Genomic DNA, 282,385 nt, shown 5'->3' with positions numbered 1-282,385 from the left:
CCCCCCCCCCCCGCCGGACGGCACGGCGGGCCGGGGGGAGGCGAGGCGGTGGCTGCGCACCACTGCGACCTAGTGGAGGGAGCGCCGCTTGGCCGGGGCGCGTCGTGGGCCTGGCAGCTCCGCGGCAGGGCCCTGTAGCTGCGGCGCGACGGGCTCAGCTTTGCCTGGAGAGGCCGTGGAGCCCGTCCCAGCCGAGGCGCTGTCAGCACCGAGTGGCTGCGGCGTAACACACCAGCAGGACGCTTGCGAACGTGCGCGGGGATGCGGAGCCCTTACGGTGTTTAACGGGAAGAATAAAAGAGCGGACAGGGCACATACGCGGCATCGCACCATCTCGCCGTGACCCTCTTCCCTGTGTTCATCGTACCCTCTCGCTGTGTTATGTCTAATTCGGGCCATAAGCTCCGCTGGGATGGGACTCGCCGTTTTTACCTGCCGGGCGCAAGGCGCACCTAAGCCTCCTTATAAATAATATTTCTGTGCAGAGGGAAACCTGACCCTGGGACACGAAGGGGCGGCTATGGCACCAGCTGTCCGGGTGCTTTGTGTCTCCTGTGGATGCAGAACGAAAGGGGCTGGTAACGCGGCTTCAGCCGGGCTGGAGCAGAGCATGTACAGCTCCGTGGGGCCCTTTCTGCACGTATCCACTGGCTTCCTCCTGAGCATAAGTCATCTACGCGCCTCTTTTGGATTTTTTTCTCCCCCCCCCCCCCTTGCTTACTTTGATATGAAAAAGAGTTACAGAACAAAAATACAGCCAGTAGTAACCCTTTCTCCTCTGTTTTAAATATTAGGATAACTTGAGCACATCATCTGCTTTTTATTCTCGTCTAGCTTACAGAAATGCATGGTTTTTTAGCTATGCACCTTCCCAGTACCAAATGAATGCTAATGTGAATTATCCAGGCTTTTCCTCTGATGACTAGACTACATCTGTGCTTGGAAACAAAGAATATTTTCCCAGTTGTAAATAAAAAAATAAAGCATGCATTTTTAAAGTCAAAGCTGCTATAGTACCAGGAACAGTGGGACTGTACTGAGCACAGTGGAGAGAGGGACCATTTTTCTCTGATAACCAGGTCCTAGACAGACGTGGGATTGGTCCCAGATTCCTCAGACTGAGCAATACATCACTGGTGCTGGTGGTAACATTTTGGTTGATGTAAGCCCAGTAATTTTTATTATTTTGCAACAAGGGTTTGATAGTTCCTTACAGTAGTTCAGAGTATGTGCAGAAAGGTTCACAATAACATTCTCACCAAATATTGCTTTAAACTGATGCTGAAGGAGCCAGAAGATGAATAGAAATGAGTCTATTAATGGGATGAGAAATCCTTGAGTTTAGGAGAGTCACTGCTATATTGGTTACCATCTTTCTAGCGCATATAGAGATCAGCAAGGGTCTTGCCTACAATGTTGCTGTATTGGCTCTTTTTGTTGCTCATTATACCTGGTTCAGTCTAATCTCCAAAACTAAGCTTGTTCACGGCACTCTGGAGCTAACTTTACCCTTGACAAACCATCAAAGAGTAGAGGGTCGCTTAGCTCTTTCCCAAACCAGAGAAGTATAGCATCAAGGGCTCAGGGAAATAGAGGGTAAAAATAAAGGCATGGGAGTTTAACAGATTGAAACTGGACAAGTGGATGAATAAACACTGGTACCCATTCCTAGCCAAACTGGTGCAAACTCAAGACATTACCAGCGGGGAAGGAAGAGGTTTAGATCATGTGTCAGTCAGAGAGAGCAACCTTCGGCATAAGCTGAAATGTTAAATCCTAGTGAAAATGCATTGACAGTACAACAGGGCATCATGTGCCAAAAGGAAGCTGCTGAGAAATGGCAGACATCTGTCATGGGAGTTTAATGAGAGGTCAAAGAAGAAAAGGAAAATCACCCTGCATAAAGTGAAGATAGCCAAAAAACTCACTGTGTTTTAGGTGCCTGTGTGTTACCCACCTCCCGACCCCTCCTTGAAAGGGCTCAGGGACCAGTAATAGCACAAACCAGCTGCAAAGTCCGGCATCTCTCCAGTGCTGTGCTTATAGCTGGCACTTCACCGGTGCACTGTTTTTGCTGGGAAGCTGTGAGATGGTCAGTGCCTGACTCCCATCAGACAGTCCAGCTTTGTCCACCACAGGGCCTGTGTCCCAGTTTTAGGATCCAGTTACCCTGAAAGACCATCCTCCATATCATCCCCAGGATCCCAGCAGGACCAAGCTTGCTCATGCTTATCAGGTGAGAAAGGGAGAAAGAAGAGGAGGAAGGGGAAGAAAAGCAGTCCTGTGGGAAGATGGGATGTGGGGAGAGCAGGAACCTTTGGGAACCGCAGCCTCAGGTCCCCTTCCTCAGGGGGCTGAGGAAGGTTTGGCTACTGGGGCTGCAGCTGCATTTAGCATCTGGCAGCATACGCCGGACCTTGCTTTCCATGTGAATCCTGAATCAGCAAGGTTACGCTGCCCTGACTGGCAGCCAGACTGTGGCCCTCTGGCTGATTCTTGTTTATACTTTCAATATGCAGCTTCAGAAAAGCCTCCTGTCTTTCTGTCTAAACCTTTCGAGGCCACATCCTATGATCTGTGCATTTAAATTAGCTTTACTGATAGCCAAGGTGTTGAAGCTTTCCCTTGGGGTAAGTGAGAGCGGAATTTGTCTTTTTGCTTGTTAAGGAGTTAGCTGAAGCTCTGGTAACAAGATTCAGCTCTTTAGTTCCTTTAGTTCAGGGTATCAAAATAATTTGTAAAGAAATTATGTTTAACATAAAAAAAATGTTTGAAGCTGTTTAACATCTTTGTCAGTGACATGGACAGTGGGACTGAGTGCACCCTCAGCAAATTTGCTGATGTCACCGAGCTGTGTGGCGCGGTCGACGTGCTGGAGGGAAGGGATGCCATCCAGAGGGACCTTGACAGGCTTGAGAGGTGGGCCCGTGTGAACCTCATGAAGTTCAACAAGGCCAAGGGCAAGGTCCTGCATGTGGGTCAGGGCAGTCCTAAGCACAAATACAGGCTGGGCGATGATGAGAGCAGCCCCGTGGAGATGGGCTTGGGCATATTAGTGGGTGAAAAACTGAATATGAGCCAGCAATGTGCCTTCACAGCCCAGAAAGCCGATCGCATTCTGGGCTGCATCAAAAGAAGTGTGGCCAGCAGGTCGAGGGAGGTGATTCTGCCCCTCTACTCTGCTCTTGTGAGACCTTACCTGGAGCGCTGTGTTCAGTTCTGGGGCCCCCAACGTAAGAAGGGCATGGACCTGTTGGAGCGGGTCCAGAGGAAGGCCACGAAGATGATCAGAGGGTTGGAGCACCTCCCCTATGATAAGGACAGGCTGAGAGAGCTGGGGTTTTTCAGCCTGGAGAAGAGAAGGCTCAGAGGAGACAGTATTGTGGCCTTCCAGTAATTAAAGGAGGCCTACAGGAAAGATGGGGAGAGACTCTTTAACAGGGACTGTAGTGATAGGATGAAGGGTAATGGTTTTAAACTGAAAGAGGGTAGACTTAGGTTAGATATTAGGAAAAAAGTCTTTACTGCAAGGGTGGTGAGACACTGGAACAGGTTGCCCAGAGAAGTTGTGGCTGGCCCATCCCTGGAAGTGTTCAAGGCCAGGTTGGATGGGGCTTTGAGCAACCTGGTCTAAGTGGAAGATGTCCCTGCCCATGGCAAGGGGCTTGGAACTAGGTGATCTTTACGGTCCCTTCCAACCCAAACCATTCTATGATTCTAAATCACAAGACTAATGGGCATTTGCCGTGACAGAATATATGAACAATTTATTGAAGAGATGAACTTTTCAGTTGCATACCTTAGCAGAAGTGGGCATTGACTCTGTCTTTGATTCCTCCCTAATTTTGTCCAGCCATGACAGCTAGACTGACTGATTTAGGGTTACTGTTTCAGGAAATCTCCTTTGCTGTTCACTCCAGTGGCATGATGCAATGGGACAATGATGGAAAGTGAAGTTTAGCATAAGAACTCTTTTTTTTTTGACATGGAATGTGGTTTTTAAACCTTATCCTGTGTCCCCAATTTGGGACTACTGATATGCTCATGTGTGCGCCCTGTTGCCTTCAGTGGGATATAAATACTTGTTTAGGTGAAGTGGATGTTTAAGTGGTGTCATGAAACAGAACAGACCTAAACATGTGCTGAACTCTTCTGAATTGGTGCAGACTGCAATAATTGTGCTATTTTAAAACAAGTTCATCAAACAAAGCCTTGATTTACTGTTTCCATGCATAACGGGGAGAGCACATCTTGCAGTCTGCACCACCTCTGGAACGGGAGTGGGGTGGATGGAGTGTAATGGCTGCACTGTCATTTTGTACATGTGGAAAGTAAGTCAGAAATTTTTTGAGAGCTTCTTCATGCTGGATTCTGGTGTGGAAATTCTCCAAGAAAGAGATATTAAAAGGAATTAAAATATTCTGGACAAATAGTATTATGTGCATTCTTTCAGAAGTATAGTTGTTGGATCTTTAGGTGAGGAACCATCTTGGAGAAGCAGAGACAATCTGTAAACTTAATTAGTCGTGGCTGAAAAATGGAAACACTTTTGGTAAATTCTAGCGGTTTTCTTTCACTATTTTCAAAATGATACGTTTCAATACTGAGTCTTGCAATAACATTTTAATCTTTAAAATGGCAACAGTGATTTCCAAACCAGCTCCAGAAATCAACTGGAGAAGCTCTTGGTCCAGTATTCTTTTGCTTTTATAAAAGGAAGTAAGATAAACTGAGCACTTTGTTTCAGGTTAGCCTGAAATACTGTATCTTTCAAATTTTTTTTATTTTTTCTTCAGGCAGTTGACTGAAATATTACATATTTTCACCGTCCTTCACAGGTTGTGTTTTCACAGAAAATGTTGTGCTCTTAGCTCTGGTTAGTGAGGTAGCTGTGGGGCACCAAAATCCTTGTGGTGTCCAGGCAATTTATCATTTAGCAGTGCCTTTGGGCAGCTCTGCCAAACCAAACAGGACTGCAGCGAGCCCAGGAAGGTGATCGCCAGCAGTTTTTCTTGCTTTCCTAAGGAAAAGGGGGAAGACCCAATGGCGTTAGTTCAGTTCAATAAGCAATGGTGCTGGGTAAGATGCTGGACCTTGGGGAGACCTTGTTGTTGGGTTGAATTGTCCCTGAGCAGCTAGCTGTAGAACTGTCAGTGACGGCAGAGCGTTTCAAGGGGAAATATGGGGAGAAGTTGGAGAAGGAGTCGTCATCTCCACGCCTGCATGAAGACACAGCAGTAAATGAAAGCAGGTGAAAAAGGATAAATGCAGGATACATAAATACCACAGGAGGGAGGATGATGGATGGGAAGGAGGAAAAAAGTACTTCTTTTGAAGAAAATTGCTGTCAGATGATTCAGGGGATGAAAGGATGTGTCTGATGTAGCTTTGGAATTGGCTGTGAGCACTGAGATGCTATGGAAACATTCGCACAGTAATGTAAGGAGGATTGGAAATAGAGTTGTTGGAGGGCCCATAGCAATCTCCAACACAGTGCGTGAAGGTAAGGTTGTGGGGTTAGCACTGCATGCAATGGTGAACTACTGTCTTACCTGAATAGGTGAGATAAGACGGTCAAAATTTCTAGGAGGAAGGGAGGGTAAAAGGGATGACACTGCCAGGAGTAAGCAATGGAGTCACTGGGTATGAGAAGAGGGCTCTATAAAGTTATTAGGCAACCAGGAATTGCAATTATTGCCTTAATTTCCCATGAAGAAGGAAAAAAAAAAGAACTTTTCTACAGAGAAATTTACATCTCTTAAAGATCAGAAAGCATCAGGTAAAGTGACAATTGACAGTTTCCAGGGAGAATTAGGTCTTGCACAGGTAATTAAAACAAGTAAGAAAAGACTTGCCAGCTGTAGAAAGAATAAGAGGAAGTGGAAAGAAAAGGTGGGGCACCCTACAGAGAGAGGCAGGACTGAGATTAAAATAATGTCAGTGTGGTCCTAAAAGTGATGATTGTTTTGCTGTGATTTTCAAGAGGGATAATAATAGCTGATAGGAGGATAGTCTAGGAGGCCTGGGGCAATGGAGGTGGAAATTATTGCAACAGGGTGGGAGTAAAGTTCAGAGACTTCATGTGCATGAGTGGGAGAGAGATTAAGGAGTGAATAACAGGGATTAGGTGATCTCCACAAAATCCAAGGTACATGATTTCTGCTCAAACTGTATTTCTCTGACTTCATGGGGAGTTAGAAAACATCAAGTGGAAACCCATGAACATAATAAAGGGAATCAGACAAGGGGGTGCCAACATCCAGAGGTGGCTGTGGCAGTGGTTAAGCACATCTTCAACCTGAAGGACATTTGCCAGTCTTCAGGACTGCTGGCTGGGGAGGATGAGTTTACCCTGAATGAAAAGCCATTCTGAACAAAACCCAAAATATGTTGTTTGTAACACAGATGTTGCCAGCACCCTGCAGACTCTTTCTGAGCATCAGCTTTTGTGGAAAACAAATCCACAACTGTAACACGCATATGGAAGTTTGTTCTTCATAACCTACTGTTAGACTCTCTCAGAACATTCATGTTTGCTAAGGAAAACAGTAATTTATTTCAATTTTATGAGGCTAGTTATGCTCTTTGTGCCGTTTCGTATGTGCAAATCAATTTGACATGCTTACAGATGTTAGGCAGAATTGTATGAATGTTTGTTATGAACCAGACTGGTTCAGAGCACTTTATTAGATAGCACATGTCCCCAAACTACAATTTATCAGTCAGTACTCAACCTTCGTACCTTCAGCTGTAGTCTTATTCGTGTATGAGATTGTATGCTTTCATTCCTTAGATTTTATTAAAGAATATGCAGATGATCAATTCAATTACTAAGCTGGCCTGGAAACCGCAGTTGTTCACTCTGGCTTAAAAACAGCTGCAATTCCCTAAAGCTCAGGGGTTTGTATTTTTTCTTTCTGAATATTTCAACTTGGAGGTTGGCAGTACATGAGCTCACATTCTTCTAGAATCTGGATTTTTGTTTATTTGTTTGTTTCTGTTTTGGTTTGCTCTGATATTTTATCTGTACTATTGATACAGCATTGACAATCCATGACAAGAAATCCCTGATAATCCCAGTAAGCCAAGCCAAGAGGATATTTATGTCCTTAAAAAAGTATTCTGAACAGATCCTAAGGGTTTCCTGAGATTAACCTGGCAGGACGCCAGCTGCTCTGTGCCTAATGGTACAAAGGCACCATTGCCTCAAAGCAGGATTTGGTGCTAAATGGCCACAGGAAGCCATCAGATTTGCACAGTAAATTTATCAAAACACCTAGCAGTTGATAACAACTAAAAGGCTAAGTCTATTCTTTTCCTTCTCATTTTTTATTACCTCTCCAAAACTGAATCATGCAAACCAAATAGCTTTCATGCTCAATCCCTCCCAAAATGACTGGAAAGAAATGCTGATTTTTATCCAAGCAAATGCAAACACAAAGCAAAGACGAGTCCAGTGAGGTGCTCGTTACGCACTATTGATTTCCACTAATTTCTGTTTAAGTGGCAGATGTTTGTAGCCTTGCAATTGGTTCCACAGAGTCAATGGTCTGTCTTCTTTTGTAACCCAGCTTTAAAATCTGGTAGACAATTTTTAGTGTAAACACGAATGCTTTCTCCCACAGACGAACTCCAGCTTTGGGCTCTTTGAAACCCTTGGCTTGGACTTTGACTTCTGCTTCTTGGTTATAGCAGAAATTCTCTCAAGTGCTCTCAGCAATATTGGAAAAACACCTGAGTATCTTGTCAGAAAGCTACTTTGGACTGTGTTGGTCACAGGCAAACAAATGCACTCAGTTGATTTAAATATGTGCCAGTCCTGCAATGAAAATGGCTGTTATGAAATATCAGTTAGCTTGCCTTCCAGGTTGCAAGGAGCCGGAAGCTAAAATTTGCATGTAGCCATTAACTCATGCTTTAATGATGTGAATGCACATGAAATGTATGTTTGCCCTCCATTGACTGTGTGGTGATACCAAGCCGGTGTGTTGGTGAAGGAGGAATTCTTAAACAGTGGTTTCCATACTGACCATTGAGATCCCATAATGGATGAGGAGTCCCAAGTAGGTTGAGTTTTGAGGTAAGAGGAGCAATCTGCACATGGAAGCAGAGGAGCAGCAGGTAGATAATAAGGCATTGAATGGAGAGTTAGGAAATGAGAGGGTGGACTGTGGAATACGGAGTGGTTTTGTTGTGCACTGGGCTAAACCCCAAGAGGTTTCACTTAAGAGCTCTACCAGAGTCGTCATCTATCCCCTTGGACAGCTTACTCCATCCCACGGTCTCCAGTCTATAAAATAAGAACATTAATTCTTCCTGCCTCCCACTCACCATTTATATATCGTTTCTGTTTACATGGTGAGGAGTGTCTTCTGCTGCAGACCCCAGCAGCTGTGTCCTGATCTCAGATGCTGTTTGCCTCAGAGTAGATTTTACTGTCTCTTAAACAGCAGCCTGGGCATCTTATGTATATAGCTGGTACAAGTGACATTGTCTGTTGGCTATAGTTTTGCATATATTCCTGTAAGTGTGTGCAAAAAGAGAGGAGCCAGAGCAGTGAGAGCAGAAGGAAGCAGCTTTATTTGAAATGGGCTATTTATACTGTCAATGAAATAGAGACATCCACATATGCAGGTATTGTATAAGTAGGTATTTACTTAACTGATGTCTTTGATTTGATGTGGGTGTTTTCAAGGAGAAGGAATGGTTGATCTGAGGCAATAACTCAGGCAGTTTGATTTCTCGGTTGTTCATAAAGGGAAATGTACTTTGTAGAAGTGAATTCCTAAGTATATAGCAAAGGAGGTTTTTAGTCTGAATCATTCCTTTGAGGGATTTTAAACATTTGCCTCCCACATGCTGCAATAATGTCCTGAAAGTGGCGTCGTTGTATGATCTGAGAAGCTGCATTCTGGCGCCTGATGGTTTATGAGAAATAAACGCAATGGAGTGGTCCCAGATCATATAAATTCAAGATTTAACAGTAACAAGCAGGGAGGGGAGGGGGAGTCCTGTGTGCAGCATCAGAGCAGAAGCATCCGTCCGGGAGCGTGGGTCTCTGCAGCATTACACTGAGTGTGGCAGAGCCCAGCCTCCTCTCCAGACCTCACATGGAGAGTACAAGTTTGCAGAAAAACAAATAGTTTTACAAGTGTCTGCTCAGACACATCGCCAGCAGGCAAGAGCACTTTGGACATGCTCTGTGAGTGGAGCTTTGCCTCTTAATGACTGCGAGCGTGGCCTGGGCTTTCTTCACTTCTCAATTTTTCTCTTGTGTTTATTTTAAGTAAGGGTGATTTTCACTCTCCTGTTTGCTTAGCTCCTCCTGATACAATAAAACATTTAAGATACATGGGGCAGAGACTGAGACAGCCTAGAGCAGAGCATCCCACGGTGGTGAGGACATCTTTAACACCATGAGTACAGCAGGTGCATGAAGATCTGCTTCCAGTTGCCCTTTAATTTGGGAGGATTTTGAACCCAAGGCCACACAGCAGTCCTTCTCTTCCCAGTCCTAGTCACAGCTGCTCTTCTTTCCAGTGGAGGTGATTCTGTGGACTGGGTGCCACACACACATCAGGCAAGCTGGTAACCAAAGGGTTTGGGAATAGGTATCACTCCTTGCCCCCAGTCACAGTGATATTCATCCTTATTTTAGGAGGGATAAATGAGAATATAAATTGAATTTTCAATCCTCAGTCACCTTAAAGTACATAATAAATTGAGCTATAAACAACATATAGAAATTGGTCTGGCTACTTCTGTGCTGAAGTGTGGCAGTTCCCCGGCAGTATGCATCAGCTCGCTAGGACTGAGTCAGCAAGGGAGCAAAGATTGCCACAGCATGACACGGACAGAGTTCACAAGGCTGGCAGCTGAGCTGGGATTAATACCTGCACTCGCACGATGGGGAGTACGAGGCTGTGAGTGACAGAAGGTTTCCAGAAGCACAGGTTTATTTCTTGTCTTATGACTGGTTGCTTTTCCCAGTTGCCTTTTGAGTGTGATGTTTTTTTACGGCGTGGTACATCTGCCTCATATTTCAAACACGTCTCCCTGCAATGTCAAAGTCTTGCCAAATGGACTGTTAGCTGCATAAGTCTACTGTAGACAATGGAGGAGATAGTGCAAGATTCCAGGTGTTGGAAGGCCAGCTGTCCTCCCTGCATAACCCCTTGTGACAGGTAGCACTGGTGGTGGGAAAAGGAGCCTTCGTCTGCGTTCCTGAGTAGGAATGGAGCCCCTGCAGCATGGTGGAAATAAGACAGTATACATCTTTTTGCAGCTGTAATTTACATAGAATATTCTTGTAGGGGCCGCTGTCTTCAGTATGTCTTTTGGTAGCTTAGCACCTCTGAGGTTCCTTAGTTGCGGGAATTATACAATGAGCAGCAGTACTCACTAAAAATACTATTACCCAGTGAAGTGAGGGATTAAGAGAAGAAAAATGCACTTGTGAAGAAGTAAAGCAAGGAACAGAAGCAAGGAAAAACACGAGGCTTTGCATGGGAAGGGAGGGAGCATGCCAGCAAAGTTCTGACCTTACCAGTTTTTTACTCTTTGCTTAGTAGCTGAGGATAGAAATGTTCTCCAGATGCAAGGAATCACTAGGTTGTTCCTTGTCTTCTCAGCATTTCTCTCTCCTGGGAGGGAAGATCATTAGAAATGGGATAGGTTCTTAGGCTATCAATCTGATTCCCCAAATTTTAAGTTATTTTTTGTTGTAGTAATTCTCAAGATTGGTTTATTTATACTACATCTTCCATAGCTCATTCTGGAGAGTGGTTGCAGCCTTCATACTCTGAAGAAATACAGTTCATGTGAGGCCATAGGATTGCACCAATCTCAGAAAACTCATCAAGAGGAGGAGATCTGTGTCCATAGAGCTTGCAGTTAAATACTGGACTCTGCAAGTTTCCAGCATGTGTGTGCATGCATGCTGAGTTTGCTCTGCTTTCTCAGATCCTTTACAGGTGTGTGAGTACTGGCTGCTCGTGACCTTGGAAAGTCAAGCCTTCAGGCACTAACAGACAGTACTGAAAAAGAAAAAGAGGAAGGAAATAATGATTTGACAGTCTTGACAGCAACACATCCCCTCGGGTTTGTGTGGGGCTGAGATGATCTGTGTATGCTGGTGGTTAGAAATGCATTTGTGTTTGGATGTGCATGTAGCTATATTAAATGCACATGTATGTGATATCTATAATAAATATGCATTACACATATTCTACATGTTTAAGGAAATAGATGATTTAAGAAGACAACATTTGGCAGTGGTTCAAAAAAAAGGTGGTAGTGAAATATTTCTGATCTGGATGCAGTGATCACAGCTTTATCTGGCTGCTCACCAGCTCCTTGTAAATGCTGTTTTAAAGTGTTACTGCAGACGCATTGAGCCTGCATGAAGCGGGAGGCTCTTCCATGCCCTCTGAGCAGGAAAATGGAGAGCTTTGAAGCCTCTGGTCCGAGGAAGATACTTCAAGTTAATTTTCTGTGTAAGGAATCAGCTGCTGAGGATCTAAATTTTGTGGATAAACCCCACTAAAGAACAGGAGAAAACAGAAGATAGCTGAACTGTTCAAGTGCCCTTCGTTTCTACTTTGCTAAATGAATTAGTCCCGCTTACTTTTTTTTTTAAACAAAGCCAGAAAAAAGATATAAAGGGATTTGTGAAGTTAGGTATCCTTTACAAAAATTCAGTGTCTCAGATTCTCCAGCTGAGGAGCAGAAAATCTGTATTTAGTAGAAATCCTTTCCACTTTGGCTATGTCTATATTGCTACCAGAAACTTTTAAGTCTCTAAATCCAGCATTAACATCATAACTGCAGTGATGCAGAGTTCAGCAAAACCTCTCTGGAAAGTTACTTGGGCAGCCAGCCTCCATCAAGCTGCCGTGGTCATGGCCAGCTTGCTGGTGGTACCCCAACCATCTGGGTTAAAGCTTCCTCTGGTGGCTCAGTGAGAGCTGTGGTCTTCACTCACAAGTCCATCTATTCTTACCCAAGGAGGTCTCTTACCAGTTGACTTTTCCCAAAGAAACACTGCCAACTGCCTTGTACAGGAAATTGTATAACCTTGAATATTTAATAAGAAGGGATGATTTCTAAATTCTTCAGGCTGAAGCTGGATGATGACCTCGGTAACGGGCGATTGGACCCGTTTTGTATTTTACAGTCTTGTCACATGAAGTCATTCTGTCTTTTTGGTGTGTGCTCCACGTTTGCCTCTGCAAATATAAATGTGCCTAAACACTCCTACGTGGAGAGTCCCTCCTTTGTAGGCATTAAAGGTCAGTTGTAAATGTTCTGCAGGAGTAAGGCTGTGTTACAGACCACTCCAGCGTGAACAGCTTGGTCTGTGTTTAAAAAGTGACAACTGAAGCTTTAGTGGAAGAAAACAACTAGTTCCTGGGCATCCTCTGGTGAGAGAAACTGCTCAAAGTCACCTTATTTGTTTCACATTTCACCACAATTGTTCTTTCATAGCCCTTGGCTGTTATCAGTTATTCTGGATAAATGGCATTCCACATCTCTTCCAACCACCCCAAAAGATGAATCCCACTTTTGTTTTACTTTATATTCAATGGTATTTTTTTTTCTTCTTTGGCTGGGTATTTTGTGATTTTTAAAAACATAGAGCCCTGGAGCAGGCCAGCATATCTTATCATCCCTCTAAATTTTCACAAACTCACTTCACATATCAGTAAACTGCAAGCCTTTCTTCAATTGGTATTTGCAAGCATTAATGAAGTAATTCTCACAGTCAATCGCATATGCTTGAGACATCTTAGCTTTTAAGTGGCTAGACATCTGAGCTACCGATGGATTTAAGTAAAACAGTTGGATGTGTAACCCTGGTTTGCTATCACTGCCATGTGTCTTGTCTGCAGAAGAACTCCATCACTCTTAACCTCTTTTCAGATGGAAAAAGAGATTTTTGTCCAGCAGCCAAAGGGAAATGCAAGCATCCTGGTGGAAAACAAGCTGTTTCAAAACCCTGGCTGCAAGCTACCCACACATCATGGTTGTCAGCCAGGCTGCACATGCATAGTTACAGGGAATAAAATAGAGAGGACCTTCTGTTCCTATTCCGAAAGGTCTCTACCCATTCACCTACACCAGAGGATCGTCGTCAGCTGCCAGTATTAATTTGTTCTCCTATGTAGTTTTCCAGCCAAAGGAGGGTAAAGTAAGTCTAATGCTATCCAGCAGGAACACTTGCAATGCAAATGCTAGCCCATATATTACAAAGCATTAATGCGACCCACTTCTAGATTACTTGGGGTAATTTCTGATTTTATTTATTCCTCCTTTTCTTTAATTAACTTCTGGGAAGAGAAGCTGAAATATCAGTATGGGGAAAATCAAATATGAGAAACAAAGCCCATTTTTATTTTGAGACTGTGCTTCCCTTGCAATAGCAGTTTATTTAAAGAGGAGCCTGGAATAATCCAGTTTAAGCAAAGCAAAGAGCTCTACTGAAGCCAAACTGTGTGTGTGTGTGTGCTCTTGTCAGGGCTCCCAGAAGAGGAGGGCAGGAAAAGCTGTTAGTCAGACCTCAGATATTGCAGGAGACGTTGGTTATTCAGTAGCTGGCATTTTTCCTTGGTATACCAGTACAGAGCCACTACTCTGGTGTACTGGAAGAGGGTGCATCCCACTGGGAGAATCCTCAGATAACCTGAGGTCCTGCTCCTTTGTTATTGTAAAAGAAAATCCCAAGGACACGTGGCTGGAAGAGGTGTCCACTGCAAGGGGCTAGGAGGTGGGTTAGGAATGAGTCTCTGCTCCTCTGCCTTTTCTTGTTGTTCCACCTTGTGCTGTGTTTGCGGCAGGTCCCAGGCTGGGGTCTGGTGGTGTTGCTCTGTGCCACCTGCGGGGGATTGTGTTGTATGGGGTGGTCCCACCTCATACCATTTGGACCCAGGCTTGAAGCCACAACAGTCTTCAGGCAGAGTTCCCACAGAGCAACAGTCAGTATGGGTCATAGCTTATCACAATGTTTGCGGAGAATTACCCACATGCTCAGTTTTCTCACAGTGAATAGTCTCCTGATGCTATGGGCTTCTCAGAGTTCAGAAAGTCAGACATAAGCATAAATCTTTGCATTATCTCAGCTTACTTTTATAATCTGTTTAAATAATGTGGGTTTTTTTCCTCAGCATATTGCTCTTTAAAAAGTTCTATGGCAACAGTGTAGCTAAGGATATGTTAAATAAAAGTAATTGAGGCATTAGAGGCAAGTGATTATGTTCCTTAGAAAAAGAATCAAATAAATTGACGGTTAGCTCTTGAAACAGCAGGTGAGACTAACAAAGAGGATAAGGTGCAATTCTGTTGCCACTGGTGGATTTGAACGTGTAAGAATCATCTTTCTTTGTTATATATCCGTGGATTTGATTTTTAATTATTTGGCTTGGAGATAATAAATGATTGTATGTTATTTATAGAAAACTGCATATTCCCAAGTTCTGCACTGTGAAATCCATATCTGTACTGGTTTGCAGTGGGCACCAGCACACTAATGATTAATTATATACAGAAATATTAATTAAACTTCATATAATGATAAATAAATTAGAACTGAACATAGCATTGTTTTTTAAATTTAAAAATGTGTAGTTAGATATTTATTGCCTAGATCTATGAGAGTTACTGTAGTCAATAAAGAGGGCATGAAAACTTGGAGCCTGCATAGATATTGATTGGTATGTTCAGGGTATATTTCAGATATTTACCCTCTGCTTCCCCTCTCCAAGGAGAGCCTCCCCTGGTCAATGCTTTCCATCGATTTTGAGTCTGCCTGCTCAAGAAGCTGAAAATGTTGATGCTGGTGGAGAAAGTACAAGAACAGCAATTGATGGGAAATACATTTTATGATACTCTGCTTCCATATTTTAAAGGGGAAAATTTATTAATGGCAGCAGGTCTCCAATTTTCCCTTTTAAACATATCAATCAAACTGACAGCGATTTGCAAACTCCTGGACATTTTCATTTTCTCTGAAGTGACCCCTTTTTTGTTTTCTCTCTCTCCACAGACAGTGAAATCATTCCTCCCGACTGCCTGCGGCCCCGCTCCTTCACAGCCATCCGTCGGCCCTCGCTGCGGCGGGACACGGAGGACACGCGCCTCTCGGTCAGCCTGTGCGACCTCAACCTGCAAGAGGAGACCTTCCACGTGACGGCTACGACGTGTCCCATCCCGCAGAATTCCCTCAACTCCCAGCACTCCCACCTCCTTCCCTCCCAGCTGGAGAGCGACCTCCGCTTCCACCACCTCCGGGGACCCCACGTCAAAATCCTTGACGACCAAACCGTGGCCCGCCTGGAGCACGCCCGGGAGGAGAGGACTTTGGTTTTCACCAGCAGACCCCTTCGGATCAACGAAACCATTTTTGTCAAAATCAACAAGTCCAACGCTGTGCGCACAGGGACGCTGGCCTACGGGGTGACGTCCTGCGACCCCGGCACCTTGCGCCCCAGCGACCTCCCCTATAACCCTGAGTCCTTGGTCGACCGAAAGGAGTTCTGGGCCATCTGCCGAGTCGTGGTGCCTCTCCAGAGCGGAGACATCCTGGGATTTATGGTGAATTCGGATGGTGAGCTGCACTTGAGTCACAACGGTGCTGGCACTGGCATGCAGGTCTGCGTGGACTGTTCCCAGCCCCTCTGGATGTTCTTCGTTTTACACGGCGCGGTCATGCAAGTTCGATTGTTGGGTATGTTGGACCCCCCTTTTCTGAACCTCGTGCACAAGAAAGTGAGGGAGGATATATCACAGGGGAAGGGTGGAGGGAATGAATGGCTCCCTCCCTGCTCTAGGACTGGGTACAAATTTTGTTTTTGTAAAAGGGAAAAAAAAAAATATACAAAGGCACATACATAGCACGTGGATATGAGTTACAAGACTTACCTCTTTGCACTTCTCTAGCATCCTTCACTTGATGGTCTCAAAGCTCTTTTCAGATAGTGAATTAAGCCTCAGAGACCTCCATTAAAGTGCAGATGAGTCACAACTGACCTAGGAGAAGCAAGGAAGGGAGAGGAGAGGTGCTCTGAGCTGTCCTAATGTAGGGCATAGCCAGCAGGAAAAATGAGATCTGATGCCCTTTTCTGCATGTTAGCTATCATCTGGCATGACCGATTCCCAAAAAGAGCAGTCCCCTTGCTTTCCCCAGGCTTATATCTGAGAGGCAGGCTAGCAAGCAGAGAGGAAGCCCTGTGCTTCATGATCCTGGTGGTGCACAGAGCATGACACTGGCCAGCTCAACAGGAGAGGGGTTCCCTTGTCCTCCAGCCCTATTTAAGACAGTGTAGCTCATACAGGTTGATGGACCTCTGAAGAGCTGGCCTCTTCCTCTTGGTATTTTTGCTCTGGTTTTAAGCTCTGTTAACTGAAGTACTTCATTTAGATGCTGAAATTCATGTTTTGAAGGTGTGGAGGGGAAAGCCTTGAAATAGCATTTGCTCAGGATCAAATTTACTTTTTCTGTTGTGTGTGTGTGTTATTGGACACAAGTGTAGGATATGTTTGGCCATGAATTTGGACCATATCATGGTTCTGCTGGTGTCAGTGTCAGAAAGTAAATGATCAATTCTGAGAACATGATGTAATTCCTGGTACTCCTCTAACTGGAGATGATTTAAAAATGCTCCTTTCTTGTTTATACTGTTATATTCATATAACTTTAAAGATACCTAAATTCCTTTTGGCTTCAAATCCTCAGTATTAAAATGCCCCTCTTACCCAACAGGAAAAAAAACCCGAACCCAAAAGCCAACCAACACCTCCTTTTTTAGGATTTATAGACAGTCTTTGAAGATAAATTGTGGTGAACACACACATCTGTCTGCAGGGTCCAGTTCACCTTAATCACAGTATGAAGGGCCCTATATAATTTGCTTAAAGTTGACCATAGGCCTATGCTGTGAGTGTTTTGTGGCTGTTAAAGGATCACAGATGACAAATGTAATACTGCAATTTATTTCCAGGAGCCCAAGACTCAATCCCTGATAATTCAGCCTGATTACATTTGTTGTGGGTACTGCACATAATCCGCAGCTAGCTCTGCTCTCCACCAACATGTCATTGTGATAATAGTAGGTGAAGCCAAACAGATCCCAGTAAAGTAGGAGATTAAATGCTCCTGTATACGTTAGAAGGAAAACATCCTCTGGTCATTGAGCTGCTGGTAAAACTAAGTCATTGACCAGTGCTTCCTTTCATACGAGCTCACTAATTCTGGCAGTTTTGCACAGAGCAAATAGCCTGCTTGCAATGGGTCCTGAAACAGGACAGCAAGGATGTGTTTCACCAGAGGGACAGAATCATGTCCTCATACAGAATTCAACCGAGCACGAACTTAAACACAGGCCTCCTGCATTCGAGGCAAACCTCCTGCTGTGCATACCCTGTGTATGTCCTCCCTACCTGCTCACAAGTTCAGCCCAAACCAGTACACTCCCAGTGCATGTTTTAGACAAATCTGCATTTGGATACATGAGATGAAATCTGCTGAGTTGGAAAACACCTCACTACTGGTATTTGTGACCACGTAACAGACTTTCCAGGACTCAGTCACTGCAAGAGAAGCTGAAAATGGGCTATTGTTCTTAAGTGAGATGTAAGTGGAAAGAACCAGACTTGCTGACCTTGACTCTCTCAAGGAAAGGGTAGGACCCTGCTGAGTGTACAGCTTTATCCACATCAGCTTGGGCAGCAAGCTGCTATCTCCCAGTTAAAAGCTACAAAATTGGAGCTTGCCTAGAATCTTTAACAGGTGTTAAAGTAAAAACAGAGCTTTTCAAACCTATGTTTCCAGTATAACAATGCTGGGAGCAGCATGGTCCCCATATCAGTATATCAGTACAGTAAACTGCCCAGAGAGGAGCACTGACGCTGTCCCAACACTGCATATCTCTGCAACTGCAGTAATTATATGGATCAGCAATATCCCAACGGAAGGCAAAGAAAATAATGAGCTCCCATCTCTAGCTTTTGCAATATTATTAGGGAGGTGATGTGCAGTTTGTATTGCAGTGGAACAGATTATGGTGCTTGCCATAGTATCTGTCATTATAATATTAGAAAATGTAAGAAGAATATAAAGTATTCATCTTTCTAATGACAAGCTCCATCTTCAGAATGCAAACAAGAGTAATTTTGTGTGATCTGTCTTTTGTAGTTAGAGCTTTATATCACAGAAGAAGACATGTTTATAGTCATATTTTTCTAGTTTTAATAGAAAAAGTGAAGTTCCGTATCCTTGAAAGAAATGGGACACAAATACTGCAAGAGGCATAATTGTACCAAAACTATCTTAAATAGCAGATGTCATTCTATTTCTGGGGGCATATCATTATTAGATTAATCAAAGCAATGTTATGCCATGTTAAAGAGCATCAGCACTACAGCAGACTATAAAATGAAATTAAAGTTGCTGGTTTTGCTGCTTCTCCAGCTTTTCTGTTTTGTTTGGAGGATGGAGAAGATGGAGAGCAGCAATGACACTCTTGCACCTAGAGAAGGTTTATTTTTGACTCAGTGAACAACATGGCTCAGGGTATTGATCACTGGATACTACATTTCACGCCTTGAGATGAGTTATTTGGTCCTGACCCAGAGCAGGACGAAGCTCAGGTCTCTCCTGGCTTGTGGCTTTACCACAGAAGCTGACATTTGCTGACGGCAGTTATTCCACAGTGTTGGGGATACAACATTTATTTCCTAACCTAAATATCAGGGGAGGCCATCTCTACCCAGGCTGATGGTCTTAGAGAACTCTTTACAAGAGGAGGGCAGTGTCGGATTGGTTTGATAGTAAAGAATTCTGACTTCTGTTTCCATCTTATCAATCTGGCATCATATACTGGCAATATATTTGCTGTAGGAGAAATAGAAAAGCAGAAAATAAAGATGAGGTTGGAAACACTGTTTTTCTTTATGTCACCGCAGCAAAGGGAAAATAAATTAAACACAAGCACGACTATAGCACCATGAGAGGCCACAGTCATCTGTAGTGGCAGGTGGAATGATGTCAGTTTGTTGCAAAGAAAAGGTTAAAAGGCAACTTGACCAGCATGGAGGGAAGATAAATGAAAGAGAAGGGCACTTTAATGTAGCTGATAATAGCATAAAAAGTATCGAGCTGCTGGAAAATGAAGGGACACAAATTTATATTAAACATAAGTGAGGGTAATTAACTACAGGAACCAGCTATAGAGGGGAGCAATAGATCTTTTTGTCAGGTTTGGAAGCCCTTCTAAATATTTTGTATGTAAAGTGCTGGTCTTAATTCAGAAATTCTGTGGGTTATGCACATAAAGACAACCAAACAGAAACCCAGATCATTAGGCATGTAGAAATGAAACAGTCTTTGCATATCCTTTAGGAATTCCATTAGTTCAGGCTTGGGTTGATTTTTTTTTTCAGGCATCATTCCTGTACATTCAACAAACCAGCCTATTAAATTTGATTTACTGCTTTCAGCTTTTGCTGGTACGCATTTCAGCTCACACATAGTTTTATCGACAGCTCTGAAAGGTTGAAATGAGCCAGTCTGGATACATTGGTCTGGTTTTGGTGGTGTAATTCATTTATGAAGTTAAATTGATTGACCCCATAAGGTTTAAAATGTATGACTCATGTCTGGAGGAGCTATCACAGCAATAAGTTTATATATTTAGTATTTGGGGATCCAAATGGTTGGGGATATGCTTTCATTTTCTTTTGTCTCAGAGTGAATCACCAATGTGTAAAACATCTTCCTTCATCTCCTTTTTTTTTTTTTTTGGTGCGGTTTCCCTTGTGAATTTCATCCTTTCCAGTAATATTGAAGTTTTCTTTTGAGCAATGAAATAACATGTTCCAGCAACAGTCATACTAATGAAGCCGAGTTGCCAGTTTATCTGTGTCCTTTCTATCCATGCACTTCAATAACTCCAGCCCCACCAGAACAGCTACACAATATTGCAGCTCTCTGGATGTATCCTAATGCTGGCCAAGAGCAGCATTAGACTTGAAAAAACCCACCCAAGAGCTAGCATTTGGTGTGGGTAAGTCTGTGTTCACATCCATGCTGGATAAATGCAGAGTGTGTGGGCTAAACTCTCCTACCTCCTTTACCGTGGGTATATGAGTTGGGGCTCCTACTTAGCTGCCCATTGCAAAATATGTAGAAATCAATTGTTGCTGAGGTTTCCATTCTTCTTTCAGACTTTCTTGACATTGGTCAAAGGGCTCAAAACTGGAGGAGGGAGGAAAGAGCTGACCAGGGACTTGCAGACAGAACAACTATGAATCCTTGATTCCTTGAGATTTCTGACAACAGCAGTTGGCAAAGGACCAAATTGGGGCTTAGTTCACCAGAGTACTGTGGGACAAAAGGTGCTGGCAAAGGGCTCTTTAAGTCAAAAGTGAAATTTGATCTGACGTGGCCTCAGTGCCAGTGTGTAGAGGCAAACTGCAGTCAAGCCCATTACAGGCAGGTTTACTCCAAGCTGTGCCCATTAGGACTCTCGCTGGTGGTCAAGCTTAGCAGCCCTGGTACTGCTGTCCATGTTGCAACAGAGCCCTTATCCCGAGGAACCAACTGGAAAGAGTTGCAGTTTCATGGGTGAACAGAGTAGCATCTTGCTTAGGTGACACAGAGCAATGGTTTAACCAGGGGAAATTACTTTACCTCCTGTGACGTTAATCACACTGCCCTCTTTGGTTTTCTTTGACTTTAGCTCCATCACAGGTGAGTGACCAGCTCTCCATGGACCACTAGTGATTCAGAGGCCATATCTGAGCCTTGAAGACCACCCTCTCCTTTCTAACCAGGATTATTCCTCTGAATCCCAGGATTCCTCACTTACCTTGCTGATACAGTTCCTGCAACTCCTGTCTCCAGATTATCTCCAGGGGAGACTTTCTCCTCTTTTTCTCTGGTCTCTGCTGTGGCACTTGTCTGGCCTGATCCTCCTAAGAATCTGTAGGGCTTTTTGGGAGCTGATCCCGTCTTGCCCCCTCTCTTCCCAGGCTTTTGTCCCTTCCTATGTAAACAATTATCTTAGCCTGTGGTTGCACCTTGACTGTCCCAGGACTCCAGCATCTCATGGCAGAGTATCCGTCCCTTCCAAAAACCTACTCCTGGTTGAAGTTACATACTTTGCACATGCAATTACTGCAGCAAGCATGCAAAATATTTAAATGGTAATTGGTATGCACAGTTATACACACTGCCCATAGTGCAGACAGTAGGTACAGTTTATAGAAAAGTATCTATCTCACACAGGCAAGGAGATCTTGGTTCTCCAGCTCTGAATTTGTAAGCTTCTCCTGTTTGAGAGAATATAGTTCTTTGCAGTAGTGAATCGCACACCCTCATCTCTGATCTCAGAGGTGGCTGGTACTTTACCCACTTGGGAACTTGATGCTTCTCCATCTTGGTTCATTCCCATGATGTGGAAATTGCCAAGTTAAACACAGCACAAGAGAAGCCTGATAAATGCATAACATTGTTGCACAGAAATGCATGTAATCAATCTCTTCTTTTAACACGCATTCAATTAGAAGTGCCCAAGAGTTTTATCGTCCGTGCTTTTTTTTTATTTTGGAAACATTTCCCACTTGTATGGAGAATGGCCTCATTAAGCTGATTGGGATCTAACAGGCCTGTGTTGTGTGGCACTTAACTGCCTGGAGTTCCTATGCATTGCAGGCTACATGGTGTTTTATGGTTTTAGAGTCTAGGAGGGAAGGAAGAGAGTTAATATTCAGTGCCTCTTAGAAAGAAATCCACTTGTATTAATTGATGCCTCTTCATAAACCCTCCTATCATGCATGGTTTTATCTTTTATTGCAAGTGAAGCACACATTACTGATGTTAAGTTGCAAGAGCTGCACAAGAGCATTACAGTGTCTGTAACTTCTGGGCTTGATTCTAGCACTGCATGGGGCTCTTCATTCACGTCCTGTTTTATGTTCATTGTTTTAAAGGAGATTTAGTACAAAGAGAAGCTGTTGTGTTAGAGAGGACAAGTTGCTTTATAACTTGTGCCTTGGAAAACTGCACAGTCACAGAGAGTTGGATGCAGTCAAATGCTTGTCCCTTGTGGTCAGTGTCAGCAATGTCAGAACTAATACCTACTCACGGCACCTTTGTACCATCCCTCTAAAGATCTCATCACACATGACATAATTAACCCACACTTGCCACGGCTAAGTCAGTTACCATTAGCCTGTGTACTGAGGTATCAACCAGCGTCTGGGTAAAGGCAGGGTAAAGCAAGTGGACTTCATCTAAGCAACAGCCAGAGGGCTTGCAAATGTCTCGTCCTCTGCACACTCTCCTCCACAAGAGCGGAAATTATCATCATCACTAGGATAATAAACTATCCCTGGCTGCAGTGAGATGTTCATAGTAAGTGATGTATAGATCTCCCTTATCTCATAACACCTTTGCCTACCTACAGTGAATATACAGGATATGGGATCATATACCAGCCTCTTTGAATTGCAACTTCTCAGAACTGATAAAATCTGCCTATTCTTTGAACTAACACTGGCATGAGTTAGTTATTCTGGCTACTGTGAGAATGACATAGCAGACTAAACTCTTTCTTTTCCCTCTTTGTCAGATGCCTTTTCATCCAGCAGTGTCCCATAGAAATTCAGAGCAGTGCTGGCCAAGACAAGTGAAAGTATTTGTTTCCTGTATGCATCTACCACCCTATGTATACATGTTGCTCCTAGAGAAGCACAGAGCTTGGAGGTGCTGGGTTAGGCAGCCATTTTCCTTTTGCTGACAGAACTATTTTTGCTGTGATCTCCCAAATACTCTGAGCCAAATGGCCCTTTTGAGATGGATTTGGAAAAGGTGCTGTTTATGAACAGAAACATTTTTGGCCAGGGTAATTAATACCTGTGATCTTTTAGAGGGCTTTTTGTTTTGTTTTTCTTAAACAAGATGAAAGCTACAACTCTCATTTTTCACATGGTTCAGCTACTGTCGCGGTTTAACCCCAGCCCGCAACTAAGCACCATGCAGCTGCTCGCTCACTCCCCCCCACCCAGTGGGACAGGGGAGAGAATCAGAAAAAAGTAAAACTCATGGGTTGAGATACGAACAGTTTAAGAGGACGGAAAGGAAGATAATAATAATAATAATAATAATGATGATGATGATGATGATTATGATGATGATGATGATGATGAATTGGAATATACAAAACAAGTGATGTACAATGCAATTGCTCACCACTTGCTGACCAATGCCCAGTTAGTCCCCGAGCAGGGATCTGCCCCCTCGGCCAACTCCCCCCAGTTTATATACTGCGTATATGGAATACCCCTTTGGCCAGTTTGGGTCAGCTGTCCTGGCTGTGTCCCCTCCCAACTGCTTGTGCCCCTCCAGCCTTCTTGCTGGCTGGGCATGAGAAGCTGAAAAAACCTTGACTTAGTATAAACACTACTTAGCAACAACTAAAAACATCAGTGTGTTACCAGCATTATTCTCATACTAAATCCAAAACATAACACTATACCAGCTACTAGAAAGAAAATCAACTCTATCCCAGCTGAAACCAGGACAGCTACTTAATCCAGGCTTCTTTTTTTACCTCTTCTTGATCTAAGCATCTGTCTGGGTGCTTTGTTCATCTAGTATTTTTCAGGTTGAGAGATGGAACCCCATTAGAGGCTCTTTCACTTCAGTTCAGCTAGATGTTCATTGCATGGTGTCCATGCCCTCAGGATTTTGCAGGATGAAGTGCTGACTAACTGCTGAACTTCACCTGTCAGGTCAGGAAAGATACCCTATAAGTTTACTGTGTGTTCTTTGCTTTCAGACAGCACATTGGGCTTGGGCTGTAAGAGTTGCTGAATCAAAAGCTTCTGTGGTGTTTGGAGCTTCCACGTTTCTCCTGCTTAGCTGGAGTGTGCATATGACTGCAGGAGAGTAATAGATGTGCTGGTGCCCTGCTGCCCATCTGGACACAGCAGACAGCAATGCTCCCGTGAAGCCATAAATTACACTCCGTTTCTGATCCACATGCAAGTCTGAACTGTTGTTCTCCATGTGGTTTGGATCTAGCTTTTACTTCCCTGAACAGTGATTGTCTGACACCCATCTGCAAACACAGGCCTTATGGTTTTCCATGCAAAATCTGCCAGGCTGCTTTTTTGACCTATTTCTGGACATTTCTGTAGCACAATGCAAAATCGCTTATGTTTTCATGGGCTTGTAAAGAACAAAATGTAATATTGTTCTATTCAGAACAGCTTTTAAATCCTCCAGGAAATACTTCAATGCAAAAAACCCCATGGATCATCAACTATGTCGGTCACCTGAGAGGCAGAGATGAGCTGCAGCACAGAGGCTGGGCTCTGGGGGCATGGTTGGCCAAAAACCATTGAGCCCAAGGGGAAGGAAGCTCTGGTTTCTGGTCAATGTAGTATTGTTCCCATCACCGTAGGAACATAACAAATGGCTGTGTAAATACATGTATTTTATAGCATTCAGAAGTGATGTATATGCTTATATCCTTCCCTAACATTATTGTTGATCTTTAACTACCATGTGCCCAGGCAGCAACAGGTGCTTTGTTCCTTTGTTTTAGCATGATGGATTCAAAATTGTTGGGCAAGACCTGAGTGGCCCTGGGGGACAGAATAACTCTCCTGCAGCCTTGGCTGGAGGCAAGGAAATGTGATAATGTGCAGAAAAGTATATGGCTGCTCTTCAGACCAGAGAGCATGCTGGGGTGGGGGCTGTCATTTTAGCATTGAGACTATCTTGCTGAAACCGTGTTTGGTATTTGCCGCTCTCTCTACATCTGGTGGAACATTTGCATTAGTGAAAACCATTTACTGAAATAAAACATGGAAGGATTTAGCTCTTGCAAAGCTTGTCTTGATAAGACCCACTTTTTAGTGGATGTGCCACTCATGGAATACCAGGGTTCCTAGTGTCAGTGTCAAGGGAGAGGTGTTAGTCTGACATCTGCCTGGGGAACATCCCAAGACAGAAACTTTGTCTTTCTGGTAGAAGACAGAGGAAAGAACCCAGGAGTTCTCAGTACAGTGTGTACTGGGAGGGATCTTAAAGATCACCTAGTTCCAAGCCCCCTGCCATGGGCAGGGACATCTTCCACTATACCAGGTTGCTCAAAGCCCCAGCCAACTTGGCCTTGAATACTTCCAGGCATGGGCCAGCTACAACTTCTCTGGGCAACCTGTTGCAGTGCCTCACAAACCCTCACAGTAAAGACTTTTTTCCTAATATCTAACCTAAATCTACCTTCTTTCAGTTTAAAGCCTTCACGCCTCATCCTATCACTACAGTCCCTGTTAGAGTCTCTCCCCATCTTTCCTGTAGGCCTCCTTTAATTACTGGAAGGCCACAATACTGTCTCCCCTGAGCCTTCTCTTCTCCAGGCTGAACAACCCCAACTCTCTCAGCCTGTCCTCATAAGGGAGGTGCTCCAGCCCCCTGATCATCTTCGTGGCCTTCCTCTGGACCCACTCGAGCATGTCCATACACATTTAGTGTACTGTTCTAGGTTCCCCACTGCATGTTCAATATTGGCTTTTGTTCTTGTAATATGCAAAAGAGCTGTGTAATTCCACCAGTCTGCATTCTCTAATAGTTAAAAGTATATCTCTACCCTTTTCTGAAATGGGTGGATGAATGGAGTGGGAAAGTTGTACACATGCTACATCCATGAGCAGAAAAAAAAGACGACTTATATAAAAGATTTTTAAGTAAAAAAAAGTAAGGTCCAAAATTGAGGTCCCAGTCCTACCAGTCTTGCACATGGTTATTTATCAAGGGTGTTCACATTCTAGTGGTCACTATAAAGCCAAAGATCTGTAGCACATTAGATTATGCAAAGATATGACTCTTACAGGGTTAAGTTGCTCTAGTATCCTGTCCCAGTAACATCACAGCCCACTCACACTGCAGAAGCTGATGTGTTATGGGACAGATCTCCTTATGCAGATGTTCACATGAGCTCAGTACCCACAATTGTGCCAGATTTTTGAAAGAACCTTGATCCTATTTAGATAACAAAATCAATGGCCCTGATACAGTGAGAGTGTTAAATGTGAGAATGGATATTGAGCAGTTTTTGAGATAGGGGAATTATTTTAGCTGACAGGCTTAAAAATCTGGCTCCTAACAAAGGGAAATCAAGTTGAGAGTTTTGAAAGGCATCTAAATGACTATGACTGTCAGATGCCCAGAGCTCACTGGACTAAAATGTTTGAGAAGTGCACAGCTCTCTTGAGCATCCTTAAATATGCCAGTTGAAGGCTGCAACTGGATTTCAGCAGCTGTTCTAATCTTTTCCACTGTGTGCTGGAAGCTCTGGGACCTGTGGATGGATGGAACAACACTGAAAATCTGTGATTACTATTGGTGATTACCTGATCTTTATTAGCTGTCCTATTTAAAAGAAGGGGCTGTCAGTGTGCTCCACATGATAGTCAGCATATGGGCAAGTCAGTATGTTGCATAAGACTTTATCTTCCTTAGAAACTATGGCAGGAGGCTCCCATGTTTTGTCTTTTAGGTACAATGTTTAGTTAAGATCCTGGTGTAGTCCTTAAGATGGGTATGAGTAAGAAAAGCCCATTTAAAGAGGTGAAGATAATCAAACTATGTGAACTGTGAGTCGGACAGTAGTGGTCATTTACTGACAGCATGCTATAAGCCAGGAAAAACAAAGTTTTTGGATGGGTCCAAAGGGGAAAAAAAGGATAGCTCTGGAGGGCAGACCGAGTGATTATGGATTATTCTTATAACGCTTGTGAAATAGTCATTAAGAGCCTAGACAGGTAATGCAAATAACAGAAGGTGAGTGTGATACCTGAGGTGGTGTTTGGCATTGCCAGAAAGCATTCTGGGGGCACAAATCATGATATTCATTCCTGTTTGCAGCCAGCAAACACTGGGTATTGCTCATTTGTTTCTTTTCTACCTTGAAAGCAAAGTCTCCAGACTATGCAGTACCACATTTCCACTTCAAAGCAGCAGACATTTTCAGCCTGTGGAGCCTGGTTTCTGCAAGACTTCCACAAGCACAGTCCCAGTGCTCTGACAGGAACATTGTGCTTGCAGGCCTTTTGGGTTAAGATCTGAAAAAGTGCAATGGGACTATAAAATATTGAATTTAATTATGAGGGGGGAAAGGATAAGAGAGAGAGAGAGAGATTTAGTAAAATGGGTTGAGTCTTGCTTTTGTCTCCTTTTGAACATGAACACTCCTCCCCATACTGGGACAGTATGAGGAATGCCCTAATCAAATCCCAAGAAGTTACTGGGCACCTTTCACTGGCTGATGGATGTTTTTCACAATCTGGTGGAGTTCAGCCTGTTGTCGTTATTTAAGTCCCAGGAATGGCCCTGCCCCTCTATCACCTCTCTCAGGAATAGATACTAGATTAAGAAATGTGTTATGAACACCTTAACCTGTCAGTTTCCCAACCTTCAGTGATCCAAAGTCAACAGTAATAAGGAAGCAACATGCTCTTTGGCATTACTCTACTTTTCTCTCCATCTCAGCTGTAGTTTGAATCTGGGAGTATTAATATACTGCTTGCTAGCAATGGGTTGGGAATAGCTGCAGAACAGATTCGTGGCAGCTACTCCCTGCTCTGGGCCACAGAGATGCCCTGGGGATTTACTTGCATCATAGCAAATGCCCATAAGCATATCCAGAAGGAGAATGCAGACAGCACATTGCTCTTCCCACCTGGTTTTGTTGTTGTGGTTGTTTTCCAGTTCTCTCTCTAGGGCTTATGCGGTAATAAGCAGGTCAACATAATCACATTGTTATGAGAAAGAAATGTAGACATAATATTTTTATAAATTAATTAAGGGGGAGAGTTAATTGAAAATTTTATTTATTTTTAGGGAGTATTGACTTTGTATCTGGCCTTCTTACCAACGTAAATCCTTCAGTGGTACAGCTTTCCCCAGACAGCTGCCATTAAGAGAGATGCTTAAAAGTTGGGACAGCCTCAGACGACGATATCCCCTGAGAGTGGATTGCAATGTGCTGGGAAACCACCCTGTTCACCACAATAAATACAGAGAGCCAAAAGCATCTCTGACAGCCACAGCTGCTGTATTTTGGCCACAGTTAGGACATTCTATAAAAGGGCAATTATGGATACAGATAACCATTCTCATAAAAATCATAAATGCTGGATAGTATCCCAAGAGACTACCTACTTCAAAGAGCTCTAATCATAGAGATGCCGTAGTCTTTCTGGGAAGCCCGATTGCTTTACAGTGCTTCACTTTCTACATAATGTCTAATCTGAATACCTTAGGAGTCTGAACCCATGATTTCATGCCTTATCCAGAAGTTTCACGAAGAACAGATTGTTTCTTCTCTCCTTTTAGCAGCCTGTGAAAAATGCTGCCATCTAAAAATCGTAGAATCATACAACATTTTAGGTCGGAAGGGACCCCTGGGAATTATCTAATCCAATCTCCTGCTCAAAGCAGGGCCAACTTCCAAGTTAGTACAAGACCATGTCCAGTCAAGTTTTGAGTATTTCCAGGGACAAAGATACCACAGTGCCTCCAGGCTCCTGCTCCAGTCCCTAACCAGCCTCATATGACCCTGGATTGGTGCAACCTTGTCATAACAGAATGGCATTGTTGATTTATGATCAGCTGGTGACCTCCAGCAATCCCCAGGCCTTTTTCTGTAGGACAGCTGTATTTCTAATTGAATGGACTAATTCCCTGTCCTGTGTTTGGGTAGCTGATTATCTGTGCTTAAGTGCTGCATTTTGCATTTGATAGTATTGAATACCATCCCATTTATTTCTGATCCTATTTCCAGTTTGGCAAGACCATTTTGAATTACAAACCTTTAGCATACTAGCAGCCTTTCCTGGCATGTTGTCTGTACATTCCATGGTAATGCTCTCTTCTACTGAAAATATAATATTCTTTTTCCTTTTGTGGGTGGATGTATAGGTTCATTTGTTTGCATCTCTCCCAGAGCGATGACAGAAGTGCAGAGAAAGAGTCAATCTGCATTGGATTTTGGTAATAATTGGACTTTGCAAAGATAAAACAGCAAACGAATTGATTCAAAATCCACTTAAAGGTGATTCCAGTGTGTTCAGCATATTTGAGAACAAGCATGAGACAAGTTAGCAGCAGAAGCAATTTATCTGGGGCCTTTAGAGAGAGGAGGAATGTTTAAATTTATTTATTTAGGATTATTTAATTTTTTAAAATCATGGTTTGAAAGCTAGCTCTTGGTGGGAGCTCTGTGCACACAATAAGCGTGTTTGGCCTTGAGCACATGTATCTGGTTTTAGTTAAGCCAAGCTGGCCACACTCATTCCACCCTGCACATGATCTCATTCCATGCTGTCATGGTATCTGCACACCATCCAGCAATATATTAACAGCATGAGTAACGTGTCTTATGTTGATTATTCTGTCACCAAGGGAGAAGTGTGTCTTGTCTGGTAGGAAACTCAATTTGTTTTAAACAAAGCTCTATACTTACGCTGGAGAAAAGTCAAGAGCTGTGCCTTGTGTTAGGAGAAAGAATTGGGAAGGTGCGTGCTGGCCCTTGGGTCTTGGGTAAGGCCATTTTGGGACTCAGACCAGCTACAACCAGAGAAGATTGCGGCTCCTGCACTGACAAGCTCTCCTTACACTGCGGCAAGGCCATTTGCACTGCTGCCATCATGCTTCATCAGTTCATACTCTGTGACACTTGGGGCACCTCCAAATTCTATTAGTCCAGGAAGAAAAATGCTCCTAGTAGCTTTTATTTTGCATTTAATGAAATGACCAGGTTGGTGTTAGAAATGCAGTGTGCTGTGTGTCAGCCGAATGGAAGAAATGTCTCCAGGCTGCAGGGAGGAGAGGGAAGGCTTGAAAAACTTGTTCAGCTGCTCAGTGTTCATATTTGTTCTGTGTGCAGTGAACGAGCTGAAATCTGTGCCCCTGCTGGGCCTGTTTACAGTGTGTGTTACCCACAGGGCAAGTTTTCTGCTACGGTCATCTGTCAGATTGGAGGGGAAGGGCCATTGCTAGTGGCTGTCATTAGAGGCTGCATCATTCTCTTTGCATATTTACTGAGCTAAACTCCAGCCTCAGCTCTCATGTGTGTGATAAAGGAGGTGCCTCTCTACAGCATCTCAAGTGTGAGAGCCCCAAAGCCCTTTATAATGTAGAGGCTAATTCAACTTCAGATTGTGCCTGGGAGCAAAGCACTCCTCATTTGAAAAGGGGTAAAACTGAGGGACTGAAGGCTGAAGTTAATTGCTTCTCCCATACGCAGTCCTCAGAACAGATTTCGATGCATACATGACGCCCCCTCCATCCCTGTGCTACACTTAAACTGGTCGGTCTTGTTCTACTAAAAAGGGCAGGAGAATCTGGCATTAGCTGCTGCTGTGCTTCTTCTTTTTTTGCACAATCCACTGTTGGCACTTGGGAGTCCCCGATTCCCAGGTTTGGTCCTCCTTGTCTTGGTAGCCTCCCTGCAAGTAGAACTGAAGGACCTTTCTGGCGCACAGGGTTTTCCTGACCTCCTACTGCTGCTTTTTCTCTGGAGAGTAGCCTCCGACTCATCGAGGACGCTGCAGATCCAAACCCTCTGTGTCTCTTGGTTCCTTATATGGTAACATGAAGAAGTCTTAGCATTTTATTTCTGATTTGGAGTTACCCTGGTTGTCTTCTCAGCTGGGGAACTAGAAACTTTAAAACCACAGGCAAACTAGTTCTTACCACCAAGAAACCATACCTTGGTTCATGCATGTGTATGCCACTGTCTCACCACTGTCTTACTGAAGACCAGGCTGCATTGTTAACAATTATATTCCCCCTACAAAACCTTTGCAGCAGCTAGAGTTTTAAGCATTCCCATTTTTTTCCCTTCTGGAAAGGGCTTTAAGATGCTTGTTTTAACAGCAGAAGAAAGAGGCTGAGATGGAGGGAGCATGCCCAGCAGGCTGTGGGGCAGAGCTGGCTTTTCTGGCAGAGAGCACACTAACACAGGGGTGATGGTGGGCAGTGAGAGCAGGAGGTAATGGAGCTGGGGACACCTAGAAGGGACTTGAAGGGGCTCTGCACTCTTGAGCCATCACATCCAGACATGCAGGGAGTGGAGAAAACATTCCTGAATGGGGGCAGAGGTGTCCTTGTTCATCCCAGAGCCAAATGCATTTTGGTGACTTATCCCCACCTCTGACAGAAGCCATCCTACAAAAGAGGCAGAGCAGTGAGCAGACCTAAGTTTTCCTGATTGCCAAACCCTTGTGATTGTCTCTAGGAAGTCCTTGAGTGACTTTGATGAATTTGTGAGAGCCTGGAGTGATGCAGTTTTGCACTGGGTTAGTGAAGAGTGCTTTGACAAGGTGATATGTTCTTGTGCTGGAGTCCAGCCCACCCTACTGCAGGCTGTCCCCTCTACTGGCCACAAGCCCATCGCTGGATATAGTGCTGAGGGTGTATATGAGCATGAAACCGTAAGGAAAGTAACAGCACTTAATGACTTGAGACACATTTAAGGGCAGAAACAAAGCGTTATGATGGCTAAAGGAGCTCCAGCAAATTTCAGGGGCTGTGGGAGCTCAATGTCTCTTCAGGGCCAGCTGCTAGCATTTAAAAAGGCATATGAGGTTTTTTTTCCTTTATCTCTTCCCTAGATTTTATGCTGATGAGACACAACTCCTGACAAGCACTGAGAGCTGCACCCCTGCCACATATCCCCAGTGTGTCATCAGCCCCAATTTTTAAAAGTAACTGTAGGTTTCTTTTCTCGTGTTGCAGGTTCCACCATATTAGCTGAGCGGCTGGGACTGTCCACACCAAGCTCGCCCACATCGACACCCAATTCCCCCACCGTCCTCTGCAGCGGCGTCTCTGACCCCATATTGTCTACATGTGGCTCTGGCCCCCTCTGCAGCTCTATCAGTGGTAAGTGTGGTGGGATCCCCTGCTGCCTTGCCTTTGCCTCCCCTTGCCCGCTCCTGCACTGCTTCCCTTCACAGTCTCACACTTGTCTCCCAGAAGGACCCTAAAACCACAATGATCAACAGAGTCTCCTGACAGCTCCCTTGAGGGGGGGAAGGGAGAGCCTCTGCAAAGGCTGTTTTCAGTCTGTTTTACGTGGAAGCTGCTTAGATGCCTAAACAGCAATATATCTCCAACCCTTTTCATCATGATCGGTCCCAAGGGAGGAAGCAGGGTTTCTGTTATGTGCGTGGCCCTGTGATGCACAGCTCCTTCTGGAGAGCTTTGTGGCAGTGACATGTTGCATGCTAGCTTAGACTGGAGCTACAGATATTCCCCCCTTTCCCTCTCCACACACCTTCAGTACCCTCTGCAGAAAAAGGCGGTATTGATATTTCTAGTATGCCGATAAATTCCAGTGATATTTAGATAAATGTACATGCAGTAGTAAATGATAGGCTGTTCCGCAGCATTTTTTAAAACCCCCAGGCACCTGCATGATCCCAAGGCATTGATGGTGGGATATATAACTTACCAAATCCTTGTCATTGTTGTCCAAACCAAGGTTGTTTTTCACTGAAGGTACCTACCAGTCTCAAGTCTAGTAACTGGTGACAGCAAACATTCAGATTTGTAATGGGTTTTGAGGGAAAAAAATAGAAATTTTCTCATTATCTTGCGACCTCATCTGGCTTCATTGATGAGGCCTCATTACAGATGTGCTGTGAGCATTATTACTGCAGCCCATCACAGCTCTTGAAGCAATGACCCACTATGAGCTAGATGCTGTCCATGGGGGTACCACCCCCACCCCTGTCCTGAAGAATCCACACGGGGTGATCTGTAGCTAGGCATTGTGGTCTCACATCCTTGGATCAGCCCTAGAGATGAAGCACTGCTTGTCTTGGGAGCTGCTGCCACCATGTGCCACCCAGTCTCTCCCTTTTCAAAGCAGTTGGCTTGATCTGCCCCTCCTGGTTTTTCCTCCCTTGTTAATGTTTAGACAGTAGTTTGAAAACGTGAAACTGCTCTTTGTCCCTGCTGCGTGGGAACAGCTTTCTCTTGGTTTGCTCTGTGTGGGCAGCAGCTCCCAGCAGTTGCTGCTTTTCTGCTGTCCTAAGCCTTGGCATGTGAACCAGGGCTTAGCGAGTGGGACAGTAGGTCACAGGAAGGCCCTCTGATCCTGGAGCATCCATTTCTGCTAGGGCATGGTTCCTCCTTCTGTAGCTAGCTTCAGGGCAGAAATTACCTGGCATGTCAGGAAGTGTTTTAAGCGGCATGGTGACCCTGTTCTTTGTGTTTCAGGGACAGCTCCCAACTCTCCAATCAGCTTGCCTGAGTCACCCATCTCCCCGTCTGTCTCAGGGCCCTGGGGAGACGAATGCACCATCTGCTACGAGAACATGGTAGACACAGTCATTTACTCCTGTGGACACATGTGTCTCTGCTATTCGTGTGGGCTGAAGCTCAAGAAGATGGCCAACGCTTGCTGCCCCATTTGCAGACGGGCCATCAAAGATATCATCAAAACATACCGCAGCACTTAGAGCAGCAGATGCTGTGGTGGGGACTGGGCAGGTGGGGAGGAGGCTGTGAAACCACATAGGTCTTGGCCTCTACTCATCATCCAGGAGATTCAAAAACCATCACCACCCACCACCCTGATCTCCTCTTCCATGGACAACAGATGAGATAAGCTTAGATGCTGCTCTTCTACCCTCCAAGCAAGCCCTGGGGCTGAACTCCAATGTGTCAGGGAAGTTGCGATGGACTAATCTCCCTTGTGGATTTTAAACTTTATCTCAAAAAAACCCCAGCTGGTGCGATCATCCCTTTTCTACACCATGCACAGCAGAGAGGAGTCTCCAATGTTTAGCAGGGGCAGCAAGTGGTAAAAGGTTCAGTGCTACACATCTCCTTCCAGAGACACCCCACGTGCAGAGGACAGCTTCGCAGAAGAGGAGAAACAAGCGACATGTTTCCATGTACAACCAGCCTGACTGTGGGAAGCCCCTTAGAAAGGACAGAGCGAGGCAAGCTTTGACCCAGCGAGGGAGGTGCAGTGAGCACATTCACAGAGGAAAGGCCGGGGCCAGTCCAGAAAAGGACCCAGGATTTGCAAAGCAACACCTGCCCCACATCTGCAGGCAGAAGAGCAGCCCCGTGGCTGTCCTCCACTCCTCCCTCGCTGTTCCCTGGCAGAGGCATTCCTGGCGAGTTTGGCAGCCAACAGTGGCACTGGCCTTGCCCCCTCTCAGTGGCATCCAGCCGTCTCCTGTTGCCATCCCGTTGCATGACGAGCGGCTCTCAAACCCCACCACTACCAATTTGCGTGTGGTCTCCACGCAGCACAAGGGATTCAGCAGCATCTCTGCCCCCACGGGCCTGTGGGAGAGGGAGATGCGCCCCCCTCACCTTTCCTCCCCCTACCATCCAGACAGCACTTGTGAGGAAAAAATAAAAGAAAAAAAAGAAACAAAACCCCCAACCCCAGTGGGGAAGAATGTATAAACCCACATGTCTGCGGGTTTCATTTACTGGTAACTTTATCACTGTGCTTTAAGACAAAACCAGCCAGGTGGTACTGAGCCCTTCACAGCCAGCCCGCCGGCAGGACGTGGCTGTCCTTACATGTTAGGAAGAAAGGAAAGAAAAAAAAAATAGCTTGAGGGGTTTAGTTTGCTTTGGTTTATTTAAATAAATAAATCCCCTTCCCTCCAGCCCCAGTTGGGAACCCTGCGGTCCCCATGGTGGGTGCCTGCAATGGCTGCCCCTGTGGTTGCCATGACAACCGCCACTCCGCCATGGCCCCTGGCCTGTCCAGGGCTGCCGGCCCCTGGGCCCAGGCATGGTGGCTCCGCAGCAGCAGGAGCTGTCGGTCTGCCCCCCAGCCTGCTGCCTTTCAGGGCTGTGCGGGAGGTAGAGATGGTGCCTGGGCCCCGAGGGGTGATCGGGCTGGAGTGCAGCAGCAGCAGCATTCACCCTGCCATGTTGCCCACCAGGCCAGGCTGGGGAAGGCCATGAAGTCGCACCCCTCCTGCCGAGCCTTTTCCTGCACCCCAGCAAATGGCCGCTGATAGGACGCAGGGGAACAGCATGGCGTAGGAATAAAGGCATTTAATATACACAGCCGCTCGCTGCAGGGGTTATCGTACCCCCCCAGGCAGCAGGTGGGTGAAGAAGCACTTGCAGAGGCTGCTCCCAAGAGCACCTGGAAAACATGTCCTCGCCCTGTCCTCTCGAGGAAATGAAAAAAGAGGCTACTAGTTGGAGACCGCATTGTAGAGCCTTTCTCTAAAGGCACCACCATCACTGCAGCCTACCACGGGGGTCTGCGGCTACCCCCAGCCCGCCCCAGTGGGCAGTACTAACTTGAACTCTGATATTCTGGTTACAGGGATTTACGTTGTTTCTTTGCATACCTCTCACCTATACCCCTAACCCAGCCCTGCCCTGTCCTGCACTCCAGGCTGGCTGTTGAAAGCCCCGGAGCATCATGGCTCCCGTGCCCAGACATCCTCACCGCAGAGTGGGAGGAGGCCGGGTTGGCACGAGTCTGGGGGAAGTCACAGCAGCCATGCCAGAAGCATGGCTGGTCCGCAGGCATGCAGCCAGCCTCCAGCTTGCCTGAGGACAGAGCCGGGACCGGCAGACGCAGGGAGCCTGTTTCAGTAGTTATACAAACTCCAGTGCAAAGAACTCCAAGGGGTAGGATGGTGTCAGTAAAATAGTGGATGTGGGGAAACGTGCAATAAGCAGCCTCCCGAGCCTTCACCACACCAGTGGGACCGGTTCCTCTCCATGCAGGGCAAGCCAAGGGGTACATTTTATTTTTCAAGAAATTCCATCCATGGGTACCAGTGCAGTGGTGTGAATTCCCTCTTCACCTTTTAAATTCAGAGTGTTTTAATATATAACTGTGTTTGTTTTACTGTGGACCAAACTCTAAGAGTTAGCAGAAGCTGAAAGCTCCCCCAGCATCCGAGCTCAAAAATTGGGGTTAAGTCCTGCTCCTGGCATCAGCTGGCCTCCAGCTGTGAACAGGGAGGAAGAGAGCAAGGGTCTCTCCAGGGAGAAAAAAAAACAACCAGCAAAAGCAGTAACAGTAATAACAATCCTAACCTTTTGTTTTGTTTGGTGTAGGTTCCCACGTACCTCCGTGTTCTTGTGTCATTTGCATTTCATTGCTTTACTTTAAGATGTTTTGTGTTCTGTTTAAAGAGAAGAATAACTCATTGTGAAAAATTGGATAACTGTGATTGTGAATAAAGTTAATTTAGCTATCCTGCAGCAGCATGGGCAACTGAGTATTTACCACTTCCACAAGCACGGCAAAACATGATGGGCATTGCAGTGGCAAGAGGCTGAGGTAAGAGCAACAGTGGCATGAGTGCCTCTTCCTTGGGGGGAGCTGGGTGGAGAGAGCTCAGGCTTTCCTTCAGTGCTTGAGGATGAGGGGGTGTTGAGAGCTGGGTAATGAATAGCCCCCTGATGGACCCCATACACATGTAAGGAATAAAGGAAGCCACAAAAGTAAAAGAAAGGGCTAACCACATTCCTGCAAACTTAAGCCCCATGCTCCTGAGCCTCTTTACATCCTCCCAAGAGAGAAGCCACAGCTTCTTTACTCTCATTGCTTTGTTTGCACCGTCTCTCCTGAGTGCCTGTAACAGCAAAAAAAAGCCATCCGCCAGCACAAGAAAGAGAAAATGTGCTGTGAGGAAACCCAGGACCATGCTGCTCATCCTGGCAGGGGCCAGGTAAGGTGGCTACAGAGGAGGCAGAACAGTAACAAAATAGCCTGCTATCCCCACCCCAGCTCTGCAGAGATATGACAGTCCAACACCTGACAGGAGTATCCCAGCCCTGAACTGAGCAACATGTTGACAAGGCTCACTGACAAGCCGTAGTCTGGCCAAGGGAGATGCTGAGGCAAGATGCAGATGCTTCCTCAGCATGTAGCAAGGGACACAGGGACCCAAAGGGGCTTTGGATTCTCCAGAGTGATGCCAATTCCCCCAAAACCCAATAGCTCTTCTGCTGCAGCGATCTGTTCAGGAGTACACCTACAACACAGCTGTGTGAGATTTCATCCTCATCCTTTTGTTTAGCTATTCAGCAAATGAGAGACCAGGTGGATCACTGTCTCTTATCACAGGACATATTTGAGTTGGCATCTTCTCCCTCAGTGTGGGTGCTCCATCTGCCAAGGGACAGGGACATCCCAGAAGAAGTGTCCTCAGCCTCTCCAGCTGAAGCTATTCCACTCTAACATCTCCCCAGTGGCTTAACACTTTCCAGGCTGGGTAAAGCGAAACCACTTCTACAACCCAGCTTTCTCCAACACAACCCTGAGGAGCTCTTAGCTGTTGGGACAAGGCAAGTCTGCACGCACCTGTGCAGGACTCCAAGAGCAGTGCCCAACTCCTGCTTTCCCAGGGACAGGAGGACCTTCAGCAGGCTTGGAAAGCCCTCTGTGGCCACAGGCCTGCCATGGGAAGCCTCCCTGTCTCCTCAGGAGCAAGGGATAGAGCTGCTCAGCATAGACTGCTCCTAAAACTGGGGACGCTGACCTGCCAGACAGCTGCTTCCAGATGTGCTAAGCCCAAGCACTGCCACATATTAGGACAATTGAAGTGCTAACGCTCTGGGCCAAACTCAGATTATCCCCTCCCCTGGCATCAGCAAGAGGGACCAGGGCAGGTACCGCTGTGTGTCCCTGCTGACAGCCCCAGCCCGTTCATTCCCTCCTGCAGCTGCCATGTGCAATAGCCCCAGTGAGCTCTGCATCCTCATCCGCTAAGCACTGCTGGAGTCACCCTGCCCTGAGCTGCCTCCCCAGGCCATCACCATCATCAGGTCACCAAATCCAAACCAGATCTGCAGTCTCAGCATCGCTCCCAAGCTATTCTCCACCAAGACCAACCATGGCTCAGCACAGACCTTCCCCAGCGACAAGGCATCCCACCGCCGCAGCCCTCCGGCTGCTTCAGGCAGGACCATCCCCCGAGTTTCCCCGGCCGGCTGCGGCACAGCCCGCGGGGCCCGAGCCCACGGACCGCGCCGGGCCGGGGGCGAGGAGGACTTGGAGGAAGGAGGGAAGAAGGATGCTCCGAAAGTGGTCCAGGAGGGGCAGAGCTGGTCCAGCATCGCCACCTGGTGCTCTACACCCGGCACGGCACACAGCCTCTTCCCCCCGCCCCGCTTCTCCTAAGGTTCACTTTACTCCTTTACAAACGCTACAAATACACATAAGGAGGACCAGAAATATTTAGTCTGAGTGCAGCGCAGCTCTCTGAGAAAAATGGGGAATGAAGGGAGCAATTAACAGTGGGTTACAATATACAAGGGGATACATTATATGGTGATTGCAGCAGTCCAGAAAAACCCTTTCAACCTTAAGCTGGCTGGCTCACCCTTACTCTGTGTGTAGAGGAGGCACAGTTCCCAGGCACACTTGTCACTAAGTTTGTGTCTTAAAATGCCCAGGACTGTGTGCTGTCTCAGATCTAATTCCTGGCATCCTTCAGACAGCTGGGGTGCCCAAACATGACTCCTCCTGCATCATCTACCTACGTGCCAGCATGGTGGAACATCTCATGGGTGCTGCTAGCCAACGCTGTACCTCCGATGAGAGCTGGCTCACCTCAGGGCCTGGGTGAGACTCATTTCTCCACAGGATGTTTGTGAAGTGCTACAGCACATGGTGAAGGCATAGCCCCATGCTCAAGTGCGGGATGCATTCATGCAAGGTCATTCTCTGCTGCAGGAACAAAAAGTCGGGGAGGGCCAACACCACTCTGCAGTCCTGCTTTCCAAGGTGGCAGCCAGGCAGTAGGCATGACCCCTTTTACCTCCAGATTTGCAAACTGCTAACAGACAATGAGGAAGTGGACGACACTTTGTAGAGGGCTCCTATAGCCAAGTTGGGAACTGAAGTGCTAGAAAACAACTTGTTTGCTATTGCATCCCCTATTACAGTCCGCTCCCCCATTATATCCCCTAATCTACTCTCTTCTGCATCCCCAAGAGATGTCCCGAATAAGGAGAGGGGGGAAACATTAGGAGAAACTCTTCAGTTTTATGTCTGCTGCTTCACACAGCAACTTCTACTTGTTGAGCTATCTGGGGCCTCCAACCTTCATAGCCGGGTAAGAGAAGTCAGTAGGGCCTAGCAACCTTACAGGATCAGATCATAATATCCTGGGTTCAAGCACTGCCTGCTCTGCAGCCTGCACGCAGAGGTGTTAAGGGCTCATCCCAACTTGCAAAACAACCCTTTTATCACAGAACCGAAGGGCCACTCATGTAAAAGGATGCTTTTCTTCTTATTTTGGATTTGATGCCACATCCCTCTCAAAAAAAAATCCTGACAGAGTATTTTAAACCTTAAAACCTTGCTCAACACAGACTTCACATTTGAGGGCAGAGGTGAGCAGTCCATAAAACTCTGTTGATTAGTAAAGAGACAAAAATACAGCATACAATAACAACTCAGGGCTAAGGGACAAGAGAAGCTCCTTTATCCATTTAAGCCTAAGCTGAAATTTGCAATTGCATGTACAAATAAGTTGTTAAGTTTTTCTGGGAAGGCTAAATTCAGTGGTTTGACAAACAAGTGGAATTAAAACAGTACTGAAAAATTGGAAAAAAAACCCCAAAATAACCAACTGGATCACAATTAAAAAGGTCAAAAATTTATTTTTTCATTAGGGCATAAGAGGCAATGTAAACAAAATACCAACAAACAAACAAAAAAAATCACAAGTCAATTCTTACAGTCTGCAAGCATTTGAAGATAGAGTACCCTTTTCCCACCTCCCCCCAGAACACTGCAAGCCTGCTGAAATGTTAACAAGCAACAATTCTGGACCTTGAAGGTCCAGTGAGTTTTGCTATGTCCCAAGCCGGGACTAAATTTCTCATGTAAGAAGGACACTGCATCTGTTTTATCAAACACTTAAAAAAAAAAGTCCAACAAAATATAAATATTACAAAGATCAGATTTAGCACCACCTTTGGTCCAAGCAATCAATGAACTGGGAGATGACAGGTACAGTCTCTTTAGCAAGTCCTTTCTGCCTGAGTCTTTGAAAACATTAGAGGTTCACATTGCAAGAATTTGTAATAACTCTGAGAAAACAGCCCTCAAAACTCTGGCAGTCCCTCACAACCTCCCCAGGTCTTGCGCACATGGAGAGCAGAGCATCATCGCTGTGCAGCAGTGCACAGTGCCAGAGAACATCACTCAAAGCGCTTGGCAGAGCTGAGCTCAGCCCTGTGGGACACAGCAAACATTGTGCCAAGGCTCTGGTCCTGCTTTGGCCAGGCAGAGCTCTGCCTTCAGGCAGGGCTGAAGAACAGGAAGGGCAGTGACAGTGTGCTTCCTGAATTTCCCTTTCCACTATCATTTGCCACCCTCCAAAACCTGGCAGACTGCAGCGCCTGCATGCTGTCAGGGTGTGTGATGGGAGATGCCTGGAAGGACCTGAAGTTGCCTAAATAAAAGTCATTTCAGCATATCTGGAACATGCAAAACAGGAGCTATTTTATCAAGCGTATCTTACTCCAGGCCCTTTTTAGGCTCATCTTTTCCAATATACACATGCCCTTCACAGATGCACGGCTGTGAAGTTTTGCAGAGAAGTGTCAGCACCCAGTTGCTGTGCCACAGCACTAGTGTGGGCCAGGATACACTCACAAAGATCTGTGACAATCCTAGGATAAAAATGAAGTTCATAAAGCACCTGGCAATATTTTACATTTATTGCAACTCCCTCCTCTACAAGTCTCCAGAACTCAGTCTGTCTTGTCTTTTCCTCCAGGAGTTTTTGAGTAGTCTTAATTAACCACTATTAAATGCTGTTCAATTCCAAGATAACACCAGCTCTAATAAATGCCTAAAGAGAAATGCTGAGATCTACTTTTAGGCACAGCAATCTGAAGTTTTTGCTCTGCATCTTCACATGCACAATTGCCCAAGACCATTTGTGTTTCTCATTCCCTGTTGAGAGACCTATGCAGAGTTTTCACCTTTACAGGTGCAGACATTATTAAAATCCCCCAAACAAATGTTTGGGTTTACTTCACTGCTTTAGAATGTGCTGCTCTAGGGAAAACCCCCAAACTTCAGTTGCTTTACACTGTTTTGCACTTCTCCGAGCAAGCACTTGGGCACGGCACATGGCCGTTTGGCAGTCACAGAGAAGAGAGCAGCCCCCCATGTGCTGCCCCTGTCCCATCCAGGGCAGCAAAACCCTGACCCAGTCACCCACGCCTGTGACATGAGCAGACACAGGCTGATCTGGTGATATTCAACCCCGCATTTACTGCACTTGGCCTATGACATAACCATGAGGACAGCTCTGAAACCAGTTCTGGACTGGGCACTACAGTCTGCAAGTCTGGATTGGGGGAAGATAATGCTTTGCGCAACTGTTTCCCACCACCACTGTCACATCCAGAGCAAACGAAAACATTGTGCTATGATAATTTCATTAATTCTCACTGGGACAGAGACGCACTTCTATTGTCCCAGTCACAGAACCAGGCCCCACAGTACTGTAAGTATCAGCTAAATCATCACAGGTCCCCAGCTGTTCTGTGCTAAAACTTGAGGGACATTTCTACAAGGTCACTTGGTAAAAAGGAGAGCTGTGTTTTCGCCACTGATAATGCATCTTGTGTGTTGGCCCATAGAGAAATTACTCATCTTTGTTAACTAGTACTCTATACTGCATCAAATCTACCTTGTTTACGTGCAGACTCAAGGGCCATTCACAAAAAGGTCTTCTGTTTTATGCCAGTTCAGATTGAGGCATCTGACCCCTCATTAACGATAACTCTTGCCATCAATAGCAAAAGATACTGTTAAGTGCAAAAAATGCCATTTTTCTGGGTTTCAGTTTTACTGGGGTGACTGAGAAAGGCAAAATTTTCTGTCATGCACATTATTTCCTTTCCTAGGAAAGCATCTCAGAGACCCAAGCACATCTGGACCCTTGCAGGAGCTGCTCACTGTACAAACAGTTTTATCTAACTGGTCATCATCTCAAGTTCATTAAACAAAAAATTGGGCAATGCATGAAGCTGCAGTTATTATTTCTGTCTCTAGCTCACATTTGCTATAGGTACATTAAGGAGTGATGCCATGAATGTCAAAATACCTGTCAGCTCTGAAAGAATTAATACTTGGCCAAAAGCTCCAGCATCTGCACGATGAGCAATATTCACTCCACTACCTTCAGTGGAGCTGTATCAGAGGCCACAAGAAAATATGGTCCAAAGCTGTTACCATGAAAAAGGGTTTCCCCAGACTCATTTTCTTCCTCTCTTGGCTCACCTTGCAACCCAAACCAAACTGAATGGACTCCTGCCCATAAACTCTCCTAAAAAAAAAAAAAAAAAAAAAAAAAAACCCCCATATTCCCTTCTCAACAAAAACCCCACCAACTTCTAGACCTTTTCCCAAGCTTAACAGACAGAATGGTTCCCATATTAAAAAGAAAACAAACAAACAAACAAAAGACAAAAAAAGTGTCACCAACTTGACCACACACACTAAAACCAGCCACACATTTCTCTATCTCTGGTCAGCGACATACTCTCCCAAGCTCCCATCAGGTACATTCCCACCACCTAACCACCAGAAAACGGAGCACTACACCAACACAGAAGTGACAACTGCATCTAATATTCAAGGTCACATTAAGAACATCAGCCACCCAGGAAACCCACTGCAAAATCTCACTTAGACCGGGCCTAGATTGATTTTATTTTTTTTTCCAAATACAAATTTGGGACAGGAAAACCCAGTTTCCAGTCCAGACACGTGCAGTTGCTCTGCTACTGGAGGGGAGCACAACTGCTCAAACAGATTTCAGCCTTCATTCGACAACAGGTTTAGGCTCCCAATAATTGACTACCTATCATTTCCAGAGACAATTTTGGCTAATTAACAGCTCTGGAAACAGCTACAGATGTACACGTCCAGCTGAGCTGCTTTCAACGCCCACCTTGAGTTATCTGCATCCGAACTTCAGCCTAAGCAGCAATCAAACTGCTGGCAAGACTTCTCCTGACATGGAATTTGATATTGAGTCTTAACTGAGGAGGCTCATCTGCTTGCTTCTCCCCAAATATTGCAAGCAGAGTAACGAGTGCTGCTGTCTGCAATGGCACTGATGCAATGTGAAGTTAGCCAGACAGCAGAAATGCACCTACTCTGTACATTATTGACCCCACAATTCTCAGTTTGGACCCTCAGTACAAAAAAGTCATTGTAACGCTACACACACTTTGCTTTTGCAATACTCTAGGTTTGAACTCATCATGAGTAATGAGCAAGACTTTTCAGCAAGCCTATTCAGCATGCTGCAGAAAAATTCCTCCTAGAGACTGGAAACAATTATAACTCCCCCCTCTCCAACCCAAGACAGGAAATAGTTAAGTCAGCTATTCACTGAAATATTTCATTTTTTAAAACGTTTATTTTTAATTCCTTTTTTATTTGTTCCAGTTTACTAATTGTTACAGGCTAAGTTCCAGTGACTGCACTATTCTCTTCTGTCCTGCTTCTAGGGGATAGAAACAAACTGCATCTGGATGCTCAGGGAGACCCAGAGTCAGAACAGAAATTGATGCCCCCCCCCAGTCCAAACCCCAAAGGTGATGATGGGATTTTGTTTATTACTTCTTCCCTGGTGACCCAGAAGCAGTTAAAGAACAAGCTCTCAAACCATAAAAGAACTGTCTGCACAGAGAAAGCTGCCATGTTGCTTAAATTTCAGACATCAGAGTCACTAACACAGCTTTGAAGGGGAATATCTGGAGAAGCCTGAAATATTTGTTTTAATACTAAATGTTATATTTTAAAAATTCTCCCTACAGTGCCAAGTGATTCTCCCTCCCCTCTGTTTTTCTCCTCCACCAAGCAGGGACCAAGAAAGACAGGTACCATTGTAATCAAATAACCCTGAGCATCAGGGAAAAATCACTAAGCCCGACACTTTCCCTGAAGTGCTGCTAGCACAGGGTTGTTTCACAGAGGGCCAACGCAGGCAGACCTGGAACAGCCACTCTTGCCTGCTCCCTCAGCCGAACCTGGGTGTATGCAGACTCCCAGACACACAAACTGCCTCAACTACAACAAACACAGAACCCATGTTTTTCTTCCTTTGGTGGATCATTGGCTTCAGGATACAGATTGTCATAGTGTATCATGGAGTGAAAAAACTCAACTTTTCTCAATAATAAAAAAACCTAACACAGAGCAGTGATGTATTAAAACCATCTATACAGAGAAAGCACCTGCAGTGTCAGACCCAATAATTTATGGCCTTATTAGAAACATCTTTTCCCTCATATCTTATCTATCTCTCCCCTGCCAATATAGTGCCTCTCATTTCTTTCCAAATTATCAACATAATTCCCATTATTTTGATTCAGTAACAAACAGGAATCTCAACTCAGGACAGTAGTGGCTTATGCTGACAAAAACAGGTCTGTAAAACGCCAGTGTGAAGCTTTAAACCAAATTTATTTATTAAAAAAAAACCAAACACAAAACAAAAAAAATTGCACTCTCCAACTAGAATCAATGCTACCTTGATGCAAGAACAAATGAAGAACATTGTTGATGGGACCAGCCCAGCCCTGATATTATAAAATGGGAGAAACTAATTTGTTCTGCCTACACCAGTCAGGTCCGCACGCGGTGCGGCACAGCTTTTGCTCCAGGAATCGCTGCAGAGCCCTAGCCCTGATATGAGGGCATCCAAGAAAAAAGATCCCCTCGTTCCACCCTTGGCAATGCATGCACACCCCACAAAACTGATACACCAAGCTAGAGTTATGGGTGACTTTTTACAGACGTCTGTGCTTTGCTCCAAGGTGGGTATAAGAAGGAGGGAGGAAAAGCAGCAACAGCAATCTACATCCCAACCCAAAGTCAACTGACTGTGGGGGCTTCTGATCCAGCCCTACATACAGTACTTTATTTGAAAATTACAGACACACACAACAGACATGACTACTGAGCAGCACAGAGGGAGAGAAAGAGAAATACAAACACTGGGCAGAGCTAGCAGAGGCCATCAAACAGTTCAAGTGTGCAGACACATTCCCCACGCATCGCCACATTGGTGGTCCCTGCTTCCACCAAGCAACTAGAAGCAAATGAAAATAAAATAACTTACACAAACATTTGCTCTCAGACCATCATATTGGTCCTGTTGGCAGCTATCAAACACTGCATTTATACACAGCACTTTGCTACGAGACTAAGTAGCATCTGAAGTTGCCAGAGAAGGAGCCGCTGGTGATGGGAAGCCACCAGCAAATAGCAGCAAAGCTCCAGTTGTTTTTAAAAAGCTGTGAGACCTGCAGAGAAGTGGATCATGGCATGGCAGCACTGAGGCTCAGCAGTCCTGTGCACCCTTTGGAGGTGTAGGAACCGAGTGCACAGTGCTTGCTTTTGCTGAGAATGGTCCACACTGAGTGCCCACAAAGTGCTTTGCTCCACTGCAGGTCTTCTGTCAGTGTAACTCTACTGATGCTCATGGACTTCTTGCCAGTTTAGACAAGAGCATGTGAAAGAATTAAGTTGGCTCCTCAAAACCAGATTCATTTGTAAAGTATTAGAGGTTTTCCAAAATCATGTAATTGATACTATTTCAGTACAGCTGCAGAATTCAGTTTTTCTGTTTGAATGCAAAGGTCTCTGGTAATATTAAGGCTTTTTGACAAACTTAAGAACAGCAGGACAAAAATTAAGCAGAAAGCTGAGGTACACCCCCTCTCCAGGGACATGAACTAGAGCCACAGGAGATGTACTTCCCAGAGCTCAGAGAATCAAATGCTCTGGCTTTCACATTTCTCTTGCATCTTACGAAAACAGTCCAGTTTTTCAAAGGTAGTAGATTTTGCTGCTACCTGGAAGGTCACATTATTTTGGACAGGTAGAAGTTCTCCTTCCATTCAAATAGAATCTGAGACAAAACTTCTTTGAAGAGCAAAGTTTCTGCCCAACTTCATTTTGGACCTGAGAGATCAACCTTTGCAAGCCAAGAAATATGAAATCAATACCCAAATCAGCTGTGAAATTCTGCAAGTGAGAACTAACCCAGATAAAATGGGGACTTTTTTTCTTAGGTTAACGATAAGGAAAGAAAAGAAATAAGGACCTGTGAAAATATTCCCATAGCTCTCGCAATAAATACAAGTAACAATACAGTATCAAAACTTGGGACTGCACCAGCAGAATTATCTTCCTTTCTGAAGTTATCATTGATTCTGAAGCGTAACAGAGGACATAACCAGCAGAGACATACCAGAAGACAGTATCATGCATAGATGACATACAGAGTGTTTCAAGCATAGCTCAGAAGTCCTATACATAATCCTGGCAACATGCTGCATAATCCTTATACTTTCAGTAACAGGTGATGCTTTTTTATGAAAAGCAGCCATTCCCACCCCAAAACACCCCAGCTATCAGTCCCTACCTACCCAAGGGTCCTATTTTCATCCAGCTGCCCCCTCCCCTGCATTCCCCCTTCCCCTAAGAGTGCATGAATAGAGAATTGCAAACATTTCACACTGCACGTTCCACTCCAAGTCCTGGATGAGGGGCCTGTTTATTCTATGAATATTGCACTTATCCACTCATTGGATTTGTTTTTTCTCAAGAATGCAGAGTATTTGGGAAAAAATAGAAAAAAATAGTAGGATACAACACAGGAAAATATGAGTTATTAACAAGCTAGCTATGAAGATCTAAAATTAAATAGTACTAGTTCTATTCTGTTAATACTAGTAATATGAAAATAATGAATGCTTTATCAAATTCCCTTGTTTTTCATATAAGATAAAAGCAGTAACTTTCTTTTTAACTGAGGAAAGCAATGAATATATATTACAATAAAATATGATTCATTAAGATCTGAAAGTGATGAAAACAATTATATAATGCCTTCGTCAAACTTTATAGCATCATAACGGAAGGAGTCTTTGGGGTATGTATCCACAAGGGCCAAATCAATTTTTTGGCTATACCCGTGCAGACATGAAATTCCTTTTTCAAGAGTCTAACTGTGAGCCAATTTCAATCCTTCATTATTGTCTGTTTGCTATTTTTGTACACCTCGATTTAAAAACTTCCTGTTTAGACACATCAGTTAAGTATCCCGACACACACCCATTGCATCTTTTATCTTGAAAAGTTTGGCTTGAAAAGGACTGGTAGGTATGACTACACCCACCCACTGCAAGGCGTGAGAGCTAAAACAATTAACAGGAATTGCCTCCCACGGGGAAGGGCTGCTAACAAAAACGTATTACTCTTGCTCTTATGAGAAAGTGTTTTGAAAGGGGAGACAAGGGAAACCAGCAATTAAAATTTTCAGGCATTATATAAACCTCAATAACGAACTCAGAAGTGCTCATTATTATTAAAGTTGCAGTATACAGTAAGACACAATTTTCACATTCTTAAATTTTGTTCTCTGGCATTGGAGTTAGGATTTTCTGCTGGTCCAAATTCAAGACTTTTTGGAAAGCACGGACAGCGGGTGAGAGCAATGCGGTGACAGCAGCCGCCTCTCCCCCCGGAGGAGGGCCCCCTTCAGCTGCAAATGGCTTTGCCCAAGCCTTGCAGAGCTCTTCCTCTTAATCTGGTTCAAGAATAAACCAGAAAAAGAGAAATTTAAACAGTACTATTGATTTCTGCATTGAGTGTTCACTGAGGTGTACGTTACATTTAAGTATTGCTCTTGATCCAGTGTCAGTTCTGACAAATTTAGTAAATAAAGCTTAAGGCAACATTAACATTTTAGAAAAGAGCTAAAACACTTCTAGCACTACACTGTCCTCTGAGGCACCCTGCCAGGTTTTCCTGCCCTGCAGTCAGCTTTTCTGATTTAGCTTAAGGCCTTTCGCTCTGTTTCACGGCTAACAGTGGAAAGGGCTTGCTATTTCAGGTATCAGTGGAGCTGACCAAAACTAGCTGCTCACCAATGGAAAAAATACTTCTTTTCCCAGTATCTCTCAGTTGAAAGAATCAAAAAAGAGATCAGTGAGAGATGCTGTGACAATGGTAAGATGGGAGGGGGGAAAACTGCATTGGGGGGTATTTACTTTAAAACTGCCCTTTTTAAACACAAGCAGTCAAAACAGCCACCAAATAAAGGGAAGCCCAAATCAAAGCTTTCCCACCAGGCGGGAAGCCCAGCATCCCAGGTGGTGGCCCTCATTCATTTCTAGCATCAAGTAGGTCATTTGCACCCCATCCTTTCTGCTGGTACAGGTAGGGGCAGAGGGAGGAGCGAGGCCATGAGCCTGGCTTTGCAGCCAAGCTATGGGCTCTGGCCTCTCCTCAGAGGGCCATGAAGCCTTCAAGATGGGATAAAGGAGCAATTGAGCCATGAGACACTGGGCTGCTGCTTGAGAAAACCCTGGAAGTGCTGCAGGCACCTTCACTCTGTGTCATCTCCTGCACCGCTTGGAGCTTGGCAAACCATCTCCCTGCAAAAACCAGAGCTGGAGAAGTGAGCCAGCAAGGTGGAAAGGGAGCTGTGGGACAGACTGACATCTGTTACAGAGCTGGTCCATGTTTCACAGGCAGATCCTGAAGCCCTCACACTAGCCGGAGCCTTGCAGCGAGCCCGCATCCACCGGGGACCAGCCTCGTGCAAGGCACACGGCAGCCAGGTGCCACAATTGTCTACCAAAAATAGCTTTGCCACCCCAAACCCTGCAAGGACTCCTGCAGTTCAGAGATGCTCTGGGCTCGGCTTTGCTGGATGGAAGTGAGAATATTTATAGTAGTCTGGGCTCTCCCATCTATGTGCTGCTTTCCTCTCCCTGGGTTGGGGCTCACGTCATGCCACACCATACTCTGAGAATTCAGTGGCTCAATGCAGAAGATCTGGGAGCTGTGCTTTTACATCCCCCCAAAGAGATGACCTAGTGGGAATGTCTTTAAACAAAACTTTAGAATATTTTAAATAATAAGTTAATTCTTAATAAATATGTGCTTCAAGAAAATGATAATTATATACTGCACCTTTAAATAATGCACTTAGTTCTCTGCATTGGCTTCCATTTTGGTTTCTTTTATTGTTAAAGTGCATTAATTCAAAATAATGAACCACTTCCGCATCATTATTGTTAAAATAAATCATAACAACATTAATACGAGTCACTAAGTCACTACTATTAGTACTGCAATCTAGCAGATAACTCTATGTATTGCTCTATTTAATACTGTCCAGCAGAAGAATATAATACTTCTATTATAATCTCACAACAGCTCCAGCAGTCTTTTATGGCTGCTACCATATTAGTACAACTAAAAATGGGGAGAAGTATGAGAGACAGGGCCACAATGCCTCAGAAACACATCCAGTAAGATGTAGCTAACTGGATATATACATATATATTATATGGTAACATGTTAAGGTACAAAGAGGACCCCAAACACTGTGATATGAGCTGTTGTGCAGATACACCTCCTTCTGCCACCACAATTTAAAGGGATCCCAATCAAACACCCTTCCTCCCCACTTGGATGCAGAGAGCTGCTTGAACCACAGCACTGTTCATAGCCAGTTGTGGAACCTGGATGTTGTTTCAGCTACCAAAAGGACATCAGTCAGGTTAGCTGTAGGCAACTCTCTTAATGTTACCATGGAAATTAATAAAAACCCCAAACAACATAAAAAAAAAATAAAGACAAGAACAACGTATAAATTGTGTAAATTTTTTTTGGCAGAGAAACATCCCCAGTAACACACGATATTGTTGTGCTATTTTACTCAGCCCCTTGAGCCCAGCTATTTTAAAGTCTTTATAACCTTCACCTTCCAAGCCAAATCGGTATGAAACTGGTGGAAAAAAGGGCATGTATCATTTTGTGTAAACCAGTAGTGAAATGGTCTGCTCCCTCCCCCTTAAAACAGATTTACAATGCTGCCTATTATTTAAAGGAACTAGGTATTGATCTTGAGTGATTAACAAGGCCATTTAAAAAAAAAAAAAAAAGCATGACTTCCTCAAGTACAGTAGGGATTTAGCCAATGATGTTTACAGTACAAGAGTTGGCTACCTCATGAATAACTCCACATTCCTAGCCTTTTCCAATGGATGTCTCTTCCATTTCCCACCACACTAGCCCCACCATGTGCCACGTTTCAAAGCATGAGTTAAGAAAGGCAAACAGAAATGGAACTAGAAGAGGCAGCTTCCTGGTTAAACGCATTGTAGACCTAATTGCTTTGATATTAAATCTCTGAGCCCGAGAAGCCCAGGTGCACTTTCCAGTACAAATGTACTTTCTGGATTCAAGTGGGAACAGAAACACATATTTGGCTCCTACTTCAGTTTTAAGTCTCTTCTGGTAAAACAAGACAAAAAAAAAGTAAACCCAGAACACACAAAGACAAAAACAAAACACACAAAAACAATTCCCCAAAAATATACAAATTAAGGATGTGCAGACTGAGTTTGATGGCTTCCCCCTCCCCCGCACTGTAAACACTGATGTTGCAGAAGGTTACGGCTATTTCTAATATCTTGGTGAGCCCCGCCAGCAGTCAGCACGCTTGGATTCGGACCAGATCACAAAAACAGAAGTAACACATTTGACAGCTTTGTCTTTAGTGTCTTAGGGGACTTCTGTACATTTTGATATTGACAAGTTTTGAGAAACCCAACTCTGGGAAGAGAATCAACCAGGATCACCTGGCAGGGGTCAGGCACAGAACTAAATATGGAGCCTACGAAGTAATCAACACGCTTAAGCATGGGGTTTGTAAGTCTGTTTTTACAAGCACCAGTAGGCATCGCTGCCCTTGAACACCTGAAATCCCAACTCAAAGAACAAGACAGAATGAAAGGAAACAAAAAGGCCCCAACCAACACCACCTGATTGCCTTTTCTGGTGAGTTAGCAGTAACAACAAAACACAGCTGAAGTCAGAGACCAAATCTCTCCGCAATGAAAAGGCTCCAACTCTGGACCAACCAACTGTTGACAATAGTTAAAAAAAAAGTGAACATCTCCAAAGAATTAGAGTCCCTCTGTGTTTCAGAAACTTCCATTCGCTTCTCACTGTAAGTTGTGGAAACGCATCCAAAACTCTTGGGTATTCCATGTACGGACAAGAACGAGGAGAAAGGGAGCCAAGATTGTAAAACAGTTTGGCACAAAACTCCCCAAGTAGATGCATGTGTATTTCTCTCTCACAAAAGGCACACATTTGGTTTCCTATCAATAACGGGAAAGATGGGATGTCATACCCTGTTACACATACAAGATTATTAACAACTTCACAAAAAGGCATTTGACTATGCTGCATCTTCCTCATGGTTGCTTACAACACGTTAACCCCACAAACCTCTCCAGAACATGGCAGATTTGTCCTCAGCATAGACTCCTTTGTCCCTTTGTACAAACTGGAGCACAGGGAAACGTCTTTTTGTGTAGCAATTGTTTTTTCCACATGTACACAGCAGGAACAGTATAAATTAGGGAGGTTAAAGATATTGCAGTATTAGTTCTTTTTCTCCAAGTAATTTGAGGGCACCCAGCCTTTGAATGGCTTCACGCCATTCATGATCTGGCAGTACCACCAGCCATTTGGGTTCCTTTCGAGGACCTCCATGCAGACACCTTCCTGAAACCCTGCAGTCTCCTCATCCCCTTCATAGTCTGCAATGGAAACATAGATGTCCTTGAGGTTGTTGTGGATGAACTGGGATTTCTCAATGGGCTTTGGCCTAACTGTGGACACAGGAATCCCATTCCTCTGGGCAGGGAGGTTGGAGGTGGTCTCCGAGCCCTCTGTACCTGACCGCTCAGGCTGCTTTCCCTTCGCGTCACCGGGCTGTGACCATGCGTTGCTGAAGGAAGAATTCCGACGGACGGTCCTAAGATGATCTGTAGTTGTTAAAGACTCATTTCTGCGCAAGGAGCATGACAGATTGTTATCCTTTGGTGGTGGAGACACAAACACTGACTGCGGCCGGACGGCAAGTTGCCTCACACCATTCCTCATTTTGACTGGCCCTGATGGTTTTGAAAAACCACCAGGAGGTTTGTTTGGGATGGGTGGTGTTGCACGTTTGCTCTGATTGATAGTGTTCAAAGCCTGAACTCTCTTCTCTATCTTCTCTAAACTGTTTGACTTGTTTTCATTTTTCCTGTTCCTGGCAAATGAAGCATCAGTCTCTCCTGACGTTGTTTCTCGCTGGTTATCAGGGAGAGCCAAATAATGGGAAGGAGCCCAGCCTTCCATGTCTCCATATTTCAGGTACCACCATCCACTGGCTTGCTTTTCCAGCACTTCTACTTCTACTCCTGCTGGGAAGCAAATTTCAGAATCCTGTACTTTTTGGTATGAGTCAATGGTCACATAGAAACATCTGGAGTCATTTTCTTGCTCAGTTTTGGCTGGTTGGCTAGAGCAGAAAATGCCACGGGAAGGAGCTGTAATCAGATCAGCCGAGCCTCTCCTAACAGGATCATCTTGGTTCTCAGAAGCTGTGTGTGGGGGGCTCTCGGACTCTTCACTTCTTGAACCTTTAAGTCCACCTCTGAGTTGCCCAGTTGGTCTCAGCTGACGCCTTAAAGTGCTGATATCCATCTTTTCTTGGCTCTGAGAGTCTGCCTTGTTCAGGAAGGGTTTGGGCCTAACGATTGGCTTTGCTCTAATGGAAGGACTCTGCCCAGGCTCTTTCTTCATGCCTGTTCTTGGAATGCTGCGTAAGCCAACATCTGAAGCTGACCTTGGTTTCGTCTCCTCGCTCCTGGAATAGTGACATTTTCCAAGATCGGGCTGGACGTTTTTGTCCATCTTGAGCTTCACAAGTGATGATTTAGGAGAGCTGGAACATGGAGAATTCCTTCGGATCAAGGAAAGAGAGGAGCTTTTCTGAGAATCGGAGTCTCCACTGGATTCCTTATTGGACAAAGCATCTTCCACATAACGCCTGAATCCCTCATTCTCATAGATGGTCTCTTCTTCGTGAGCAACATCTTCTGAAGACTCTCCTACTTTGAACTTTGCTTTCTGAAGTGATGACACAGGAGAGGGCTTGAGGGGCTGAAACAGTCGTTTTTCAGGAGTGCCCTCTTCTCGATGACTTTCACTCACTTCACATTCCGAGTCAAAACCAAAGGCAGGCACATCATACTCAGGTTCTTCATATTTCAGCTTGTGGGGAGAATCCTGGTTATCTCCTGAAGAAACTGTTCCAGGAGTTGTTCCTTCTTCAGAGTCTTTTGGTTTACTGGGAGGTGCTGGGGGAGGAACTTTTGGGCGGGTTAAAGTACTGGTTCTTCTGTTTAAATTTGGCTTCTTCCTCTTGTCAATGTAAGATGCTGGAGCCCATCCTTCCTTCTCTCCAATCTGCACGTACCACCAGCCACCAGAATTCTTTTCTATAACCTAGGAGATGACAAGGAATATGCTACTTAGACAAAAATCTCAACCAATTGCTTTCCACTCCTCCCTTTCAATCCAATCCCCTGCAACAGCCAAATATTACAGTTTTTCCAGCTGCACTGTTAAGGCTCACCTCTGCTTTTTGTCCTCCACGAAAGCTTATGCCATCAGAGATACATGACTGGAACTCTGCAATGGTATAGTATTCCACTTCCACGGAGGGTGGCTCTGGTGGTTTGGGCAACTGAAAACCCTAAGGCAAATAGGAAGTTTCGTTCAATTAAACCAAAGAAACAGTGGGCTGAACAGCACTACGAAAAAATATTTGCCTTTATTCACTAAAACTCTTCCTTCTTCCTGTGCTACTTCCTAATGATAACTTCCCAGTTCTCCAGAGTGGAAGCTGATGTATTGAGATGGGCCACAAGAGAGAAGCCTTTCAAAATACACACTGTTCATGCCACCTTCACCAGCTATTAAAACTGTGATAATCTTTACCTGAACAGTAAAACATTTTACTGATGGGCCATAAAGCATGAGCTGCCATTCCCGTCACAGTAACAACAGCCCATTTACTCTGAGATTTTGTCCAGAAAGTTTCAGTTCTGGATGGCTTGCCACAACTGCAGAAAATTGCATTGCAATAGGCCTGTAATAACTTCTGCCTATCATCAAATATACTACCTTAAAATGTAACCCTAATAAATTATTGCTCTTAATCTGCTGCTGGATTTTTAAACAATCTGAAATAGTCAGTGATATGAGCTAATGGGCATCTGTTGTAGCAAGATACAAGGATAATATCATAGACGCCTATGAAGAGCTTTGCTCAACTGAAGTTATAGGAGAAAGGAAGTACTTTACTACAGGATCAAAAGATTCCAGTTCCTCCCTGTAAGAGACCCAGAAATTCTACTCAATCCCAACATAACCTGCATTTAAATTTCATAGAGGCTCCATGAGAAGCAGGACACTGCTATTTACAGCCATTCTGGCAGCATACCAGACTCCTCTAAAAGCAAAGTGCCTTCACATTAAGCTGCCACAGTTTAGAGTTCGTTACAATTATTTTTAAGGTGATAAATGGGATAAGAGTCCCTTCAAGAATTTCAACATTGAAAGCTTTTCAGATTAGCCATTGCTCATCTACAGAACAACTAGATGATGGTGAAGCTTCACAGCTTCTGCACTTCACTGCTTATAACACTGCAGTATGTCAGGATCTCTTGAACACAGGTCAGACCTGCCACAGACAGATACAGGACAGCCAAAGACACAGAATGATCCTAAGCCATTCATGGGAGAAAGGCAAATTGCATACTGTGCTTTATTCACACGCTCCTCCATTTCTAAGATATCCTTATAACTAACAATCCATGTTTCATCATGCACAGCATGTGGCATTTCACAGAGAATGCATCACTGCACCTTAGGAACCGTGTCTAACAATGTTATAATTGGATGTTTCTGCACTATAAATGCTGAAATACAGCAGAAGTGCAGCATAATAAAATGCCTTCAGATAATAGGATGGTTTGGATTAAATGAAGATAATTGGAAACAGCAGACATCTTCAGGGTTTCACATATATTATCACTGTTATTTTTAGCATAGGATTAAGTGTAATAGTCTTGCCAAAATGAAGTCTAATTGAAACTAATACAAAGAGAAATAGGAAGAAAATGCTAATATGCTATTCATCTAGTTTGTTAAGAGGCATCTGAGCTGACACAGAAAAATTACAAGTCACATGCTGCTCATAAAGAGTACAGCAAAGATTAAACACTATGTATTGCCTAGTTATAAACAAGTTATTAGGATGACTTCTGTGCAAATAGACTACTGAGTAGTTCCTACCTGAAGATGACAGTCCTAATCTCAAAATACCAGAACACTAGCTTTGAGGATAAACAATCCTAGTAGGTCTCATTCCTGTAGCACACATCTTTCCATAAGATCCCAAGTCACTTTAAACATACACAAAAGCGAAGCTTAGCCACCTCAAATACGGTAGCGATGGAAGGAGGGGAGATGTTTCCAGTTGTTAAAGACAAGAGAAGGTCAAAAGAACCAGTCTGGGCTAAAGACACCCAGAGGAACTTTAAACCTTCTGAGTCAGAGAAATGGCCTTTAATGCTCAGGCACAGAACATAGTAGCTTTAGGATGTTCCCTCTTCAGTTCAATACCTGCTTAGCTGGGGCAACATTCTGAAGAACAAAAATCCCCAATTAACATCAGGATGTCCAGAGGTCTGCTCGATACTTAAACAATAAAATGAACAGGCATGCAAATAAAGGATCTCTCAGATACACTCCACACCTTGTACAGCCGTAGAAAGTATCAGAAAGCACCCACACACCTACCCCACTGCTAACAGATACCATAAACCAATACAAACCAGACTGGATTCTCTTCGTGGAGGTGGCCTTGTTCTTAGATTTGGAGAACCTGAGCAGGAAAGGAAAAAGGGAGAGTTTATTTAACTTTGTAAGTACCGCTAAACACATTTTTCAGCAGCTCTCTGCTGTTACACAGTTTGAGAATATTAGAAATCAGTATTTGCAATATTTAAGGCATCTCTATGAAACAAGATAGGAAACTATGAGGGTATATTAGAAATACCAAGGTAGCTTAGCTATTCATCTCAGCTAAGCCAGCAAATTTAAGAGGAAATCACTGCCAGAAAGTAGTGTATTGTATCTTCTGCTAGAACTGACCAGCTCCATTGGAGATTGGCCAGCAAAGAATTGGCCTAATACCTAGTTTTCCCCCCAGCAGTAAAAATAATCCACTAAATTAATAACACTCACACTGTCCTCTATCACAGTATCTTGCCAGTCCTTGCATAGTCTAGTGTTAGCATCTGCATTTTGCAAATGAAGTAGTAAAAACATTATAGCAACTTGCCCCCAGGAAAACGGCAGAACAAATGCAAGAGAAGACACAGGTGGTCTGCTTGACTTTAACACACCATCACATCATCTGCATTACTGGGGGTGGGGGGCACATTTTAGAGTGTCTAAAAGGAAAAAATCTTCTCTGGGAAAAAAGAGAAAAAGTAAAAACATACTGGCTAAGATAAAGAAGAACCAGCCAGCCCTTGTATAAAGTGAAGTTAAATTTTATCACTACTTATGAAGGACAATGTCCTGGACTCCCTGCAGATCCACAGTCAATGCAAAGATCTGCTTGTGTGGACCCAGCTATAAGGCCAGGACACATGGGACCTTAGCTGACAGGCAATGCCAGCCCTGAAAGGCAGAAAACAAGAATTCATTGCAAGCCAGTGGAAACCCAGACTACTTTACTGCCTTACTTATTTGAGCTCTTTGTGGTGCTATCCTTGCTATGGCTGGGGATCCCTGGGCCAGTTTGGAAGCTTGCTTGTCTGGGGTCATCATGGCATTGCCATTAGAGTCATTGCACAGGATGGGCAAACTGATTTCCTTCTTAGTGATATGGGTTTCTGCATTCTCGTTTTCCGCTTGAGTTTCCTTGTCAGTGGATGATTTCTTGTTCAGCAGGTTACTGATCTCCATGATGTTTCCTATGATTTCCACTGGCCCAGTTAAGTTCTTTTTCCTAGATGGGAGATCATCTTTAGCCTTCTTCAGATACGAAGCTGGGGCCCAGCCCTCTTTGCCTAGATACCTGCAGATGCAAAAGGAAACATCATCACATCAAACACAGCCTTCTCACGCATTTCAGGTATAATAGCTAAGGCAAAAGTGATGGATGATAACAAAAACCAAAATTTGCAGTTCTTGGATAAGCTTTTGTGGTCTCCGTTTATTACCTATTGATTACACATCTCAGTCAGCTGTGCTAGCAGTGAACTGTGGAGTGCTGCTAAAAGCCACTTCTCATCCTAAGGAAGGAGTCTTTCTGGATAAGAAATAGTTACTCACAAGGCAAAGGGCACCACCAGTTTGTTTTATGCCACACTTAGGCAGTACTAGGCAAACTCAGTATTTTCCCATACAGCAAAACAGCAAATGAGTAAAATATTTTTATAGTTTTAATACTTCCTAGTGGCAACTCAAAACGAAAAAGGGCTAAAATAAGGGTGTACAGAGCCCAGTACAGAGCCCCTACATCTGCAGTTTAAGGCCCTTATGCAAGCCTCCCCCCTTGCAATTAGAACGAACACTGCCCCTCCTCCCCTAACTCCCAGTCCTGTATGATCAGCTTCTTTTATGGAGAATATGGGACTCAAACTACTGCAGCTTCCTCTAGCACTGCAAAGTTGAGAAACAATTTGACTAAGGAAAAATGGCTTTGATGGAGACTCATTTTCCTAAACAAGCTAGGGGCTATTTGAAGAAATAAACTGGGAAATCTGAACAGACATCTGAGTCCTGTACATGTTCCCGGAGCACCAGCCTGAGCTGCTCAAGCTGCACTTCAAACTGAAGTCATTCTTTCACAACTGGGCTTTTGGGAAGATGGTTTTTCTAACTCCTGCCATTCCTAACACCTCAGCAGGGATTTCAGATTACAATCAGACTCCAGGGAGGACCACGTGGATGAACTCTGCTTTCCCTAATGAAACCGTAACTTGCTACAGAGTGAGTCACTGAAACCTTTCTCCCTTTAATCTCTCAAGATACCAAAGCAGGCACTTGAACTGTAAGTGGGAAAGCAGGCACCGTTAACATCCTGGTGCTCAGGAAATCTGCAGGAAATACAAAGGTTAAAACAGTAGGACTCTAAGGCTCTTTAATGAAAATGGAGACTCATTAGACAGCAGAGGAAGGAGCTGGGGCGGGGGGAATATCAGCAAATGATTCCCTGGCAGATGAGCAACTTTGTCATGCCAACAGTTGGATTCTGAGGTTTGCGCTGAGATTTCTGCACCAGGGCACACCCTGGGCTCATTCACCACATCCAGACACTCAAGAGTAGCACTGGGACTTTATGGGGAGAACAGGAAAATGCACTGTAGATTTGCTTCCCTAGACTTCTTCATTACTATTCCTGTACAAAAGCAAATACAATTGCTGTACTTCTAGCAATGACCACAAGGACCTTTCTGTCCAAAATCTTGCCTTTTCCTCCCCTTCCATGTAGATCAGCCAGGATACTAGAGATGCTACTTCTCCCTACATACCTGCCTTCTGTCACACATGAAGGCAAAGATATGGGATCTCCCCTGCTCAGAGAGTTTAGTGACAAGTTTTTCCAAAGATTCTGGGGTCAAAGGAAAGCATCCCAACAGCTCTGAACTTTGTTTGCCGCATGAAGACTAACAAGAAGTAGCAAAATGGTAATGAATTGATTTGACTTTGAGCAGATACACAGCATCCAGCCATTGATACTATATCAAGATGCAATTTGGATCTATTCAATCCTGTCCCCCTTGAGGCTTTTCTGATAAGCCTCAAACCAAGCCAAAAAAAGAAAAGAAAAAAAGGCCTTAATGTGTGCCACATCCCCTAGTGCGGCAAGGGATCTCTCAGTGCCATTTTCGAGCCATGAAGACTTTTGGCTTCATCCCCTTTTGCAGTTGATGGCCTTTTTGCAGAGCTACTGACCAATGCTTTCTGCTGCCTGTGCATCAGGGAAGTTTTTTTTAAAAGGACATTTCTAACTTTACCTCATCTGGAGATGTAAAGGTTTTTGTCTGTGAGAAAGCCACATCGGTCAATGCAGTGAGCACTCCAGTTCCAAAAGTTACTTTCAACAGAGCTTGATTGTGCAAAATCAGCAAGAAAAAACAGTTTACATCCGTCTTAGTTTGTGGGAGACTTAACATGTTTAAGATCAGAAAGGCAGCCACAGGCAGGTTCTGTACTGGCTCGTTAGTTCTCCTGCCAACTGTACGTATTTGGATCAGCCCATATAACCCCGCTGCTTCAGACACCTCTGATCTCACACAGTTTCTCCCAATGAATAGTAGCAGCAATAGCTGGACAGTCAATAACTCTGGGCAACATATCTTCAGTAGAGGGGTTGTGCTGGTTATTTCTTCTGTGAGTTAGTAAATTCAACCTGAAGTTACTACTGAGCAGTAGCTGCCAGCAGCTGCCAGTTTATTTGTGCAACTTCACAAATAAAAGCTGTGTATGCAAGTCAAATAGGCTTACATTTTTCACCTTAGTCCTTGAACTTGGCAATCTCAAAGCCCTTTGCAAACATCACCTTAGAAGACTACTTGATGCCCCCATTTTATAGGTGAAAACTAAGGCAACAGAGAAGTCCTGAAGTGGTAATGATCTTCATTTCACATCTAAGAGTTGAATCACAAATATTCTTCATTTGTATTCACAACCCCATCCTAGATTCCTCATTTCAGTGCCACTACCACCACCCAATTGCACTTCATTCACATGGGCTGAGGCTCAGAATGAACCACAAAATGAAGATGCAGGCAAATAGCAAAAGCTTTACTTAACACATTGCTACTTACTTGTCCTGCAATCCACTTGGGCACCAGGAGATTACCTCCAGGTGACAGTAACTGATACAAAACAAGATCTAAATAATAGATGCTAATGCCAGCTATGATCATAAGGGGAAGCACATAGATCCACTGAACTTAGTAGAACAGTAATAAGGATCCCAGGTCAGAGCCTTCCTTTCACTTCTCCAGAGTCCCAATGATTTTTTTTTAAAAAGTCATAATGTACACAGGGTGAAATAAAGGAAGACACCAATATTACCTCTAGCTTCTACAGCATTCAGTTGGGAGGATCGCTGAATTAGGTGCAGTGATTTGGTTCCTTGGTGATTCCACCCCCCCTCCCCGTTTATATTACATGAAGGAAAAAGTGGATTCAAACCATAGGAATGTTAAAAAAAAAGTCAGAAGTGCCTCTGTGAGTCTGACTGAGAGTCACATCTGCTTTCCAGCTCCAGAGCACTGGAATTACTCCAGAGGGAAGCAAACTAGGGGGAAAAAAAAAAAAAGAAAAAAGAAAAAAAAAAGAGAAAGAAGGACAGGAAATGAGGATCAGCACATGGCCAGGAATTTGGGGAAATTACATATTTAAGGTGGAACAAGCTAATGTCTTTAAGGTGGATTCCATTTGCAAGCTGCTGGATTTGTTTTTATTTCTACACACTGATGTGTGTGGTGTCTGTTACCTAGCCCAGCAGACAACAAAGCAGCAGGATTCAACTGCAGTCTCTTCCTGCTCCCTCTCCCCTCACACTCACTGCAGGAGAAGGAGGTGCTCCTTTTAAGGCACTCAACACTCAGAAACCGTATTGCTGCAGAAGAGGAATCCTTTTCTGAGTGGTACCTAACAGTATTCAGAGCAGTGCTAAGTCTAATAAACAGCACAAGACAGTTGGAGATCAGCTATCCAGGCTGCAAAGGACCAGCCTGCAGGGATGGATCACTGCATCAACATTTCCAAAAGTGTTGCCTATGGAAAAAAACCTGTTTCCAAGCGCAGCTTAATCCTCCAGCAAGACTGCAGCATAGTGTTCCAGAGCAGCAGAGAAGGTGACGGCTGACCCCCACTACACTTGTCACACACATATGGGGAGCACCTAACCCACCTTTTAACAAGAAGAGGGGTTGCTCAGCTCAAAATGCCTCTTAACAAAAAAGCCAAGGGCATTCTGCCTTCTCCAACTACCATGGGGTGCCTGGGGCATCCGCTGTCCTTCCAGTAGATCACCATGAAGGAGCCACTTAAGCCACTGCAGCAAGTGTCACCGTCACTGTCACCAGAATATACTTCTGCTATATAGGAAAATATGTGTTTTGGATTGGCTTAAAGGACTGTGTGAACAAAAGGGGGAAAAAAAGAAATTCTACTTATTGTAGAACTGTTAGTATGGCAAAGGGCAACCAACAGTAGTAATAAGGGTGCATTTCAGAAGGAGAATACCAAAGTAAACTGAAGATGTCTTGCAATGTTTCTCCCCTCGGAAAACCTATGTGCTCTTGATTCCTCAATCTGCAACTTTGGATTCCACTTCTGTGAATGATTAAAGGAGAAAAAAAAATGTGACCTGACCAAACCCAGGCATTTTTGAGTTCCTCCTATCTAGAGTGCCTTCCTGGATCCACTGCTATCTTTATTAGCCTACTCCCTCTATGGGAGCATTAGATAGGAAATTAAAAAAAGTAAAAAAAAAAAAAAAAAAAAAATCAGCTTTCCAAGTAAAGGACATCAAGAAAAACAAGAACATTGCTTCAGTTAGCATTTTCACAGTCCTCATTCATAGCTGATAAATCAAGCAGAATTCAAACAAAAGCAAGTTAGAGCTTGGGGAGGGAAAGGGGAAAAAATAATGACTATAATTATAGGCTGAATGGAAAAAGATTACTAGATGAGATGTTTTGCGCCACTTGAGAGATAAACCTCCTTTTTAAAGCTACCTGTTGTATCGCATCTTGTTTAAAGAGAAATGGGATGTCACAGCACTGCCAGATTCATACATAGATACAAACCAAGGGGCAGAATCATGAAAGAGCACTAAAACTTAAGTGCTGCATGAACTGAGATGGAGAAAGGTCTCATTAAGTACTCATCCTGACACCTTATATCACTATCTGAGACACATCTAACCTACATTATCCCCATAAGTGCTTAAAAAGGGGATTCCTAAGCCATAAGTCTCCTCTGTGACTGCTGTTTCAAATACATAAAGTTTGATACATGATGATAACTCCGCCTGCCCTTGGCATCCAGTCCCTCTACGTTAGGAGTATCTAACGTGGATAAGCAGAAATCAGGTTAATTAGTTGAAGTCATCAATAAGTTGGAAAAGGGCTACAAGCAGCATGATCTCTTATGTCCCTGAAAATAGCACTACCTGCCTCAAACAGCTCAAGAGATCACAATCAGCCTTTTAGCATTGCTATAAATAGATTTAAAAGTGTTGCAGAATAACTCTTATACTGGAAACACATTGAAATTACACACAACAGAAAGCTTTGTTAGGTCTCACAGATCTTAACTCAGATATGGGCTTTTAACTTGAAGGAAGGAAAAAAAATAAATCTACAAGTTCAGGAATTTCCCCACTAGAATGGTCCACAGCTTTTGCAGACACTGTAGTGTTACTTTAATCACCATTGTATCATCTTAGCCTTTTCTTTACATTTCTTCAAGAGGCATTATGAATGATTTGGGTTTCTTTGCCCAGCTACAGAATTATTTAAATGCTAACATTAAGTGAATTATCAGAAAAGCTCATTGTCACAGGTTCTGCAGCAATCTGGCTGCACAGCTTCTTTACCTTATGTACCACCATCCTTCCAGGTTCTTTTGGATGACCTCCACGGTGACCCCTTTTTCGAACCCAATCTCATCCTTCCCCTGGCTGGCGTATGGCTGGATAGTGACATATTTCTCTTCTAGCGAAGGGAGAAAAGGCAACATCGGTTAGGGTCAGAATTAGTCCAGCTGTTTTTCTGTTCTGCTTGCTTTTAAACTGTTATGCAGTGATTACGTGGAGCCATTACAAAAGGCGGAGCCCTGCTCAGAGGCCCACTGATTATTTGAGCTGACGACATGACAGATAATCAGCCCCTTGCCACTATCCTGCTGCTGATAATCACAAAGTGTTTCCATGCCAATAATGACAAAAAGTCCCCAGAGAGCTTCCCCCCCTTCTTCCGCCCCCCTCCAAGTTCCTCACGTGGGTAAGGGAGAGGATTTGAAGCTGGACTTAACTCCCATACTGTAACTTGACAGAATCAGCCCTGCTGCCAAATCAGCCAAGCGTCACTGCAGGAGCTCCAGCCAGTTGGCTCTTTTGAACATGCACATGGCTGCACAAAGCATTGTGTTACTGAAACCCAAGCCCTGCATCCCGAGAGGGACTGATCCTCCCCAACTCAGAGGGGCTGGCCCATCCCACTGCTCTCCTTGGACCTCTTGAACAGCATAGGTCTACAGCAATGAGCTTAAAACAGTTATAAAAAAAGTGACAAAAGAATATAAGGGGTTTGCATTTGAGAGGAGACCATACAGCATCTTGCATTCATGGGTTGTGAAGTGTTTTGCAAACATACTTCTGGTGGACCTCACTCCAGAGAAATACACAGGTGGCAGTGGTAAAGGAGGACCAGAACTAAGACACATACTTCAAAAGCACAGCTAGATTTCAAGTATGGCGTTTGAGCCAAAAACTTAGCATCCCTATTCATCTCCAGCACCTATCCCCTTCCCAGCTGGGCAGACTTGATGAGAACAAGCCAATGAGCAGAGCAGAACAGACACTTTCTCAGCATCTTCCTCCACCCACCAGGAGTCATTTACTGCAGCATTTCCATCATGCTCAAGGTCAACCTTTTCCTCCGTTAGCTTAAAAAATTACAGCTGGCATTGAAAATGTGTACTACCAGCCTTGCTCTACAGCGGCAGACACGGAAAGTGTTACCAAACCCCTCTCCTGAACCCAGGCTACAGTGCATGTAATAGCATGAGTTTCTGTAGCTAGATCAAAGGCAGGGAAGGCAAGCAATAAAGCACACCCCAACCAGCTTTCCTAGCACTTTCTACTGGCAGTTGCAACAAGGCACGGCCAGGAACAAATAGAGGGTTGTCAGTGCACTGGAACGGGCAGGAAATTAAGTGAATCCAGAGCTCCTGATCACTGCAGAACAAAGGAGCTATGAAAAGGTTGCAGCAGCTTGAGGCAAACACTCTTTTGGAGAGAGCGAAGCAGACCCAACCATCTGTTTGGTTTTGTGGCTCAACTGCATTTTGTTGCTGGGCAAAGCATGGAAACTTTAAGAAAAAAACCCAAACAACCAACCCAAACCCTTACTGAGACAAAGTAAGAAATAATACCTCAGAAAGCAGAAAAAAAAATGTTGGCAGAGCATCTGATGGCAGAAAATTCAGCAAAGCTACATCTCTGAAGTCAACTTCCCTCAATGGGTCGCTTTTGGATCCTTCTCATTCTGATGGGGTAAAACCTGTCAAAACCTTTGCCTCCAAGAGGAAAATACTCTCTCTTGCTCTCCCCTAGGAGGGCTGCTTTAACTATTTTATCACTGGTAAGAAATTCCAGCTAGTTTGTAATTAGCACCATCAGGATACGACACCTTCCCCACAGAAATACTCTACAAGATGGGGCCTGACGAATGAAACTCAGCTACTGAAACCCTGCTTCAAAGTCACAGGACAGCTTTCCTAGCTGGGGTTCTGCTCTGGACAGTAAAGGTGGACTCATTTTTCTTCTATTTCAGGTGACTGCTGCTGAAGGAGTTACATGCCCGGTTTCCACTGCATGCAAAGCCCCAAGCACTAAACTGAACTGCAGAAGATCCCCAGGCAGCTAATTTCGTCCCTGAGAGGAAAGGGCCAAGGGAAAGTTCAGGTGCACAGAGCTGCACTGTCCAGACACACATTGCTTCAGACACTTCCAGGGATGTTTCTAGCAGAGTAATAAAGAGCTAAGCCATGTGTTTGCTGGATGGTGGAAGAAGGCCCTGCTTTGTATCTCCCCCATACCAAAGCCGCTTTATAACCCAGGCTATCAGAGTTCACCCTTGCCACTACAGCTACAACAGAAGTTTCTCTGTTTATCTTATTTTTCCTCCACATAAACAGCAATCCCTGCTGCAGTTAAAGCGAGCTATTCAGCTCCTCTTGCTGGGCAGAGTGGTCTCACTCTTCAGGGATGTGATCTCCCTTCTTCTGCAGAGGACAGGGTAGGAGGCCACGAGTGAGCTGCTCACTCCTAGAATTCAACACAGCTTTCCAAACTCCTGCTGCAGCAGGACTTCTCCTGTGTGAGGAATTGAGACAGTGGTCACCCATCAACCTCAACAGCATTTGAGTCTGATCATTCAAGGATGCTCTGGTTTCAGCTGGGATAGACTTACTTTTCCTTCTAGTAGCTGGTATAGTGCTATGTTTTCGATTCAGTATGAGAATAATGCTGATGACACACTGATGTTTTCAGTTGTTGCTAAGCAGTGTTTATACTAAGTTAAAGATTTTTCAGCTTCTCGTGCCCAGCCAGCAAGAAGGCTGGAGGGGCACAAGCAGTTGGGAGGGGACACAGCCAGGACAGCTGACCCAAACTGGCCAAAGGGGTATTCCTTTCCATATGATGTCATGCCCAGTATACCAAACTGGGGGAAGTTGGCTGGGGGGTGGGGGGCACAGATCACTGCTCAGGGACTAACTGGGCATCCATCGGTGAGACATCAGCAACTGCAGTGTGCATCACTTGTTTCGTATATTCCAATTCCTTTTTTATTATTATTCTAATTTTATTATTATTATCATTATTTTCTTCATTTCTGCCCTATTAAACTGTCGTTATCTCAACCCATGAGTTTTTCTTTTTTTCAGTTCTCTGCCCCATCCCACTGGGTGGGGGGAAAGTGAACGAGCAGCTGTGTGGTACTTAGTTGCTGGCTGGGGTTAAACCACGACAAAAGGAAATCAAAGTTTGAGGTGAGGGTCCTTTGCAAACTAGGATGCAACCACCTTCCAAACATTAGATCCCTTCCTCCCCCACACAAATCCACTCTCTCCACTCCAAATATGGATGAGCGGCTTGCCAGTGAAAAAGACAACAGATCCATGCAAGCTACTACAATAGCCAGCAACTTCTGCAAACACAACTTTTGGGCCTGCAACTATACATGTGGGCACACATCACTGCTGTACCTGTTAATTACTGCATGTCTTCCTCCCAGCCACTGACTCCTGGACTTCCTTTCCAGTTTGTTTCAAGGTAAGGCAGAAGAGCAAAGACATCCTCCAACTCCTCTCATTCTGGCTGAAAATAGGCCAGGAAGGACTGACCATGCTGTTGAGGTGGCACATTGGAAAAGCGGCTGCCAGTTGCATGGGGAAGCCACATGCCCAGCTGAGAGAGCTGCAGCCTCTTTCCTGAGCTTTTCACCATTGCTTAGGTTTACTGGGGAGAGACTGCACTCTTGAGGACCACTCTACTGTCAGTATTGAGATTACTGCTTTGCCTGTTGCTGCTCTCACCGTGCTGCCTTGCACACACCATACTCGATACCGCCCATCAGTGGCTCTGCATGACCAGAAGACACTGGCCCACTCTATAAAATGAAATACTGAGTTGCTAAAGAGGATGGAACCCCATCCAAGTACCATGACACTGGGATGCACAGGTAAGGCTTTTCTGAATTGCCACTCTCTTAGACTGTCCATGAACACCTCCACCGCTTACATCTGCAGTCCTGTGGCTTTCAACTCAAGACTACAGCCCTTTGAGAGAGGAAAGCCCTTCAGGTGACTCGTCCCTATACAAAGGAAGGGGAAAAATGAGACTGCATGGAAGTAGGAAGAGAAGAGAGAGGAAGAAGTTCCCCCATGAAGCAAGACAATCAAAAGTGTTGAAAATCTGCTTAGAAAAGAGGGTCCTACAATATTTTTGTTTAGCAGTCCTATTTTTAAGCCTACAGATCAAGAACAGGAAGCCACCATTACAATTTCCCTTTGCGAAGTGCTTTCACAGCAAAAATTACAGCCGTTTCCAAGATTACACACGTTTGGTTTCTTTCAGTGGTGCAGGGGATACCACAAACATACATGAGGTTTATAACTTAAACAGTATTCTGGAGATACAGGCCCCCTTGCAACCAAAGTGTAATTCTGTTTTGTTTCTCCAAGACTATCTCTAGCCAGTGGACGTTTTGTATAAACCAAGATTTGCTGAAGGGAGCAGTGGAGCTTTCAGTGGATGTGTCACTTAAGAGGACTGATGTAGCATTCAAAATTTCAGATTACTATTCAAAAGTCTTTAAGAGAAGATATTTGACACTTCATGACTAATACATAAGGTTACTGGAAAGACTTAACACAGATAAATGGTTTCATGAGAGAATCAGCAGAGCATCAGCCAGTAGAAAGACACTGCACCAAGTTACACTGACGAATCTGAAATATGTTGGTTTCATTCAAATACTATGACAGGCAATGGTATAAAATACAAGTTGGTGAACCAGCCCAGATCTACCATCAAGGCTGTATGCCCAGATCTACAGAGAATACTAGTGTTTAATTTTGATTCATTAAGTTTTGACTTAATAATTAACAGCAAAAAAATGCCAACAAAAGTATAATTTGTATTCCCCAGCTGCAGCTTCCATTACATCAACTTCAGCTGAGGTCAAGTGGGCAGAATAAATCTTACTACATGCTACAAAGCACATACATCAGCTAAAAGGCTGCACTTTGGAAATAATGGGATGGGAGTCCTACTCCCCTTCAAGATGAAAATGGCATAAAGGCACCTCTGTTCTTAGCATGTGACAGCCAGAGATCTGTTGATAGTTCAATTAGCCAACTTCACTTATATTTCTTTACCTCTAATTTGCAGCTCAAAGATAACCTTCCCCAGCTGAACTGAAGGACATACCTCTATTGGAAATTCAGCTGCCCTAGTAAATCTGAACAAAACATGCATGCAGAAGCAAAGCCTCTTTGGCAAAGAGCTACGATACAAGTCTGTCACATCATGCATTACCCAACTGCAACCCACTTAGCTTGGAAGGAAAGGATTAGTATGTGTCATTCTGTCTCCTCCCCAGACACAGACACTATTTAAAACATGCACAAGAATTTCTGCACTGTTTGGACTACCCAACTCATACCACCCACTTGTAGCTGTGCTCTGCCCAGCCCTCCCAGACACCCTGGCAGCCCAGTGCTCAGTCCACTAGTTATTCCAAAGCCTTACTTCCCTATCAATCTTTCTCCTCCTTCCTTCTCTGCTCCCCAAAGAAAGGCAGGCTTCTGTTTTACTCTGGTTCTACCTAAAGTCTCCTGAAGAAAGACAGTAGAGGCTTGGGGCCAAAATATAGAGACAGGTCCTGGTGGATCACTGGGAAAACAGTGTGGACAGCAGAGGACAGTTCCCATGTCCTTGTAACAGCCCACAATACTACAGAGAGGGCTTATTTCTAGCAACTGACATTTCCCACCAGTAAGCGTAGCACAGACTGCTGCAGTCCAGCTGGGAAGCATGCGTATATAGAGGACAAAGCATTTGAGCCGCACAATGCCCTGCATTACAGCTATGTATAGTATGTGTTTTGTACACATGTATACAACCACGTTATTTTCAACAGACCAGGTACAAGGAAGCCAGTGGTATTTGAGAGTTACGGGTCACTCCTTCACAAGCCACAGACATCAAATGCCCTTCCATGGCTGTTAGAAGAGAAAAAAAGAAACCAAACCAACACAACCATTTAGCGTCCCTCCAGCAACATAAGTGTTCTGCCAAGCTGAGGCCTTTCCTATGCACAAATAGGAATAGCTTTAAAATTAAAAAGCTGCTTTAAAAAGAGTTTTTGAATGCATGCCTAGTGCTGCAGTAGCCAAGACTGTTCCCTTTTCCCTCCTTCATCCTGCGTTGCACCCACCACCTCTCCTTGCACAGCTTGCAACTCTGCCATGAGATGGACCTGGAGCCACCCTGGCCAAGGAAAAGTTAGTATGACCCTAAGTCTGGTTTGGTTCATTGCAGATCTGCACGAGCATAAAGGAGAAGGGAAGATGCTGGGGAAGGTGAGACTGGTTCTTTTAGTGGTGGCACCACAAACTCTGTGTGAAACTGTTCTCTTTACTAAACCAGGCTAGTTTCAATGCAGCTTCACTTAATTTTGAGGACAGAAGCCTATTTGACACTGCTGGAAGCAGAGTCAGGGCAACCTATATGGAATGATCTAAAACCAGGCTAGGATAGTTTAAGAGCGCCCACATGTCTTCTCCCACCCATTTTAAGATGGAGCTTAATGAAGTGCAACTTTTTGCATAAATAGGATTTCTAATACAGCTCTTAAACCATCATATGATTTACAGCAGAGCAAGATGACCTGTAGGCACCTTGGCTATGCTCATCAAGTAGTAAAAGGTCACCTTTGCAGCCATAGTGTAGCGGGGACTGAACGATTTCTTTTGTCTCACCCAGCCTGCTCAATGGCTATGATAGAACATACTGATTGCAGAAAAACTAGGGATGCTACATTTAACTTGTTAAATTCCAGGAGGACTTAATGTCAACAACATTTATTTTTGTATAATGGTAGACCATGACAACAGTACTTTGTATTTTTTCCTTTTGTGTAGGATTGCAGCTTGTAATTAAACAGCCAGCAGACGCATCCATTCCATCACACTCCCTTTAAACAGCATATACCCAAATAGGTTTTCTTTTGTTTCATCTGCTGTATTTCTGTCTGCTAGTAGAAGGGGAATCTCAAAGAATTTTTAGGCATTGGGCATGGCATTTTCTACATCAGGTGACCTGTTAGGACATCTCTCCCACAGGAAAATCCCCAGAACAGCTAGGATGAAGCTCCATCCACTCCTGAAGAAACCGTACCTAATTGTCTGACAGAGCAAGACACTGAATTTGACAGCCTGTGGGGCTCCTCCAATCCCATCTATCAAACCAGAATTTCAGATTTTACACGTGCGCTCACGCACACATATACTACACATTAAAGTTATGAGGTGTCTTGAGAAAGCAACTTAGTCCCTCCTCTGGCTGTCTGGATTTATACTTACTGTCAGGTCAAGGAAAGCAGACCTACGGTTTTACTGCTCAAATTGTAACGTAGAGCTTCAGTAGCGCTTTCCAAATCTTCCTTATTCAATCTTCCCGATTTGCTTGGCACTGGTTATTTCAGATTCCTCCTAGTCTATCACCAAGGTAACAGTTCCTTTCCCCAACATCTTCAAAATCCTCTATCACTGCTGCTCCTCACCGCTAGAGCCCTGAGCTGGCCCTTCAACCTCTTTCACACAACCACTACAGCCACCTCCTGCTTCCTTTGCTCCCTTCCCAGCCTTTCAGCACATGACTCTTGCTGAAGGCTGTTGGCACAGCAGCACTCTGTTACTTCAGCCAGACTTCAGCCAGACTCCAACCAAGAGTACACCAAATTCAGTTGTCCCATCTTGAATTTTCAAGCCTGTGTGCTGTGCCTTGCTTTAATATTCTACTACACACTCTCACGTGTTCTGCTCCCTTAAGATTTCCCACTCCTTCAAATCCTTTCATCTTTTCCCACTCAGCCCCATGCCTTTCTTATGATGTCTCATCAACCTGAATAGGCTCCCTCCTTCATGGTATCAAATAACGTGAAACTCTCAAATCCTTCCTAAAATAAGCCTTACCTACCCTGATTTCCTGCCTTGCCAAACGAGCTTAGTTTTAGTCCTTCTTTAAAAGCTCTCAGAAATACCAAATAAATATCACTTTCCCACTGTGAAAAACCTTTTGGTTGTAATAAGATGCATGCCAAATTGCCAGTTGCCCAGGTTCCTTTGATGCACAGATCTCCTCTTTGTTTAGGCTGTAAACTATTTGGGACAGGAACCTTGCCTTTAAGCAGCTAAAATACCATGCACATTTCCAGCCCTGCATAATCAGTCTCATCTCTCCCAGGCAAATGGCCAGCACTCATACATTTCTGCTTCCAAGTTCTGAGCGCCCCATTTTGCATACCTCTCCTTCACCTATATTTTACAAGTTTGCTCTTTTCTGCCTCCATAAATAAGTGTGGAAGTTATCTGCAGCACTTCAGGAGCCAACCAAGTAAGGTTGTAATTTCCTTTGCTCAGCTGGTGTTTGTACATGCCCCCAGCTTTCTGTGACCCCATCCTTGTTGATATGCCAGTAGGGGTGGGGGCAGGGGGGAATTGGGCTAGAAATTAGCCAATTAACGATTTCTCAGCAAAATGCAACAGCCCCAACTCTACTTCTTCCAAACCACAGAAGAATTTTCTTTCAAAATACTTTCCCCTCAGTCAGCAGTCTGCACTCACCCTCCCCCACTCCTCCACTCCACCCCCCCTTTGTCAGACCTGCTTCTGGAAAAAGTCTCGCTGTTCCAGAACACGATGCATTAATTCAACATGGACTTTGTTTTACTTGTCTAAATATTCAGCAGAGAAAATAACTGTCCAGAGTTATCAAATGTGTTCATCTGCAGACAGGAGCTCTTCAGCCTTTGTCCCTCTCCCCCCGCCCCCTCCCCTTTTTTCAAATAACAGAAAACCTCATGCCAACAGATAGAAAAGAAAAATAATGACATTTCTTCTAAACAGTTCTGTACTGCACATGCTCTTTCTTCAACCAGCAAGGGGCAATAAACATTTACTACTTTCCTTGGAGCACAGAGGAGGAAAAAAAAAAAGAAAGAGCAAACAAAGTCTGAAGCTGCACTGTGCTGGTTTGATTTAGCTCAGCAAAGCAGCCTTGTACTGTGAGTGACAAACATTTCACCAGCATCAAGGACAAGCAGGGAAAAAGAGTGAAAACAAAGGGAGAAGCCCTGCGAGTAATGAAACGGCTGCCAAAGAGGGCAAAGCGGCTCTGGTGGGATGCGGGAAAGGGTAAGAGTACATGAGCACACCAGCCAGGCTCAATTACCAGTACTGATGACGAGCTCTTTCCACAGTTAGAAAACTGGCTGCAGAATGACCCACCCAGGCTAGGAGGTGGCATTCAAGTATCAAGACCACTGGGTTACACGGCTGCCTTCCCTCTACACCCCGTCCATCTCTTCCCATCAAGCTCACTCTCTCTGTAAGTTAGGCAAGCAGTAGGAAGACCTATGGTTTCCAAGTTCTAACTTTACCTCTTTCATCGAATAGCTTATTTCTTGTGCTAGTGGCTACTCTTAAAGAATAGGCTCATTTGGCAGAAATTCAGCCCATATGTCACTATATTGTTGATATGAATAACTTAAAAGTACTTTCCTGCATTGTAACGGCTCCAGTTGAAAGTGTTGGGCACAAAACCAAAGTAGCAATAACTTATGTCAGATATCTGGCATATAAAACAAGCATGTAAACCCCCACTTTTCCCAATCAAACTTTAATAGCACAAATGACTTCTCATGAAATTAGCCTGTAAACAATCCTAAGTCCTCTTCCAGGGGAAGTTCCAAATAAATGCATGCGTAGAATTAGCATTTTACCTGCTACAAGAAAACATGAACTCTGCAGCTTGCAGGTCTAACAAGTGTCAGGACTCAGGAAAACTACAAGCGTTCACGCGTTTCCTCACAATCCATATTTGTATTATTGGAGTTTTGTAATGTATAGACAAAAGTTTAGAAAATGTACCACATTTAAAAACATTTAACATTTAAAAAAAACAAGCTCTGCAGCTACATAAGAAACATAAACCAGTGTAATCTCTTAGATCTGGGCACACCACGGACCATTTTAAAGATAAAAGTTCAGCAACAAATGTCATCTGTTTCTCTTTGTAAAAACAGACTACAGCTGTTCTCTTTACAGATTTTTTTTCAGCTTTTAAAAAAGGAGCACTACCATGATATTCAATAATTTGTCTTTCATGTTTCTTATTCACAGACCCAGTAACATTGCTCCCAAATATCTGAAGTTCAGGGATGCTCAGCCTCTTCAAATGGCTTTGGAAAGGGTAGAAATAAGCCATATGTTACCCCTGATAATTCTCCCCCAGTAGGCAGTCTGTAACAGGGAAGCAAACACCCTTCCCTTCTGCACTCAGACTTTCCCCGTGTTTTTAATATCCAAGTCACTTACTTACAAAATCCTGGCCTTCAGAAACAATGTTTAATTCCTTCAGTTCTGGCTTTTAAGTGATTCTATCATAGTCCTAGTTGGTAAAAATGCTTATTAGTGGTACCCAAGCATAAATATAAAGGGAAGCATCCTTTACAGCTTGCTTTTAAACTCCAGTGAACTCTCAGAGCTAACCCTTCCGACAGCAGGGACTATCTCAAGCAGAGTATCGCTGGGTGGGAAGAATTTCAGCCAAAATGTTTAATTGAATTTATTTCCAAGAAAGAGGCCAAGTGGGGGAGGGGAAGCTGTTCTGCCTGCATCGAACAATTCTGGCAATCTGCTGTTTGAGCAGCTCTAGTTCTTCTGTGCTTTGGAGCAGGGACTTCAAGGTTGGCGGGGGGGTACGTGTGTACACTTCATGCACTCTGTCATTTAAGTGCAAACCCACCCAAATTTGGCCCTGTTAGAAGTCTTTTGGGCTGGGATGGGAGGGAAAGAAGGGAGCAAGAATCTCTCCTGACCTCACATAAACTGTGATCTGTTAGAGAACAGCAGGCTGGACATCCAGAGACTCTTACTTTGAACAACTGCAGTTTGGAAGGCATAGATGTCTGTACAGGCTACAGCTATGCCAGATGATGAAGCCACTGTCTCCAACCTGTCCCCGAGCATTCAAATAATCTTCTTTACTTCCAAGGAGCCTGCTCTTGTAAGAGCTCCCTAACCTACTATTTCAGATGACATTAAACAGCTTATTTTTAGCCAGCCTGGCTAGCTGTGGCTGAATGCATTGGAAAGAGCTTATTGAAGCAGCTCAGCCACGGAGGGTGCCCCAAACCTTGAGATACTGCAGTCTGTGCCAAGTTCAAGTGCCGAGATTTAGCTTGAGATAAAGCACATATTCTCCAACACACTCAAAACCCCAGTGTTGCTTAGGCCTAACTGGGAATAAGCTGTCATGGAACAAGAAAAAGGCAGGAATGGAAGACTAGGGGAGCTTGCGGTGGGGAAGACTGCCAGGGAAGACACTGTGACACTGGTCAGAGGGCAGGTCTGGAGAAGATGCACCCAGATGGAGGGCATAAGACTGCAAGAGGGAAGACCTGGGAATGCAGCTTAGGTCCTTGAGTCTTACCAGTCAACTATGCTAAGGGACTGATCATGCAGTCTTAACATTTTGTTCGCAATATTGTATGAATATGAAAGGATCTATTTGTTTAAACTAGTAAACAAATTGTTTGGAAAACTGATTCCCAGAAATTCTCCTAGTTAAATTGCCAGGAAGTATCTGGCAGAGTTTGACAATGCAAAATAAGTAGCTCCCAAACTCTGGGGGTACAGAAATAAGCACAAGTTCTTTTTCACAAGCCAGCATGTGTGCTTAGGAGTGGGGTGGGTGGGGGAGGTGTGCCTTCAGGGTGTATTTAGTGGCTGAGAAGCAAGACCTTGTCTTTGGAGAATAGTTCCAGTTGCTGCAGGGCCAAGCTACAGCAGGAAAAACACCCCTCTTGCTATTTTGGTTTCCTCAGTAATACTTTGAGGCAAAGGTAAAAGGTCACTGAAAAGTTGTATGCACTTGACACCCACATGAGTCTGCCCATAGAACAACCATCAAATCCAGGAGAAGGTAAATTTGCTACTTTAAAAGTACATTCTCTCCTTAGTAGGAAAAAGCACCTTTTCCTCAACTGACAAGCTTCTCTTGTGCTTATGTTTGGTTCCATCCCCTCAGTAAGGTTGTCTGAAAGTTACACAGAGGTGCAAATGGTGCTTCCCCTCACCTTCTTTCTTTTTAAAAGGCAAGGAATACCACATCTGGACAATCTTGCAAGAAGGAGAGAAGGGGAGAGAAAGGGGTACCTTTACTCTGGGAAAGACGATTCACATCCACTAGCGAAATGCTTGGTTCAGAAGATTCCTCAGACTTTACCCAAACACGGCTTCAGAATACAAGGTGTTCCCTCCCACCCCACCATGCTCCCTGTCAGACCAAAAAAGCTTAAAAAAAAAATCTATATCTCTCTCTCTATATATATCTATGCTGCTATTGGTAGTATTTTAAACACCTAGGACTGACACCAAAAGCTCCCAAGAGTTCTGAAGAAGTCTGTCTTTACCAAGCACTGCTTGCAAGGAAGAGAGGGGACTGAAACTGGAATGATTCTCATCTTTCCACATCAAGCACTTTTCCAGCGTGCACATCTCTAACCATGGCTTTTTGGCATTCTTCTCATTTTAAAAGCCCTGAAAGTATCACTTGTCCTTCCTGAGGTAGGAAAGACTGAGTACAAATATGCCCGAAGTTAAAACACAACAGATGTGAGCTTCCCCAAACAGCACGAGGAGCCAGACTGCAAAGCTACCCTTGGTTATTAGCCTCCAGCTCTTAGGGTACCTAACCCTGGCTCCAAGACACCCTCAAGCAGTCATGTACAAAATGCACATCTGAACTCTGGAGCTTTGACCTCTCTCTACCAGAGTGCTGAAGATGCAGACCCTGGCACACAATAGCCGAAGCTGCAGCATGGCTTTTGGTGCACCCTTAGGGGCTGGTGCCATAGGAAGCTATTAATTCACCTCGACTCTGCTGCCTGTTGACTATCCCGCCCAGCGTCCATCGCCGGTCCAGGCGTCTCAGGTGAGCCTTGCGTCTCTTAGAAACTAGTTTGGAACATGGATGGAAACAAAAAAAAAAAAAAGACAAAAAAAAGAAAAAAATCATGGGAGGGTGAGGAATAAAAACAAAACATGGCATTTACAAGCACTGGTCTTGTTAGCAGGAATGGGTTAGGTGGGATGCAGACATTTTGTTTTAGTTTATATAGTACAGTGGAACAAGTTAGCTTCTTGAGCCTGAGCAACATGAGCCACCTAGAACTGTCACAAATTGCCACCCTTGCTACTGGCTTTCCTTAAAAGAACCAAAAACGTACATACACCCCAAAACAAGCTGCACAAATGAAGACAACTTGTCCAAGGAGGCTGCAGTGGCGGGACAGATCAACATCATTGCTGTTGCGTCTCCTAGTTAGGCTACAGGATCTTTGGAAAATACTGTCTATTGCATATGACATCAAACCCAATAGGGCTCTAACCCTGTCTAAGCAAATTATCACACTGTAAACAAAACACAGGGCGGGGGGGAAGGCAGCTTCTCTTATGCGAGTTCACTTGTAAAAGCAGCACTCAGGAACAGAACCCAAATGAAAAGTGTCTCATGTCTCTCCTTGCTTGCAACACATGACTCACAATCATTGTCACAGCTAATTATCGTGATCCAAATTTCTAATATACTGATTACAAATATAAGGAAAAAACTAACCTTGCAATTATTGAGCAGGCTCAAGAAGCTAACAAGCCATAACTGAAAATTAGTTACACACTGAAACAATAATTTATGCTTAAAATATAAACAAAGACAAGACCCCTATGGAAATGGCATTGTGAAAGCAGCTGTGCACAGAGGACACCACTTGTTTTCTGGATTGCACATGTAGAACTGTACTCAGCTCCTTCTTCTGCTTGTGAAGGTGTGAACGACACAGGAACCATTGGACTGGCACAGAAACACAGATAAACATTTCCCTTTTTCCATTCAAGAGTTTCCATGCTAGTTTGGCAACTACTGCAACGGTGCTTGGTGCTGCCACAAAGCAATGCAAAATACTACACTTCAGCTATCGCTATAGTGCAAACACAACTGTTTTGCTAGTGATGCTGGGAAACTGTCCATAAACTTTGATATCACATAATTAATAATCACTCAATTCTGCTTATGTGCACTCATTTGGGGAAGATACCCTTATGAGAGCAGACACCATCATCTCCTAGAACTATGTTCTATAGACAATCAGGCACAGCAAAATTATTTGATTGGGGAACGATTAGCTGAATAAGTAAAAAAATTAGTAACTTCCCCCAAAAGTGGCTTTTGCCTTTTTGCCCTTTCTATCTGTCAGGGGCTTAGACCAGACTTCTGCACCTAGCTCATTCTTCCTCAGTTTCTCCTTTTCTGTAAGGCCTAAACCCTCCCTAGTCACCCTAAGTGGAGGTGTGTTAAGTGGTGTTGAACAGACACAATATCTAGTTTGTGGTACTCTGTACTTCCCCTTTGATGCCACGTGAGTCAAAGAACCACCACAAATTTCCCGAGAAGCTGGATTTCAAGTTCATAGATTGCTGTGGTTTTGGCTAACAGAAATCAGTGATCCTCTGTGAAGCCCATGGTGGCACAGAGGATGAGCTGTGTTCACTCCTTGCTGGTGGTGTTTTTCTTACCAATTGTTTTAACCTGGTGGCTTTCTCCAAATCAACAGGACATTAGACTGCCAGTTACACACATGCTACGCAAGAGGCAACACAGGACAGATACCTCACTAGACATACAGATTATAGCAGAGAGAGAAGCTAAAGCTAAATTGACAGTAAGGCTGCCTGCATTAGGAGGTTTCTATACAAGAAGGGAGAAAATGAAAGGTGTTGAACTTAAAGGCTTGCAGGAAGGGAGAGTTTGGAAGGGGTAGAAATTTACTTCAGGCGTCAACACAGAGCAGTTACCCACAGCTCCTTGCTTGCACCAGGAGTTTGGAGGATTCAGCCATCCAGGAGCAACGCTTAAACACAGTGGGTCACACAGATCCACCACACTGTGTCCTCCTCACAACATATGACTATCCCCAGTGACAGCCCTTTTATATCACAATGATGCTTTGCATAAGTCAGGTTTTTTTCTCCTCAACAATATTGAATTTTGCCATTTGATCCTAGACTTGGACTTGGTTGGTCATGCCACAGTTAATCAGCAGCAAGGTTATTTATCAACAAGTGTCTAAACCTTTCCAGAGTCCATTTTAGGATGTTTACTTTAACAGCTCCTGTGGCTGTGAATGTTTCTTTAGATCGCTTTCTGAATGTTTTCCAAGCCTTTTAAGATGGTGTTGGTGTAAACACAGGCCCAGGTAGCAGTCAACTGTCTACCCTTGTCCTGACAAAAGATGATGTGCAGGCTCAGACGCAGGGAGGAAACACTTTTGTCTTTCTCAGGGAACAGACTATTTAAACAGAGACACATGGAAATATTACTGCTATGTACAAGCAGCATTATTAGCAAGTTGCATTCAGCACCTCCTTATCTTTACAAGGGCCTGCCACAGCAGAGCAGACCTCTGAGTTTGCCTGGCTTGTGGACTTGTTCCAGGTCCACTGCAAATGGAGAGGGCCAAGAGGCTGATACAGAAAGCTCTCTACATTAGTGATTCTACCCTTTCAAAGTAGGCAGAGCACAGATTGAACAGTTGCAGGAAGTCAACACCTCCAGAAGTCACTCTGAAACTTGTAGAACTCTAAATCCAGGTGCTAGGGCACTTAATCCACTTAAAGTGCCTTCCTCCTCAGTTATATCGGAGCTCCTTTCTCCTGCCTCCTGAGAGAGAGTTGGCAAGTTTTCTGTGTAAATATGTTTACTTTTACACACTTGTCTTTAAGAAAGTGAATCTGAGTTGTTCTTTCCTCTCTTATGGAATAACTGTTAGGAGAAGAATAGCCCAAGTAAAGAACTGGAGGGGGCAAAAATAAAGAACAAAGGAAGTCTCAGCTTATGTAGTTAACAACATAAAACAAAGTTACTGAAAAACGAGTGAAAGCTGGGGCACATCAAAGCAGCTGCAGAGGTAATGCAATTAGATTTGTCACTGAGATGGAACTGAAAAGAAAGGAAAGAACAGTCTCAGGTTTCAGCATATCTGGATATGGAGTATGGCAGGGAGCATGACTGCTGACCATAGCTGAGGAGAGCAGTGTAATGGATTAAGGGGGACCGACAGGAAAAAGATAAGGAACATTTGATGGATTTTCCATTACCCAGGAAAGACTGCTGTGTGGCAACAGTCCTGTGCAGAGTACACTCCAGAGGGCAACATGAAAGGTGGAGGAGAGCTTGAAATGAAAGCAGTTTAAGCAATAAGGCTGTCAAGCATGCACCATATTTAAGAGTCAGGAAAAGGGAGGAAGCTACAGACCAACAGACAAGGCATTCTTCAACTCTTTCAGAAAAGAGCAGTAAGTTTTTCTTCTTTACTAACAGGGAAACTTTACTAACTGCTTTTGCATCTGCTAAGATGTTGCATCATACCAGACCGGTTCCCGTCCTACCAGTCTACAGCCAGTCTGTCTCTAAACCCTAAGTGACCCAGGATATGGGTAGCTTTGAGCAGGGAAAAATTAGTTACAGAGCCAAAGATTTCAATAAGCCACAGATGTCACCCTTGGGGCCCAGCATAAAGTTATGTTTTGCCTGTGTGCTATCTTAATGGGCAGATGGTCATCCCACCACATCTCTAAGCTTCCTGCCTGTGCTAAGGAAAGGTCAGCTGAGTTTCCACATACGTTTTACATAAGTGTCACGTCAAGAGCACCTAGAAATTTAGCAAGACGTTCATTAGAATGGAGCAAATCATAATAAAAGTGTCCTTTGTACACAGTTGCTACATGAGAAGTCCATTAAGATGTGGTTAGTCTTTCATAATGGAACAGAGGAACATGTGAGGTTTTACTATTCCACTTCTGGAACCTGAATTAAGCATCTTTAGCCAAAAACCAGCGCAGCTAAATACATATACATGACAAATAGCATCTCAGTTTTAGTAGAATGAGACCACACCAAATAAAATTACCTTTCCACACAATCATAGACCACAGCAAAAAGCAGTGAAACTAGTTTCAAGGATTAATTAAAAAAAATTGTAATGAGAAGCAAATTGTAATGAGAAGCAACCATTAAAGTTAAATCTCACTCCTTTTAATGGACTGTGGCTCGAACAAGCACCTTCTTCCAATTAAAAGCTCTCACTTGTGTAATTTCTGCAAAAAGCCATGCAAGTTCTCTCCTTCCATGGACATGAGAGTCCAGGACCTGTACCAGAACATACTGCTTGGACTTGCACATAAGTTGTTTGTATGCTTTTTAAGGGTATTAAAAGGAGCATAATTTTCAGCTTTTGAACCTTTTGTCACACTGACAGCCCAAGCTGGTCACAAAGAGATTACAGGCATGGTAACTGACTCCAGTTTCTTCTGCAACAATTTATTTACTGATACAAGACGGGAGAAGAGGTTACTGAACTGGATTAACAGCCACAAGTGGCACCAAGAGTTTTCAAAGTTTTCCTGTGGGGTGTGGGGGGGAACCATAAAGTAAGTGAATACCAGTTTCCCCTTGATAACAAAAAAGCTTTCCATACCTTCCCCAAGTTTGGATGTGTTGATGTCAGAGTCATCTCTGGTTCCATTTTGGGATTCCAAGTACGTAGCAGGGACCCAGCCTTGCTCCTCTGCTGTGCTCACAAACCACCAGCCTACAAAAAGAAGTAAAAAAGAAGTTGCTCAGTCAACATTAAGAGGAACAAGAATAGCAAGATGCTACTGAGAAGGCAGCACAGCATCAGCAGCTTTGGTGCAGATTTGAGTTATCTGGCAGCCTCCTAGAAGGAGAGGGGGTTTAGTCCTATTATACCATTTCTATCAGATACTCTCACAGTGGTAAACGAGTGTGCAGGCAGGCCTCATGTAAAAAAGGCTGCAATGGAACAAACATCAGTTTATTTTAAGAAACCTGAAGTCTATCTATGACAGCTCTGATTTGAGTTCTCCAATTTAGTTTCTCAAAACAAGTCTTGCAACATGTACATCTACAGTATCAAAACACTTTGTATGTGTATACATGCATATGTGAATGTATGGGAAATAGCACAAACATTTCCCAAATCCTACTATGAGGTATCACGGAAGTCAAAAGATGGAAATAGGAAAGACTTTAGTAGAAGGGCACAGATTTCAGAACAGGACACAAAATAGTAATTGCTTCAATTGCACTTGTCACCACAGCCGGTATTTAACAAACATGACCTGAATTCAATGCCCTGGGAGGCTGGAAGGTACTGCATAGAACAGAAATAAGAGAGAAGAGCTAACTGAAATGTGACTTCAGGCCATAGGCACCAGTTATTTGCCTTCCCACCTGAACATCCAAGTTTCTACCACTATCTACAAAAATGTTGAGTATTCACCAACTATAGGCATATAACTTCAGGGCACATCCATGGATGGATGAATAAAATTATAGGTGAGCCATCTTATGGTTAAATACATCCCAACCGTAACTATCCTTGCCTCTTTTCTTGCTTGGCTACATTGATCCTCCACTGGTTTTGATGTAGACTCACTCACTCACCCAAGAGCTTGCTGCTCTTAGTTATGAGCACAGCTAGATTCTGCTCCATTCAGGTAAGGTCAGAGTTAAGATACAGGACAATAAAAAGCCCAGCAGGTAAAACAGTTCTGTTGCTTTCTTCAATCTCCCAGTCTCCCCCCAAAATGCAAGTTGCTTTCTCAAGACAATGTGAACTATTGTTCAACACCAGTCTTTCAGCCTCCCCAAAGGGAGTTGAGAAAATAGCTATTTCTGTACATGCACCTCAAAACAGTTTACAGACTTTAACGGCTGTCATAAACTCAACTAATTTCACAGGAGACTCCCAAGCCTGCCTGTGATGAGCAAAGGCAGGGACGAGCCATCTTGCTCTGTAAATAGATGGGGCACAAAAACTAGTTAATTTATGGTGGGGCAAAGCCCCGAGTTGTGTGACGGCCACACAGCCCTCCCATAGCTGGGAGGCCGCAGCCCCGGGCCTGGCAAGGGGAAGGGAGGCTTCGCTGGGCTCTGCCATCATGCAACTTTCTTTAAAGAACAACAAAGGAACCAGCTGAAACAATGCTCAAGTGTTTATGCTAAAAGTCACCCAAGTTTGTTCCAAATCCTGTCATGGAAGATTTTACAAGAGGACAGTAGTTACAAACCCTCGTTTTCCTCCCTGGGGCCTGCGGCTGGGAGACAATGTGCCCCAGGGGACAAACACCCTCACTTGCCACTGCACAGCTGCTAGGTAGCTCTATTTACTCTCAAAACTCAGACATGGCTTTCCATTTTCTGGCCCAGCAGAGGTTTGGAAACTTTGCTTCACAAGGCTCATGGTTGGAAAGTTTAAATTTAGTTATTCCCCCTCAGCAGGAGGTGAATTCTCCTGCCACGAAGCCCACAGCAGCAAACACGCAGGATCTGCCAGACTGTTTCAAAAACACATCATAGAACCATTTAGGTTGGAAAAGACCTTTAAGATCATCAAGTCCAACCATTAACCTAACACTGCCAAGTCCATCTTCACGGTTGTTCCTTATTTTACTAGCAACGTATCGACATGGGTAGCAAACTCTGTTTAACATACACTTATAATTAGGCACAAAATGTCAGAAGCTGGCTTTCAGCTGCTATCAATTAGACTGGAATAGTTTATGCAAACTCTTCCTCAGAAAGAAATTAAACAGAATTGCACAAAAAGGACTTGCCTACACTTAAAAACGTGTGCTTGGGCCAAATTCAAACCATGGTAAAGTCTGGTCTTTGGAGGGCTGGATCACACAGCCTTGACGCCCACCCAGTGCTAGCCCATTTCACAATACAGCTCCTCTGGTTTGGCTCACTGAGCTGCATCGTGGCCTTTGAGCTCAGTTCAACATCTTGTGTTTGGAGTCATAGGGTAGCTGAGCCTCCATCCATCTAAACAGGGCTCCCTGCTAAAAGGCAACCCCTCACCCCACGCCTAGGTGTGCATACACATGCATCCCCCATACCACCGTGCCTCCTTACTGCCATTCCCAGCTCCTGAAAGGCCTCAGCAGGGAAACCTCACGACTCACTGATCTTATGAACAGGCTCCCACATACCAGTTGGAGGTCAAGTCACATTTGAGGTAGGTTACAGTCAAGTAACTCAACCAAATCCGTTGCAAGATGCAGACAGAGCATATAAGAGCCTAAGTGAGGTTTTAAGCTGCTTTGATTCTTCAAGCCATCACTAAGGTTAAAGATCCTAATCACCACAGAGCTCATGGAAGTTATAATTTCTTTCTAAAGATTTCCTTTATAAACTATGTGCAAGGGTAAAGCATAAATGAGAAACCTCCGCAACTACTGAGAAATCAGCAGTATCTGTCCTGCTTCAGAGAAAACCAGGCCCCGCGGCGAAATTCTCTTCTCCCATTTCAAGCTTGCTTCTCAGGACAAAAGAAGGGCTTTAATGCAGCTCATTGGAGTAGCATGTCCACAGAAAAAAGTATGTTTTACTTAAACAGCCTGAACAACTGAGAAGCCTGAGAAACTTCCAAGCAGCACCCCCCAGCAGCACAGAAGTCAAAAACGGATGCTCACAAGCAAGATGTGCAGCGTGTTAGAGTGGCTAAGCAGACATTGCAGAGGCAACTTGCTCCTTGTGAGGCGAAAATCTGAATTATGATGGCACATCTAAGCCATAAGCCTACAGAAAGGAAATTACAGCATAGTGCAAGAATTGACAAACTCCTAGCAGAAAATGGCTGAAGCACAGACAAGTTCCACAATGCTGTCCATGCATGACAGCCCAGAACTGCAGAACTCTGCCCAGCTGATCGTGAAGTACTTGCTCTGCACCATCCCATCATTAGAAGCATTAGGGCAGCTGCCATTTGGTCCTACCACCCTTTTCCCCCCACCCCCAGGTTAATGGGGGTTCATGGTTTGCAGACAAATTAGCCAGACTGGCCTTTGTTTGCAGAAAGTTAGGGCTGTAATGGTGCAAACCATCTCTTGTCCCCTCCCCTGCCATCTTTCCCAACCCAGAGCATCACAGGAACGTTGTTAGAAAACTTGCTTTTGAAACACAGAACAAAACATTGCATTTATTTCGAGTTCTCCCTCTATGCTGGAGTCGAGCTCGACTTCACGATTCATTATTAAAACCATTCTGCAGCAACATCTGCAGGGAATTATGTAAAGTTATCTCTGTGCACTGCCAAGCCAGTCTGAGGTTCGCTCTTGCACTCACACCATCTGTAAAAATTAGGCAGTGCTTTACAGCTTGAGTTAACCCTTACAGACGCCCCTATCTCTCACGTATCAAAACACAACTCTAAAGCTGATGTGGCATGGATGTCTAGACTGAGACTCATCTATCCTCATCCCTGATGAGGATTCAAAGGGAGTTTAAGCCTCACAGAAGGCACACAGAGAGTTGTAGCCACTGCAGCCAGACCAAGTTCAGCTTGAGCTTTGCTGCATTACTCCAAATCCTGCCTTAATACTAATCCAGGAATATGAATTTTTAAGGTAGGAGTGCAATTTTCTCCTCATGTCTGTTGACCCTTTGGTTGGCATCTGTCAGCATCCCTAGCTGCAATAGCCAAGATGTCTCTACACTCACAGAGTCCATCTAGGCTCTGATAACTCTCAGGCATTTTCAGCATGGAGCTACAACAGTTACCAAGAGATGAAAGGTTCCACTTGCCACGCATACATACACACTGCAAGATGATGATTGCAAAATACATTGGTCACACTGGAGAGTGAATAAATGACAAAAATACTGTGATTCTAAAGATCATGTTCTTGCTTTTAATTGTATTCCCAGTCCTCTCCCCAAAAGGCTTTAAAAAAGCAAAAGAATTAAGCTAAGTGTTACCCACAACCCACACCATGGGAAACTACTAGAACATAAAGGACTACCTTTTATGCAAGTTTTGCTAATGTATACATGCGTCCTCACCCATCCATACTTCAATGTCGTCCCTTTCTCCACACCAACAGGAAAAATTAGTTATTCCTTTTGAAGTCTGCCTAATCATGAGATGCTACAAATCACTTAAAAAAAGATAAAAAAAATTGGAGGATCATGCTGAACATTGGTTTCTTATTCTCCCTTAAGCCATTAACTTCTCTTTAGACTTGATTGTCAATTTATGAGCTTAACTAAAGTAAACAAGAAGGACAGCACCACTGTAAAAGGGAATGGGAATCTCTCCTGCATGAGTAGACTACACATTCTTCTAAACAAACACTTAAATAACACTCCACCTCTCAAGAGTTTTGGAAAAATCCCACTCAAGCAGCAGTCTGGTACCTCTGACATGCAGTTTTTGGGCTTCAGAGAGCTGCTCCCTTTTAAGTCCTTCTGCCTTGGAACTCTCTTGAGGGTTTTTTTTTCTGATCCAGCAACTTCAATTGTCCTACAAAGCAGTACTAGACACAATCAGGTCACTTCCAGACCTGACACACAGACTTTTTTGTGCCAACAGCTGATTACTTTCCTTCAGAGATGTGATCTGATCATTAAAAAACAGCTAAGGTAAGAGTATTGCTGTGCAGATGAAGGTGCTTGCTTTTTTCACCCCTCTAGAGCTCTTCCCAGTACATGTATATTTGATACATAGCGAAGTCAGTCATAATTGCCTCGGACAGACCTCCAAAGAGGATGCAGAAGCAGAAATGTAAAGGCACCAGAAGCAGCATTTTGCAAGAGGGATTCTCTGCAGTAAGCATGTTCTTACACCCACTTCCTAAAAATTCACTGCAGTGCCTGTACGCTGTTAGACGCTATCACTGTACACAGTGGCTCTCCTCTCTGTAAAAGGCTCCTTCAGTCCCACACGCTTGGCAAAGGCGCTGGGTTGAAAGCACTGAATTCATATGAAGGCCAGTGGCTGATTTCTGCACGTTTTGTCCTTAACGATTCACAGAAGAGGCATCTTTCTTTTAAATACAGAGATACATGTAAGAGGTCCTGCTAGCATGGAGCTGACTATAGTTTGGGGTACAGAAGTCTGTGCGTGAGTCACTGCACAGCAGACTAAGGCTGTTTTCTCAGGATGAATTATTAAAGTTGGTGAAATATTAAAGCAGCTTTCATCTTTGAACACATAACATTTCCCAGCCTGTGTGCACTGCAGACTTCACTGCAGCCACCACTCAACCACAAAGCAATATTTGTCTCGTTTTAAAGATGGAAGTGGGGCTCAGACATGCTAAAGGAAGAAAGATGTGCTCGTGGCAGACATCCTACTTGAACACAATTAAGATGCACAGCACAGGTTCACAGCCCTTCATGTGCCATACCCAAAGCAGATTGGGCCACACATTAGGATTCCAGCTCAGCCACGTGTCATGATCCTTCCAGTCAGTTCACGTCCTCGAGCTACATGCTGGGAGCATGGTTCGCATGGGCAACCCCACTTTCCACAGGAGCCTCATTTTGCAAAGTGTTGCAACCCTAAATGTCTGTGCCTGACCGCTCTCACAGTCAAGAGCGAAGGTTGGTACCTTGCTTGCAAATACGGTGGTTGCACTCTAGGTACCAAGTACTGCCAATACTTAGGACTCAGCAGCAGCACAAGGAGTTGCATTCCTTGCACTGCTTTAAGTGTTACATTACTGAGTTCAAGGAAAATAGAAGTGAATCCCAGAGTTTGGGTGCTCTTACATAAGGGAGAGAATAGAGTTCTTCCCTGCATTAACTGGCTATTAAGGTAACCAGTTGTTTCAACTCTAATATGGTTATGGATTTGCTATCCTAATCCTTCCAGTCTGTCTTGTTCCTCCACCTCTACTACTAATCTTGTGGCATTGGTAGATGGAGACTTCTCAGCTGTGCTGTCAGCATATCCCTTTGCTGCTGTATTCCAGTTCCTATGGTTGCAAAGCTGGCTGGCACAGAGGGCCTACTACATGTGAATAAATATCCTAGTTATTGCTGCCACAGGTTTTTTCATGACCAAAAGCAGCTGACTAGGTGTGTACATAAGTGCTCGATACAGAGTCCCAATGTGTGTCTCAGATTCTGGCTTAAACATCTAGCTTGCTTGGATTGGTTTCACATCACATTATATGCACAAACACACATGCATATACGTGGAAATTCACACCCTGACCTCTGCATTCAAATACATATTACCCTAGTCTTCTAGTGGGATTGGAACTATATTTCCTCATACTTCTGGAAAAAGTAGAAGTGTTCAGAACATGGGAAAAGTTCATGGGAAAAGAGAAAACTGGATAATATACAACTCAGCTCTAATACTTTATGGGTTACATCACTAGCAGAGACGATGGATATTGAGAGTATTAGACAGCTAGGAAATACCACAGTACTGGATTTGTTCAAATCTTATAAGCTAGTAGGTGACAAGCCTTTCAGAGGTGCACATTTGGCAAAAGGCTCGTTGTGACTTTTCGTGTGTGTGTGCGTGCGGACGCACGCATGTGCGTGGAGTTAAGTAAAGCACACTTTATCTTTGGGTTCTGATAATACAAACTGGTAGTTACAAACTCTAAGTGCTCTATCTGCAGCTATTTGCTATGGCCCAATTGTTACCCAGGGGCTTCCCCTCCCTGTTTAAAAAAAGGACCTCAGATTTGTGTATTGACACAGCTGGAATGAAGGAATCTGCCAAACACGTTTTCAAGAATTGGCATGTACATCCACAAAGCCATCATATAATCCAGTACAAATTACACAAGTTGTGTCCTTAAAGCAAGGGAGTAAATGCACTACCTATTACATTAACAGCTATGGAAAAGTCTTGGACATTGCCTGTAAATCACAGATCAAGTCCCATCACACTCCAGGTCACCAGCTTCAAGTACCCTGGGATCCCCAAGACAGAAGCAGAGGAAAGCACCACTTGCTAAGCATGCCCATGGCCAACTCCAAAACACACACAGCCAACAAGCCCAAGGTGTTGCCCAGCATCCCCAGACCACTGAAATTAGGGGATCCACAAAGCAGTGAAGTCAGCCAGTTCTACAGGCCAGTCAGCCCCCAGGAAGTTGCAAAAAAAGGTTTGCCAAGGCTCAAACATCCTAATGCCTTCTAAAAATAAATTTAAAATAATCTTTCCCTTCCTGCTTTACTTGATTTCAAGAATACCTAATGGTGAAACTGTCTCTGCAATGTGAGCTGCATTCCACATAGCCCAACATGTTTGTGGCTCGCAGCCTTTGTTCAGTATAGGAACAAAAGAAACTAAGAGAGGGAGTGCTTTACTCATAGGAAATATCTCATCAATCACAACAAGGAACAAAGCTATCTTTAGGTGGGCACACTATATTGTGCAAGCAGCCTGGCTGCAGCTGCTAGCCTGTGAATGCTGAGTACTGTACAATAATTGGAGTAGAAGAAGGTCCACCCATAGTCCACTGGCTTTCAGTAGGTTACTGACTTGCACTGGTATACTGGCCAACGTGGTTGTGCCATCCAAGCCACACTACCAACTCAGTTATTACAGAAAAAACCTGTTTACTGATCACACATTTTCCTTTTTTCATCTGATCTGTTTGGAAACAGGATTTTGTATCTGACCTCAAGTTCTGATTGCACTACATAACAATTTTCACGTTTTCTTGCAATTTTTTTTTCTCTTGGGAAGTGATAGATTTATGGGCAACAAGTGGTACCGGACAGTATCTTCCTTTCTTCTTTCCCTTCCCCCGAAGTTTTCTTTACTTCAGTAGGTCCCAGAAGTTGACCAGTGAGGATACTGACTGCTGCTAGTATCTTTCAGTACAGCTTCCCTGATCATGGAACTTCATGGGGCACTTTCCCTCCTCCATGTTCAGTTACAGCCCAGAGTCTTTCATCTACTTCCAAAAGGCCTTCTGTCCTCTATCTCCTTTAGTGTTTCTACTGTTAGGAAGATGTAGCTCAAGTAGGAAAGTTAAGGAATAAATCTATCTCCAACCCTCCTTAAAGCCTGTCCCCCCCACCTCCTCTCCAGCAGCCCATCATTTAAAGGTTGAAATCTATAGATCTGAGGTTTTAATGAACTTGTCAAAGTGATACTATAGGTACCATGTTTACATAAATCGGTATTTACAGGAGCTCCCAACCACAAGTGGGTTTGGCTGGGGCACGGACTCCAGCACACAGCGCAGAACGTACAGAAATCAGGTGGACAAACCCAGCCCGTGGCAGCAGATGAGTAATCCATTGCCTTCAGAAAGGCTACGCCAGCGCAGCCAGTTCCTGTAGCAGATTTTCTAGAGCCACGAACAACTGACTATAGTAAAGGCATGCAAACAGATGGCTTTATGCCCCACGGGGCATGGAGAGCTCAGCCCTAGGAGCCAACTGAGGCTCTCTATTAGTCATAACCAGTTGTGGGGTTGTGTTTTCTGCGGTCAGCCAACAGGGTGCAACAGTCAAGCTCACAAGTAATTTCCTTTACATTCACAGGACTTAATCTTAAAGCAAACACATTTTGTGTCCAAGCTTTCTTTAGGAAAACATGAATAAGCTTTCAAATGGGCCTCATGGTAATCTTGTCCAAAGATTACAAATTACTTCCTAGTGATTTAAAGAAGTTACAGACCCCCAGCCCCAGCTGATAGGAAACGGCCTTCACAGGCAGCAGAGAATAACCAATATTTACTTCCTGCACAGATTGACAAAAGTCGCTTTTGTTTTAATTTCTTATTCTGAAGTCTGTAGAGAATGTGGTGTCAGTTGCTTACTGGGAAATCCTCAAAACCACACAGAATCAGGAAAAAGAGACTCTATGGACTAGGAACAATCCTAGTGGAGTACCAAACAGCACTCCAGGTCCTAAAGTCAAAGTCATACAGGAATCCCATATTTCAGTCAAAAATACATCTGCTACCTCTGAGGCAGTCTTCACTTACCTCAGGACAGAACACAGCAACATTGGACAAGAGCTCGAAGCAAGGAACAAAGGCTGCACTATATCCATGAGAAATCAGAGGATAAAGCAACCAAACAGTGATATTAGTTCAGTTTGGAGCACAGCTGAGTCACCAGATTAAAAATGCTGCCTCTTACAAACAGCTTTTATGGGATCCTTCTGAACCACAATACTCCTGCTAAAGGAACTGAGACACCTTGGTTTGCCAGTGCCCAGCACAGTGTGCAGACCAGCACCACTCTGCAGCACTCAGATAACTGTCTCACAAATTTCCATTTCCATATCCTGCCTGTTCCTTGAAGCTCTGCTGTCCAAATACAACTTCTATCCAGCTCTATTTATTAGCTAGATCTGGCAAGATTGTAGCCCAGATGGTACGTTATCACAAATACTGATGTAAGCCAAACCGAACACCCTGCTCTCCCTCTGACACGGCTTCATTGCTTTTCTCCTGAGCTCCATTCAAGCCACGTTTCTGCAGTGACCCTGGGAGCTGAGCCTCAAAGAGCTGCCTGCACAAGGCTGCAGGAAATGACAGCTTCGGAAATGAGTACCAGAGTGATGAATAGCAGGCTACAAGAGCAGCCGGTGCGTTAGCAGGCTGCCAGTTAATGAACTACATTGTATTGAACAAGGACATACATGGACAAGTAGTATCATCGACACTCCCCAGAAGAGATTACAAACCCAATTCACTATTTTCTGAAGGGTTTTTCCAGGCTTCTCTAAAATTTAGAAGCTTACAGACTTGTTACTGTATTTTGTTCAGCAGGAAGCTGAGCTGGCCCTATTTTGAGCAGATTATAGAAAACTAAAAGAAGAGAAAAAAAAAAAGAGGGAAAAGATTTGCCTTTTACCTTTACCCATTATGAAGACCCAGACAGTGAGAATTACCTGTGCAGGTGGAAACAGAAGGGGACATTCACCTTTAGGAAGGGGGAAACCGAGCTCATCCACATAGACTTCAAAAAAGCAAAACCAGGACTTAGCGGGCTATCTGGTTCCGTCCAGCTCTAACAAAAAGGTGCATCAGCATCATAAGAAGAGAAAATAAATATAAGAAAGTTACTGAGGCAAAAACCTCTGTTAAGATGCTTATTTCCCCCCCTCAACAAAAAAAAGCACTCCTCTTACATTACAAAAAATACTCTGCACACAGCCAGGTAACTAAGCACTTGTTTCTACCCATTCTGGCTTGGCCTCTGGATAAGAAGGCTACACACTTTGCTCAAGCATCTTTGCAGTGGTTTTGCTACATGGTAGTGAGCATGTGATTTCCCTGCAGCTACGGGAACATCAACAGCAAAATTCCTATTAACGCCTTCTTCACAGAGAAAGGCTGAGTTGCCGGCAGCCTCAGTTGCCAGTCTGCATCCAGGAAGGCACCATTAAATGTGCAGTAAGTCAAAGTCCCAATATTTAAACATTTTCATCTTCGGACTCTCCGTTCTGTCTCTTCAAGCTTAATCAAACAAAGCCAGAGCAAGCACTAAAGCACAGATTTGCTGGCAATAATCAGTGAGACTGATCTTCTGATGCTAAAGGTTAGCAAGGCAAATTAATGATGTGAGATACAGAAGAGCTGTCTATCTCCACGCATTTCACAGAGCTGAGACAAGACAAATATACCATTGTGAGGCTTATTCCTTTCCATTAGGAATAAATCAACCATGAAACAAGGGCAAGAGTAATGCTGTCCTTGGGCGAAAAGCTGAGATTTGCAGACCCTCCATTACGAACACACATGCATTACACAATACAGCACCATTTAAAATAAATAAGCAGCACAGTAAGGTATTACCTAAACCTGTTAGACAGATGATATAGAGGCGTAGTGTTTATCTTTTCAAGAAGTAGTCACTAAAGCTTACCCTATGAGTGCATGCAAGATTAAACCCTTCTCTCTCCCCAGTACAAGGCTACCAAAAGAGGACATGCTGGACTGCCTGTAACCACCCCTGGCCAGACCCTGCTGCAAGTGCTATACTTTCCCGATATCTCCTTATTTCTTTGCACAGGCAACTGCTATTCCCCAGTCGCTGTGATGGGGAACATCATAGATGATGATAACATCATAGAAAACCTTGAGTTCAGGCATTTTGCAACCTTGCACTTTTCAGGATCTCACTCTTGGCAGATTGGTGGCTTTTTTTTTTTTTCCCCCCCTCCCCTTCTTCCCCCAAAATGCATTGGTTTCCCCTTCTTATTTTGGGGAAGATCAGTGATGGAGCACAGAGGCTGCATGTTCCCCGCAAGCTGAGAAAGAAGATGGTCCTGCTGCTGGGGAGCTGGCCTAGCTTTGGGGAGTTCTCTGTAAGAGAACCAAGAACCAGACCCATTCTTTTCATGGGAGGAGTTTTTCCCTCCCCAGTTTCCAAGTCTTAGTTACTTCCCTTCCCCCCCCCCCCCCCCAAATCCAAACAGCGTTTCCTTTGTCTGTCTCTCATGTAGACGTCCATTCTCTGGAGACAAGGCCTAGATGTCTGGCACAACAGGACCCTGATCTCAGCTGGGCCTTAGGCACTGCCATAAAAAACAAACAGATCACAGAAGCATGGTTCTTGCAATGTAAAACAGTCTGAATAGCAAATAAGTCTTTGGATAGGTCTGTCAGCTGACATACTAATTACTATGTCGGAACACTACAGTTTAACAAAAGCTTATATGGCCTGAAAATTTATTCCAAAACATCCCATTTAGTGACTATGTGTGCACATTTGGAAGGGTAAGTTGGGAGTTCACCGCAATACTAATGTGAAGTACGTACACCTCCAGCAAGACCAACTGGACTACTAGCACATTTTAGCATGACTAATGAATTGAAGTTTCCTCAGCATGTTTTCCTCCCAAGGGCTGCAGGCAATGATTACAGAGTGGAAAGAACCAAACCTGGGTAGAAAGAAAAGTACCTACTCCTGTATCTAAATCCCTACTTGGGAAAGGGATTTCCCATTGCATTTCAGAGAGATCTACCCCCCTACCCCCCCTGTTTGCATGGGCTCTTCAACACACACACAGATACGCACCCCCCCACCCCCACCCCCAAATTCTCAGACTCCAGCTCAGTGAAGCATTGTGCAATGCAAGCTGCAGAAGACAACCAAGACTACACGTTTTTGGGAAGGACAAACATCACTTCCAAACCCCCTTCTAACTTACACAGAGACCCTCAACACCAGGCATGAGCGGAGCCACCTCTAAGGCACACCAGTCCCTTGATTAATTTCGTGGTCAATCTTCTGGCTAGTAACTGACACCTCCTGAAGGTTCAAAACTGCCTTCTGATGTTCCTCAATCCCATGATAAGATATAACACAGCTCTTTTGTGCTTACAAGCCATTTTCACAGAAGATCATGCTTTCTTCGACTGACCTATTTGTCGCCAGTTACTAATATAAGTCAGTGAGTGTGGTTGCCTGATACCAACACATATAGTATAGGCTGGGAGCACAAAACAAGCTTTTTGATGTGTTTATTTTGGGAATGGCCACACACGATACTTGCAGTAGTTCATATTAATTATTGGTGTCATGGTTTAACTCCAGCTGGCAACTAAGCACCACGCATCCCAGTGGGATGAGGGAGAGAATCAGAAGAGTAAAAGTGAGAAAACTCATGGGTTGAGATAAAGACAGTTTAATAGGTAAAGCAAAAGCCACACATGCAAGCAAAGCAAGACAAGGAATTCATTCACCACTTCCCATCAGCAGGTGGGTGTTCAGCCATCTCCAGGAAAGCAGGGCTCCATCATGCCTAACGGTTACTTAAGAAGACAAATGCCATCACTCCAAACATCCCCACCTTCCTTCTTCTCCCAGCTTTATATGCTGAGTATGATGTCATATGTATGGAATATCCCTTTGGTCAGTTGGGGTCAGCTGTCCCAGCTGTGTCCCCTCCCAACTCCTTGTGCCCCCCCCAGCCTGCTTGCTAATGGGGTAGGGTGAGAAGCAGAAAAGGCCTTGACTCTGTGTAAGCACTGCTCAGCATTAACAAAAACATCCCTGAATTATCAACACTGTTTTCAGCACAAATCCAAGACATAGCCTCATAGTAGCTACTATGAAGAACATTAACTCTATCCCAGCCAAAACCAGCACAGATAGTATTAATTACACAGAATTAACTTGTTAATTTTATTTCTAAAAAAAAAAGTCTCCCCAATCTGCCCTGCTAATGAACAAGTTCATCCACATGCCAAACAATAACAGGAATTGGTTTAATAAAATTTGGAAGTCAGCTTTATATGGCGCTAAAATTAAGGGCTTAATTCTCTGTTCTACAGAAGGTTAGATTTGTTGGTCATCTGCCAGCATGTACTATCTCAACTTTAAGCTATGTCCCTACTTGCTAGTCCACACCTGAAGTTGAAGCAAAATGAAGATTCAAAGGAGATTTAACATCTGGTCTGCACTCTTGCATCTCACCGGCCATTAATGCTACATCACCTGGCTCACCAATGCTGTGCCTAATAACCTTCAGACTACTCATTCTGAGGGACACAGCTTTTTTCCATAGCTGAAGTTACAGTAAAGATGCTATTCTAGAAACACAGGCACCAGTCACCAATATCTGAGGAATTATTATACAGACCTGCTTCCCAAGTTACCTGAAGATTTAGGTGACAGGAAGGTGGAAATATTCAACCTTGCAACATTTGTCTAGTTAAATTTTGTTTTTCTGATTTTTCCCTGCCACTTCAGCTTCTGCAGTTACTTTGGCAACACCTTCCAGGAGTCCCAGAAAAACTCAAGCATGATCCAGACAAAAATCTCAGATATTTCTGTCAGCCTATCACATAAGCAGGTGAGGTCAGATGCACCAAGCCAAAGCTTTGAGCATCACAACCACTGAAATTTCAGAGTATGCTTTGACTTCATGACCTGTTTTCTAGTTTGAACAAAATGCAAATCTATATTTTCATATTCTTCTAAAGCCTGTGAGAGGATGTTATTTGCTCCTACTTGGATGCAACAAATGTTGTGTGACAGAGGGAGGGGATTGCAAGAGCACCTTCCCATTGCAAGAAACAATTAGTCAATTTTGCTCACATTTGTTTAAGTCCTGGGGATTTCTCATCTGCTGCTTAAAGGCACCATTCCTTTGATGAAATGTTGATAATCCTATCCAGTTGCAAAGTTAGCAAGCAGCAATAGAAGTCAAAAATAAAGGATACCAACAGCCCTGCCTTCAAGCACTGCTAGCATACCTTTGGATATATGTTTCATAGCCGTACAGTTAAGTGTTGTACTGGGTCTTAAGACTATTTTTGGTCTTCAGCTTCTGAGAAGCATTCCTAGGGCAGACTACTTCAGTGATTTATGTTTACTTATTTTTAAAACATAAATATATATGCAGAAGAGTGAGAGAAGTGTGACCCCAGATCATGGTTTCTGTGCCTGTAGCTATACCATTTAAAACAAGATCAATAGAAAGCCCTACTTTGCAAGCAAGATGCCTGTCTTTAACCAGAGCCAGAAGTCTCATGAGCATGACATTTCATTCAGATATAGCAAAAGACTTCTTACGACAGAGATGAGGTATTGATTAAAAAAAACAAACAAAAAAAACCACCAAAAAGAAAAGCAGCTGACGCACCCCCTACCCACTCAAGCAAGCTGTAGGTTTGAAGAAAAAGAACAAAATGAACTTTGGTTTGACTCCTCTGTGCTCGGAATTACTCTGCGACAATGATTCCCTGCTGCCAACACACACTCCGGCTCCGAGAGTGGGGGTGACTACGTCCAAGCCAAACACAAGTGTGGCTGGAGAGACTCACAGCAGATTAGACAGCTCTTCTTTGTACCGATACACAAAATACAACCGGGGCACCCCGGATATATTAAGGGCACATTCCTTGGCTGAGCCGATGCTTGCTGAGCAGCGCTGCAGGCACCAGTGATGCTCATCTCTGGAGCACTGATACAGCACTTCCAGCAGCTCCCCAAGCTGGCAGATGGAGATCCCTTGGAATGAGACTTGTGAAACACCCCTGAAGGGTTGATATTCTCACTCAGATTATCTAAATCCCAAAGTGGAAAACACACCAAAAGCATCCTTACTCTGAATCACAATGAAATGCTCAGTAAGAGGCTGGATTTACAGAAAGCCAGCTGCAAGCAAAGGCAGCCCTTGGTCATCAGTGTCACAAGCATCTTGAGGAGTCTACTTGGATCTACACATAAAACTGTATGTCCAAGTCAAGTTCCTCCCTCAAAGTCCAATACTTCAATCATGCTGTGCATCTGGAATCAAGCTGTTGCCACTCCAGACACAGTACCTCTCTAGAGAGTCTGTATCCTCCAGAGACACAGGGCTGCAAATGACTCCCCTTCTCAAGGGGGGGGTTTGTGGTTTTAAATTTGTTTTTAGAAGTTTTTGTAAAAGGGAACAGAAATATTAGAAACTGCCATTACAGTGATGGTATCATCTAATAAGAAAATAAAAAAATAGAATATGGAGTTCCCTTATTATCCATTTCATGAAATATCAACACTCTTGTAGCCACTTTATAACTGGCCCATCAAGAAAGTATGAAGATTTACACTGAATCAGTTTAAGGGCCAAAACCAAACCAAGTATACCAGGCCTCTTTTGGGCTTATACGCCATGGCTTTCTCATGGATTTAGCAGTAAAACTTTCAACTGTATAATATGAATGTCCAGTTTAACATTACTAAGTACTAGTAACAATCTCTGATTTAAATGAGCACTGATATCTGATGGGGCACCAGAAGATTTAGGAAGAGAACAGACATCTCTACCAGCCATGAGCTCTTGCCCATGCAGCACAGCCTGGGCCAACAAGAACTCCAGCACCTTCCAGTCCTCCTTGTGCTAGTCTCACCACAATGTTCACACTTTGCAGTGGTTTCAAGTTTCTAAATCAGAAGCTTTGCTGGATTTCCAATTTCTAGATATCCCCATGCCAGCGAAAAAAAGAAAGAAAGAAGATTCTGAAGAATTTTAATTTTTCCAGACTGCATACCAGGCTTAATTCCTTATTCTCTGTTACTATTGTCTATGAGTTCACTTGACAATTTTCAGCTCTTCAGATTTACAGCCATTCCTAGCAAAGTATTTCATCCACAAATAAACGCAACCATCCTTTTTCTGAAGGCAAGGGGAAAATATATAGAAAGCACACAGATGTTTGGCAAGTACATCAAAGCTAGGCTAGTCAGTACAAAAACCCTCCCCAACCCCCCTGACATTCTCAGTGCTTTAACAATACAATCAAATTTTAAATATGAACAGAGGGGGATTCCAAATGGGTACATAACATCTACAATAATAAATTAATTGTAAGTGCACAGAAACCTGGACTACAGAAAGCTGTACACTGTATTAAACATCTTCGTGTGCCACTTCATTCTGTGAGGCCAGTCACACTGAGTGTGAGCAAATCTTTGTTTTTCACATTACCTAGTCTCATCTAATTTCATATTAGTGATATCAACTCCTGGCCAGTAGGTATCAACTTACTGTCTTTGGCAAACTTGCGCTTGTGTTCTCTGCGCAGTTGGAGAATATGGTATTTGGCTCTTCAAACCCTGCGATTTGCTGCAGACCCATGTACATTCACTTAGATGCTCTTGGATCTTTGGAGAGCAGAGAGCACTTTCCCCTCCGACAATATTTCATAACTTCAGCACGTAATACCTTTTCCAAAGGAGGACAGATGTGCAGGAGTAGTTTCAGTCTTCCAAGAAGTTTTCCATTAGGATCTTGATTTTTCTCTGGCTGTGTAGTCCAACAGCATAATCACAGCCCCTGCAAGGCTGGAGACGGGAGGTTGCTGCTCAAGCAATACTTGCTGCAAGCAGACCATCCAGCTGAGGTACTGCCCATTCACTCTCCGGGTTCAGAGATGCTGCTGTGAGGAGGCCTGCCAGCACACAGCTATTCACCCTTTTCTGGGGAGCTTTGAAAAGGGCATCATAGAAGAATAGCTTAAGCCCAGCTTGTCTTACAAGGGGAATTTCAGCCAGAAGCCATTACATCAAACGTTCAGGCTTTTGAGGGGTAGAGAGGTATCATATGGGATGGGTGGGGGCAAATGGCTCTATTTTGTTTTCAGAATACTGTATTATCCTAGTTACAGGAAAGAAGCCAGCAATAATGCCTATCCCACTCCTAGTTCAGGGTTTGTTGTTGTTTTGGGGTTTGGTTTTTTTAGTTTTTCAGGCTTTGAAGAGGAGAGGGAAGAAGAGGAAGATCCTGAGCTCCAAGAATTTCACTCTTGGCATGCCAAAGCCATCAGCAGAAATGCCCAGATTTTCCACAATGGCTTGGATACATGCCACAGTAAAAGAAGCCACTTCATAGTAAGCTGCCGTCCATGAGGAGACACACTTCACATCACTCAGCTTCAGGGAGAAGGGTCTACTTCCCTTCACTACAGGGAGAGCTGATCTGTATGTGAACTGCTCCTGCACAAACAGCCATCAGGCTGTTGGGTCAGCCTGGGGGACTAAGGACACAAGCAAGTCTGTTGTCATATTCAGGAAGGCATCAAATCCACGATGATGTTCAAGGTGGATTACCATGGGCTAAAGTAGTAGAAACCCTGCAAAAAGCAGAAGGGGGGAGTTGATGGGAAAGAGGATGGTTGTATCCCTAAAACTCCAAGGGGAAGTCAGGTTTTCAGCAGGGAATTGGAAGCTGGAAGCAGAAAGACAGCCACAAGTTAACTTTTTGATATCTGCATGCACATTAGGAAACATTATTTGTTTCTGCACATTCCTATTAGGATGCATTAGTTTTTGCTTACTCTCCTTTTTTTTTTTTTGCCAGGAAACCCTGATACTGCTGTCACATGATTAAGAAGTTGCTCACTAATTCAGCAGAAACCTGACACTCCAGTGTCTCTGACTGTAGCCACTGTACAAAGAGCATTTGGGATCCTGTGGCATCTGACAGCTCTCCTCTCCTCCAAGACTGACATTAACCAAAAGCCTCCTATCCAAAAAAAAAAAAAAAAAAAAGGCAGCTAGACGGAATACAACCCACATTCCTCCTATTTTGGGAAAGTCTGGATTGGAAACCTAATTTCTCATCTTGAACCCATGTGTAGCTGTTTAAGTGTAGTTCAGGAGCCATGTGACATTTACAGCTTATTCCTGTGAATGCTATAGAAAACTAATAAAAGAGTAAGAATTATTAGGAAAATGTACTACAAAATGCAACGCAGACTAAACTGGAGCAAACGCTGATCATATTCATACCACTGCTGCCCACCAAGGACCTTCTGCTGCACAGAAGGGATGTGGTGTTGGGAAAAGGCAATTTAGTGACAAGTTGAAAGCTTGAAAACTCTGAGGCTGGGCACTCAGTTCCCACTTCGCCCCAAGCCTGCTCCTCATTTCCATGAGAAATTGCATTTGGATTTTCCAGAGTCTCTGCCACCTATTCAGAAACCAGTCTTGAGCAGAAATGGCAAGTTTGCACTGCTGCCAGTTCTTCAGCCCTTACTTGGTCACACCGTAAAGTCTTCTGCCTCTTGATTCCCTTCTGCCAACCTTCAAACGGTAATTTCTGAACACTTTTGGGCAAAATTCCACCTACAAGATACTACTGGCTTTAAAACAGAAGAGGACAGACAAACATCCAAATACAAATTGAAAGCACTTGCTCAAAAGCCTCCACTAGTGTCTCAACAGTTCTTGACTAGTCAACACCTTACATTTTTATTTTTAAAATATACTTCTGCCATGGTTCTTGGACCCCTTAAATCAACATCAAATTCCACTACGGATTTAGACTTCACAATGTGACTTCAGTTCTCCAAGCACAGAGTAAGAGTCTTGTGAGAAGGTATCACTTCTGCCAACATCCACTTCCAAGTTCTCCAGCCCCGGATAGCAGAGAAACAAAACAGGATAGCTGCGTAACAGCAGTCAGCCTCCTACACTCTCAGGAGCTTCCTGGCTACCACTACATTATGAATTTCATGAGCTGTCAAATGGAGCTGGGTCTGACTGTGTGCCCACTGGTTTTGAACTGCATGGCTTGGGGCACCACATGCCATGCCAATGCAATATCCTGTCACTAGCATGTGACAGGAGGCACAGCTCTATCATTCCAGGGAATATTATGAAGCTGTACACATCCAGCAAAACAAAAACCTGGTATGGCCCATATTGAGAGATGGAAAGGTACACACAAATATCAAGCCCAGCTGGGCACCCAGTTATAAGAACTAGGATGATCAGGAACTAGTTGCTGACTTGAGCAAAGCTTTCACATCCATTCACTGGCAAAACTCTACAAGTCCAGTCAATCACTGCCTCAGCGTTGGCATCCCTGAATGTAAAGCAGCAAAAGGGCAGAGAAAGATAGATAGGAAACATGACGAGTTACGTGACTCATTTTCCTCCTCCATACTGGAAGTTGGAACAGACACCAGAGAGCACAGGAGGCAAAAATTAAGTAATAGGGAAAGTGGTGCATGACAGACAGATACATTTGAGTAGCAGATGTCAAGAAAGAAGCCAACTTTAACATTCCTTTGCTTTTCAGGCCACAAGGCACCTCTCGTAACTAATGCACCTGGAGCATTTTCAGGGATGCTGGCCACATACTGCTCACAAACTTCATGGGATTAACAGTACAGCCCGTGGGATGAATCACTCCTATATCTTTCTTTTTTTATCCCACATTAAAATCTCAGAAGGAAGAAAACAGTGGCTTTCTCATAACAGATTCTCTCTCCTACTCTCCAAAAACATGCAAAGGACTTGTTACAAATTGGATGTTGCTGAGGCTACAGATAAATTCCAGAGGAGTGTGTACCACCAAAATAAAAGCACCCGAGTTACTTCACATTGTTAGCTGTACTGTCTTCTACCATTTTTCTGTGGTTATTTCTTATATCGCTGATGGAAGTGGTCTGTCTGAAGTGCGAGTTGGCCATAGGCAAACATTCAGTGGAACTTTGCTATCTCCAGGAACTAGCCTTTACAAGTCCACTTTCTCCCAGAAAGAGTTACTGTTCAGCTTCAGAAGCCAAAGATAAGCAGTTCTGACCTCTGTCATGGCTCCAGTTGAACAGGGGTGACTATAGTTGTGAAATTTGCTTTCTTAAGTGAGGGCTGCTTTTACCAATCTAGGTCAGGCTCAACTATAGCAATCAAGGCTCCTTCCTGCCAACTCACTTGCAAGAAAAACACTAAGTACCAATGGACAGTCTGACTCCAGAGTTCTACCTTATAAGTGCAATTCTAGTCCATCCACCGAGACCTGATGAAGGCACAGCTCAGACAGCTACAGAAAAATGCCTCAGCATCACATTGTCGAGGTTAAGGCAAAACCTCAGTCCCACAGAAACACAGGATTTTCATTTCCTTAAACTGAGCAATATGCTGTGTTACATTTCCTTAGATCAGAATGTACTCCTGACAGGCAAAATTAGCAGAGGATTTAGCTATCACAAAAGATCAAGAAGCATTAATCACGTGGGATTCTCCACAAAAGGTACAGGAGATCAGTGGAAAGGAACAAGAAACACGGCAGAATAAATGATACCCAGGAAGGAAGTTGCTAATCCCCACCTGCACTCAGTTATCCTCATTTGAGGCCTCCCCTCCTGCATGCGCTTAAGTTTCTACCAAATTTACCTGGGGACAGTCAGATGGTCTACTCATGAGTCTGCTTCAAGAAGAGGCAAAAATGAAACAGAAGAAAGATTGTATTATTTGGGGATATGGAGAAGAATTACTAGTTTAGGCAAGTTTCAGCTAAAGCAAATGGCATTCCTGATGTACCAATGACCTAGCACTGTTATTTTACAGAAACCAGAGTAGCTCACCTGGCAGCCTGCAGCCTTTGCTAAAGTGCGGATGAGTTTGGCCCAGTTGCTATTTCTATTCCTGTTGCAGCATTGCCCCCAAGACATACTTGCCAAGGGCAAGTGCATGCCCAGGCACTCAGCCTCTTCCATGTCTGCACATAATCAGTGGAAAAAAGGTCCTTGTGCGACTCAAGGACACCATGCAAGGAGGCCTCAACACTGGCATCTATTACAGCATTACGAAGGGTCGCTACATCTCATCTGTAATGGAAGTTTCCCTGAAACCACCAGCATTTTCCCTCAAGTGCCACTACACAACAATTCCTGGTAGCCTGAGCCAAATTTAAACCAGTGTCAGCAAGCATCTTGCAAGCCATCCCCAAAACCATTCATTCCTTGAGTTCCCACATTCTGTGCGTTCTGCAGACGGCATCCTCATTTGGGGATATTGGTTTCTGTTTAGGATTGTTTGCAAGGAAAACTCTGGGGTGGCATAGGGAAAGTAACACCCTTTCAAGTGGCTGGCTCTCAAACCTGGATACTTCTGCAAAAGAGATACTTAACTTCCCAGTTGAGTGTAAGGGTTCACATGCCAACCCCCAGAGGCTCACTTCTTATTTTAAAACCAGCAGGCTAACAGCCCAGGAAGCATATAGTCAGCTCCAAAAATACACCAAAGACATCTGGAATGACCAAGTGTGTAATTTAACTTGTAGCTGGTAGAGGAACCAGTTCTGCTTGCTGTACTCAGGAGGAGCAAAAGAGACATTTTCTATAGGGCTCAGTTATCCCATTTGCCTGGCAATGGAAATAGCATCCTTTTGATGGTCATTCTACTTTTATTCAAGGACATTTTGGTCACAGAAGGTCTACTTGAAGCAAGGGAATAATATGCAAGCTCACCCTCAGCATACAGCCATCCCCTAATTTTGGTTCTTCATCCTCTACACAGAGTTTCCTTCTCAGTAATGGTAAGGAATTTTAGATAGGATTAAAAATAAAACCTCAAAGAAACTGTTTCTCAGATTCCTGATCCTGTTTTTTGGGCAAACAAGCAAGCAAGCTTCACCTTCTCTCCCATGAGTCAGTGTGTGTAGTCTTCCCCCTGCCCACACCCAGAAATGCAGATTCTTCAAAGTGGTTTCCAGGGCACTGAATAAATTGGCCTTAAGTTTAATCCTAGGGTTTCAAATGGTCAGTGATGGATCTTTCCAGGTTCACATTACCCATCCCAAATCTCCAGCTATACTCAGTTACAACAAATGGGTCAAGTATCTCCAAGCAACTCAGGTTTTTCCTCATGGAGGGAGGCCTCCAGTAACATCCAAATGCTATAAAAGCCCATGTGGGAGATTTAAGTGCTATTTATGAGCTTCCCAGTGTTCAAGCCAATGATTCAGGTTTAATATTAGATGCTGTTCTTCCAATCCTAGGGTCACTACTGCATGGAGATTTACCCTGCACCCCTCCATCACCTCCATCATGTTTGAGTAGGGACTGTGTTCAGGGCTTCCTTAACTTCATTTCGGTTTCAGCACACTGAAATTGTTATTCGATTGCCAGGTTTTGTATGCAGTCACCTAGACTCCCTAAGAGCTATTGTCCTTTAAGAAGGATACATTTCACCTGCACATATGGTCACCATTTGAAAGTCAGCACAGTGCCTCAAGACCTGGACATCAAATCATGAAGGTGTTATCTTACACTCGTCAGACAGCGCAGACGTGTGCCTGCCAGCACTAGTCTAGCTAGTCAAGCTGCTGCTAATCATGAAAAAGCAACAACTTACTTTCTCTTTTATCCAAGTATCAAACCAGTCTGGGATTCTTAAGCAAACATATGGCAGCTGTATTAATACAGAAGCAAAGTGAAGCTAGGTCTGTGGCATGACTGCACCCAGCATTGCCCTTACCCTCCAACCACTGGGAGATACGCTTGCATTAAAGCCCATCCCACCAGCACGCTTACCAGAAAGGGTGTGCGCACGCGATGGGAGAGAGGAAAAGATCAGCAGGAGGCAGTTCTGTGAACAGAATTAAAACAACTTTTCAAGCTAGGGCTTTCCAGCACGCATTTGCATTGCGGGGGAGAAATAGGAGATACGGACTCAAGCAAGGTCTGGGAAATACTTCACATTGTCACCAAGTTGAAGTTTGACTGTGTTGCCAGTATAACTGCAGTCCAGTTTCTTTTGAAATAAAGTGATGTCCCATTGCATGTGAAACTTTCAGATGAAGTCACACAGTATCAAGATACAAAAAACCAAACTGGCCAATAAAAATAGTAAGAAGCAGCCAGCCAGTAAAATAGAGATCCAAGAGAGCCCATCTCATCCCTTGCATCTTCCAGAACTGCTTCAGTTAATCTAGCCATGAGCCAACATCTTTCTACCACAAAAATAATTGTAGTCTCCATCAAGAATGCTGGAAAGTCTCATGTCCCAGCCCGAGGGGTGGATGGGAAGAGCCGACATACACCCCTCTGTCAAGCCACCCCCTAAATCTGATTGTATTATGAAACTCCTAAGACAGACAATTACTTCTATAGGTTTTGCTTAATCTGAAGATGGACAAGAAATTGGTTTGTGGGGAAACTGAACTCTTTTTAACATGAAAACCAAAAGTAACGAGTTATGCTACTAGTCGTAACTGAAACGCGTCTGCTAATGATTACAGCTTCCATTTTACTGCCAAAGTATTATTAGAACTGCTTATTTGCTGTGCAGCTTGGGGAAAAAAAAATCTCTTCCATCCTTTATTAATCTTGTCCTCATCTGACACAACAAAAATGCACCATCAGTCTTTTGCTTACTTGGGAAAATGGGCCTGAAAGTCACCACAAGAGCCAAAGTCTTTGTGTACAATTGCTTTCTTGATTAACTAGAACAAAGGGCAGAAGACGTCAGTCACTATGCATTAAGTTTAGTATTTTTGGGGCTTATTTAAAGCCATTTCAATGACTTGCTTTCTTAAAAGAAACTTTGACATAACAAAAACCTATGAAAACAATGCTTTTTTAATTAATTTTTTTTTTTTTTAAAAGGCAGTCACATCCCAAGGAACATAGCCCACAAGGTACCTACAGGACTCATTGGAAGGCCTCAGTAATATCCTTGTATTTTCTTGGCCTCAGGTAGTTTCTTGCTGCAGTGCTGAGCTGGTGACCTATTTGGCTGATATAGGAAACCCAATCATTAGAAAGTTTATGTATTCTAATACGAAAAGCAGATTTTCCTTGGAAACATTTTCTTGGGGCAGGTTTCAGGGTCTTGAAACTGGCAGTGACTGCATAAACAGAGGAGGTAATGAGTAAAGGCTCCAACCAGGGATGCTGTGTAAAATTTTTTCCTTTCCAGCCTGCCATCCTGGGCTCCAAACAGGGTATGCAGTGGAAACAGAGAGAATTTAACTATCTGCCTGAGTATAAAGTCTCAGCACAGCAGGATTAGATGAGAAGGGAAAGAGGAGGGAACTTGCAGCCCGCTGGAAATTTCAGAATTGAAGTTTTCAGGGGCCTCAGAGAGTCTACTTACTATTCAGGAGTTGTACAGCAAACTTAAAGGTAGTATTTCTTGCTGTCTTGGCTTCTCCGCACTTACTGATGTGCCCCGTTCCTCTGAGGCTAAGTTGCCTTTATAGACAACTAAGTCTTCAAGTCTGTGGTTTCAGTGGTCACATCCCACTCTCTCCCCAGCAACCAGACTAACAGGGCAGTCTCAGAAGTCCTGAGCAGACTTCATGCCCACAGCTACCGAACATGAAGTCCAGACAGGCTTTTTCCCTCTCCTGCTCCTAGAGTGGGGCTTAAGGGTCTCAGCTCCTTGGATATGGGGAAGTCAGAACAGCTGCAGATAACAAACAATCTTTGCAAGGGCTGACATTGACTTTTTCCCACTTTGAACTATACTTCTTGTGGTTTGGAGACAAGAAAAGTCTCCGTGCATGCTGACCTGGCAACCTTGTGGGACCTTTTTCACTCCTGCCTGTGTGAAGGCTTTCTTACTCTGCTGCGTCTTGCAAGGCAGGGGAATTCCTCTCCCTGGGCTCCCATTCCCATTTCTTGAGAGATTACAGAACTGTAGAACTAAACAGGTAGTATTTTGTTCCACATCAAGCCAGATGGAGAGAAGTTTAAAAGGGAACCTGTTTACTTCAGTGGGATGCTTAGAGGACAGGAGATGGGGGAAAAACCCAGCCCTGGAGATGCATATTTAATATATCTGGAGACTTCCTATTCACAGCAATAACCCTTCCCCCAGCTTAGAGAAATTTGAGGGTGGGGGAGAATTGTCCCACAAAGACATGACATCAGCTAAAGAAAAGGCAAATGAATGCAGAAGTCAATGTGGTTGGACTTCAGATGTCTCCATAAAAAGGGGAAAAAACCCCCAATTCCACATAACTGAACTATCCCTGTCAGAACAGCAGTTGGCCAAGATTAAGTCAAACAATGGGAATGGGACTGAAAAATGAATATAAAGCACACACTATAGCCCAAAGCATTTGAGAAAATATGCTCTATAGGGATGATTTCAAATTGGAAGTTCAGTCTTACTGTGTCTCTATCTGGAGGCATGTTCCTTTAAAACAATTTAAAAGCAAACACTACATAGAGGGGATCTGATAGGTACTATTAAAGAGGAGAATGCTTTAGAAGAATATGACCCCATGACATCTCTTATGTCCCTATTACTTGTTAATCATTCTTTTCCCTCTAGGAGAGAATGAAATGAGGCAGCATTGCTTGGAAAATAGTAATTCGTTTCTTACTACACTGAAAGCTTCCATGATGAACCTGACAGAACACCACTACTAGTTAACTTTAGCAAGGCTTTATGAATGCACCGAAGGTCACTTTAGTAAGACATTCAGCTGTTCCCAACTCAAGTGGGACTCAAATAATACAAGCCACCAATCAACTCCTTCATCCCAACAAGCAAAACATCCCTACTAGCAGTGCTCCAGAGCAGTTTGGAGATGTCCCAGGAAAGCTTCAGCAAAATTAGGCATTGCAAAGGGCATAGTGTTACCAGACAGCCATATTTCAAGTGTTCATAATGAGCTTGTCACCAAGAAGTCAGAGCAAGCATACACTGCGATTCAAAGCTGGGCAAAGGAAAACCAAGCAAGAATGTCTATGAAATGCAGAAGGGCTTCCCAGAAGAGATGGAAATGTCACAGCACAATTAAAGGGACAATCTCTCCTTATCACAGGCCTGGAACAAGTATTCCCAGCAGAAAAGCAGGAGCCCACCTCAATCCCTTTGCCCAGTCACAAAACCACAGGTATTTTGGAGGTGGCAATGGAGAACAATGTAATTTTCCACAGTGACAGAGGACAACTACAAACACCAGAGCAGTAACAACCCTGCTTTGATTCCAGCATAGTTACCTTCCCAGCTCTTAAACACAGAAATAAACGTCACTTGCCATGTAAGTTACTAAGTGGGGAAGAGGAAAGGCATTTAGACATCACAAGACAGCAGCACGAATATTACAACACATTCATAATTCAAGCGTTTTGTTTTATGCAGCAACCTCCCAACCTCAGCTGAGACGATGGTGTGGTGATGCTCAAGCAGTAGGCAGGTCTAGAAATGTCAGTCTCAAATAGCTTATCGTTCAAGCCTAAGTACGGGGCAGCCTTGACCTGCAGCTCAGAGGTAACCGCTTCAGAAATGTTGTGGCACGCTTCTGTTCTGGGCGCAGTAAATCTAAGTTAAATTCTTGAAACTCAAATGAGGGCTTCAGCCATACCAACATCCTTTGCCTGCTGAAAGTTGTACAGTCAGAAGAAGAAAGCAGCCACCACCCCCTTACCCTTGCAGAGGCACACATTTAAAAATCCAATAAGATTAGAAAAAAGGCAAGAAAAAAAAGGGGTCAGAAAATAGCTTACAAAACAGAATCACCAGAGAGGTCAGGGTAGGCTGTCAAGGGCTGCTTCCAGCATAGTACAGCTGCTAAAGTCATTAGACAGTGTCACCCCACCCTTGGGCTCCCAGGGGCAAAAGCAGAGGAAGGAGGGCTCCTCCTCATCTCCTGCTGACCCGGCTGTTTCTGGTGTGAGTGTAAATTCTCTTCATCCATGCAACATTTTGCAAACAGGCCATTGGAAGAGGGAGTGCCTGTTTGAAGTGTTTGCAGGGTTGGTCAGCCACTGTATTCCCAGAAAGGAGCTGATCTCCAGTGAGAACTTGGCTAGAGCAAGTCATCACATCCAGTTTTACCTCTCTGCTCTAAGCTTGTCTCAGGCTTCCCCCGGAGCCAGCACAGAGCCTGGACTAGTCTAAATGTTCCTGTTTGTCCTATCAATACTCCATTGACCCCATTTCCGTTGACTACTTTAAAACAAGGCACCCAGGCTCCCTCCATAGACACCAGCTTCCAGACAGCGAAAGTTTAAAATAAAACCCACCCTTTGCAAACAGACACACAAACAGGATGCTTTGCTTACACTGCTGCAAAACAAAGCAAGAACCAACCTTAGTCACTACCTCCAAAAAGCCTGAAGACAAAGATACTGCTGCAGTGAGACAAGCAAGTGCCATTGAGCACCCTTACCGTCACCACGGATGACTGAAACTCTGCCTGCACAGAGAAGCCCTTTTCCAGCCCCTGAGCTGCAAGCATTTGAAGGAGAAAAGCATCTCTGCTTTGCCAGCATTGTCCCTGTTTGGAGGGACTTATACAAACACTGTTTTTTTAGGACATTAAACAACTGTCCAGTAACTCCTAGCCAAAAATTCCTAATCACCCACCCTGCCTTCTCAGATGGGCTGTGTTCGTCCGCTTTAGTACATACACTGGGCAGAAAACTGCAGCAGGACAGGAACTGATTCATAAGTGGATCAAGTATCCTCTGCTGCAGGGCTGGTGACAGGCCCAGAAAGGCACGATGCACAGCAAGGCAGCACTGAGTTCAGAATAGGGCACTGAAGTCTACAGAATTTTGTTTTTGAAGAAGGGGTTTAGGGTGGTCCTTCCTTGAACTCAGCTCTGCTTGTTAGAGAATTATGAACGCTGGTGCACAGAGGAGTAGTTACACAAGCTATCCCAGGTATTTAGTGGTGGCCACTCACCTAAACCTGTCCTCTGGGATGAAGCCACCGGTGCTAGAGGAAAGGTGTTCGACCTACATAAGTGTTTGCTTTTCCTCCTCAAATTCCAGGCACAGCTCAAGGGCTAATGATGAGAAGGGGCTGCTGTATGAGGGAGTATTTACTTTTTATATCACGACCATGGTCTCTTACAAGGTTTAAAATTCAAATACACAGCCATGCTGTGAAGGAATGGAAATGCAGAGAACTGAAATAGCTTTCTCAGAGCAAACAGCAGGGCAGGGCTGGATGTACAACAGAAACCAAGTCCTGCATCACATCTGATGGACCACATTCTCTTGAAATGCTTTGTAAGGAAAAAGAGCTTTCCAGGGAAAGCCAGCATGCACAATTGCACCTGAAATAAAGCATGATGTTGGCAATTAGGCGTGCCATGTCTGGTAACACATCTGACCAGTGGATTTAAAGCTATTGTCAATTCATAAGCAAACATGGTAACTGCATTTTCAATTTGGTGTAGACCTACAACCACATTTCTGAAGCCTAGGAAACTGCTAGCTAGCTAACTTACCTGTTAGAATAAATGGATGTGCACTGGGTTTTGGCCAGCTTTTGCAAGAGAATACTAATGCTGAGAGACATCTGCTAGCAGTGCATACAGTGCCATGCTCCCCCCATGTACAAAGGGGGGATCATGAAGACAACATCCTAGAGAAAGGGGTAGAGCAGCAGAAAGCAGGTGCAAGACAGGAACAGTGGTATTTAAAGAATTTAAAGCAAAAACCCCACCAACACTAAAGAAAGGGGACCAAAAATCAATGCTACTTGCAAAAACAGACATGGCAGAGGGGATATAGGGAAAGATTGATCCACGAGTTGCAAAAACCCCATGTTTCTCTGTTTCTACCTGGAACACTTTAAAGGTGTACCTTTAGCCAAGATGCAGTAGTTAACCATGAAAGTAATCTTGGTCCAATTTGGTACCAAGTAAAACCACTTACTTAACCCTGGAAAGCAACACCTTCAAATCAAGGGTGCTGTGTTCCCCATGAAGAGGCAGAAGCCTAACTCAAAAAGCCATCAATCTAAGAGGAGGGAGTTTGCAATAGCAAAACCAGTACACCCCTAGGAGTCACTCTCAAGAAAGCTGTGGTCTCTCCATGTCCCTCTCCTAGATCACAACTGCAGCACAAGTGAAACCAAATGGTGGAGCAGAGCACATTGCCAGACACACACTAGTCTCCTGACACTGCAGACAGCCAGCAAGTCCCAAGACCCCTAAGCCAGGGCACCCAGATGAGCAGAGACCTTCCTGATGGTGATACTTCAGTGACATATCCCACATCCCAGCTAAGGGGAGAAGAGCAGCCTCCCTTCCCAGAGATCTCTTTGGGTCCCAATAAAGTTACACTAGCCATAATAGCTTTGTTTTACGTATTGCGTGTAGTATAATATTGGAAATTGGTCTGCAGTTATGTAATTGCAAAGGAAATGGCTATGATTCTTAGCCCAGCTGAAAATGCCATCCCACCATGCCTCTGCTGCAGACATAGCTCCTGGGGGCCGCAAGGGAAGAGCGCCCATCCTGCCTGCGAGTAGAGCAGCAGCGGAGGCAGAGGTGCTCAGGAATACGCTTATACTTCACCGCCTGTCAGGTTTTCCATTGCAAACACTGCCGCCACAGTTTATAGCTTGACCATTTCAAGCCACATCCACGCAAAACTTGGCAGACAGGGAGCTGCTTTGGCCCAGTCCCTCCCCCTTCTACCTTAAAGAAATCTCTGTCGGATTCCTGCTTTAAAGTCACAACATTTCTTTTCTGCAGCAGAGATACATTTTTAAGTCATTCCACAAGGCTTTTTCAGTTAAGGTTTAAAAGAAGCCTAGGTACTTGACAGACAAGACTTGAGTCAACTATTCACATTGTTATTCTGAAACAGCTCAGAAATGTTTAGATAGCGTTGGACAGTGCAGGCTGGTTACACAGTGCCTTTAAACAAATCACAGTCACTTCTAGCAAGGAACACAAGCCCTGGAACTACAGCCTGTTCCCAGACACCATCTGTAGAGACTGTAAACCTCTGTTCTTCTCCTGATTCATCTGTGACCATTGCTACATGCAGATTTTCCTCCTCAGCTAAGGAAAAAAGAAAGAGGTAAATATCCATCAGATACATCAGGCACACTGTGGGTCTTCTGCTGATGCAACTAGAATTAAGGTCGAAGGACAATTTTTGTCATTTTGTTTGTTGAGCCAAGATAGGCATTTGCTGCAAAAACCAAGTGTTGAAGTCTGAGAGCTGGTACATTACTAAATAATTTGTTCTGAAGTATAGAAATCCTACAGATTTCTTTTATTCCAGCAACAGTTGGGTGACAGCGACCCATGGGCTTCATAACCAAGATGAAGGGTTTCAAGAATTATTCACCACATATGCTACGCTGACCTTGCTTTTAAGTCATAATACTGAACAGAAGTCTCAACTTCAAATGACGTCCAAGTCATAACTTCCATTGGCACAATAATGAAGACAACCTTATCCAACTCTTACTGAAAAAGAAAACTAAGTATGAGACAAGGCTCTACCGAATGGGCTTGTGCGTATCTGCCTGCAAGATGCCTTAAATACCATCTGTGGGAAAAGTAACACTGAATAATACTATACAGTAAATGCAACACACTTACTTAACGTAAAGTTAATGTAGCTTGATGATAATCAGGTAAGACTTCAATAAATCAGTCACCAGATTTTCCTTCCCTTCTACCTCTGCCCTATATACACTGGCCTTTAAAGCAGAGCTTACTTCCTTTCAGGGGGGTACACAATTTGCAGGCAAACATCAGAGGAGACGGTGACACTTGCTCAGGCCCTAGAAGTGTTCAGAAGAAAAAACCCAGCAGGACATGAACCAGGCACCATTGTTCGGAAACTAGTTTTGAGCTTCCTTGTGTAAAAAGCATAGGGCCACTTGACCAGTAAAGAGAAGGTGTTTCTTCCCTACAAAGCCATGCAACAGAGCCAAGTTAAGGTTCTTCCCACTCCGGGAAACAAAAGAACCATTTAAGTGTCCCTAGGCATTAGCAAGCAACCCTATTCAGGCAAGGTTTTAAAATCAAGCAGTCACCTGTGCCTTTTCATGTCTAGCTTCCCCAAAGTACAGTTAAAAAACCCCCAAACCAGACATATGATATACAGATGTATACACACAAGGAAGTTTGAGATACTGGCCAGGCAGCGCATCCAATGCGCACTGTCCAGTCTGATGGGACTTCTCAGCCACACAGCTAACAAGCAACCTAGCCATACTTCCTTCCTTCCATTGAAGAAACTGTCCCTGCTGCAGGTGACATCCGTAATACTTTACATCACTTTTGTCCGTCTGGATCAGGAGAACAAGTTTAATTTATACAATTGCAGCTATAGTTTCACAACACTTCGGAAGCCAACATAACCATACAGTCAGATGAATTACTACACATGTGCATAGTCCAATAATCTTATTTTCTTGAAAAGTGTATCCCCATGTTCTTAGAAGTCATAACTGCATCTACTAGGCTTGCTTGCCTACACTGAAATTCAAACAATAACTCATGAGTTTTAAAAGTTGACACTTCATAAACTTTTGCTAGTTTCATTACACGCCATTCACAGGTTTAGCTATAGCTGAAGAGACAAGAAGTCATAGTGTTGAAGTCATTCCTGTGGTATCCCTAACCTAGGGGAGAGAAAGAGTGTATGTGTGGAGTCCTGTTCTTGGAACAACTAAAACATGATTTCCCTGCCAGAACAGTTTAGACAAGCATCCAAAGCAAATGATGCTCTCTCCATCACCAATCTGTGACTTAAGGGTTTTTTAAAATATATATCTCTTATACATACATACATACATACATATATATATACAAAAATATATAGGGCAAGATCATAGCATGGAGTTTGCGGCTTCAGACCTCCTTCCTTGTTTACATGGACATCAAGAAATCTGGCTGCTAAGGATCAGAATATGGTCTTAAGAACCGTAATCCAAATTCAAGGCTGTTTCCTAAGAAGAGTCACATTTCTAGACCCACTAATTAAATTCTAACCCTGACACTCTCTCCATTTATATCTCCAAATACTATATGGTTCAATACAATATGATGTGAACCATGCAAGGCAGAGGCCACACTAAAAGTAAACACAAAGGAACTGTAATTTGGAATTCATACACTTCTTGCATTATTTAACAGCCAAATTCCCTTGGCTCCATAAGCCATTATCCAAGACAGGGATATCATCAGATACGAATGCAAGTTGCCACAATAACCAGGCTTGTTCCGACAGCAGCAACACCTAGTGTTGACAATGAGGAGCCATCAAGCTTGGAAGGGAGGATGCTTGTCCACTAGCCCAGACACAGTTTAAGAAGTTAAGACATTTTCCCCCCTTCAATCATAATGATTGCTTTAAAGTGGGGCAGATGAGCATCCTGACCTCTACTAGTTTCACAAGTGATACAGTCAGTACCCAGGAGACAGGCATTTCTGTTCACACTAGCCAGTACATTTCCACACACTATCCTTTTGGACACCATGCTAAATCACCGGCCAGAAACTAACTGCATCGCTTTGAGCCAAACAAGCATCAGGCCTTCATACAGCAGAGAAATTACCGCTCCATTAAAAGAACCAAAAAAAAAAAAAAAAATTACAATGTATGGTCAGCATTGTGGATAACATGACTCAGAGCTCTGGAAGATGGATTTGAGTCCCAGATCAGGGTGCCCTGGTTCCCCCAAGCTCTGGCATGCCCAGCACACACTCCAGAGCCAGGCAGTTGTGACAGCCCTGCACATGGAGCTACCACGACATGAGCTTTTGCTTGAACGACTCCAAATGCCAGCAGTTCCTCTGGATGAGGACACATAAGTCACGAGCAAGCTGGAAACTAGTCCTGGACAACAGCTCTGGATTAATACAGAGGGAGTGCTGGAGGGGAGGAGGGGGAGCTGCTGAAGACAGGCAGTTACTCAAACCAGCTGCTAACCTGCTCCAACCACGCACATGCACACAGTCTCCTGCATTTGTTCAGCCTGACTGAAAGCTACCAGGCATCCAAGAGTTAATGTACAAAAAAGACATCTATACAAACACTTGCCAAAAGTCTCATTTTCCAAGTGGAAGCTGGTTGTTCCACGGATGGCAGAAGGAATTTCATCTTGCTTTTACATGACCGCCTCTGCCTCAAAATTCCCCAATTAACACTCCTGCAAGAAGTTTTGAAACTGCATGGCCACGTATTTATCTACGCACACCCTCTCCCTTCCCTACCGAGCTGTGGGCCACGGGCTCAGCTGTCAAGCCAAGTTTCATCCCAAGCAATTTTTAAACACTCATCCTATAAATCCTCCAAAAAGGGAGTTAGTAATGGAAATGCTGACAGAGACTTGAAAAGACAGCAGGGCAACTAAATCAGTCTTCTATACATTAGCTTCATTAGCTGCAGATCCTTCTCTGCCTTCACCTTCATTTTCCATTAGTGTACTTTGGCTAATTAACGCACAAAACCTATGAAACATTCTTACAGTAGAAGGCAACATTTGGCCCCCAGCCCAAATCAACATTGAGAAACTTCAACATCCTCAGCCAGACATAGTAACTGTACCAGATGGAGCTAACGTACAGCTACAAGTAGTGATGAGGAAACCGAAAGAAGAGGAACACATGCAAAAATTGGACCATTGGAAGAGGGAAAAGCAGCAAACGTGTCTTACCGCTTTCGTTTTTCTCTATGACATCCACGACCTCTCCAGCCTGGAGGCTGATCTCAGAGTTCTCCTGCTTCTCATAGTTGGACACCACCACATATTGCTCCAGGATCATGGGTTCAGAGCTAGCATCAGCACCTGGGGAAGGGAAAAAGCAAGCCGTAAGCCAGCTTCCAGCCATGGCTCCTTGAGAGCGACCTCCGTCCATCCGATGCACGACAGGCCAACTTGTCACCAGAGCCAAGCAAATCAGCAAACAACCTTGGCTCGCAGCATATCCCCAAATGGCTGGCCATATAGAAATAGCCTCCTCTGGCCCACAACCCAGCAGCACAGAGGGACATCGGAGAGAAGAAAAAGAAAAAAGGGAGGAAAAAAATACGAAAAGAAGCTGAAAACAGTGAATTAGTTGCAAAGTTTCATGATGGATTCTGAAAATAAACCTCTTCCCAACATGGTTTCCACAATCCTTGCTCCCATTCAGAGAGAAAAATCCTGGGCAGAAGCAGCATAAATCCACAGCTGAGCCATCCCCCCAGTAAACCCAAAGGAAAAAAAAAAAACAGCTCTCCCCTTGGCGGCTCAGCTCCTTCTCCACTCTAAAGGCTTGAGCTGAAAGTCAAGAGGGGGCTGTAGATGCCAATCATATTCGTCCGCACTGCAGCCCTTAAATAGAAACACATGAGCGGGATTGAAAGAGAGGGAGGTGGGGTGGAGGGAGAGAGGGGAGGGCGGGGAAGAGTGTTTACTTGAAACAGAAGAAGAAAAAAAAAAGTTATAGCGCCAGATCCTTGCTCAAACACGGCCACCCCCCGCCTGCCCCCCGCCAGCTCCGCAGTTCCGCATTCCCCGCGGCAGAGCAGCCCCGAGCGGGACCAGGGCAGAGCGCGTGCCGGCTTCCCCCTCTCCATCGCCCTTCGGCGCCTTTTTGGAGCCCTTGGAGCCAACCTCTCCAGTTGTTCGGTTTCTCTTTGTACCGCGGGCTTTCGGCTGTCAGAGCCATTTATGAATGAGAGTAGGCTCTCACACAGAGGGGTGGAAAAAAGGTGCAAAATAACCGTTCTCCTCCCTTCCCCCACACTCCTGGAGTTTCTTCTTGGGTTTTGATTTCTGACTTCTCTACCCCCAACCCGAAACTGTGCATTTTGGGGTGGAGCCGCGAGGCAGGCACACCACTGTGCCAGACGTGGAGGGAGACCTCCTCTCGCTGCTGCTCGCCGTATGAGATGCATCTCGGCTCTCCGGTGCAACATAAACAGTGCAGATGGGGGCCTCTGCACTTCCAAGCCCAGGCACAAACCGACTGTGCTCTGCCTGGAAACTGCCTTGAAAAGTCATGAAAACCTTTAGGACATCAGGGTTTCTTAATTCGCCCTTATTCATATACTCTTCAAAGTGTCAGACCAGAGCAAAAAGCACCTACAACTTCTGTCTAAGAGCCAACATGCCCTAATGCAAAATTATTTTACAGGTTTCCTGAATTACAGCAGCGTGTATTAGGGCAGAGTGGTTGGGCCAACAGCATTATTATACATTTTACATATTAAGAGGCAGTTCCTGTCTCTTTAGATTAAGACGCAGATGGAAAGCGGAGACAGAAGCAGATGTATGACTTGCTGAAAGTCCCATTTCACGTGACGGGGGCAGAGCCAGGAGCAGACTCCAGGTCTCCTGAATCTCTGAAGACAAATTGGCTACAAGAGATGGGAAGGAAGCAGCACGGTCTGAAACTCCACCAGACAAGTCAGGGGACTGACAGCCAAGCACAGGATGCTCGGCACTGTGTTTCTAAACGCAGCATGTTCATATGCGTTTAGGCTGAAGATCCAAAGTGATTCTACAGACAAATAATTAGCATCCCTGCCAAGAGAGAGGTAAAGAATGCATCAGCCATTAAAACAGCATCCTGTGAAATGAAAATCCTAGAACAAAAAGCAATTAATTCAACCATTTCCTGAAAGGAAACACTATCACAATACCTCCCTTTGGACCAGATTTAAGAAATCCAGAAAATCAGAAGACTTCCTTGCTCCCTAAGCGTGCCTCTGACTCTCCTCAGGTTACGTAGGTTAATTTTCTTTAAAGAGGAGTCATCTCCTCTAGAAGTTTGTGTTTAAGAGATTTAGCTTTTGTATAGATAGTTGAATCACAGCCAGTAGCAGGAATAGGGGGAGAAGACCATGAACTGACAACATTGAAATTTATAATAAAAATTTTCATGATAGCTGTGCATTCCAAGTAAGCATCATGTTTCTGCTCACAATGAATCAACTTGACTTGTGTGTTCTGCTTTAAACCAGTGCTAATTGGGTTACCTAGACTGTGATGAGATGCCTTCCCCTGTTTCACACTGCTTCCCACACAGTCCCTTCTCCAGTCCAGAATAGGGCAGCATTATCATCTTCCCCCAATGTATTTATGCTAGTAACACCTACAACCCCTACTTCATTTTAGTCTTAAGATAAATGCCAGTTCTCTAACCAGAAACAAAAGCCATTTATGCATGTACATCAGCAGAGAATTAGGTGTGTGGAAAGGCAAAAGGAGGGACCAAACGGTGGCAGAGGGAGCAGGGGACATGCAGGAAGCTACCTGCTAAATAGACATCCCAACCATCTTACTTCCTCTAATCTCCTAGATAGTTTTCATGGGAGTAGAGCAAGGAAAACCCAAAACACAGCACTGGCTTGGTGGCAGGAGCAGTGCTCCTGTGATACACTGTGATTCCCTGCTGGGAACAAGGAGAGGACCAGGCTGGAGCGCAGACTGGCAAACACCCCACCATCAGCCACTGAGGCCAAGCCAGGGACCATGTGCCAGAGGAGCACCCTTGCCAGGAAACCCAGAGAAGCAGCACTTCAAATCCACCTCCGCAGCTCTGGCTCCGAAAAAAAGTGGGTTTACAACAGTCTGGTAAGTTAGGTTATATCTGCACTCACATATCTGAAACCAGCAGGACTTTAGGATGCCGTTTACTCTGTGCTGCCTTGGAAAAGGTACTTGCTGCAGGAAGATTTGTCACTACAGTGGCTGGTGCAACATATACAATTAAGAGACTGTTTTAACAGAAGCTTGTATAAATGTTAGAGGCTTCCTATTAAGACAAAAAAAGTAGAGTGATAAATTCCTTGGTCTAGGAAGTAACCAAGGTCAAACAAACTTGTTCATTTACAGCTACAGCAGATCATGCCTAGATGATATCCCCTTTGGAGCAGTGTGGTCCCTGTGGCTCCCAGAGCGATGCTCACCCAGGGTTAAGCACTGCACAGTGGGGAAGGCTTCAGTAACAGTAAAGGAGGAAAGAGGAAGGAGAGGAAGACAGACGACAGAGAAACGGCTCCTCCCAGCAATCAAAAGCCTTAAACATTTTCTGGGTAGGCTGGTTTAGGTTGTTACTGTATTCCCTTCAGTTACAGTCAGTAGGGTAAAAAATTTTAACCCTCCTCAGCCTTCCATCCCCCACAAGCATCTTTAGATGAATTACTCCTCAATGACACTCAGGATGCCTACAACATTGCTGGTATGTTATGTCAGACTGCAGGTTTTCCCCGCAAAGGGGATTCAAAAAGAACAAGATGGGCAACACTACAGAGAGCACAGCACCAATTACACACGCTGCCGTGGGCACTTCCACATCCCTGCCAATTAGCTCAGGTCTAATTTGTAACACAGGACGCAGCATCTCATTGAAGAGTAACAGCCTGCTCAGTGTGAAGCACGCCAGAGAAGAGGGATGCAGAGTGGCAAAAGTTCCCCAGCAAGCTCATATGCACACTGCAATGCCCCCCTGACATTACAGCCCCACTTTCTTAAAAGCCTCTTCAGCCCAGGCAGGAGAAACGGAGAGCAGAGGACAGGATAAGGCTCATGTGCCAGGTAGAGTTCCCCCCTCCTCTCCCCCAAAAAAGCAGAATTAGTGTTTTGGTTTAGCTCCAACTTGCAAGCCCTCCCCAGAGCAGAGCACACGATAGATCACTGGCTGAAATAAGAGTTTGCTTGCCTCTCCGTTTCTTTTTGCCTCGAGTCCGTTTCCTGGTTAAAGTCTTGAGGATACCCCTCCTCCTCTCCATAGGGCTCCACTTTACAATCCTCCTGCTCCTCACCTCAACGATTCCCTTCCTGGGGCTGGGCAGAAATGTCATCGGAGCTTGTCCATGCCCCTCACAGCTGGCACTATTAAGTGACACAGTTGCGCCCTGTCCCCCTCACCAGGCAGCGAGGAGGGAGCATCATTCCTCCCACTGTACTCAGAGACCAGCAGCTACTGTGAAAGCCTCCTAAATAAGAGCGCAGAGCACCCGTTCCAAGCAACGTCTTCCTCCTCCTCCTCCTATGTTGCAACAGCTAAGGCCTACGATGGTTTTGCAATAGCCAAAAATTAAAACCACCAACTGGACTCCAAAAATAAAATCATCTGGATATGGAAATCTGAGACTCCTGATCTTTGCCAGAATACTCTGTTGTTATCAGGCTATAAACATGTCTGCTCTTTTAATCCATACAGCGCACAGGCTTTTATATTGCCCTTTTATGATTATCAATCAAGTGTTTACAGATTCAGACTAAATGAATTAGTACTGGGCTGGTCAGTGGAAGTTTTGCAGAAGCAGCCAAACCCACAGAAACGGTCAGTGAACGCCATAAGGATGATTCACAGCTGAACAACCAACTGCCAGGTAGTCCAGCTCTTCTGACCTGGGCACAACTGCTGAGGACACGTGCAGGGTCTGCACGCAGGGGCGTCTGGCAGAAAGCATCCCCGACTGTCACAGCTTTCCATACGATAAAGTTAGAGCTTCACATTTTTCTGCACATAGGGAGGAGTAACTGTGGTAGCTTGGATCTAGACCTGTGGTTTCTTGTTAAAGCCAATTCTTCAAGGGTAAGCCTTTATGTATCTCCAGAAAACTCCTTTTGGGGAAGGAGAAAAAAAAAAAAAGAAGAAAAAAGAATACCCAGAATAGCAGCAAGCCTACTTAAAATCCTCAAATCAGTCTATCCCCTCACAACATATACCCAGCTCTAAACACAGGGATTTTCCTCCCCTTAAAACTCTACCTCTTTTCTTTCTTATCAGAAGGACCATGTCACTATGATAAATAAACATATTGAAACTGCATGTTTTCTTTCAGCCTTCCACCAGTGATCTATCCCCAAGTATTTTAAGATAGAGAGCTTAGGTCTGCCTAAAAATTGGGTTAAGTGTCTACTGCACACAAGATGAAAAACAGACTTTACCATGTAAAGCACACGAGATTACACAAGAGCTGCACGATCTCACAGGGGTCTCAGAAAAGCAGTTCCTAAAACAACCAGTTCCTAGAGTAAGCAGTGGGATGAGACTGATGAAGCCCCCTACAAATCTCCTTGGGGACAATACAGATTCAGATCAAAACCATGTTTCTAAGCCTAGGATCTCTCTTCTATTCAGTGAGGGTTTTTTGTTTTGTTTTGGATTTTTGTTTGTTTGTTCTTTTCGGTTTTTGTTCTTAATATGCCCTAAACAATCAGGCCTTTGACTCATCTCCTGGACACTCCTGCACTCCAGACTTACACTCTTCAGCCCCCTTCCCACTTAACAAAATTCAGGCTATATTTGCACATCAATTATTCTTGGAGGTTAAAAGCCACTCACAGGTGGAAAAGGGGAAAGGGGATTCATCTCCATCCCTTCTGCCAGACAGGAATCCCCCCAGTCCTAGCAGTGTTTAACTTCAGAGATCAACAGCTCTTGGTGTAGCAATCCTGAGTCACAAAGCTTTAGGGACGGAGAAGGAAGTTCAGCACCACCCATAATAACTGAAGGAATTCAGTACAAGTCCAGTCCAGTCTCCAGGTCTTAGCAATAAAACAGCACTGACAAAAATCCTTTTGCCTCCTTATAGACAAATATTTGCATAAGTCTATCAAATGGGTTATTAACACACTATCATTTCTGTAGTTCTTTCCTGAGCTCAGCCAGGTAGCCCTTTTACAAAGAACAAAGCAATTCTGTTGCATTTTCAGAAAAGAGTTTCAGAAGCAGGTGACACCCTGCTATTAAGCAGAGACAGGATTAAAAGCAGAAAGGGAAGGGTTTGGATCGGACCACTTAAGTAATTCAGAAGAGTCAAAGCCAGAGAAGTTTGGCCTAAAACCTTGTCCACATACCAAAGAATGCCTGAGAATAAAATAAGGTTGAGCACCATGCAACCAGTGATGGCCAGGTCAGCATGCAAACCCTCTCACCCCAGGTTAGCAGCCATGATTAATATAGAAGAAGTTTCTCCATAAGTGAGCATCCATACATATACCTTCCTCAACTCCACAGAGCTCATGTGCTCTACAAGCCTTTCAGTACATGGGGCAACAGCTTCCTTGTAGAGTAGCTAAAACTCTAGTCTTTATCATCCTTCTGGCTATACATGCAGAGACCTGGTATAGATGGTAACTCCATGAACTGCATTAACTCCCTCCTAGCCCCCTGGGTTGCTACTACAAACAGCTACAGGGAGCCCAAGCCAATAGCGTGCATTGCCACCAAGAAGGGAATATGACCAGCAATCATAGCAGCAGAAAATTAACCTGATGCCTGGATTCATTTCCCAGCATAAGGCACACTTAGTATTTTCTAGCACTTCTAAGAACCAAGATCTGGATAAGCCTTCAAGAGTTTGGGACAAGTGGCAGCTTTAGGGTAGGCTGTGGCTTCCAGCACTGGAGTACGTGTCTAACACACAGCTAAAAGCAGCAGCAAAACACAGCCCCCACAGGGAGCGTGTCAGGAACAAGCTTGGCCCATGGTAAATGGCAGGCGCTCTCTCAAGCGAGTGCTCCAGTTCAGTTCTTCCTTCTTTACAGTCCTCAGCAGCATTTCCAACAAAATCCTGACAAATGGAGAAATTCAGTACTGACCTTTGCCAAGTGGAGCTTGTTAGTCTCAGGATTTTTAGTTTTTATTTTTGCTCTGCTAGGTTTTAAGACAGAGCCAAGAAAAATTAGAGGCAGGAGGGTGAAAGGAAAAAAAAAAAAAAGTTGAGTTGTCTTTCCACTCCTTCTTGGAAAGTTGGCTCTCTGAATAGCTATTCCAACCAACTAGGTTACAGGTAGCAACAGTTAAGAATACTTAAGTATTTTGCACACAAATCTGTTAAACTGCTTGGAGATTTTCACACAGCTGCTAGACAGGGTCTTCCACTAGGCTGAAGTCACCTATACACTCTGGCATTTTCCCTAGTCCTGCTCACCGGTGCAACGCATTGACGTTTACTCCACATGGCACAAAGCAGACTAGCCAAGGAATTTAACAGCAGTTGGGGTGACCCAAACTAGTGCCCCACCACAGCACCTCTCAGAATATGGCTGCATGGCACCTGTCTTTTTCCAAAGTAAGAAATTAAACCACTTGCAATCCTTGGTTAGAGTCTCCACTGTGTGGAGCAGGTTCATGCCCTCAGCTGGAGCTCGGGCAGCACAAAACTGACTTCTGTTCTAATTTCCAACCCCCAGCCCGGGGCACAGGTATGTACTACATGGGTAAAAATCAAATTCAAGTCTGCTCCGACAGCCTGCCACGTTAGGATACAGCCCATGGCAGGCCTGGACTGAAGAGTAGCTGTGTTGGAAACTGGGGATTCATTTGGATGAGAAGCAAACTGAAAGGCCACGTGAACTGGAACAGCATGGGGACTAAGAACCTGCCAGATGTACCAGAAGACTTTTGAGCAGGACTGTGTATCAACATTCACCTTTGAGCACCATGCCATGCAATTAATCACTTACATGTGCCCCATCATCACGCACAAATGTTTTTGAAGCCAAACTAGCAAGACGCATTTAGCTAAAAGCAGTCAGCAGAAGGGAAGAAATTTGTATCTAGTAAAGATTTCACTTCCTTGCCCTTCAAGAAGGATGAAAGCCTTGGCATTCAATTTGTCATTTTACATACAGCAACATGAAACAGTCGCAACAGATGTAGAGTCAGAGAAACCCAGCCTCATCCCCCAGCCAGGTAATCTGAGGGCTTCTTGTCATTCTTCCCAAGTGACACCACCTCTTCTGTCTTCCCCTCAACACGCTTCTCTCCCACTCAGTCTCGTTCTGTTTCTCTGTCTGAACTCCCTGGTGACCTATCAATCACCAGGCTCCTGTGACTGAATACTTCAGATATTTCTGCACTTTTATATCCAACTACCACCCTGAAATTAGACCTCCTCTGCTAAGATCAGGAAGAACCCCACAGGGATATATTCAACTTCTGTCAAGGATAGTATTTCTGAAATCACAGCAGTCTTGCTTACTAAAAACCTCAGACAAGCAAGCACTCATCCATTGAGGATGGTCGGATTTTGTTCACATACTTTGAACAGGGCATGAACTTGAATATTTACCAGATCTGGTATGGAAAGCAGCAGGAGTGTTTCCATCTTTCCTTGCCTTGAGACCTACGTGTGGCCTGAACCACCTGGGTGACCAGGCCAGCATCCTGTACAGACACAGAGTCTACGGCTCATGATCATTTTTCCTAAGTCTGAATGAAGAAAAGACCTCTTCTGTGGTATTCCACATCAGGTGACAAACATTTGCAGAAGAAATCCACTGGTTACTCAAGAGAAGTCCTGATACCTTATATTGTAAAGCTTAGTTTTTGCCTTGTATTGGACTGCTTCTCCCCAGACCCTCACCCCTCACTTAAAAGTTGTTTCCCTGCTCCCTCCTCCTTCCCAACTCCTTGTGACAAGGAGCCTGATGCTCCCATGAAAATTTTGCATCTTCCTCATAGCCCCATGTTTTCCCCATAAAACCCTCTCTACTTACTGTGGAAAAGAAGAACAGCATTTCAGAAGAACAAGGAGCATATAGTCATGTTTCTCTCTATCTTGACCCACAAGATTTTTCACTTTAGCTCCTCTTCTCTCCTCCATCCCACATGGGACAGTGAGAAGCAGCTGTGCAGGCACTTAGCTGTGGCCAGGGTCAACCCACACAAGAAGGGAAGCTGCTTTGGACTGTGGCTTTGACTTGGGCAAGGACGATACAACACAGCAAACTACTATCCACTGCTAGCAGCAACATCGAGGTGAGGCAGCAGTCAGAAAAGCAAAGCTTTTCCTTATCAGAAGTCATGCATCATGAAAAACCAGTACACAAGTAGACAACAGATCCTGGATATCCACTGTCAGAGACTCACATTCAAGACAACTCCAAAACCACACACAGTTTGAGCTACAGACTTCTCTTTTTAATAGCATGCAGAACACCAAGATAAAAGAATTTACCTGGAGCGACACTCTTTTTTGGAGTCTCAGACAAACTGGACATCCAAACTTGAAATCCAAGAAGAGGGCAGCCATGAAAAGAGAAAGTAATTAGAGAAACAAGAGAACAGTTGTATCAGAAAGTTTGGAAGTTAGTCAAGACAGCTTTGAAAGAAACGTTAAGTTTTTCTTAAGAGTGGTGTTGGCATGATGGGGACTTAGTTAAAGGTCAAGTGATAAGAACTACTGAGTTAATTTTTATGTTTTAGGGGACTTGCAGAACTTATGAAACTGATCTGCAGTGATCCGATTTTGAGATCTCAGAGTAAGATATGCTCTGAGCTTATTCCCAATAGGACGGAGAATATATACCAAGAGACAGTTTGACTTATTAAGCCTCAGACCTGCAAAAGTATTTAGCTTTGCAGCTGTTAATGATCCCCAAAAGACCAACAGGCAACTCACAGACTAAGCTTAGCAAACACATGCAAGTTTCCACAAGCATTTGCATTTTGTTACCCTGGAACAGTATTAAGGAAAATAACAACAGACAAATAATACTCCATAGAAAAGAGTACAAAGCTCCAATAAAGGTGCATTCAAAGTATAACTACGAATGCAATTTTTTAACCAATGAATGAGGCAGAAATGGTTAAGGAGAAAGCTAATAGAGATGCTACCAACAAGGTCAAAAGATTTCCCTCCCCCTCCATGAAATGAGGTGTAAATACTTGGCTTGGGATTCTGGGAATAATCTTCAAATATTAAGCAGTGGGGTTTTTTTGTTTGAATACACTGGAAGCATATTTTAAGAGTTAGTAGGTTTGCCCCCATTTCAAAATAAGAACCAGCAAACATTCCCCTTCTGTGGGATAAGGGAGATAAAGACAGCTGTTACTCTCGCATTGCCTAGGAGAAGAGACAAGGACAGGTGTTTATATGATCAGCTAAGAATTTCCTAAATTCCGACAAACAATTCCAAAATGCAATTTTAAAAACTCATTTGTAATGGGGAAACCAATTCTGGACCCATCCGTTTCAGGGCAGAGAAGATTGCTCTTCAATCACTTGGAGAGAGGGGCAAGCTCTACTGGTGGCCTTGTCTATTTGACTTGTTATTGTCTTTTGACCTGCAGAATATTATCAAGACAGTCAAAAATCAGTCACATATTCCTAGTATGTATGTAACTGAGAAATTGCTAGCATGATACAAAGCGTAAGAAACAGCTTTCAAACCTTCCCACTGGAAACCAGAGGTCCAAGAAACACATTGCTGCGTTTCCTCGGCGCTAAGGGAATCGCGAGGTTTTGAAATCCTTTCCTTAAATCAGGCACAAGATTTTCATTGCGTTGGCGCAAAACTGGAATTCAGGTGGATTTGGTGTTTTGCTTACTTTTCAGTAAGTTCTCAACAGTGGCAGTCTGGAGAAAAACCTGAAGTCTTCCAACCATCTAGCTCCCAAACCCATGCACTGCACTGTCACAATACAGTACAAAATACACTGTGGTAAATTACAGTAATTTACTTTGGATTACCATTCAAGAAAAAAAGAAAAAGGCTCTGCATTGGTAGAGTACAACAGGAAATCATCTGGCAGAGTAGCTTGTGCTCTAGCTTATGGAGGGAATATACAGCATGTTTCTATTACAGACTCGGGGCACGCACGGGAAAGGGTGTGAAGGAGTTGTTGTCAGCAACTTGTCTATTAGCTTTTGAATAGACTTCCACTGCCTTCAGGAACAGGATTATGGACATCAGTCAGCTGTCAGATCTTTTTCCAGACAGAAGAACCTGAATATGGCAGCCATAAGTAAAGCAGAAGATGGACTGCAGGAACAACTAGGAAGACTTCAAACAGTTTGCCCCAATCCAAGCTGGCAGCAAAAGGCTGAAACAGCCAACAATTAAAGATAGGGGGAATAAGCTGTGCTTAACAGCAGCTTAGGGCTACTCTGGATCTGTCTGCCCAAGAAGGGAGTTTAAACCTCAGTAGCCATATCTACAAACACCCTGTGTGAGATCTCAAGGAACCAAACTCACCATAAAACCCAATTCTGTTAGCTACTATCAATTTTCTTTTTAGTTTCTTTTTAAACAAAGTATTTTTTCTCCTTGTCAAAACCATTGGTCTAAGCCAGAATAAAAGGGCAATCTAAGCATTAACTGGTAAACAATCCCATAGGTCCCCAACGTGGGCTCCCAAGACCAAGCAGCAGCATAAAAGCAGCAGCACTTCTCAGTTGCCCCAGCCTGACAGCAGCTAGATGTGGATGAGGTTGCTTCTGAAGCAGAAGACAGCTAGCATATTTCAGCTGCTCCTGCACATCTGCTTAGCATTAAACTTCCTTCTTAGGGATTTTTTTTTTTTATTCCAAGACGTTTAAGCTCTAATTGCTACCAGCTTCTAAGAGTTCCCCCTACAAATAATAAAAATATCAGACATTAGTGATGGATTCCACTTCAGAGAGCTCAAATGAAGAGCTGCGGAGGGAGCCAGGGTATGGGGAGAAGGTCAAAGGCCCCAGAAGCACACTGTGCCCAAGCCAACAAAACACAAGCTTTGAACAGCCCCGGGTTTCCCCTTTAGGACAGAGTTTTACTGGAATTCTACATGGGGCTTGGAGCCGTTTTCCAATGGGATTGGTAACGGTAAATGAACAAACTCTTGCTTCCTGCCTCTCCTCTCCCCTGTCGCCGCAACAGCCGAGCGCCGGCTGGTCTCAGATGACTTGGAGGTAGGGGGGGAAATCTCAGTATTTGGAAGGGAAATTAAAGTTGCCTGCTCAAAGCAAGCCACTCCTAAAGCAACAGCATCCCAGTTCTGCTCCCAACACCAACCCCCACAGCCCCTGCTGCCGGCTTTAGCTGGAGCCAGAACAAACCCCTCTGATCGGAATTATTTTTAAAAGCTCAAAGGAAACACAGGTCCATAAATTACAGCTAAGCCACGGGGCCGAGGCAGTTGTGAAGAGCGCAGAGGAGGCTCCCCATTGGAGCCACACTGCACAAAAATAGCAGTGGAGCAGGCGTGTCACTGGACATCCCATCCAGGCTGCCACCGCAGAGGTGGGCAACCCCGAGATGCATCAGCTGGGCTTCTCAGGTGGGGAAGGAAAGGAAGGAGTTGGGGGAGCAAAGTCTTTAAAGACTTTTGCTGTGGTGAACGAAACACACGAAACTGATGATTTCAGATTTCACCAGAAGCTCTTCTGCTGCCAGTAAGACTGGTTTGCTTGCTGCTCCTCCCACCACTGGCAAGAGAACAGGCACCAGACTGCTGGGGACCAATGCTTTATGCTTGCGGTACAGCCCCACTCATCTCATTTTAGCAGCAGACTATTTGTCTTGTGTGCAGTTAGAGCAGAGCAAGCTTCAAGGAAAACCTACAAAAGCTAGAGTCAGTCTAGAGTTGAATGCATGAGCTCAATTCTACCAAAATCCAGGAGATGCCACATTCATGGTTCACATCAGTACTGCTCACCCAGCTGGGTCCCTGGTCCAGCAGGTGCAGAGAAACTCCTCCTCCATGGGCATTTTAGCAGTAGCTACTGATGCAGGTTTCTTTTTGTTAGCAACATTATTTAAAATGTTCGGTTCAATGTTGAGTCCGGCATGCATTATTTAATACTGCTGTAAAGGCCAGAAGGAGCACCCTCCTGAAGATTCACAGGTTGCATATTGCTAGGGCTGTCAGAGACCTTTGTAACAAACTTTTTTTTAAACTAGTGTCTGTATAGCTCTCTAGCCTGTTAAGCTATATATTTCCCAACAATATTCCTGCAGTAATTCTGGGGAATTGGATCATACTGGTCATGAGTCTCAGCATGGTTGTAGTTCTGGCCACAGAGCCCTTGCCCCAAATGATTTCTGTGCATAGCTGAGAAGTTAGCATAGGCCAAAGACAAGTCCCAACAAGTGATCTGGATGTGACTACCTTGCTTTGGAGGGTAAAGAGAGTTTAGTTATACAAGCATGACCTGTCCTATGGATGTTGCCTTCCATAGGAGATAACAGTCCTAGGTCCATTTAATTAATAAAACCCTTGTTGTCATGAAGCCCTACCTTACAGATCACCTGGGAATATTGAAATCTCCCTGCAGCTGTTTAGGTGCACCTTAAAATACTGAGAAAAGGATTATAAGAACAAGTGGCCATGCTGGAATGATGCTAATATCTGAAAGACTGCCCCTTTCCAACAGTGATCAATTCTGTAGGTCATTAGTCCTCTCCATGATGAGGTACTACTGGCTCAGTTATTCAAGGACCACAGCAGTGAGTGCAGCTGAGCATTTTGCAGATTCATTTCCCAGACATACACTCTTCCTGTCTTAATTGGAAGGGTGAAAAGAGACTAAGCAGTACAATCTTAGAGTAAACTGAAACTATACTGGCTTCCTGGGAAGGCAACAATCAGTGCTGCACTCCACTTCAGAGAACTTCACTGGTGGTCCAGTAACTGGCAGTGATTCCTCAGACTGGAGCTGGGGGAAGTAAATGCTTCTTCTACTCATCACTTTTCAAACAAAAGGCATTACAAGAAGAATAGGGGTGTTCTCATCCCAACAGTGGTATTTGATAAGTCAGCAAGAAGTGGGCTGACCAGGCTGTTCCTTAGAAGTGTCCATTTCACAGAAGTGGCTTAGAGCCTTGTTCATTGTAATGTTCATCACATATGGCAGAACAGAAAACAGAAATTAAGCTTTTATTTCAATCTAGATTTTGGAGGTCAAGCCTGCCAAGGAGTTGGTATAAGTGAAGTGCCATGTTGTTGTCCTGGGCACTCAGGTGGGACATCTGATTGCCCAGAGCAGGTAAGGAACCCCAGGGGGCCAGGCTCAGTCTACTCAATCCCTCCTTTGGCTCCTCCAGAGCTTCTTGCTGGGATTTTGCCTCCGCTTCTCCCCTCATCGCTTCCTTTCTGCCCTCTTTGGACAAGCTGAAGAGCAACCTCCCCCTCCTCCTGACAAGGTGAGGCTGGCCATCCATACAACCAAGAGCAGGAAGCTCAGTGAGGAACCCCAAAACTATGGGGCTTGCTTCTGCTCCCATCCGCAGACAGAGCGCCATGCTCAGTGTTCCACCGTACCCTTGTGAGCCATCTCCAAACCCTACATCCCCCACACCCACTGACCACCCCCTTGTCAGCCTGTCTTCAGGTTTCTCTCCTCTAGCCCCTTCCCCTTCAGCTGGGGCTTGACACTTTGGTTAAATGGGAAGGCAGTAAGATGCAATAGTACTGGGGTGGGGGGAAGAAGAGAGAAATATTTGGTGTTGCTAACCTACTCCAGAGATGGAAGTAGTTACTTTTAACAGAGAGTTACCCTGATGCAGAATCTACATGTAGCTCTAGAAGACGGCTGTAAAACAGCCTGGAAAGAAGAAAAATGCAGATAAGCATTAATCTGAATTGGAAACATTTTCACACATTCCCGGCTCACACAATTAACTCATTCAATTAGGCACAGAACAACAAATAGCCAGAGAAAGGGAAGGATGGTACAGAAAGGTTGCAAGTGTTTTGATGTATTTCAAGCACCACTGCTCAAGGCACCCTGTTGAACTGCACCACTGACGTTTCTCCCTCCAGGCAGGCCTAAACAAAAGCAACATTTGTGCCCAGTGCCTGACCCAGGGTGGGCCTGGTCAACCATTACACTTCCTAGGTACCACAATGACAGATTTATTTGCTACTATGATTGCTGGGCAAGCAGCAGCCATCCCTGTCCCTGACCAGAGCAGCTTAAATAAGCTTTCCTCGGTCTTAAATCTGTGGGATGCTGATGCATCATGTTTAAAGCAAGTGTTTTAAGATAGTCCTTGAAGGAATACAGAGATCTAGTCCATCTTTTTTCCCCACTGGGTGATTGCATTTTAAAGTAAACCTCTCATCCCTGCAGAGATATCTCCTCTTCTATATACTTGGAGCAGATCATCACCTCCACTCCCCACGCCATCTGTTCAAGAGGTAGCATCCTAAAGAGCTACATCTTGAAAAAATATTTGACTGGTAGATTATCAAACATGCAAATCCAGCTAAAGTCATGAGTAAGAGGATTGGCAGCAGGCATTAAATAAGGCCTTTAATTTTAGTCCTATTCACCGAGTTCAGCCCCATCATGAACAGCCTGTGCAAGGCTTGTCCTCGGGAAGAGGCGCTGCATTTGTGCAAGGGGTGGGGGCAGATGGGCCGAGCTGCAGTGACGAGCCCAGCGAGCACCTTCCCGTGGCAGAAGTGGCTGCTCCAGGAGCTGCCGGGGCTCCTCACCTCCCCGGCACCACACTGCAGACCAATCTCAGACCACTTCCACTTGCCACGTAAGCAGAGCTGCCTGGCGTACGCTAGACCCACACACACTGCTTGGAAAATGTTCACATCTGGCATTCACGTGACTTGAGCGTGCCTCAGAAATTCATCATCTGGATAACTCGCTCCTGCAGGGGAGAAATCCATAACCAGAGAGCCCTTTCCCGAGTCAGAACGGAGCAGCGGGCCGAGAGGATCATGTGCTCAACAAACTGCACAGCGACACACTCACCAGCTGCATTTTTGCAGCCTCATACAGTCCTTCATCCTTTCTAGAAGTACAAACTTAAAGAAAACTTAGTTCCCCATCTTCTACTCTGTTTACATCTGCAAAAGCCCATCCTAAGCCCATTTACAGACCCACAAGTTTCCAGGACTGTTTAGTTTTTTCTGGCAGCCATAGCTCACATTAACTCTTTCTACATAGAAAGCAAGGACTGCTTCCCACATGATCACTGTGGTATGGCCCCTGCACATAGTTTTGTAGCAGTTCCCAGTTTTGCTGGGAAGTGCCTAGAATATCTGAACGCTAATCCACATCTACAGCTGTACAAACTGAGAGCATCACCCCTCCAAGGAAAAAACTAGCCTCCAAAACTGCTGAGGAGGAGGGCAGAAAAGCTCCAGCTGTCGCACTTGGAAAGTCACAGGTACGTATACACTGTAGGTTTCATGCATGCCCCCCCCCTCCAAGGGAGGGGCGGGGGGGGGGGGCAAAAGGCACGAGTCAAATCCTAACTGCGAAGAAGTCACACTGACAAGCATGGAAAATGTACTGCAGCATCAGCATGTCCAGGCAGCCGGTTTCAGCTGGCAGCAGACTCAGCTAGCAAACTGATGCATACGTTATAACTCCTTCTGAACACCTTTATAAGTAGTACTTCCAGCCATCTCTGGTTAGATGAGCCTCTCCATCCAGAGCAGACTGGTGAGGATTTTGCCTGTCACACAGCCCGGACACAGGCCAGCCAGAATGTGACAGGTATAAAACCATGCACAAAGCTGGAGGCACTTAGGGAGCGCTATTTTAGGGGTGAGTGCTCTCAATAGCCTAAGGACACACCCTCTGCCATCCAGGTTTCCTTCTCACAAGAGAGATTCAAGTTTCAGGTGCTCACCAGCCTGAGACTAAGTTATCTAAAACACCCAGGTAAGAGGTCTGCTCCTCTCAGCCAGCCAGACCTGTCTGCGCTGCGTACAGATTCCTGCAATGGCTGAGGATCATCACCCTCCACTCCAGCTCCCAAGTGCATTTCTCACCTGCCTTATCTAACATGCCAAAATCACAATCCGATACCACACAGTTCTCTCTGTGCAAGAGAGGAACAACCCACGCAGGCAGTGTTAATACCATCTGCCGCTGACAGAGGAGGAAAGCAGAACAGGAGCAGATGGAGAATAGAGAACTCCTTAAAACCTTAAGAAATGCCACTACACCCCCTAAGGTACCAAGTGCTTTCTCGGCACTCGGCTGAAGGCTGAGGCATGTGCAAGGGTGCACGCTGTTCTGCCAGGGCTGCGCTTGAGCCGCACCTCATACTTGCAGTCCCTCCCTGCCCTATCTGCCCGGCGCAGGGCTCCGCGCAGCATCGGTGCTGAACTGGGAACAGCGAAGAGCACAAACACATTCCTTTCCCTAATCCTGTACCCTGTCCCCACACTTCAGTTTAAAAGCCAAGGAGCAAAACAAAACCCCCACACAACACACAAACAACTCTTCCTCTCTTATTCCGTCTTCCTCCCAACCCAGCATATGGGCCACCCAGAAGAAGACAGAGATCCTATACATCTAACAGGCCACATGTCAGCAGAAGACTGAAGCAGTGCAGAATAAAGTCTCCTATCTGCTCTTCTCTTCAGTAGCCTCAGGCAGAAGTCCAAAGCATTTCAGTTTAAACACTGACTTTAAAAATATGGTGTACAAGGAGAAGTGTGAGATCGGTTTCCTTCTGCCAGATACTACAGGCTGGATTTGGAGTGGACAGATTCACATCTTGACTGAAGATGCAGAATTGGGTCACACGCTCACAGATGCTGCAAGGAGATGAAGCCTGCCTAATTTAGCTGAAGCTCTTCCTCAAATCCCACTCTGTGCCTGCAAACCTGAGCACAGAGCAATAGCCCTGCTTTGGAAAAAACACAGCGCGGATGTTTCTTCAATTATATGAAGAACTTGGTAAAAAGTAAAAAATACACTTACAGGCTTGTTAAAAAAAAAATCAGGAAAGAAAATGAGCTGTTTTGGGAATTACTGCATCAGGCAAAAGCCAATAAATTGAACAGGAGTTAGAGTTTAGCAAATTCACTGGTTGAGGAAGAATAATTCTCCATCATGAGAAGAGGAAGCTCTGTCATCAAGGACTGAACTGAGGATGCACATTGAGATCATTAACTACTAACTCCTTCCAGAACCAGGCCCAAGATGTACGTCCCCAGTAATTATATGCTAAGGTTTGTTTGGTCCTTGGTTGCTATGCTTCTGCCTACTCTACCCTTCTTTTATTACTAAATCCTTTATCCCCCTGTAAAAAAAAAAAAAAAAAAAAAAGCTATGTGCGAACCAAAATGTTCTGCCAGAATCTTCTGTTTTTAAATTCCATGCAGTAATTAGTACATACAGCCAAGAAGGTTAATCGTATGATGGGGGAACAGATCCTGATTTCTGATCAAGAGCAATCCTGTCAGTACATGCTTGTGAAGTTACAAAATAGCGGCTGGCTACCTTGTCCAGCCATCCTCATCAACAGGCCAAATGGCACCAAGGAGGCAGTTTCTGCACTAATTGTAGAAAACAATGCAAGGAACAGAGCACGCACGTGTGATTCATCAGGACACAAACAAGAGCACATGGCTCAGTCTTCAGGGATCCTGTCGTACCACAGATTTCTTACAAGGATTAAGACACCAAGCCCAAGCTACGTGGTTTAAGATGTTCCTGGGACCTTGCCATGGGCTTGGACAAACTTAGATCCCCATTCACCACCTTAAAAAAAAAAAAAATAACCTTTCAAGCTGTAGCTTTCCTTTCACATGGAGTATAGGGAGACAGACTTCAGAGACAAACACCATGAGAGCAGAATGACTCAAACTAACATTTGAGTTAAAAAACACATTCTAGCTTTGCTGCTGTCACCTGGACTCAGATTCATTAAGCAATAACCAACTGCCTACTTCATTACTCACACACTCAACGCAGGTAGCCCCAAGACATCTGCTGCAGTCACCACCCTGACAGAAGATGCATTGCCTCACGCTGGGATTCACCATGTTAGTTAATTTGGTTTTTTCAACATCTTTAGTAACACACTCTTAGATTTGGGCCCTTTGAGAACCCATTTAAAAGGTTCAGGCTTCCTCTGGCTGAGAGAGGAAAACTGAGACAGATTTAACAGTCAACTGAGTAAGTTAAGGCATGCCCACGGCACACTTGCAGTTGCATTCGCAGCTCTTCTAGTATTATATTAAAACGGTATCCACCACTCCAGATGACATCCCATCAATACTGCAACAACCTTAAGGCAAAGGAAGGGCAGCACCGTGCCTCTCTTGGAGCAGTCCTTGCTCCTCCCTCCACTGCAGCCATCTCCCACAAATATCATAAAATATCTGCCAGGGCTAGAGGCTGTATGTTCCCTCCTCTCCCTGTACCCAAGTACAGCTAAATGCCTGCTGGCAGAGAGCTCCATACTCAACTGCACCAACAAAGCTTTGCCCCTAGGGTCAGCATCTCACTCCTGCAACAGGTAGAGACAGCTCTAGCCACGCAGCCTTGCTGGTCCAGCTAATGGCTCACACATTTGTGACCCTGTTGAATGATTAAGAACAGAAGGGCTAGCACACACCATTCTTTTTCTCTGCATCACCTCAAAGGAGGCAGTTCAACTGAAGTTAAGAAAATAAAGCTCATTTATAAAAATTTAAAAAAAAAAAAAAGAGACATGCCGTGGAGCTGTAAGTGCAGGCTAGACACATGCAGTGTGACAGGACCAGAAAGGTTAAGCTCTGAACTGATGAGCATAGCTCAGCCAGCTGTAAAGACAGCAAAAGCCTAAAGTGAAGCCATTTCTTTTTGTAATTACAAAGGGAGCAGAAAAAACCCTATCCAATAACTCAAAGACTATCAATTAAGGCATCTCCCTGAAGCTGACAGAGCACACATCCTCAGCGTGCAAGAGCGAGGAAGAGGGTTTCCTTAGTAATGAAGGATTAGGCTAAAGAAACAACTCTTGCTGTCAACTCCACCCATAAGCCCAAGGCAGCAATCCCACAAAGTGATCAGCCATGAGGGCCCTCGGTGTTGTTACAATGATCTGCTTGTTTCTCATTTGGAGGCCACACTTCCATCACTGTTGCAACTCTCAACTCTACTTAATTTCCCTGTGGAGGGAAAAAGAGATCATTACAGAAGTTTCTATAAAAAGTTTGAGAAGTAGCTTCCAATGGACTGACTGTTTTATTTACTTGCCAGTGGACACATCCTTCCTAGTTTTAGGTTACAGGAGGGAAAGGAAGCAGAGATTGTTGTCTGGGTGCTGCCATATTCCACTAGTCCAAAAATTGGACGTGGGAACCAAGTTGAAGGATAGTTCTCTCTGCTGAAGAAGCCAAGCCTCATCAGCATCCTCAGTGAGGCCACACTGGCTTGGACCAAATTGTTAAGTTAATATTCTAAGTGCTCAATTACAGGGATTATTTAAGTAGACTTCAGCTGGCAGATTCAGCTAAAGTACAGCCAGCTTCATGCAGGCAGGATCTGATCAACTAGAGAAAGGAGACACTGCAGTACTTATGCAGCCATAAACTATTTTTTATTCCCCCTCACTTGGAGGAGCATCCTACTGCGTAGCGACAAGGTGCCAGAGAAAGCCACTGAGCAGCAGCTTGAAGCCAGCTGTGCCCCCAGCAGCAAGCACGGCAGTCAGACCAGTGGCAGTGAGCAAGCAGTTGGGTTTTTTTGTTATGATTTCAGAGGGGGTGGCCAGCAGTGCTCCTGCTAGTGCACACTGAAAGCAACAAGCACAAGGGCTAGGCTGCCTACAAGGCAGGTGGCAGAGATCCATGCCTTCGCTTTGAAAGCAAATGTGAAGCAGCATCTCTTCTGCCAGGTCTGACTCCACCATTAGCAAGGAGAATCTCAGGAATTGAGGAGCACCGAGACTCAGTGTAGAAAAAGCTGTGGAGCCCACACCAACTCTCTGTTGCCACCAAACACCAGGTCCCAGATGCTTGCTTCAGCTTCACAACTGGGGATCTGACAACTTCAGGATGAAGTCAGCCAAGAAAGATTCTCAGCAAGGGAAGGGGACAAGATCACCTTACTCCAGGAGGCTGAAACTTGCTCTAGCCAGCAAGGAGTATGTGTTTGGGGGACGTCTTTGCGGAGAAACATACTCCAACTGGTTTTACAAGCCACATCAGGATTAGCAGATGTCTCAAGGGTTAATTAGTTCACCATGCACAGATGGTAGCTGGTAGGGTTTGCAGAGTGGATTAACCTAATTTGTGGTTTGTAATGTACCATGCAAATATCCATTACTAGACTTGCAGCAATTCTGCCCGTATTTTGACTTGAGGAGAAAAAAACCACACAATGGATGCTTGCGTAGAAGTAATGCCTATTTTGAGTGACAAATCAGTTGCTGTTCACTTGGTTAATGCGATCAACAAACTGGAGTCTGAAAAGTAATTCCTTCCCTTTTTGCTACAGAATGTCTTTGGAGACGCAGACGAGACCATTTGTTGTAAGTGTACAGAATATGCCCATGGTAACCACTCCTTACAGTTGTACTGACGTCTCTTTAGCACTGACAGATGGTCATAGAGCAACAATTCAATTGCCTGGAAATATGAAGGCAGCTTTCTGAAGCAGCTCTGCAGTGTGTCAAGTAAGACCCCACAAATCCAAGGTAACAGCACATGTGGCACTTCAGGCCACAGCAAATGCCCATGCCTACGCAGAGCCTCAGTTGCTTCAGTGAAGCTCCAGGTCTCTGAGCTGACTGCAGGTTAAAGCATTTATAATTAGATCATATCCAAGTAAAGGGCCGCATGTTTATATAGCACTTTGCACAAGAGGAAGCCTGGCTCAGGGCTGGCATTCACAGATGCCCCAGATCAGTGCAAGACTCCCTTCTATTTAGCTAAGGACGTGCCACACTATTGCATCTGGTTCAGAAGGTCTCAAATGTTTACAACCAGTATCAGCTGTAGTGATAAATGTTTCCATAGCTCCTATTAAACTCTGAACTTACCCAATTTCTCCCTGCTCTAAGGGGCAAGCACAAGACTAGCTCAACACACGCTCTAGCAAGGCAGAGGTCAGGGTAGAGGTGACATTGGCTGTCAGAGGCATTCCCCAAATGTTTCTGCAATCAGCCACGCTCATGTCATGCCTGCACATGCCTGAGACATGGCAGCTGTGGGATTCCTGCCGGACAGTGTGGGACAGCCGTGCTTGCACCCAAAAGTCTCCTGCCAGCACATCTTTGGTCAGGACAGAAAACGTGTTCACAGATCTGATTTGTTGGGAGGTGCTTGCATTTAGAAGTGCCTATTTGTTTCTTGTTTAAAGACAGAGTAGTATCTGCACCTATGGAGGAAACTACATTTCAAAACTACTCGTTATCTTAAAAGACTCTCACAGCACACCCTGGAAATCTGTGCTTATTTACCCCATCACTTGTTCAAGTGTCATAAAGCTGGTCTTTGTTAGAGGCTGCAACTACCAACTTCCTTGGCATACTCCTTTGCTCGTTGTGTGCACACTCCCACAATATCCAGCTCCAAACAGAAGAAAGCATTCCTCCGCTGCTCTAAAATCAGGCAAGAAGATGACTGAGAACAGAGCCCCTTTATGCAGCTCACTTTGGTCAGAGAGCTGCTTCACATTCCTCTTCGTACAGGGTAAGCGCAGAAAGAGCGTCCCTAAACCCCACTGTTTCCAAGCCCTAGCTGTGTGAGCAGCCAAGCACCAAGAAGCAGAGAAGAGGAAACAGTCCCAAAAGGAGACCTGGCAGCAATGTGGAGGTGGGACAGCCAAGGGAGAGAGCCAGACCTGAGCATCCATCCCTTGCAGGGATGGATGGTCACGCCACTTGGGATGCTCAGGGCAGGACGCCAACAAAGAGCCCAGCAGGACAGCATCCACAAATGGCATCTCAGCTACACTGACTCACCTTAATCCCTCTTCCCCCAATGTCACAGAGGATCAGCTCCAACTTCCCCCCAGAACCACAGGGATGGAAGAGCAACAGTTTCCTCACACTCCCAAAGCAATTCCTCACATCTCTTGCAAGAGTATTGTAACTCCTGTGCATGTCAACTGGTACACTGAGCCCAAAGCTCTCCTGGTTTCCTAATGCTGTTCTAGGTCAGTGCTAAATCAGGTTGCCCCAGAGACTTCAGCAACGTTTTTCAAAGGTCTTCACATGGCCCGAAAGCCCCCAGTGCTCAGGAAGTGGCACTAAGCCAGCAGCTCCCACACTCAGCTCTGATTTCTACTGACTCACTTGGACCTTTATGGTCAGCCCCTCTAGAGAAAGTGCTGTTGCCAATTTAATTCATGGGTCAATGTGAACGAACACTTCAATTTATTATATTTAGGAAGCCCTAGAAGCGCAACCCAGACAGAAACTTTGTAGGAGATTAGGAAGATGAAGTGTGGTCTAGTTTATCATCAGCACCTTGTACCATGCTTGCCTCTTCATTACCACAACCCAGCTCAGAGAAATGGTACCAAAAGTGCTGGCCTGCAAAGGCAACAGCCATTTGATGCACAGGATGTCAGGGTCAAGCAACAGCTTCGCTTTAGTGCATCACTTAGCTTATTACAGGACTGCAGCTTAAAAGCTCTCATAATTAACCAACAAATCAATCTAGGCAGCAACATTCATTGGAGTCCAGTATGTTACATTCATCTTCTCTTCCTTCCCAGAGACTAAGCCATTGCAGTGTTTCTTCATCATCTTAAAAAGCAAGAAGAAAAAAATCCTCCCCTCCCCTGCACGCAGGCCAGAGTTTTCCAGGAGTTGCTATTGGTTTGAAAGGCCTCTCTTTGGATGCCCTGAATGCAATCTGGAGCACCCGAGACTCCAAACAAAGTCAATGAGAGTTGCAGGTGCTCAAGGCTGCTTGGGGAGAAAAAAAAAAAAAAAAAAGAAAAAAAGAGAAAGCCCTGACACATCCAGCTCAGAGCAGCCAAACCCAAAGGCCCATAATTACATGTCCCTATTGAAAACACATCTGTAAAAATCACTAAGAGCTACAAGGGGAGGGGAAAAATTGGATTTATATAGTTTCAAATCAGGGTTTTATAGGACATTTGAATCCAGGATCTTAAAAACAAAACACTGAACGAGAGCCTTTGAGGCAGCCCAAACCCAGACACAGGCACTGAGAACATTTTGCATCAGAAGACTCACCAGAGCCTTTTGGAAAGGCAAAAAAAAAAAAAAAAAAAAAAGATTCAGATCAGACCAGAAAAGCATTCCCTTCCCCTCCGAAAAAGAACCCCAACTCTCAGGCTGCATTTTGACTGTTTGCTCAGGTACAGATTGACTTAAGAAAAAAATAAAATGAAAGAGAGAAATTTAACACAGTTGTCCTCAGACTGAAGAAGGAGCTGTATGAATACAGTCAGAGGAGAGCAGTCATTTTAACTGCAATGCTATATAAGGTGGGTTTCTTCTCCTCTCCAATGCAAAGGAAGAAACTGATGCCTGTCTCCAGCAGGCTTCAGCAATAAAAAGTTAAACTGCTACACAATTTCATGCAACACAAGATAAAGGGAAGGTTAAAAAAGGCAGGGGGGAGAGGGAAAGGTCCTCTCTGTAATCATGCAGTACGTAAAAAGCCTGGTATCTTACCTGATTTTCTCTTTGAAGATCCATAGTCCCTGAAAAAAAGACAACAACAAATAGACATGGTTAGAGCTGGAATCGGTGATGAGCGAACGGGTGCCTCCCAAATTCCACCCATATGCTCAAGAGCTCATCCTGCGCGCTCCCTCCTTTAAAGAGGAGGTCAGGACTGCGAGGCATTGACAGGCAGGGGCCGGGACGGATCCTGAGCAGCACCGGCTCATCAGCAGCAGCAGCTGGGGCTTCTGCAGCACCAGGGGCTCCGGGAGCATGTGATCAACGAGACAGAGCAAACCATCCACCAGCAGCGAGGCAGGGGAGAAGGGTGTCATTTTTTCCCCTTTAAATTGAGCTATTAAATGCACAGCTACTGAATTAACCCCTGATGTTCCCCTGGAGAGGAAAGGGAGTATTAACTGTTTGCTGCAGGGGTGCCGCTGCTACAGGCTTATCTGGCACTGCTCGCAGTCCTCTCCTTTCAGGGGCTAATTAATTTGTGAATAACCTCCAGACCTCTCCTAGTTATCTCTGACAAGCACTTGTCTTCCACAAGGAAAAAAAAAAAAAGGCAACCCCAAACTCTGTCCTTTCTTGGAGGATGGGGAATGCACCCTTACTTTTCTATAGCGCTCTAAGGGGTGCTGGCACCTTTGCTCGTGGCAGAACAGCTGAAAGCTCAGACAGCTGCTGCAGAAGTGGGAAGAAATTACAGAAGGGAGCTTCGAGAACTGATTCAGGGTAAGCAGAACCAAGGACAGGAATGCTTCGCTATGGCTGTGCTTCCTCCCAGCGCTCTCCGGAGCCTCTCCGACCCAGCTCTGAAACACCCTGCACAGGCAGGAGCCCAGGCAATGACAGATCGGGCAGAGACAGCACTGCTGTGCGGGCACAGCGCCCGCAGCACGGTCACACGCCGCGCCCAGCGGCATTAATGTTGGGAAAATCACCCAATGAACCCACTGTAGAGGCAGGCTGTGTTTGCAGGAGTCCCACCAGAGGGGCAGGCAGCAGTGTCTAAATTTTGGGGGGCCAGGCTGTCAGGAGTGGGGCTTTGTCCTTGCAGCATGCTGTGTACTCCAGAGGAATCAGAGAAGGATCATCCCAAACTATTTATTTAATTTCAAGAGAGTTTGGGGGATCATCTGAAGAAACGACATGTGTCTTGAGGGCAGAGGTATACCTACCCATAAATTCTGTTTCTCCCAGCACTTTGCATGCATCCCATGCCTTACACGTCTAGGATTTGCTTCCAACCAGTGATAACTACTTGGGAGTTTTTTGCACCCTCTTTGAATTTTCCAGTGTCATTTCTACTTCAGTTAAATGCTTGTTTTCTCAGCCACGTCTGCAGTTGTATTTGATGTGAAGATGCTACTGCTTATGAATAGGCTGCTTCTTCTACAGAAGTGATATCATATGCAAATATAATGCTTGCTATATGGTGCCCGAAACAGAGATCCCTCAGAATGAGCCACAGAAGGCACAATCCCCAAAATGTAGTCCTCTGCCCCAGCTCCGCTCCCACGCCAGCCTGGAGCTTTGTGGTTGCTGTCAGTACAGCTCTCTTGGCATGTGAAAGTCTGTGTTTGGTCTTGCCCTGAACTGCCTCTCTTCTGACAGCGCTAAAATGGCGAGAAGGTGAAACCCTGCTGAGATCCGCACATGTAATTTGCTTTAACCTAGTATCTCCACTGTGCACATGCTTGATGATCACTTCAATCCCTTCTGCCTGTCCTGGCTTTCTGCAGCGAAGCTCCTGGACCTTCTCAGTACCACAGCTTGCAGCTGGGTTCAGCTGGCATCTCCCTCTGCAGCATGTTGTGTCCCCACCTCCCTCTGTGTTGTGCAGAAAGGCTGCACCCAGCTCTTGCAAATGTTAGCACCCAGAGGTTGAGCTATGCACAACCCCTAGAAGAGAAACACAACCATCCTTCCAGGCTTTGCCAGAAGGCCCTCAGCACACATTTCCAGGGCAATCTCCTACCAGCCAGCCATGCTGGGGATACCCCGCAAGCACCCTAAGAGAGGTCCTAGGTGAACAGAGCACACACAAAAGGGTGAAGACAAGCAGCATTAGATAGAGTTGAACGACCCTTCAGCCTGACTGAAGTTGCAAAAGAAAACCCAACTCCTTTTTGCCACTTAAAAAAAAAAAAAAAATCACCCAATTTACACAATTAGAAATGGGGCATTGATGGATTGGTATGGTTAATAAGCAACCAAAAATGGATCAAGATGTTGCTGAATGTATTTGCCCACCAGATCAGGCCAAAGTTGGTACCCAAGTTTGGAAAGTACAGTAGAAGATGATTTGGCTGTGCTCTTGCTGTGCAATGGCAGCAAATGCCACAAAAGCTCAGAATTCAATCTTCCATCCTGGATGCTCTCCCACATCTTTCAGCCCAATCTCTAGCTGGTTTTAGGGCTTCTGTGAGTGACTGCAGTAAGGTTTTAAATGAGGCTTGTTCTTTTAAAGCATGACTCATCCATGCAATTTAAAGAAGGTAGAGATTAAAAAAAAAGCAAATTTTTGAAACTTTTTTCTTTCTACATGCAGATCATGGGATGACAAGAGATATTACTCCATAAAGAACTTTTTCACTTTTTTTTTTCTGTTCAGTTCTTTATCTGGCTAGCATTTCTTCCACAGCAAATGCACATCATTTATGGAAGTGTACTTGCCTTTAAGCTTCCTCACACAAGCCCTGGAGTGGGCAGACAAGTTCCACATCACACCACTAATGCAAGCACAGAGCACTGTCCTCGATATAATGTGGCAAGCCACATTTCTGGTCAACAGCAAACATGGTGCCAACAGAGGCAGTAACCATTCATGTGGGCCAGGAGCTCTGGTCCAGCGAACCCCATCATTGCTTCTCTCATGGCTTGTGCATGGTGAAAACAAACCTTTAGGTTAGTTTGAAGAGGGAAAAAGCCCCTCACTGTCACTGCAAAGTGTACAGCTGAGCAATTTAGGGTCAGCTACAAGAGGATGAAGCAGCAAGTAGCTCTCAGTGATGTCCCTTTGAGATCAGGAGGGTAAATAGCATCATCAGAGGATCCAGAGTGTATTCAAACTCTTGAAGGCAACTGAACCTACAACTTCTGATCTTAGTTTCTACTCTTAAGATCATCCTTACAGAAAAAATTAAATTATCATTACAGAATATTTATTTGAATCACCACCACTCCCAACTCATGAGGCTCACTCAAAAAAAAAAAAAAAAAAAAAGCCAACAATCAACCTCTCGGGCAAGTTTTCATCTTTTCATTTATTCTTTCTGTAAGTTTTAAAGTAAAGTTTTATCAGGTTCTGATTCTGGAGTTCCTGAAGTCCAGGTACCCCATGTCTCCCTGTCTTGTCACTCTTTTGTACACCTACATTTCACTCATAAAATCAGGACAAAGCAGTATCAAATAAATTTGAGCTTGAAATAAAATCCTCATCTCCCCAGTGACACTCAGAAAGCCAAAACTTGTTTCTCCCAGCAAGGACTGCTGAAACAGAAAGCAAAGAAGGTATAGCAAATAATCTCTCTGGCTGTGTGAAGTGCTCTTTGTATACATACTCTTCTCCTATTTTCTGCTAATGAACAATGCCTGTGTTGCTGCTTTGCAATAGCAGCAGCAAGGAGCCCTGCCTGACTCCATGTTTATTTTTTATGTCCTGTTATTCTACATGTAATTCATTGATGTCTTTTCCCTCTCCCAAGTGATGATCTATAAGGTGAATACTTTTCAGCCTCACTATTTTCAGAAGAGCATTATTAGTGTGAGCCCAAAGTATTGGATTATGTCTCCAAATCAATAAAGGAAATTATTTAATGGTTTCTCTTAACTGTAACAACTTCCAAGTAGAAACTCTGATCTTCTGCAATACAGACTGCACCTGGCACACTGCTAATCATTAAATCAGACAAGAAACCTGGCCTTGCAGAGGAAAAACCCTTCCAAGGAAAGGTACAATGAATGTCACATCGGCAGCTACACGGGGAAGATCACTTTCTCTTCAGCTCTTGCTCTTTTTATCTTTTTATCTTTATATACACACACATTTCCATTCTTCTTCCATTTCTGTATGAGAACAGACACCACCATCCTAATTTCCCTTCCAGCCATAGCTACAAGAATAGCAGTGAAACCAGCGGGTGGAACTAAAAATAGCTCTGGCAGGTCCCTTCTTCATTAGCCAGGATCACTCAATACTGAACAAATGCCTTTCACAAAAATAGCATATTTCTAGCCTTTTTTGTATTAGAATACAGCAATTTTGTCTAAGCCTTCCTGTGGGGCACCACCTTCAGCTGACACTGAACGTCACTACAGGCAGGGAAAGTATTTCCTGCTGCTAACAATATTAAAATATCATTGGTGCCAAGCACGTCACACAAGCTGGACACACTCTTCTTTAATGACAAAGGAGAGGGAGGCTGGATTTCCTTTCTCATCAGCATTACACCAGGATAACATTACTCATTTGAAATCTAGCAATGAACGTGAAAGGAAGATCATGAGCACTGCTATAGAGCTGATTGTCTTGTTATCACATTAAGCTATCCACAGTCAGTCTGGAAATTTGTGAAAGATAAAAATATCTTATGTCATTGAATTTATATGTCACTTGCAATCTAATTTAATTATGAAGGTTATATTAACAATGTTATGGAAAAATTTTATGGCACATCCTTTCTTTAGGGACTGACTTTGCTGCTGTGTTCAGTGAGAGTTAATAAACATTGATGCGTGCATTTGTGTGTTTTCAACTATCTAAATACATACAGATATACACAAACAAGCAGTGGCACAACTGGAAAGTTGTTTAACAAATGCAAGTATCCTGACATTTGTTCAATAAAGCCTAAGAAACGTTCCAAGCGGAGGAGAAGACTGGAGGTGACCAGGTGCATCTGCGATGGACTGTGCCTATCTCTTTAGCCACACTTCTAATTCAGTTTCATTTGTATCTGGCTCAGAGGGTTTCTTCTGTATCTTCCATGGAGATCCGGCAAGTCAGCAGAAGCCTCCTGCAGGAACCAGGAGAGTTTGCAGAGCAACACTGCATCAACCGAGGGGCTGCAAGGCTGCAACTTGGCTCCTGCACAGCTCCCCCTCAGAGGCGATCTAGTCAGTCGGGGGACCTCATCCCTGCGGTACCTGCGATGCAAATGCTCTTTTAAAAGCTTCTCCCCTTTGCCACGGGACAGCAGACCCAGCAAGCTCACTCTGTGGGATTCCTCCCTTCTCAGATACGTCACCTTTTAGCCCAGGGCCTCTGCCTGTCAGTAAAGCAAGGCTCGGCTTCATCTCATTTAGCAAAGATTTCAGACAACCATGAGTTTCAACAGTGAGAGCAAATAGTGCCTGCAAAGCATGAGGAGCTGTCAGACCCGTGGAGGAGCACGGCTGGGGGAGCTGCACAGCAGACATTTCATCAGACAAGACAGAAGCTAAAGGGAGAGTAAATCATCTTTCTGTCTGTTTCTCAGTGTTTGCTGTCCAAAGGAGATGAGACAGTGACAAACCCTGAGTAATGGAAGTTAATCTGTATCCTCTAGAGTATTTTAATACATAAATTAAAATTGTTCCGTATTTGTTGGCTTTTGCTAATTCATGTTTAAATACATTGTAGGCGTTTATGTTCCCATGCTCCTTAATTCCTAAAAGTCTCTAGTGGTGTGGGCAGGCTGCGGTGGAGATGTATGACTTTTCAAACAAACAACTCAAGATTATCATTTAATCGCCAATGATTTGCCAGGCAGATTAAAAGCACAGAAATGTTTTAACAAGAAAGTCCACTCTCCCCTTCCCAACACTCATACCGTTTGCAGTCAGTAACGAAGACTGCTTTTTCACAAACTATTTTTCTTAGCGCTGCTATCAGATTCTGTGACAGTGTTTTTAAAGTAAACCAATACAAAAATACTTTGCTACTGCTCTTTACACATACAGAAACCTGAGCCCTGAGAATATATTTGCATCTTGAAACTCTCTTAACTGATTTTCCTCAACAGCCAGACTGACATTTTCTACTTGAGACAAGGCACAAAATCAAGCGTGACCAAGAACTGTCACTAGGTGCCTGCCTGTCACCAAGGCCTATAGCTGAAGGAGCACCCAAACACCTTAATACTATACAAACACACAGGAGCTATATGGAGAGTGCAGGGTTAAAATTCACATTCATGGTACTCAAAGTGCAAAAGTTTAACCATGTGCATGAAGGTACCTCCATTCCCACTGAGCTCTGAGACCCATATGACACGTTAAGCAAAATTAACTCTATATGTTATGCATCAGGAACACAAACATATGGATGCATACAGCTATACATTTTCCCCCTCCAGCACTCCATCCTCTGAAATCATAAAAGCACAGCTGATCTCTTCCCTGAGCCAAATAAACAGATGAAGACTTTTTTCCTTCTTCTTCCTTTTTTTTTTCTTTTTTTTTTTTTTAGAAAATATTCTGCTCATTTCCTGATATAAATCGTTGCATTGTGGAACCCTCTTGAACATGAATCTGTCCTTTCTGAGCAGAGGTCGAGCTTTCCAGCCCTGTCAGAAAGGGCCCCATTGTGGCAGTCCCGAGACTCCAGAATTCCTTGCCGTGAGCAAAACGAACTTATGGGGCAAGAAGAAAATCTGGCAACCTGACTTCAAACCCAGGCATTTCTTGCTGGCTGGAAGTGGTCTCTGCTTGCTGCTAAGAAGGGTAAGCCACTGTTGTACAACCAGCTCCTTAAGAGAACAGAGACAACACAAAAGAGAGAATTTTGCCTTCCTGCCACCTTTCTGTTGTCTTCACAGCATGGCTGGAATGCTAGCATAGAGCAAACAGCACAGCTTTATATTCTATGTACTTCTGGTTAGGCTGCAGTGATGTTCTCTGCATCACATAACAACAGTGGCCCAGTTTGGCTCACCAGGACCTAGTTGGAAGTCCTGATTTAGTGCTGACTTCTGACAGCTCCCTTGAACCCACCAAAGTAAAAGTGAACCCAAGTTCTCCCTGAGAAACTCCAAGCACAACACCAGAAACTCATCTATAAGTGCAGAAGAGATCTTCCCCATACCAGTAACCTTAGCTTGCACAGAAAAGCTGAGGTTGGAAGGAGATGGACACTGCCTCCTCTCCAGCAATGCTTCCTGCACCTGAATCCATGGATTTGTACCATGAAGGGGAGGTGCAGGACAAGGAAAACCAGTGTCCTCTGCTCTGCACTTGGAGAATCCTGGAGATTAGCCCTGCACATCACAGCCTGAGCTCTGCCACCAAGTCCAAGGTGCAGGGGATGCAAACAGCTCCAAGATAAATGACATCCCCGTGGACCATCTCAGCCTCATGCAGACCCAGAGTGTTTGGGGGCAGCTGTCACCATTTCTTTTTTTGCATAGAAAGGGTGTAGAAGGACGAGAGATGGGTTCAAGGCATCCCGCCCCTTCCCTAAATGATTGGGAAATATCACAGATTTCTGTCCCAAGATTCCTCAGTGGTGAAGTTGATCACTTGGCTCCAGAGTGCAACTTCAGTATTTGGCTCGGGCTGAAGCAATGCAGAATTAGCCTCTTGAATTTTTTACAATTGTATTTTTTTATGATGAAATTATCCTCCTGGAGGAAGACACGGCTTTGGAATCGCACATTCAGCGTTTCACCAGGCTGTGAGATACAGGGCAGGGCGATCTGACAGCAAAGCCCGGCCTCTCCGGCACCAGGGAGAGACGGCTCGGCACAACCTGGAAGCTGCAGGACACTGGGGCAATGAGCTAACGCCATGTGATCCTCCCCTGCAAGGTTTCAGCAGCCTTGAAAAAGACAACACAAATGTTTATAGCAAGCTTTTTCCTGGAAAGAAGTATAAAAACAAAATCTTGCCTAAGAAGTCACATCCTCATCTGTTTTTGGTTTACCGTGTTTATTCCTTCAGATGGCAAATTTCTCCACAGGACAGAAAAATGTATTTACCTTAGCAAGAACTCTGGGTGGAGGTGCTCTTCACCTCCTCTAAGTGACCTTGCTTGTCCCTTGTGGGGAGCCCAATTTATCTCTGTCTTACAATGACCAAGCATGTGTCACTTTATTATAGCCTTTATAGCATAAATGCTGAGTGATAAAAACAAGGTAATAAAAATTAATCATTCTCATGTGCAGCTTTTCCAGTTGTGCTCTTCACTTTGGGATTTTATTACACACATCTACACGCAGATACAATATATGTTTAAAAGATGCATCTAGTCATAGTTACAAATTAAGTACTGAATATCAGAGTCGTAAATTCAAATGCACCTTATAAACTAGTTGGGCTAATGAGCTTGCCTATGTATCATACGAATCTGATTAAAAGCTTAAAAAGGCAGCACAGGCTTTGAATCGTTACTTCATTTTTTTTTGAGCCCTTCCTGATTTGAGGGTGGACCCCTCAAATTCTAGTTTCCATAGATTTGGGTCCAACCTCTGGTTGGTAACCACACGGTCCATCTGGGTTTCTAAATTGCAGCCTGAATGGTGATTATAAGAAAAGGCAAAGTCCCTTTGCTGTCCTTCTCCTTCAGCTGTTTCAGACTAACTTTGCCTGGAGCTACACGTATGGTGCACAGCCACTGCCTCCTCCATCCGCTGGTGGCACTGGCCCCCTACAGATAACCCCCCCGAAAGCAGACATTGCCCACTGTCTGCCAACTCGTGCCTGCTCACGGGAGGCAGGATACCACCACCTTCGCCAGAGCGTGCATGGAGACCAACAGTGCCACCCCCAAAACTCTCATCCCAGAGAGTCCTTGGAAAAGGAGAGAGGGAAGGAAGAGGAAAAAACTTATAAGTTACAGATTTCCAAGCCTCAACCCCAGGTCCAGACATAGCTTGTCCAAAAAGGCTTTTGCCACTGAATTACTGCACCGGGAAGAATAGTTGGAGCACAGCAGTTTAAATCTAACTAAGAGAGCAGCTTCTGCACGCAACGCAGCTGAATCATGGTACTCACTGGTGTTAGACGTTGTAATCACCAAAACTAGGCATGGGTTCAAAAAGCAATGAGATAAATTCATGAAGCAAGGATAAATGGTGGCTTTTGTACTCCATGCTCTGGATGCTTTGACCCAAGAAGTCCCATAACTGCTGAATGCCAGAAGCAGAGAGGATACACAAGGGAAGCTCACTCTGTATTTGCTTTGTTTCTTCTATTGGCTGTAAGCCACTGTTGGAGACAGGAGGCCAGATGGGGCCCTGGTCTCACCTAATTGTGGCCTTATAATATATTCTCCTGTAAAAGATCAGACTGGATTAGGATAAATTACATCCAAATCACACTGCATTACTCAGCACATTAAATTGTCCTTAATCACATACTTTGATGGTCTAGATTCCTACTTAAATTTACCTCCTGTGCATATTTCTGTGCCTATTCTGTTGAAACCGCTGCTGAATTTCAACTCTACACAACTGGGCTCTAATGAAAAGCCAGTAAGGCTCTTTGATCAAGCTTTAATAGGACTCATCATGGGGACATACTCTGCTGTGGCAAAACGGTTTCCTCATCCTGTCTCTTTCAGAAATGTTTTGTGAGCCTTTAAAAGCAATTTAGCCCTGATTTATGTTAGCTAAGTGATTTCTGTTGCACATGTGAGTTACAAGAAAAGGGCTCTCATCTCGATTTGCTACACTGTTCAGGAAATCAGTTATAAATGCTGCAGTGCCTTCAGTGTCTCTGACTTCAATGCAGCGGAAACTAGCAATTTGAGTAAATACTTCATCATTCCCAATTCTCCCATACGCCACATCCAGTACTTGACAAAAGACAACCTATAGGATTTTTTTTTTTTGGTAAAGGGTACTGAGCTTCCCCTGTCTAAGCTGTTTACCTAAGCTGTTTCCAGAAGATATTCAAGGAAAGACACATGCGATTCTTTAATGGAGAGCATATGAAACATGTTGATGACTATCTAATAAAATCGAGCATGCATTCAATAGGAGTGAGTCACCTCATCACAAGTTTAGAGATGAGGGATGTAGAAATGGTGACTAAGCAAGCTCACGCAGTAAGCCAGGGGTGCAAGAGCAATCTAAAAGTTTTGATGACCTAACCTGACCTGCCAGCAGCATCCAACAAGCCCCGGGCATAGGTTAGAGCAGGTCTCTTCACACCAGGGGACGGATGCCAGTAGAAGGACAGGAACCATTGCAAAGTGCCTATGGCCAGGAGGTGTATTGCCAGTGGGAGTTAGTGCTACAGCCACTGCTGCTGCTTTGCTTATGGTGTTGCTGAGCAAAGAAACACCCCAAAACTGACGAATCCCTGAAGTAAAGGATCTCAAAACAGCATATTGACTCTTCTCCCACATTTCCATATGCCAGAGAGAATAATGATGGTAACTACTAGGGAAATAAGAAACTATTTTCTGTGAAGATTCTTCTATTGTCCAGTTTGAATCTCCCACACTAGTTTTTGGCCACTGTTCCTGTTTGTATTGTTTGCCACTACCAGCAAGGGTTTGATTCCAACATCCTTGTAACTCTCCTTCAAGAAGCTGTAGGTTGCTATTAGATCACCCCTTTACCTCCGCTTTGCCAAACAAGTAACAGAAACACAACAAAAATATCCGACTATTTTTTCTCCCATGTCTTCTTGCTCCTCATCTTGGGGCCCGAGAAAGGAGCGGAGACCCAAACGACAGTAGTCTGGGCTGCCTTCCTCCTGCTCTCCCCTCCTGCTTGCGGGAAAGCCCTCGGCACAAGCAATCCCCCTCAACCCACACACCCTCATCGGCCACGTCCCACCTGTGAGCACGGTTCCCCATGACGAATCTGCAGGGGCTGGTGACACTGAGCCCTGGGGGGCCCCACAGGGACAGGACCCTGGAGGGACCCCACTGGGAAGGCAAAGCAGGCGAGCCTCCTGCCTGCCCTTCTCCTTTTGGCTGCCGCGAGGACACCCACTCACAGCCTCCCCTGAACACTCTCCTTTGCCCCATACCAGCCTCAAAACCACCCCATGGTGGGCACTGGGTCTCGGCGGCACTCCCCGGGATTCCCTGCAGCCCATCCCGGTGCACGGTGCAAGCGCTGGCACCAGCCCATATCTTGGAGGCTGGCACAGGGAATTCCCAGGCTGCCACTGGCATTTTTGACATTTTAAAGGCTCTAAATTAGCAAAGTAAGGAATGAGTTATAGGCATTTCCACTCATGGGCCGGGCCCTGCTAGACCTCCGAGCTCCCAGTGTAAAGGAGAGCGTGCCAGATGCTTGGTGTTATACAATTTTGCATTCCTTTCTGGTGCTGTTCTTATGGTGTCTAGCACCTCTGCATACTCATGTGGCTTTTTAGCAACATGCTGCTTGGACCTCTCTGTCTTGCTGCTCCTGCTACGTGTCCAAGGGCAGTAGGACCTGAAAGATTAAGACCGCAGCATGCATAGACAGCAGATGGCTATTGCATCTGTACTTACTTTGCACTGCTAAATACCCTATTGCCCTAGCTAGTTTTACATCCCCTTTTAGTGGCAGATCTCTCTCCTGACTTTTTAAAATCATCTGTTGTACATATGGCCCTAAGAATGGCAAATACTTTTTCCAGGAGAGGCAAAAACTTACAATGCACGTGGGAAGACAAGATCAAGTCCACAGTATGAACTCCGACTTCTTCATCTGGTGACTGTAGTCTTTCCTTCCCTCATTAAACTTCCTTCAGTTAGAACAGCGAGATTAAAACACGGCTGCTTCCCAAATCTGCCTCAGCAGCATGTCCTCAGTTAACTGTCTTGCAACATCAAATGTCTTTCCAGCATACTAAAAAGTAATGTAGTTCTCTATAAGACACCAATTTTATATACCTTGGAATTGTTTTCTGCCTGTTTCTACAACGCGGCACATAGAAAGATCTTTCAAGTCATCGGGTTCTTTAATTTACGAGTCAGAGATATAAATCATGGCATGTAAGATCTTCTATGAGTTCATGAACTCTAAGAAATTCTTCTAATCACTCTTTTGAACTGAACTTTTTCAGAAACTGTAAAACTCCAAAACATATCTAGTAAATGCATCTAGTAAGTTTTGCTGGATTGGCAACTACTAAAAGCAGACTTGTCTTCCTTGATTACCTACCAGCATCAGCCAGTCTTAAAACATCCTCTGTGATTCTAACACTAAAACATAAAAGAAAAAAGAAGTCTTGAACTTGTCTTGCCCAATATAACTGTTGGGATTCATTAAATGATTCCAAATTATCAGTGACAGGCACCAATTAAGCCAGAAAAATAGAGACAACTTCCTAAAGATAAAACCTTTCAAACAGTAGGGTTACTTTTCAAGGTAATTGCCATAACTCCTTTCAAATACCCAACTCTGATAACAGGTCCCACTCTTCTCCGCTCCCCAAAAGGTTAAGGAGCTAAATTATGTGGCATCTGCAAAGAAGCATCACAAAGTTTCCTGAGTACTCCACCCTTGGAAGTATCAGACCCTCTGAAGAAGGATTTATTGAGCAGCCCATAAGCAAATGGTGATGCTGTTTCTCATACTGTGGGTATGAAATAAAAAAAAAGCCCTATACTTCAAGATGGCGTAAGAGATTGTTTCAGCCTCAGCGCTCAGTTCATTTTGGGAAGGAAACAAAGAAAATAAGCACAGCTATTTCAGCCTGGACCAGTATAAGATTCCTGAGACTAGAGATGGACTGATATACCCTAAGTTTTATGGACCCATACCCCAAATTATCAAAACTTCTAGTAAATTTTGCTTGGTTGGTATTTGATCACACACTTATAGATTATAAAACTGAATTTAAAACTCAGTTTGCAGAGGTAGAAGATGTTTTTGCTAGTACATGTACAGATCCATACTAATACTTCCTTTTGAGCCTTACTTAATTAAAAGCGCAAATCAAAAAAATCACGTTGACCTCCAATATATGCCTATATACTTGCCCCAAAACACCTCAAATCATGTCAACCGACATTCTAAGGTGACCAGCGTTAAATAACTCTGAAAAGTATAAGAAAATATAATCTTTTTATATGCATTTAAACTGCAGGCAGGTAGTAGCCATCAAGGCACCAAAGTGCCATCACACACCATGAAACAGTGCAATGTCTGAACAGACCAAAAATTTTGCAGTCCAGTTCAGATACAAATTTGGATGTTTTTCAGACCTGCTCATGCAGAACACAGTGAATTTCTCCTTGTTCCTTTTATGTAACTCCTGCCCAATTCTCAATCCAGACATTAACTTTTAATTCACCTCATACGTCTCCAAAGGGTGTGTGTGTGTGGTATTTCCAGTGTCTTTTTCCATGTTCTAGGTTCATAAAAGTGAAGAGGCATAATGAATGAATTTAATTATTTCCATCCATTCAGCTGGTTATAGAAGATATTTAATTCAGCTAAAAGAGAAATTGCTTGTTTTTTCAAAATGAATGCTGATTCAGGGGGTATTTCTGCCCTGCAACATGAAGGATCTCTATGTTTTCAAAGCTAAATGGCCATTGGCAGTTTATTACTGCTGTAACTGTTCATGTTATCTGATATATAGATATCACATGTGGGCGAAGGGAAAATGTCATTGATCGTCAGGAATTACAACCCCCCCCTTTTAGGCTGTTGATCTCACTCATTCAGTAATTCACAAGCTCAGAATATCAACGAGGTTCTGCAAATGTCACGCCCTGCAATCAGCTTTTGTGCACTTTTCTCCCTTTGTTACCTGAAATGCCAGAAGCTGGACGAGAAGAAACCACGGTCTCAGCAGGAACATTGCCTTTCCTTTCAGGGGCATGCCATGCTGTGCCTGGCAGTGAGTTCCTCCCCACAGAGCTGCATCTACCACTGGATGACAAGAGCATCCCTCAGGTCCTGGGGAGGTTTGTGTATCCTGAAGTCCACACTGCGGTGTCCAGCCAAGCAGATACACTGGATATCATACTATACTGCAATCATGCTGCATAAAACCAAGTGTCAATGTGAAATGCAAAGGTCTGCAATGCTTTTAGCTCCCAGTACCAAGTCTGAATTCAGTGCTATTCTGAATGATCTCTCATCACTGTAAAATACTGCAAGATTCAAAACTAGGATCTGGGTGCACCAGCCACGAGATGCAGCAGTAGGGATTATGAATCAGAGCATGAAACGGAGTATCCTGCTCACAATAACCTACTTATTAACAATTTCTTCCCCAGTTAGCCTCTGGGACCGAAGCCAATTCCTGGAACCTTCTGGTTTGCCTCCGCTCCCTCTCCAGCACCAGCTACCCACCCGTCCTTGCCTTGCCGCTTTTGGCCTCGACCTGTTGTCCCCTCTGCTGCTGATTGCCTCCCTCCCCTCCTTATAACACACACCTCACCGTAATGCAAAATCGCTCTGATCACTACACGAACATCCCAAGCTGTGCACAAAACCCAATGCTGACCTACCTAGCAGTAGTGTGTGAAACACCAGAAACTCAGCTCTCTGTCTTACCCAGATAGAATAAAAAACCTTCAAGCTCTGCTGTGCATCCCATCCATTAGTGGTGCCTGGGGAGCTGTACAGAGACCTACCTCATGATTAGATAAAAGCTTTTCCTTCTAAATCACTGTCCAGAAGAAACCAAGCGTCTGGAAGAGTGAACTCCACACACATTAGAGGCTGGGCACATCCCCTATGCTGGTTATTTATGTGTCTTTGTTTTATGCTGAAGAAAGCAAGGTTTTGTGGTAGGGAATAAATTGCTTCATTTATTTCCCCCTGATAACGATACCAAGACCCTTTTCTCAGTAAAGACACAGAAAAGGGAAAAGTGCTGTGGTTTTACCCAAGAAGAAACATTTTTTAAATGATGTTGTGAAAATCTCAGAGCTCTGTGTGTACCAAAACAAATCTGGGATGGTGATGAGAAGGAAGGTCAGAGATTTTTGGCCACCTCTCTGCCCCTACTCCCCCGGCATCTGCAGGCCACCTCATGCCCAACAGGTCCCAGAACTGCTCTGACCAGTGGAGAAACAGTCCAAAATGCAAACATTATACCCTGTCCCTGATCCCTCCTTCACCTGCCTTGAGGATCTTTGAAGGGCAGGCAAGGAAGCTGAGAGAGCAGCCGACCTCCTGGAGCACACGGCACGAGGACGTGCACAGAGATGGGTCGCACCATGCGCACGCCCTGGGACCACGGCTCACCGCCAGCTCCAAAGAAAGTCTGTCTCCCAAAGAGGACTTGAAAAAATAACAGCAATGATGACAAGAAAGCCACAAATGTGCCTCCAGGTGCAGTCTCAATGCTTAAAGAAGTCAGGAACATCTCAGGAGGAAAACTGCAGTTCAGGCTGGGAACAGACCCTACTTGAAAGACCTCAGAGCATCCAGTCGTTAATGCAATTGTGGCCATGTTATCTTCACAACTGAGCACCCAGAAACTTGGGTGGCTCTCTCTCCTCAGAAGCAGGGACAAGATGCCACAGCATTTCACAGGAAGAAAGCTGAGCAAAGAGCTCCTGGCTCAAAGTCGCAAAGGAAGAGTGGAGGCTGGAGTTTAATTTCTCGGTCCCTCAAAGACTCAGACTCAGTTGGGCCGACCTTCATCTCATGCCATAGTGTGAGTTTAAAAATACACTGCTCCTTTTAAAAATGTGTCACAGATCTTAGAAGCAAGAAAATCAGGTTGTGGGTGGGAGTAACTGCACAGCATATATATATATATATATATATATACTTTTGAGCAACAGTCTTTTAAATTCCACTTTACAAAAAACAGACTTTTTAGCACTTCAGGAGTCGAACACACAGTTATTATCAGAGGCTGGAAGAAGAACTGTTTTAAGAGGTAGGGGTCACTTTCTCTTCATTTTTTTAGGAAATATACTTTTTTTTGCTGCTCTGTTTTTAAAAAAAATAATTATTTTATGCTCAGTCACAGCTTTTCACTGGTAACATCACGCCCAATTTAGAAGATATGAGCAGCGAATGATTTGGCACGGGGATATACTCAAACAAAGGAAAGGAAACTGCTTACAATTTATGATACGCTTTGATAGCTGTGATTTAAAAATGCCAGTGTTTCATTCCAGCAAACGTTACAATAACAAGCACAAGACTAATGACCTGATGCCTTGTCAGAGATGTTCACAGGTCAGATAAAACCACCACATTATACCTGCAGGATCCAGCATTTCAAAGACAGCCCTGTTTGAGCTTCTCCAGGGCTTTGATCCCCACAAGCTGTACGTCAGCACTGTCCTCCCAATAGCTGGCCTCACGCTGAGGGTTTTTCTGCTGACACACTTTCAAACCTCTGAAATACATCTAGGCTGTCCTACCTCCCATCCGCGGCCATCTGAACCACCCGAACAGTTTCCTGCATTATGAGGAAGCAGCGCGAGAGGAGAGAAGAAAACATTCAGCCCACATCAGGCTTTGCCAAACAGCTGGCAAGGAATAACCTTAGAAAAACTGATATTTAAGCAACCATGGAGAAGATTTGTCAATTTAAGAGGAGCAGCGTGAGATCATCCACTGCTTTCTGTTGCCTTTTGGCTGACGGCAGCCAATGGACAGCTGGATGGCCCCCGATCCTGCACTTAAACACAGTTGCAGAAATATTTGCATTTCATCATCATGTTGCATTTTTCTCTTCTTCTCACAGGCCTTCCCTTGGCTCGCTCCAAGGTTTCCAAGCCTGTGTCACATCCCTTCACACCTGCTGTGGTCTGTTCACATTTAACGTTGAGCAGAGCGTGTGAGCAGTAACGAATACTTTTCTCAGCATATTTAGTATCTCCTTTGTTCAATAAAGTTTGCAATTTTTTCAGAGTTCCCCATCACTTAAAATCATTAGCTACATAATCTGGGGAAACAACACCGGATTGTCCATAGGTAGGACACTCTGAGGATGCGATCGCAGGAGCTCAGAAGTGTGGTGTGGTAGAAAACTGTACTAACACATTGCACCGCAGACTTGGGCTGGCAATGCTGCTCATAGACCAGGACATGCAGGCAGGATTTCAGCAGCACCTGCAATTTTCAGTCACTTAATTTGCTATGGAAAAGGCTTAATTTCCTGGAGAATCTTGCAGCACTCGGACTCCCTTATGCTGCCAGCCTCGGCTACCCTTGAAGAGGCTGCACAAGGACTGTGCAGGCAGCCCTGTGTAATGTGAAGGGAATTGCTGCGATTACTTAAAATAAACTGTCAGAGAAATGAGTTTTTGCTGGGACTCTTTCACCTGTCTTTGCATGGGCATGGTTGAAATTCCAGAGGGGCAGCAGCAGTCTTTCCAGCCCTTGGGGTGAACTGCAACCATATCTTGGGCTTAGGCAAATTGAGTTTCACCCTTTACATCTGACACTTCTCCCTCCAAAAGAGAGAGACATATGTACACAGTGCATTCACATGTAAATATTACACTGTGAATATGTTAGGTACCAGCACACATGGTCTTTCCAAGGCCCACATGCTTGCAAGAACAACCTTCGATATACATAGAATCATAGAAACATCGAGGTTGGAAAGGGCCTTTAAGATCATCGAGTCCAACCGTTAACCTAGCACTGCCATGTCCACCACTAAACCATGTCCCTAAGCACCACATCTACACATCTTTTAAATACCCCCAGGGATGGTGACTCCACCACTTCCCTGGGCAGCCTGTTCCATGCTTGACAATGCTTCTTCACCTTTCAGTGAAGAAATTTTTCCTAATATCCAATCTAAACCTCCCCTGCTGCAACTTGAAGCCATTGCCTCCTGTCCTATCGCGTGTCACCTGGGAGAAACGACTGACCCCCAGCTTGCTACGGCCTCCTTTCAGGTAGTTGTAGAGATCAATAAGGTCTCCCCTCAGCCTCCTTTTCTCCAGGCTAAACAACCCCACTTCCCTCAGCCACTCCTCTTAAGACTTGTGCTCCAGGCCCCTCACCAGCTTTGTTGCCCTTCTCTGGACACGCTCCAGAACCTCAACGTCTTTCTCATAGTGAGGGGCCCAAAACTGAACACAGCATTTGAGGTGCAGCCTCACCAGCGCCGAGTACAGGAGGATGATCACTTCTCTAGTCCTGCTGGCCACACTATTTCTGATACAGGCCAGGATGCTACTGGGCACACTGCTGGCTCGTAGTCAGCCGGCTGTCGACCAATACTCCCAGGTCCTTTTCTGCCAGGCAGCTTTTCAGCCACTCTTCCCCAAGCCTGTAGCGTTGCATAGGGTTGTTGTGACCCAAGTGCAGGACCAGAGCTGAGCTCCCCTCCCTTCTGCTTTTGCAGAAGATATAATTCAAGGCCAGATGCATCTTTATTTTATAAAGCATTTTACAGATCAGTTTGCCAATCCAGATGGATTTTCTGATCAGCTTTAGCTATGAAGTGATTTAACAGAGTTTGCCTTACAATATGTGATTGGGAGAAGACTATAGACTAATGAGATTAAATGGAGGTATCAGAAGAAGTTAAGCCACTGAGTTTACTGAGCAACTTTTATTGCCACACGTGGTTCATCCTTCCCTACTGGGACCCACGTCTGCACCCTCTCCCTGGAACCACTGCACAGTCACGTCAAGTCTGTCAAGAGATAAATGCTCAGAGGCACAGCTATGTTCATCTTCCCTTCCTTCTGCAAGATGCTAAAAAGCAGCTGATGCCTTGACAAAAGCAGGCTGCTTAGGGCTGATTTTACACCCAACCTTCACCAAACGGGGCTGCCCCCTCCTTCGTATTACTAAGAACATTTGCAAGAAGATTTAGCGCTTCATTTCATTATGGACCATCTGCTCCTCGTGGCTCATTTCCTGTTGTCTGGTCAATACTTCAGCACGACTTGCAAACAATTGCAAAATGAAGGACAGGGAGTCAGATGAAAGCTGTGCAACCCTCAGAATAGGACAGTAATCCTATTTTCCTACAAATGTCCCTCGGAGCAAGGGACACAAGGAGAGGCACACAGAAAACAGACAGCTGAGGTGTAAGGTGGGCTCTGAGGTCCCTAAGGAGCTGGGGCCGAGCACGGCGCATGACGCTGCTGCCTGACGAGGTTGGGGCACGATCGCTATTTCTGCCCGAGCACTACAGCTATGTCTGCTGCCACATTTTCAGCTGTTTGACAACTGGTGACACGCATCCCCCCTCCTGGCAGTAGATTAAATTTTCCCTGCTGTGATACATGGGCTTTTTAACTATGCATGGCCAACTCCTGCTATGACCAGCTTGCTTTGATCGATAGGTAGTAAACGCGCTTTATCCCTGTCCCCGGCCATAGCCCCTGAGTCCCTGTCGTGTGTCAAGGGCACTGACCTTCGCTCTCTGCCCACTGAGTCCTACCGGGGCTCATCTGGTACCGGTTTCTGCTCGATTTCAGGCTCTTATTTGACACACTGCTCCACACCTCCTCGTCTCTCCATGTGTTAATTGCTTTGGATCAGCAGAGCTGCAGCAGGGTGAGGGTTGGTGTTAACTCCAGTGAGTGCTCTTAAGCTGGCTATCCTTGGTTTATAGACCAGATATCACTTTTCAGGCAGGTTATGGCTCACGATGAAGTCCTGGCAGCACCCAGCCGTCACAGGACAGGGGCTCAGACACATCATCATCTCCTGCATCCTTTTCCCTCTCCAACTGGAGTCAGCCACAATGTGGACAGGCCCAAACCAGTCCTATGGGGACACCAAGCTTGGGTTCAAGCCCAGACATTGAGGCTCTGCTTTATCTCTGCCTCAGAGCAGAGCACAGCAAAAAGCAACTCTTGGGACACTGAAGTGACCCATTAAAATTAATGGGGTTAAATCATCCTGATGTAAGCCACCAACTTCAAAAGAATTACACAAGGGATGAATCTGGATCCATTCTTTTTCTTCTTTGTGCCTTTCAGAAAGATGATCTACTTTCCAGACTGCTATGCTCAGCCAGTCTTTCTAACTAAACTAACTACCCTCTTGTTGATCTCTTACTCCACGCTCTCGTCTACTGTCCAAGCAATTCCAAGAACTGCTCACCTGTTCTGGTTTTCCCCACACAAAACAGCCCTCATATACTTCCAACTGGCCTAATTGATTTCCTCTTTCAGGGGCAAATAAAAAAAATACCAAAAAAAAAGAAGAAAAACTAACCCCCAAAGCAAAATTTCATTAGAGGAACGAGGAGGGTTGCGTACCCACAGGGCACATTTCTTCTCTACCCTAGGTTGCAGCATCAGGTAAAGGAGCAGGTACAAGTGCAACACTTGAACCCTCCCCCCCCTTAAAACTACAGTGTACAAAACCCGACCATGACTGATGTATGTCACATACACTTTTCTGTAATTGGAAGCACTTGTTTGAGCTAAGGAACTGCAGGACACCAACGCATCAGGCGGAGAAACCTCACATGTAAAAGATACAACCTCCCAGCTACTCTGTGATCTGGAAGCCAGTCTTGCTCCTGAGGTGGCTCATTCAGTAATGGCACCAGTGGAGATGGCCTTCAACTCTTTCAGCAAAGAGCTCAGTAACCTTAAAAAGCATAAATCAAAACTGTTAAAACTGGCAGATGATTTGATAGGAAGAAATTGCCTTTTGGGGACTGCTTTTTGTCTGCCAAATTCACCCAGACGCAGATCCACATATGGATTTCTAACCTATCCAGGTTTCAGTAGTGATTACAGCAGCGATTGTGGTATGAACCATGCTAGACATATTATTTTGGGAGAGCTGATGTATGAGACGTAGACAATGAAATGCTCAGAGTGTATTTGGTGTGTGAGTTAACCCACCTCCATAGTTCCCAGGTATTCAGCCCTGGGGGTTTTGGCACAGGAAAAGTAGACTTGAAATTCATCTCCTGAACTGGTTTCAAACTTTGCTGAAAGTCCGGAGGTGTTCGGATCTGGGATTTTGACTAGTAACTCCCAAAAGAGGCTGCTAATTTCTCAGGGTGAGGCAGCAGAGGATAGGAGGAACTAGTGTTATTTCACTTTGCTCTAAACGCAGAGCAACTGTCTGTGCAGCCGCTAAACCATGGAGCCTTGAAGGAACTACAAAATAGTCTGACTGTAAAGTCAGTCACCGAGAAACAGTCACTGCTGGGCTGACACAGCCTGCTGGTACTCCTCAAACCCCTGGAAGAAATGCTGCCTGACAGCTGCTTTCTATCTCCCATGCTTTGGCCCCACCATGTCCCTACTAGCGTCTTTACAGCCGTGTTAGACATATACCAATGATGTATCAAGATGAGTAACGGACTAAAAACAAAAATACAGAGCGGTCAGGAGCTCCACAAAGCTCCTTGTAAATCTACTAAAAGTGGCATGTTTCCATAATAAACAATCCGTTATCGCACTGCTCTATTCCCACTTAGCAGTCTGCCGAAAGAAGGGAAGAAAGAGGCCGGTTTGCAGGGCACTGCATTTAGTAGGAGACAAGTAGACAGTGTGCAATGGTCCACACTCCCTCTGCCGGCTGCATCTGCTGTGCCCAGCATCCTCCGGGCGCTCTCAGAGGTGATGCTTCATGCTCTGATGGAGGCTAAGCACGATTAATTCCTACTTGCACTGTGGCAACATCTGTGCAGGCACCGTGCCGTCCGTGAAGTGAGACCTGCTCTGTCAGGATTTACACAGATAAAGAATAAAAGCGACAGCATACTATGTGAAAGATGCTAGGCTGTGGCTTGCACAGGGCTGTGAAGAAACACTTTCCAGCTGGGACCAAGAAGTCCCTGCTGTTGCCTCCATGAGATCCGATCCATCGCCATGCACAAAGCATGCACAAGGCACATTGGGTTTAGTGGGAACCAAATGGTTTGCAATTGTGTTACAGACAACACTTTCATCTTCCTTGCCCTGACAACCTCTTTTGCCAATACCCCTGGACAAGCAGGGCTCCGTAACTGCAAAACCAATCTGCCTTCCAAAAGATCTGTTGGTGAAATGTATTTGGCTCAATATCCTTGATCATGCCACGGAAAAACTGGCAATACTAGAAAATGCAAATGTATATAGATCCATGCAGCTGGCAGGATCAGGGATGGAGCATGCACATATGTCCATGTATTTCGTAAAATACGTATTTCCAAAGCACAGACTTGATGACATTACTCTGTCACCAGCAGGACTTTGGAAAGTCTGAATCAGAGAGCACAGAATCGCTGTGTTACCCATCAGCCACAGGTATCCTCTACCGGGAGTTGGCCTGAGATCTAAAATACAGACTAAGCCATGCAGAGGGAGATGAAGCAGCTCCTGTAAAGCAAATCTGCAGCAAAGAAAGAATCTGAATTCAGGACTTCTTAACCCTTTCCTCCCACTCATCCCATGAGTCCTGCCACAGTCCCATCTGACAAGGCTCCCACCGTGCTGGCTGTGCAGAGCCCCTGCCCACCCAATGGCGACGGCAGGCGCAGGGCACCTCAAAGCTCCATCAAACAGCCTGCTTCCTGCTAATTACATCTTGAAGGCTAATGAGCTTTAAAAGTCTAATTCCAGACTTATTTTTCCTATGTCACTTTTGATATAATGGGGGCAAAACAGCTCACATCATAGTTTTTAAGGTATCAGGCAATTTAATTTCTTGCTTCTCTGCTGATCTCTGAGCAGACATAACCCTTTTGATGTCCTGCCCCATGTTTTAAAAGATGTGGCAATCACGGCAGTTTAGAAATGTGCATACAATTATGAATGCTAATTAACAGTGAAAGACTCATACTTGGATCACAAACCCAGCTCTCTTCCAACTCAAGCCCTCCTCACAGGCTTCCAAGTAAATGGGTCAGACAGCAGTACAAAACTCCAGATAAAGAAAGTAATGCTTATATGGAAAAAAAGACCAACAAAATTCTTCAAAAAGCCCTGACTAGGCACTGTCAGAGAGATTAAAGACGGGAGTAGCTCCCTAGCTATTAGATGGCAGGGTTAAATTTCATGCAGGGTAACCTGAGGCAGAGTTACCCTGGGGATGCGAAGGATTTCGATCAGCAGTGAACTACAAGTGGGTTTTACCCATGGGCTGAGTGCAGCTTCAGGACTAGTGCCCGTACCCCCTGCAAGGCACACACACACACACACACACATGCATACAGAGCAAAAGATGAAAAATGCATATCAAGTTTATTGCAAAACTCCCACCGAGGATCAAAGCTGCCGCCCCCAGCAACACTCACTGGCCCCAGCCAGCTTCACATGCTGCCTTTTTGAATTTTCTAACATGGGAAAATACATCAAAAGCCTTGACAGAGGAAAAGCGCATCTCCAGGGAACAGCACCTTAAGCAGGTAGGCAGTATTGTGAAGGAAGGGGATTTTGTCAGCACTCTGCAAATACCATGAGCACAAAACCAGCCTGTTTCCCAGAAGAGAAAGAAAACTCCACTTGGCCAAATCCAGAAACAATTAGCCCAGGCACATCCCATTTGAAGCTGGCACTGCAACAAGGGGAGCCCCTGCCACAGCTAGGAATGCTTGGCACTTCTGAGAACAAACCAGTTAGTACAAATTTAATGGATTTACGTAACTGGACTGAGACTGGTGCCTCTTCTCAGAAGCTTCGAGGAAATTTCTCTTCTGAGGCGCAGGGGACCACAGGCAGCTGGCTCAAATCAGAGCCTGGTCAGCCCGTAGCACCACAGGCTGGGTCAGCATCTCCACGGCTGGGGGCTGTTCCCAGCTTCTCTTCCCTTCCCAGGTCACTGACCCACCTGCACGGGGTAAGGACGCCCCTTGCCCAGGACCTGCAGCCCCAGCTCCTCTCCTGTGAGAAGGCACCCTGTGGCCAAGGCAGGGGGCTCAGCCGGGAACTGCTCTGGGCACTTCTGACCGGTGGGAGGCCTTGAGAAGGGCAGAGACCCCAACTGTCCCAACAGCAGCTAGACATGGCTCTAAAACCTCAAGAACTGTTGCTCAGGTTTTTCAGTTCATAATTGCAAATGTATTTTCCTCTTAAGACCATTTTACCAACAGTTCATAGCTCTGTGGCTTGCAAATTGCCCAGCTCTGGGTCAGATGGTTGCTTGCAATTGTAAAACATCAGAAGTTGCTTGATTAAATCAGGTTAAAGAGGTCCCAGGCCCCTCTCCCCTTTCCCCAGGAGCAGTCATTCTTTCCTTTACTCGATCACTTAAATCTTTATTCTGCACCACTCCCGCCCTTGCACTGAGTCTTCCATTTCACCCGCAAATGAAGAGCAATTTTCCTTCAGAGCAGCATTTGGAGGGCTTTGATTGGAAATTTGTCCTTGTTCCGTCATTTTTCAAAGGCTTTGTGGTTCCAACCTGCTCCCCGCTCCGGGTTAAAGGGAGCAACGTGGACAGCTGTTCGTCTTACTGCAAGGCAGGAGCAGGGCCTGGCAGGGAATAACTCAGCCTAGCTAAGAGGTTATCAGCTGCTGCCAGATTCCTGTAAGAACTGTATGCAGTCTGCAGATACCACTGTGCTGGGGAGGGATGGACGGATGAATGGATGGACAGATGGATGGACGGATGGGAAGCATACAGGACAAGCAGGAGCAATCCCTGCCAGCTATAGAAGAGCTGTGCCTGTGAAGCTGTGGAGGGAAAGACCTTCTCTGAGCTTTGCTAAGGAGCATCAGTGTGATTAAGCAGCAGCCCAAGGGAGCCTCAGCAGATGTGGGGTGGGGTTTAATCCTTCCTGGGTCAAGCAAGCAAGCCAAAACCTGGATTAACGTACAGTGTGTCAGGCTGCACATGCAATGCACTGGCAATACTATTTGGACGACAGCAAACACCCAGATTAGGTGCTGAGAACTCCCCTAACAGGATCACGCACAAAATCTGGCCATAAGAAGAGCTGTCGCTTTGACTTTCACAGCCAAAAACACAAACAAGCCAGTGACACCTTCCACACTGAAACCCCGCTGAGTGCCCTGGCACAGCCAAGGCTGGGGATGAGAAAGGTTTCCCTTTCCAAGTCGGCTCTCTAGCTTAGTGGAGCGGGAGCAAGGAGACCCTGGTGATCAGCACAGCTTCCCAGGCCCAGGGAGATGATTCAGTCCAGTACTGAGTATTAAAGAGACAATTAGATAATCTTCAATGTCTTCCATATGCTTACAAATGTCTGATCCAGGTGTGGTTCTGGAGTTGTTAGTATTAATGTCCAAGACTGCAGGTCTGCTTCTTTCCCATTCCCTCGTCAAGTCTTAGATGCAACGTTATTAAATACAAAAAAATGACTATCATAAGACCAATGGAAAAAGATAGGGCTGTAACACCTAATAAGAAGCCAGGTGGAAAAGCTATTTCGTATCTGTTCATAGCAACATGTCACAGCTTTCCCACTTCTGTCTAGAGGAATTTCGACTCTCTAAGATGCAAGAGCCAAGAGAAAGTCAGCTTCGCCAGATGACCATGGCAAGGGGGTGAGGCAGGGCACAGCCCTGGAGAGAGCAGAACACACACTCCACCGTGTCCAATATCCACACAAACCAAAGACCTTTTTTTCCGGCTCAGCTTGTGCCTTTTGCTGCACGGTAAATGCATGTAAAGCATCGTCTCCCCACGATGTGGCAGTAGCTGCCTGCAGAGCCCATAACACAGGGCCTTCCCATGCCCAACCCCTCGTCGTCAAGTGGAGCTATTTATACAGGCTGCAACAAGTTATGCAACAAATCTGGCTTTGCAAGGGTGGAAGAGTTCTGCAAAATAGACCAAGTGCAAACCTTAAACATTTTAAGTTTGCATGTCTTGTTGGCGGGTTTTTTTGGCCAGCCTGATCTGCAGGTTGCCCATGAAGTGCGAGCATTGCCATTCATTTTTAAATAGAAAGTCAGACATAAGATGGTGAGCTATGGCTGTGGTGGAAGGACTGTACACATCTACACTTATATACACATGCACACAAGAGCAAAATATTATTCCCTGCATCAAGTAGCTTTTGACATGTAATGGCCTTTCAGATAAGTTTTGTGTGAAAACCAGCCAGAAATCTCTGCCCTCCAGGGCAATGTTGAAGACGGAGCATTTTGTGGACAGAGGGCGGACGTGCCTGTTAACGTCCCTGGCTGCCCTCCAGCACAATGAAGTGTGCTGAGAAGTCCCTCTCCTGGCTTTCTGGGAAGGGAAGGACATGGGGCAGGTGAAGTCCTGCCAGCCCCACTGGGAGCTTGGTTTGCTGTGCCAGCCAGTGCTAGTGAAGAACAGGACATCAGAGTGAAGTGGCCTCTCCCAGGGGAAGCTCTTTGAAAAACAGACACCAGAGATGGGAGGGAGACACTAGACACCAACTCAGTTTCACCGCAGTCTCAATGTGGTCTGCAAGAATGAAGGACAGGACACACTGAAAGAGCTTGTGCAAGGCTGGGAAAGGAAGCTGTTCCCTCCCTACTGGTGAGTCCTCCTGCCAGCATAAAGGGTCCAATTCGTCCCCTGGCACCTGGTCTCCAAGAACACAGCCTTCACCCTCTTGATCTTCATGCTGCTCTCCTCGCAAGTCCTCCCTGCAGCAGCACTCCTGAGATCAGCCCTGTCCTGACACTGCTCCTGGAGGACACCTTGGCCCACCCACACCTCAGGCTGATAAGCAGCGCCCATGGGTGGTCCTACATTGGATCTGCTGGGAGACCAAATGAGTTGTGTCACCACTGACAAGAATAACTGTTGGAATGAGGGGACAATAAAAAAAAGGCAATAGAAGAGACAAGGTGTTCACCAAGGAGCAACGCAATGGCAGCAGCCAAGTCACATTAGATATCACGGCATTTGCCTTCAAGTGGGATTAGTTCAGTAAATGTTATGGACCTTGGATTCAAGAGCCATCTTCAGCCAGCAAGGTTCAGAGGAGAGGACCTACGGACAATCCATTGCTTTAGAGCTAAGGTGGCTTTTGGGGGTCCATCCCTAGACTAGCAACACAGGACCATGCAGGAACTGCTCTGTCTTCAGTGGGAGCTTCCAGCCCAGCCCAGCCCAGCCCAGCCCAGCCCAATTTGCTTCCCAGCTCCTGTGTAACCTGCCCCTGAAGCAGGGGGAATGAAGGGACACATGCATACTCTCCCATACTCTTCCACCTCACAGTGGAGACACGAATGAGGACTGAAATGTGTTGAGACAAAATTTGGATAGGGTCAGCCCTATACGCGTTGGCCTCTGGTTCTCGGTGGAGAGCAGAGTCCTGCCCAAAAAGCTGCCATGAGCCGAAAACTGGCCACTGCGGAGCGGACGGAGCCCATGCAGGAGGCGAAGCTCCTCGCCATAGCACACACAGCTCAGCGAGCTCCCCAGTGGGCACGGCTCAGCTTTCCCAACACAATACCTGCAGCAGCGGGAGCCACTCCACAGGCAGCCACACTCCCAGGCAGCCCGGTGCTAACTTGCCTCTCCCTCTCGTGGCTTGGATGGCATTTCCCTCAGTGCTGCCAAGGCATGAGCCCTTGTCTTTCTGGGATGCGTGGGTATCTGCAGGCAAAGCTGGCAGGGCCACATGCTGGAGTCAGCGAGGCTTCTGTGCTGCGGGGGAGCTGCAGGGCGAGCAGGGCAGGGGGCTCGGGAAAGTGGGATGGGCTCCTCTCCAGTTGCCCCCATCAGGGCTGTTGTCTTGTGATAACTACCAGCCCTCATGCTCGGCCCCCGCTGCAGGAAGTTTGTTCTTGTCACCCCATTTCCCACCTCCCTCCCCTCTCCCTGCAGGTTGGAGAGGTTGCAGCCTGAGACGTGCAGACGAAGGAGGCACGCAGGAACAGGCCACCCCTGCCACCCTCTTCCCAGTTGGCCCCGGACACCTGCGGCGGGACCAGCCAGCAAAGTGCTTACAGGAAGGAAAGCCTAAGAGCAGCTCTGGTGGTTTGGTTTGCCTTGCGAGCACAAGCCTGCAGCGGGCTGTTTGCAAACAAACCAACCATCCCCACTATAAATCCTTTATTTGTTGCCTTTCCCCACCCTTCTGCCAGAGGGTTTGTCCCCTGCGCTGCATGCGGCCACACAAACAGCTGATTCAACATCCAGCGCGAGAGGGGAAGAGGTGGGAGCCCCGGAGCCACCCGCTCTTTACACAGAAGGACTCTGCCGGCAAAAACAGCTTCTCTCCACTTCAAGAGCTTCTCTCCAAGCACACCTCCTTGCAAAGTGGATCTTCTGCATCCCCTGCTGCTCCCTCCTGTCCTCTCCGCACTGCAGAGCAGAAAATTAACATTTCCATTCCTTCTCATGTGGGCAGCCGGTGGAGAAACCCCAGTGAAGAGAAGGAAGAAGCAGGCAGAAACAAGTGGCTGGGGATGAACCTCTTCAAATGCTAATAGAAGGATACATGACTTTAAGCAGCCCAAGAGCAACTGGAAACAGCTTAAGGGAACACACTACGTGCTTGCATTCAGACCCTCTGCCCTCGCTCCTGCCTTCACGCAGGACTGATGGGAACCCAAGGGGCTGAAACAGCAGCATGTCCCTCCCGGCTTCAGGTTTCAGCATCACACACTGAGGCTGTTTGATGAAGGGGCAGAGGAAGGGAAGCTGGTGGGTTACTCCAGCAAAAAGCCCTCTCTGTGCCCCTTCTCCACCACCTACTCCCTTACTCTCAGACACGCTCGAGACATAAGTACGGTGCCTACTCGGCAGCACTGATGATCGGCATGGACGCATATTGCAGGTGAAAGGAAGTTGCCAACAAACCGTATGACAATAATGGCACTTTCCACACATTCGGCACTTGCCCTGCCAGAACCTCCAAGCCCTCCAAATAGCTAGGTGGGCTCCCAGTAAAGCTCATTATTTTCAGGAAGGTTGGATGAATTTAGCCAATTCTCTTATTTTTACAGATAGGCAAGTCCCAGATATTTAAAATACTGAATTTGTTCAAGGTGTCCCCCAGCTCTGTGTGCTGTCACACACCCCGGGCTCTATTCAGGCCTTACATCCTGAAGCGAAGAAACCCTGGGTAGCATTTCCCATTAGCAACACACTTTTAAACACCTTCGTATAGTAGTTGATCAAGTGGCTGCAACACTCCAGGACTCTGGGATTTGCTCTCCATTTTTAAAACTACTGTCTTTCCAAACCTGGGAACAGTCAATCCAATAAATGGGTCTCCCTAAAACCTGTTTTCAAATATCAGCTCTGGTGGCAAAATCTGCTGCGGCGATCCCATATCCTGAGCCCATCTCAGATTCAGATAACGTTCACCTCAGTGTCTCTGCTCACGGTCACCACTATTTTTTCCCTTCCAGAAAAAGCAGGATCAACCACAGGTTTTGGGGAGCAGCTGCACACGGAGGTGGAAGTAGCATCATAGCTTTTAATGGGAATAGCCTGCTGAGGAGTCACGGGGCTGAGCAAGGGGAGGGAGGAGGTTTCTGAGCTGCCGAGTCAGCACTTTGCAACGCCTCTGTTTCTGTGAGCTCTGCACAGGCAGGTTCAAACCCTTCCTGCAGGTCAAAGCAGTACCACCAACAACAGAAGTGCAGCAGCGGAAAGCAGGATGTGCGCCGCAGCATGGTGCAAAGCTGAGTAATAAACTGCCCCACCTCATACCTCCAAAAAAACCTAAGGACTGATGTATCCCCAGGGTAACTCAGCTGACATCAACAGCGTTACCACACATGGTGTCTGCCCTATAATGTTATACAACCCCTAAGAGGTTGCTCGCTGTGCCAAACACCACATGGCCGCCCTTGCAGCAAGAACCAAGAGTTTGTTGTAGGATCTTCCCTGAGCGCTGGACTTTGCTGGCGCCCTGTGGGAAGGTGGTTCACAGTCTCTCCCTCACTGCAGCCTAAGTCCTTGCAGCATGGCACAGGGAGAATTTCAGGTGCACGCTGGGTTTGGCAAGCCATTTGCATGCCAGAATTATTATTTCCTATTATTTCCTATTATTATTTCCCCAATTCAACTAGCCAGGGCAAAGTGAAGCTGTCGGTATCTTGCAAGCTGTAGCCCATCACAACCAGAGGGTTAATGCTACCCATTGTTTCCATTTATCCTTTCCCTGTGTCTGTTTGACCCAAGAGATGTTAATAGCCTCAAGGTCAAAGAGAGGAGAGTGCAGCAGAAGAGATTTCTTCCATAAATGACCTTGCAGCAAATGTATTCATGTTTTAGAGGACATAGGAAAAACCTCTATCTGGAGAAAAATGGTTCAAAAGTTTCTGTCAAGCCCAACAGATGCCCTCTTTCCTTCCTCTGCTTCTTTTAGGTGTCAAAACACTGTGATATCATTCAGTGTTCCCATGCTCCTGAGGATCAGGGTCCAAAACATTAACACTTCCACAACCAAGTGGGTTGCAGTATGCGCTGTCACTCCTTCCCCCCCAACACAGCATCCAGCATCAGGTGCCTAGCAAAAGGAATTCTCTAAATGTAGTCGCAGTAGTTACCTGAGGTTTTGCTCCCATCTCAGCATAGCCAGCAGTAACCCACATTTTAATCTGCAGCCTGACGCAACAGGGAAGGAAGAGAAAACCATCCATTTCTACAGTCAGGAGCACTGTAGCTCGGGCTGCAAATGCACATTTTCTCCACTTCTTTCTTTTTTAGCTATTTTTCCACTGGTGCAACATTTGAGCTGACACAGAGAGGGTATCTGAATTTTAGTCTCAATAAAAAAACCCCTAAGAAATAAAAAGCAATCAGAACAGATTTTGCAGTCTCAAATTCAGCTCTCCAGAGGCAAAGGACTGCCTCAGATTCCCAGTGCTTCTGGCCCTCCACCCATTCCTCTCGGTCCCATCTCCATCTGCCTCCTCCATCCCTCTCCCATGCCTCTGTGAAGCCTCCACTGTTTCAGCATCTCCCCCAGCAGAGAGCAATTATTGATGGTATATGTTACATCGGCCCTAATGGCCAACCCAAACGGGGCCTGTATGTCTGCTGCAGAAACACAAACCTGCTTGTTTCTACCCCAAAACTTGCAATCTGAATAGCGAGACAGGGCAGGGGTGAGGGAGCAGAAAGCCCAAGCTGAAGAAAGCCAGTGTTGGCAGCAAGCTCAACTGCAAGCCCATATTTTTCTGGGGCCAGCGTGGTTAGTGGTGGAAGTGAAGTGGTGGTGCTAGAAGGAGAGCTTGGAGCAGAACGTCAACTGGCCAAGTGAAGGAAAGCCCATAGCTGAACTGCAGGACGTTCTCTGAAGGTCCCAAGGTCTTGGCTTGGCTGCTTTTACAGCTGTTAGGGCTGGCTAGAGCCTGGCTGGTTTTTCTCTGCAGTTGGGACAGAAGAGAGCAAGGATGCGAAGCAGCAGCACCGCAGCGCTCTCCCAGCGGCATGCATGCTCCTTGCATGCTGCTGGGGCTATGACACAAGAGGGAGAGGTTGCCTGGGCCAGGTACCACTTTTACACTGCTGTCCCTCAAACACAAGTCCTGTATATGCCTGTTTCTGCCCCTGCTCCCACCAGCTGGAGTCTGGCTGGCTCAGTCTGGCTGGCTCATGTTTGATCTCCAGGATCAAAGAGGAGCTGTAGGTTCGGAGGGGCAGGGAGTATCCTTTTTTGCCATCTGTCTGAAGGAGCAATGCAGCCTTGGTTCTTAGATGGAGTCTGTAGGTGTTTCCTCACTTAGAGCAATGCGGGTGACTTTTGCCCTGCCATGCATCCACTGATTCCTTAAAGACTTCTCCTCAGTCCCACTGGCATCAGAGCAGACCTTGCCACAGCAGCAGCACAGAGGAAAAACAGCAAATACATGCAAAATCTAGTCCTTTTTATTAGAGTTTCAGAAAGGGGAGATTTGCTGCAAGAATCCTGGACTGAATCCAAGAAATTGCAACTCTTTGCTTCTTATTTCCACCCCTGTGACCTCAGATCAAGTGGCATTTAAAACCCAACAGAACAGGGCTGAAGCCACAAACCCTGGAAAGCTCAACCAAGAAACTCATCTCCAAATGCTGGCAATGGCTGCCCCCACTCTAATGATCCACTTGGAGGCTCTTCTGCATCTCAGCTAAGCACAGTAATACTGCGTTACGTTTATTCAGACCATATGTAATACGCACAAGAGCCCATAAAAGCTTAAACAGCACAATAAACATTTGGAAAAGCACAGCGACCAGATTTACAGGGTTTGGATACCTGCCAGCATAACCCACCAGAATCAGATCCTTAAGTTTTTGTGTAAGCCCAAGACATACACACAACACAAACACGAATGTGCTGTTATCCTTGGAAAAAAGATGAACAGCCCCCAAAGCCCATCCCCAGCACTGGAATATGACAGCCTTCCACTGTGTTTGATTGGACTTAGTTTAAATCAAGGCCATAAAGAAGGTCTTGGCAAGGAGAAATAAATGTAGCACGACAAAATTTCACCCCAGAGCACACAGTAAAACTGAGAAAGAGGGAAAGACGCAAAGATTTAGACACTTAATTTCCATTAAAGGGGAGATGAGCCCTGCTGCAGAGAGAGCGCTGTGCTTTGCCAAATTCCAAGATACTTCTGTGCTAATTTTCCTCCACAGGGATGATATAGTATCTCCTGTGCCACCTACCAGGCTGGAGGAGGGGGCGTGATGGCTCAACAGAAGAGAAGAGGTGTGAAATGATGATGGATCCCAGGAGGTGCAAAACATTTTGTCCCAAGAATCTGCAAAAACCTTGAGCTTTCATTTGTACAAAGCACTTTGGAATAGTGGGAGATCAAGGCACTGGTGGGATGTAAAAGTTCCTCTGTTTCCCAAGGTGAAGAATAGTTGAAAGAATTCCAGTTTCCTGGTTTCTGGGGCATTTTGTGACACATTTTTTGTCCTCCTCTACATATAATAACATTTATGGCTAAACACAGTATTTCACATACCTACAGCCCCTTCCAGTTCACAGAGACACTGCACAAGCAGGATTTAGTACAGCCGTGAGCATCCAGTGCTCAAGACAGAAGCCAGGAGTCCTGGCTCCACATTTTGTGCTCTAAGACGCATCCAGGGCAGAACTCCCATCTCCAGACTTAAAGCAAAAGGAAAGACATAAAAGAAAAGCACAAGATACTACTTTTGAGAAACCTGCCTCATTTGTTATGATAAAGGAGAGTATTATGGATTAGCTGGCAATACATGGAAGGAGCTGCCCACCTCCCACGCATAATTTCCCAGAAAATGTTTTTACAAGTTTAAGACGAGCTGTTACATAAAGTTATATAAAAGAAAGACTAAAGCGTGACGACAGATTTACTTACATGAGGCTCAGGACTTGAAGATGCCCTTGCTGGTAAGGAAGCGGCTCAGAAGCACTGCTCCGCTTTGCTTATTAAACCGCAGAAAAAGGCTGTTTGTGTTTATCTGCTGCTCTGGGAGGTGGGTTGTGCACTGAGAACAAAAGCTACATGCAAGGGCGCATTCTCTCACCCACTGGCACGGGCATGCTCAGGGACAGCTTTGCATAGGACAAGGTCTATCTTCAGCACCAGTGGCCACAGTGGAGGACAGAGCAGCGGACCTCCAGTCAGATTGCAGCACGGTCCGAATTGCTGCAAAGACCACACATTTGGTGACCGCAAAATCTAGTGAGGAGGCCCAGAGTAGTAAAGGGTCCGGCAGGAGGAAAAGATGCATTGAAGCAAGGGCCAGGATGGCGTGGGTAATGGAGCACACACCAATGGAAAGTCTTAGTAGCTCCTGAGGGGGAGGTCAGGCAGTTAAAGGTCTGTCCAAGGCAGATGTGCTCGTGTTAGCTCACAAGTCAACAGGCACAAGAGTTAGGGATGAGAAACACAGGACAGGACAGGCAGGGAGAGAACAAAGCCAGCGGGAAGGGCAATGCACTTTTGACACGTCCTTTTTCCACAGGCCTGGGAAGGTAACTCGGACCAGGAAAGCTCTGCTCAAGTTCCAAACTACACAGCTGCCTGACTGCTCGAATGGCCCCAGCCAAACCTCCCTGCACAAACAGCCCCATGGGGCTGGGGGCATCTCCAACACAAGGAGACGCGGAGGACAAACGGTGGAGGAGGCAGCCAAAGCGGCGAGCAGAGGACATCAAGAGACACCCAGGACATTCTGGACAAGGACTTGCAGAGGGAATAATCTGGCCAAGTGTCACAGGGATCTGAGCCTGCAGCCCCAAATGGACTGATGTGCCAGGAGCTGAAACAGACCATAGGCTCCTGAGCAATTTATTCTTCTACAGCAGACTGTGCTCCCAGTACTCACAGAGATTTGATTGAGGAAGAAGAGGAGACCCAGGAAACCATCAGCCCTCCTCCCTTTCTCCACGCTCACACTGATCCTTTGCCATAGGGCAGACTCTGTGCATGAAAGCGGCTGCTTCATCCACATCATGGCTACAGCCCACCCTGCTCTCCATGCTGTCCCGGAGTATGAAGAAGCGTGGACTGGTCTTTGCGTCTCTTCTGCGCAGGTATCTGCTGTTCATCTCAGAAGAGTGACTTCAGATGAGGTAATTCACCACAGTTTGGGGTAGGAAGACAACAGGGTGAGGTCGATCTTGAGCTAGAGATCCCCCCTCACATGCTTACAAGCAAGGGATGAGTGTGTGTTCCTTTGGAGGACTGGGGGGCCAGTGGTTGAAGCTGAGAATTTAAGGGCATCCTGAATCCTAGTCCCACTGTAACCTAGGGCAAACCAGTTCAATGTTTCTTTGCAGCATTTTCCTCAAATATAGCATTTTCCAAAAATCGATATGGAAGTTGACCCACTCCTGCAGATCTGGAGAGTTTGTATATCAGCAAGACAAACTGTTGGTGTGCTAGTGGTGTTTGCAAAGGCAAATAACGGAATGTGTGCTGAGTCACAACATGAAGCTACAATTCAGACCTTCTGGCTCCTGTTCCAGCCTTGGTGACCTTTCAAAACCACTTTTGTACTTTTGCTTCCCTGGCTCTAAAATAAAACCTGTACTTCACAGTCAAGCTGAGAGAGCAGGTTTATGTTTGGGCTGTACCTCGAGCTCTATGGTGAGGTAGCTCTACAGAAGGGCAATGCAGTACTATTGCCATTACTACTAGTGTACGATTCACATGATGCTTTCTTTTCAGTATTATTCTTAGGAACAATCCCTGGGAAGATTTTGGTTTCACTAAAAAAAGAAAAAAGATAGATTATGGGCAGCTAGGGACAAAAATAATCTCATTCCCATGTGGTTTGTGCTATTTAAAGGGACATAATACCCATTTTTTTAAAAGACCAGTTTCAGAAGACAAACAACTGACATCTGTCAGCACAAAGAAATTTGGAAAAATAGACATCATATTTTCTAAAAGCTTCAGGTGTACCTGAGATGACCCAGAGTATGGGAGCAGGGGTGGAAGAGCCATCTCTCCAGCAGAACATGAGCAGGGAGTAGTTTTTCTAACCAATTTTTAGAGGAGGATCTTGGTTTTGAGCCAGGAGTTTGAAGGGTGAACAGCAGCACAGGACCGGGCGCACAGGAAGAGTATTTTGTCCCACGTTCCCACATTTTTGTTCACTGTCCTGGCTACGGTCAGGTGGGAAAAAAAACGTGATGCCATGTATTCAGCATGAATTACAATTCCACACAATGGTTCGAGTTCTCATCTGCTGAAGTATCTGGTGGTTGGACAGAAGCCACTAAGCTAACAACAACTGTGTCTCGCAAGGAGCAACAGTTGGAGGCACCAAGGAACTAGCAGATGGTAGGAATTTGTCCCAGACAGCACTGGATAAAGCAGGAAAGTCTCATTCCTCCTGCACTCCCACTGCATCCTCCATGCCCGTCTGCTGGGGAAAGCCGTTGGCCAGAATCCAGAGGTGCAAGGATGGGCTGAGGTAAGTGCTGGAGCTGAAGGACATGAGCAGACAGAGCAGGGACTGCAGGAGGAGCAGGTGCACGCAGCTGGGAGTACTGGGATTTCACAACATGGAAACCAGCTCAGGATCACTTTTGGTTCTGGACGCCCTGACCCTCATGCAACTGCCGTGAAGCATTAACCTCGTCCTGCACTACAGCCTGGAGGTAATTTATACACATCCGCAACGTGGAACATCCCAAGCCATGGACTCCAGAGTTAGTTTGGGTGCGTTTAGATCTACGTCTTTTTCTCTGGGACCATCTCAAACTCCAGCAAAAAAGTTGGGTAAGGAACCAGCTGAGGAGAGAAGGACTGCATTCAATTTGTGCTGGTGCTGCCCATACAGTTACTGTCACTAACAACTGGGGGGAAATCAGTGAGAGATGTCTCAGACAGAGCATCTTCAGAGGGAGATGTTCAGCGCATCATCCATTGCTGTCTCATTTATTCTGAAGACTTAAAACAAAAGGTTTGGGGCAACTGCAGATTGGACAAGGCTGAACACAGAAGAGTAAACTTGCTTTTGTTTGTCTATAATATTAATAGGCACATTATGTAATTTCCTTGGCTTACTGATGCAGCAACTCTGGTTACAAGATGGGATGGGATTTCCTTGAGGTCATTCCCCCAAACTGTGTGAGTTGTTATTTTCCTGGCTCACCCACAAACAGAGCGGTTTGCTCTTCTGAAACACTAATGTCCGACTGTTGAAAGGTTTTGCCAATCAAAACATTGTGGCCTTACCCCATTTTAATAATCTAAGGCATCAATCTCCCCCTTAGTATTTGTTTGATGTGTTCTGCACCCTGCTGAAATATCCCCTCCAGACCTCCCTGAGCTCAGGCTCTGATTGAAGAGAGATGCCATGCATCAGGCCTGCAGCTTTCTCTCTGAAACATTTAGCAGGGGATGGTGGTAAAATGTATTTATTTTCATGTATTGAGGAAAGACCATATATTCCAGCCTCTTTTTTTTCCATCACTCAGAGATGGGCTTGAGGCCAAAACGGTGCTGCTAAGCTTGTTTTCTATTTAAAACCTTCATTTTTATTAATAACCCTTTACAGCCTACACACCAGCACTGCGGGAGTTGCATTTCCGTGTTATGTCATCGTGAACCGTTATGTATTTAATTCCTGTACCCACAAACCCATATGGACATCATTAAACACGCACTGTACAGTATTAAAACTGTGTTCCATAAAGTGTGATTTAGAAAAAAAAAAAAAGACCTATGAAGTGTGGAATTTTTTTTTTTCCTAAGGTCATGGGAAAATGAAGAAGTAGGGGAGAGAGAAAAGGTTCAGCAGTGCTGCGGGTTAGCTCATAGCTCTCCATGCCTGCAGACCGAAAAACCCAGCCTGCCATATCCACCATGGAAGATTAATTACCCAGTAACTTCAGGCCAGAGATGACGAATTTCTGTTTGGCAGACCACAGAGACAACTTCTACAAAAATTACAGGTTACAAAGCAGCACAAGACCTTGATGATTTTACTTCTGCCAAATTAGGTTGCCATCACGTCTCCTGAAAGGAGTTGCCTTTAGCGGGGCAAAAGAGCAGGTTTCTCCATACTGGTGAGGGTTAGTTATCAAGGCCACTAACATAGGTGAGGGTAGACCCTTGTCCCAAGCACGACACATGTGTGGCACAGGGTTTACTCCCAGTTTCTGTTATGGCCCCAGACTGGCTCATCCTGGCTGTAGTCTATGCTAGCAGCATATCCAGCAACCAGGTAACTTCTGCAAGGCCGCGAGGGCACGCTTATCCTCAGCCTCAGGTTCTCGCCTGTGTTCAGGACTCTCCTATCATCCCTCTGTTATCTCTTAAGTGGGATTGGGGATGAAAAGATATGGGAAGGAGAGAAAGTGATGAAAGAAATACATCAGAGAGCAAATAAACCCAACGTACAGAGTACCAGTGGGACAAATAGAAATGAATATAGCAATGCTGGGGGAAGCAGGACAGAACATACTGAGAAGGAAGAAAATAATATCCAAGGGATGTAAGGATAATGAAAAAACCCAGAGACAGTTAAAAAATGACACAAGAAAAGATATGTCAATATGAGGCAGAGAAGCTGATGCAGTCAGGGATGGTAAGAGAGCAAAAAGAAAGCAAGAGATAAGAACAAAGCACAATTTTAAAATGGCCGGTAAAAGATTTATGTATGTATGTAAAATAGGAGACAATAAGTCAATTGCCTACAACACACACTAGACAACTTACAATGACCTAGCCCTTTATACTGGAGTGAGACCTGCCAAACCCTGTTTGATGGCTGAATTCCCTCTGATCGTGGAGCAAGCACTAGCTGAAGTGAAACAAACCACAGTGAAAATGGTATCTGACAGGATTTTACAGCAACTACAGCTACAGAAAGGTATTCTGCATAGCCTTGTTGCTTTGCTTAATGCTTTGTCTCAGAGCAGCTGCATTCCCTTATGGAGACTGTGTTGGTGCTCCATTGATTTTACAGCTACACAATTAAAAGGTCCTCTCAAAGATACAGATGAAGATACATACCTAATTGCTTTCAAGCCCTTTTTGGTTTTCTTTATGAAACATTAGTAAAAATAAATGCATAAAAAGAGCATTCAGGGCACACACAAATTATCTGCTATATAAAACCTCTAAATGTTCAGGTCAGTTGAGCCTCTCTGCTGGTTTTGCTGTGTGATATCTGTGTTTAGGAGTATCCCAGAATAGGTATTACCTACCCTCATCCCTTGAAAGCTGGTGAGTTAATTCAGGTTAAATTTGTTGTGTTGGCCCCAAAGCCTGTGTGCACGTACTCCATACATGTCCATCTCCAGGCAAGACAGAAGAATTAACATGATTTGCAGAGGGGGTTACTGATGAATGAACCTCCATTATATCCCAGCCCTCTCCAGATTTTTTCATTCCAATCAAACAAACATACACATTAATACACACACAAATAACTTTGGGTGCACGTGTGCTCCCGTTGAATTCAATACAGTATTCACTGTGTAGAAAACTACCCACGTGCATAAATGTTTGGAGGAGGAGGGCCACTCTCGGGATGAGGCTGACATCAAGTTTAATGTTATCTAGCTGCATTACTCTGGAGGTGAAATGTTTTTGACATGTGTCTCTGTAGGGCTGTGTCCTACTTAATTCAAAATCAGGAATTTGCTTTGATGTTTTGAAAATAAAGCCTTAAAAGAAGAAGCAGACACAACTGGCAAAACTTCTTCAGGAAGTTTGCAAAGGACCATTAGGGCCCCAAGCTGTTAAATGGTCTATTTTGGGGCAGTGCTCTCTTAAACTGATAGTCACATCTACTTATACAGTTCCCTGGCATGTGAGTATATCTGAACTGAACGTATCTGAAATGGAGATAGGATTAGAGATTTTCTGAGCGTGTATCAGGGTAGACAAAATCATGGCAGAAAGCAACATTTGTTTGTTAAAGTAAAAAATTCTCTGTTTGCTGGTATTAATTCAATCTTCTCTCACAAACATTATTTGTCCTGCCAAAGATCAGGACTTACCGGGCAGTAAACCAGGGCTCAGTACTTTATACGCCTGTCAACAAAAAAATTAAATATAAGACACTTGTCATAAATCTGCATGGACAAAATTTTCTGATTTATGACGATGCTGAATGATTGAGGCAAGAATGTATTTTTAAAAAAGCCTTAAAAGAAAGTGGGCAAAAAAGGAAGAAAAAAGGTAGTAAGTATATAATGCACTGGAGACCGGCCTTCCATAAGAACAGGGGGAAAGGCACTCCTCTTACGATGCCCAATTCACCCCTTGCCTAATAATCCAAAAGCACCTAACTTTCAAAGTACTGCATTTTTTCACAGGCTGGAAGCACCACAAAGCACCCTTCATCAGCCTGGCCTTTTGGCAGTTCTCCTTCTCCAAATGCAAATGCTACATCTGGAAAAGGCAGGAATCCTCTCTCCTGCCTGAAAGCCTCCTTTTATCTCCGTCCTCTGCAGAACTCCTACTTCTTGCAACTACTCACTCCAACATACTACTTTATTGAAGGGATTCAAGGCTTTCTCCTCATCTGCTCAATGTCTGCCCCTTCTTAAAGTCCCAGCTCACCTTTGGAGCCCGCTTGCTAGCTGGGGCCATCCCTCAGCCAAGCGTTCACGAAACAACCCCCTCCCAAACACAGAGATGAGCATGAGAACGATAACAATGAAGATTAACAGAAGCTTATTTGTCAGGCCTGGCAAGAAGAGCATCTCATTAGCTGGTATGGCCTGTGCAATTCAGCCGCCGGGGGTTCCTCCTCCCCCCAGGGGATGACACCAATGCATCATGAACATTAATAACATTGTTAGTGCATGTCCAACAGAGCCCTGCTTTGTGCATTGAGACGACCCAGCAAACAATAAGATACTTCTCCACTGACTTCTTGCTGGAAGAGTTTAAAGCTGTTTGCAGGGATGTGAACGACTCTTGCAGCTTTCTCTAGCTGCCCCTGGCCCTTAGCTTCACTGTAAAGATATGTATGGAGGTGAAGAAACTAATCCAGACCCAGGAAGATGCCTTGGCACCCAGGTTACTGGCTACAGGGACTGCAGAGGTTATGTGAAAGCTGAAGAACCTTATTATTGGGACCACAGAAAGGAAAGTGCTCGGTTTTGTTACCCACATGCCTCCCCAAATCTGGGAGCTCTATTGCTAAAATGTCTCATCCTGTAGGAAGAAATGTAGAACGTTGGCAACATGTACTGGTCCCCGCTACAGAGTAAAAGCTACCCCAGTTACTCGGTCTGCATACTTTATTTGCATTTGCCTGTGTTTAAGGGGGTTGATGACAGCTTTACATCCCACCTTCTGGTCCTAAGTTCAGAATAGCTAAAATCATTCTCCTCACCTGGGGTGAAAATTCACTGTGCCCTTGCTGGTGTCATACCGCTGTGGCTGGGCTTTTTCACACTGAAACCCTCGCTGCTCCTCTTTTATACAGCAAAAATTCATAATGCCCCAAACAAGTGTTGCACCAGGGCTTGCTCTTTAATGTGTTTTTGAGCCCCTTCTTTGCTCGCCAGATGCTGGCAGGGGAGAAAGGGATCAGCCACGCGACTGACACTTTCCCAGAGCTGCCCGCTGGAAGAGCGAGGCATTAAGTAGGCAGGACCAGACACAGCGCAGCGTGGCGAACGGCAGACCAAGTCCCAACCATGCAGCACCCAGAGACCTGAACGCCACTGCAGAAGGGCTCACCTGCAAAGCGTCTGTCAGGTGTCTCTGTACATGTCTGTTCACTCTACAGCCATCCTGCTGCTCAGTAAGGATGATGAAAACTATCCAAATTCTGGCTTTTGGGACCATGTTTCAACAGGAACCAAGAGGTTCATTTTTGGTAAAACGTTTTCCTGAAAAGAAAGCTCCTCTTTTAGCCAGATTTAGAGGATAATCAATATCTCCACAAAATACTGCATTTTGATGGAAATAAGAAGATTAATTTAATCTTAACATCCTCAAGAACTCTACAGCTCCCCTAGCAAGAGAGAACAACATTGGTGAGGTTCTAATCATTAGGAAAAGAACTGAGACCAGCAACCTATCCAACAGGGAGCAGCAAACATGGCAACATTGCCAATTCACTAGTGAACCAGGACAGCTTCAAGTCTCTGATGAACGCTGTCTCTGGTATGAGTCATTCACACTTCATTCCCAGCATGCTTGGATGGGAAAGTAAAAGGTTTATCTGTTAGATAGGGTGCCCCTGCCATCCTAACCCCACAGCTGTTGCAATGGGTCTCTTCTCATAAAGAAAACCAGACATTTTTTGGCCCCCATTTTCTTCTTCTTTTATAGTTTCAAGCACTAGGAATCTCAGGTTACTAGTGATTTTTTGCGGTGGTTCCCAAATGAGCCTGAACTGCTCTGATTTTTCAAACCCACAAGACTGTAATTGAAAGCAAATGTAATCAGACATATACAATGTTCTGAGGTTCACCACAGTGCACTGCAGTCAGCATTACTGGAGTGGCTATTAAAACTCCTTGGAGCTGGGAAGCAAATACAGCTTGCAAGAATCCAGCAAATAACCAGCATTTATTAGATTAGACTAAAGGATTGCAAAGCCACAGTCAATCCTCTATTCAGAATATATCTGAGGTCTGTTTAAACGAACATCTTTCCTGAGCTTAGGCCAATTGTTTTAAGAGATGCGAATGGAAACAAGGAAAGAATTCTACTTTTAACACAACAAATTCTGCAATCCTTACATCAGTGTAAATCCTGAATAGTCCATTACTGTCAGCAGGGTCGTTCCAATCAAATTCTGGCATAACTGGAAAAAGAAAGTCGCCCAAAGACAAAGGGTTTCTTTGAACCTAGACACACATCTCTAGCTAAAGATAAGCAGTAGCAAATCCCTTCCATAAACCTCCCAAACAAAATGCAAGCATTAAAAGGCGGGGGGAGGGTTTTAATTGAATTCCCACTGGCACTTGAGTCTGCACTTAAAAGCAGGTCTAGGGTTATCTGTGAAATTTCAATTAAATCAAAAGCTTTGATAACATGATAAGTCACTCCAGAGTTTGGAGTCAAAACATGTTGTTATTTGATCCCCTGCTTGTGTTTCTGGGAACAGCATGCATGAAAGGCAGTCAGCTGCAGACTGGTCAAGAAGACGGAAAGGGTGGAAATGAATCTACCAATAGATCACTGTGTCTCCTATAGCCAGACCCACTTGAGTTCTGGTATTTTTTATACATCCTAAGTCCTAAAGAAGGCACCCCATTCCTCAAGAGACAGAAGGACAGAGCAAAACATATCATCTTGGACATGTGCAGCGCTCCAGGGGACAGTTCCCTACTGCCACAAATGTTTTTTTCTTTCCAGGCTTGCTACAAGCAAGATTTTAAACAGCAACAGCACTGGGAGCTGAATGCAAAACGCTGTGGACATGAAACACCAAGCCCTGTGTATGTAATGAAATGAATTTCCAGCATAAATCCCTTGGTGGCATGGGGTGAACAGGTGAAGCCAGGCACACCAAAAAATAATTGTCTAACACGGTGTTATGATACAGTCAAGCCAGAAAGGAAGCCCAGCTCTCCGCCTAATTCAAAGCAGGAGGCAGTGGCTCTCCAGAAAGACCTGACTTGCTTTACCTGTTCTTCAACACTCTGATTGCTAACGCTTCATCCTCTCTCTTCAGTGGCAATTGCTGCATGCTAAAGGCAGTACCAGAGACTCTTGAAGTTCAAAGTCCTGTTTACCAAGGAAATATCACCCCTACTTCCCAGTGTTTAGACAGAAATGCTCCACCTTAAATAAATGTGAGATGTCAACTCCACCTGGCCTTTAGTCAACAGCATTAAAACACATTTTAAGCAATGCCTTCTCTGTAACATATAGTACAGCCTGATAAAACTCTATCAAATGTAATGGGATGTCTTACATTGCCCCCAACCAGTTCAGAATCACATATAGGGTTGCACTAGGCACATGTACATGAGAAAAAAGCTCTTTTTATAAGCAGTGAGGCTACTGATCCTCAACAGCATTAAAAATAAAGGGACTCTCCAGATAAGCAATGTCAAAATTACACAGTGATCAACAATAGGAAGCGCAGAGCACTGAAAAGTCCCATCTGACCCCAGGCGCCACTGGGGGATAATTTATCACTCTGGCAGCAAACACCCCATTGAGCACGTCTGTCCCTAGTGCCCTCCTCTTCAGAGTGGAAAAAGAACTTGATTAAACAATAGTGCGACCATATTAAATATAGACATGGCAATGACAAGTTGGATTCTTCTCCATGACACAACTATATTTGTAACACAAGCTGCCTATTCTTGTTTTTCAGAGATGTGACACACAGAGGACAAGACAGGCTATATTCAATTCTGTCATGTTAGTGAAAAGAAAACTCCACCCCATCTCCTCCTGCCTGGCAGGTCATGAGTCAACGGTGACAGATACCTCAGTGCATTCAATTAACCTGCTAGCAGGGGCTCACGAGAACAAGAAATCCAGATAAGAAGAGGAAGTCCCCATCCCTCTTTCTCTCCTCAGTTCCAGGCTTATCCACAAGGCACAGCAGGACCAGACGCTTCTCTTCCGCGTGGACCTAAAGATCTCTTTTGTGTTTAACAGCATGGGTGATTCAACCCTATGGGTTGCCCCTATTCTGGGGCATCAAATCCAGCATCACCAGTCTTTAAACTGAGACTTTCAGAAGATCTTGTGGCACTGAGCCAAACATTTCTAGAAGGGAAGGCTCAGGGATAACAGGTGCCCCAAATCCTTCACAACAAGCTCGATAACCTCTGAATCTGGTTATTTTGGTTCTGCTCCAATCCTGCCTTGTTAGCCCAGGTTTTCCTCCATGCCAGATGAATAAATTTGTTCTTTTGGCTCCCTAATGGGTTTTGCATATAGAAGCACCAGCAGAACAGGCTTTCCTGACAGATTTTGGAAGAAATGTTTCTTCCAACATTGACTGAAGGAAGGAATTTTATGGGTTAAGTTAAACATTAAGCAAACTATCGCTTTCTAATCTACAAAATAGGCATTGGCAAATTATCAGCAGTGATTGTTCCTTTAGGATATGAACAAAAATTACTGGACAGGAAAAAGGCCCTTGAGCCAACAGGCCTGGCATTTAGCTTTTCTAAAGCCAACGACTCTGCATTTCAAAATACCTCTTCGGTCCCAACTCTTCTACAGAGAAAGAAAAGAAAAATTGTCTTGAATTTGTGCTCATAAACAGTAAACTTTTACTAGCACTGACACCACCGTTGAGTTTGGCCCCAGCAAGGTAGTGTCCGGGGCCGCTGCTGAAGCAGCAGCGTGTCGGCAAGGCTCTGATCTTGGTCACATTCTGATGGAATTTGGATAAGTCTGGTTATTCTTAATCCATCCTGTGCCTGTGATAGCATGCCACTTTTAAACCCTGCAGCATGCTCATAACCAATCCAGGCAAAAGCTATTTCTGTGCACTTGGCTGCCAATGCCAAGTGTCAGTACATTAAACTATCTTTGCTCCTCTCGGCCCTGTGTCCTTTCACAGTCAGACCTATAAAGCACAAGCAAACCCAACTGTGATATTCAAGGCAAGGAATAAAAGCTTTTGCTCTACAGTAACAGCAGTAACGTGTGCTGTTCCAACTGCCATTCTTCTACATCTTTTTTTTGTGGTTGCTGAGCCTATTTCATTTAATGTGGTTTCTGCTTTCCCCCAGGTTTATTGTTTGGTATTTATCTACATATAATTTCTTTTTTCATTTTCTGGATGAGTAGCAAAAAGATTCAAATCTTCTCTCAGGAAGGCTGAGTTATTTGCTGGTATCACCAATGTTGCAGCCAGTAGCAAATTTTAATATCCTCCATTTGATATTCCAGCCCAAATCATTTATATGTTGCAAACAAAAGGGAAAGTCCCACGTGTAACTAAAGAAGAGGACAAGTAATGCATCTGTTATTTCCTTTTTTTCCATTCCTAGAGACTCCTCCATCCCTCCATTGGCTTAGTTTATTTAAGATAACAATCTCCAAGCGAGACCTTCCCAAAGATCATGATAATAGGCATTGCTGAAAGGCAGCATACACTGTTGGGGTACCTAGAGCCCCATCTGAAAAACAGCCAGGTCCCAGAGACTGAACACCCACTCTTCGGGTCAGAGGGAGCACAACTGGGAATCAGCCACACTTCACTCCTCTATTTCTGGGGCACAAGGCTGCCTGACCTCTCAGCCACAGATTTATGATAGTCCCACACTATGGGCAGGATACTGTAAAGCACATCTGTGATTTAGAAGCCGAAAAAACATTTTCACCATTTCAAATTTAGGTGCTGAGGCCAAATATTTCTAGTAAATACAGCCCTAAAATAGGCACATTTGAAAAACTAAACACAGGTGCTCTACTACACTAATTCCCACTGAAATCAGTGAGAGCTGGATGACTAATTAGGAGTAGCCAAGCAAGGCTCTGGCAAACTCAGCCCTAACAGGTTATTGCATCCTTAGCTACCTAAATCTCAGTGAAGGTGATTAAGTCATTCTTTGAAAATATTAACTTTTTCTTCCCTTCAGAACAGTGTGTCTTAACTGCCTTATCCTGCCACCATCTTTATTCAGAGCTTTTCCTGCTCTGTGTTTTAGAATTTACTTCCCAGATGATAAATCACATAAAAATAAAACTTCCATCTTTTTTCTGATTTTGCATTTCTTAGGGAAATTAATTTCCATTCTGCACCTCTCAAGTGGAATGAATTCCCCTAATATTGAGCAGCCACAATACCACTGCCAAGTGCAGACTGTAACACCGACTGTCATAAAATGGTGCTGACCACATTCCTAAACAATGTGAAAATTACCTATACTAAAATTCCTGTAAGAAACAGCAACCACAAAAAAAGAATGACATCTTTCCTCATAGCACATCTGCTCAGAGAGTTAACTATCAAATGTGTTGGGAAACACAGTTCTAAAAGGATAAGAGAAATATAAGGGATGAAATAGAAGAGAAATTATTTGTATAATATCAAACAAATCAGAATAAATATAGATATTTTACAGATGAAAAATTCTCCTCCTCTACCAATAGGTAATTGAATTGTTATCGCAGGGCAGATCAGAGTACACTTGGGAAACAGAAATAGTCATATGTAAACAGTCATGCTTATGGATAGAAAGAAGCATATTAGGGAACTCTGCTTTAGCACTGATAGACTCATAAACTAAAGCATGCTTCCTTAACATGGTCACTGCATTACCCTGGCAACTTCTTTCCAGTTTCCTTATCAGAAATTTGTAATACATGAAGAATAAATGGAGAATCCAGCCTCCATTTTACAGTGGCTGCCTGGCATCTGAGTATCTGAGTGTTATACCAATATTTATGTGAGAGATACAATCAGTAAAGCCCATAGCTACAGACCACAATAAAGCATTTCTGTTCTTCAGTAAAGGCACCTTCACCATTAAGTCCATTTTCTGCATCAAACCTCATAATATTATGTCATATACCTAATAAGTTCCCTAGTTTTCCCAGATCTGCATATTGTTTGAAAACCACTTTATGATTCTTACAGGAAAAATATTCTCAGATACCGAACACTGTTTTAAATTCAGCTGTTAGTATTATTAGTGGTGGTTTAAACAGAAGTCTCATTTGAGTCTGCATGCATTTCTGCAGGGGGAGTATTGGAGAACTGAATCATTGGCTCCTGATCTGCTTTTTAGACTGGATCCAGACCCAGAAAGAAAAAGCAAACTCACACATGAGTGGTCTGGCTGCGATACTTTGAACGTACCTGCAAAAAAGCCCTAAAAGCAGTGGACCATATGCAATGTCTAACTGATTAATCCTACTCTTTGGGTATTTCCGTTATTTCTAGTAAAAAAAGAATCATTAAAAAAATGGTTTCTGAGATTTTGTTTGTTGACTATGAGCCCTGGCCTGACCTCAGCCTTGAATTTAAATCCCCAGTAGAAGTCTGAAATTAATCCACCTCTGGCTTAGTTATCAGTAATTATAATTATTAACAGAAGTATCCAGCAAATGAATGGCTTTCAGTGACATGGTATTTTAACTTAGAATAATGGATAAATAAAAATGCCCTTCCTCCTTACCTTACAGTATCTTTTCCCATAGCAATGCAGGATCTGGTCCTTACATGGGCATGGTAAAAGACACAAGCCCAGCCATTTGCCTATATACATACACATTTGCTCAAACACTAAAATTCCACATATTACAGGCCTAAGCAGTTGAAAACTGGCTGCCCTGGGAACACTGGCACTGGAGCTCCAAACCCTGCCTTGCACATCAGTGGTCCCGGTGTGTGCTGGCTCCCTTACAAAGGCCATGCTTCCACCACGTGAAACAGTCTGAGCGAGCTCCCAGACTATCCCACGGAGGGACCGAGTGTCCTCCTATGGTCTCTCCCATGCAGCACGAAGGAAACCTGTGGCTGGGAGCTATCTGACCTGGAGCCAGCTCCACCAGCAGGAGCAGACTCAAAGGAGGCTGTCAGCTGGTTCAGACGCTGTGATTTCTTGAGACATCTCTCCAGCTATCTGCCTGTCAGCTGCTGTACTCGGAAGAGCTTTCATGGGGCTGAAAGGAATACCTTCTGCCTATTGTCACAGGACTCGAAAGCCTGGACCGTCACCAAAACAGGAAACAGAAAACCTAAGCTGCGAATCCAACTGAACAAATCGGCCAGATTGGAACAGTGTTGGGAAAGCCCAGCTTTTATTATAGCTGGATTGCGGGCTGCTCAGCACTGCGGGCAATCAGAGCACAGCAGCAGTAGGAAATGACCCTGTAGGGAGCAGCCTGCAAGCCAAACACAGCATAACCCGGACAGGACAGTACACAGAAGCAGGGAGGAGGCAAGGGTAGGGCCGATGAAGAGTTATAAGGAAGAAGCCAGGAACACGTTTGTAAAAGTGCCTAAGGGACTACAGGGAGATGTTGGTTTCTTTTAGGACAATAGGAACAGAAGTGAAGGGCACAGCTTCGCAGCCGAATTACTGCAGTAATCCATAAATTACTGCACACGCTTCATCGCGAGTCATGGCTCAAAAATTAAGGGCATGGATACCTCTCCGCGCACCCCACCTGCCAGGTAAACCAGACTTTTTTGTGCCTCCTCCCTCAAAGTTTAAGCTTCCATGTTTTTTCTGGCTGGGCGCACGTGCTCAGTCACTGCTCTACAGACAGGCAATAACTCAGTGGACTCTCTGGGCTCAACAACCCAAAAGCCCATGGGATTAAGGCTACATTCCTGAAAGTTAGTTAATTAAACTCTAGGTCAGGCTTTGTCTTATGAGGCTGAGCTGCTGCAGAAAAACAGAGCAGGTGACCATGAAACTAAAGACCATTTCATTGTGCAGAGAGGAGACATGAAAGCGGCACAAGCAACTCTGTTCTGCCATCCCTTGGTGGCTAAGTCCCTCGCTTGGCAATATATGTTCTCCTTTAATCCAGCCAGTTGAATGGCATGTCTATGCTGGTATATCAATATATGAACCACCTCTGCACTGAGGGCTAAAAGAAGCAGCTGAAGAAATAGATAAAATAATTAGAGTAGTCTGGATGCTGCCCCCAGGCTACACCCCTACCACCCCCAGTGAGATGAAGGATGGACCATGAGGTCCAGGGAAGACTGAATTCATAGGGCTTGGGCACCACTGGCTCACTGTTTCTGGAGGGGCTTGGCAGAGTAGCAAAATTAGGGAATAAATTGGGGGTTTCTGTGGCTGATCGTGCTCCTTCCTGCAGTGACTGCTGAGGCTGAGAATCGCCCTGGAGGTGTCCTTCCCCCGGACCCTACACAGTGGTCCAGTGAGCCCCAGATCTCCTCCTTTCCCCCACAGTTCACAGAAGAAAAACACTAGGATGTTTCCGTTGGCTTTTACATCATCTTTTTGTAGAGACTAATCTTCAGTTTCAACAATACATCTTTTGTGAAGCACTCCCAGCAGAAACCTTAGACACCTTCCCTAAGATCTGTTTGCTTACAGAAGACGAGGTAGGATTTGTTTAAACCCAGCTAGATTAATGTCTTGCAGACATTAGTGAAGTGAGATTTAATCAGGTTATTGCTCTACATTTTCCAGGGAAATAAATCACACATATTACTAGGTTGGAATAAGATGCAAGGCTTGGGCTGAGAACATTTAGCCTTTTTTGTTTTTCCAGGGGGGGAGCAAATGGATAACTTGAAAATTGCTGCAAGGCTGTTGAACAGGGAGCTCAGCAAACGTCCCTCAACGACTTGTAGGAGGGCAAAGAGAAAGAAAGCCATAATGGCTAGTGCCAGCCCAGGGGTGGGCCTCAGTCCCCATTCCCTGCCTTGCGGAGGTCCAGTCCTGACCCTATTTTACTCAGGCCTAATGCTCTAGGGTCCATATCAGTACAGAAAGCAGACAGAAGTGTTAAACAGCATTTAAAGCAGATTCCTGAGGTCCGTTTGAGATCCTCCAGATGAACTCTCCCATAACCCTGGGGACCTCACTCCTCTTCTGGGTGTCTGTTTCTGCCTGGGACATGGGGATGCCTCCTTGCATCAGAGGGGTGTTGTGGGATCAGGCAACATTTGCAAACCTTCTTACAAAGGATGGAACCTTCTTACTAAATGGAAACTGTGATGGTCAGCAGGTCTCAAGAGTATAGCTATATCCTGCTGCAATGGTTTCTAAGTTTGCAATATGTGTTTAACAATGAACACGCAACCGTATTTATTCACCGCAGACATTTTTCTAAACCAAAGCTGGCTAGAAAAAAACCAAACAGAAAACCAGCTCTTTTTTCAGATCTTTGATTTAAAAACTGCTCTTTCTCTCATTCAAAAAAGACTTCACTCTCTCTACGCTAGCAGTGTTTTCTTTAATACAAATGCTAATACATCCCCTTGTATAAAACCATGTATGTGCAAGAGACAAAGTTGGGGAAAACAAACTGCAAAGGTTCTCTCCTCTATACCAGCATGGGAACAGATAGCTGAAGCCAATACAAATCTTTCCACTAACTACAGGTTTGTGTGTGCTGAAGCTCCCAAAACCCAAAAGCTTTACATCCATTTCCCCTTACCTAATGGGCTGTGCAAACACTGGAGAAAGCAAATTACGGTAACACAGCCTGCAATCAAGTTTCAAATTGGGCAACAAAGCAGCACAAAACACAATGGGACCAAGTCAAAATCTTACTGCGGAGCACAGCAAAATACATCCTGTTCGGTATCAAGGAGAAAAGGAAATACGAGGCAAGGCAGCGCAGTTGCTTGTAAATACCCTCCTGCCAACGCTTTCCCTGGATAAATTAGTCCTCTGAACCCTGACTGCATCAGCCTGAATCAGCCTGTCTGCTCCAAGGTAAAGGCTACAATTCTGTTTCGTATTCAATGGGAACTCTTTTCCCAGCCTTTTTCTTGGCTTCCTGCTTAGAAAGAATAGACTCTCCAGAGACAATTTTGGATCTGGACCACAATCTTGCTCCCTTCAGATAACTAAGTATCTCCGGGCAGGAGTACATTTAAAGAAGCAGCTGGTAATTATGAGCCAAGTGCTTACTGGTAGGATTTCCCCCTGCTGCTGAGCCAATGCTTTTGGGAACTAAATGACTCTTTGGTGATAATTATCACGTAAAACCCACAAGCCAGGGGAGGTTCTCTCATTAGAACCATCAGCAAGAAACAATGCAAAGGTGGGCGGAGGATGGCTGAAAATTGTGTCTGAGGGTTGCTTGACTCCCCTGTCCTCCACACACCCAACATAGTTCTACATAATTGCTGGGCATTTTCTAGGTAGTGCTTGAAAGCTACAAAATCTTTTCCCACACCTATAGCAGTAATAAAACCAAATGACCTTTTCCTTCCCGCTAATCAAAATGAACTGAGCAGCACTGGAAATCCATCACAGCACTTACTCTTTTGGAGGGTTAAGGTCTTCTGGGCGAGCCTCAAAGAACCTGAAGACTTCATCGCACTGTGAAATGTGAGGAGGAAGCCGAACCAGCGCCTGCAAAACGAAACAGGGAGGGAGAAGCACTTAGAAAAGTCAAGTTCAAAACATGGCCTCAAACATCTAAACTACCAAGCAAGATGAGGCAAAACAGCGCTGGCAGGGGGAAGGGAATACAAAAGGAAAGCATCATGCCTGGCTACTTACCTGAGAAGAATGGAAATACCATGTCTTGACTGCAAATGTCAAGTAGAATGCAATGAACTGAGACAAGCAATGGTTCTTAGAGTCAGCCAATGTAATTTTTTTGCCATGTGTACAAAAGCAGAATTTGTTCCACGTGTGCAAAACCATAACACTGAGTAGGTAAGTGTTGTGTGGCTGGGACAGTCTGCATGATATGTGTTTGCACAGCACCTTAAACAGTGCTTAGGGCTTACACGCTTTATGCCAATGCATGCAAATTCAAGCAGTGAAAATCTACAGACTCAACACCCACTAATACAACAGATGAATGTGCTCCATAAAGCTTTCCATTAAGCACTGTCAACAGAAAAAGCAGTTTGCTAAAAAAACCCCCAACAAACCAAACAACAATTTGCTCCTAAATTAACAGGAAAGGAAGTTTGATTAAGTGACTGGAAAAAAAAAAGAAGGCAGAGAGGCTATTTCCGCATGAAGAAGGCTTCACATCACATTGTGGCTAACAACGTCCATGCATTCTGCAAGGCACAGGTACACAGCACTAATGCATTCAGCAATAGTTAAGTACCATTTGGGAAGCAACCACATTATGTTGCAGTGTACTGGAAAGCGAGACTTCAAACCAATGAGAGAAGCACACAAGGCAGAAACGTGCTATGAATTTGCTGTTCAGAATCTAGAGCTTTATGGTGCCAAAAGAGGCCAAAGAGCTGTCCTCAGCCCACAGAGATGGGACAGCAGCTCTAAGTGACGTGACTCTGAGATTGCCTCCAGAAATGACCTGCAGGAGAGGAAAAGAGGCTGGTGTTCACCTCCTCCTGTGCTAAGTTACATTGAAAATAGGCCACAGGTTAAATATAGACCAAGCTTCTTAGAAGTGCTGTAAACCTGTTTGACAAAATGAGATTGTCTGGCTCTTCTGCTACTTGAAAGTAGGACAAACAGTCTTGAAAGATGGATGAAAAACTGCACCAGAGCTAAATGAAGGTGCATTAGGGCGAACTGGTTATACTAACCCATGAGACATCTGATTGATCTTGGTCAGACACACCAGAAGGCAGGATAGGGCAGCTGGTTACCCTCACGGCTGTTTTTAACCAGGCTTTCAAAGTCACCAGATTTGTTTCCAAGACCACTCCTGCTTGGGGATGTGAAGCGAAAGAGCTGATAAATGAAAAAATCCTGCTCTGAAACTGCAGGTCTCCAGTATTAGATGATGAGGTCTTGTTTTGAGGTGACCTGAAATTCAGAGCCAAGTACTTCCCCACCTATAGCTCTCCTTTTCCTGGTGGAACCATGTTGTAAAAACACAAGGAAAATCCATTTGATATAAGCAGGCTTGTGAAGGATGAGGCCCTGGCCTTTGGTCACATGCAACTGCACTATAGAGCAGAAAGAGATACCTCGCAATAAGGAAGCAGTATCAGATGCAGAAGCCGGGCAACAGCCTGGCAGGTCTAAGTGCTGGGGCATGCGTACAGAGCATGGCTGGTTGCTGCACTACCACAGGATGCAACGTAACAGGTGAAAAACTCAAGTGCTTTAATTTGAATGAAGGATGCCCTGGTCCCCACTGCTATCCACTCAATCTTGCCTAAAAGCGTAACAAAGGTGTGAGCTCTCTGCCCTTATTCCAAGTGCACATAAATGCATGCATCCAGCTGGCAAATCAGGACTAACACTGGGAAGTTAGGAACTGCCCGGGAATAGTAACAGTCACAGCATGTTGAAAGACAAAGAGTAATGCCTCACCAGCACAGGCTAACAAGAACATAGACAACATTAAAAGCACGTTTTGTTCATCTGCATCTCAAGGAGGAGACAGACTTACATAGAGAAGCAATGCCGTCTGACCAACAGTGGATGGAGCTGAGATTTAGTGACGGCTCTATTACTAACGCCCTTCTCAGTTCAGGCAGGTTACTTAACCTCCTTCCATCAAATTCAGCAGGGATAAATCTTCAGTTACCCATTTACAATGCTGAGCAATAACACTTACCTAATCCGCAGAAAGGTTATGAGGCTCAGATATTTAATATCTACAGTGTGTTTTGAAATCTCAAAGGGCTTGATCTTGTGCAGTCAATGAGGCAAGAGCAAGCACTGCAAATGATATGTATCATTACTAGAGAAACACAAATACCCAAGTTATACCTATCGCAGGGGGTCCTGGACATCAGACACCTTCTCAAAGAGTCACCACTTCCCTACAGGTCACAGGTGTTCACCCTTCCCAAAAACCAGGCTACAGATGTCAATACTGAACTGGAGCACAGAGTAGGTTTTCAGTGATGGAGGAGCACAAATCCTATCAAGCTGCCATGGAGATTTGTGTTTCTAAATCTTTAGAAGCCTTAGGAAATCTGACCCCCCTGAATCAGTGGTCCCCTGCCTGGAAATATCCAGGAGCACTGTGGTCCTGCCAGGCCGGGGAGGGGTAATTCAAAAGCACATCCGTGACTCCAGGCTTTCACAGGCAGTGGATAAAAATCAGCCGAAGCCATTTCCACACCCAGCCATCCACCTTCCCACCCTACGGACATGGCAGCCCAGGGGCAGGGCAGGCTCTCCTGCTTCTGAATCACCTCCCAAAGTACTGCAATTTTCAGCCCAGTGCGCAGAGGTGAAATGAAATCCACTCGGTAGTAACCTGCCATTGCATGTTTTTCGGGGAACTCAGGTGTAAGTCTGCAGCTAGTCAATTTTTCCTTGTTTTGATTAAGGAACAAAGCTTTAAGAAGGGGTAAGAAATGCTAAGAAAGTGCAAACAAGGGAGTAAAACCAGGCAGAGTCGGTCTATTGATTTTGGACAGTGGCAGGGAGCAGCAAAGCTTTTTTGAGAAACAAACGTCTCTTCAGTAAACACGCAACATCCACCCAGGAGCAAGCCAAGTCCAACGCAATTCCAGCAAGCGAACAGAAAGTGCATTGAGGAGATGAGGGACACCACTGTCACTCTGCAAGGGGAAAATGCAGGTTTCTGGCATTTCCAGCAAGACAGCTCCAGGGCAGACCTGCAACAGCCTGAAGGAAAGACTGCAGGGTCAAAGAAAGAAGGGTAAAGAAAAAGAGGAAAACAGATGGTGAAAGGATGGAAAGGATAGGGAAGTGACATTATTCCTGGGAAGCGGAAACCAGAGGTAAATGCACACAGCTACAAACAGTAAGCATCCAGAAACAGCAAGGAATTTGCACAGGAAAGGTGAGAGATAAAAAGTGCCAGCGAGCAGAATTCAGCTTTGCACAACCACCAAGTATTATCAGTAATAGCATGTTTCCTTACTCGGCATGCAAAGGCGGACGTGCACTGCTCAGACCTCACATGTTCCTTAGGAGGTATGCTTTTATGTGTTATTTCATCCTGTGACGATGTCTGTCTCTGTATTACAGGTTTCAGACAGTCTTGCAGAGTGGATGATTTGAAAGGCTATTAGAAAAGCTGTAACACCGGGCAGGGTGTGAGCAAGCAGCCCTCGGCACTGGGGACGGCCGGCTACTCACAGAGCACCAGCTCATCTGCAGGCAGGCTGCTGCACGCCGCACACAGCGCTCGAATCAGAGCACCAGGCACAGGCAGGGGTTCATCGCTTAATGTCACGTGAACTGCAGACAGCCCCGTGGGGCTACGTTACAGCTCAAAGGCTCCACGAAATACATGCACATGGGTACAAAACCGTGCAGGTACGTGTAAGGATGCACTGAGTGCTCTGTGTTGCATTTATGCAGATACATTTATAAAAAACAGGCACACAGACATGTATATGTAGAGCTCTACAGCACGCGTGTAGGCATGTGATATTCATGCCACTGAACTTTATATGTCTAAAATGGGAGACTGGTCACACTGGTCTATCAACCTGTACAATCGCTAGAGAAAGACCGGCATCTTCAGGGGCTGCTCTGCCTATCCCACCACATATGTCTAGCTCTGGGTGGGGTGAATCATTGACTGTCTCTCCCCGCAGCCCATTGAGGGAGTTCAGATATATTGCTCTTGGATCCCTAATGTTCAGTGAGGTTAATCCCAGCTCTGCACACAAATACACAGAGACAGCTGACCGTACCGCATAGTTGTGACTCCCTGACTTTTCATATTAAGTATCCTGTTCTCAATTGTTTATCATTTCAATTAACATTAATCATTAGTGCCAGACATTTGGGAATGGCAATGAGTCCAGCAAGGGGCAAGGGGCAATTAAAATAGTTCATTTCTCAGAAGAGAGAAATAAATTGTTTCACCTAAGTGAAAACCCTTTCCATTTCTGTTTTGTTGAGAGCCTCAAGTAACTCTAAGCTTGAACCCAAAGCACTGAAGTGTGGAGGTTGGATGGCAAACACTAAGCGTCAGACAAAGACATGGATGAAGAGTACATGGTGGTGACTCAGACTGAAGAAGAAGTGGGGAGATGTACGAATAAGTAAAGAGCTGAGGGAAGGAAAAAAAGAGGGTGCAGAGTTTTGGAAGTAATTGGGACATAGTTCTGGGCCTCTGGCATGGAAGGACCATAAGGCAATGGAAAGCGAGGCTCTACTCCAGGTGCCGAGGGGCATTGCAAACAATTAATTCTCGTTACTGCAGCTGGTCTAAACACATCAGGATTCTGAAATGTAGATTAAAAAATGAGAGATAAAGTTTGAAAGTTTTTCATTTAAACTCTCATTCTTGACTACGACTAACTATTACTCCATCTTCAGTCAGCACCAGCTTAGCTGTACAATGGCTAGAGACAGAAACGTCTGTGTATCTGTCTTGACAGGTTCAAGGATTAAACCTTGAAAGAGAGGCAGGACTGAGAGACCAAGAGGCAGGTAATTATGTTTTTGAAGTGTGGTCTCTCTCACTGTGGACATTAATAAAAGAATGACCAATATTTCCTGGCACTGGTGTGACTTGCTCATCTAATTCTTATTTAGGTGGCGTGCATTTGGGTACTCAAGCCACACTACAGAAAAGCCTGTAAGCTTCTACTTAGATCCACCTCCAGTTGGGACAGCAGGAAGGCATGTGACAAGTTCAGGTAAGTCTTTATGACAATGGGACTTCACATCTTAACAGCTTCCCTGCACAAAGATGCTTCCCTCAATTAGGACCAATACACACAAAGATGCAAGTCTGCAAATGCTGGCCTGAGTCTTCCCAGAGGGCTGCGTAAGGAGAGAGCAGTGGTTTTGTGAACCACCGACCTCGGAGGTCCTTCTTGAACACAGGATGGTACATACTGGACAAGCACACACCAGAGGTGTGTTTGAGAGATCAAAAGCTTAATAAATAAAATGCCCCTGGCAAGGCAAGGCTATGAAGTTGCTCTTTCTTTCACACTGGCAAAAACTCCTAAACAAATTAAGAAAACGAGGCCCAATGAGCCCAGAGGACCTTAAATCACACTAAACTAATTCCAAGCCTACAGTTAAGAGGGAAATCATCCAGAGATACCAATTCCAGTGGGCAGCACACATTTACTGGCAAAACATAGTTTGTTTGGTAGTTCACTCAGGTTACCAGTAAGGACATCCAGACCCTGTACTTTCATGTTTACAGATAAGAAAAGTCCTGGATATCTTCCCCTGTGTGTCCCACTCCTCTGTTTTTCATTGCAACTTCAAAGTTTCTTGCGGCCTTAGCAAAACCACTGGCCTAATTACCTCTGTGATGGCATTTCTCTAAGCTGGTACAATGCAATGAAGAATCACCCAAGAGTGAGGGGTCAGGAGGCCCATGCTGTAGGGTCTGGAGGGCTGATGCCCCTGATACAGAACATTCTGCAGACCTCCCCTTACTGCCAAGTATCCCCACAAACTCTCAGACAGCCTCTGCCTGTCACTGCTCCTATGCCCGGTGCCGGAACAACACCACATCCAAACAGCAGAAGTCAGACCTGCTTCTCAGCCATGCAAATCACCACGCTCTGTCAGAGACAGTCTGCAAAAACAAAACAACAAATGGTCGAACATTTGCACGGCTCATTTGCCAGGGCCCATCTGCGCTTTTTCTTTCCAGGGCAGGTGAAATGGATGGAGAACCCTCATCTGGCAAAAAAATTACCACGAACTTTGCATCCAAACCTGCCTCCCTCCTCTGCTTCCTCAGAGATTCCAGTGGACAAAGGTCTATTGACTCATTTATTCATTTTATTATCCCATGTCAGATTTTCTCCACCAACTTCACCCACATCATTCCAGCATAATTCTCTAAATTTTTCAAAATTAAGCATGTTGTCTGCCTACTCATTTTAGGACTAGCATGGGCCATAAGCTTTGCACTCTTCTTTTATAGTAGCAGGACTGAACTTGTCAAAATGATGCTCTTGCTCTACAGTTCTATACAATTCTCTAAAGAGTCAAAACATCCACTGGACAGGGGAAGAAATGCAGAAAACAGCTCACACCTCCAAAGAGGTGGGCATGATCCCACTCTCAAGTCACGCACATGCACCAGCAGCTGTTACAGAGTAGGAAACAGTAGTGAGTAAGATTAATTTACTAGTGGGGGAAAAAAAGAAAATCTCTTCTTATACCAAGAGAGTATTCATTGCATTTCACTTCAGCTTTCTAGAAGTTAGCATCGGAGCTAAGCAAGTCACTCAGGTTCCCTCTGTAGTTACAGCTGAATGGAGAGAGACCCTGTGTCTGGTTTAGGCTGGTGAAATGAGGCCACTCTGGTTCAGACTCACCACCTAACTTTCTGTTCCCAATTAACAGCTTTCTGTCATTCCTACTTAACTTCATATTGGGATGGAAAGATTACAGTAAGATTATGAAAGTCATGTTCCCAGAAACATTATAAGTGGTGACCTTCAGCGAAGGTAGAAAGAAAGCATTTCTGAATTCTAAGCCTCTGCTAAGCCCCAGAGATAAAATCCTGTCCCTGCTGAAGGTCAGTAACAGAACTACCACTGACTTCACTGTACCAAGAAGCTCCCATTCTACAAGCTGTTTCCCTAAATTCTTTGTACCTTTGAAGTTCAGTGCCTGATTTTCGTCATTATTTTCAGTCTTGTGGACTTTCACATCCTGGGCCAGGTTTGGAACAGCAATAACATAAGATAATCATTCTTTGAATAAATGAAAATTGGATGAACCATAAATGTTCAAAAGAAAAACTTATTCTCACAAAATGTGCAGACTTAGAAAGGTTGGGACAGGTATGAGTTGCAACTCTCAGGTCCCTCTGTTTATTTACACAGGTTACCAACTGTGTGCTGTGGGATTTAAGAATGACTGGGTACGTCCTATGCCAGGCAATGGTGTGCCCAACTACCATCTTCATTTACTCTCTGTAATTAGGAGGAAGCTGTAGCAGAAGGTGAAGAAATGAGCCCATAACTGGATCTGGTGAAAGGCAGGACATCATAGCTACCTCTATACTGTTTTTGAAGAGTGGGCACAAGCTTGCCTACCATCCGCACTGGGGACAAATTAATGTCTGGGCATGGATTTGGAGTCAAATGCAGGGGATGGAAAAAAAGTTTGTCATTCCTTTACTTGCCAGTACTGGCCGGAGCACTCACCTACCTGCAGCCCAGACTGTTCAGGCACAACCACGGTCATATATGCTCCAACAAGATACATCCCAGGGGGATGGATGAGTTAGCTAGGGTCTTCCTTCCTTAAAGACCTGACACCCCATGCAGAAGGACACTAAGGAGGATGTAGCCCTCTTGAAGCACACACAGACACGAGATGCAGTGCCTGCTCTCAAGCTCTTCAGTGACTACAAGCCTCGCTCTCCAGTGCCATCCAGATCTACGCATCTTCTACTGTGAAGGACAGAGGCAATTTAAAGACAAATTATAGTAAACTGCAAATGAAATAAAAAGACACTACATCAGGCACAGATGAGCCAGAGATGACTGGAAGCTGGTGTAATATTCTGGAGAAGTCACTATAGGTTTGTCATAGTCATTGCTGGGCACCACTGTGGCTGCTGCTGGAGACAAGGAAACACTGGGCTGGGGAAACCTGGGCTAACCCAACATGGCTGGGTCTATGCTCATAAAAGCAGTGTCTATTAATAAATAGGTTAAGTAAACAGCTTGGCTTTGGGAAAGCATCCAGCCATGTCTCCGAGCTGGGCAGCAGCAGTAGATCTGCCCTGTAGCATCTGAACCAGAGTGAACTGAGCCAGACTTCTCCAGGAGAGAAAAAAGGAAGCGAGAAGGAGGGCAGCAATCACAGCGCCGCAGTGTCAATGAACGTGCCAGCGGCCGAGGCCACGACACATCCCTCGGCTGTGACCGGCAGGGCACCAGCGGGCCCAGCTGGGTCAGGTCGGGTCTGTCTGGGGCGCGGACAAAGGGGTCCCAGAGAAGCAGCTGCCCCCCTGGCATAAGTCACTGCTTTCTCCTCTGCGCATCTGCTGGGTGAACCCTGACATCAGCCCTCACCACTCCTGTCGCCGGCAGTTCCTGTCTGAAGGAGGGCCGCTGGGGACGCAGTGAGACCCTACATATTTTAAAGAGAGCCATTCGGCCACAGGCAGGAAGACAGTGCATTAACTGTCGCACAAGAAAGACTGATCTCATGAGATAAAACTTTAGTCGCAGTTTCCTCGCCCAGGGGGGTGCAGATGGCACGGGTTTCACACACACACCATGCCCCCCCCCCCGCTCCCCAGCATGCCTCAGGCACTTCAGCGATCTGCTCCCAATTTTGGATGAGCAAATGTCTGACTGGAGAAGTTCTTGGGAATGTATTCTTTCCCCTCCACCTGCTCTTCTGGCTTTCTAAAAACAGAAAGAAAACCCCATGGGAAATAAGAGAGGAAGTCTGGGGTTTAAATTATGCACTGACGCGCTCGATACCTCTAAAAAACTGGGTATCCGCCTTGCTCAGAAACGACTTTTAATCTACTGTCAGAGGATTAGTTATCATCAAATCATAAACTCTAAGCTAGAAAGGAAAGATTAGGTGACTTAACCTTCTCAACACAGCTGTGCTTTTCTGTCCTGCAATAAATTTCCAGGCTTTCACTCATCTGGAGAAGCACTCCTGGAAGCCATCGGTCCACCCCAGTGCTGCACCAGCTGGCACTGTCCCTCGTGTGGCACTGGGGGACAGATGGGCAGGTAACAGAAGAGAACGCCATCTTAGTTGTGCCTCTCTGCCTGCTCAACTCTTGCGCTTATAGAGGCTGAAGTAGAAATAAAATCCACATTTCGGCCAGATGAGGCTTATGGCCTTTACTGAATAAATGAGGTACCAATCCGGTGCATAAAGTTTGCAGGCTAAAATGCTGCAAAGACCCTGGGAGCAAACAGCAGCCTGTTTTCATCCGCCCTGGTAGTCCTAGCGGCGTTTGGGAAGGACCATCCTTACGAGGGACACAACACAAATGAAGCTCTTGGTAGTATCCCGCAGGGAAAGCCCAGTGTTGGTGGTGGCTATGAGCCCCCAGGCAGCAGGGCTGCCAGACGCTTCCCCGGAGCTCTTACCCTGCAGTACTCGTCGATGGGCTTCAGCCTCTTCACAGCTACGTCTCGGACATGGCTCCTCCGGAACAGGATCTTGCCTGAGGAGGGAACAGATGAAAGGGGAGGGTTAGGGGCATCGCCTGCCATGCGGGGTAGGGCAACGGCACCGAGCAGAAAGGTCAGCAGACGGGGTTCCATCGCCGGCTCCAACCACAGCTGTCGGCAGTGTCGGTGGCTGAGCTCTGCAACCCCATTACGTCCCCAGTGGAGGAGTTCCAGCGCTGGAGGGGTTCACACAGCAGCCGCGTTGTGTGACTGCGGTCCCCCATCGCTACAAGACAGACAGGACGGCACGCTCGGAGGAGGTGTGAGGGGCAGATCCGCTCCTGCCCTCGGAGCAAACTGCATGGAAACAAACACACTGCAGGGCAGGCAGCAGAGGGACACGGGGTAAAAGCTATTACAGGAGCGTGCATGGCACGTCCTGCAGCTGGATGCTGCTGGTCTTAAGTTTGCACAGGAGATGCAGCACATGGCCAACAACTACCACAGGCACAGCAGCTCTCTGAAACCTCAGTGACTGCCACCAAAGTCCTGCTTGTGTGAGCCACCGAAAGGGGACCACAGCGACTCAGGGGGCAGAGGGAGTTTTTTCTGATTTCATCCTATTGATAACGCCAGAAGTTTTGGTTCCCTTTGAGTGGTGGCATTTTCCTGGAATGGACCAACACTACGTTATGACTCTTTTCTACTTTGCAGCCGCTTTGGCATGTCCGTGCTGGCAGCGCAGGGAGCATTGCTGGGGTGGGATGCAGGCTGCATCTACGCCCCACGCCTGCCCACTCAGCTGCCTCCCGCTGTGGATGCTCCTGCCCTTGCAGGCAGACAAACCACAGAGCCAGCTCACGAGCAAATACAAGGCTGTTGGTGACAGAGCCCTTATAAATCTACAGAGGGAAACCAAATAATAGAAGAAAAATAAACAAACTCTCTTTTTTTGAAAGTAAAATAAATAATAACCTCAGTGTCCTTACTGGATGACATATCTGCAAGCAGTTAAGATTAAATAAACAGCTCGGTTTTGTGTGAAACTGATTGTAACAAAGTTTATCAAAATAATCTAGGAGCTGAGTTTCCCCACACACAAGGATGTCATAGAGTTGGTATTTTTTTGGCTAGAAGGGATTATATCTTCATAGCCTTTTTTGGTAGTTTTCTTCCCTTTTTCTTTTGTCCTGTACTTCTTTTAATGTAATGAGACAAAAAAAATTATATGTTCTCCTTGTGGTGGAAGAAAACAGTATCTGCCAGCATTATTTAGTCCATGAAATGCCTACATAAAAAAACCACTGACATATATACCACCCCTGCTCCAAACTTCTTCTGCCAACAGGCAAATAAGATACTGATCCATAGATCATGGGATAAGAAAATGGACTAGGAAATGAAATCAGATCCAAAATCTGAATATGTGGCTTTGATTTTGTCAAGATTACACAAGCCGAGAGGTTAATGAAATGGCAGCCTTTAACAGTCCAGTAGCAGAGGCTCTAAATCCTCCCAGATTCTGCCCCTTTTGGTTGCCTTTTCCTCCACAGCTGCTAATCTGGAAGGTGTTAAAGCCTTTTGTTTCAGACAGGAGAAAGTGGTTTATCTCCATCCCCAATTCTGGCAACAAAACAGTTTGCCCTGTGAGGTAAAGCCATTTCCTAGTGCCATAAATTTATCTCTCTGGGTTCCCTATGGTTATCTCATTACAAAGCTGGTGCTGAGCCATCCCTGTAGGATGCGATGGCATGCAGTCGCAGAGCACGGGGAAAATCTTCAATAGGTGTCCGAGATGTTCATCTGAGCTTTAGTGATTTAGCCAAAGGCTGCTGCAGAAGGAAGGTGGCACTTCCATCTCCCTGCACCGACTGACTTTGGACACACCAAAATCTTGCTGCGTTCCTTCTTCTCTGTCCAGTAAATGGGGAGAACTACCTGCATTTCAAAACATTTCTTATTATTTCTGATAGCCTCTAGGATCACACTGTACTTGTACTGCATAACTGCAGTAAGCTGCTTTTTGTGGGGGAAGAGGTGTGGGGGTAGCTGTAGAGAAAAGACTAGTTCCTTTCCCAGTGCTCCAGAAACGCTAGTGCGGGAGATCTTGGTATTTATTTGCAACTTTTATAAATATACTGCAAAGAGAAAGCAACATTTTGGAAACATTCTCACTTTCTGGCTTTCCTGTTTTCAGTTCAAGCCATGAGTCAAAAGTCGAACCGGTGTCCATATAAAAACATAAAGGAACCAAAGACTTAAATACATTAAGGATCTCTTGTAAATGCAATTCAGCTTTCCTAAAAGGACAGTTTACAGGGAGGCCCAGTCTTCAAAGTAACATAACAAATGAAAGACTCAAACATAAGAAACAAGATAAATATAATAAAGAACGTTATATTAAACACAGAGTACAAAAAAGACCCCAGGATATGATGAGTCTTAATTCAGTCCTTAAATGGAGATGGAAAATATCAGGATGACTGTGGTGTTAGGACAAAGCAAAGCCCAAAAGGTGCTTCCATTTTTATCCTTTCAGAAAAAGGAAGATTTTCCCGCTGATACTGGAAGCTGGAAAAGGCTCAATGAGGGCTGTGCGGAAGGCCTGTAGTTGCGCAGTCCAGTATGGCACTCAAAACTGAGATCTGGAGAAGGCTGAGTGGTTTAGAGCACCACAGAATAGCAATCAACAAAGAAAAAAGCAAGAAGAAAAACAAGGACACTCTGCAAGCACATTCAGCTCTGGTGGGAAGCAAGGAGGGATGCCCTTACAAGTCCTGGGGTCCTCAGGCAGAGAAGTCTCATTGCCCAGGGTACTGAAGCACCTCTTAGGAGGGACAACTTCCCAAATGCCCAGCTTCTCCCCTTTTCTGGGAAGACAGACTGTGCTGACAGAAGCTCGGCCAAAGCCATCATGACCAACCAGCAGGAACCACTGCAGATCCAGTACGAGTTACTATTGCTTTCTCCAGTTCCCCCATTTCCACTGGTCTTCCTCTGAAAGCAAGGGAGGTCCCATGGGACTGGAAAAGGAATGTAACCTGAGAGACCCATGCTGCACACTCTTTACACTCTCCAAGTGGGTGCACTGGACACAGACCCCATTAATGGAAAGCTTTGCCTAACGAGGTAGTTAGGGTCATCATAAAGAAATAAAGAGCAGGCAGAGAGCCGGACAGCGGGGCCATGTAAGAGCCAGTGAGGAGCCCTCAGGACGGCAGTGGAGAGGAGCATTTCATGCAGCACTAAGATGAAGCAGGGAAGTCCTGGGGTGGCCGGTAAATGCAGAACAGCCCAGGCAATTTCCTTGCGAGGGTGGAGTACTGGTTTATGTGCTGCTTGGCTTTTCCTCTGGGTAGTTTCCACATCTCTGAGGAAGGGATCTACTTCTACGTGAGAACATACAGTGCTGCTTCCTCTCTCCTGAATTTTACTGCAGCTCTTTTAATCCTCCTCAGGCACTACGCCCCCCTTTTACAGAAGGACGAGCAGCTTTTTAATCATGCTACAGCCCAGCTAGGAAGTGAATGGGAAGTCTGTCTTAGACTCAGATGTGAAGCTATAGGCTATGCAGGACGGTGCTGCCTCTTGCAAATACTTCATTCACCAATGTGCCAGGCTGGGACCAGGCCAAGGGGGGTCTGGCATATGTTAGGAAGGACTCCGAGGACTGCAGCACTGGGAAAGAGAGATGTGGGGAAGACACAGGGCTCCAGCCCTGCTGCTAATGCAGGATAACAATATTTATTTTTATCCTTTTTTCTTTAAAGAAAATATTATTCCTAGGAAATTAATGTGGATAAGAGGCAAAGTATCAGGTTTAGCATTGTAGGGGCATCTTAAGTCATCCCTTCATCTCTCTGTGTATATATATATATATAGACGTAGTCTTTAATTCCGCGACCACACACCTCTTCTCCCACAAGACCTCAGTTTCCTCCTGTATACACAGTGGGTGCACAAAGTGGGAAGAATAAAGCTATGCAGGAGACTGTCTATCTGGCAGCTGCTGATTCTGCAAGCTTAAAGGTATGCTCTGAATATCACTTTATTGCTGCATAACCTCATACTTGGAGTAGTATAGATTTTAACAAGTGCCATGGACCCCAAGAACAAACAGCCCTAAAAGCACCCCAACACTCTGGTCCTCCCATTAGCCTACAGGTCTGGGCTGAACACACTCCAGAAGGGTCCATAGCCTAATGCTTTGTAATGGTCAAGGACGTAGTTCGTACAGGCAAGAAGCCCAGCTCCTGGTGGGCTTGGTGACACTGTGGAGCACAGTCTGGAGGCAGGACAGCACCAAGCATCACTAAGCAGAGAAGCACTAGAAGTCCCCGAGGGGATGCCTAGCAGGAGAATCCAGTCTTTCCTTTTCAAGGGAGGGGGACATAAGCTATACAGTCCCTACAATCACAGCAATTGCCAGCTGTCACAGCAGCTACTGACCTAGACCGGTGATTTGTAACCTCTAAGACAGCCTCTGAAACAAATCTCCATATCACACCTTTCATTGCCAAGGGGAGGTTGCTGCCTATCTAGGCCTCAAGACCTTCTAGAGAATCATGTCTTCATGATCTTCCCACCACTGTGCCAGTGGCTCAGCCCTGAGCCACCAGCTTTGCTGCTCCTGGGAGCCAGGCAGTGAGTGGGAGCTGCGGCAGGGGCAACAGGGAGACAGGGAAATTGCTGTTTAGCTCCTTTCCAAATCTACCAGAGAACAGATCCACCTCTTGCTCTTACTCTCTGATTGCTGAGCTTGAGTGTCCTTTCAAGGGACATCTAGGTGATGGATTGGTCTAAGGACACCAGTTGTTTCATGCAAGGAGCGTCTGTCAGAGGTCAGGAAGAGCCCAACCCACTGTCAAAGGGACAATGGACAAATGCATATTCACATTTAATCTTCTACTTCAAGTACCATCACCACACTTCAGAGGGCAATACGTGAAGCTAGCCATATGATAAATATTCAACAGCAGACAGCCTGAAGACTAATGGGTGCATTAAAAATACTGTAATGTCTCATCTGATTAAAGAGACATGTGCTGCCTCTGACTACAGAAGCTCCACCTGTGGAGGCTCTGACAGTCAGCTGTCTCCTAAGAGCAGGGAAAAGCTCCTGTTTCTGCCTCTTCATGTTGTTCTTGTTACTGTGCTATTGGTTCTCTCCTCTTTTTACCCGAGAACCTGGGAGGTACCAGATCTGTATATGTATATTGCCAAGCGATGTGTTCCACCTAAGATCAACTTCTCAGAGATAGAGTTTGCTTATGAGATGAGGTCAGACTCTCTTTGCAGTTACACTGGGGTTGCATTGGTAAAAAAAGAGTAAAGAATTTAGCCCTCATGCAGTTACAGGTTCTCCTTTCGGGCTAAGCAGCTTCCTCCAGTGTAACTAAAACCATTTTGCCGCTCAAGTATTTTTATGAAGGCTTCTACTCCTTACACATAGCTGTTATTATTATTTTTATACACTGAAGAAGCACAGATGTGCAATCAGATATGACACAAATTCCCCTTAACCCATTCAAGCTGTGACATCCACCTCAGGGTCTTGCCCAAAACTCTCAGGCACCTGTCACACAATGTAACTCCCAAATGGAGCATTTAAATACACACTGCCGCCTTGCAATATAAAATAGGTAATTCAACAGCACAACACTATGGGAGAGAAGAACAATTTTATGTTTCTCATGGAAGTACGTGTGATTGTCAACCAGATGGCAATCTAACAGTGGCCAAAAAATAGGTGTGTTCCTTACAAAGTAATGTCTTACTTTTATATGGGGATCCCAGTTTCCATGGATTGTTTCATCCATGATTTCCTGCAGTCAGAAAGCCAATGCCAGGGTCCTAACACTGATGGCATTTGGTCCTGACAAAGAAAGGGGAGGGAAATGATTCATAGTGTTTCCACCGGTGGGAGAGGGAAGGACTTTTTTAATAAGTAGAAACTCATGACAGAGTCAGAACTGTTGGCTGAACTTGGCTGCCAAAGAGCCTCAGTTGATAAAGGCCTTTGCTAATCAGCAGGAATTACTATGGAAGGTGACAAGAGGTGATGGAGACAGATGGGGCAGCCAGGAAAGCCAACACAAGCAATAATAATATTGCCCTGAAATATGGGGGATGGTGGGGAGGGTGTCCTTCTGCACTTGGATCCTGTTTTTAATGTGCATAAGCTGCAATGTTAAAGAAAATCACTGAGAAGCAATAAAGCATGGGAAATAACACGGCTTGTATAAAAGAATACCACCAGGAAGAGGAATTAGAAGTGATAAGCAGAATATGCCTTATGTGAATAATTACAAGGGGAAACCAAAGACAGGCAAGAGGCGAGGCTAGATTCCCCACCAGCAAAGAGCTCCTAACTCTGAACCTGGCTGCCTTCCACTGTCTGTCTGTAGGGGTGGCTAGTATCCTCCAGGGACAACAGCAGCAGCTCTAGAACAGCTTTGCTAGTACAGACTTTGGGAATTCAAGCACCAGGCACAGCTGGAAGAAGGAGAAAAGCCACGAAGCACGGATGCTGAAATTCAGGAGTGACAGATGGGGGCCAGGGGGTGCAAATCTCAAGCTAACAGCTCTGTTACTGTTTGTACAATGTTTTGCATAAGCCAAGAACTACTTCATGTTGCTCTATGTCCTGCTGCTATCACCCAAACAACCCATTGCTCCTGTAATCTCCTCTTCAGCTGCCCCAGCTGCAAATCTCCCACCTCTCCAAAGCAAGGCAGGAATCATGGTGCAGGAACATTACTCAGTGTTTGGTCTGGAAAGTGCTACAAAATTATCCTTTCAATTTTCTCACTGTGGGACAGCTCTCTGTGCATTGGTCTGTATGCACTAGCAAACCTGAAGAGATCCATCACCTTGCTTAAACCAACTTTACTACCAGAGTACAGCAAAGTAAAGCATCTACACCACACAAGAGGATCCCAGCATGGGCACAAGTCCCCAGATCCCTTAAAACCGAACTTGCCAGTCTGTTGCAAAATGTTGGGAGTGTTGATGCAGTGAGTGAAGTCTTCAATTTCCGCAGTGAAATCGGTGCCTCCTTGAACTACACAGCTCAGCTTCCCCAAGGTGGAAAGTGAACTCATTTGTAATTACTGGTTGCAAGCGGTACATTAGCCTGCAAACAGCCAACTGCTTTTAATTGCAGAAAGCAGTCAGTTTGTCCGAGGGGAGAGGGAGAATGGTATTTATACCTGCAGCCCACAACACCGGCAACTGACACACCCTCACCCAGAGGAACCGACCTGATGATAATTCCGAGTCTCAGAGATGAGAAGCCAAAAGAGGGTCACGTTTTCAAAACATCCGAGAAACACTGCCTTAGGAAACAGCACAGCTTCCTTACACGGAGGATGCAGGAGCACCCCCCTCTTTGCATACAGTCTTTGCTACGCTGGGAGCAGAAGGCACAGAAAAACAGGAAAGCTTATGCAGATCCAAAGCATCACCCTTGCCTATGCATACTTCTTCCCTAAGATAAGCATCTGCACACTTACAGATCCACTGCTCCCTGCATTTTGTTGAAGGTCCTCCAAAAAGATCTGTTTCCAAATTTCTAGGACCAAGTCATCTAACACGCGGAAACATCAGGGCCTAAATAATGATCAAACTATCTAGACCCTATACCAAACTGATCAGAGAAATGTCAACCGCTACGTCTCATCGCTGAAACACTTGGTTTGCCTCCTCTATCAGCTGACGCCAGTGTCCTGCTTTCACCTAGGCAGTTAGTGGCTCCTAACCTGTAATCTCCAAATCACTAGTGGTCCACAGACAGTCTGCAGAGCTATGGTCAAGAGTAACTTTCACTCCATGGCCAGCGTAGAAATGATGTGGATCACTGTATGTTGGTCCAACGAGTTTGGGAACCAGCAGCCCCTGTTTACATTACATATTTGCTGGTGAACATGCTTCTATCATATGAGCTACTCCAGCTCCTGACCCCAGAGTGGGAAAAGGCAAGAGCCTCTCAAATGCCTTTGTGCCACCTTAACCATGAAAAATGCTCTTCCTGAAAAGCAAGACCATGCCCCTGTAGCTACACCAACTAAACTCTTCGTCTGCTCTTTCCAAAAACACATCAAGTACCACCCTGCTTACTGGAATCTGCCGAAGTCAATAGGAGTCTTTCTACTGACACTTGGTGGTATGGACCCTCAGGGAAGGACCATATGGTCCCACCTCAATCTTTTAAAGAGGAGCCTTAACGAATTGAGCCTATTAAAACACTTGCACTGTCTTACAAGCTCTTACAAGACTTGTCATTAATGCACGTGCTAATGTGACACTAAGCCCCAGGCCCGAGCTCACAGACCCTGGGCCAGCGCCAGCCTCACCAAGAGGGAGCCTTTGAGCTACACCCACTGGGGTCGAAGACCTTGCAGCAAGGTCACTGGAGAGAGACGGATTTGCACCACACCCTTGCCAAACTTCACTAGAAAAGCACAGTAACATCCTAGCCACATCCTTTGGCCTGACTGGCAATAACACTGCTTGGAAGACTCCACCCTTAAGCTGGTTGAGAACAGGAGCTGTGAATAAAATAATATTTGCACTCACACCACATAGATCAAAGTTATTATTACTAGGAGGTAGGTCACGCAATAACACGGTGCTACGACATACTTTTACAGAAACATTGCATGTAGAAATTGAGGGGTAGGGATGCGAAGGTGGCTTCACAAGGTCACAAAATGAGCACACACTAATGAAAGCAGTGTGTCAGTCCCTAGATCCCTCTGCTGATCTCATGCAGAATGAAAATACATCTGCCTTGACATCTGGGGCCAGAAAATCTTTCTGTTCAAACATTTATTCTAATCAAAAACAAATCCTCGATTTTTGCCACAAATGAGGCAAAACTCTCCCCTGTGGAAGACCTTGATTAAGTCAGCTGCCAGGTACACGTGTCCCACATTACAGGAGGTGAAATTCAGCAGTCAGATTGGCAGGGACAGTGCTCCTCAGAGCAGTTGTGGTATTTGGAAGGCACCAATTAACACAGAAATTGAACAAACAAATAACGTGGCGGCAAACATAACTAGGTGTCTGTGCTTCTCAGAGGCTGGAACTCACCAGCTAAGGTTTCAGAGAGCAGTATTCAGAAACGAAATCCCCTGTGCTTTGCAAAACAGAGCACTGTTCTCTTTTTCCAAATGGAAGTGCTCTCCTGGAGTCCTCCAAGCGAAACCTCTGACTAGTTTTAAGCTGAATTTTCAGTAGACAACGACAGGCACAGAAGCAAGCCGTTGAACAACAACCAGACCAAAACCAGCCGGCCTCCGAGTCAGGAAGCTCATCTGCAGACCAGGACACCATCTCAAACCACAGGCATCATTCGCTGGTTCCAGACACATCTTTTTAGTACGTGTTACCTTTTTGTGTCGTTAAGACAATCTCTAGTAGGGATTTCCTCTTTGCCTGCTTTGATCCCTGATAAAGCTACTGTTGATTTCAAAGGCTCATGAGTGTGTGTTTTAAGGCAGGGATGGCTGATTTCTGTGTATTACAGAAGAGAGATGGGCACTTTTATTTCCAGCACACGTTGGGGGTCTGACCAGTGAAGTCACATTTGCACCTCCCTGCACTGACTCTGAAGCCAGACCTGCACCCCTTCCCCTACCTCCTCTGAGCTTGCACTGCAATAACCCAGCTGGGACATGCAGCCTGCCCACATCACCTGACAAAACGGCCTTTGGGTCAGGTCTGTGGCCAGGCCGCCCAGCAGCACCTCCTCTTTAACTCTTGACCATGAAGCCACCCCTATTGCCCCTTCCTAGCCGATGGGTGCACGGCTAACCCACTCCTTTGGTAGGCAGCGGACAGGGTGATCCATGTGAGCACACGTAGCCGGCACCAACACGAGCCAGCGTCCGGTCACTCAGCCTCCCAGGGACAGCAAAGCACATTCAGATCACTCTACATTAGCTGCAAGACTAAGAGCACTCACACCAGCAGTTACCACAGCTCAGCTGATGCACAGGAACAGGGAAATGATTTTATAATTACTTATCAGATAACCAGCCTCCTTCACACCCAGCTCCTCCGTGTGTGAGCACTTCAGCCGTTTCCAGCTCAGGCCACTTAATCCAAACCATGCTCACATGCGACTTGGCACCAGCAGTGCCTGCTGACGCCAGAAGACAGCTGAGGACAATCTCCCTGAACAATTCCTCTCGGCTCCTCCACATGCAACTAAATGCAGCATTAAGGGCGCGAGGGCACCCCAGAGGACAGAGCTGCTGCTCTGGAGCTCAGGGTGGAGGGTGCTGAGCATCCCCAGCTTTGCAGGGCCACCTTCTCCTGGGTTCAGCAAGGTGCCTATGTCCGATCAAAGCGGGAAATGGCACTGTCAGATGTCAACAGCTTCGCCCACTGCAGAATAAAAAGCCTCTTTCAGGGATTAATGCTCTAAGCAATTAGTCGCCCCATGAAAGGAAAAGTGCCTTCAGCCAAGGTGACAGCAGGACCCTAGGACTATGCACGCTTTTGTTTTCCTTTCACGGTTAATATGGCCTTTTCATTTCCCAGGGAGAAGGAAAAAAGGTGGACTGGAAACTAATGTTTTGTTATTTTTTATTTTTAATAAGGATCGCTGTGCCAGCAGCATAAAAACATGAAAATAACCCCAACTTTATTGCTAAATTAAAGAAAAAACAGTAACATGAATAGGCACAGAAATCTGAATTAGGAATGTGAGCTGATAATTACCCTTTCGGGCCCTGATTAATGGCATTTGAAGCCACGGAGACACTGAGCAGCCAAACGGGACTGACTGCTAACAAAATCCACACCACCAAACAAACTGGTCTTTCTCTCCCTGTGCCACCACACAGGAATGGCAGCTCCCCAAATGCTGTTTGCCTTTGTGTCCTGGTGTGCAGTGCTACGCAGGGCCGGCCAGAGGTACAAAGTCCCACTATTGGGTACCTCAGATAACCCCTCTGAGGTGGTCCAGCCTGCAGACCTGTGGTCTCCAACTAGAAGGTCAAGAATGGACAGATGCCATCTCCTCCAGTGCAGCTTCACTGGTAGTTGTAACACACTAAAAAGGAACAGAAGATTTAGCCCACTTTGTTGCAGTGATGTGAGAGTGTTGTATTTGGTTCAAAGATCTCTGTAGTCCAGCTCCCTGTCTACAAGACTGGCCAGTAAAAGATACGCAAGAAATTCAAGAACAGGACGCATGTAATGGGATCCTTCTCCTGATAGACACTCCCCATTCCTGCACACCAGTGGTTAGCCTTTTTCGGAATTAGAAAACAATTTCTAGCAACCAGCGTTGGCTCCATCCTACAGAAACTGCTCTAGTACATTTTTGAACCCACAGATATTGTGGTCCCTATAGAGTCCTCTGGAAATGAATTTCATAATTTAATCACACGGTATGTGATTACATACTTCCTTTTGTTCACTTTAAGCTTGCTTTCCAAATTTCACAGGCTGCACATGGTTTTTGCATTCTGAGAAATAAAAATAATCACGTCCTCCACATCCTCTCAAATTCTTCGTGATCTCACAAACTTCTACTCTATCCCAACCACCACCTTTGTTCCAGACTGAAGACTTTTAGTCTATTTATTCCTCTCATACAGAAGCCAATTCACCTCTGTAATCACCTCTGTCATGCTTCTCAGCACCTTACTTTATTATATACCCTTTCTGAAAGGCAATGACCAGACCTGCACATGGTATTCACAACATGGGGAAATCATGGATTTCCGCAGCTGAAGCTCTGGGTTTTGTTCCCCATTCTTTGCCTAATTCCTTCTAACGCCATGTTTGGCTTTCTGACTGCTGCGCTGCAGTTTTCATGGAAACATCCTCAGAACTACTGAAATCTCCTTCCTAGATTGCAGCGGTCCTTTTTTCCCCCTCCACAGCACTGCTTTTTGCTTACCAACACTGAATTGCCTTTTTACCATCAATATCATGAGATCCTCCTCCAACTTTTTGCAGTCCACTCCAAATTTGAGTATCCTAAGTAAATTTTGTGATCAGCTAAGTTAGTTATATCACTGACACCCTCTTTTGCAGATCCTGGGTTGAACAGCACAAGATTCTAGAACAGATCCTTCAAGAATCCTTGCTGATAAAACTACGTTTCTTTTGGGATATAAAATTCTTAAGCCTTCATCTAGAGAGGATGCATTGCTTTAAACTGTGGGTATATTTTTCACCTATCGGCTTTCAATCCCCTATTTTAAAAACTTTCCTGGAACATTTTTCATTTCAAACATCAGAAACCAAGGATTATTGTTAATGTCCACAAATGCCAAAGCATCCATCCTTAAATGAAGGCTCCAATCTGGCAGAAAATAAGCTTACAGCCTATGTCAGTCATACATCAAATAACAAGAAAGGCTGTTAATATAATTATCTTCTTATTGCTATTTTGGGAGGCACAGTAGGTTTTGATGGAGCTTGTAGTAATAGGATCTTTTATGCCATAATTTACGAGCACGTCTGTCTTGAACAATTTTCCACATGGGAAATTAATCACATTCTGCCTAATGGGAGGAAAAATATCCCTTTGCAGTTTGAATTGGATTTGCCATGGTCAATTGGACGTGGGCTTCTTCTTTATCCCTACTCATAATCTGAGGTGTAGTGTTGCCGTCCAAAATTCACTGTGTTAGACTCCAAAGATGGAGATATTTCACTGACGGGTGATACTTTTATACAATACCCACAATGAAATAAGTCAAATATACCAGCATGGCACAGTCACAAAATTGGATTGTGGCATACGTCAGGTATTGTAGATAATTATTACAGAAAGCACCTCCCAGTAAATTTCAACTGCAGCTTCTGTATAGTCCAGTAACTTTGGTGTTACTTCTGTGAAAAAGAAATACTCAGGCCAGATTTAGGAAGCAGGCAACACATATCTCCCCACCAGTGGACCTACACAGATCACCTGGAGCCAGGCCAGGATGAAACGGTTGACCTGGCTTTGCTCAGCACTGCACTTGGCAACGCAGCTCAAGCCACCATTTCGTGGACTCACGTTCTGATTTGAAGGTGTGAAACAAGTTCCTGGGTTGCACAACTACCTAGAACATTCACGGTCCTCCCTCTGATGTGTACCTGTATCTCAGTGGTACAACAGGAGTGAATTTATCTAAGGCAAGGGCTTGCATACTTGAAATCACAACATAAGCAGCTCCACTTGGTACAGGAGTACAAGACCTCTCATCAGAGCCACTGCCCATCCAGAGACGCACCACTGGGCATGACGTCCTCGGAGATGTGACTGGATGCTGAAGGTCACTAAACACTGGGGCCATGCTGCAGTTCTGAATGACACAGGACAAGGTATCAATGACAGCTCAAGGACTCACAGGTCTCATTCAGGTGTACAACACAGACGTTTATTCCTGCAGGCAAACTCCTGCAAGAGACCACAAGGAATTGAATTGAAGGTTCCCCATGTGCCAGGCTAATGACTCATCTGGAGGCTGGCTGTTCTTTATATCTCCACAGGCACTCAAAAATGAACTGTCCAGAAATTGGGGCTGGCCTTCCCTAAGGTTTTTACTGAGATAAGTTGCCAAATTTCAGTTCAGGTTCAGATTTTAATCCCTTCCTCTCTCGTCACCAAATACCCAATGTGCAGAGTGAAATGTCCTGGTGCTGATTCATCTCCATTGCATATCTCAGAGACACACTTCTGCTTGAAAAATCCCAATTTTGTTTTTGGTTCCAGTGGAAAAGGGGAAAGAAAGAGAGACTCAGAAAGGGTGAGGGAAAACAAACCAGAAAACTAACACTTCAGCTGGCACCTGAGATAAAGAAGGTGTTTCCAGGTAGCAGGAGAGGAAGCCAAAAAGATCCGCGTCTCTGGGATCCCTTGACTTTGCCATTAAGAAGCAGAACACAAAGTTACCCAATGTTTCTTTAAGGCTGAAAGACTAAAGGAAAACAGGATGGCTTAAAGTAAAAAGGAGTAATCGTATGACTGGAAACTATGAGTGCCCCTAGCCAAGCACCCAAAGGAACTGAGTAATGTTCATTAGTCAGTGACTTTATTGGTACTTGGGACTTTCGACTGCTGAGCAAGATTTAGACCAAAAAGATATTTTGGGGCATGCTACTCTATTTATGTTTGGACGGAATTCAGCCTCACCCCGCATAATATTTTTCCATGCTGGTTTGAGCAGAACGAGCCCTCACTTTTTCCCTGGGCAGGCTAAGAGTGGGTCCTTTCTCGGGATCAGCACAGTGGAAATGTCACTTTGCAACCAGCAGTGTGAGGGCAGAAGGAGAAGGCTGGAGAGGAGCAGTCCTTCTGCAAGGAACCTGAAGATATTTTCCAAAATATTTATTCCCAGAGCAGAAACCCACCGTCCCAGACACTGTACAAACACAACACAGTCCCTGAGATTAATTTGCTCACAATCAAAATGCTCAGCTCCACTGTGGCTTTTGAACAAGTTAACACATAGCAGAGAGGTGCTGAGCACCTGAATTAACACTGGGCACTTGTGCAAAACAAACCCCAGGTCATGCCTCAAAACTATCCAATTGCAAGAAATACGCAACATTAAAGGCTTCCTGTTCAGCAGCTTGGTGATGCTGCACTTGCCACAGCAATGTTGGGTAAGATTCAACCACTGGCAAGGTCCTGTGTATGAAGGGATTGGGATGGGGAGAGAAGGGAAGTGGGACCATTGGAGCGCAGAAGAGAAATTCCTCAGGCACCCAACAGCCCACACCATGCAGCAGAGCCTTCCACTGCACTCATTTGCAAGATGCACAAGAGAGTATTATTACCTGCTGTATTACATAAAACAATGTTGTTGCAAATGGATTTGAAAGATTGGGCTTTTTCCTTATGGGATGGGATGGGATGGGATGGGAAGGGAAGGGAAGGGAAGGGAGAAGGCAGAAGAGAGAAAAGGGAGAAGAGAGAAGAGAACAAGGGGGAAATAAAAAGTATTTCTTGTAACTGCTACAATGATTGGTCTGTGACATGAGACCCTCTGAATGGAATATTTATATGCATACACTTCAAAGAGCACATTCAACCGAGGGACTGGTGTTGTGGTGACAAGATTTATACTGATACCACTTACAAATCAGAGGGGTGTTGTCCAGAAATCATGAGGTTTGGATTAAAAACCTGGAGTAGTTTAGGAGAACATCAGATCTTGAGAAGTTTCTACTACTGGGTAGACTAAAATTCTTCCTTTTGAGGCTGAGATCTTACAACCACAAACTACTGACCTTTCATGTCCAATTGCTACACACTCTCAATTAATCTTCACAATCTTTTCACAGTATGGCTCTGAATAACCAAATCACAGAACTACAGCACTGGAAGGGAGCTCAAGAGACCAGGAAATCCATTGCCCTGATTCATGGCACAATCAACTCTACCTATGGCACTACTGAAGAAGTCTGTTTAACCTGTAGTTACAGACCTCCAGAGATGGAGACTCCTCACCTCCTCAGGCAGTCCAAAACCAAAATCACCTCTTCAATGCACTACAACAAATAAGGAGGATGCACATTCAGTATATTTCGGACATGAAGAAAAGTTTAGGTCTGATTCACCACTGTGTTTCCCCCTTTCCTGGTCTAAGTCCATGGTTTCAGTAAATCTACCTTAGCACACACTCAAGTAATGACCAGTTCCAATGACTTTGCTCTCCAAGGTGAACCTGATATGATGAGGATGGGACACAGTGAGAAGACAAGACCAACAAGGGGCAAAGGACTATGTGCAGTGAGCCCGATCATTTGTTAAAGACCTTATCCAGAGTGCAGGGGAATTAAAATGACTTCTTCCATTCACTCGGTGATACTGTGTCAAACCTTAGCTTACACACACACATCTTGAGCATTTCTAAGTATGCACTTTCCAGTCTTCTTATTTTCCCTTCTCTGAAAGGAGAGCCATCTGAATCCCAAGCAGATCCTTAAATCACTCTGAGTCAATACACAAATCTTGTTTCAAGTACCTTCTTTTTCATGTTATTTACCCAGAAAAAGTACCAGATGAGTCTTTTTCACAGGTGTTTCTTTTGGTTGTTGGGGTTTTTTTTAATTTTTCTTTGGATGACACTGTTTTCCACATTGTTTATTTTAACTTGCATTTTATTAATTTTGTTCATGTGTCAAGAAGGCAAGACAGGTGCATTTCAGATATTGTATTGGAGTTTAATTAAATAACTATTACTTGAAAAAGAGGGCACTGAAATGACCTTTTTGAAAATATTCACAAAACAAAGACCCTAACTTATTTCTGATATTTTTGAAGGCATACAGAACATTTCATTTTTAATGACAAGCAGATCAGTCCCCTGCAGTCAACTCTTCAGACAGCTCAGCTGCCTGGGAATGATTCAGGAGGGTCACATCTGAGTCAGCTCAACAAGTCAGGTTGCTTTAGATCATCTTATAACCCCCAGGAAATATGCATTAGTAACAAACCACAGAATAAACCCAGAGCCCCCGAGGAACTCCAGCCATCACAAATGGTGAAAAGAAAAATTCTTTCTTGGCCCTTTCTAGGCACTGCAATAGGGAAACACTGCAGAAAGGGAAGCCCACACTTCCAAATGAAAAAGCCATTAATGAGAGCAGAGTCTGGCCCTGGAACTAGCACGATTAGAACCAAACTGAGCGACATTGAGGCGATGTCTCATTGCTATAAGTGAGAACCCAGCCCAGCTACGCCACAAGATTAGAAACATATGCAGCATCAGTGAGCCTCTGGGGGACAGCAAACTGTTTCAGGCTATAGATGACAGAAGAAAAAGAGGAGCTTGTGGGGGACAGTCCCTTCATCGTGTGCTGGCATTGATATGGACCCAAAGGACTTCAGAAAGGGACACAAACACCCGTGCTGGCTACTCTGCAGCGCCACAAGGACCTACATGTGGCTCACAGGGCTGAGGAAGCCAAGAGAAGCCGCATCCTTGTGCCAGAAACAAGTAATGTGCAAGAAGGACAGAAGCAAGACAGCAGTTAACAAGACTGAAGAGGATTATCCCCTCTCCCCAAGGACCCACGAGTAAATACAGGTTTTCCTGCAAGCATACTGATGCTCTTGACACTCAGGGTAATAGCTTTCCTTCCATTGTATTAAAATAGCTAACCAATTTGAAACAGAAGTCAAATTTCCAAACACACACACAAACACACACCAGGAACACACTGACACTTTAGAAAACAGGAGCTGGGGTCAGATGACACTTGGGCTCTTCTGAAAATTTCCTGCTGGAGCCTTTTGCGCTGTAAAACTACCCTGAAATAATTCAAACACTCCAGGCGGAAAAGCCAGCTGCTTCCCTAGGTCAGCCTGAGACCTGCTCTTGAGATCCTTCACTTGCTCACCCAAAACCAATCACATTCTTGAGAAGGAGGCTTTTACTGCCTTCCCCAAGATCCAGAAAAAGCCCAGTTTGTGATCCCCATATGCCAATAGGAGGTTCCTACACCCTGTCTGCACCAGCCTCTGTTTGCATGAGGCTGTGTTTTATGAGCCCGAGAGCACTGCTTTGAAGAAGGACAAAATGGGAGTGAGAGACTGTAAATCGCCTGGGAAGAGCAGTACTTCGCTCTCCCTGATGCTCTCAGCCCTACACCCACGCTCTTTCAGTGTGGTACCAACGTCAAGAGAAACTGTGCCTTGGGCAGCCTAATCTGAACCAGACTCCTGTGGCAAACAGCCAGGCACTGCCAGGAGGAGACCGGGCTCCCACCACCTCCCTCCCTCCCGCCGTACTGCAAAAGCCACAGATCACCCCACGTCGCCCCAACCACCACCCTCCTGTCCTCCAAGGATGCAGCGGTGAACCGTCTGCTCTTAGTTATGCTATTGCATATGGCCAGCAGTCAAGAAACAGTTTTTCCTTTGCAAAGAAATCACTTCACCATAATGTAGTAATTTTACTCCCCGGTAATTAAAAAGCTTAAGCTCCAACTCACACTTCCAAACATTTGCTCAGAAGGGAGGAAAACTAACAAAAACATTCATAGCCATCACCAGAACCACCCCTGTGAAAGGCCTAATTCCCTATATTGCTTTAATTAAAAGCGGATGAATAGCAGTCTCCCAGCCTAGAAACCTTTAAGAGAAATAAAGTCAATCTATCGGCTTATGAAAATAGGAGGAGGGAAACAAACACAAGAATCCTGCCAGTTAGGGCTTACCAGAGGATTATAACATCTGGACTTTCAAGGAGAAGTGAACCAGGGAATGGACAGTATGGAGAGGACACAACCACCTCTCAGAGAGACCATCACGCACGGGGAGCTGGCGATGGGTGAAGAGGAGCAGAAAGCCCCACAGAGACACAACACCCTTGCCTGCACGTTTTTGTCTTCACGGCTTCCTGGAGGAACACTCCTATCTGGTGACACCGCAGAACAAAGGATGTGGTTTAATTGCAAAGAAAAAAGAAGGGGGGGGGGGCTGGGAGAAAAAATCCTAACAGATGATGAGTATAGCTGACCTCCAGTGAAACAGAGAACAACTTGGTGAGGAATAATCTAATCCATAAGAGCAAAGTATTTATCATCACTGTTACAGCAAGAGACCACCCTGCTCCAGAGGACATCTGCAAACAGATGTGAACACGGAGGCTTTAAGCACGGCAATAAAGGCACCAGTTGGGCATGGGTAAATACAGGAGGACTTTAATGCTGCAGTATTTGTCTGCTACACAATGTTTTATGGATTTATTCTTTTAACGCCACGGGGAGATATGGCAATTCTAGTTTGTTTCTCTTTTTTCCCCAATAAAAGAAGTGCAGGGAGTTCGGGGGTATATTTGGACCCTCTATACCCCACCTGAGTGTTCAGATCTTCTGCTTCCTATTTCTAAAGCACCTCTGGCAGTGTGGAAAACTAGGGACAAGTCTTGGGAAGATTTAATGACTAAACATGGGCTTAACTAATGATTTCCAAGATCGCACCCTATGGTTGGGGGACCAAAATAAATTGAAACCGAGCTCCCTAAGTGGGCTCCAGCCCCCTGCCAGCCCCCCTCACCTGTTCCCACGTGCCCAGGGTAAGCCCACACATGGTGGCGGGTGCGAGATGTCATCTCCAGGGCTTCCCAAGAGCAGTATCGACACAGGCCCAGCATGCATGCACAGAATGAACCAAACTCAACTGTTTTTCCACTCGGGCCAGAGAAAATTAAAACCTTGTGAAAGTCGCTTTGTCTTAGAAAGAAAGCAAATTTACTTTGCTTAGCTTTATTACATCTTAGCCTTCTTATCAGTTTGATTTCATTCTTAAGTCATTTTAAACCCTAGTGTCATATAATCTGGCAGCTACAGTGATGGGCTTTATACAGAAAAACATAGGGAAAGGGTTTTCAAAAGCACTCAGACCCACTGTGACTGCTCCTGCTGAAGTCAACAGTAAATCCAATGATACCACCGGGAGCAGAGGTCAAGGCTGAGTAGGCTTGACGCTACAGAAACTTACGGGTGGGATTTTCAATCTCTTCAGAAACGATTACTAATAACAAAGTATATTAAAAATAAAGAGCTAAGTTTTGACCCTGAAAATATTTACATATGTGCCTAGCTCACAGCTTGTAAGTAATTATGGGGGGCCTGATTTCTCTCACTTTCTCTAATGTAAGCCAGGAATAAGGGCCCAGATGCGTGTGGAAAACCTTGGCTCACAGGGAGGGTCAACTACAGCGATTTTGGTGGAATTACTCATGCTCTGCAGAGCTTTTGAGCACAGGCATGCACACAGCAAGGCTCCTTAGAAACACCAGCATCTTCCTAAACCCCCAGCCACACTGACATGTAAATACACCAAATGGGAGATGGGATTTTTCTGGCTGCGATAGTGCTGGATATCTGCAGAAACAGCATTAAAGTCCACTCACTTCTAATAGACCATAATAAAACTTGGATCAGAAAATGAGGGCTAGTTAAGGAAAAATGGGGGCAGGTTTGGTGGGGAAGTTTTATTATTTATATGGATCTGACACTGTGACATGAATTAACCTAACTTCAAAGGATGAAACATCATTATTACAAAGCATTGCATTGACTATAACTATTTCCAGGCTATTATGCAAACCCAACTGAAATAATATTATGGGTACAGGATTATTCTAGTTCCCTATTAATGCCAAGAGGAAGAGGGATGTGACTTATTTTCTCATCCTGACAAATCATCTCAAGATGCTGCTGAATCAGAGGTGCTTGCAGCTTAAGAGGAAGTAAGTAAAAATGTTCAGCTTTTATTACTAAGTTTGAGGATTGATTAACAAGAATGTAAAACTAAACCTCAATTAAATCCCCTCATTGTTCATGATATAAACCCTTAGATTGTGTAGTTACTCTGGAATGGAGAAAGAAAAGAACTAGAGAAGGTCACCTCCCCAGCTATTAATTTCCAGGCAGCTTCAGTCCCAGGTTCCGGCACAATACAGCAGTCTTCACTGCGAACGTTTCAGGGGAAATGCTTTACTTGCATAAAGGCTGCAACTGTTCCCACTGCACTGAAGCCATAAAACTATTGCAATTGAACCAAAACTTGATAACAGCTTAATGGCATAAAGCAATATTTGGACTAAATTGAACCTGATCATATCACTCTAAAGTTCTTTTCCAAGTTAAAGGGCTTTTATTTATAGTCTGTACTTACACCCAAGAGACTTTGACATATTTTAACTAACCTGCCTTCCTTGTCTTCTTAACCTTGGTCCCTTTCCAAGAAAAAACATGTCACCTGACCACGGATGGGGTTTGATTTCCAGCAGCAGAATTAACGCACAACACAAATCCCTTGTGTTTATTCACTGAGTGATGGTGCATGTCCTGGGGAGTGAGCTTAGCCAATATTTCCTTGATGAAAGGGGTGGAGGGGAACAGGCTGGAGGTGCGTCTGTTACCACATCAACCACTTGCATGAAACAAATCTCTGAATCCCACCTATTCTAACTCTTCTGGTTTCATGGACACCACCAGGAGAGCAGAATACGCTGAGACTCACCAGTGGATCAGTGTCACTATTACTGGGACTCACTGAATCTCCTTACATACAGGTCACCCCATGTTGACACAACTGTTGCAGACTGCCATACTGCAGAAACATGGCTTAGACAGTACAAACCTGGCTACAAGCAAAGACTGACTGGACCTCAGGCAAAGCACACCGCAGCCTTCCTTCCACCCGCTGCGTACACACTGGAGGGAATTTGGAGCCGCCCCGGCAGTCAGATACTGTGTCAAATGTACACAGCATCTGCATGGCACTGCACCAGCCACCCCAGCTGAGGAGGGCTAATGAAAGGACAACTGAGCAGCATTTATAGACCAGAGCGCGTCAATTCACCCTCTCTTTGACAGGGCTGGAAAAAATAACATTTTTGTCTAGGGTGAGGAAAAGAAATTGAAAACTAGGATTATATCAGGTTGAACAATGTCATGCTCAAAAGAAAATCTTTTCCCCATCTCTGAGGGTCTTTTTCAATCAGGTCTAGCAAGCGCCTCCTCTGCACACAACATGGCTCATGTCCACTCCAGACCTGGCTGGCTGCGGGCATGTGACGTGCTGGTGGCATCACACAAGATCCCGCAGTCCCCAGATCCTGGACCCCTCATCTGCCTGCAGCAGCACTACCCTGAAAGCTTCGTGCCTTCATTTCCCCAACCCCCTTCCCAAGGCCGCTCTCTGGGAAGGAGCAGGTATATACCTCACTAGCTTGGCTTTGCTAGAGCAAGCCCAAGGGCCAGGAAGAGAGGCCCCGGCAGGTGGTTCAAGCAAGCTCTCGGTGGTCCAGCAGCACATCCCTGGCTGTCGGACGCAGCAGGGAGCAGGGGGGTCAAGCAAGGCAGTAGCACGCTCCAGCAGAGCGGCTTTTGCTTGGCGGACAGCATGCCCCTTCCAGCTGCGGGCAACCCACTGGTGGCCCTCCCGTCCCCTGTCACCACGTACCGGAGCCAGCAGCAAGCAACCCCTTCTTCTCCCAACCCCTGGGAGAAGCGGGTGGCTGGGACATTGTGCAAAAGTAAATATTTACGTAGCCGGGGCCTTCCTTCCCCTGCCCTGTATTTTCTCCCTCTTCTTAAAATGTCACAGATCAGCTGTTTTCATAATTGTGCAGGAAATGAATTCCCTGCTGGCTGGCAGCTTAACACCCGCGTGTGCTGGGTCTACTGTGGCTGCACTGCTCATCTCTGCTGCCGGCTCCTGCATCCATCTGGGATCTTCAGAAGATGGATTTGGCCAGAGGGGAGACAGGACAGTCAGGAACGTACGCACAGAGCTCCATGACTACAGTAGTCTCTCTCGTAGCTGCAGCTTAGGGGAACCCCTATCCTCTGGTCCACAGGTCAGATCAGGATCCCGGGAGACCCGACACTCTGTTTATGCCACTTCAGAGCAAACATCCAAACCAGACTAACACAGCTTCCTGCCTGCACGCAGCGGTGAGCGCACTCAGGAAATTCAGGCGTATTTCAAGCTTGCGACTTTTTCTTTGTTCTTCGGACAAAGCCTCGTTCACTGGAGATGTTACTAAAAGGATTATTATCTATAGGAGACTTCTCTTCCCAAGAGGAAATCTGCTAAACACACAATTCTGCATTTGCTCTGTTTTGTAGGAGCCAGGATTAAGATAGGAATATTTTCCCTTCTGCTCTCCGCATCTAATGATTTAAATAGACCAGTGCTGACGACACTGCCTAGTGGGAATAGGCACAAATGCCTTTACCCTGTACTCTGGTCTGATGGTTTTACTGCTTGCCTGAGAGGGTACCAAGTTATCCTCCATTTGGTGGAAAGAGTTGGAAGAAGAGTTGGAAGAATTTGGTGGGAATCACATCTAACGGTGCACTCACTCAGCAAAAAAGTGAAGTCTGCCCACCAGCCCAAACACCTCCAATAAAACCCCATCAAAGGCCAAACCAGACTGCAAATGTTTTGCTTATTCCGGGTCAGCCCTGTGCTGTTCAGAGCCCTGAATATAAGAAGGAACCTGCAAGTCTGAACTTGCCAATGCTTAGGATGTAAAAGCAGAAGGAATGTAATTTTCTGCTCTTTATTTAGAGGTGGCAAAACCCTGATAGAAAATTACATGGTGAAAGTGCTTAACTTCAGACCCAAGGAAATTTGAGAGCAAACATTAATTACCTCCATCCTGAGTACAAGCCTGGGGCCTGTATTAGCACCTCTCTGAATGGGAGAAGCTCAAGAGGATTGAATTTCCCACTTCTAGGACTTAGTTTCTTTTCCTCATCTACCTACCCTTGGTTTCCTCTTTCTAATTCCCATGTTATTTCCTTCTCTCCACCCCAGCTCTCCCATTAAACAGGACTACAACTCCCCCCCCCCCAAAAAAAATCACAGGGGGGCAGACACTGCCATAGATTATTTCATTACAGTGGAAATAGATTCAGTTTGGCAAATCCCTGCCCACAGTCTCCCCTCACTGTGTTCCTGAGTATAAAGATCCCCTTATGAGTAAGGACAAATATGTTCACAAGAGCCTGAAAATAGCTGCATTGTGGAGCAGGGAGGTCTGCAAACACACCACACTTAAGAACATCAGCACCCAAAAAGCTTAATAGATAAAGAAAATAAAGTAGGAGAAATTACTTGCGATCAAGCAGCAAATTCCCAGGTTCATTATTTCCAATCCACAGGAAAAAGAAAAAAAAATCACAACTTATTTTAAGCATGTGAGTATATAAATAAATCAGCTGGCCCAGCCAAAAGGCAAAGTGGACTGAAAACAGACTCAAACAGAGGTCTAGACTATTACTTAGTTGTGAATCTCAGCTGAGCTCTGCTCTCCTCTATTGCCCAGGCAGCTTAAGTAAGTCTGAATACAACAGAGACAACATCAGGCAGAGAAGTAACATCCAGAGGGAATATCTAGAGCCTGTGGGGCTGCAAAGCCATCCGAGTCCCTGGCAAGCTTGACTCCCGTGTTAAAAAACACTTTCATTATATGGGCCATTTGTTGATGGATTGTGGGAAAAAGTCAGATTTCAACCCAGAAAGGAAGACAAGCAAACCCTTATATAAAGCCAGCCTCTCACCAGCCTGTGGGTTGAATGCAGAATGCTCTCAGACTTGCTACATACCACCCACTTTAGATTACAGACTTGCAGAGTTATTTTTAAAAAGTAATTATAGTAGTAGAGGGCACACTCATCTGGAACGGCTGCCTGAGGAAACAACGAGCCCGATGCAGTTCAAACTGCTTTTCAAGTCTATAATCGTGTTTATTTATTGCCTTTAAAAACAAGAATCAAAATCCAACTAATTTCTGAGTAAAAATGTCGATGTATTTCCCCAAGGAGTCCAAGCAGCTATACTGCACTGAAAACCTGTGCTGGCCTTTTTGGTCTAGCATCCAGTGCTGAAAAAAAAAAAAAATAATCCCCATTAGCTCTGGCTTCAAGCAAACGCAAACCAAAACCCCTTTCCATTCTTTGTTTTCCCTTGAAATCGTGGCTTGATCATTACAAAACTCTCATCAGGAGACTCAAATGGTCTAATGAGAGGCAGATCATGTTCTGCATACGCTGATTTCTGCCCAGAGGTGGTTTCTGGTTGAGCAAAATATCAGCTCTTAACCTGTTTGAGAGGAGCAGGTACAAGCCCCAGTAGAATATCCTGTAGGTTTTTCCTATTCCAGCCCCTCGTTTCAGCTGCCAGCCAGCCGATTTTGGATCTGTACGCTGAGAAAGGACTCAGACGAGACTGAAAGAGAGGGAAGAGGACCAGGTACTTGGGCGGATGCCAGCATTGTTATTTTTTTTCCCTTTTTCTTCCTTTTGTAATTAAATCAGGCCTTTGGCTCATGCCGTATTAATGCTTGAAGACCTCCAGAAGGCCTGACGATGCCTGTGAAAGAGGCTCAGCATGCAAAGCCAGAAGCCCCCCCGCGCTCCATTACGTGGGGCTCCTTACAGCCCCTTCCTCGGCGGGCAGCTCTGAAAGACGGCGGTCGCTGGTGGCTGCCTTTTCCGCAGCTTCTTCAATAGGAAGCAGCCTAAGGGCATCCTATGACCTCACACTTCACGACTTCATCTTTCAACCAGAAAAGACTTAAACCCTAAAAATATCTCCACAGAGCACATAGAAAATAATACGCCTGCCTGCCCCCCTCGAAATCATCAATCCTCCCACCGCCCGGCCGAGGAACAGCCGCTTCCTCCCGGCAGCCCCTGCTTTCCCTTCAAGCCCGGAGCCGACAGGAAATCCATTCTCCTCTTGTGAGAGACAGGAGATGGATTTTCCGCAATAGGTCTCCTAGCAAGGCAGAAAATAGAAAGAAACAATAGAAACTGCTTTCTCAAACAATAGGAGCTGCTGAAGAGCAGCTCACCAGAAGCTCGGCATCACCCAAGTCTTAAATAAGCTGGAGTGGAAGCAAGCCAAGGACCTGTTAGTTGTCTTGCTAACACACTACCCTGGCCCAAATATAAGTTCATTTTAAACCTGGAGGCACTCTCCCCTTTCAAAGAACAGGCAGGAAAACTGAAAATATGTATATTAAAAGGAAATTACATTGCATTATGGAGTGGCCCCCAAAAAGCTCTCCAGAGCTGTTCAAGCGCTCATCATCCCATGCCGCAGCGTCATGGTTCACCTCCCCACTCCCCGGCAGCTCCTCTGAGGTGAGGACAGGGGACTGCGATGCCGATTTACTGCAGGTGGGTGGAAGGGGATGGGGGGGAAGAGCCCCTCCTTCTCCATCTGAGAAAGTTTGCTGTCTCATATTCAGGAAAGCACAGCAGAATATCTTGGTTATTTGTGTTACACAGATAAGACTTGGCAAACGAGACATCTGAGACTCTTCTCTGTGCGTGTGTGCCTATCATGCCTGCAAGACTACCCCTGCATATTAAAGGAACACTATTTAGGATAACTTAATTCATATTTTAATTTAAAAAGTAAGATATGACTGAGTCTAAGATAAAGAGAATTTTATCTGATCTCTTCTTTTTTTTTTTTTTTTTAACCTTTAAGCTACTTTTTGCCTGGCTCTGAACTGCTGCAACAATGTTCATTTCTGTGTAGGTCAGGAATTCAAAATGACTCCAAAGAAAAGTTTAAATCACTTACTAACACCTCGTTGCCCTGGCTCAGAGCGCTGCAGGAGAGGTTAATCAAAAATGGAAAACAAGTCTGAAATTAAACATATTTTTGCACATAAATCCAGCTAAGAATTAGGACAGGGAATGCATTTCTTTTTAAATGCCTGGCTAGCAACCAGGCATTTAAAAGGAGAAGATAGCCTACAATAAGAATATCTCTGAGATTTCTAAGGGTCCTCCTCAGCCAGCGTGCTCCTTACAGTCACCGTGCCCCCTGGCTCCCAAGGTGGGCAGAATAAACATTGAAAATGCCTTGCACGCACTGACCACCGCTGAAATGCAGCACCTTTGACAAAATTACACACGGCCACATCCTAATTTTGCTGATCCTAGTCTCAATTTACACAGGCGGAACGTGAACCGCTGGATCCGAGGGTCACCACAGTGCTGGTTGTTAGGATGAGCCCGTCATCTCTGCCCCAGCACAAGAATAACCGCCCAAGATCTCTGAACAAAACGCTGTTTCTTCTCCAGCCCGGAGCAAAACAAAAGGAGCAAAGCTGGAACATACACAACCGAAAGGAAAAAGAGCTGCTCTCGTCACCATGGATGAAATCCTGCTGTTGCAAACCTGCTCGAGCCTTTCTCCTCAGCCTCCTCTTCCCCAAAGACAGCACTGGAAAGGGGAGGGGAAAAAAACCCACCACCCCAACACACCGAACTGAAACCGAAAAGCAGACATATCCACCTGGGATGCAGTTCATCAGCAGATCTCCTTCCCCGCTGCAGCCTGCGAGCGGCAGAAACAGAGGCAAGGAAGGTCCTGGCCGGCGCTGGCGAGAGGTTATTCCCCATCCTCCCGCATTGTGCGAAATGGGGACGCTCCCGCCCGCCGCCAGTGCTCCCCGCCTGCTGGCACCCCTCGCCAGCCCCAGGTATCTGGGCGGTGCTGGGATGGCCTCCCGCGCCCTCTACGACCGCACCTCTCCCTTCCCGCAGCCCTCCTGACTCACCCATGGGACTAGGCTTGGCTGGGGATCACACCCCCAGCTCCTGCTTTGCTGGGGGAACAGCCCCCAGCAAACCTCGGGCCAGGGGAGGAGGAGAGGCTGGGGCTTCTCTGGGGAACCGGGAGCCTTGCCCAGAGAACAAGCAGTTGGGAGAAGCCCTCCCGGCATGGACCAGCTCACCCCACTCCCCACCCACCGTCGCTGGCACGAGCCGTGTGCCGCAGCTCAGGAGCAAAAAACGGGGCCAAACCTGCACTACCTGCAGGGATCCTCCTGCCGCCCTATATTTGCCGCCTGTCCTTAAAACGCCTCAGCAGGCGCACCGCGCGTTCCTGCTGCCTCGGGGCCGAGGAAGGAGAAATCCCCAGAGACCCCTTTGAGATGGTGCCAGGGCATTTGTCTTCTCAGGAGGAAGGCAGGTCATCGGGGCACAGCGGGGCCGGACTACGGCTGGTGACCACCACACCGGCATCCCTCCCGGTGCCCCAGGACGCAGCCACCAAGCTCCGCTGGCAGCACGTGCCCCGAAAAGGATGGTTTCGTCTTTCCTCACCCTAATCAAGGGAGGAGGAAAATCTGAGTGGGAAAGAAAGGAAGAGAGAAGGTGCCTCTCTGGCAGAGTATCCCAAGCAGGGACTAGAGGCAGGGACTGGAGCCAGGCCGGGGTGTTGTTTCTGCAGCTGCCTGACCAAGCTGGTAGGGCAGCCTGCACCAACCACCCAGTCCCCTGGGATAGGACTGGGCTTCCCAGGGGTAAGGAAAATCAGGCAAACAAAGCAGTCTCCTCGAGCGGGATGTCTCCCTCTCCAGGCAGCACGGAAGCTGCAGAGTAGGCATCTTGCGAGGATTTTCCCCTTCCAGCACAGCCTATGCAAAAACCTCCTGTTTTATCAGCAGGGCTCAAAACTGCTTTGAACTCCAGGCAGGAACCAAGCTGGAACCTGGGTAGAAAGTGCAAGGGGCTGCCATCATCAATGCCCAGCCCTCCATGCCATGGAAAGCCCAAGCTTCTCTCCACAGCAGGGATCTGCAGCCCAGTAGCCAGCGTGATGGGATGATTTCATGCTGTGCAGTGCGTTTTCCCCAGGGCTGTGCTTTGGAAGACATGGTGGAGCAAGAAGAGCTGACATCCCTCCAACTCCAGCTTTGTCTCCAGATGGCTCTTCCACATAGTGCCAAGAGAAATGAAAAACAATGCAAGCCCCGGAGTCTTGGGTCAACCACTGCAAAACTGTTAATCCCAGAGTTGCATGGCCCTGTCTTTGCCATTTGTTTTTGCCACCGTGCTCTCCAGAAGCTCAGCAGACCAGTCTTCTCCTTCCAGCTGAAGTTCCTTCATTAACTACCTCAAGATCCCTGAAACAGGGAGCCCAAATCCATAACCTCTTCTCTCTGCTGATGCAGATATAGAAGTATCTGACAGGGAGGGAGCAAAGCTTCAAGTCCACACTCCAAAGATTGCTCTTCAGATATGCAGCAAGAGAGGTGATGGAGAAATCAGTGCACTGCAAATGGGCTCAACCAGCAGCCACACTTGTACAGCCAAACAGTGCTTTTCATCTGTGTCTTCTTACTGTGACAAGCTGCCTTTGGACTAGAAACGTGTTTTTGCAGCAAATTTTATTCTAATTCTTCCACAGTCTTCCTCCATCCTCCCAAACAAAAATTTCATACCACCAACTACAAAAATGCTCTCTGGCCACCCCACAAACAGGGTTTCTTATGTGGTTTTCTTCTGCCTCACCTCCCCTGATGCAGACTTTTCCAACAGTAAAAAGGGAAATCGGAGAGAAGGAAGAGAAAACTCATGGGAAGAAGATAAAATGGGGGAAGGGGAGGGAAAATAACAGTTTTGCCCTCTTGGAACAGTAAAGAAAAAAAAGAAACCACACAGAAAAATTGAAGGCAAGGGAGTGACTCTCAAAAAGTAAAACAAAACTACTAAGTTACCAACAGGACACCTTTTACAGGACTACCTAACACTGCTTATTATTTCCTTGCTCCTCTTCATGGCACTGAAAGCTGTAGAGTCCTCACTTGTGTAAGACGGAAATGGGGGAAAAATATATATGAAGAAAGAAATTGATAAATATAAGATAAAGGTGTCTAGAGGAAAGAAAAACTGCACTTTCCTGCTGTTGAACCCAGTATAGTCTCTCCTTGGAGGGCAAGGCTCTGAACTCCGTTACACTTTCCTTGGTTTTTACAGGTAACAGGGTTCCTGCACAGTCAAATACTAAAGCTTGATTGTCCCAAGAGGGAGCCACCTTGCCCAGTAATTTGCAACCATATAACCACCCCAAACCAGCAGCAGTTGGGTGCAAAGGGGGCTATCATCTGTGCGTAAAGCAAAAATCGCAGCCAGCACGTAACACGTCAGCAAAGCAGTAGCCATCTGCACCCAGGTGGGGATGAAACCTGCAGTGAAACGCTTTCTAGTACCTAGGGAATTTGCAGTCTGTGCAGACAGTGGGACAGAGAGAGACGTACAGCTGGGAACTGAACAGGGCCGTGGGACACCTTTTGCTTTCCTCATAAATCAGGATCATGCACCACCACCCCTGCTTTGTGCAGGGTAAGCTGAGACATAGCATGACTGTGCCCAAGCAACAGGACCTGGACTGTCCAGCCTCTTGCTCCAGATGCATAGCCGACCAGTGCTCCGGATCCTACTGGGGTAACAACTGAGCACACATTAGCCCTTTCGCTGTGGGAAGGAGATGCAGGAGCTTGCTTTCACCCAGAGGGACCCTCTGCATGCCCTGTCTGCCATCCAGATGATCGTGGATAGACAAGAAGGGTGTCCCAAAGGCCACTCATCTCTTGGTTTCGACCTCTTCTCCTCCCCGTGCCAGAAACAGACCCAGCGGCCTGGATCCCCCAACCTCTGCTATGACTGCTAAACAGTCAAGGTATAGAAAGGGAGAGATTGCACTCCTCCTTCGGGACCCACCACAGGCCACCACCAGGGCTGGGTGGCCCTTTGGCCCGACCTGCTGTGGTCATCCTTCCGTTCTTCCTTTCCAGCCCTTCGCTGCAGCAGTAGATTTTTGGGTACCACCACCACCCACTTCTGCCTGTGCAGCAGTGGCTGCACAGGCTACTGCTGCAGCTCCACCATGCTACAGGTGACCTGCCAGCCAGTCCCGTACGCACCCTCTGCCATGGCAAAGTGACCTGCAAAGGTGGCTTCTCAGTTCCCGGGCTCAGATCATGCCTTTATTTTAGGAGAGCGCCACAGCATTGCTGACAAGCGGGAGTCACGGGCTGGCATATGTCAGCTTCCTAAACCTGACCTGATGGGGGCAAGTTGCCCAAGCCTGCAAGTGCCACAGGCAAACCCTAGACACTCAGAACCCAGCAGGCAGAGGCACTCCAGCTTGGCTGAATCAGGCCCATAATAAGCAAGCAAGATCATAACATCTTCATAAAAGTAGGATTTAAGTACAAACATCTGTCCTGCTGTTTTTTAATTAAGACAGTTTATAGCTAGGTATTCGTTTCAGTAATCCACGGCTCTGGCTGCAGAAATGCCATGCGTATTCTAATTATGGCAGCTAGTTTATTTAACAGGGTTTGACATTTAGCTGAGTCACCTTGTTCCCGGGTAAAGCAACAAGGCCTTTTCAGCAGTTCAACAAGAAAGAGACAGAGATTTGATATCGAAAGTAGAATGTATATCACAGAAATTTTAAATTAAATACAGCTGAGGTCTATATTCTATTCTGGCAGCTTCTCTCTTTGGGACACTAAGTCAACCCAAATGTTTTCCAGATATAACTCCACCCCTTGAGGACATGCAGCAGTACCATCTCCATCGTGCTCTTGGACGGTGGGAAGGGTAGGAAGTGCTGTAACGGGCATACGGGATGTATCTCACCCTCCGCAAATATCACCCACCCATACATCAGGACATCCGTCACTAAGAACTGCATACAGGCACCTGCATTCAGCCAACATTTTTCTAGGACAAAGTAAAAGAAATGGGCCATTGACGGTCAATACAGGAGGCACAACTGTTACCTGCAGACAGAAATTTTCCTATGGCACCTCACCTACAGCCATTTGTGCCCCTGTACAGTGCTCTTCAAGGATCTCAAAATGCTTTCCAGCAAGAAAGGCAGGCCAGCAGTATCCGTCCTCATCATACAGAGGTTTCACAAAGTGACTTGTCTATGAGTTGGTTGGTGGCACAGCTGGAAAGAGAGCCCACACTTGGACTCCTCTCCTCATGCCAGGTTGGAAATGGAGGGCAACGCCACCTCCTCCTGGCTGCAGATCATCTGGATGCAGCAGAGAGCAAACCCCAATCCTGGGGCTGCCTTCCAGAAGGTCTGTGGAGGCTGACAGGCTGCCATGCTGCCCTACTGCGGCTCTGATGCTTGCGTCATGTATTTGCGCGGCTTGTTTCCAAGTCCCTGCTTCCCTCCTAGCCCTGGAGCAGTGCTCGCTGCACATCTGGAGCAGCTGCTCTGCCTGCAAACAGCATCGGGGACCGCAGCATGCTCCTGGAGAGGACTAAGCCCTCCCATCCCAGCTTCTCTTCACAGACCTTTGGGGAAGAGCTGGGATCTCCTTTTTATAGTTAAAGACAGAACAGACCTTTTAACAGGCTGAAAATACTCCATTTATTCTGACAGGCAGTGCAGCAAGCCAAACTTTAAACCAACAGCCAGAATCGTGCAGTCAGACAATAGAGAGCTGGCCTGAGCATGCATTTCCAAGGGCATGCTGCGGTCTGGCTCATCTCCCCTATGCCATCCCTGCAGTCACTGCTGGAAGAAGCTGTGTGGAAGTGTGTGCCATTACTCTGAGGAGAGGATATCCATCATGTCCAGGCCCTTTCTGAAAGCTGTCAGAAGAACAGTGGCTCAGGCCAAAAAGATGTTTGCTTATCTTTTTGGCCAGCGTTGCAGAAATCCCTGTTTGCATTTAACCTTCTCTCAGTTTCCTTTATATCCCACTGGCAACTCTAATTATTCACTCCTTATTGTACAGTAACAGTGTCTGCAGAGCCACAGCATCCAGAAGCAAAGAAGACTGTGTCTCTGGTGTTCCGTGGCCTCCCAATTGGCGGCCCAAGCTCAGGGTGTCTGGCTGCACCCCGCATCCCACAGGCACAGCCCCCCAGAAGCCGTCGAATCCCTTTGTGTGGCAGCACACAAGCCAACCTGAACCTGAACAACTGATGCAAGATCCTCTGGGAGCCCTAAACACCATGCCAGTTATTTTAGGAGGAGGTGGAGGTCTGGTATCACAGGACTGCATGTACGAGTTCCCAGGGAAAAGGCATTTGTAACAGTGGTGACAAAAAGTAATAGAGACGGTGGTTGAGGAACTGCAGTCCCCAACCGCTCTAACCCATCTTATTTAGGGCTTTTCCCACAGCATTACCTGGTAGAAAAGGGATGATTCTTTGCTTGGGGTCTTTCTGGCCTCCTTCAATAGGGAACTTGTCCAGAAGCTGCATCTGCAAAGGAAACAGAACAAACATCTTAGGGGGAAAACATGGACTGGCCACACAGGAACCAGGGGATCTCTTGGTCTGTGTGTGGTTTAAAAGAGGATTAGCAAAGCAAAGCAACTGCAGGAATTACTCTGCCTCATTGCAGGGGAGTCTGTACATAAAAAGGTACAATACAGTTCACTCCAAGGAAGGGAGGGCAAGTTTCTGGCAGCACAGAAGAGCTGGGACAGGGCCCAGGCAGACATCTGAGCCTGGCCTTGCCGCTGCTCTAAAATTAGCCTCTTATCCTTCGTTACAAAACACATGCCTTGTCTCTAATCCACAGCCTGCCCACATTGGTGGAGACACCGTTTTTACCTGTCCGTATGACAGACCACCCGCCTGGCTAAAAATGCTGTTCAAGCAACCAGATTAAAGCGTATTTAATAAAACACCCTCTCTGCCTTCTTGCTGGCAAGGCACTGCCCACTGCCCTGGTCCAGAAGAGCACTCCTGCTTTCCCAGGGAGAGAGAGATGGGTTTGAGGGGAGTATCTTCCACTGCAGTCCCTACATGGAGGACAGCAGCAGAGAAAGGGAAGCAGGGAGGGAGGCCTCAGAGAGCAGAGCATCCCGGAGAACACCACCACCACGAATGGCCAGAAAGCACAGCTCAAGGTGAGTGTGCTCTCAGCCTGTGACAAGCACCCTTTAGCACATGGTTATGGACCTGAGCCAGAGTTTCACCCACACCAATTAAGATCTTGCCCCACCAGCTCCTAAACCTTACCCAGCACAACCACCTGTTTCTAAGACACACCTAAGGGCTGATCAGGCTCAGGATCCTGTTGTACGCAAAGTTGCAACCAGCTTTCAACCTGAGGAGCTCAAAGGGGCATTGATAGCTATTGCCAGCTTGCATGGTGGAGAAGACTGCTGACCACCAGTGTCTTTCTATGGAAGCAAGCCTAGGAAAGCAGTACGCTGACCTGGTGTTCCTAAATGACCCCTACAATTTCTCTTTGGGTGATGACCCTGGATGGACCAATGCCACTGAGGCTGAACACCAGCCGAAAGCCCATGCGCAACCTCAGCCAGAAAGGAAAGATGCACCTGCTCCAGCGGCACCTTCATGGACATGCCCAAGAGAGACCATCCCCAGCCCTGAAAACTGCCAGAGCCTCTCATCCTTCCCATTCACCCTCTGCACCCTTTCACTGTCATTCAGCCCATGGTGCTACCAAGATAAATATCCAAATCTTTGTATTCCATTTCATCTTCTCCCACGTTTAGATGTACAATGCAATGCTCTATGTCCCTGTTGATCATACACAAAAGCCCCAGCTCCCTTGGACTGGGGGAACACCAAAGCTCCTGCCAGCCCAGTGACTTGTTTCCAACAGACCAGAAGAGATGTCTTTCAACCCATGGTCCACAGGCCCTGTGGCCTCTGAGGAAGGTAAGGAAGGAAAGCAAGCGGTCCTGTTATTTGACCTTGCAGGACCCCTATCTTCTCACCTGAACTGGATCTACAGCTCAATAAAAATACCTAAAGTGGCAGCAAAAGCTGCATGGCGGGGGGTGGGGGGTCAGCATTTAGTCTCATCAATGCTACGTGTCCAACAGTGAGGGTGTGTGAGTTAACAGCAGTTTTGCTACCTCAACAGATTTCCTTTAAAAAATATTTTTTTGCTAACATGGGGAAAAAAACAGTCAGAATTTATTGTTTTTTACCCTTTTTGTTTTAAGCACACAGAAACCTTCTCCTCATCCGTGGCACACAACATCTCCAGCATTTTCACCGTATGCTACAGCAAACCAAAGATCAAGAGGAAACACAGGAGAGAAGGAACATCTGTGCAGGAGAAAAAGTTAAAAGATCCCACATGTTTCCCCATCAGGGAGTCGGCCTGGTAAATAAATAGACCATAGCTTTGTGGATTGTTAGCTAACTCACTTTTCTGCCTACAGAGACATGGTTTTTATTGAAAATGGGAAATTTTGTTTTCTTGTAGGTAGAGCTCCGGGTGTCTGAGGTCAGGCATGGGCAGGAGTTTTGTTCAAAGGAAAAAAAAAAAAAAAAAAAGAGGGGGAGGGAATCCCCACTGATTGACTTGAAGTTTCACTGTTGCTATGCTTTTAGCCAGGAAGGCAATTCTCACTTTACTACACGGTGACTGATTCAAGCTGGAGCCGATACAGTCAAATTCCCATGGTTATTCTTGGAGTTAGATTAGCTTGGCTAATACAAGCCTTTTTAACCACATCAAGAGAGTCACAACGTGTATAACTTAGCGCTATTTATCTAAAGGGTGGATATCAGCAAAACAGATACAATAAACTGCAGCTGGAAGAGTTTGGCTAAACTTTCCTAGACTACACTTTCCGCCCTGGCTCTTGCCTCTGCTGGGAGGGTCTGGATGGCAGGGAGCTGGGGGGAGGCAGAGGCACTCGGGAGGCCACTGCTGCAATTCATGGGGACACAGCCTGTCCTAAAGCAAAGTCCCTGGGAAGCATGGAAGGTTTCTCATCTTCTTCGACATATGAGACAATATCCCAACAGGCAATATGTGCATTTGTGCAAAACTGAAGACAAAGAGTTAAGTTGCTGCTCCTCTAAAAGGCCATACAAGGTTGGGCACCCATGGAGGAGTGCGACAGTCCCTCTCCAAGCCCTGACCCCAGATGACACTTGCCGCCGGCTTGTGGATCGGCCCCTGGACCAACAAGTTGGATCTGGCATTTGTGCTGCCCCAGCAAGAGAGACAGGCTGGTGTTCCACAGCTGTACAGGAGGTTCAGGAGGAAACTACTGGCTGAATCTCAGGCATGACACAGGAAACCCAACAGACCTAAAAAGGATCTGAGCAAGGATATAACCACAGCCCAGCAACTACACCCCTGCCTCTATGCCCGGCTGTTCTCATTAACACCTAAAAAAGCACTCCCAGAGTGACAATATCTGTATGGATGAGTACTAATGGCACAGAGAACCTGCAACACAGCCTGGAAGGTAATGACTGCCCTTCAGCTCTGCAGCGCAGGAAACCCTTCAGGATGTTAAAGCCAAACAGAGAGCAGCAGAAGCACAGAGCCTTTCTCAGCACTTCCCTGAACCCAGTTCTGCCATTCAAAACCAGTGCAAGTTAGATCTAAACCCCTAGAAAAGCAGCATTCTGTATCCTCCCGCCCATGGAGAAGGATGCAAAGCAGAAGACGAGGAAGAGACGGATGCAGGGGAAAAAAACCCAGCAATAGGCCTGAATGAAACATCCCAAATCTCCCAGAGGTGATGGGATATCCTGAGCCAATGACTAACAGCTCCACTCAGCCTGGCTCCGATAAAAGGAGACATTAACCATGGAGATAAATGGAGCAGCCGGGAATGGAGGGAGCTAAGGGCTAAACCACAGAAACTCCTCCTGGTAGTCATAGCATTTTCCCCACGGGGATGATTAGCAGCCAAGGACCAATACACAGATTTTCAGTTCACTTAATTAGATGTCTGCAGAGCATCTGAAAGTCAAAAACTCTTCAGTCTCTTCCATTAAAGGAAATTATTGCTGTCACTCTTGCAAATATACATATGATTGATGAAAAAAATCCTTCACTTAATGCCCCAGGTTATTCTGCTCAGACATGGGCAGTCTCCACAAGTTGTTGCTCACATTTTTGATATATGACATTTAACTTAGGGACAAGACTTGCTGAATGAGAAAGTCATCCTGTCACCTAGAGTAAAAGCATCCCAGCATGAAAAGAAGGGAAAGAAGGGAAGTCTGGATGCAGAGTCTCGAAGGATGGAGTTAGGGCTGTAGCTGGCTTTGGGCAGGCAAGAAAACACAAGTGGGCAATGAATTTTGGCAAGCCTCGGGGAGCTCATACTCAGTTCATCTGCTTACAAGCGTTAGTATGTGAATCCCACCATGGGGGAGCCTCCAATTGTACGACCGGTGCGATGAGCAGAAAGAAATCTGTTACCGTGTCAGTGTGTCACAGGGTGGGGGATGCATTTGGAAACAGGGAGGGTGTATGGAAACCAGGAAGCAAGCTTCCCACCCATTCGGGCAGCATGTCTGCAGTCAGGCTGAACAAACACATCCCACTCCGGCTTCTTACACAACAGATGCACATCCACAAATAACTCACCACCAAAATCACCTCCCCAGGCTTTGTCTCTGCAAACTGCTCTGTATTTGCCAACAGCTTTCCTACATAAGTCCCACACAGAGTCCTGCCTTCTGCTCTGAGCGGCTTCCTTCTTGCTTCTGCGCTGAACTAATTTATAAGATCTGCTATAAACCTTGTGATCCAGATTATGACTTTCTTACAGTGGTCAGCAAGTGATCATGCAACTAATCCCATTAAAAATCAAGGGAATTACTCATGTGAGTTGCTGCTCATTAAAATGAGAGCAGGCTCAGAGCACTGGCCCACTCCACTCCTTACTAAGTCCACAAAACCATGAAATCACTTGACTTGCAAGAATGGAATAGGAAGATTTCAGTGGTATCAACTCTCATAATAATTGGCCTTTTTGTTGAAGTCCCAGCTCTCTGGAAGTGAGCAATTATTTGAGAATTAGCATTTGCTGTAAAATCCAACCAAACAAAAACTACTCTAGCTTTTATGGTACAAAGCATAAATTTGAAAACATGACCCAAATTCATCTTTCAAGGTCCAGAAACTGAAAGGCAAGTAACACAGAGTCTCCACACTTTTGCTATAAATGTAGGGAGCTCTCGAAGCTGCCTCACACATGTAAATGGACAATAAGAGGTGTAGCCAGTGTCCTCACTTACAGCTAAGCTGTTACTTCATAGAATCACAGAATCATTTAGGTTGGAAAGGACCTTTAAGATCACTGAGTCCAACCATTAACCTAAGACTGCCATGTCCACCACTAAACCATGTACCTAAGCACCACATCTACATGTCTTTTAAATACCTCCAGGGATGGTGACTCAACCACTTCCCTGGGCATCTTTCTTCTCATCCCTTCTGCTTCAGGCCACCTTTACCTAAGAACGCAAATATGTCATGAAGAAGGATATGCTCCTGCACACAAGGACCGTTTGGGCTCAGCAGTCACCAGCTGATGGCATCTGCGGTCACTTCACGTCAGTTCTGCTGTGAACATAAGATTCAGTCCCTGTCTGCCTTGCAATGGTACCATCTGATTAGAAATCTTAAAAAAGAAAAACAAGTGCCCCTTGAGATGTAGCATCTCTGGGTACAAGAAGCCAAGCATCTGCATGATACTCATTTACTTACTGCATTTTATTTATCCTGGTTAGATTTTCATAAAACAACATTTCTTTCTGTTTTACATATAAAGACTTACAGCACCTGAGACTAAGGAATGACTTCTCTTTTGCAAGAGAGGCTTTTACTCTGCTATAAGCCACCCAATGCAGGGGCACGAACATATAAACATTTTTATTCATATTCAGTGGCCTGATCCTGTGGCATTTGCCAGTGGGAACTGCGTTCCTGATTTGGTCTCAAGGTTTTGGAAGTTTGTGACCAAATCTAACTCCCTGAAATTAATCCACTGTGACAGTTACCTGACCTCCACCTATGCCTTACACCACAGACTCTAGCCGGAGCTTCCTGCTGGGCTGTTAGTTCCTCCCCTTCCTTCCTCACAGCAGTTTTAACTCTCCCCCAGTCAGAACAGTGAAGTTCTCCACACCTCTTAAAATGAGCGAATTATGACACCCACATAATCTCTTATCAGCATGTATATCTTGCTGGTTCTTTTTCAAGTGGATGTAGGTTTGTCATGTGCACAGATAAAATCAAAGCCCTACAGGAGGTCAGCACTGCAATCATGGGAGATTTATTTTAACACACAAAGGCCCTGAGGATGACTTTCATCCAACCCCCTTACTTTGGCAAGCGAAACAACATCCACTGCAGCAAAGGGACCCAGGACTTCAACCTTCTGCAGAGAGAGATGAGGCCTCACTCCCTTTCTGCAGTGTCTAACTTACTTGTGTCCCAGAGAAATAGCGGATGAAAATCAAACCACAACCAAGAGACCAAGAGCAGCAGATTTTTGCCAAGGTGCCCACAGAAACCCTAGCAAGTTTGCCACCTTACTCTCGGTCACTCAAGTGGTCCCAAGGCTACAACTCTTCCTACACTGAATGCCAAGAGGCATATTAGATTCACATTTTCCAAGTGCTCATTAGAAAACGCATTTTTCATTAAAAATGAGGCAAGCCAACAATTACTTTAATGTAGCCACTGCTGGACTTGAAAGGTAAAGTACCTGAGGACAGTTAGGCATCAGGCACATGGTGATCCCAGCTCTCGGTGATTCCTTCTCACGAGGCTGATCTGAGTTCAGAATCCCAAGGGAGAAAGAGGGGCTACAGCCAACGGAGAGATGGGGCAGAGGAGAGCAGGCATCTGTGCGTGTATGGGGTTGTGTGCACACTTCTAAGACAGGGCTGCCAAAGAAACTGGAAGAAAAGCAAAGGTGCTACCAAGGATCTGAAACTAGTGATGATGAACTCACACCCTCAGCAGGAGGGGTTCAGGGCATCTGCAAATCAGACAAGGTTGAAAGTCCCTGATGTAGATAACAAAGCTTAGATGCGAAGGGGAGGTAAGATACCAGAATAGAAGAAGGGTTATTAATTAAAACCCTAAGGAGCAGCAGCAATTTCCTTTCATTTTGAAGTTGAAAACCAGCTGTGCTGCTCACTGATATGACTGATGGTTACAGCATCATCAGCTATATTGTGAGTTATAAACGGTGTGATCTGCAAGAAAGGGACGGAACTGGGTTGCATTCTGTCATCTGTTGAGTTTTCCCACGGATAAACCTTTCCGGTCCTGTCTCTGCTTTTGAATCTGCAGAATGTGAGACAGATCTCAGGAAGGTGCCATGAGATTTAATCAAGAGCCATCAAACACTCTGAGCCTTATGCTGCAGAGCAGGAGTCAGAGACTGAATTCAGAGGAACTGTGCTCATCTAAAATCACCAGGACAGAAGCAAATGGAAGAAGTATTATCCGTGGTTTTCAGATATGCTTATCCTCCCATTTGTGGGCTTGTCCATCTGTAGCATATTCCAAATCCTGGTTAACCAGAGCATCCAAGGGGGTCTTTCACTTAAGGAAGATGGTTAGCCACCATTTCCAGCAAATGGATCTCATGCTATTAGGTAACATATCAGCACTTAAATGTCAGCAGGTGAAAACAAGCAAGAGAGTGGAGAACGTAAGAGCCCATCTCCACAGATTCACCTTCTACATGCCGATCTAGAGAAGATCACTTCTTCAATGGTTTGATTTCAGGACAGGTTTTCTGCTAAGGTTAATCAGTGGAGCATCCATGACGTAAGTGGACAGACTTGATTTACTCCAGCTCAGGACCATACTTGCTAAGAGCAATGACAGAAAGGCATGCATGACAGGGAACAAAACTGCTGCCCTTGGGGCAGATCCCTCTGCAGGATACAGCTGTTGGAGAATTTTCTCTAGATGTGGGTCACACTGAGCTGCTTATTATTCCTCCTCTGCTTCACCCTCTCACAGACACAAGACAGCAGAAGGTCTGCCTAACTCCAACCCCTTCAAAATTAGCCAGAATAGAGCTGCTCCTGAGCATAATATCAATTAGCAAAAGTTTGCAAAAGACTTGGAGATCTTCGGGTGAGGGCATGAAACAGACTGAGCACAGCACCGCCCATCTGTTAGCTGCTCACACAAGTAACTGACATCTTACACGGCAGAAGGAGGTGAAACCCCATCTCTTCCTAAAGCAGTAACCAGTTCCACAATGCAGCAGGAATAATTATATCAGGCAGCCAGTGACACTGTCTCTCTTGTGGTGTTACATGATGCCACAGCATGCACGAGAAGTACATTAATTCAATCCCTGAGAAGCAGCAGCAACTGGCTTTCTTTTTATTTTGAAAGAAAAAAAAAATTAAAGCAAAAACCATCCGGATAACCGGCTGACATGCCTGATGATTACAGCATTATAGGATATGTTCTAAATTAAATGTAGTGCAATCTGTGAGAAAGTCAAACAAAAGCAGGAAAATGCATATAAAATAAAGAGAACAGACATTTACAGCATGGTGTAATCCCCAAAGGAGAAATGGCTTTCTCAGGTCTGAAAATTTCCACCAGAAATCTTGGAAATCTTACAAACCTCTCAGTATCCAACTAAAATAGCCAGGGGAGGAGAAGGGGGGGAGCAGAGACTGGGGGTCTTTCCCCAACATGATCCATCAGAAGAGGGAATGCTGTTTCCCAGCTGAGACTTTTGGTATTTTTCATACAGAAATGCAGCTTTCTCTAAAGGCTCTACAGAATGAGCCCAGCATTTGTGGCTAACACAGACTGGCAAAACATTCGGAGGTGCTGGTTTGGGATGACAGAGGCACTTGGTGCATCTCTGAAGAGCTTCTCAGAAAGCCCACACTGTCCTTTCACAGAGCAGCTATTGATGTCTCCTGCCAGAAGGATTTTCCTTCCCCGGTGCTAAATTAGACTGGCCTCATGCGACTTAACCACACTGGAAGATGCCCAGACAAAGGCTACTTCATACTTTTCCATCTATCCATGGTGATTATACGTCCCTTGTTACTCTGCTGTCTACAGTGGATTTGTCCCGATGGCATCCCTGGGAAGTAAGGCCATACCATAATGCCTGTTTTAGAGAGGTGCGGAGAGATGAATGCTGCAGTTATGTGACACAGCAGGGTCGTGCAGAGATGTCAGAGCCATGCTGATGCCATGTGCCATCAGGTCAATTAGCTTCTGAGGAAGGCTCATAACTTTGTGATGGGGTGCAAGCATTTTGGCTTTTTTCCGGAGGTGGCACATCCAGAGCCAGCCCAGGTGCTCAGGCTGCACAACCTGGACATGTCCTAAAAGGCTCACTGCAGGTCACAGCAAAAATCCTGGCTGGGGAGAAGAGCTGACCACAACAGAAGAACATCTTTCCTTACCTCCTGCAAGTTTTTACCCTTACAAAAATCACAGGCCTTGACGTGTTCCTTCAGACTGCACATAAGCAGCAAGAGACCAACATGCTCCAGTGACAGACACTGCAGTAATAGTGACAATTGCCCTGGGACTTTAAGGGGAGCAGGACCAAGCTTTCCCATAACACTGGCCTCCAGACAGCAACAGAACTACGTCTGACAGCACTGTCAGAGCAAAGGTCCCATTTTTAAATACGATGGCAACTCTAAGAGCTTCACTGAAAGGGAGCAAAGCACCAAGGTCACTTCCATTAATCACCACTTCCTACAACCCCTGGGAATTTAAAAAAATATTTACCTTCCATCCTTTAAATTTCAACCCTTTCAAGGCAATGATTGAAATACAGCATAGCCCCACTGAGCTTTTTGGGTTTATCGGTGGATTAACCTTACTGAGCCACTCCAAAGGCCTCACAATGTAAAAACTGCAAGTGCCTAAATCCTGCCCAGGAGAGACCATTTGTGCAGACAGGAGCAGCTTGGCCCAGCACAAAGGCTGGACGGGTCGGTGGGAGGCTGCAGGGCTTTAAACCCGCTGGTCCTTAGGAAACCCCTGGCAGCAGTGGCGAACGTTGCATTGCAGCTGCAAGCAAGGTACTGGAAGGTGCATCCTAAAAGCAGCACAGAGCCATTAGCGGAGTGCTGCTATTAATTACATACTTGCTGTTAGCAAAAACACGCACCAAATATTAAGGTCAACATGATTTGCAGGCTGGTTTGGTTTTGCCCCTGTCTGTTTTGTCCAGTGTTGTCAGATTATCCAGGGAACAAAACTACTGACCTGCTCCACAACATCACAGATTTAGGATGGCATCTTGCAGAGGGGGCTGGTTCTTCATTTAAGGGTCCCCTCCTGTGCCAGCGTGACTCCTCCTGGATTCAGCTGGTCCCCCAAAGCAACAGGGGTGTGAAGGGCTGGAGTATCACATTTGTTGTGCAATGCCCTCTTCTACCCTTCCTTACTCCTCTCTCAAAGATATAACTGCTGATTTCATCGGTGGTTTAGGCAGGACTACCCAGACAGACAGACCCCATCTTCACAAACTGATTTTGTTTGAACCGGTGCAAAGCCTGGCACAGGAACGCTCTGAAACCTGATTTATACATCAGATTGTCATTCATCTTGCACCCACAGGATCCATCCTTAGAGAGATTACTGCTGTTCACGCAGTGGTGACCACAGTTGTAACTAAACCTGCTTAGAAACACACCCTTAGTTAAATTGGTAGAGTTTCGTGAGCATGCAAGACTACTCCCCCTGCTTATACTACTATGAGAGAGATGAGGCTTTAGCTACAAATGTATGAAACTTAATCCCTCTGTTTTCATGATCTACATCTTCTCTACAGCCTGTTAGCTCTGCTTGATATATTGTCCCCTGGAAACCACAAGTAACTTCAATATTGAAAACAGAAACAATAGCTCCAAACACAATGGCACATTTTACTTCAGAAACTCCATCTGAAATGGTATCTACTCATCTCCATAGGACACTGCTTGTAGCTCTGGGGAGACGGGGGAGAGCGACCGCCCAGCTCAATACAATGAAGAAACTGTGCCAAGCACAACATAACCACAGGTTTCAACTCCACGCTGGGAGGAGACTCCTTTGTCTTCTTTTCTCCCTCTCTCCCTACCTCCAAACCCCGAGATGTTTTGCCTGCGTATCTGGTTCCAAACACATGTGTCTCCTGTCTTTGGGGGGATTTAGAAAGGAGTACAGACAACAAATCCCACCACCCGAGTGGGCAGACGGAGCTGCACGTGTAACAGATACCTTGCTCTGGGCCTCGAGGGAGGTAAGCAAGCAGCCCGCAAGCCAGGCGGTTTCCAACAGCTCCGAGCCAGCTGCCAGCCTTTACGCTCCCAGCCCCAGCGCGGGCCCTTCGGCTCGGGCACTGCGTGGTCAGTACGCACGAAGGACAGACTCCAAGCCATGATCGCCCACTTGGGCTTGCAATGGAGGGAGGGAAGGATTTACGTGCTAGAATGTAAGAACAAACCTAGGCTTGCAACAACCTGTCCTTACCAGCGCCTGTTGCAATGGCATCTCATGGATTGGTTTCTCTCTGCAGATTTATTTCTGGGCAGGGGAAACAAAATCCACAAGTATCAGAGAAGCCGTTTTAAAGAGACCTCCCGTGGCTAGCACAACCACACAACACAGGCACCTTAGCTGGACTCTCAGACCCATGCCAGCTCCTTCCAATCACTGCCCTGACGTGCAGCGTGGACACTGTTCTCTCCTTGAAAAAGAAAAGGGGGATTTGGGTAACATTCGAGTCCTTAAAGCCCATACCCAGAAGAAGGATCCCAGGTGACCTGCACAGCCATCTCAAAGGACCTTGCAGATGGACCAGACCATGATGCAAGACTGCACTGGAAGGATGGACAACACGTCCTGCAGGACAAACCTGACCCAGCCCCCTAAGAAGGGAGACTGTGACTGAAACCTTATTTTTCTAAGTACAAGTCTGCCGGAGGAGCTTTGTTAATTTAATTGAGAATTAAAGCAAACCCTGGGAAAGTGGATGGGTTTGGATGGCAGCCATGGCGGCTGCGTGTGTGCTGCTCGGAGCAGGGTGGGCATACCGAGCGTTTATGGGGCCTCTGCGTTACGCTCTGCATGCTCGTGCATTACTCCAGGATTTTCACTCAGATAATAATCATCCAGCCCTGGACGCGCCGCTCGTGGACCAGATGGTATTCTGTGTATTGTACCAACTAATCACATGCAATATTTGGCAGGGTATTAAAAGCATCGATGGAGGTCTTTGACAACGGTGGGTGTTTTTTTGGTCTTTTCTAATCTCAGTAGCTTTCAAGTGGCGCAGGCACGTTGTCAAGATATACTGTCAGGGCTGTGACTTTTCCAGACTTGCAGATGATAAAACCACTATAAGTTGTGAGGGACAAACAGCACACGGAGGCAAACGCTTGCATCTGGGAGGAGAGGGACTCCTTCCAGCTCCATCGTCCCCTCAGGAGGTTTCCAGCCTGTATCCCTGCCTGGTGGCATTTGCAAGACCTGACGGTGGGACTGCGGATGGTGGGACCATGGTCGGTGGGACTGCAGTCAGCAGGACCAAGCACAGGAGGTACCCGGTATGCTGCTACCTGCCACAGGCAGCACGGTGCTGCCTTGAAAGCCAGAGCTGTTGCACCCATGCAGGAGACGCCTCTCCCATCCCTGTCAGGGCAGTGGCTTCCTGAGCTTTAAGGCAAGAGTGGCCGCAGAGCCACATGGGCTACACACCAGCACCCCTTGCTTCATACGCAGCTGGCTACATGTTCACCTTGCCAGTGAGCACTTGTGCCTGCTCTCCTCTGGCAGATGCTCTTCCAATGACACATGGAAAGGCGCATCATCAGGGACCTTTTGTGCATAACTGGGCACGTACTCTGTTGCAAAATGAAAACATACGTTTTCTCCAGCCTGTCTGGCCACATATGTAATCCACTGTGGCCAGGTGAAGGATACGCACTGATTATACAATGGAGGTGTGTTTGGGTGATGCAAGGAAAGGGTCCTGGGGAGAGCAACCTGCAGGGAATAGGCAGCCACAACAACTCATCCCATCCAGCAGCTCCTTCCCAAACATTTCTGAGGGGCTTTCTGAAGGCAAGAAGGTGACCTACAAGCTGCTTTGGTGGCCAGGGTGCAGTGAGGACAAGACCAGTGAGGGTGCAGATTTCTATGCCTTTCCATGTCTTGTGATCAGCTTTAGAAGCTGGATGGGGCAGAGACAGGCAAGCCAAACAAGCATGACAGTTAACTTGCATTGACCCTGCTAGGCACTGTGCAGGCTATTTCTCATCCTTCCTGTGGCTTTGGACTTGTCTATTCTGTCCTCCTCCCCATCACACAAAGCCACAATAAGGAGACATCAGAAGGATGCTCAGATTGTGGAAACTTCCTCACAGATGTGTTGGAAAGTCCAAGTCTAACCAACAAGCTGCAGGTACCACACAGCCCTCTTCTGCCCTAGCCCCCGGCTCAGGCAGGGAATTAACATTTCACAGAACCCCCCCAAAATTACATGATGATGCTTTGTCACAGAAAGCATCCAGGAACGTGGTAACTTGCATCAAAGAGATTCAGGCTGCATCCAGGCCCTGTAATTCCCTTACGAGCAGCAGCCAAGCTGTCTGATGGCACTACAGTATCTAGACCTGGCTGCTGGTTTTGAGAGCCCACGTGATCCTCATGTGCTCCATAGGGTTATTTATTGAATTAGCCTTTAGTGCCTCAGCATTAGGGCTGTAAGGGATCAGGGTACAGCTTCTCTAGGGAATTGCCACTTCAGCCATCTGCAGAACCTAGCCCTAAAACTTCAATTTAAAAAAAAAAAAAGATCCCAGGAAAGAAGAGAAGTGGGGAGGAGGTGGGAGGAGGAACGACACATCAGTTGCTTTCTACCAGGACACAAAGCAACTTCAAAAATTACATTCCACGTATGTACCCTTCTGAGAGTAAGATAGACTATTTCAGAGCACAGAATGACCCATTTTCCATCAGAAGGCAAGACACCAGCCTCATCAAAGCACAGCTACTGCTAACCTCTCTTCATTATCAAACAGGGACAGAAAAGGGCATGGGAGGGCAGCAACTACACACCTGTGGCCAGCACACATACAGGCACAGTGAGCTGCTCTTTGCCAGCAACCCAGATGCAAAGTTATCTCACTTAATTAGGGCTTCCTTTGGGGGGAAACCTTGGCTCGAGTAACTGAACAAATAAATTACACTACCAGGCACACACGCATACACACAAATAACCCATTTTGCTCAGCCAGGTGCAGACAATTGTTTCTAGCCCGTCATCTGCGGCTGGTGCATGTCTCTCCATGAGGTCAGATGCAGGAGAACATCGTGCTGGCCAGGAAAGGAGAAAAACCTGAGAGCAGCTTAAGAAAAACAGAAACAAAACTCAGAAGAAATTTTCCCTGCTCTAACAGGTGCAGAGATGCGATTATACGTGCTTCAACACACGGGCTTTCAACACGGCCTGAGCATCACACTGCAGATCTAACATGGTTAAGAAGGCTTTGAAATCTCACCCCTGCTTTGAACCTTGCAGATTAGTATCAACATAGAGAAGGATTTGAAGCTGGAGGAAGATGCTCATATTTCGAAAGCAAGCACCAGCAGGTGAAGGGGCATGCAAAGGGGCTGTTCTCCATTACAAGCAGCAAGAGCAGCCTGGGCAGGCAATCCCCTTGCCTGGATGTGGGACTGAACAGCATTAAACAGTGCAAAAACAACAGAGCCTTGAAAACAAAAACAAATTTCCCTTCTTAGCCATATTGAGGCATGCAACAAGGCAAACCGCCAGACAAGCTTCACTTGCCTTTCTGTTAAAACAGAGCAGAAGTATATGATTCAAACATCAATGCTTCCAGTGACAGATGGGCTGACACTGTAATAGTATCTCATCTACTTAAAAGCATCTCTCAAATGTCAAAGCTGGAAAAAGAACTCCAAATTTTATATCCTGAATCTTAATGTGTCCCTCGAGGTACTGCTTCCAGATTTGATCCACGCAGAAAGAACCTATTTCTAACATCAGATAGGAATATAGAGAAATGAGGAAAAACTAAGAGGATGAAGAGATACTGCTGGGGGGTTATGGGCTTGATTCTCAGCATAATGCTGACTCGCAGGAGTCTGCCAGGTCCACGAGATGTGCAGGTGCTCTGTGTGCCTGCAAGCAGATGAAAAAACAATGAAACGACTCAGAAAAACAAGAGGAAGAGCCAATTTCTGCAAAATCAATGATTTCTAGGTTGCAGAAGGACCACTTTTCCATGCTTCGGCACTTCATGCAAAGGTGATTCTTTTTTCCACAATGCCACTGGATTTTCAGGTACAATCAAATTCCCCTCCCAGGGAAACCTGTCTTACATTTGCCTTCCCAACTGGGAAGTCTCCAGGAGCTATTACAGTGCCACTGACAGCAGTGAGCACATAAGGATTGTGTAGGCAATGAATAACTACAAACTGGCTTATATTCTTTACTGAGAGGGTGGTCAAACACTGGAACAGGATTCCTAGAGAGGTGATCGATGCCCCAAGCCTGTCAGTGTTTAAGAGGCATTTGGACAATGCCCTTAATAACATGCTTCAACTTTTGGTCAGCCCTGAACTGGTCAGGCAGCTGGACTAGATGACCATTGTAGGTCCCTTCCAACTGAAATACTCTATTCTGTTCTAATACTGAAGGCCTATAGGGTGGACACAGAGCAAGAATTTCTGTATTTCTGGTGTTCAAGATTATGACAATCTCACAAGATGAGAATTTTCTGTGAACTTTTACTGTCCTTGGACCAGAACCCAATACCCAGGACTGAATTTAAAACTCCACATGAGAACAAAACGATCAGTCTGACTTTTTATCATGACCCCGGTCACAGCTGCATCTAGGCACCTGATGGCCACAAATGAATTTATCCTCTCAAAATCCACGGGAGATGAAAGCTCTTGCAGAACAGGGAATTCAAAGCCCAAATCTCTAAAACCCAGCTTTTTTGCTTTAGTCAGGGCAGGGCAAAAGAAAAAAAAATACAGTGGTCTTCCTTGCAGCTCTCGTGGTGCTTTAATCACCCTAAGAAAGTAAGACAGAAGGCCAATACACCTTATGTGTCTTTAGACTGTGAATTACAGTTTGCACCAGATGTAGCAGTATGAGAGATCACTGTTAAACTTGCCAGCCCCACAGAGAAAAACAGCCCCCAATGCTGGTGGGCTGGAGCACATGGAAGCTGCACTGTAACCTTCCCTGCACCAAGCTGTGGCTGCTGATCTCCCAAGGGCAGGGATAAGCCTCGCCCCAGTTGTCCCCATCTCCCTTCCCTGCACTGGTAAAATGCTGCTAGCAATGTAATGCTTTTATCTCAACAGAGAGCTCCCAAGCTTAATTAATCATGGTGAAAAAAGGGATTATTTCTTTCAACTAATATTCATCAGGGTGTGCGGCCTCTCATGCATTTTTCAGCCCCTAACACCAGAGAGACCTACCTCTGCTCAGAGCTGGTATGTGCTACTGAAATACAAATAAATTAACAGGTCACCATGAGGGAAGGAAAGAGTTAGTTTTCCATTCTGAAGACTGACTTACTTGAGAGCCTGATGTATCTGAAATCAATTTTTAAAAATATATTTAAAGGGCTCCCTTTTATAGAGGGACTTTGTTATGACGTGGAAAATTCACAGCTCCTAACATCAAGCCATGGGTGGAGGGAGTCTGGAGTATGAATTAAAAATAATGTGGCTGTTTGCAGAAATTAGCGGCACCGATTTAAATCCACACCCCCCTCCCTCCTCAAATAATCACCCTGTGAACGGAGGTGGTTTATGGAGCTCTCTGGAAAATGTTCCTCATGGCCTCCATTCCAAACCCAAAATAAAATATATCACATCGCAGCAAATACTTCACCAGGGTGCTGCTCTCTCTTCCCCCCCACCCTATGCCTCCCATTTGTTGCTAATTAAATGAAACAGCAGGTGCTTAGACCACAAGGACAGCAGGGCTGCAGCAAGCACAGTGATTAAACCCCCCTGGAATGTCTTCTTGGAGAGCTGCATCTTTCCAGGGACCAGACTCAGAGAGGAAACATGAGATTAGAGGCAAGGGCTGGGTCGGCCTTTGGCTGCGAGCTCCACGATCAGAGGGCGCTTTCGAAGGACAGGTCACTAGAAACGTCAGGTTTCTGGGGAAGACGCTGGCTCCTCTCTGCTTTGCCAAGCCACCTTCCCAGAATCCTTGCTACAGGGTGCATGCAACGTAGCGTGCTCTGCCTCTAGGTTGGAGACATCTCCTTTCTCACCCAGTTGAGACCCATCATCCCAATGCAAAGCAGCCTCCCACACACCAAGGCATACATTGGCAACTCAAATCTTCAGCCAATGATCAGCAACGCAGTCCCTGAGGCAGAAGCCATCCCAGCCTAACCCTGGGCGAGGCCAGGGAACGGATGCATACGGAGCCGGGGTGTCATTGCTGTCCCGGAAGGTTATCAGCCATGTCTGAGCACATGACACATCAGGCCACACTAATGAGGTGTTCCTAGTTGCCACCCAGAGCAAATGGGTGCAAGCCCAGAGAACAATTTTGTAATAGCAGCTCACTCTTTGGGATGTGTCCTCACAGCACGACTCTCGATGCACCCGTTTACCCACTTGCCTCCATGCTGCGATCCCATCCACAGGTACTCTGGGGACACAGCATGGACTGAACCCGCCCCATTTCCTTCATATGATAGGAAATGACCCTTGCTTCCACCAACACCATCACCAAGCCTTACCTCCTGACACCAGAAATCAAGCAAATCAAAAAGCAAATGCTACTCTGTTATCGATAGGGGATAGGCAATGCTGTAGGAAACAGGCATGGAGCAAGGGGCACTTATGGGCAGCCAGAGCTGAGCACCCCGTCAAACCAGCTCAGCCCTGTATCCTGCTCTGGGACCTCCTTGTTCCGCCCAGCAAAGTCTTCCCCCTGCTCGCCATGCATCCCATCAACAGCCATGGCTCCCTCCCATCCCAGCATGCCAGTCTTGCTATGATGACTTCCCATTGAGACAAGCTGGGATGACTTTAATCACCAGTAAGTACTAACACAAGGGGACCCTAAACCAGTTACCAACTGGGATAACATGGTACAAGCCTGGAAATAAACTCCTCATCCCTTCTATAAATTCCACTCCTGGCAGCAAAAGTCCATGGCACCAAGACATAATCCCAAGACAGAAAAGCACTATTTATATTTCTGCTGAGCAGTTCACTTCTCTTTGGTCACTCTGCTGATGTTTCACTTCTTCACCAAACCCTCTCAGAAATGTCTGGGGGCTTGGGGGGAGGAAAAGGAACATGGTTATTAAGGTCTGGCTTAGCTACTGTAATACAACTAACATTTGGCTCTATTAAAAAGACTCCCAGCCGAAGACTTCAAAGCATTTTACAAACATTAATGAATAAACTTTCTCCAGGAGGGCTGATTATAGCCCCCATTTTATGGGTGGATATTTCCAGATAACCTTCCTGCCACACCAGCAGTTCCCCACTCCTTGTTCCACACCACAGACTTCCAGCTAATTACACCAAAAACATCTCCATGCTAAGGCGATGAAATATATTTTGACCTAAGAGTGGAATAGAATTCGACATGAGGTTTCTTAACAGCAACAGGCAGGAACCTACAGCCCTAGTGCTCCTGCAGCCCACAGCACAGCCCTGCTCAGCTGTATAATCCAGGGCTGTCCCACACCCAGAATGAACCTGAAACTTTGCAGGGCTTCTCTCCACCTTAGAAACACTTTTTGCAAACTTCTCCCTTTGCATAAGGATAGCCAGGGACTACCTTCATGGAACACACCACCTTTTACTGCTCCATCTGCTTTATTCCCAGATCCCAATGGCAAACAAAGCTCTGCCACCTCCTGAAACATCAAATGCTAAATCCTACCCTTACATGCAAGTGAGATGTGTCGGAGACTGGCACCCTCTAACCCTCAGCACAGTAACACAATGAGCATCACAGATGGCTACAGAGGTTTTTGCAAAGCTGCACAAACAGCCACCAATGCACCAAAAACTACAAGACAACCTGGACTTGTTACACGGATGTAGGTGTTCGCAGTGTGCCATCCTACAACATATTTTCTTCACCGAGAAGACACACACGCTAGTTTTGCTCAAGCAGCAGCCGCATATCACTGTAGTGACCAGGACAAGCCTGGACTTGGGATTTCAAAGCTTCTCAGACCACAGAAAGGCCAGTCCCAGCTCACTGGGCTGCCGAGAGCCAGAGATTACGCAGATAAAAAGAAAAGCCTGTGAAATATTTTTTGCTCTAGCTGGATAAGATATACTCCCTGTAAGACAAAACTTTGATCATTACACTCACCTTAGTCCTTTGAAAGAATTTTTTTCCTGTTATCATTTTACTTAGTCCTTTTCTGGTTTGCTTTCTAATTCCTTCCCATTTGCCATTTTCCTCTCTCACAGTGTTTTCATGGTTTGTCCTTCACCTCTCTCAAAACACCTGGCTGAAGGTAGCAGCTCAGCAAGTCCCACTGGTTTTCTTAGCACACCCTTAAAAAAACAAATGCATCGAGACCCAGGCGCACAGCTGCGATGTTAACTCAGTTTGCAAAAACACTGCTAAATCGATTAGGATCTGCCCTTGACTGCACCTGGTGAATCAGAGACACGTCTGCATCGACACCGATGCCTCACGAATGGCTGTGATAGAGACTCTTGCTTGCACTGCAGATTTACAGAAATTACAGAAATCTTAAACACACAGGGATGCTTTTCTGAGTCTCTGCTTCGTCCTTTGCGAGCTTGTTCACAGCTTCTGCCAGTCAAGAATTTGTCACCAACTCAATGTGCTCCAAAGCATGAACCTCCTCACCGGACTGCAACTCCCTGCTCTGCTCGCTTTGCACCCTCACAGAGTCCCAAGCTGCACTTGAACGAGTCCCACGTCCAAGGAGCCGCCTGCACCATTAGGGACAGCTGCAGTTCTCGCCGCCCTGCTGCAGTCACAGGCCCGAACTGTGCGACTTGCTGCTACGTACTTGTGGCTCCTACCCAGAATGAAGCTCTCAGGGTTCGGACCTGGGAACGCTGCGGGTCAGAAACACACTCGTGGCATGCTCCCAGGACACCTCTCACACGCACACCAAGGGACCATCAACCCTGCCATGCTTCTGCTGGGCATGGGCAAGGAGGAGCAAATGCTGACCCAACAGTTAAATGGGGTAGCTTCAGAAAACTATGGTTACAGGCACTTGTACAGGTAAATGCTCAACGAAAGGTGCGGAGTCAGTGGGTTACCAGCCAGGGCAGTGCCAAAGGATCTGACATACTGTAAGAGTTCCAGTCCTCCCTTTCCTGCACAGATCCTATAGACCAGATCTCTCCTTTTAAATGAAAAGCAAAAGGCAGAGAGCGAAGCCCCCAGCTTGGCCAGGTGTTGTTCAAACAGGGCACCCAGAAATGACTGCGCACAAGGCTGTCCTTCCCCCAGACCACCAGTATTCTTGCTTTCTAAATGACTTCACTACTCATCTGCTCAGCAGCATGGCTCCTCTGTGGGTTTTGCTCCCCTGACCGCTCCATGGAGACTCATCAATGCTTCCCCTGAAGGAGGGAAAGGGGAAATTGCAAAAGACAGTTCTGCAGTGGGAATACTTGTGTTTGCACGAGACATGAAACCGCTCTGGCTGCAGAAAAGGAGAAGCACGCCACGACTCTAGGCAAGCAAGAAGGGAATAAGGCGGAAAACAAACTCCCAACTTCACGCTCTGTACGCCGCTTCTGCAGAAAAGGTCAGTTATTCAGGTGCTCCAGGAAGAAGCAAATAGCACCCAACACTCATAAATCAGGCTGGGGGGAGCCTGATCAGGAGCCTTTCCTATGGCAGGCAGGACTACACACAGTCCACAGTGGAAGAGACGCCAGTTGATGCTTTTGTTTGTCCTGTAAGCAAACCCTGGCATAACAGGACCAAGAGCTACAGCTCCTTCCAGACACAGCCTTCCCACATCTGAGCCTGTAGGAGCAGAAAGCTGGGAGGGGCGAGGTGGCAGGGAAAAGAGCCCTGACAGAGCCCTGCATAACCTTTCCATTATGGCCGAGCAATTTTCTATTTGCACTTAAATGTAATAATGTAAATAAACTCCCCGTAACCCTTGCAGGGCTATTTAGGACGTTTGCGAAAACAACCAGCTCCTCTCATCGCAAGCCAAGGGATGCGAACACAACAGGCACTTCTCATCTCGGTCTCTGCACACTTAATGAAAGTGAAGGATTGTATTCCCCACACAAAAGTGGAATTGTGTTTCGGGGCTGGGGGTGTGAACTCCATGCGATTTTCCGGCAGTATAAATAATTGAAAGCTGAGTACGATTAGGGGAGAGCGGTGAAGCAGTGGAGGGGGTGGAATTGTCATGCCTGAACTTTTTGGACTTGGGTGCTTCAGGGAAGAAAGGCCATGGAAAAATCCTGCCAAAGAATTTAATTTTCACACAGATATTCCAGAAAAAAAAAAAAGTCTGATCTTGATCTCTGGTAAAAGAGGAAATGTGCTAATCAAGTGGCATTTGGAGAATTCACTGCCTGTGTGAGAGCAGCCTCAGAGCTGTAGCTTTGGATGGGGCCAGTCCCACAGCCGAACTCCTCTCCTGTGTTTTATTGTTCCAGCAAACAAAACCTGGAACAAGGTTAACAAACAAGTGGGCTCCTCCCAAGGCTGAGCTTTAAATCCTGCTGAGGGAACCTAATGGGCTATGATGAGACCTTCCAACACCAGAATAATGGAGATGGAGGAGGGATGACAAAGGAGGTATATGTTGAGCCTTGACACACTCCGCTGAAGAAAGACTTTCACCCCAGTTTTACCATGAATCTGCATAATCCCTTGTATGAGATACTGTCCAGGCACAAAAACAGCAGGCCTGGGCCCAATACCAAAATTTTCCATCATGGTTCAGAATTTTTGACAATTTCAGGCATGTTTTTAGATTTCCATTAGCACCACAACTTTGCAAGGACTCATGTTCCTGTTGCATCGATTTTTAACATTAAAAGCAACCAACAGCTATGAAAATAGGTCTGAATCCTCCTCAGCTGATGTAAGTCAACTCAGTTCATTTGGGAGAACTTATCACTTTTCCTCTCTGTGGCTGTATCCAGAAGAGCCCTTCCCACATTGCGGGGTCCCCACCGTCCTCACAGCCTCCAGGTCAGCAATAGGCGTGGGATGTAGTTACTGATAAAAAGAACAACTTACATAAACCAAACCTCTAGAAAGCAAGGGAATAATTCAAAGCAAATAACTCTTTTGACCAATTTCACTGCTTTCTGTGCTTGCTACAGGTCCGTAAGTGGAGTTGGATATTCTTCAAGGATCTTGAAGGATCTTTGCAGATAACAAGCTTGTTTAGTTCAAATGGTGGATGCAGAGTATCTGATACTAGAATATAAGCTAACTTTCCTGTTCCCCAGCAGAGTGGCTTTAATCCTTTATAAACCAGGTTCCTACTCCAGACAATGCGAATTTGTCCACTGAGAAATCTGCTATCCATTACAGTTCTGCAGCACTCCCTTGAGATTCTTGGGTTGGACAAACCCACCCAAGTTAAACTCTTTCTAGATAATTCATAAAAAAATGCATGCACACAAAAAGCAGGTAAAGCAATTTGTTTATAGCTTCCAAATAATATCCACAGAGACTTTTTCAGTCTAAAAATACTATCCCATGAATACGTGAACATCTGGTATCACTTTACAGCCATCAGATCTGAACTGGAGAGAGAAGCTGCACCAGGAACTGGCATCACAGCTGAACCTTCCCAAATCTTTCCCAAAGTTTATGCAGCTTTGGGCCAAGAGCCTTCAGTGCAGGCTTCTCTCTCAAACTCATAAAGTCCATACACCTTCCAAAAAACACACCCCATTGGGCCCTTTATAAGCAGTGAGAGTTCATCGCTGCTGACCTCTGCAACTCATTTCATTTCTAAGATTTCCCCAACTGTACCCGTAACTCTGTAGCCAGGGGAAGCTCCAGTCTGCTTGCTTGGGGCTCCTAACTGCGACACTTCCCACAGCTGCTATTTTGGAGATTGAGGCTCCCAGGGGAACTCTGCTTTATGAGCTCTCACTCTCCACCTGAAATCTGAGCCACTTTTCCACTCCACACCCCGGTGTACCTTCCCCTCCGAACCCCCTAAGGCCTTCCTCCATGAAGCGGAGCTGGCAGTCATCGCCATCCCAGCACGATCACACACCTTGGGGATGGACTTCACACTCTCCCCTGGCTGATGAGATTTACAGGGCACTGCATGTGCAATCCAAGACTCATGAAATCGTGCAGATCAAAACCCAAACCCTAGCACTGTGAGAGGCAGCAATTTCCAAAGCGTTGTCCACCATGGATCACACACCGTCCAAGAGCTGCACTCTGCAGCTGCACAGTGCTCCAGGGAAGCAGCAGACTGAAAACCCACAGTCCCCTTGGCCCCAGGGGCACAGGATCCTCTTGACAAGTAAAGTTTATCTGCTGGCCAGAAACACACAGTTGAGCAATTCTGATTTATTCCAGCAGGAATCAAGAACGTCTGTGTGCATTGACATGCACGCTCCCTACAGTGATGATCGAAGATGCTTTCTAAGAAGGTGGAGGAATAGCAGTAGGAGACCATGTATAGTTAAAAGGACACAGTAAAGAAGTCAAGAACCCCTTTGTGATGCTCCCAATATTTCTAAATAAAAAAAAAAAACCAAACCAAAAAAACCCCCACAACCACAACAAATGCCTACACATTCATCTAACTACATATAGAGCCCTTAGCTTAATTACACTTTGTTTTACTTCTAGGATCAGGAGCATGCCTAAAGAAGAGCTATAAACTGAATGCTAACAAAGATCTACCAGTGTTGAACTTCTGCTTAGAGGCTGCAAAAGGCAGGAAATCAGCAGAGACAGTGAATTCCTTTCAGCAATCAGAACAGATCACTAACTGCACAGCCCCTCTGGAGCAGCTCAGATTGTCGCTGCACAGCACATGAGAAGATCACAAGGATGGAGAGAAAAACTCATCTTTGGAGCAGCCTGCCACTTGATGTCATGCTCATGTAAGACCTTAGAAGTGAATTAGTATTTAATCTGGGTCAGATAAAGCAAAAGCTTCTTCATAGTGTGATGAAATGTTTCAGTACTACTGATTCCACATGCAGGATATCAACACTGGGGAAATAAGGACTTGTCAACATCTAGGAGAGTATCAGCATTGTAAGGAACAATGCCCTTGTGGTGCAATGACCTCAAACAGCATCCATCACAGTCACTGATGCCATGGAAGGGTCCAGAACCCTGGTCTTGTGCTGCAGGGGAATGGAGGAGGACATAACTCTCAGAGATGCAGCTTCCAGAGATGCCGGTCCCACAGTGGGGTCAGGGCAACCACCCAACCTGAGCTCTAAAACCTCACTGCTACATTGTCCAGAATGCTTAAGACTCCTGTGGGTGTTCCTGGAATTGCAAACCTTTTCTGCACAGTGAGAGGTTACAGTAGCACCGTTGGAAGACTCACCTCTGACCCACAGCAGCCCCCAGAGAAAATAAAAATCTTAATCCTTTGATAGCAAAATCCATTCCCTATTGTTACAGAGGAGCATCTGTATTGAATCCTCAGACCACCGAGACGGGGTAGTGTGGGTATCACCTCTGTTCCTGCCTTACTCCTGTCACACCCTGAGGAGCTGGCTAAGCCACCACCTCACTTTTTAAGCTCGCCCGTGTCCCAGCCAGACCTGCACATGGGGCAGGCTGGGGAGTATATTAAATTGGCACTGAGCAGCAAATATCACCCCATAGCCACCATGCAGAAGATTCCCACGCTGCAGAGTACAGGCAATATTCAAGTGTCAGCTTTATGCCTCAACAGCACTCAAACGCAGAAGTATGAAGGGGAGGGTTCCCATAGGCTGGGTTGCTTTCTCAACTGCAGGTTATTTGCCATGTTCATTGAATGTGGCCTCTATTGTAGCTTGGCAGACACTTTGCCGTTTCCCCATCATGGCCCTCACCTTTGTCTGACGTGTAAAGTCTCTTTAGAAACAAATACTGGAAACTGAACAGATTGTTTTGCCAAGCAAACATTTAAATAATGATGGAAATGAGAACTATAAACAATTCCATTTATTCATTGAAGACAAAGATACTGCCCCAAGCCAGCTGGTATCCTAAGGCACTGACTGAGGGCTAGAAGGACAAATAGTATTTAAATAGCCTCTAAATCAGCTAAGACAACTATTCCCAGCTCAATAACCATATCAGCTATTCATTTTTTTTCCAGAGGCATCTCAATTACCCCAGCAACCCCTGTTACTGGCAAGCTTGCCGCCGGGCTATTTTTCTGAGGGCAGGCACTGGGGGGGTCTCTGCTACCAAGAGCCAAGTCTTGCAAGCATGGCTGCACCAGGAGCTCCAGCACAGCTGCTGAAACATGGGAGGCACAGTCAGCCCTCACAGCCAGCAGCTCAGGGCTCCTCCTGGAAATCTGGTTTTCTGCATCACCTGCAAACCTCGCCACTGCCGGCCTCTCCACACACTGTCCGGGATAGCGGCAGCGGACAACTCGCCCGTGTTTACTCAGAAGAAAGGACGTGCCATTTCTCCTCAAGGAGCCGAGGCTGACCTTTGGGAACAGACATGTTGCCAGAGCCACGTTCAGATTTCCTCTGAATTTTCCTAGGCTTGTTTCACTTTCAATCCTGCTCTTAAGGAAGCTGTTTTCAAACCAAACCCTACATCCCAACTGCTGGAGTAACTCCATCCCCACAGTCCCATGACTATCGGGGATGGCCCTGAAGCCAAACCCTGGGTCTGAACCTCACAGGTCAGGTATGGAGCCAGGCCTCTGGTCTGGAGGAGGATTTCACAGCAGCTTCAATGTCTACAGCAGAGCCAGGGTGCTGAGACCCAGCATCCCACACCGAGGGAATGGGAGCAGAAGAAATTTGATCCTTGCAACCCAGACCATCCTGGCCAAGGCCAGCACAGCCCAGAACAGAGGGAGGCACATGCTTTGACTGCAGAGCCCAGATCCCCTGCTGTCAACATAGCCTAGCGGGAGCAATGCCAGCAAGTAAAGTCTTCCCTTTCTCCCCCTTGGCCTTACGTTTCACTGTGCACTCACATCACAGCTTAATGCAACAACCCTCTGCCATGCTGTTCCTCCCCACCTCCTCCCCTGCCCTATCCGACCCCACCTTCTCCTCCAGCTCTCCTGCTTGTTTCTGTACGCACCCTCAGACGCACACACATAGCCCAACAGAAACACTCCCTGAGCTTGTCAGAGGCTGGGAATCTTTTTAACGCAAACCTCCCACGCTGCGAGAGGGGCAAGCTGCATCACGCGCGGAGCCACATCAACAGCCGTTCTTCCCTTCCCACAGTGCCAGGAGCTATGCGCGGGGTGGCACCTATGGAAGAGAGCATCACGCATTGCAGAGTCACCCTGCTGCTGTGGATGGCTGAGAAGACCAGGCGGTGACTCCACTCATCCTGCTAAAAAGGCCTGGTAGGTTGAGGGTCAGGAGTTAGCATTTGCAAATGTGGGAGCATGCTTGCCCCGTTGCATTCTTACCTATACTCTTCACTACTGATAAATTTAGCGCATGCTTGAGCTTGTTGATTCACCGCTCCTGCAGAGCTAAAAGCATGAATGTTACAACATGAAATATCATAGGTTCTACAAGAACAGTCATTCCTGAGCTAGACTGCGCTGGACCACCAGATTTAGGACTCTAGCTCTCCATTTGGGCAATTAACCTAAACTAACTAATGGAGTGAATATACACAATTCCATCAGAATCACATCAGGCACCTACCCTGCAAGTACCCTGCTGCAATTCCCCCTTTGCTCTGCCCCAGAAAGCCTGCACCCCACTGCCACAAGGTCCTGATTCAAATCATAGTGACCTGGAGGAATACAGGGTGCTCAGGCACGTGGTACAGTTACAACCACCGAACTGGAAATGAGAGTGGACGTTACAATATTTGAGACAGCTTGGGGTAACAGAGAAAGGGATGTTTGTACAGAAGAGCATGTAACGGAAGAACAATCAATAGCAGCAGCATTCAGATGAACTCCAGTCTGAGTAAGAAAAGCAGTGATACAAACTGCAATTACTGGTTTTTGTAGTACCATTTTTGTTTAATGTCCTCTTCAATGCTCAGTTACTCCATTATAGCACTATAAACAATCAGGATGACCCTAGCAATAACAAATGAAGCCCTTGATGTTTTATCGTCAGTCTGAAAACAACTTACATCTCTTTCCGCTCCCTAATAAAATTCTTTATATTCTTTATTTTTTTTTAATGTTCTAATTGGCTGCTAGTGAGTTCCTCTTTCTGCGCCACTTTGAAGAAAACCTGCTTAGATCAGCAGACCACATCAGGCAGATAATTTTTTGTTAACTGATACACAAAGTGAATGCTTGAACAGAGCCTTGTTTATTTGCCTTTTCAAAATTGTGACATTTCAGATGTCTCCTTGCAGCCAAAACATCTGTGTGGGTCATTGTGTGGAGAGACGGCGATCTGCCTACCTAACATTCCTGCCACAGCTCCAGCGGGGATGTCATTTGCCTCTCATGCAGCCAGAAACACAACGTGGGATTATGGCACGCCACTAAAGCCAGCTGCTGTGTTTTGCCTTGGAGAAAGCTGTATTTAGCTACTGTGAGAAAGGATCTTCCCCCAGCTCCACACACAGAGACCCAGCCATCCTCATGGGAGCGATGGAGAGGCCAGTATCTGAACATAGGGTTTGGTCCCTCTGCTGAGACTCTGGTCCTGTTCATACTCTGACTCCAGGTACCAAGTAACACAGGTATGAAATCAGACCAGAACATTTGGAGTCACTGGATAAAAATGCAGATGAGCTGCTGATGATTCAAGCTAAGACACCAGGCACTGAAGCTTGGTCACATTTTGCCTGCTCACGTTGCTGGGGAGAGGGTTTCTCAGCAGCAAGGGGCAGCACCCAGCTGGGGTCATAACATCTACAAAAAGCCCAAGGTGGTATTGAGCAACTGGAAGGGTGATATGGGGAGTGGGGAAAGAGCCACCCTTCATACTTGCCAGCTGCAAACTTTGTTGTTGCTTTCCAGCCCAGCATGGCCACTGGGAAGGTAAGCTGGCTGCATCTCCACAGTTCTCCACCTTGTGCTTTGGGTAATTATTTATGCCCATGCTCAAATGCAAATCCCCATCCTGCTAACAGCCTCCAAAAGCACTTTCCAGCAAGAAAAATGTGGACCTGACACCTGTAGATGTCTTTTACCGCAGAGTGCAAACACCAGGAATTATCCCTGCTATCCCAATAAAACATTGTTCTTTCTCAGCTCCTCTGGGGACAACAGGAGCATTGCTGAACTACCAGCTCAGGACAGGATTCTGCTATCACCACCAGCAAATCCATCAGCGATGATAGGAGACCTGAGACAGCATCCAGAGAACATACCTCAGTGAGCCACCAGCCCGTCATGAGGGTCAGCACTACCTACAGGTGATGTTCACATCGCTCTCCCAGGGATGCATACTTCACAGTCCCCTGTTCTGCATGGCGGGCAAGTGCACAAGAAAGCAGCACTTAAAATATTACATTCGGAGGTGGCTTTGACCCCATGTGGTGCTCAGGTGCAAATGCCTCCCCAGGGTGAAAGACAACAGGTAGTTGGACTTGACAAGCAATTTATCATAATGCTTTCATCTATGCAGAGTTAATTCAATACTTTCAATCCTATCTGCTGAAACATTGGCACCCACATGTATTTTGCTGCCATCATTTGACCCATGCTCAGCAGCAGATGTGACTTGATTGCACAATGAAATGATGCAGCAACGCCCCAATTTAATTTAAGCCTGTATTTATAGATCTCTAGCCCTCACTGAAGCAGGACAGTGCTGACACTTGGCTTGTTGCATTGGGTTCTATTTGCTGTACTTCTCACACCTTCATGGGGCAAGCTCCAGCTTCCAAAGCCCATGGTATGTCCAGTCTCACTGCCCTATTACTTATCTTGAAAACAACCTGACTCGCAATTCAAGCATATGTGCTGCTGAAATAGCACAACCAAACACTTTTTGGAATTGAATCCTTGGGACAGAGCAGCCTCTTACTGCCTGCAGTGTCTAAGAGGATTTGCTATGAAGTGTTTCAAAAAAACCAGTATCTAGTAATGCAAGGGTTCTCAAAACCTCTGAGCCACTTCCCACAGAGACAGCCATTTGGGGAAGGGTGGGCTCTTTTTTAAAGAAACATGAAATTGCAGTAGTGAAATTAATTATCTGTATTCCTCCCTCCTCGCCCCTGGGCAGCCCCCCAGGTTTCCCCATGGGTCCTATCCAGTGTCACTGTCAACACCAGGCATTGCAGCCTTGATTAAGTCATTACAAGTCAGCCCTTGTTCCTCCACTTCCAGTCAAGAGCAAATGAGACATGTGCAGGCTTAGGAAGCCCTGAAGTGCAGCTCTGTTGTGGACACAGTGGGACGAGTGGAGCTGGCAGAGACCTGCAGACTCCAGCTGTTTTGGACACGAGTGGTGCCCGTGAATCGGCTGAGCATTACACACTGAGCATTTGCTTGATTTTCTACTGGAAGGGCCTCATGGAGATAAGCAGTGACATTACCGAAGTAGATTGATTATGCTAAGGCCACATTACCATGCATGGTATCAGGTTGCAAAATCCAGGTCCAACCAGTGCTGGGTTAGAAGTTCAAGCTTCCACCAAAACTCTGGAAAGCACAGGTCATCCCCTTATCTGGAGCAAATCTGCTGTTGAGCAAGAATCACTGCACATCAAGCCACAGGTTTCCCAAAATGCAAGGGTTTCCCAAAGTGCCCTGACCTTTCATTTGCTTTTCCAATTCCCTTTGCAGGCTTCATTAGAGTTGTAAATACAAGTTGCAATTCAAGACCCAAAGCACATTTCCCTTGCTTCACCTAGGAGATGCTCAGGCAGCATCAAAAGCCCAGAAAAAATAATAGAAGGGGGGAGTGGGGGTGGAAATCACTTATTACCTCTGGGAGTCTAAAAGCACCTTACAGCACCTGAGCACACAGGGCCTTGTCCACATCTTACAGCTGGGAAACTGAGGCACAGATCGCCACAGTGACATGCTTACAGAGACACTACAAGACTGTAGAAACCCCAGGTGAAGACCTCAGTTTCAGTAACTGTGCGCCCCATGCTGCAAGAGCTAAAGAGGCTATTGCAGAGGGCTGTCACTGCTCACACAGTGGTGGCCCTGACAGAGATCCCTGGGAGGCTAAAGGGTTAAGGAAGGGAATTTTGTTACTTTCTTGTCGTATTTTCTCGTGGGGGGAGAAGCGTTGTGCAAGCGAGAGTTTTCCACTGGCGCTAGGCCCCCTTGCACTTATCAATGGGACCTTTCAGGACTCACTCCCTGATTGAGACATCATTTCCTGTCCAACACACTAACCCCATTGATAACTCCATGCTTGATGGGAACTTTTCAAACCTACCAGGAAAGGCCAGGAGACCCAGAAGAACATATACATGAAAACAGAACTGGGGTGAAAAGAAAAAGAAGAGAGAGAAAGAAACAGTTTTGGCCACAATCTGCATGCTGACAACAACTGTTTGTGATTACAAAGCTGTGCATCTTTAGTAGGTACATCAGACACAGAGAAGACATTAACATACTCTTCACAGCAGTGGGACTGGCAGGCCTGGCACTTCAGCCCAGTAAGAAGTGGAGAGGGCCAGAGGAGGAAGCATAAGAACATCCCTCTTTTCCAGCCACGCAGCAAACACAGAAATCAGGACCAGCCATAGAAATGGTCCCATTTTCTACCAGAAAATCCAGGAGGCCATAACCGATATAGCTTGCAAAACAGGCTAGAGATTTCAGGTGTCCAAGTACCAGAAATTACACATAAAGGGGAGCAACGATGAAACTAGGACTCTTCAAGGTATCTCAGATCAGGTACCCAAGGGAGGAACCCTTTTCTTCCTAATTTATCACGGCAAAAATGCTCAATGTTATTTCCCAGGACACAGCCCAGCCAGCTGTGTACATCCTTAACACTGGCTGTGAGGACTCACTTGATATTCTAACCACAGCCCAGCTCCAAACACAAGCTCCAGCCCAAAACTGACATTTCCCCCAAAGTTATGGAGTCTGTCAAACCACAGCTTTTGTTTTCACCCCAGGCAGTTACAGTTTTGCTGCCTACAAAGGTACAATGATACGAAGGTATCAATGAATCTGGATTATTGCTAAATAGGACACCTGCCAGAAAGCTCTCTCTACCTGTGCAGGTGCCTAGGAGCAGAAATTAAGTAGCTGATGCCCACAGTGAAACTTTGTAATTTGGACTTTTCCTATTTCCTGGCTTCAGACTTCGGTCACCAGCTATCTAGCAAGAAAGCTTTCAATGAAATCTAAATATACAGGCACAGAATACAGCAAAGGAGTTGTACAAAACAGCAAGAGCCAGGACACCGGCTGGCTGGGTAGATGGTTAGAAGGAGGGTCTGGAAGGTTTTCAGTACCATCTCCATTACTGAACTGCTGTGGGAGTGTGCAAAAGCTCTGTTGTTTTCAGCAACTTGTGTAAGTAGTTTCTGGGGGCCCAAAATGTAGCGCTCTTTCTGTTCTAAGTGCATCTGAAGTATTTAAAATTAGATCCCCTCTTCAATAGGAACCATTCATGAAAATGTCAGCTTTAAATGTCCTTACAGTGCAAGTTACTCACTGTGAGCATACCACCCACTTATCTTATACCCTACAAGGACAGAGTCTGAAAAGTTTCAAATCATGACATGTAACAGACCAAACAAGCACAAAGCCTTATTTAAAGGCACTATTAAGCCAGCTGGAAACATGACTAGAAGTGTGAGTAGAAATAATATTTTATGTTAGACAAGACAGACTTACCTGCAGGTCAAAGAACTTGCTGTATCTCCGGTAGATGATCTGGGAAGTCAGGTCAGACCATGTTACATTGATGATATAGACCTGTTCAGGGAAAAGAAAACACAAGTCAGTGTGGGCCATGAAGCACAGAATATGTCTAAAGGCTGAACAGTTAGCATAGGTCAATTCCACATCTCACTGGCTGCTCCTGCTCACAATGAGGAACATAGCCCTGGGTGCAAGACTAGCCTAAATTAAAGCCATTGCCCCACTGCACCCTTTAGTAGAGGTCTCAGGAGAGCACCCAGTCTTCTCCCACCCATCCCCATCAACAGCTCCCAATGATTTTGCTCTCCCTGGGATTAAAGCTTTAATTGAGTGATGGCACGTTTTCTGGTCCATAGCAGCAACACCCTGCCCTCCACCTCTGCCCATCTGGAGGGTCCCAGGCCCTGTTGCAGGCATGGCTCGGAGAGCTGTTCCACCCCTGAAGCAACAGCCCATCATGGGCTGCTGATCTCCCACCCAATGCTCCGGGTTTTCCTCGTATATGCAGATGCGATCGTGGCCCTTCACAGGCAAGACATGGCTCTAGTTCAACAAAGAAATTGAAAGGGAACTCAGCTCCAGGGCGGTTGTGAGATTACAGCCGTGCAACACAGCTGCTTATGCACACCCATACACGCGTGACAACAGCTCAACCCCACAGCACACAGCCCTTGCTGAGTCACATCATACCACTCAGCACCTTTGGCACCTATGGGACTGATTCGAAGGTGATATAAAGCAGGTCAGTGAGAGTGACATTGTTTTCTCACATCGGTGGAAACAGCAACATGAGCCCAGAACAAGCCCAGGATTTCCCTTGTCCAGCCCTAGTCCATCCCCAAAACAATCATCTTACAGAAACACTGTTTTGCCAGAAGCTGTGATAAAAAATTATTCACACACGCATGCACACACATACACATATATATAAAACACACAAATGTTTCCTTTTGACCCTAGTACCTCCAAAACATTTAAAAAAAAAAGGGAGGGGGAACAAGCCAGATTGTGCTCTCTCACACACTTGCCTTCAGGCCAAATGCAGGTCCTGCTGCCTTGATGACAGATACACAAGACTTCAGCAAACACAGGATGGAGCCATCAAGGGTGACCACGCAACGCCAATGTAATGGAAATCACAGCTAGGCCAGATCCTGGGTCTTTAAAGCAATTTCCAGGTTTCATGTATGGAGTGAGATAAGGATCTGGCAAGGGAAACAGGAAAGCATCTCTCCTCCCTCAGCCCCAGCGCTGCAGCAGGAGCTCTCCCTTTTGCCACAGATGCAGAAGTGAAGCTCTCTGTCTCCAGCAATAGGGGATGGATAAGCATCACCCTGTTCTCCATCTTCCCCAGGACACTAGCTCGTCTTCCAAGGTGCTGATGCAGGGTAATTGCTTCTGTGCTTTTAACAATAAAAGGTATTGCATGAAAACCCCTGGAGGGATGTTGAAGAACAGGCTTAAAAATGCTTTTCCAAGGACCACTAAGGGATTTTTCCCTTCTTCTTTCCTGGTAGGAAAGAGGTGTCATCTGATGTCCTGGAAACCATTGGAGGTCCTGCAGCCTCACTTTCCTCTCTGCTTGTTATGACCACATTCAGTCCCCAAGGCAGTTTGCTCCCCATCTCCTGCAGCCCAGTTTCACGGTATTTGTGAACTGGACATGCCGAGCACAGGCTGTTAAGGAGATCTGGGGCCTTTCATAGAGCACTGAGGGTAAGGACCAAGAGCCTGAATTAGATTCAGTTATTGTATCAAACCTATCTGCTGCTCCCACCAGAGCAGAGACCATCGAGGCTGGCGAAGGAAAGACTGCCCAGGGTGAGAGCACGACTCTTAGCAAACCCTGATTATTCCTCTGCTGCGTCTCATATTTCTCCTGGAAAACTGAGCCACCAAACCTCCCTCCCGCAGTAGCTGTATACACAAGGGTGACACCAGCACTGCCCTGCTTCATGGAGGTGAGGTAAGACTGCATAACATGAAGATTTCAGGTCCCCTTTAAAGATATTACCCACGCAGACAAGTCAGAGGAGTCAGAGCCTGGGAAGGAAGCTGCTGTTGCCAATTTTCAGGCCAGCCACACTACACTGAAGAATATTTTTCCATGTGTTTGTTGTGGGAAAAAAAAAAAAAAAGTTTGTAGCTTCACTCTGAGCTAATTCACAACACAAATATTTCTACTTGTTCTCTATCCGACAGCTACTTTCAGATGGAAAACCCATTCGATTAAAAACAGATCATGACAGATGGGAGCTGACTGGGATCCAAAAGCAACTTCAGATACTGTAATTCTGGCCCCAGGTTCTCACAAAAGGGACAAGACAGGGATAGGAGAAACATATTGTACATGCAAGTAAAGATCATATTTTTTCTTTAATGATGCATCTTTTCTCCAGAAGCTAGAAACAAAACACAAGTGCCACAGACATCCAGGCTTTTTGAATTTCATGGCACTTCAGGCTTCCCTATGCTACTCTTCAGAACCCACAAAAATTGTGTACCCCCAAAATTTTTAACAGCCTGCAAGTCTGCTTGATTGAGATCGAGTCCGGACAGGAGTTAATCCTGCTTTAAGAGTCCAGCATTGTTCAGTGGTGCAGTAAGTGGCACAACACCCCCATCACACAAGAGGGGGCAGAGCTGGGTGCAAAGGGATATTCTGGGCAAGAGGTTGGATGTGTTTGGTGCAGGGAGGAGGTGTAGGAGCAGGACCGCACTGATACAGCCCCAGCTCTGAAATTCAGGCTCTGCAGGAATGAAGCTGCCACCAACTTCAGTCAAGCCAGGATTTTTGCTGCACATTTAAAACGGCAATTAAATCTTTTTGAGCCTTACGTCCCTTCAAGCTCAGCAAGTGATGAATCAGGCTGCATGCAGATGCACCGACTTCTGTTTCATTGGAAGACCACAGCAGGAGCAAGAAAAGCCTTTAACGATAACCTGGAGCTCTGTGAAGCAACAAACGAATGGGCTCAAAAATCTGCTTGGTGGGACGCAGGTGCAAAACCTGAAACGGCTACTGATTTTCTTTGCTTGTTTGCATAAATCAAATTGCTTCTTGAAAGCCACCATTTAAAATAATGGGAAATAACTGTTTGTTTGAAAAAGATCTGTAAAATGCCAGATTTTAAAAGCAAGGTCTAGAGGTTTGAAAAGCCTTAGATACCACATTTCTCTCCCTCAGAGATCTGAGTCTGGTGACTATTCGCTCCTGCTGCCTTAGTCGGACCCATAACCTTTTCATGAGCAGCAAACATTACATCAGCTTACCTCGTCATTTTTTTGCTCAGATCTCAAAACGGGTCCCTATGAAAGCAATCAAGGATATCCCAGGGGAGAATAAGAAAACCAGTCCTGGGGGAGCCTGAGGTCATGCAAACGCAACAGGACAAGGAGGCAGCAGGAAATATCAGATAAATATGGAGAGCCGTCCCACGCTCGAGCACCCGGCAGGCCCGGCATTGCTCTCGTGAGCTTCCTGCAGAGCTGAGGGAAGGCTTTCTGTGGCATCCGACAGCTCCCCAAAACTGAGCCACACGAGCCACCACTCCAGCACATGGTCCTGCCCATGGGAGAGTGCTGCTTCTTGATAAAAGAAGATAAAAATCAAAGCATCTTACATGTCTTGGAGCAAGCTCATCCACGTTAAGTATAGTGTTTTCCTACAGTCCCTACATGCACACAACTAAACTTTAATCGTGATTGCAAATTACAAATTACTACAATAATTAATTACTTAAGGTAAAAAGATCTGTTTTATGTCTGCCATGTTTATGACCTTAAAGGAGTCAAAACGCAGCTACTATTCAAATGCTTCACCTTAAAAATCCTTAACAAAATAAGTCCTTAACAATAAATAATAATTGAAGTACAAATTACAAATGACTCACTGCACAATCACTGGGTGCTCCCGCCACTAAGAATGTTCAATTTTTAATTTCACAAATCCAGTCTTTTTTTAGTCTATGTATTTTTAAATAAATCCTTCTTCAGAGAAACAAGAAGTGGGCCTGTACAAACTGGAGAGTATTAGTGAGGAACTGAGCTTGATAAGCAGCTCTTAATATTCATGCTGCATGAAAGAAGGTGCAAGATGTCAGGGGGATTTTATCAGCTGCTAATTATTGTTTAATTCTAGCTCTGGGAAACTTCCATTTTACCCACCATAGAGCAGAAAATTTATTGCAAAATGAAGTTATTGCTCTCCCTTTACTGCCTACACCAAGCAATGAGGAGAGATGACTTCCTACTACAAAAAGCATTCACTCAAATGTCATTGGGTATGACTTTATCATGTCTTGTTTTCAATGGAAAATATCCAGTTCCAGCTGCCAGGTTATTCTCATGTGACCGATTTTTCAATTGGCTTTTTAGAGGCTAATGTTTTGTTTTCTACAGCCAGATGAGCTGGAGTGGAAGATAAATACCTGAAATGAGCAGTCTGATGTGACCAAGATAAGAACATCCACAAATACACTATTGGCTATTGGCAAAGACAAGATTGAAGAACAGAGACTAAAAATATTCTGCACACATAAGAGAGGGTGCTGTTAACCTTTAATAAGTAATTACAGTAAATACCAGCTACTAAGAAAGTTTTATGAATGCAAAAAACAACGCTATGGTGCAATTTGTATGCAGATACCATCACGATAGGCCCTTTTAACCTGGAGAATGTCAGCTTCCTCAATGTCTCATATTAAAGTGTTGGATATTTGTCCTCCAGTGAATCAGGACTGAGTTGGAATAGACACTCCTTTCCCCCTGTATTCAGATGCTATCACTGCCTGTAAGTTGGAAACTTTCCACCAGCACAGCTCAGCATGTGAATGCTCCTTGGTCTGCTTCTGTGCAAAGTCAGCCCAACTCCCACAAGCCTTGCAGCAAATCCAGCTGGTTCATTTAGCTGGTGGAGTTTACATTAAAACAGCTCAAACTACAACAGCTCTTCACAAAGTGAACATACATCTGTGCCTTAAATTACCGGAGTACGGGCACTGCACCGACTTACTGTTTGCATAACCATCTTAATGTCAAAGATGTTCTGACAAGCACAAATCAGTGCTGGCCCAGACCCAGATTTGGAGTGATAACAGCCTAGAGACAGCAATTTCGGTACCCACGAGGCCAAAGCAGCAAAGCTGCTCGCCTTCCAGAAGCTGTGTGGTTGATTTTAGGTATCTTCTTCCACCCCACAAGACACTGGCACCAGTAGCCAGGGTTTCCCCAGGGTAAGGGCCCCCAGGGCCATCAAATTCCTGCCCTATACAAGAGCCAGTGTGGCAGCAGGGAGAGTAAAATGCCCCAGGAATAAGCACTGAGAATGTAAGCCCTCCTCCCGCACACATCACCTGTGCCTTCACTTGGCTTGGATCGTGTTTGACTCTGGATCCAGTGAGCGCAGCGTGGGCTCCTTGCCCAGCTCATCAGCATCCAAAAGGTCCTGAAAAGCACTGTGAGACCTGGGAAATTCCCACAGAGATGAAGTCAGACCCTCAACCCCAAGCCCATGGCAAGTCCACCACCGGTGCCATGCAATGATGTCACCTTTCAGCACAACGGTCTCCGAGGGACCACAACTCAGTCGGGGCAGGGCCAAGGAAGAGCTATTTTCAACCCCAGTCTGGAGCTGTTCTCGCCCCAGGAATTTGAAGACTGAGCTGAGAAACAGAGATGAGGCTCAGAAGAAATATGAAACCCAAGCAGCCCCAAACAGGAAAGCTTCTTGCGGCGTGGTTGCTGCTGTGGCAGGGTGCCTTAGAGCAGTCCCAAGCACGGGGGCTGACGCAGGCTGCATGCAGGTGCGGGACGTCTGGCTTTTTCATGAAGCAGATGTGGTTTCACGGACATCCCTCTACCCGGCTCGCGTTTCCATTACCAACAGGGGAATTGTAACTGAGAAAAAGCCAAAACGACCCACAGGTCTCATGGACAAATGTTGCACGTACCTAAGTTTTGGAAGGAAAGCAGACTTACAATATGCTGGGAGGGAACAAACTGGACAGCCCCAGTGTTTGCCAGTTCTCATCTCTGAGCAGCCATCACACAGGCAATTTAAGCAGGACACAGCAGTTCCAGTTTGCATTACAATTTGCAAGCTAATTTACAGTCTAATTAAACACACGGGGGGAGCGGGGGAAGAAGGGATAGGAGAGTTTTCCTTCCTTCACTGTTTTCTTTTGTGGATCTTGCTTCAGGTCTGAACAGCAATGCAAGAGGATTAATGCTGCTTCTCTTTTCAGTCATATCACATCAAATCTGTTCTGCCTACAAGAAAAATAAACTCATTTCTAGCTCTGAACCCAGCCATACTCTGAGACTCAAGCTGGCTCCTTTCTAGTTTAGAAAACCTCACCACTACTGCATCCTATATGGCCACAGACCTTCCTCCTGGTGCAGAATTAACCAGGATGAAACCCCTTTCTCTTTGCCAAATCCTGGTGCTTAAACTCAAACAAGAATAGCAAACAACTGCGTCAAGCCAGCCAGCAGACATCCCTGGGAACACAGGAAGAGGAGCTCATTTGAGTATGGAGGCACCTGGCTAGATGTTTTTGCTGGTTTCCTAGCTTCAGGGGTACGGACCAGACAAGTAACAGGGTTGTGTCTGAATGACGAATCCAGCTCATCTTGTTTACACAGGCAGAGTAAGACAATACTTAGCATCCCATATTTTTCTCATACATTGATGAGGTTTCAAAGCCCATGGTTCAAATTTCTATTTAGTCTCATCTTCACCCCTCAGGTTTTTGGCATTTGCCAACTTGGGTTTTTAAGCACTGACTTCAGGCCTTCCCAGCACCTTCCTGCTAAGAAGATGCTAAGAAGTCCCACACAATCAGAGCAATAAGCCAAAAGGGGAAAAACCTCCCTGCTGCATTTCTTTGCATGGTCATTTGCATGGCTGTGAGAGGCACAAAAAGGTAAAAAGTGGAATTGCCACCCGTGATTTGTGACAATACCTTGACCAGAGAGCAGCAGAACTGGAACGGCTGGGAGCCCTGCAGCTCGGTTACAAACTACCTCCATACTTCTTGCCAGGCTTGTTTGATTACTTCATTTAACTTCATTCTTAGGGGTGTGTCAGCAGAATATGACATGGCTAATTCTTGCAGACATGCAATATCTGTGTTGCATTAGCAGGGCTTGCTTTGTTTTTTAACTGATATCCTGTGTCACGTCAAAGACCTGTCAAGGCTCCTATCTTACCTCCAACACATCCAATAACCGGAGCTTACAGAAAGAGAATAAGAAACAGGACTAGTAAAGACCGGTCACTTCCCTGCTACCACCTCCCAGCTTTGGGAAGCAGAATAGCAGCTAGCCTGCCAAGAAAGAGCAGACAGGGGAAGCAGACAACATCCACTCATGAGATTTACATATGCGCATGAGGGAGGAAGAGCATCTGTGCAGAGTACAACATGGACTTGTATTTCTGTTTCCAATCTGTTTCTATCCACCTGCATTTACTTTCCACGTATGATGGAACTATTTGTGAAGCTGAATAACCACAGGACTGAGTTTCTGCCATTTAAGAGTTGACACACGATTAGAAAACACAACATCTAAGCCTACAGAGCATTAGAATAGTAGAGTGACAAACATAATATGGAAACAAGAACATACAGTCTCTCTGTGAAACCTGGCTCCCTCGTGGCCTTTTCAAATACCCTACCTGGGCCTGAAAGAGGCTGTCTATGGCAAGCAAAGAAAAATAATCCAGTTGCACTTGAAGCTTTAAAGTTTTCAGCTTATTGCCTCTTAAATCTGGATGCCACATGAATTCTAAACTATTTTAATTCAGTGCTCGTGTCTTTCTCCCCAGCAGGTGGTTGGTGTTTCATGAGGACCCCAAAATATAAGAATGTCATGGTGGAAGAAGAGGAACCCTGTTTGAAAAAAGAAAGAGAAATGGGAAAAGCAACAATCAACAGACAAAATAGACTCTTGAATTTCAAGTCCTTCAAGTAAGTTTCACTGAAAGATTTTAAATACAAAATTTGCATCAATTTCACTAAATTGTTTTTAGAAACTGGTCTGTAGTTGAAACTGTTCTGAAAAGAAACATATCACCCCTGAAGAGTATGGCTCAATGTAGAAGTCCTCAGTGCCAGTGCTGGATGTGGAAGTTAGGTGGAGGCCCCTCTAGCCAGTCACTTCTCATCTCTTACAGCCATAGTAGTCAGTCACAGGGTAAAGGATAGACACAAAGGGAAAACAGCAGTTTTAAAAAAATATTTTAAAAAATGAAGATAATTTCATTCCCCTGCCCTAATTCTCTACACAGGAACAGATCTCAAAAATTGACTCAAAACTGGCTTCATCCTTCTTCCACTGAAATTAATTTTAATAGGAAAGTATTGAGGCCAGCTATGAGCTCCTTTAAAATCTCTCCTTAGTTTATAAGACACCTTTGTAGCTTCAGCTGTAAGAGATCACTCTGCTGTCTGGTCAGTGCTGGCACCATTCAGATGAAGGCAATGTTTATAAATTAAATCCAGCCCTGGTCCAAATGGGTGCAACCTGCATCTGTTTTTGACTGCCATTACAAAGTCATCAGACCCATAGAAGCCAACAGGAACAGTTTCATGCCCTTCATGGTGCTGGATCAAACCTCACATGAAAGTGGAATTGCTAAAATATCAGAAGGATGCTGCCAAATCAGAGAGACTTCAGAGAGAAGCAGCTGAACTGATTCTAGCACAAGAGGAATTGACTTGGGCGATGTTCAAAACAGGATGAGTAGAGCTCTGCTCATATTTAAGGCAAAGGGATTTTTGTCATCAAGTGCCCCGGGGCCAGGGGTACAGCAATAGCTTGGTCAAATGAGAACTAACAAGAACCTGCTTGCTACTGTGTTAAATGCATCAAGATTGACGAGACACAGAGAGAGAAAGTATGAACCAGAAATTGCTGTTTTCCAGTTAACACCAAATCTCACACATCTTTGCACAGTTACTTATGCCTGCAGGAGATCTCTCCAAGTACCTTTCTTTCAGCTCTGAGAAAAAGGGCCCATCTACATTGTACCAGCAAGGTTGTAGTGATACATTTTCCCAACTACAGAGCTCGTATACAGTGCTAGAGCATACACAGCTTGTGGCCACATGAAGACAGAGCACACCATGATATTGCTGACCCTGTTTCATGCACGGGCACAGAGCAGATTTTTTGCACACCGTAGGTATGTAGCCTTACTTACAGAAATGACGAAAGCTCCCTGCGCAGTCAGCCTTACAATTGCAAAGGGGCATTGCTAAAACCCAACCTCCCTTTCAGCTCCTCATGTTCAGGATTCCTGCTCTGCACCAACACTTGCATGTAGTTTATATTAGCATGCAAATCTTCCGGCTTTGATTTGTAACCTTACATATGACCCCCAGATGCAGTGTTGGAAAAGCAAAGCAAGGGCCTGGGAAAGGGAGCAAAACTCCTCCAGGCCCTTCCAGAACAATGACAAAGCTCTGGGACATTCTTAGTCCAAATAATGGAAATTCTCCTGGGATTTTGCCATAGAATAGTGGGATAGTTTTTTTTTCTTCTCATTTTGAGTAGAGGGAAACAAAAAGTTCATGTAAACCAAGAGACCCTCACATTCACAATGCCAGACCTGAGGGGTACAGTACTTTTAAGTGTGATCTACAATCCCTGACAAAAAACAACTCTGAAGAACTCTTCTAATTTCTATACAGTTTGTGCAACTATATTTTTCATGCACGACTGAAGGATAAAACGTGAGGTGAAATGAACTAGATCAGCAAGGCATCACAGAACTGCCAGCATAACGCACTGACAGATGAGTATTTGCATTTGAATTGCAAAATGCTAGAAGAGTGACTGAAAAACGGATCTATCCTCAAAACAGAAGTACCATTCAACAAACACGCAATGCATGTAGATCTTTGATTATACTGCATGACCATATATACGTAAGATTGAATGTGTTTGTTCTCTACAGGACAATCCTGACAATGTGAAACCAACTCTTGGGAAGAAGGGAACAAATTTCCACAACCTCTGAAAGATGCAAAGCTGAAGTCACTGGAAAGATGTCTTTCACTGCAGTGACCTTTGATTTCAGGCTTCGGAGAAATCCATGTTTCTTGTGGGAAGAAGACTGAAAGAAGAAAATTATTTTGTGTCCTAGTCTTGCAAAGAACACCTGAATTGCACTGTGATATGCCAAAGAAGAGGCAAACATGGAGCACCCACCTTACTCCCCCCAGTCCTTCTGGCCAAGGCAGGAAAACTGATGCAAGAGTCCTGTGCAGAACAGGGTCCCTCCTGTCAGGGCATGGCACTGAATTAAACACAAAATTACCTTCTTCCTGTGGAACTTCAGGGTTTTCAGGAGAATACTCTGCCAAATCCTTGCACCCTCAATCACTGCCTCTTTGCTAAGTTGAACTATTGTCTCTGCCCTTTCCTTCCCTCCTACTCTTCTCACAATCCTCCTCCTTTTCCCTCCTTTTCCCACGCTTGGCTTCCTGCCTTCCCACTTGCAGGAACACCCTCTCCCACCCCAGACACACAGGACTATCATGGACAGCGTAAACCTATCCCTCTCCAACTCTGCAATTTGCAGCCTGGGCCACACACAGGCAGAGACACATGCAGCCGTCCTCACCGGTTTCCAGATCACATTTATTTGGCACACTGGGCTGCGGGTTCTGCAGATGGGCAAGTGTTGCTCTGCCTTGCTGGGATAGAGGGATACGGAAGAGATGCTTTTTCAGCCTGGACCAATGCTGTGCTTTGGGCATTTCTGCTCAAAATGTCACTCCCCCTTTAAAACCTGCAAATATAAGGATCCTATGGTAGGAAAATATATTTAACTGCTGGGCACAGGGATAGCTGCTGGACAGTCACACTGTCTAACTTTGTCTCCAGCTGAGGAGCTGGGAGATGAGTCTCCAGACTGTACTGCAGCCAGAGGAAAAAGTCCCCATGTTGTGCTACTGACCTGCACTGCCCACCGAACCAGCCCACTTCTCCCCAGACTGTACATGGGGTACAAAGGAGACAGGCCCCTATAAGGATGTAAAATTTGGGGATACAGCTATCATTATCAGCTGTAACCATACTGCCAAAGGCCACGATCACCATATCAGCCCCCACACCTGGCTCACATACTGGCACAAGCCATCGTCTTAGCTCCCTGCCATAAGCCTGGACCCTTTTGGTGTGGGGGAGAACATCATCCCCAGGGATTTTCAATCACTCTGGGCTGGGCTTTATCACTTGCACAGCTTCCCCCCACAATAAACTCTACTTCTCCTCTGCAGACATGCACTGCTGTCTCATAATGCACTTTCTGTCAGGGCTGCCAGGGGTGGCAGTGATGGCAACCACACTAATTCCTTCTCATTTACCTATCACAACCCAGTCACAAGCCACACATACCCTGGGAGTTACTCATTTTTGGAAGGAGAGTGTGTGGCTGCAAGTCAGCATGTGTCACCTTAGAAATAAGCTTTTGAGGGCCATGCCTATATTATATGTTCTATCAAAACCAGTAATAAAATATGAATCAGCAAAATGGCTGCATGCATTTACATTTCTGTCAAATTCAGGGTTTACAGTGCCTTGGAACAATAAACAAACCTCTTCCTTTCAGTGCCCAAGCCTGAATATTCTCCCACTCTTAGCCACTTAAAGGGAATTATTAATGTTCCACAGAGAGAAACTCTATTAAATCTGCTTAAGTGACCACCCAAAGCCCAGAAAAATTACTGTCTGTAACAGCAGGCTTTCAAGAACTAATACAGCTGCACTCAACACATACAGCATCTGCAGACAGCAGGAATTTGCTAGGCAGGATTTTGGGGAAAAAGTCCTAGTTTTATGCATCCCAAAGTTGGGATCTCAAACTGGTCAATGCTACTCATCTCAGATCCTTCTCTAGGTATGTGACTAGAGCAGATGTCCATCTCTGGGGGTGCCTCTTCCTCTGCCTGCAGGAGGATCCCATGCTAGACAGACATCTAATGTCTACAAGGCTGAAGTTAAGGCAGATGTACAGTAAAGAAAGGTCTACATGGTGCAGAGATGCCCAAATTGACGTTGACCTGTGTCTCCTCCACGATGCAGCACTGTCAGTCCATGGTGGTCCACAAAGCAGCGTGGCTGGGTCAGCCCCACTCATACCAAAGAACCCTACATCTTTGCAGGGCACGTTAGCTCTGGCACAGCATCACTTGGATGCAGCTGCTCTGCTTGATGGGACTTCTGAACACCATACATCTCTGTCACAGCCACTGGGTCCAACTGCTACTGATGTAACACTTCCAAGTGCCAGACCCTTTTAAAAAATGAGGATTTGACTCCAATCCTCATTCAGAGGATTCAAAGTTTTTAACCTGGGTCCCAAGAGCTATTTTAAATTCCAATTTATGAAGTGCTGAAACAGGAAGGAGCTGGAGGCACCGCTATAATTTACCATGAAGCAGATATGCAAAGATAATAACATGAAACAGCACCCTGACAGCAGGCCGGGCCTGACTGCCAGTGCACCAAGGGCCCGTGCGGGCACAGCCTGGATCAAAGTCAGCTTGTGCGTTTAGTGACCTTGGACAGGCAGTAACTCGTGCTTATGGAATTTGGGAAGAGGACAGGCGTTTTTTAGGAGGTGCTTCCTCTTTGACTTGGCTCAGCTGCCGGCTTCAGAGCAGCGCTCTCAACATGCAGCTGCTTTGCCAACACAGCCCCAGGGACAGACATACGATGGGGCTGATGGGCTGGACAGTCAGTTTGGCCGAAGGGCACAGACACGTTCTGCTACCCCGCAGGTGTCCTGAGAGACAGACAAGCAAGCCACAACTTTTGTCCCACCCAGGGGCAGTAAATGGGTTACTCCATCCCTAAAGCTAGCTGCAGGATGAATGCATCTCCTGCCAAGCCTTTCATTAATAATGATCTGATTTGAAAATCCTTTCCCTAAGCATTTGCTCTTACAGACTGGATTTGAAGCAGAAGACTGAGATAAAGATGGATGTGGTCAACAACTTCTTGACCCATTTCAGACTTCAAACTTTGCTTGCTGCTCCCAGGCACCAACCCCTACTGCCCCAAATGTTTCCAGCAGGTAACGGGAGCAGTACAGACACAACAGAGCGACATGCAGCTTCTATAGTACCTAACATGTCCTTTTTGCTAGGTTTTTTGCTAGGACCGCGGGTCTGCTTACAGGTAAGGATACACCAAAGTTGGCTTGGATTAGGGAGATGCAAGGCCCGCCCCAAACAGCCACAGCTTTGGTTGCCAAAGGGAAAGGTGAAATGAAAAGCAGCAGACAGAGAGCCAAGTCCTGCAGTCATCTCACTGCAGCCATCTCCACTTGAAGGCTGAGCCAGCTGGGGGCAAGCTGAGCCGTAATCATTCACACTACGTGTGCAGGGCATGAAGCAGTCAGCTGAATGCCACAAAATGCATGAGGTGTGAATTACAGCATCATAACTCACGCCCTGAAGTGTCTTATTGCAAAACGGCTCAGGGCAGAGCTAAGATTTTTTTTCAGTGTTGTAATTCCCCTGCCTCTTTTCTCTCCCCCGCAACCGCCCTTTGAGTAGAGATACGTCCAAAGAGGATCAAATCTCACCCTCCTCAGCCCTGTGAAATGTGAGCAAAACTAGCAGGCCTTGGCCCAGTATGCCTTTTCTTAAGGCTTCAATAACATTAATTTAATACTCTTCAAATATAAACCACTCGTTGCCTTGGAACAACATGAAGACGGACGTAAAATCACCCGATTCACAGACGAGTGCTGTCAGCGGGCTCTGATAAGAGCCACAGCATCCCATGCTCTAGCAGAGTGCCTCCTTTCCCATCCGCCTCCCTGCACCGCTCTGCACCAGGAGCAGATAGGCTGCCATGCAAATCAAGGTGAGGTGCAAAGGAAGGTCTCCGGGTTCAAGCCCCACAATCTCCATGGACCCGACTCTGTTTGTAGCCTGCTGACGTGAGCTGGCTCTCCACCAGGAGGACCCCAGGTAAAAATAAACCCTTGCCCACACACCAGCAAATGCAGACTGTTAAATAAGAGGGGCTGCCCTCAGCAATGCCACCAAGCCACTTGCTCCAGGATTTTCCCTGGTCTGCCTCAGGTGGAAGGAACAGACATCCTGGACATTCTCTGGGCGCAGTGATGGGGTGATTGATCACTCTGGAGGCCAGTGGGATTGCTTTGAAGGCAACCCCCACGCCCCCAAGAAAAAAAAAAAAAAAATGAAAAAAAAAAAAAAACAAAACCCAACCACACCATGAAATAAAATCTGAGGCAGGGATCTGCTCCCAGGTCAACCAAATCCCACCAAAAGCAGCAAGCAGGGAGGAAGCCTCCCACAAGACACACCAAACCCTGTCTGACAGAGCCACTGTGGCTGCTCTCATTTGAGGGAGGAGACAAAGTCAGATAAAATGAAGGCAGGAGCTCTTCCAGATGAGAAAGCCACAGGCTTGGGTGCCAGAGACACACCATTAGGCTCCCACAGTCTCTCCTCTCTGTTAACCATCCAAACTGCTCTTGAGGGTAAGCAAAGAAGGCCAGTTGGAGAACTGACCGGTAGTTTTAGTGGAGGATAACCACCAGCCCTGAGACATAGCTGACCACAGGGCAAAACCACTGCTACCATTCAAATTCTCCAGGAGCGTCTCAGCAAGCCCACAACCGCCCTGGATGGGATAGGCAAGAGCGAAACCCGGGTCCGCACACTGGGGACTCATGTTGTCCGTGCTCTAGAGAAGGCGGCAATTTCTGCTTCCCCAAGCTGCCCGTGAGTCTTCTCCACCAGCAACACAAAGAAAGACGCAAAGTTCTGCATGGCTTGTAAACATGGAGGCAAGTCTCACCTGATGATGAGAAGGTGGTCTGATGTTTCCACTTCTTCATGCTCACAAAAAAGACCTTGCCAGCAACCACCCCTTTTCTTAACACCGAGATGATGAGTGTTTTGCTTTGGTCCTGTGGACAAATGTCATCTCCTCAGGAGAGAAAATCTTCCTGGAAAGCGTAGGGCAGAGACTAAACAGCCTGCAGAGATCACAACAGTGATCCCCTGGAGGCTCGGCCTACCAAGGCACCGAAGGACATGCTACATTTCAAGAAAGGGCCTAAATTCCAGAGATTTCAATGGGATTTCAGCCTACGCTTAACTCTGTTGCTGACTTGCAGCCTGTGACTGTCAAGGTCTTCCTCTTTGTCACTTTGTCCAAAGAAGTGACAAATTACAGCCCCTGGACTTGCGCAGCTGTTGATTTGCGGGCTCTGTTGAAAATCCTAACTCCTGGTGAGTATCATCCTTCCACTATAATTTTGGGCTTTCCCAAAAACAAGCCCATGCAGTCGCTCTACAACCCTGACCGAGTATGACAATGGTCTTTCAGCCTTGCACAGATGAGCAGGAACCCTTCAGCCCGACATCTCCCCAACTCCAGCACACATGAATTGCTCCAATACTCTCATTTCACACATCAGCTACGTGCTGCCAACTTCCAGCTGGAGAGGACTGAATCCTCTCCAGATTGGTTCACTTCTTGCCACAGCTGCAGTAGTCTACACACATTTCCAACACTTGTTAAACCGCCCTAGCTGTGGATGCCACATTGCCAGTCGTGCAGCCCAGGGAGGGCTCTGAAGCAGCCCCTCCACAGTGGCAAGAAAGCCAGGCCATGACTACAGTCACTCAGCAGCCAGGACTCTTTGGAGAGGCTGCCACGTGGCTTTGGTCTGTCAACTGCACTCCATCTTAACTTGCAACCACAAATTGCCGCAGCCAGCGAGCACGTCACCAACTCTCCAAGTCAGCAAATGACTATCACAGCGAGAAATCATGCATGAGAAAATACAGAAAACAGAAAAATGTCACACCTCTTCTAGCTGACTAGCCCTATTTCTGTCCCATGGGTTTAAGGAGCAGGATAGGCTAAAGAGGCTGAAGGTTTTTTCAGGAGTTCAGAGAAATCCCATCTATGGGAGGGAGTACCAATTCCCATCTGCAGACCTGGCCACTCAACAGGTCCACCGGCCCACTTGGAAACACCTGCCAGGCCAACTGGAGAGCCAGCTGCCTTCTCACTGACATGGGAGCCCTCCTTAGCTCAAAAACTGACTCCAAAACACCACTGAACTGCAAATCTCCTTGGCACGGTAAATTATCGAAGCATGATTTAGAAGTGAGCTCTGAAGCTAGGGAGCTCAGCCAACTGCTGCATCTGGCCACAATATTGAGAGTCAATCCCCCAGTTAATAACCTCAGACTCCATCGAGGTGTGACATTAAAAAACAATCCAAATAATACCCCAGCCATGTCACTTTATTCTTTTTCCCCTTGAAAGGACATCTGATATACAAGGCTTGGGTTTTCCCTCAACCCAGGGAAACCAGCAGCAACAATTTCCAGAGGTCTCTGTTCCCTAACCAGGGAGTGGAAGGGATGCAGTCAGTTCATGCATGGCTTCTAACATTTTTCCAAACAGTTGGATTCCCATCCCCTTCTCTTCTCCCTTATCCCCTGGAGAAACACAGTTGCTACAATCAGCCTGTAGCCGGGGAGGGGAAGGAAATGCCATTCCTGTCACTGCTGCTCCAAAATCAGCAGCTGACAGTGGCAGACTGCAATGAACCTACAGCATCCTTTAGGACAGTAAAAGCATCTCTCACATCTCACGTACAAAAACTCTCTAGGAACAAATATCTCAGTCTGGACATATCTAGCTATACAAACAGTCTGTAGCTCTGTTCCTAAACCTAACTCAAGCAGACCTTCCTCCATGTCTGTGCCCTTGAATGTACCTTTGTGACCCCTTTAGAAGAGCAATTTCAAGACTGCTCTGGTAAAGCAAACACTGACTTCAGTTGCATGGTACGAGGGATGCAGCTCTCATTCTCCCAACCTTTGTTGTATACTAGCAGGCAACAAACGTGGTAACAATGGAAAATATTTGTGCACCCTTCCCTGTTTTTAGGTTGACATGAGCTGAAATTCTCTTCCAACTCTGTGTTCTTGTTGTTTTTCCAGCTGACAAAAAACCATCTTTTCCCTAGAAGGAACTGTGGATGTGGGCTTGGTTATCTATCACAGCTCCAGCCACCTTACCAAACTCCTCACCACAAAAACAGGTAGGACTCAGACCAACCCAAACAGCCTCTAGACTTCAACTCCTACTCTCAAATGAGCACAGGGCCAAGGGCCATTGATGCCAGTGGGATGGATGTGAGGATGGAGACCGTGAGAGAGCCAATCTGAACGATAACTGTGAAACACTACAGTTGTTTCCCAAACATGAGAACATGGCCTTAAAAAGAACCATAGCATTTCCAGAGGAAAACTGAACTGCTACACCACTGAAATGGAGTCATGTTTGGAAGCTCCGCTCCAAGAACTAATACAACCACAGCTCAAAGCCAAGGGGATGGCATTTGGAGGTGAGGGGGGTGGGAAAGGCTTTTCAAAGAAGGGAAGAAAAACACTTAAGGAAAAGCTTGCACTTAGGTCTTAAAGACCCATGAAACAAGGAGGTGAAATGCAGAGGGAATTCACACACAAACATCCCTCAGGAATGCCAGCATCTGTGCACACAGCTGGGACAGGTAAACTTGATAGTGTCAGGCACAGGACAGAAGTAAAAATGTTTTGGAGGCAAGATTTTTTTTTTTCAGGAAAAAGGAGCAACATGGCTATAAAATAGTGCATTTTCATATGAAGTTTATTTTGAGTCTTGGGCTGCAGGCAGTGCTCTCCTACTGACTGCCAAGCTGGCTACTGTGTTCCTCTTCACCATACTTATTTGATTGGCAAGATACTATTTCAGAGCTATAAAACCCTCCTGGAACACGCTCCCAGTAAACTAAATTCCTTCTCTAACTAATCATTTCATTTGCCTAATTATTAGCAGCACTTGGAACAAATTAGACACCACAGGCAGAATCCAACAGGGTTCAGTCCCTGCCCAGCAGCTGTTTATAAACTGCCCTATGAAGGACCAGGACTGAGGTCTCCAGCTCAGCTCCTCGTCCTGAGGTTGGGCAGCAGAACAAGCAGAAGGCTACCGGGAGTGTGCTGGGGAGCTGCCTACCGTAGGGCATGATGTATTTGCAAGGTTAATAACATCTGACTCAACTTCTATGTCCTACCTTGGCCTAGAAAAGATGCTCTCTTTGGCTACTTGCCTTCAAAGCGCAATAAGTCCTGTCTATCCACTTCAACACAGGCAAGTACGCTATTACAGGGTGCAATGTCCCTCTGCAATGAAGAAGTTGCCCTTTGGCAGGAATGAGGCAGAGCAGTAGCTGTAATTTCCCTATACAAAGCAAACAGAAAGTATGTTCCTTGCATTTCTCTAGCAGCAACTGGAAGCATAATCTGGATGCAGTATCTGGCAGACTGAACTCTCTCCAGCCCATATGGAAGCAGCACCATAAGGGCGGGTCTAGTTAAACCCAGATAAAACCCATTCTAGGGGCGCAGAGCAGAGATTAAATTCAGGAGTCAGAGGACAGTTATTCACAGAAATGAAGGATGAACAGCTTTGTGAAGCAAGCATCAAGGGCACATTTATACTTACATTAACAACCTTTCAGATAACACTGAAATAAACCTAATATGGACATGTTGCTGAAAATAAGGACATGTTGCTGAAATGCAGCAGCATAGCAGTGCACTCCACTCAACCAAAACTGCCCCTCCAAGCAGCAGAATAAACTCGCCAGAGCCTCTTTGTGGCATGGTCAAATCCTATGTGATATAAAAAGCCCGTTGACTCGCCTGGCATGGGAGGACAGCAGCTCAGTCATGCACAGGAATCATCTCTTAAAACACTTTTCATCTCCCTCTGTGTGCAGGCATACAGACACACACGGTCTCCCAGCCCAGCAGGGATGGGATACCCCGGTATCAAATGCTTCAGAAAGTTCAAACGCTAGTCACGTCTGATGGGGAGACCAGCACAGGCTTCAGCATCACAGGGGAAGAAGAACCTCCTAAATCCCGGTCCACCTCCTACTCCATCTCCTCTCCCATGGAGCCTGAGGCAGTATTTGCACTGATGTCCTGTGTTTCCATACACCCTGGTTGGAGGCCCAGAGCAAAGGCAATCCTGGGATGAACCTGCTCTGCACAACATGCAGAGGGCAACAGAGATGTCCCCAGAACAGGGAACATGGGCTTTAAAATAATCTGGGGGGGGGGGGGGCAGGGGAAGAAAAACAT

The 282,385-nt window shown here is 45.4% G+C and overlaps 2 protein-coding genes across 3 annotated transcripts in view; one reads left to right on the top strand and one right to left on the bottom strand.

The window, feature by feature from the left end:
* The window catches only part of NEURL1 (neuralized E3 ubiquitin protein ligase 1), a 67,854-nt gene extending 33,700 nt beyond the window's left edge, over positions 1-34,154 (top strand). Inside the window, exons 4-6 of the mRNA XM_010564993.1 lie at positions 15,041-15,721; positions 31,805-31,951; positions 33,293-34,154. Of these exons, the coding sequence (XP_010563295.1) occupies positions 15,041-15,721; positions 31,805-31,951; positions 33,293-33,534 (1,070 nt within the window). The 3' untranslated portion in view covers positions 33,535-34,154. The remainder of the gene's footprint in view (positions 1-15,040; positions 15,722-31,804; positions 31,952-33,292) is intronic.
* Positions 34,155-51,049: 16,895 nt separating this feature from the next.
* SH3PXD2A (SH3 and PX domains 2A) lies at positions 51,050-231,680 on the bottom strand. Of its 2 annotated transcripts, none has more exons than XM_010564787.1 (12): positions 231,605-231,680; positions 199,122-199,198; positions 189,452-189,543; positions 138,463-138,491; positions 123,315-123,362; positions 114,064-114,195; positions 80,141-80,254; positions 62,629-62,746; positions 56,747-57,081; positions 55,829-55,878; positions 53,563-53,682; positions 51,050-53,432 (listed from the first exon to the last, which is right to left on the bottom strand). In XM_010564787.1, exons 1-12 carry the CDS (start codon positions 231,678-231,680, stop codon positions 51,537-51,539), a joined length of 3,087 nt encoding a protein of 1,028 aa, XP_010563089.1. In that variant the 3' UTR covers positions 51,050-51,536. The 2 variants fall into 2 exon arrangements, with proteins under 2 accessions (XP_010563089.1, XP_010563088.1); XM_010564786.1 differs by lacking the exon at positions 123,315-123,362 and adding an exon at positions 75,480-75,563.
* Between the last annotated feature and the right edge of the window lie 50,705 nt (positions 231,681-282,385).

Source organism: Haliaeetus leucocephalus, unplaced genomic scaffold, assembly GCF_000737465.1.
Source record: "Haliaeetus leucocephalus isolate CR32 unplaced genomic scaffold, Haliaeetus_leucocephalus-4.0 Scaffold184, whole genome shotgun sequence".
In the NCBI taxonomy this organism is placed as follows: Eukaryota; Metazoa; Chordata; class Aves; order Accipitriformes; family Accipitridae; genus Haliaeetus; species Haliaeetus leucocephalus.
This window is presented reverse-complemented; position numbering and strand designations above follow the sequence as displayed.

What these genes read in the sequence shown, in the direction of transcription:
- SH3PXD2A (XM_010564786.1), bottom strand. Translation starts at nt 231,680, where the DNA reads ATGCAGCTTCTGGACAAGTTCCCTATTGAAGGAGGCCAGAAAGACCCC. An exon ending in AATCATCCCTTTTCTACCAG is followed by an intron (nt 199,199 to 231,604) that starts GTAATGCTGTGG and finishes TTCCCTCCTCAG; the next exon opens with GCAAGATCCTGTTCCGGAGG. An exon ending in CATAGAGAAAAACGAAAGCG is followed by an intron (nt 80,255 to 114,063) that starts GTAAGACACGTT and finishes TTCTTTTTGTAG; the next exon opens with GCTGGTGGTTTGTGAGCACA.